This window comes from Haliotis rubra, unplaced genomic scaffold (genome assembly GCF_003918875.1).
Source record: "Haliotis rubra isolate DU_JTF1 unplaced genomic scaffold, ASM391887v1 Scf57, whole genome shotgun sequence".
In the NCBI taxonomy this organism is placed as follows: Eukaryota; Metazoa; Mollusca; class Gastropoda; order Lepetellida; family Haliotidae; genus Haliotis; species Haliotis rubra.
In genome coordinates, this window is record NW_025767268.1 from 1,016,974 (window position 1) to 1,248,616 (window position 231,643).

At 39.5% G+C, this 231,643-nt stretch overlaps 8 protein-coding genes and 1 pseudogene across 11 annotated transcripts; 1 reads left to right on the forward strand and 8 right to left on the reverse strand.

Annotated features, from left to right (window-relative positions):
- Positions 1–11,159: 11,159 nt before the first annotated feature.
- LOC124254278 (glutathione synthetase-like) lies at positions 11,160–18,853 on the reverse strand. Its single transcript, XM_046688192.1, has 10 exons — positions 18,544–18,853; positions 18,263–18,434; positions 17,775–17,778; positions 16,335–16,377; positions 15,960–16,033; positions 15,613–15,796; positions 13,607–13,798; positions 12,483–12,564; positions 11,865–12,054; positions 11,160–11,322 (listed from the first exon to the last, which is right to left on the reverse strand). Exons 1-10 carry the CDS (start codon positions 18,763–18,765, stop codon positions 11,160–11,162), a joined length of 1,326 nt encoding a protein of 441 aa, XP_046544148.1. The 5' UTR covers positions 18,766–18,853.
- Positions 18,854–31,497: 12,644 nt separating this feature from the next.
- Positions 31,498–58,742, reverse strand: LOC124254279 (glutathione synthetase-like). Its single transcript, XM_046688193.1, is given in 16 exon segments — positions 31,498–31,687; positions 32,262–32,451; positions 33,794–33,875; positions 34,206–34,298; positions 34,300–34,398; positions 35,113–35,182; positions 37,879–38,043; positions 38,792–38,865; positions 39,472–39,514; positions 40,866–41,005; positions 41,106–41,181; positions 41,615–41,754; positions 41,855–41,930; positions 42,739–42,928; positions 55,700–55,820; positions 58,645–58,742. Coding segments are annotated over 15 exon segments (1,665 nt in total). The 5' UTR covers positions 55,791–55,820; positions 58,645–58,742; the 3' UTR covers positions 31,498–31,551.
- A 3,125-nt stretch (positions 58,743–61,867) lies between these two features.
- Positions 61,868–62,413, reverse strand: LOC124254280. Its single transcript, XM_046688194.1, has one exon. It carries the CDS (start codon positions 62,411–62,413, stop codon positions 61,868–61,870), a length of 546 nt encoding a protein of 181 aa, XP_046544150.1.
- Positions 62,414–66,291: 3,878 nt separating this feature from the next.
- LOC124254281 (glutathione synthetase-like) lies at positions 66,292–75,959 on the reverse strand. The gene is made up of 11 exons (XM_046688195.1): positions 75,763–75,959; positions 75,343–75,418; positions 75,109–75,248; positions 74,039–74,081; positions 72,360–72,433; positions 72,008–72,121; positions 71,509–71,578; positions 70,324–70,515; positions 69,669–69,750; positions 69,031–69,220; positions 66,292–66,427 (listed from the first exon to the last, which is right to left on the reverse strand). The coding sequence occupies exons 1-11, from the start codon at positions 75,957–75,959 to the stop codon at positions 66,292–66,294; spliced, it is 1,314 nt and encodes a 437-aa protein (XP_046544151.1).
- Positions 75,960–86,385: 10,426 nt separating this feature from the next.
- LOC124254242 (glutathione synthetase-like) lies at positions 86,386–123,837 on the reverse strand. Of its 3 annotated transcripts, none has more exons than XM_046688148.1 (13): positions 123,757–123,837; positions 101,103–101,209; positions 97,977–98,163; positions 95,604–95,679; positions 94,183–94,322; positions 93,594–93,636; positions 92,551–92,624; positions 92,006–92,170; positions 91,446–91,515; positions 90,841–91,032; positions 89,261–89,342; positions 87,561–87,750; positions 86,386–86,846 (listed from the first exon to the last, which is right to left on the reverse strand). In XM_046688148.1, the coding sequence occupies exons 2-13, from the start codon at positions 101,191–101,193 to the stop codon at positions 86,681–86,683; spliced, it is 1,476 nt and encodes a 491-aa protein (XP_046544104.1). In that variant the 5' UTR covers positions 101,194–101,209; positions 123,757–123,837; the 3' UTR covers positions 86,386–86,680. The 3 variants fall into 3 exon arrangements, with proteins under 3 accessions (XP_046544104.1, XP_046544105.1, XP_046544103.1); XM_046688149.1 differs by having other exon boundaries at positions 123,745–123,834; XM_046688147.1 differs by lacking the exon at positions 123,757–123,837 and adding an exon at positions 103,035–103,255.
- On the reverse strand, positions 111,598–121,754 carry LOC124254237 (NEDD8-activating enzyme E1 regulatory subunit-like). Of its 2 annotated transcripts, none has more exons than XM_046688128.1 (2): positions 121,730–121,754; positions 111,598–113,574 (listed from the first exon to the last, which is right to left on the reverse strand). In XM_046688128.1, the coding sequence occupies exons 1-2, from the start codon at positions 121,737–121,739 to the stop codon at positions 111,932–111,934; spliced, it is 1,653 nt and encodes a 550-aa protein (XP_046544084.1). In that variant the 5' UTR covers positions 121,740–121,754; the 3' UTR covers positions 111,598–111,931. The 2 variants fall into 2 exon arrangements, with proteins under 2 accessions (XP_046544084.1, XP_046544085.1); XM_046688129.1 differs by lacking the exon at positions 121,730–121,754 and adding an exon at positions 120,363–120,445.
- Positions 123,838–134,071: 10,234 nt separating the features above from the next.
- On the reverse strand, positions 134,072–179,809 carry LOC124254250 (calcium-transporting ATPase type 2C member 1-like). The gene is made up of 24 exons (XM_046688165.1): positions 179,659–179,809; positions 150,687–150,884; positions 149,903–149,992; positions 149,724–149,759; positions 149,206–149,267; positions 148,227–148,335; positions 147,425–147,580; positions 147,248–147,316; positions 146,733–146,875; positions 146,281–146,405; positions 145,470–145,572; positions 144,887–144,977; positions 144,435–144,524; positions 143,665–143,769; positions 142,268–142,424; positions 140,387–140,557; positions 139,588–139,736; positions 138,807–138,973; positions 138,403–138,471; positions 137,758–137,874; positions 136,832–136,979; positions 136,269–136,364; positions 135,910–136,051; positions 134,072–134,891 (listed from the first exon to the last, which is right to left on the reverse strand). The coding sequence occupies exons 1-24, from the start codon at positions 179,737–179,739 to the stop codon at positions 134,758–134,760; spliced, it is 2,808 nt and encodes a 935-aa protein (XP_046544121.1). The 5' UTR covers positions 179,740–179,809; the 3' UTR covers positions 134,072–134,757.
- Positions 179,810–196,775: 16,966 nt separating this feature from the next.
- On the forward strand, positions 196,776–231,386 carry LOC124254244 (aquaporin-5-like). The gene is made up of 3 exons (XM_046688151.1): positions 196,776–197,476; positions 229,197–229,277; positions 229,653–231,386. Exons 1-3 carry the CDS (start codon positions 196,904–196,906, stop codon positions 229,914–229,916), a joined length of 918 nt encoding a protein of 305 aa, XP_046544107.1. The 5' UTR covers positions 196,776–196,903; the 3' UTR covers positions 229,917–231,386.
- On the reverse strand, positions 197,726–197,834 carry LOC124254325 (annotated as a pseudogene).
- Positions 231,387–231,643: the final 257 nt, after the last annotated feature.

Sequence of the window (231,643 nt, forward strand, 5' to 3'; positions counted from 1 at the left end):
CGTGACGAGAACATACTTGACATTGAAATGGAATATATGGATATTATAAAAACCTGTCGACAAAGAACAGTAAAACAACTAGAATATCACAATTACAACTAAAACTAGTGTAGAGGGTTAAAACTGATAGCACTATTTGGATAATACAATATATAAACATGCTATAGATCGCCAACAACTGAATGTAGATCACCATACTAGGGATTTATGTTGTTATGCCCAGGGCATGTAATTAGATAATGTTCAATATTTTCAGGCGTCTCCAAATTGCAATGGCCACATTTAGAAGAGACCGTCCTATCTATAATACTCCAGTAAGCATTTAGCCCACAGTGTCCAAGTCTGAGACGTGTCAGAATGGCTTCATCACGCCTTTTACGACGACGAATTTTATGACCAGATTTTAAATGTGGTGTAAGTTTGTACATATGTCGGCCGCTAGTTTTTCTGTACCCTACAACTGTTGCCAACTCCTTGTAACAGATTTCGATAAAACATTTTCAAAATCTTCAGGGTTTGGTTGAAATTTAAACCACCAGAATCAAACAGGTATAGAGTTATCGTTCTTGTTTGAAGTAGTTCTGATGTTCATGCGCCAATATGAAATCCTTCCAGAGGGACACGAGTCGCTGTTCGGCTTGTCCCGGAATAACACGAGTTGGTCACGAATAAGCGTGAGTGAGTGAGTTAAAGTTTATAGTCACAGCTGCAGTATTTCAGCCATATCGTGACTAAACATAGTTATAAATTCATTATAAATACATAAATTTAAAAACCCGTCGACGAAGGACGTAAAACCAACTATATAGAACATCACATCACCAAAAATTATAAATTTGATAGATCACCAACAACTGAAGGTTGGGACTAAGGGACAAATGAAGGGTGTGGCTCATGGGCCAATATGGTTAATCCTTTGGTTCAACTGGAGTATTACATTCCTGTATCCCATTGGTTTCAGTTTGATGGAATACCACTTACATATAACATCGCCCTTGTTGACGCTCCGTGACGGGCAGGGAGTAGGGGTGCTGAACCACAACATATATACCTCAAACTAAATTTTTAAAAAACCAAACGGCAATTGTCAGAATCAGATTCGGAACTTGATTATTTTGAGAGGGATACTTGGGCTCTTTTTCTTGTCATTGAATCAAAGGGTGGACATATGCTTGCTTCATATTCGCCATTTCTTTTGGAAAAAGGGGTAAAAGGTAAAGCCGGTGGTTTTTCAAGATGTGATATAGGTGCGTTCAAAAGGACTGTTTGGTTTAATGTACCAGGAAATTTCAAGCAATTAATCCAATTGTATCAACAAAACTGGTTGATATTCCAACTACCTGCTCTGGTCACAAGACCCTCTATTTCTCAAAGGTCTAATACGAGATAGAGACCAAAGTTTTGCTGACGAATCATTGAAGATATTGTGTCTGAACTGAAGCAAGACGTTTTTCTTTTCAAAACCTATGACTATGTGTTCCCATCGAACACATATCTATTTGACTCCCCGTACTACCTAGTTTTATCAAAGTTGGATGTTTTGCGATGCGTGTGAACCTTGTCATCACAAAACCAACACGTTGTTTTAATTGTCAGACAATTGGCCATGGGTCAAATTCTTGGAGGACTAAGTTCACTTGCTACAGATGTGGGGAATATGATCATGATGATGAGGATTATCACTCCTTTTCTGCTCGAGGAGATAAAGAATCTGGAGATGCTCCTACTTTGATATGGCAGGGCATCATACATATCCCTCTCGCCCTTAATACCAATCATCAAACCGGAGATGTTCGTCTGACCCTGCACATTGCGTTGACACTGTGCAGCTTGTATATCCCTCCTTCGTCTGATATTAGGATCTTGAAAAACTGTGTGGTCAGCCTCCGAAGCCATATCTAATCATTGATGATCTGAACGGACACAACCTGCTTGGGAAAGTGCCATACAAGGATCCTATACAATCATTTTCGGATATACTGAATGACATCGCTGACAGAACAATTCCACAGTCCTCTGCACATATTCGGAAATAGAAGCGACAAAACCCTTTCCACATTCATAAGAAATCTCTGCTAAAAGCAGACTCGATTGTACAATAATTGTGACTATATCAAGAGCATATTCATTATCAAAACATGGTTTAATCGTGACTGTAAACAGGCCAGAAAGAGTTGGAAGAAAGCTAAAAAATATTTTCGCAGACATCCTAAGTGCATGATTTAGATAAAGTTAAATTTTCTAATGAAAAAAGCTCGACGCGCATTTAGACAGAATATGCGTCCGTCTTTGAAGAACTATGTTTCAAAACAATTCCCATACACCGATTCCAAAGGTGTAGAACATGATAAAAAGGATAAAAGGCAAAGGTTCAAAATGTACTGACATTGCAAATAAACTTGGCGAAACTCTTGCCAAACATTCTTCATCATCAAATTTATGTCCCTGGGTTTCAGAAATATCAGAAGCAACAGAAGAAGAAAAGAATTAATTTTAATTCAGTTAATCTTGAAGACAATAAATTATTTGAGCATCGTTCTGCCCTTGATTAAGCTTATGATACACCGATAAAAGTACACTATCAACTCTTGAAGCATTTGCCTGATTCATGTCTGGAAACAGTTCTAGATATATTTGATAAAATATGGACATCAGGAAATTTCGTGGCTTAATGTCATTGTTGTTTGATTGGCATTCTAGAAGTTGGTGACTCAAAAATGAAACATACAACTTTATGGATGACAACTTCTTATTTATTGCACAGAGCGACGTTTCGATGTAGATCCTTACATAGTTATCAAGCTAAAAGTCTACATCGAAACGTCGCTCTATGCAATAAATAAGAAGTTGTCATCCATAAAGTTGTATGTTTCATTAATGCCATTGTAGTCCCTATACCAAATCCTGGACGGTGATCATACAGATCCTTCTAATTACAGATCAATATCTTTAATGAGTTTAATTTAGACCTACAACATTATTTAGTCGTATAATATGTGTTATTCTAATCTATGGCTAGATTTGTCTCCTTTCGCTAACATCTGAAGGGATGGCGTAAATCCAACTAGGGTAATATTGTAAGGTCCCATGGTCCCTAGTATGGCCCCTATCATCAGTTGCTGTCGGTCTAAAGCCAATTGTGGCAATGTGCTGTTTATTAATTCATTCTTTTAAAATAGGTTTAATGTATACCTGTGAAAATCTAGTAATTCAACTGTCCATCGAAGACATATTTCTTATTCATAGTATATTTTAGTATTAATATTCAAATTCTCGTCACGATATGGCAGAAATATTGTCGGTGTGACGTTAAATGTTAACTAACTCACTCACTGGTGATTGGGGTTGCTGATTTTTTTCACCGATCAAACTAAACCAGTTTGTTATTTCCAAAGCTGTATCTGGGATTTGTGGTGAGGTCAACAACGTCACCCACTATCCGTAGTGGAGACAACAATCTCTAAATTTGCTTTCAATCAAAACATTTGCAAATATTGAGGTTGCTGTGTCTGTGCACAAAACACTAAACTCTTGTGTAGGCATTATTTGTGACAGGGCTCATTGTCTGTCCGACATGTCTGAGGAATCAATCGTTACAGAGTTGAAGGAACAGGTGGTAACTGCAGTCAAACGTTTTACCATAAAGACATATGGTGTCATCGTAAATGCAAACACGTATCTAATTACATTTGCCCGTTCATCCCTTCCGGCATTAACCAAGGCAGTCTATTTCAATATCGGAGTTGAGGTGTATGTCCCCATTCCACACCGATGTTACAAATGTCAACAGTTTGGCCATGGCTCGAACCCGTGTCGTACCTCTGCGGTCAGCCATCGCTGTGGTAACAAACACGAGGTCAGTGAGTGTAAGAAAGATAGCGCAACGGTCATGGCACACATGTTACATTACCAAAGAAATTTAAGTGTCAAAATAACATATCATACCTGAAGGCAAAGGAATTATTCAACACCTCCGTCGACTATGGCCTACTCAGCTGCATCTCTCGATCCGTGGCAACATCCTCAGTATCGTGTCAGATTGACATGAGCCAAGTCAAAACACCTGTTGCTTCAGCCACAATCGATCAGTTAACTAATTCCACAGCGACTCGGGCTATGTTGGCATCGAACAGAGAATCAGCCTACGACAAAATCACAGACGTCTGGGAAACAACAAGACAGGAAGAATGGGAAATATTTAAATAGAACAGAAACACCTATCGTCCCTTCACCATCAGAACCCATTCAGACCTCTAGTTATGGACGTTACGCTGTCCTCGTTGGACAGGAGGGGGAAGAATAGTTCTTCCTCCCATTCACGAGAGACATCTCCCAGACACCATGACTCAGCTGTCCACTATAATGCAAATGGAATTTCAAAGGGCTGAAAAGTAACTTGAGTGAGCTAGAATGATTGATTCGGGATTTCTTAACCGTTAGCAGCATGTCTCCAAGAGATATATCTCAAAGATACAGATTACCACATCTAAGAAGTACAGTGAACAGCCTTCCCTTTCTCCTCCAGGAGACAAAGCAAGAAGAACTGCATCCATGTTGGTACGACCGGGTATCATACATAGCCTTCATTCGTGAAAGGTCTTGTTAAAGGTGGATCATCACCAGGGTTGATAGGTTTGAGAATAATGGGGAAGGGATCACTCCGCCATAGGTCATCATGGACCGACCATTCATCATTCAAAGTCATCATGTAAGGTTAAATTGGTGAGTACCAGAGTTGGTGTATATAGGTGTAAATATGAATGAGTAAATTAATCACCGTTAAATATACATACGTTATTATCTGAAATGAATTCCTCGAGGATTTACCTTTAGTGTTTGTATGGCACTTTCCCAAGCGGGTTGTGTCCGTTCAGATCACCAATGATGAGGCATGGCTTTGGAAGCTGATCACACAGTTTTTTAAAATCCGAATATCAGACGAAGGAGGGATGTACTAGCTGTGCTCACGATGCACGGTGAGACGAAAACCTACAGTTTGATGATTGGTATTAAGGGAGACAGGGATATGTATGATGCCCTGCCATATCAAAATAGAAGCATCTCCAGATTCTTTATCTCCTCAAGCAGAAAAGGAGTGATAATCCTCATCATCATGATCATATTCCCCACATCTGTAGCAAGTGAGCTTATTCCTCCAAGAATTTGACCCATGGCCAATTGTCTGACAATTAAAACAACGTGTTGGTTTTGTGATGACAAGGTTCACACGCATCGCAAAACATCCAACCTTGATGAAACTAGGTAGTACCGGGGAGTCAAAAAGATATGTGTTCGATGGGAACACACACATTCGTGATCAACACGTGTTATTCCGGGACAAGTCGAATACCGACTCATGTTCCTCCGGAAGGATTTCATATTGTTGCATGAACATCAGAACTACTTCAAACAAGAACCACAACTCTATTTGTTTAATTCCAATGACATTAAACTTAACAGAAACACTGCTGCTTTTAAGAGGTTTTAATCTGGTTTAAACAATAATAAAGATGATGATTTGTTGAAAATCCAGCATAGGCAATTAGTATAACATTTATTTCAACTTTTATAAGTCCTTAAATAGATACACAAAATTTGCTTTAAAATGTACCACAAACGGCAGACCAAAATATCCCCAGTGAAGTGAAATGTGAGTGTTCAAGTTCAAAGTTGACTTGAAACTGGCAGTTATTCATAAATAGAGTACCTAAAAATGTCGGGAACCGCACGTAAAATCTCCAAAGCGAGCCCCGCAAGATCGTCACAAAACACTCTATTGGACTGTTCATGGTATTATAGCTATTGAAAACTTCAACTCAGACAACACAATTTTGTTAGCCAAGTTCTTTGTAATATCAAAATGACTATATCTATTTTTTATGAATTTTGTAACAATCACAAAATGCCATAACCGAAAGTACTGGGAAATACTTTTATGAAAGTACCTATACAATAATATGAAAATAAAGGAAGTATTTCAAATCTTAAAAAGAAAAAAACTAATATCTATTGTTTAGAAGATTTACACTTTACAGCTGAAGATATTCAACATATACAACAGCAATTGGGTTACAATGAATGTTACATTAGTTCCTGCTCAGGTAATTCCAGAGGAACATCAATAATGTTCAATAATAATTTTGAATTTAAGGTTCTAAATACTGTTACTGATGACAATGAAAATTTTGTTTCTTTTTCTGTTAACATTGATGAATTTAAGTATACTACTATTAGTATATCACTCATTCTCGATTAAATGGGACCATTGGGGTCTACAACTGTGAAAAAATAAAGTCAATGAAATCCGCTACTTAGTACAATATCTGAACTAATTTTCTGCAAAATATTCACACTCAGGCACTATCAGATTTCTCACTGTGTGTCCACAAATATATGACCACCAATTCCGTCTTGTATTTTACGTTACAGTTTCCATATATGCTTACTATCTTTTTATTCCAATTGCTCAGGAGTTCGTAGATCAAAATTGTATATATATCCATCGAACTATGGAAGAGAATTAATTTGCTTCAAATCTAATATATAAATAAATAGAGTAATTAACATTGTGAACTGCTTATTTAGCTGTTAAATGATATCAGTAAAATATTTAACCAACAACACTAATCAAAAATGGAAATATGAGTTGATAGTTTTCTGCCCGAGTGCGAAAATGCAAAGCTTGTTGATTACAAACACTCGACAATGGTACAAATATTTCTGTTGGTTGTTCAGGAAAATGATATTATTCGTCTGTAACGTAAATTACTACTGTTAATATATTTCAATGATGATATCCACTTATGATAACAATTAAACTTTATTTCAGCAAGAAAACCTATAATCAGTCTGCAAGAATTTGCTTTTAATGAAAACGACACAAATATATCTCCATTTTAAGATACAAATGTATGCTACTCCCATTTTTGCTTTTTTCTCTCTTTACAATCATGTTACTTTTGAGAGCAGTTTTAGCCATTGTATCTGAAATGAAATCCACTTGGCATTGTTACCTACGTTTCATCAATGATATGACAACGTTTTTACCATATTAATTCAACCATTCTGGAAACGCCTGGATATCTCGGGGGTAATGAAGTAATTTACGTTACGATAATGATGTGCTTACCAACACTCGTGAATGCACACAATTGAATTAATTAATAATTTCAGTGGATTATTTCAGCCACAACCCCCTTCACACAGGAATTTCAAATAAAACTCAAACATATTGATACTATCTGAAACTGCTTCATTCTTTGGTTAATTTACATCTCATCAATTAGAAGTTTGTTTCAACATTCAATAATATAACCCTATCACAATCCATTCAACAAATGGAATATTGAGATGCCTAATTACATTTCCTAACACTAAAAGAATTGAAAATATCATGCATAGAAAACTAACATCGTTAAGCATTCATCGACGTAATTTACTTTACCGCAATGTAATGTACGTTACTTATACATAAAGGGCGATAACTACCTAAACCTACATTCACTTGTCAAAGTTTGATTCACATTGTTGATATTTCGGCAATACCAGGCAACAAAACACAATAGTTTCACGAGACTTTCCAAATTTCCAAAAATGGCGGTAGCGTACATTACAGTAAGGTAAGTTAGTTCTGGTAATGAATAATGTTATGGCAAGATGAATAAATACAGAATGCTTGGTTTGGGCACATGTATAACACGAGACCGCCGGGCCCCAAATGTACAGTGAAGAAGACTATTACTGGGATGCTAGATTTTGAGTTATAACGGTAACGTATGATTACTTGTTTAAAAAATTAAACTATTGTCGAGCATATTTTTCCATATTGTAAGAAAGATCAATGTTAACGAACCTATATGTTTTTACATATCGAGAATATAACAGGCCAATCAAGAAAGGTTATCGTGTAGGTCTGTGCGATGATTTACCACAAGAAAAGATGTAAACAAACACAAAGTAACGTAAATTACTCTGACTCTACCGACATAATATAAACGTGAGTTTTGTGTTTTGCTTGGTGAACCATCGACATGCTAACATGGGCAAATTAACCCATATGTATTTTGGTTCTTTCATGACACTAAATATAACAAAACTTCAGTTTGATAAAAGTTTGCAGCAAGCTAAAATGCAAAGAATACGCACTACCAACATAGCAAAAATGCCGTCATGGAACCAACTGTTTGCTTCTGACGCTGCAATATGAGTTAGTGCAATCTTTTGGAAGGTTGATACTGATTGTAAACAGTGTTTTTTAGAATATCTGCACAGATTCACCTAGATTTAATATCAAAGTTGAAATCACCTACAGCCAAAAGTCGGCGACTGCAATGGTCCCAGTTAACTGAGAACGAGTGATATATGGAGCTTATCATGATTATGCAGACTTTTTCCCAAAATATATACATAGATTCTGTTGAAAAGTTTGAAAATGAAAAAAATAATAGTATGTGGAGATTGGCATCTAGAACAAGATCAATCAACAGACACATACAACTACAAACACATTAACAGTCCCAAGGCTAGACAAAAGGTATTAGACCTAATGCAAGATCTGGATCTTAAAGACCCTTGGTGTGAACACAAGTTTAGTGAAAGGAGCTATACATGGCGACAGCCAAGGCCTTAATACGATTGCTGCAGCAGCCATTGCCAACAGAATTAAGCCTATTGTTAAATACATGTCATCTCTGCACGGGAGAGGGATGAATAATTGTGTCTATTTTTATCCCCCACACAAACCAACACACATACACACCACCATACATACATACATACATACATACATACATACATACAAACATACATACATACATACATACATACATACATACATACATACATACATACATACATACATACATACATACATACATACATACATACATACATACATACATACATACATACATTTCCAATCTTCATTAGAAGCACATGACCCTTCTCTTACCCAGCGCCGCATTAAAGTCTCTTTGCAGACACAAATATAATCTAATGAGTCCAACCCTGCATATAACTGTCTTTTAATCCTATTTCTGAGTGTCTGTATAATAAAAAATCTTATCTAATCTGCGACACCACCTCTCATCCATTACTCTGATTTTAAAGCTGTGTTTAGATCACATCTGTGATCTAATGCAGAAGAAGTGGGGCACCCAAGTAGGTATGAATAAATTACAAGCAATAAACCAACTATCGGTTATACATACTTGGGTTGTCAGTCCAGAGTTGAAGAGGTCATTACGCGACGATGTCGCATTGGCCATACAAGATATATAGTCATGAATATATATTAATAGGTGATCATGAAGACTCCTTGTATCCCTTTTTATGACAGAATCACGCTCAAGCATGTTCTGGCTGACTGCGTTGATTTTCCATCACAACGGATAAATATTTCAGTCTAAAACATTTAACTATATTTTATTATTATATTTTTTTATTTTGTTTTTTTATTTTGTTTTTGTTAATTATCATAAATTATTGATTTTTGTCAAAATAAATAGAACTGACTGAAACATTGTGATTGATATCTTTTGTAGATAGATGTATTTTTTATAACTGGTAGTTTAAATTAGCAACTGAAATTGTTAGTGGCTGTACATCAAAGGGGGTTAAAGTATTGTAAAATTATTGTCCTTCTGGGAGGGTACATAAGTCCAAAAATATTCAAATTTGAATTAAGATCTACCGCTATCTTTGATAGTAGTATATATGTTATTTTAATTTATGTTTACAATTGCTAACATCTGAAGGCCGGGGTCTATACTGGTAGGAAATGTACTGTAAGTCCCCATAGTGCCTATCATTGTGATCTGCATAGCCTGTTTTATATAGTATTGTCTTCACTCACATCGGCAGCTACCTGTACGGTAAATGTTGTACTTGCATATAACATAAACAGCACGGTATAATCAACGATTGACAATATAACTACCAGCAAATCACTATTTGTATAATTATGTGATGTAAGGAGAATATGAGCAATATTCTTTTATGACTAATATTTGGGGCGGTGGGGTAGCCTAGTAGTTCCAGCGTTCGCTCGTCACGCCAAAGACTCGGGTTCGATTCCCCGCATGGGTATAATGTGTTTAGCCCATTTTCCGGTGTCCCCGACGTGATATTGCTGGAATATTGCTAAAAGTGGCGTAAAACCAAACTCACTCACTAACTATGACTAATATTTGACAATACAAGATAACCACAGGCACTGATCCCAAGCAACCAAAGGCAGATCACCACAGTTACTTACCACAGGGAGCATGGTGACCAGCAATATTCCTGCTGTATGCTGCTTGTCACCCAAGCAGGATTTATATTTTTAATGGCATTGGACTTACGATACCTTCTCTAGTGGACAGTAAGTTTATACTACCTCAACCCCCGTCGAGGACACAGAGACACCCTCAGTCTTAAATTATATGCTACCAATAAAAACATGACTGACAGTATTTCTTTCATCAAAGGGAATACAGATCGATAGATACTCATTTTTCAATAGCCAATAAAATATCGTTGTTTAATAACCTCTTTCAATCTGGACTGACAACCCACTTAGGTGTAACCGACGATTGGTTCTAATGTCTCGAATCTATTCATACTTTCCACTTATAACATCTCATCACAGGAAAATAAATGTGCTGCAAAACTCTAAGCAATTTAATTCCAACAAAAGCAATATGTGCCGAACTATTTTTGTGCAGGACTTGGTTTGAGCAGCTGGAACCGATTTTATCGAAACATCCGTCTGGATGATGTTGGAATCGAAGAGATGAGTTGGAGCAACGAAAAATCTATTACTGTTCATCAACAACCCCGGGGCACAACTCACAGCAAACACCTTGCCTGATTTACACTCTTCTCACCACAAATAATTGTATACTGGGGACACGTTTTACCCTAGGTGTTCCTAACAATTTCTGTTTTCTTTTATTTTGATATTCATTACTTAATCTATACTTTATATCTGTCACTTCTCTTCGGTGGGTAAAACGTGGATCCACGCCACACACCATTTGTTACCTTTCAACATGTCTTTTGGGTTACAAACAGACAATTTCGATAGAAATATATGTTTGGTGTTTTTTGGTTAAACACAGTCAGATAAAAGCAAGTATTGTCATGTAAAGTTAAGTAAGTTTATATATTCATACAAGTCACTGCAAAGGTATTACAGAATAGACAGGCACTTCGTCGTTCACCATGAAAGGTGTGTCAAGACACGCATGCTCAGTACAGAGACCACCTTCGTCTGTCCCAAGCAGCTTCGTCCTTAGCATGTGGCCACACTGCATGTTGATCTTCTCTTCAGTGGCGGATCTGACAAAACAGAAACCATCAGATACTTCAGATTAAACATGAACTTCATCACACCAAAACACACGTGCATCATCAGATTCTCACTTAAGTCATTAAGACACATCATAACCATTACCACTCAACAAAATCTGGCCAACAACCTCATCGCAAAACAAAACTCAAACAAAATATCAAGCTACCCGATCTAAAAATTCATTTTCTCGTGTATCATCAAAGCAAGGAGTCCTGGACATACCTCATTAATATAATATATATATATATAATATGAGCGACGTTTCGGTGTAGCTTCTAACACCGTTATCAAGCAAATGATCATCATTCAGTTTTCAGAATTACACACTCTTAGTAAACTGTAAATAATAGCCGGTTATTTTTTTTTTTGGGGGGGGTTGTTTTGGTGTTTTGTAAAATGGGTGTGAATACCCGAAACAACTAAACCTCCCGAAATCATAGAATTTCTACTTTACAAAGAATGTGAAATCTAAAGTGCAAACTACATCCACTGGTGAAAAGGTATCAATGATTCGAACAACTATACCAACCCAATGTACACTCCAAATATCCCTAGTTCATTAGTTACTTCAGACAGGAGCAAAGGTCTCCCAGGTGTGACGAGATAGTTCTTATGTGCCTTTGGGAATATCCTCTCCATCAGGATGTAGGCATTCCTCTCCGTAGAATTCTGGTGTGTCTCCAGGAATTTTCTGATGTCGTTTCCATACAGGTTGTGTCCTGGCAGGAGAAAAAAGACATATCACACACAGAACGTTAGGCATCATGATGAGTTATCAATGCAATAGTATTTCTCTCCTTATTCTTTAGTACAACCTTTAAATTCCGGTGGGTGGTATGAGGTATAGGAGTAAAGGTCGGTCTCTTTGCACACAACACATCTTTTATGTTTGTTTTAAGGAGTCATAAATACATATTTGATGAAACGACAGACGCCTCTGAATAGAAGCGACAAAACCATTTTCACTTCTATAACAAATCTTCCCTAAAAGCTTAGTCGATTCAGACTATATCATGAGTATGTATTTGTTTCAACAGTATTACAGCTGTACGGTGTTGGTCGAGTCGGGACCAGACAATCCATTTATTGTCACCATGCAATAGTACGTCAAGTAGGTACTATCTAATATATGAGGTAGAAGACTCACCTCCCCCTTCCCTCTGTGGCTTCAGCACGTACATGTCTGTGTCAGTCTTCCCCAACTCCACGCCTTTATCCCCTTCTACACCCTAGACACCATAGAGAATGACATATTCTTGATACAGACAGACAACATAGATCGAAATCTTTGTTATATACTACAAAGCAAATTATGGGAACACCCTAAAGTTCATATCGGTCATCTGCCCTTGATGTTTTTCTGGGTCTTCCAGAGTGGGGTTTGTGCTGTTTGTGCCAGTGGCCTTTAACCTGTCCCTCAGTCTGTGAAGGACAGAGGGAGACACCTGAAGACAGCGAGCAACACGTTTTATGTATTCACCATCCTGCAACGATGCAATAGCCCTGCTTCTGTCGTGGCCGCTTAACGATCTGCGTTGTGGCATGGTGAAAAAGTTGTGATGCTTCAATACTATCTGTAGCTTCTATTATAGGAAACGTTGCCACAAGCTGCATGGGAAGTCTGTCTTCCACATGCACTAGGCTGTTGTGTTCGGGCGTTTGAATCAACCATAATGCTGGTGTTTTTCAGCACCCCTGTTTTTCGCTGTTTTTGACAATGTTTCATTTCACTCAAACTCAACGAATATTAAGTCAGTTGCTTCACTGCATGTTCCAACATGTTGTTTAAAGTGCCCATTAAGCACACAAAAAGTTGCATTTATCTTAGAGAATAAATGACTTCACCACGTTTAAGTTTATATACGACTATCAAATTGTATGGTGTTCCCATACTTTTTGGTTGTAGTATACTAGTATATACATCATACTAGATATCACCTACTGATATACTTGCTACACATACATGACATACCTCAATCTCATACAACTAATGAGGCATCGAGAAAAGAGTGATATACATGATACAACTGGACTTCATATAAAGTCTGTATAGCCCAAAGAGTGATATCGTCGTGATGTATCAATGGCTTGCCTAAACAGATGAGAGAGTGAAACATTAACAGGTGCATGGTTCTTGGAAAGCTGTTTCTTAGACAACTTTTGGTCAATTTAGGCTACTTGTGCGACAATCGGTTTTCAGGAAAAGTTGAATGTGTGGTATTCTTCTGTAGATTTGGTTGTATCGTCATCAAAATCACGTAAAGTACTCACCAAGTCTAAACTAAACTGCTTCACAAATGTAGCTCGGATTCTCTTCACTGCAGCTGGGTCTTTGATGAATTGTTCCACTGCTCCATTTAGGGTTAACTCTTGTTGGATTTTCTTTGTCCCAGACAGATGATATTGAATGGAGGGACATTTGATTGCCATTGAACGTTCAAGTTTTAGCCTTGCATCCCATTCCTAAAACAGTAGCTAGTATGGTAATCACTCATTATATACACGTTACCATGTTGTATTCCTTCTTGATGAAGGAAATGATAAAAATCAGCAGCATCCTTTACTTATTATTAAACCTTGGCGAAGTGAAAATGAAACAACTATAGAAATACTACTTCTGAACTATCTGAGACATACATAATGAGTTGAGAGGATGATTGTTCAATGTATAATGTTTAACCAGAGTTTCAACATACACAAATACGTAAGCGTGTGCATACCTTATGTGTAGGAAAATCATCTGGTGCCACTTCATCTCCGTCACTAGAGAAAGAAATACATGCTTTTGCAAATGCCTCAATCAATAGTAGTTTATAGGTAGGATCTACAGTATACTGGGTATAGGAATATGTATTATTATGTTTTACAGATGAAAATGAAAATGCAGCAGAGAGGGTTTGGGTGATCCTGGCACAGTCCATTCTCTTCCCACAGAGGTTACTTGTCATATTTTCCTACGTAACCTCTGTTCTAATACGGCCATATTTCCCGGTTCTCGTAAAATACCCTAGCGGCAAAAGATCGCAACACGAATTATCTCCCTTCTTTCTATCCAATCAGAACACGTGTTATATCGACTTAGATTCAACTTGACTAACACAAGCAAATGTGAGGCCACAAATATCCCCCCATCTACCGGGGACGTGTGTTGATGTTACACACAAGACGTTTAATGGCTAGCTTGTTCGTTTTCAACGAGGGCGATGGAGACACCACTGATCCACCATAACATGACTGAGTTCTGTCTAGAAGAAACGTTTGCGCATCGCGCAGGGGAAGACGTTTAGTTTTCTCGAAGTATACGGAAATTACCGAGGCCTTGCGAATGATCACTTTTGAAACAACGTCGCTGATTGCACAACTAAATCTGATTACCTCCAATCACGAGTCTTGAACGCTCACACCATGAAAGGGCCGTATTAGAAGTTACGTAGGAAGATTGACCTCTGTGGGAAGAGAATGGGCACAGTCAGGTTGTAAGGCTCAGCTCAGGTACACCTGCCCCATCTACATGCAGCCCAGACAGCGAGTGGGACTTCTCCTTGAAAGCCCCCACCAAGTCGAACCCACCAAGAATTTTCCAGAGAATATGTAGACTCCCCAACACTGCAGCCTTCTGCATTAACCAGAGTGTCTGAAAGGCTGTGCTCCCAGTGGAGAACCCGGGCACTCTCCTGATCTGCGCCAAGAGATCAGTAGGTATAAAAAATGGCACCAAGAACAATAGGGAGCCTGACGACAGTGTACTTTGGATGCAAGCGAGACATTTCAAAGGCGAGGTCCGCATATTTAGTATGTTTTTCCCAAAAGTTGACAATTACGTGAGAGAAAATGACAGAAAATTCAATGATATAAATATATTCATTGGCGTAATCAAAAAGGACAAGATCGTGTTTGTTGGCTGGAATTCTTCTGAGGCTGTATATGGCTGTATATGGGCCTATTCCAAAGAAAGCATAATTTTCCATGTTCGTGTTAACACCATGCATGGACCCCAGAATCAATATCATTATTATCATAGGCATCGCTAGGGTATTGTTTAATGAATAGGTCTTAGTTTTCGGATCCGAAGCCTGGAATATTGACAAGCATTTATTCAAGTTTCAAGTTTTAGGAATGCCTTATAATCCCTCAAACATAGATTCTTGTTATGTCAACCTGCTGTGACCTTCAACAAATATCACTAAGGCATTTTGCTGATATGAAGGTGTGCTTCAATAATTGTGTGGCGGGTTCTGTAAGTTGATGAATAAAAGCATGATGTCTGCTGGAGATACTATGTCTGTGATCACGTACACCACCAGTCTCCTATCTTCTGTCAAGAAGGCGCCGTTGTTGATATCCAGGTAAGTACGACGTAGAACCCGAACCGCGGGGTTGAGAGAGAAGACTTTGAACTCCAGGTGCCTTTGATCAAATATCTTTGGTTCTGTCTCACGCACAACAAAGAGTATGGCAGCCCTGGGGAAAGTAACACAGAAGAGACTAAAAGGACTGTTTCCATACAATAAAGGAACCCCTAAAAGTAAGTGTGTTAAATCTCATCATTTAAACTATTGTTATTCATGCCAGACTTTCACAAAGGTATATGATGTCACCAGTACACGACATTTAGAGTACTTACTGTTTCCGTCCATACAACTCCCACGCCTTCAGTAAACCCAAAGCTGCTCCCAGAGAAGCGTCGTTATCCTGAACCTGGAGGAGATACTTTCATAACTTCATACACCTGCACTTCTACGTCACTGTCGACTACTTTTATTAACATTACCTCCTAAAAAATCAGTCATTTTCAATCTAATATGATTTGATATAATCTCTATTAGTATTCATAATATGTATATTAATTGCACAAATGGAGGAAATATAGATCATTCATTCACATGCACACACATGAGAGACACATCAGTCGTCTCCACCTGGTTTAGCGCTGGGATATCTGAGTAATAGTCATGGGGTATATCATACCAGTCTTGTCTAATCTTTTTGTAATACTCACCTCCCATTTATCGTAATGCTTCCCAACCATATCAAGGGTAAACCTACAACACAAATGTCATGCAAACAGCGATGTCAGACGTTTAGGATGAAGCTTTAGAAAAGCACGCTCGGAAAATGTGATTTAGACAAAGGTATAAATACTAATCAGCATTGTCCCTTTCAGGTTAATGAGTGAATGAGTAGAGTATTAAACTGATACCATTTTGGACCTACAGCGGAAACACAAATTAATCTTTGACGCTTGATAGATGAACGATTTGTGCAGACAAAATTAATTGAGATCAAAATATCCAGTACAACCAGAAATTATTGAGAATTCAAAGATTGTATTTTTTTATTTTTTTTCACTCATTACTTATGTATTAAATGTGAATATTAACAGAACATAACTCCAGATTCAAAGACAGGTGAACAGTTAGTATTTTGTCAAGTCACCATGGGCAGCTATGCAGGGTTCAATGCGGTGGGGAATACTACTGATCAAAGAAGTTAGAAAGTCGTGGTCCATGCTGTCCCAATATCGGACCACCAGATTTGTCAGATCAAACATTTTCTATTGGATTTAGGTCAGGGCTATAGCTTGGACAATCTCATAATGTCATATTTTGGGTCCGAAACCAGGCCTGTGAATGCTTTGAACGATGTTTTGGGTCGTTGTCCTGCTCGAAATCCAAAAATTTCCATAGAACACATGAGCAGATGGAAGTAAATGTCCCTCGAGAATATCTGTGTACCGCTCACTGTTTATATTCCCTTCAAATGCCCCTAACACAGATATGCCACCCCACACGTTAAATTTCGGACTGTACTTTGGGCGCTGATGCAAAGGTTTTTCAGTTTGTTTGGTCCAGAATTTCAGTGTATTAGGAAACGCACAGAACTTTCATCTGAGAAAATCACATTGTCCCAGTTAAAATTTCTATGCTGTAAGCACCAGTTCAACCTTCGCTCCTTTTGTTCAGCTTTCATGATCGCTGATGGAATTCCTCGACTTTGCATGCAGCTCAGTTATAATTGTCTCCTTACAGACAGCCACAGTTCCTCTATCAATCATATCCAGCCTTCAGTTTTCTAAACTCCTTCGTTTGTTTTTAGAAACAAGAATACCAAGCCGCCTCCTGTCACCGACAGTCATTTTTCTGGGCTTACCTGCGCCTCCCTGGTGCTCAATGCCATATCCATTTGCAATATTTTTCAAAACACGATAAACAGTGGGCAAAGGGATGCCTGTTCTACTTGAAATCACTTTAGCTGATACTGAGGATCACTGAAAATGTCGTCTGCTAGCAAGTAAACAAAGGGGGATAACTATTCACAAACCAATGAAAAAGGATTAACAGAGTTGTCTCTCTTGAATGAAACCAAATCCAATTAAACATACTCGTAAAATTCTCAATAATTTCTGGTTATACTATACGCTTGAACACAATAGACATACCGAGCTGTAAATGCATTGATACATTAATGAAATGTTTCAAACTTGTCAAATTATGCCTTTTTTAAATGTTGACAACTTAGCACTTTCAGAAACACTATTATTACCTTACCAAGACCAACGATATAGAGTGACAGAAAAAGTGCTTGTATATCTTAGAAAGGGTATAGAAACATAGAAATAATTACTACAGCACCTTTAACACTTTTAAGAAACACTGAAAGTGTCAGAAACCTAACCCTCAGAGTGTAATTGACGGACGGATAACCACATGACAGGAGTGCCGATATACAAAGCGCTCCCAGCGTTGAGTTCGTTGTGGTCGTAACTCCTATACCTTTACACAGACGTACGACAGTCGCAACACTAAGGTTGTTTTGTACAACGGGACCCTGGTTTATGTTCACCAACTATAGGTGAACAATGTACCATATGGTCACATCAAAACTGATATAAACTAACAAAAAGAAATATTTTTTCTTTTCTCTCACATCCAACTATGACATCAACATGCAATACTTTCCTGTGCAGGTGAACTAACAATGATCCAAGACTGCCTGCACCTGCTGCTATTGTGTTGATCTCAACCTGCTTAATCTGGACATGGTCAGGGTCCTGTACATCGATCATGAAGTCGTTTCTGAACAATCCCAATGACAGGGGCTGAAAATAGGAAACACTGTAAGACACTTTTCGTTTCCGATTCCTCAAAGGTTGATGAAAGTGTTTAAAAGACGTTTTATTGCTGACATTTACTTAAGAGCATATATACCTGAGTGTATCCCTCCTCCCTCACTTGAGTGTAGATCTTCCACAACCCTTGTGTAAACTCATCAACCTCCAAAACACTGAAATGAGGGATCGAGACACAAGATCCAGAGGTGACATGGATGAGATGATTTATATCATTTCCAACGGGGTTTTTCTCTCTACGAATACACCAATTGCTAGTGATAACTATTACAAGAGCATAATACACCAATGTGAGCAACATATACTCTATTTCCTCATTATAAATTGCATTTTCTGCTGAAGACGGAAGACATGGGTCAAGGATAATTTCCAATTCATCGGCATATGGTGTGTTACTTTGTTTACTTTATACAGATATTATTTAGATGTGAAATTATATCTGTTATCGATTTGATACAACCATGTATGATGCGGTGCATAGAGATGAACAAGATAAATTACATATTCACCAAATCAATGTTTGTCTTTACCTGTAATAATAAAATAGTATCTACCTGCGCTTTCTTTTTTATCATTTTTTATCATCAGAACGTATCTATAAAATGATGAAGGGTTTCTTTAAACGTCAGTTTGTGGCTACATTAACACATTTCCATGTGCACAGGTGGTTCAAGTCACTGGTTTTGAAAATCCTTAATTGCCGCAAAATAACCATTTTTTAAAGAAAGACATTTCATAATGTGTCAGCTTGATCCTGCAATGACGTTGTTCTTATAAGTAATTATGATTACTACACCAGGCCTACAGGCATTGAATAATGACAGCTGATTCTTACTTCATAAGGGCCTTTTTCAGGAAGTTGTGATCGTGTGCTACTTTATGGATGAGTGTGTTGAAATCCAGCATGCAGTCCACGGCCTCCTGGAAGCATGTCCGGGGCACCACGCTGGGGAACAGGGTAAAGGGGAAATGCTGAGCCAGCAATGTTCCATCTTGTCCTCGCTGTTCAGACTGCATACAGATTCCTGTCAGTTTGAGAAAAAGTCATATGGCAGTCGTATGAGACGTATTCGAAACAAGTGTAAACATATGAACAAGATCCTTAAAATAATAAAATAGCCTAATGTTTTAACAAATTGTTATCTCAATGATTATCTCTGTGCAAGATAGCATATGCTCAGCTGAGAAGAAAGTACTATGACAGTAACTTCTTTGAGTGACGTTTAGAAGTTGGTGTAATGAACAACGAGGAGAGTTCTATGCATATACAACTTCTTTAATTAATATTTATATGAGCGACGTTTCGCTGTAGTTATCAAGCAAGTAATATACAAAAATGCAGGCAATACAGCCTAGTGAAGAGTGTTTTGTTACCTCTTAACCTTTATACGTATATCTAGATATGAGACAGTTGAGGCGATCTCATTTGTTTCCTTAATGTCAAGTTCAGGTAGGTAAATCAGTGGAAGGCAATTGGCTATCAAAAGGAGATAATTACATTCTACCACATAAACAAAAGAATACCAAGGAGAACGAAGGAACTCCAAAGAAGAACAAGAGGATTAGCTGCATTCCTTCAAGTACGCTCCTCAAAGCAAGACTGGTATGACGCCGTTCTTTGAAATTTTGCTGAAAGGAGCGTGCTCGATTGGGAACGTTGGGAAATGTAAATACCAAAGGCTGGAGCTGTTGGAATATTGACAGTTGGGAAGTTAAAATCATTCTTTTGTCACACAGCCTGGTGGAGAGTGTTTGTTTTATGCCTAGATCTAGACATGAAACAGTTGAGGCGGTCAGATGGGTAAATCAGTGGAAGGTAAATATGCTATTAGTGGGAGATAATTTAATTATACCAAACAAAAGAATACCAAGGATTCTTCAGAAGAACAAAAGAGTTCCAAAGAAGAACAAAAGGGTTCTTTGCTTTCCTGCAAGAGCACTTCTCTTACCCTCCTTGCCCGCCTGAAACCTACCCCTCTCCACTGTCTTATAGAGAACAAGGTCCTTCCAGAGTCCGTGAGTCATCCTACTGGACAGCTTTTCTTAATGAACAATAATAACAACAATGAACAATAGTATTTCAGAGTACATTCCAACCCTCACAATCCAGTCACCTACTGAGCTGAGATGAGCGTCATTCTTAGGATGGTGATGACATTCTGACAGATGAATCGTGTCCATACCAGGTTTTGACAAATGGATGTGCAGTGAATGATCAGGTCGTTTTACGCAAAATCATCACCATTTAGTGATATAACTTGATATGTGTTTTAAATTGGGCTGTACAGTATTACATGTGCATGAAGGCTATCACGTTCGGTGACATTGAAATCACACAGACAATTGTACACTCAGTCAGTTTCACCTGTTGAGCAGAAGAGGTTGGCAAAATGTGTCAAAAACCTGAACTAACAAAGGTTGAACACTGTCGGTTACTCCATTGTGACAAAGGCGACTTTAGCTAAGATTACTCAGTCTACCTTTCTTATATTCACAACCATAGCACGTATTTGTGTATCAGTTTGCACTTCAGTTGTCTTGTGAAAGTATCCAGGAAAATTCAACTAAATAAAAAGTGCATGTGTTTGGTGGCGTTCCCTACTTAGTAAGGAAATGGGCTGTAGATACTCAAAACATAATCAATTCACTGAATTTCGTCAATGAAAGCTGACGGATAGTAAGACTGTTTTGCTTTAGATATGACATGGTTTGAAACTTTTGAAAAACTCGGCGATGCAAGGTGCGAACACCAGAAGTGGTCACCAACCTTTTCATACCTACAGATGGTGGGTTTGTTAATAAAATAGATGTTTTGTTGCTTGCAAGTTCCATTACGTCCAAGTGTCTTTGCGATTTGACACCATTTTTAGAAAATATTACGATGATGAACACACAAAATCACAGTCGTTCAGCTGATATCCTTGGACATGCTGATATACTCACAGAAAGCATCGTCCCTCAACGGGTCAAGAAAAGAGGAAAACGTACAAAACCATTCAACTCCAAATCAAACAAAAAGTTGCATGGAAAGATGAACCTTAATAACCCCAATCTGGCCATCATGGAATATCCACATCATGTCCGAAGTTTGGGAAGACCTTTACTATGGAAGATAACATAAAGAGACAAATGCATGTTCAGTGTTCACAGTCTATCCATTCTGTTCCGCCTCCTCGGGACGTCACTCCTGGCAAAAACAAAACGGCTCTCATTGGTCAAATTAGACATAGACGGGAAAACAAAATTTTCATATTTCCCGCAATAATCGCACACGTGGAAATTGACCAATGACAGCCGTTTTCTGTTTCCGAGTCATTCAGAGATTTACTGAAACTATTGATGTTTACAGAAGAGAGGCCAGACTTTTGTTCAAAGCGGAGGGTATTCATTCTTTCATTCTTCTTTTATTTCGGTTTGTAGGCCATCGGCCCATGTACAATACGTGCAAAAAGAATACATTTTCGTAGGGTAGGAGTAACGGTACAATGTTATTCAATTAAATGGCTAATGTTGTAACATTTTTCTATGAGCAAGAGCTTCTTTGATGTAATTAGAACAATTTACAAAGGTATATCTACAACTACTAGTTAATATATTATGATAATTAGCGACTACATTTAACTGGCTATTTACAGGAACATATCTATCTATAATTACATTGTAAGCATTACATACAAACAAAAAATTATAACATTTTCATTCACCCCTCTTCACACATTCTGCAATACGTATCTACATTCACACCTTTTATATTACACTGTAAAGGGAGGGAGTTTAATCTAAGAAAGCAAATATTTCTTCTAACAGTGAAAGTGGTTGATGAAATTTACATACTATTCAACAAGCGGGGGTAGTGCTAAAACGAGGGTCAGTGGTCAAATATGAAATGCAGTTCGACAAATTGAATAATATGAGCAGGCAGGTAAAAGAATGACCTTTAAGTTCAACACAAGTTTTTGTGGAAAACGTATGGTTTGATTAAAATAGTCAAGCTGTTCGCATTTCGAGTTCATATGTGTAAATGTTTTAATCTCACCGATCACCAGCAAAAGGATGTAGTATTACATTCTAATAGAAAGTCATTACTGTATATTCTGTTTCCAGTTTAAGTATTAATCGTGTCATGAATTATGTGGTTCCAGTTTTACTTAAATATCATCATGCATGCAGGCCTTTAGCAAGAAATGCCTTGGTATTTGAAAGTAATACTTATTATTAATTATTACTAATAAGTAATCATAATTCATAATAGGGAGTGTTGCAGGTGCATTGGTCATTGTAATCTGTAAGACAGTGGAGAGGGGTGGTTTTGACGTGGGCGAGGAGGGTGAGAGGAAGGTACTTTTTGATAATAATACAAGGAATCCTTCTGATTCCCTTTTTAGAATTCTATTATTCTTCTAAAGAATCTTTGGTATTTTGTTTGTGTGGTAGAATTCATTTATATCATACTGCTTTTTGGTGGTAACTGAACGATATCAAATCATCGATACACCTGAAGCTTAAAGTAAACTCCTTGTTTTGATTTTGCCAACGGAAGCAGAAATTCTGATTCATATTAATAAAAAACAGATCCGGGAGCACAATTGGTGCCCATGGGTATGCCTACTTCTTGTCAAAATGTTTTACCCCAAAATCGTACAAAGATGTTATCAATAAAGAAGTCCAGCATTTCACATATGATTTTCTCGGTAAACTTCTAATGCCATTTCCATTTTTGACAAATTGTGCTGAACCTGAAGATATGTAGGCATATCTGTGTTCACTACGTTTGTTTGCAAATACCTCATGGATCAAGAAATGAAGTTTTAACTCGAGTTTGTCATATGGGATTGTGGCATACAACGTTGAAAAATCAAATGTTTTCAAACATATTCAGATTCTGATATTTCAAGAAAGTAAGGAAATAATATCCTTGTCTATAAACCAGTTTTCGGGACATCTATGTAGTTTTCCAGTATCATGAATCATAAATGTACCTTTTGTTAGAGCAAAGGCCCTTGCTTTGTCCAACACTTCATTAAGTCTTTTCTCGTCCACACGAAACTCGCTCCCCAAACAATCGGCCATTGCTGTCTTGCTGGGCTGGTTATCGTGACAAGGGGAAAAGCTGGAACTGTGGTTTGCTGAAATGTTTCTTCGTAATTATGACATGTTACATCCAAACTGAAAATGGGTATCATAACACTGATGATTTTCAATGAGATTACTTCATGTTTAATGAACAACCAATAAACTAGATAGATAATTATTTCTTTACACAGTACCTACCTTATCATTGTTTTGAATAACCAGAATCTGAAACAGGTAGAATTTGTAACTGACCGAGACCGAAAGTCAAAGTCTCTTCTTCCCTCCAAGAAACCCGCTCACCAAGCAATCGGTCATTCTGTCTTGTTCTGTGGTTATTAGTTTAATTGTGGTATGCTGAAATGTTTATCTTGGTTGCGATATCCTAAATAACTTAAACAATGAAAATGTCTTGTTCACACACTGTTTGATTGTAACTAAACATTTCTAAACTGGACACTAGTGTTCTTATTACAGAATACGAGGACATTCTCAGATTTCACGCATCTGATACCCAAATAATGTCCAATGCAATTCCATATTATTTTCTTGTACTGTGTGTCGTTTTCAAGTGAACCGTTGATTTCCCGTTTGCATGTGTTTGTTTCGGGTGCCATGGTTGGGAAAGAAACGCTCATCTTTTTGCAAACACCTGGTGTAATCACAGTTTGATTGTGATTCATAAACACATACACCTGATGGAATCGCACAATTGATTCTGCTTTTAGCAGCTAGATTGTTTCGTAATATAATGATATCAGTATGCACGAGAAACAGTGCATTTACATGTATTTAGGAATGATACATGCAGTGTAATCGAGAAGATTCAATTTATCTGCATGTGTACAAAACGTTCTGTTATGCATATTTTCATGCATACCATCATAACAGGATACCTCAAAGAAGACATCCTTGCAGTAGGCTGTTTTATTTTTATGTGCACAAGGGTAGATGTTGACTTACATGCAGCGTTTAGTAGAGACAGGTATCACTGAGAATGAAACCGAAAGGCCGTGACATACATACATGCACACACATACATGCACAGTGAGTGGATAGATCATTCGACAGTTAATCCCAGTGACTGATTATAAATTCTTCAAAGTGTGCCGCACGCGATCGAAATTAGTCCTGAGCACAGTCCGACCTCTGTACCTGTACCAGTATCTTAGACTGGATTTCTTGTTTTTAGGGAGTGAAGTCACATCGGTAGCGGGCATATGTGAAGAGTAACTTCCTCGTGGTGAGAGCTGGGTAACGCTCTAAGCACTTTTGCCCAGTGAGGTCTCGTTCAGAATAGATCACCCCATAGCTGCTCAATGAGTCGACCTAACTGTTCAACCTCTTTGCAATGGGTTTCGTCCCTGTCTCGGTGGAGAAAGGGATTCTGCTGGTTGAGGGCAATGGAGCCAGGAACCGTGTTCTTTTCGAGCAACACACCAGCTCGACCCTGACTTCGATAAAATAATGTGTACTTCTATAGTGCTAAATTCCATACACCAAGTGCATGCTCGAAGCACATACAAACAGACAGTTCATTATTACCTCAGATAACCCAAGCTGCCTGTGAGGCGCTGAAAAGGTTATAGACACATGACTTATCCCACTGGGTACCCATTTTCTGCTGAGTGAACAGAGGCATGTTTGAACAAACACACTGCTCCCCTGTAACCCTGGTGTTAGCATCTTAGAAATCCGATGCAATATCACACTAACCGTTTTGGCACTCCTTGGTGGGTAGGGAGCTGGAGTGCTGAATCATTTCCTTTCATGCTAGTTCATCTCAGTGAAAAGAAAAGGCGTTTGTAAACTGGACATATTTCTTCAAACAGTGATTCGATTTCTGGTGATTGAGGCTGCTGATGTTTACCTAGCAAACTAAACCATGTTCCTATTTCAAAGGGATTTGTGGTGAGGTCAACAATGCCAACCGTCTAGTGGTTCACTTCTTGTGGAGTGCACTCAGAGACAGCAATCTCTAAATTTGCTTTCAATCAAAACATTTGCAAATATTGAGGTTGCTGTGTCTCTGCACAGGACACTAAACTCCTGTGTAGGCATTATTTGTGACAGGGCTCATTGCCTGTACGACACGTCTGAGGATTGATTCTGCATTACCAAAGTCGTGCCCCGTGTGGCAAATGGAATCCAAAATACTGAAACGTCAGGGTCAAAATAACATATCATACCTGAAGAAAAAGGAATCATTCAACACTCAGACAACACCTCCGTGGAATATGACCTACCCAGCTGCATCTCTCGATCTGTGGCAAAATCCTCAGTATCGTGTCAGATTGACTTGGCAGGGGCCAAATCAGAAAACACCTGTTGCTTCATACACAATCAATCAGTTCACTATTTCCACAGCTGCTCAGGCTATGTCTGCATCGCACACAGAGAATCAGCCTACGACAAACGTCTATGAAACAACAAGACAAGAATAATTGAATACAACAAAAAACATCTATCGTCCCCTTCACCATCAGAACGTTACACTGTCCTCGCTGGACAGAAGGAGGATTAGTTCCTCCGCATATTCACGGGAGAGATCTCCAATTGAGCCACCTCAGGACTTAGTCCACTACAATGCAATGTAATCGCAGAGGACTGAAAAATAACTTCAGTGAGACACAATTATCGATTCAGGATTTGTAACCGTCGGCAATATGTCTCAAAGTACACTGAATATTATTCCGTTTCTCTTCCAGGAGATAATGCAACGGGAGAGGTTTCCATTTTGGTTCGACAGGATATCATACATGGCCCTGTCCCGCTCAATACTATCAGTAAATTATAACACGGACAATGGTGAAGACCAGAATGAATTCTTTTTATTACATTATATCCACGTTGCCCTTGAACAAGCTCATGATAGGGTAACGGGGGTTGATAACGGGGACTTCTAGATGTATTTGATAAAATATGAACATCAGGGAATTTCCCATCTTGGTGGCATATTGTAGTTGTAGTCGCTATTCCGGTATCATACTCATCCTTCTACTCACAGGCCAAAATTTTTAACGAGCTATCGGTAAAACCAAGGAGCGAAAGGATAGATTAATTTTGGTATCTGGAAACCATAAACATAAATACAAATATACAATGTGGTTTCCGGATACCATCGGATACAATCGGAGAACATTTAGTCAGATTGGAATCCACTGTTAAAAATGCCAAAGTATCTAAGCAACACGTAGTTTCAATTTTCTTTGATCTTGAGAATTACTTGGAAGCACGGAATTCTTAAGGATTTACAAGATTTTGGTTTGAGAGTTCGTTTACCTCATTTTATGTCACAGGTTTTAACACACGCAATTTCAAGTCAGAGTGGGTTCAACCCTGTCTGATCATAACAACCAGGATCAGGGTGCACTACAAGGCAGTACTTTGTCACTATATTTAGTATTCAAATTAGTAGTCTTTCAAAGGTTTTAACTGATCCAATTTAGTGAATAATTTTAATGTTTCTTGTCGTGGTAAAATATGCATATAATAGAGGCAGCTACAAACAAACAAACTTCACAAATGGTCACTTGAAAATGGATTTAAACTTTCTAAATTAAAAACAACATTTATCTTACCTTCATGTTAAATACTTTAGTTTCATTGGTCAATGACGCTTTAACACGTTTCCTTATCTTACCTTCATGTAAAATACTTTAATTTCATTGGTCAATGACGCTTAACAAATTTCCGTGTCACCCCCTCCCAGGAGGGTGACAACTGGAAAAAATATTACCAGCTGCCACGGTAACCGCCAAACTCTCCGCCGAGAAGCTGTCTCGCTAACAACCATATGACGTCATAATACGACGCATGCAGTGTCCGGAGTTCGAAAACCGTTCGATTAGCTGTTTTTGAGAGTCCCTTATGTACACATTTATTATACCGACATTCGCTGCTTTATTTAAACTATTTTATACATTGAATCGTTTGCACACTCAGCGTAAACATAATTAACCATTTTCATATCAGTTTCTAGCTTGTCAGAATATGTTTCACTGATTTTAAAAATCCAGTCGAGAGGCAGACGCCATTTTGTTTACATGTCATATAGTCGGTAGCCAGCTTATCGATTTCCAAAAAAAAGATAAAATGACATTTCTTACATTTAACATGGCGGTAAGATAAATACGTTGCATGCTTCTCCCTCGGGTAATACGGTCTGATGTACGCCTTTTTGTAGCAGTGTCATCCCTCGCCTACCGGCTCGGCTGACACTGCTACAAAGAGACGTACATCAGACCGTATTACCCTCGAAAAAGAGAGGCATACAATTTATAGTGTACATTTCTGTAGAAAATATAAATAAATACCCTGAACTATTTTCAAATGACACACCTATCAAGGTTCTCGGAGCGGTCTTCTACATCGCCTGTTTTTACATATCAAATTACTCAACCATTGACAATATATGCAGTCTGTAAACAATGATACAGACGTGAACAGGGAAAAGGAGAGGGAGATTTACAACCTCTTTGTGTACCTTTCAAATGTATTTGACACTATAAGACATGATATTCTATTACAAAGCTTGAAGGATGTTGCAATTTAGGGAAATCTTTCATCTATGTATTCACGCCCATATGCCTGGGTGCCTGTGAGTCTGCGTGTAATATTGGCACCCTCCGGGGATGAGCCCTCAGCTATCTATCATGTTCATCAATAAGATCTTAAAACACACCTGGAAGATGTTGGAGGAAAAAATGTTTTTATCTTACAAGATTTTAAAATGTTTTTGCCATAATGTTTGCAGATGATGTGTCATCTGTAGCTTATTCAGCTATTCAACTCCCAAAACAATAGATGCTCTGAAATTATTTTGCTTAGAAATTCGAATGAAAGTGAACTTTGAAGAAAACAAATGTGATGGTCTTTAGAAATGGTGAACACCTCAGAAGGTACGAAACGTGGACCTATAATGGTGAAAACATTGAAGTTGTACCCTCCTACAGATATTTAGGCATTATGTTTACACCCAAACTGATATAAACAGAGGCTCAAATTTGTTATCTTCCCAGAGTTCTAAAGCTGTGGTGGCTAAAAAAATATATATCGGAGGGCACTTTGTGATATTCCATGTAAAGATTTATTCAGAATATTTCACAGTATTGTTACTCCTATCCTGTGAAATCTTTGGAATTAATTACAGTAAAATAATTGAAGATGTTCGTGTGAAAACGTTTGCTTAAAGTGTTAAAAAAATACAAGTAACGTAATGGTGCTAGGTGAATGTAGTAGAGCTCCAATGCAGCTTCCATATATGACAAGAGCTGTCAAGTACTGGGGGAAGGTAATAACAAATGGGGGCTCTGACACTCTGAGAGACTGTCTGTCTGTGTTATTTAGCATGGTCTTTTACAGTTAAAGGTTTCACATTTTCAAACCAGTTATACATCTAAACAAGTGCTCAAAAGAAACTATGCGCCGCAAAATATTACATACAAATTCACACACAAAAATGAAGTGATGAAACCATACTCAGTACTGACCCATGTCACACATGTACAGGCCCATCTTTTCCGGGAATAAACGGCGAAACAAGTTGAAGAATCTCCTAAATATCAAAAACCACATTTTCTGATGTATCGTGCATACGGACGGTATAAAACAACCTACGCAACACGGTTGTAAAACAGCACAAACGATATGCCACGTTTGAGGCAAATAGAAACTGAGAGAGTTGTTGGAATGGCCCAACAAAAGCAAACCGCACCGGCATTACCAATGCCTTCGGCGTCACCGAGCAACTGCCATCAGACTGATGCAAAGACTAGGACAAGGAGTGGTCGACCACATGTGACAATGCCCGGTGATGATCGCCACATCCGGACGATTCATCTGAAATACCGTTTTGTAACGGCGACGTCAGCGGCATCGACGGTACTAGGACACCGTATCAGTCGACATACAATGTACCGGCGACTGACAAACGACTTTCTGCACAACGCTAACATCGTTGTTTTGCTGTGGCTAGCATGCTCTCCCAACATGAATCAGACAGAACACCAGGTAGAACACTACCTGGATCGACAAATCAGAAGACTACCAGCGCCACCTGTCATCGCTTAACAACTGGATCAATATCTCCTACAGGAATGGCACCTGGATCACGCCTAACGTCATTCGTCGTCTTACGTCATCAATACATCGACGTGTTTTGGCGTGTATTGAAGCCAATGGTGGTCACAATCACTATTGAATCGACATTAGATGACATTTTGCAGAAAATACTGCCTTGATGAATTGCGTGAAAGTTCAGACTATGATACCACGTGTCTTTCGGTGTCGGTCAAAACGGTAGTTTCGACTCTGAATGACATGACATTATATACGTTTTCCGTAGAATTGAATACTCTATTAAAATGAGACAAATATTCATTCATATATGCTTTTCTTTTCTTTTCAAGTTTGGTGTAACACTCTGTATACTTTCTTTTGAGCATTAGTTTATATGTGAGATATCCTAGTTTACTGTACTTCGTTGACAAGTTTTCATAATCTTTCTTTATGAATTATGAATCTGTAACTTATTTCAGTCAAGATATATCGGCAGCTACATTGTGATTTGCAAACTTGAATATACCATAAACAGCACAGTACAATAAACGATTGGCAGTATAACTACCAGCAAATCACTGTACATATAAGTAGCATCTGAGCAATATAAATTCATGAGTACTATTTGAGCGGTGGGTTAACCTAGTGGTTAAAGCGTTCGCTCGTCACGCCAGAGGCCCAGGTTCGTTTCCCCGCATGGGTATAATGCATGCAGTCCATTTTCCGATGTTCCCCGACGTGATATTGCTGGAATATTGCTAAAAGTGGCGTAAAACCAAACTCACTCACTAAGTATGACTAATATTTGACAATACAAGATAACCACAGGCACTGATCCCAAGCAACCAAAGGCAGATCACCACAGTGACTTACTGCAGGGAACATGGTGACCAACAGTATTCCTGCTATCTGCTGCTTGTCACCCAAACAGGATTTACATGTATATAAGTTGCTGCAGATAGCAATAGGTAACATATGGCAAGTAAAGCACGTTTAATACAATGTCAGATACAGATATGCTTTGAATGGCATTGGACTAACGATAGCTTTTCTGGACAATATTTTTACACTTCAACCCCGCCGGGAGCAAAGATACAATCTCAGTAAGAAAGTTTATGCTTCTAAGCTATAAATCTTTATTAATCTATTACTATTTAAATCAAAACAATGATGAAATGAGAAGGTATATTGAAGGTCCCATTATGGATGAGACTTTGGAATACTGACAGCTTTTACTGGAATTTAAACAGCGCAGTGATGCTTGACTGTATTTCTATCATCAAAGGAGGATGGGTATCCTCACTTTGTCAATAGTCTATAATATTTAATTATATACTGCATAAAGTTAAACAATGAATGACAGTACAGATTTCTAATGCAATACGATTGAGTCACAAATCTAAAATATTAACTAAACGTCTATAGTCACCCAAGACTTGATCCTAGTAGATATACTGATTGATTTGTTGAACTGTTGAAAGTTCAATGTAGACGAGGCCTCTTGAGCGGTCGGTCTTGAAACGTCAATGCTGGTAGACAGTTGAGCGTAAATCCAAAGGCGTTCTGGTTAGAACTGATCTTCAGTAACCCATGCTTGTCGTAAGAGGCGACCAACGGGATCTGGTTGTCAGCCTCGCTGACTTGGTTGACAAAAGTCATCGTGTAACAATTGCGTAGATCAATGTTCATGCTGTTGATCACTGATTTGTGTGGTCCAGAATCGATTATTTACAGACCGCCGCCATATACATGTAGCTGGAAATCTAAGTGCACTCGTAAATCTAAACTCACTCACTCACTCAAATTTAAATGAAAGCTGTAGTTCACCGAAAAGAACTTGATGTGAAAACAACAAACAAAACACGCAACGTGATAAACTTGACAATAGTATTGAAAAGATAACTAAGTTTATAAATTTATTCAAGTCACTACACAGGTATTAGACCGGCACTTTCTTTTACAGTTCTTCGTTCACGAGGAACGGTGTGTCAAGACACGCATGCCCAGTACGGAGTCCACTATCGTCTGTTCCAAGAAGCTTCGTCCTTAACATGTGGCCACACTGCATGTTGATCTTCTCTTCAGTGGCGGATCTGTCAAAAGTGAAACCATCAGATACCTCAGAATACACGTGCATCATCAGCCCCCTACTGAAGTCATTCAGGCATCACCATTCAGGCATCACCATCGGTATACCATCAGTATACCATCAGTATACCATCAATATACCATCAATCCCACAACGCAAGCTCATTATCAAGTACTCATATACAAATTCATTTCTTCGTGTATCATAAGATCAATGAAAAACATTTCTGACACAACACAAAACTACCATGATGACATAAAAAAGTCCATCAGATCCACAATACAATTTCATCAAAATTAGGCTTGTTCTGCTCTGTTAGTAGCAACAGAAGTACCCGAAGAGACACACACAACCAATTTTGACTTGGCAGAGGATTACATAGACTATATCTTGACTGCAAGTCAGCTGAGTGATTATGTGCCTCACTCCGAGAGTGTGGGTTCGAATACCCCAAGCAACTAAACATACTAAACGTAATAGAAGTTGTACTACTAAAATGTGAAATTGAAAGTGTAACACATACATCCTTTGGTTAATTCAGCAGAAAAGGCATCCTTGACTTGAAGGACTATACCCACCCGAGGAACACTCCAAATATCCCCAGTTCACTGGTCACATCAGACAAGACAAAAGGTCTCCCAGGTGTGACGAGATAGTTCTTTTGTGTTTTGGGGAATATCCTCTCCATCAGGATGTAAGCATTCCTCTCTGTGGAATTCTGGTGTGTCTCCAGGAATTCTCTGATGTCGTCTCCGTACAGGTTGTTTCCTGACAGGAGGAAGAAGATATATCAGAGGCAGTGACTTCAGGCATCATGATGGGCTGTTATTCGTCTCAGTTATCAATACAATGGCATTACTCGCCTGATTTCTGAATACAACCTGATACCGGTGGGTGGTATGACGGGGTGGGGTCGGTATCTTGGCACACAACACATCTAATCTGTTTGTACATATTTTACATTTAACGATATATTTTACTGTAGTACGACTATAAGCGACAAAACCCTTTCAAACAATGGTGTCGTCAATGTAATGACATTACTCGCCTGATTCCTGAGTAAAACCTGCATTATGAATATTAGCGACAAAACCCTTTCAAACAATGGATCAGACAATCCAGTGATTGTGACCATGCAACAGATCGGCATGTGTGCAGTATCTATTATATACAATTCAAAAAAGAAACATGACATGCTATTTTGGAGTTTACTTACTGAGTGCCTATAACTGATTCAAACATGACATCATTGCTCAGTTACAGCAAAATCATCACTTTACAAATTTCCAAAACATCCAGAAAGTGTTTGGTAAAACCACATAGGGCTATAAAAGCCACTTGGTCAGAGTAAAATGTCAGTATCTGGTGTGACCACCATGAGCATCGATAGCAGCTTGGCAGCGGTGACCAATAGAAGAAAGGAGATGCCGAATGCTGTCTTGAGGAATGTTTTGATACACTTGCTGAAGTGCTGTGGTAGTGTCTGAGTTGGCGTATTACGCTGGCGCAAGCCTCGATCAAGTTTATCCCATTTATGTCCAATGGTGTCAAATCCGGTGATCGTGCAACGTGAGGTCGAGCTCCATGCTCCAAAGATCACGTTGATGTAGGGAACAACGTGACGTTGAACTGGTCTTCTGGCAAAAAGTCTGGCTTTCTATAGCCAATTGCGCACTGTCTGGTCGGAGATTCCGAGCAGTCCAGGGATTTGGACTGTCGTGGATGATGCGGCCGTGGTGTTTGAACGAAAATGTCTCAACCGGATGTAGCCCTTGGCGTTGTGTCGTTGAGTTTCTGTCAGTCCATAGTAGCTTAAAGCAATGCATGTGGAGTACCATTGATGTGGCTTTTTAACAGTCATAGGCTTCAGCTCAGGGTGATACACAATTTCATGATGCTAGTGCATTTCATGTAGGGTGCGTTTTAGACATGAGTGTAACGTTACGCTTTTGTTAAACTTTCTATTTTCAAACGTTTTGTCGTCGGCAACCATTCCCCCACATACTGGGATTCAGCATGGATTGGTTTGTGTCAACTATTTTCCTAAAATTCAAATTTATCCTATGTCAAGTTTCTTTTTTTTGAAGAGTATATAAGGCAGAAGACTTACCTCCCCCTTCTCTCTGTGGCTTGAGGACGTACATGTCTGGATCAGTCTTCCCCAACTCCACGCCCTTGTCACCTTCTGGACCCTAGACACCATAGAGATTCACACATGCTTGATACGAAGAGACACAATAGATCGAATCATACCATGTAGATATCACCTACTGATATGCTTGTTACACATACATGACACGCCTCAGTTCCGTACAGTGACTGAGCCATCATGAAAAGAGTAATATACTTCTTCAAAGCACAAAGAGTGATACCATTTTTAAGTATCTATGGCTCGCCTTATAGACGCTAATATGTGCACGATCTATGTAAAGCTTTTTGTCACTTTAGGCTTCTTGTGTGGCAATCGGTTTTCAGGAAAAGTTGAATGCGTGGCGTTGTCATCTTTCAAGTAAAATACTAACCACATCTAAACTATACTGCTTCACAAATGTAGCTCGGATTCTCTTCACTGCAGCTGGGTCTTTCATGAATTGTTCCACTGATCCAGGTAAGGATCAACTCTTGTTGGATTTTCTTTAACCCAGCTAGATGGTATTGGATGGAGGGGCATTTGATAGCTAATGAACGTTCAAGTTTTAGCCTTGCATCCCATTCCTAAAACAGTGATCAAAATGTAATCAGAGATTTACGAGCCATTCAGTAAAACCAGTCTCAGTCAGAAGGTATACACTGTATCATGTTTTATTCCTTCTTGCTAAAAGAAATGCTAAAACTCAGTATCCTCCTTTACATTCTTATTAAACATCGGCGGAGTGAAAATAAAGAAACACAATAGGAATATCATGTTTTAATCCTTCTTGCTAAAAGAAATGTTAAAATCAGCATTATATAGTTTCTCTAATTCCGGTGGTCTGTATATAATAGTCTGGACCAGACAATGTTAAAATCAGCTTTCCCTTATTCCTGATGCCAAAGGTAAAACCTGGGCATAGTGAAAATAGAACAACTAAAGAAACTCTCCTTGGATACGAACTATCTGAGACATATAAAATAAGTTGTAAGGATGTTTGGTTCGTGTATAATGTGTGAGCATTTACAACACTTAACAACAATACACAATGCTTACATGTGTTCACAAAGCTCTCGTAAGCCTAAGATCTCGTAACTTTTCTCGTAGCAGTCGTACCTCCTATGCTTTAACATAGACTTACGGCAGTCGAGGAGCTACGATAGCTTTGTGAAACGGGGCCCTGGTCTCTACCCACTACTCAAATACACACTCACAAATACATAATATGAAGGTAGATACAGGTGTATTTCCATTTTGAACTACGACTTCCATCCGCACATACGTACGCGTATACATACCTTATGTGTAGGAACATCATCTGGTGCGTAGCCAGCACGCAGATACACAACGGCCACTTCATCTCCGTCACTAGAGAAAGAAATACATGCTTTTGCAATGGCCTCAATCAACAGTAATTCACAGGTAGGATGTACAGTACACATGGTATATAAATATGTATTATTATGTTTTACAGATGAAGATGAAGACGAAAATGCAGCAGAGAGGGTTTGGGTGATCCTTACACAGTTAGGCTGGTAAGACTCAGCTCAGGGCCCTTGCCCCCTCTTCACGCAGCCCAGACAGCGAAAGGGACTAAAGCGCTGCCTAGTCGAACCCACCAAGAACTTTCCGGAGAATATGGCGGCTTCCAAACACTGCAGCCTTCTGCATTACCCAGAGTGTCAGAAGAGCTGTGCTTCCGGTGGAGAACCCGGGCACTCTCCTGATATGCGCCAAGAGGTCAGTAGATATCAAAATGGCACCGAGAACAATAGGGAGCCTGATGACAGTGTACTTGGGATGCAAGCGGGACATTTCAAAGCCGACGTCCGCATATTTAGCATTCTTTCCCTGAATCTTGCCAATCACATTGGTGTCATAAGGGACAGAAAATTCAATGATATCAATAAATTCATTGGCTTTATCAAAATGGACAAGAGCGGGTTTGTTGGCTGGAAGTCTTTTATATGGACCTATTCCAAACAAGTTTCAAAGTATGATTTTTCCCATGACACCCTGGACATGTTCAGGGTCGTATCATGGATCTCACAGCAGCGTTGCAAACTCTGTTTTGCGACCGGACGGTCAGTTTTAAAAAGTTGCACGCCCGATGGTCTGGCTGTTGAATCAGCGTAATTTTGTAATGTATATAATGACTAAAACATTTAAAAAACGTGTTATTGTGCCGATCGATAATTTCGATGTTATTTTCACATATTGGACCTAATAAATTACGAACATTATCATTTACGAATTCATCAACAACTAACCACGAAATCTTGATCATGTTTCCGCGGCGTGTATGTATTTATGTATCCATTTTTATCACACTAAGCTACCAAATGTACATGTAATGGATTGCGCGATTGGCTGCTATTTTAAGCATTGGACAATCAGATACGGGCTTTCCCGACCCCACCCACATGTAACAATGTTTCAAGGAAATCATTAAATAAATTGAATAAACTAATGAATAAAATCAACAATAGCATTCATAAAAGTTGTCAAACGTACATATAAAACTACTATTTCCATCTTTTTGTGCGATCATGCAATACGATTCAAGTCACTGACAAGTGACATCTCGGCTTTCGCCGCCTCAGTCTTCACGCTTGGACACGATGTTTAATGCGAAAATATATGCATGAAGCATTTTTGTCACAGGTCATAACCTAGCACGATACGTCCAATAAGTTCCATAATTTACGTATACATGGCGATTTCGTGCTTAATATGTTCCGAATAGCATTATTTTACCCAAAACTTTTGTCTAAATATAAAAGTTTTCGTTTACGAGGGCAGTATCCATTGCCGTAATATGAGTGGCTGCCTCATGTCACATGTCTGATCTTGACCAATCACGACTCTTATAGCAGACTGTGGCGAAAAAGCGTCATTAGAAACCAATCTTTATCCAATAAAATCGATTCTTACAACTGTGAAAATACTCTCAGCAAGGGTATAGAGATATTGTTGATGTTCAGAGCTTTCGAACGATACCCGCCATCAAACGATTCGCCTCGCATGTTATTCATACGAAGCTTCGAAAACGGAGGTATTTTCCGTTGTTGTGTCATGTTACCGAGCGGAAAGCCACTAATATCGGGAAATAGGCGAAAGATTATGTATGGTGGCCTATAAAGATTTCTTAAATAATATGTATGGTCGCCTATTTCTCGATATCAGTGGCTTTTAATAATTTTCTGATTACGTAAAAATGAAAATATAAAAGAAAAAGGCACGGGGGTGTTATGACATGTCACAAATGGAAAAAAATCGCCGTAGTTTTTGCTTCTTTTGTGATATTTCTGGACATTATAAATGCTTGCATTTTCATTAAAAACTCAATTTATTTAAGTTGTAGTTGTATTATTTGAAAAATGTTAGAAAAATAAATTTCATATTTATCAACAGTGGGATTACATCTTTTAATTTTGCTGTATATCTAGAATCCAATTTGCAACATTAAATGTCATTAACAATTTAGTTATATGATGGCTCTGGGATTTAAAAAATGTCAAAAAGAGCTTTAGGTCAATGGCCTATCGCCAGACACCCACTCAGGACATTTGTCCTACTGATTTTTATAGGCTTCAAAATCACTGTTAATCCTGAAAATTCTGGACTGGTAAGTTTCCAGCTGGTCTGGTAACTTTTGAGAGTTACCAGACCAGTTGTCTGGCCGAAATTTTGGGGAGTTTACAACACTGCTCACAGTCAATATTATCATTATAGGTATTACTGGGGCTTTGCTTCAGAATTCAGGAATTTTGACATTTATCCAAGTTTAAAGTTTTAGGAATGTCCTATAATCCCAGAAACATATATTTTAATGTCAACCTGCTGTGAACACTTTATACAAATATCACTGAAGCATTTTGCTAATATGAAGGTGAGCTACAATATTTGTGTGGCGAATTCTGTAAGTTGGTGGTCGACGCATCTTTATAATCCGACTATGATCGAAAATAACGATCTTTCATATGCTTAAACGTTATCTCTGATAACGGGAAGGTGAGCTACTGAAACTATGGGTTTGATGGAAACACTTGATGATAACGTACACCAACAGTCTCTTATCTTCTGTCAAGGAGGCGCCGTTGTAGATGTCCATGTAAGTACCACGTATAACCCGAACCCTAGAGTTGATAGAGAGGACCTTGAACTCCAGGAGTCGTTGATCAAATATGTTTGACTCTGTCTCACGCACAACAAAGAGGATGGCAGCTCTGAGAAATTAACAAAGAAGAGAATAAAGGCTCCAGTATTATTTTAGAAAGGTTTCAGTGGATATGAAATCTCTCCTTTTTCTAGAAGCAATTCATTCATTCATTCATTCCAAACTGACATAGAGTCAGTATAGACTATAGGGATGGTGTGAATCTTCCTATGGTATCCCTGTGGTAGTTACAGTCTCAGTGGCCCCTCGTGTGGTAGCTGGTGATCTATAGCTCGTATCTATTGTTTACTGTTTATCATATTTCTAATGTTTTAATAGAATCTGATTACCTAGTTATGGTACTCCAACGACAACAAGGTTTTAAGTATTTTTGTTATGAACTTCTCGAACATAGAGAATTTTCTGGGTTTCTTCTTCTTTGTATTCTTTGATACAGCGTTTCAGGGCTTGTTCTGGTCCATCATCCATTAAAACTAAAGGTACTTCTCGTACTATTATTATCTTATCGTAACGATTTGAGTGAAATATTTCTGATGTGATGAAAACTGTAGACATTTGTTGCTGAGGTGTTACACGATGAGGCCATTCACGCACAACAAAGATGAATGGCACTAGACTTAAGCCACTAGAAGCATTTCATTCAATGCAGTTCAATGTTGTGGATATTTTTTCGATACAATAAAGCACCCCTAAAAGTGAGTAAGTGAGTTAGTTATCATCATTCAAAGTATTGTGATGCATGCCAGACGTTCAAAAGGTATATGATGTCACCAGTATACGACATTTAGAGCACTTACTGTTTCCGTCCATACAACTCCCACGCCTTCAGTAGACCCAAAGCTGCTCCCAGAGAAGAGTTGTTATCCTGGACCTAGTAGAGACACTTTCAGTACTTCATACATGTACACTTCCACGTGACTATACCCGTGAAGGTCCGGGTTAGAATGAGCCTTCAGTAACCCATGCTTGTCGTAAGAGGCGACTAACGGGATCTGGTGGTCAGGCTCGCTGGCTTGGTTGACACATGTCATCGGTTCCCAATTGCGCAGATCGATGCTCATGTTGTTGATCACTGGATTGTCTGGTCCAGACTCGATTATTTACAGACCGCCACCATATAGCTGGAATATGGCTGAGTGCGGCGTAAAACTTAACTCACTCACTCACTCCACGTGACTATGGACTACTTTTATCAACATTGTCAACATGGCTCCTCCTCCATCAGTCATTTTCAATCTAATATGATTTGATATCGTGTCTGTTAGTATTCATAATATGTGTAATAATTGCACAAATGAAGGAAATAAAGATCATTCATTCACACACGCACACACGCACACACAGACAGATAGACAGACAGAATCGTCTCCGCCTGGCTCACCTATGGGATACCTGAGTAATACCTGAGTAATAATGGGATACGTCATGCAAGTCTTGTCTGGTTTCTCCAAATCACCAGATGTGTGTGTCTACTCACCTCCCTGTTATCATAATGCTTCCCTATCAGGTCAAGGGTAAACCTGCAACACAAAAGTCATGTAAACAGCGATGTCAGACGTTTAGGATGAAGCTCTGGATCAGCACACCTGGACAAAATTATTTAGAAAAAGGTATAGAACTAATCAGTATTGCCCCTATCAGGTGTGAGCAGAGTATTAAATTTTAATTTGATAATATTTTGGATCTTCGGGTATCACAGCGGAAACACAAAATAATGCTTGAAATCCTTCCTGTGAAAGTGCAGAATCGAACCAAGAGCTAGGCGAACCAATGTTTAAAATTTCATTCACCTCTTGCGCCTCTTGATAGATGAATCATTTGTGCAGACAAAATGTAGTGAGATCAAAATATACGTGTGAACACAATGGATATACTATGTCTGTAAATGCACTGATACATTAATGAAATGTTTCAAACTCGTCAAATTATGCCTTTTTCATATGTTCGCAACTTGGCACTTCCTGAAACACTATTACTAGGATCATCGACATAGAGCGACAGACAATGTGCTAATAAATATTTGAAAAGGGTATAGATACAGAGAACTACGGAAGCGTCCTAGTGCCACAGTCTGAATTTTTTTATCTCCTAATTAGGACTTACTATCTCCTAATTAGGAGATACTATCTGCTAATTAGGAGATAGCTAAGTCCTAATTAGGAGATAGTAACTCCTAATTAGGAGATAGTATCTCCTAGTTAGGAGATAGATAAGTCCTAATTAGGAGAAAGCTAAGTCCTAATTAGGAGATAGTAACTCCTAATTAGGAGATAGCATCACCTAATTAGGAGATAGTAACTCCTAATTAGGAGATAGTATCACCTAATGAGGAGATAGTAACTCCTAATTAGGAGATAGTATCTCCTGATTAGGAGATAGATAAGTCCTAATTAGGAGATAGCTAAGTCCTAATTAGGAGATAGTAAGTCCTAATTAGGAGATACTAAGTCCTAATTAGGTGATAAAAAAATTCAGACTGTGGCACTAGGACGCTTCCGTAGAGAACTAATTAGTAGAGCACCTTTGAGGCAACAATTCTAAGAAACACTTAAAGTGGCAGAAACCTAATCCTCAGAGTGTAATTGCCGGAAGGTAACCACATAACAGGGGTGCCCATGCACAAAGCGCTCTTAGCGTTTAGGTGGTCGTGACTCCCATATCTTTACACAGACGTACGACAGTCGTAACACTAAGGCTTCCTTGTATTGCGACACCCTGGTTTATATTCACCAACTATAGGCAAGCGATGTACCATATGGTCACAACAAAATTGATATAAGCTAACAAAAAGAAATATTTTTCTTTTCTCTGACAGCCCCTATGACATCTACAGAGGTAGCCTCAGACGGCGTACGTCAGACAAAGACCTACCTGTGCAGGTAAACTAACAATGATCCAAGGCTGCCTGCACCTGCTGCTATTGTGTTGATCTCAACCTGCTTAATCTGGACATGGTCAGGGTCCTGTACATCGATCATGAAGTCGTTTCTGAACAATCCCAATGACAGGGGCTGAAAATAAGAAACACTTTCTTCTATTGGTTTTCTCAAAGATTGATAAAGGAAGGTAGAAGACGTTTTATATCTGAAATCTAATCAAGAGCATACCTACCTGAGTGTATCCCTCCTCCCTCACTTGAGTGTAGATCTTCCACAACCCTTGTGTAAACTCATCAACCTCCAAAACACTGAAATGAGGGATCGAGACGCAAGATACCAGGGACGACATAGATGAGATCATTTATATCAGAGAACTAATTAGTAGAGCACCTTTGAGGCAACAATTCTAAAGAAACACTTAAAAGTGGCAGAAACCCGTCCTCAGAGAATAATTGCCGGAAGGTAACCACATAACAGGGGTGCCCATGCACAAAGCGCTCTTAGCGTTTAGGTGGTCGTGACTCCCATATCTTTACACAGACGTACGACAGTCGTAACACTAAGGCTTCCTTGTATTGCGACACCCTGGTTTATATTCACCAACTATAGGCAAGCGATGTACCATATGGTCACAACAAAATTGATATAAGCTAACAAAAAGAAATATTTTTCTTTTCTCTGACAGCCCCTATGACATCAACAGAGGTAGCCTCAGACGGCGTACGTCAGACAAGGACCTACCTGTGCAGGTGAACTAGCAATGATCCAAGGCTGCCTGCACCTGCTGCTATTGTGTTGATCTCAACCTGCTTAATCTGGACATGGTCAGGGTCCTGTACATCGATCATGAAGTCGTTTCTGAACAATCCCAATGACAGGGGCTGAAAATAAGAAACACTTTCTTCTATTGGTTTTCTCAAAGATTGATAAAGGGAGGTAAAAGACGTTTTATATCTGAAATCTAATCAAGAGCATACCTACCTGAGTGTATCCCTCCTCCCTCACTTGAGTGTAGATCTGCCACAACCCTTTTGTAAACTCATCAACCTTCAAAACACTGAAATGAGGGATCGAGACGCAAGATACCAGAGACGACATAGATGAGATCATTTATATCATTTCCAATGTTTTATTTCTTTACGAATACACCCAGTGATTATGAGAACTATTGCAAGAGCATACATATACTCTATTTCCTTATTGCAAAGTGTATTTTCGGCTGAAGACGGAAGACATGGGTTAAGGATAATTTCCAATTCGTCGGCATATAATGTGTTACTTTGTTTGCTCTATACAGAAATTATTTAGATGTGAAATTGTATCTGGACAAATTGTTATATATTTGATCGAGCCACGTAGGATGCTGTGCACAGAGGTCAACAAGATGTTCACAATACATCAAGGTACATGTTCACAAAATCAATGTTTGTCTTTACCTGTAATAATAAAATTGTATCTACCTGCGCTTTCTTTTTTAATCATCAGAACATATTTACAAAATGATGAAGGGTTTCTTTAGGCGTGAGTTTGTGGCTACATTAACACATTTCACTGTGCACAGGTGGTTCATGACACTAGGTTTGAACATCCTTAATTGCCGCAAAATAACGATTTTTTTATAAAATGTCAACTTAATCCTGCAATGACGTTGTTCTTATATGTAATTCTGATTACTAATTGGATTGTTAAACAGAAAATGGAAAGCAGCTGAGTACAAATTACTTTGGGGCTTGGGGAGATGGGTTCGAAATCTCATATTATGATCGACTAGAAAATTTAAAGTTTCTCGCGGCTAGTACAGTTTCTGATGTGATGAAATATAATAATCCCTAACCAAATATTGAATAATGATTGTGTGTGCGTACTTCTTAAGGGCCTTTTCCAGGAAGTTGTGGTCATGGGCTACTTTATGGATGAGTGTGTTGAAATCCAGCATGCAGTCCACGGCCTCCTGGAAGCATGTCCGGGGCACCACGCTGGGAAACAGGGTAAAGGGGAAATGCTGAGCCAGCATTGTTCCATCTTGTCCTCGCTGTTCAGACTGCATACAGATTCCTGTCATATGGCAGTCGTATGAGACTAAAAGATTCAAAGCATACGAGCTGGGTCCTTAAAATAAAAAAATAGACTAATGTTTTAAGAAATTGTTATCTCAATGAACAGCTGTGTGCAAGATGGCATATGATCAGCTGAGAAAAACGTACTATGACAGTTTTTTTAACTAACTTGGACACGTGGCCAGAGGCCAGTGTTTGCTTAGTTTAGTTTTACGCCGCACTCAGCAATATTTCAGCTATATGGCGGCGGTCTGAAAATACTCGAGTCTGGACCAGACAATCCAGTGATCAACAGGTAAACCGATGACATGTGTCAACCAAGACAGCGAGTCTGACCACCCGATCCCGTTAGTCGCCTTTGACGACAAGCATGGGTTACTGAAGATCAAATCTAACGGGCGACTCATGAAGAACCCTCTGGAGAATTCTGCTTTTTCACAGAGACGGACATTTCATTTAAAATGACAAACCATTTGTTATCAAACCAGTTGGTATCCTCACTTGAATAAACCCCAACTGGACAAAATATTTTCACCAGCCGTACAGAGCCTACCAAATTTCTTGATTTCAATATATTCATTTAACTGCACCTTTTGCACGACAATTTGGGCAATGTGTATATGACTACTTCTCGGCAAATCGAACTGTAGTTTTCCACCTTTCCCTTCCTGTATACGTAAAGTGTATGTAAACTATTTACCCATTACCATAAGGCTATGAATGTACCACTACCTAACGGGCGAAACTGTCATTGCGCGAATGTATCAAAATAGAAGCGAAAAAACACTGTTCACATCCATACGAAATCTCTTCTAAAAGCACAGTCAATTGTATAATTGTGACTATATCGTGAGTATATATTTGTTTCAGCAGTATAACAGTTGTACGATGTTGCACGATGGCAATCGCTATCCAGTGATTGTCACCATGCGATTCGATGACAGAGCATATGTGTATGAATCACCATACAATAGTTATGATACCAGGTGTTCGCGAAGAGATGAGCGTATCCTGCACTGTTTAGACAATTGTTCACCTGAAATAGTTCGGGAACGTATGGTACAAGTCAAAATAGGTAATTTGATTGGACATCATTTTTGACACTGATGCATCGAATTTTGAAATGCCCTCCACATGTCAACCATAAAACGTTTTGAAAGTTTTACTGATTCCTTGAATGTTGTAACCTGGGTCGAACAACTTCTGATCAAGACTGATATGACGCTCTTTGAAATCTTGGTGAAAGGAGCGTGCTCGATTGCACCCCAAAAAGGGAAATGTAAACACCAAAGCCTGGACCTGTTGGAATATTGCTCGACATGAAAGGAAAGTTGACTATTGGGAAGTTAAAATCTTTCCTTTTTTCATACAGCCATGTGGAGAGGTTTTTGTTACTCTGAATCTTTATGCATAGATCTAGATAGGAGACAATTGAGGCGCTCTCACTTGTGTCCTTAATTTCAAGTTCAGGTAGGTAAATCAGTGGAAGGCAATTGCCTATCAGAAGGAGATAATTACATTCTACCACACAAACAAATGAATACCAAGGATTCATCAGAAGAACGAAGGAACTCCAAAGAAGACCTTCTTCTAGTCCTGGAAGCAAGTGATGCGGACATCCCACACTCTCAATAAACCTGCCATCATGGAATCTAACGAATGGTTTCAAGATCGTGGTGAATGTGTGAAACCTGCCAAGAGACATCTTCAGGATAGATATAAAACTGCCAAACGATTGATCATCAAAAAAGCCCAGGACAGTGTATGTGTGCGCAGACGATGCATATAGGGCCAATGCAGTGAAACGATATAAGCATCTATACCGAAACGTCGCAATAGTACAATAAAGATCATCATGCATAAATATTTGTCATTCCTACTTTTAGAGCATATTACGACGATGAATCACATTCGTTCAGCAGATATCTTTTCAAATGCTGACATATTCACAGAAATATCGCCCATCGACTGGTCAAGAAAAGAGTAAAACGTACTAATCCATTCAACAAACAAATGAATGGAAAGGTGAACCTTACAAGAAACATTAAACCCAAATCGAACAAAAAGATGAATGGAAAGACGGAACGTACAAGAAACATGTTTGAGTGGCATTTTAGAAGTTGAGACGTACAATATATAACAAGTTTTATGGATAACAACTTCTTTATTTTGGAGTGCGACGTTTCGATACAGATTCTTGTACCGTTGTCAAGCAAGAGTGATACATGAAGTGTAGGAGCTGCATATATATACTGTATATAACAATGAAACAACATAATAGACAAAGGAAACAACATAATTGCCATGATTGGCTAAGCAGTAAGCTGATGAAGCCAGTAAGTACATAAAGGATAGTGAATGGAAGCCAGAGATGTAGTTACAATGAGATGTTTATACAATGGATGCGATGTTTATACAATAGACTGGGCTTGGTGGAGGAGTGGATCATAAGCAGATGGAATGAAGTATCCTTGGTCACGGTTGATGGTAGGCTTGTGGCGTTTGATGTGAATGGCTTCTGTGAGCTTGCGTTTAGTGAACACCCATCAACACCCGAGTCAAAGAACATCGCACCTCTGTTGCTAATTCCGACACCAAATCAGCTATCTCTGACCACATCAAAGCCAACCCCAATCATCAAATAGAGTGGTCCGACATCACCATTCTCGCCAACAACCAAACGGACTTCACTAAACGCAAGCTCACAGAAGCCATTCATCAAACGCCACAAGCCTACCATCAACCGTGACCAAGGATACTTCATTCCATCTGCTTATGATCCACTCCTCCACCAAGCCCAGTCTATTGTATAAACATCGCATCCATTGTATAAACATCTCATTGTAACTACATCTCTGGCTTCCATTCACTATCCTTTATGTACTTACTGGCTTCATCAGCTTACTGCTTAGCCAATCATGGCAATTATGTTGTTTCCTTTGTCTATTATGTTGTTTCATTGTTATATACAGTATATATATGCAGCTCCTACACTTCATGTATCACTCTTGCTTGACAACGGTACAAGAATCTGTATCGAAACGTCGCACTCACCAAAATAAAGAAGTTGTTATCCATAAAACTTGTTATATATTGTAAACCTCCAAGAAGACTCGTCCCCTCTCGATGCTTGTTATGTGAAGATAAAATACGACAAACCAATCAGAACGCGCGTAATGATTGCGGTGCTTTGATAAAAATAATCCTTTAGTACTTAAATCGTTTATGGCATTATGTGCATTGTTTAAAAAAATCATGAAAAATATATATCGTCATATTGAAAGTACAAAGAACGTAGCTAACAGAATTGTGTTGCCTCGTGTGAAGTTTTAATAAGGATAATGCGATTGACGGTGAGAGATTCAAATACACGCACGTGCGTTTGTTGACATAACGGCTCTCATGGGTCCAAGTGTATTTCTGACGATCTTGCGGGCTTGTTTGGAGATTGTACGTGCGCTTTCCACCACATTTTTAGGAAATATAATTATAAATCGCTACGAGTTTCAAAACAATAATATTATATCTGTATGTAACTAATCAACTTTAATCTTTAACATTGGGCTTATATTTCATATCTCTGGGGATATTTTAGTCTGACTTTTTTTTGGTCATTCATATTTTTTTCAGCGAATTCATTTAAAATTCCACCAGGGGTGTGACAGCAAGGTTACACGAATGTTCAGTTTGAGAAATATTTTAAAGTCATTTTTGAGTATCTGCTTTGGGATTTAATGTAGCTGAAAACAAGATTTGTTTTATTTGCATATTCAATAAAACAATTCCCATTTGTGATTCTTAAACCCTATTTAGAAATATACATTTGGATATGGTAATATTACAGCTGCTATGTAATTTAACAAATAATAGTTTTTCTCCTTCTTTTAGTTGTATCAAAGAGGTTTAATTCTTTAAAATAAATAAATAAAACAAAACAAAAACCCAGCAATACGATGTACAAAGTGCTTCGGTGATATTAAGTACCATTGGAATCAAACAGGGATAGAGTTATCGTTCTTGTTTAAAGTAGTTCTGATGTTCATACGCCAATATGAAATCCTTCCAGAGGGGCACGAGTCGCTATTCGGCTTGTCCCGGAATAACACGAGTTGGTCACGAATGATCTTCTTGGAGGTTACCAAAGGGGCGAGTGGTGACGAATGGATGCTTGTTATGTTCGAAAATTCGACAAACCAATCAGAACGCGCGTAATGATTGCGGTGCTTTGATAAAATAATAATCCAGTACTTAAATCGTGTATGGCATTATGTCATTGTTTAAAAAAATCATGAAAAATATATCTCGTCATATTGAAAGTACAAAGAACGTAGCTAACAGAGTTTTGCTGCCTATTATGAAGTTTTAATAAGAATCATGCGATGTACCATCCCGATGCTTGTTATGTTCGAAAATACGACAAACCAATCAGAACGCGCGTAATGATTGCGTTGCTTTGATAAAAATAATAACCAGTACTTAAATCGGTTATGGCATTATGTGTGTGTTTAAAAAAAATCATGAAAATATGTATCGTCATATTGAAAGTACAAAGAACGTGTAGCCAACAGAACTGTCTTGTCTCGTGTAGATTTTAGTATGGATAATGCCATGAATGGTGCGAGATTCAAATACACGCACGTGCGTTTGTTGACATAACGGCTCTCGTGGGTGTATTTCTGACGATCTTGCGGGCTTGTTTTGGAGATTGTACGTGCGCTTTCAACATTGTTAGGAAATGCAATTATAAATCGCTTCGAGTTTCAAAACAATGCTATTATATACGCATGTTACTAATCAACTTTAATGTTTAGCAATGGACTTACGATTCACATCACTGGGCATATTTTAGTCTGACTTTATTTTGGTCATTCATATTTTTTTTCAGCGAATTCATTTAAAATTCCACCAGGAGTATGACAGCAAGGTTACACGAATGTTCAGTTTGTGAACAAATTTAAAGTCATTTTCAAGTATCTGCTTTGGGATTTAATGTAGCTGAAAACAAGATTATTTTATTTGCATATTCAATAAAACAATTCCCATTTGTGATTATATAATTGGAAATGTGAGGTGAACAGCTGGTGATAATTACGTTAGAATATGTCTTTAACAAATGTCTTTTTTCTCCTTCATTTAGTTGTATCAAGATTTAATTCTTTAAAATAAATAAGTAAAAACAAAAAAACAGCATTACGAGTGCTTCGGTGATATTGAGAAACATTGGAATCAAACAGGGATTGAATTATCGTTCTTGTTTAAAGTAGTTCTGATGTTCAAACGCCAATATGAAATCCTTCCAGAGGGTCACGAGACGCTATTCGGCTTGTCCCGGAATAACACGAGTTGGTCACGATTGTCTTCACAGTACAATAAATCATGATTTTTCGAGTAGGGGGTCATTTCAAAAAAAATTCAATCTTTAATCCTCGCAAAAACACAAGGGCCTGTGATTGCAATGTTATTGGAGGCGTTCATCCATGAAACCTTGAGACCAGTAAGTGGGTATAGTCCGTATCTGAATTGATAGTTACATTTAAATATTTTTTAGAAATATGCGTTTTTGATTCTCATAGGAGTAGTTCTTCCACCGGTCAGTTGGTTTCATGTTCCTCTTTGACTTTGTGTCAAGATTTGTAGTTCATCAAGTCTGTGTCCATATTGCTATGAATACCTTTTCCATTCAGGAGTCTGTATGAGCAAGTTGTCCCACGAGTCATGACTGGCAACAACGGAAAGTTGGTCCAGAGCCGGGACTGGTTGTTGCTTTTGTTATTGTTTTCCCCCGCGACCTTTTACTCATTAATATTTCGATTTTCATTATTATGAAAAGAAGTGAACACAATTTGAATTTTGACTTCATTTGCCATTGATACAAAATGTTAGGACTGAGGAAAAACGAAGTCAATGTACGTATTTATATTTTTGTCTTATGATGCTAGTGAATGTATTATCATTTTTTATGCATTTTGGAACTTCATAAAAAGTACTGTTTTTAGTGAATTTATAACATGACTATAATAGACATTTTATAGACTGCAAACGTGAATGATTTTTCACACACGCCTTAAGTGCGACCTAGAGTATGTTGTTTGTTTCGTCGAACTTCACGTCTAAAAAATGAAATGATTCTGCTGAATGCTACAACAAATGAATAAGAACAAAATACAAATATTGAAATTAATACGGAATAAAGTTATAAACATATTATCAGGCTGTTACCTTGTTCGAGGAATGTATCCATCAATATCCACATAAAGGAACGCTATGCCATTCATCTGCAGCTGACAAGGAAACCTGTTCCGTATCATGTTCATTTAACAGTCGATGAAAAAAAATGTATATAACGTTATAAGTTGATAGCAGTTTCTCAACTGGTCACGTGGCTGTTTCAGGTTTTTCACATTGGTGTATAGCTTCATTGGTCAATGAATGTCCTCCATTCTTTGAAAAAGTAATTTAGTTAGGCAACAATGAACAATCAATCCGCGTATTGGCGTTTTATCCTTTGAAGGAAGAACGTTGTTTTTACACGGGCACTTTACGAATGTGGTGTATTCAGTGTTCGTACATAAACATTATATGACACTACCTTTTGACAAATCCGCGCAAACCCGTGAAGATCAGGGTTAGAAGTGATCTTCAGTAACCCATGCTTGTCGTAAGAGGCGACTAACGGGATCGGGTGGTCAGGCTCGCTGGCTCGGTTGACACTTGACATCGTATCCCATTTGCGCAGATCGATGCTCATAACGTTTATCACTGGATTGTCTGGTCCAGACTAGATTGTTTACAGACCGCCACCCTATAACTGGAATATCGCTGAATGCGGCGTAAAACTAAACTCACTCACTCACGACAAATCCGCTGTGTAAAATAAAATTAATCAATCAGCGTGTTATCGGTTAATTGATGTTTTTGGGGTTCTTTTTAACTCAGCTGATAATTCCTCTTGTTGCACTTCCATGCGCAGAATTACATAACGTGTAGTACATTTGCCACGCCAGAAATTATTTTATAATGTTGAGTAAAGGGCATGTAAGTCTCGCGAGGCGCTACTTCCGGTTCTATGCTGGTTCCCGGCTCCCTTTGCGCGCGCCAACTTGCGATATGCGAGACGGCACCAAGCTTAATTCCGGTACCAGATTTCCGACAACAAGCGTATATTCAAGAACCAGTTCTGGTTCCAAATTGCGCGACCGCCATATATGACTTTACTGGACTGAACTAAGTGTACGTTGTTTGTCACCGGTCTCGCGAAGTGCCGTGACCTACATACGGGACCTATTTACTCCAGACATGAGAAATGCTAAATAATCAGATAAGAGCTACCGGTAGACAGCTGCCCAGTCCCCGTGTCCTTCACGGTCGAGGGACCCCATGGCAGCTCGACGTCGTGATTAGATTGCTGGAGCAACACATTAATCGCTTTGGATCAGTGTCCATATAATAGACTCTATTATATGGTCTCTGCTTTAAGTGTGAGGTGTTAGACTAGGAAAGAATGCTCTAGGTCCCAATTATATTGCGTTTCAGAAGTTTTTCTCAATGTTGTGAACGACTTAAAGATCACATGCAACGCAAAACAGAACTTTGCAGATTCTGATACCTTTCGGTATTGACTTACAGTAACAAGTTATCAAAAATATAATTCAACTTATAAAGTTGAAAAATAACGCGATGAAAAAAAGCCGCGAAATCGGAGTTCAAACGATTCACTAAATACACCCCAGCTGGGGTGAAAAGTGGTTTCAACAGCTGTGCTGAATAGGTTCGTGCAGCTTAAAGCGGGATGCCCGAAATATAAGGTCGTGAGCAGGCGTAGTCTAATGTTGGTTGTGTACACAAACAACAAATACAAATGTAGTAAATAATCTACTCGTGACATAAAAGAACCTTGTTAAGGATCTAGATCTACTCATCTATGTGTCAACGAGTGAGGCGTTCGACATTTCAAGACGGAAAACCTTCGCTGGCGGTGAGTACCCGGAGTAGGCTTTGATGTGAGCTATTTTTCTAATGTTTTGTTGATATTTCCAGTAGCGAGCTTTTTATATGTTATGACAGTAGATGTAACCGATTTAACTGTTTATATAATTTCATTTGACTATTTCACCACACGTTCTTCTTACCGTGTCGCTTTGTCAGTTTGATACTTTATCAGCCACGTCATTATTTAGCATTGTCAGAATTTCTAACTGAAATATAGATATGCCTCTGTCACAGACAAAACTCAATGTCACCTTTGTGGCTGCCTTGAAATTAATACGGAATAAAGTTATAAACATATTATCAGGCTGTTACCTTGTTCGAGGAATGTATCCATCAATATCCACATAAAGGAACGCTATGCCATTCATCTGCAGCTGACAAGGAAACCTGTTCCGTATCATGTTCATTTAACAGTCGATGAAAAAAAATGTATATAACGTTATACGTTGATAGCAGTTTCTCAACTGGTCACGTGGCTGTTTCAGGTTTTTCACATTGGTGTATAGCTTCATTGGTCAATGAATGTCCTCCATTCTTTGAAAAAGTAATTTAGTTAGGCAACAATGAACAATCAATCCGCGTATTGGCGTTTTATCCTTTGAAGGAAGAACGTTGTTTTTACACGGGCACTTTACGAATGTGGTGTATTCAGTGTTCGTACATAAACATTATATGACACTACCTTTTGACAAATCCGCGCAAACCCGTGAAGATCAGGGTTAGAAGTGATCTTCAGTAACCCATGCTTGTCGTAAGAGGCGACTAACGGGATCGGGTGGTCAGGCTCGCTGGCTCGGTTGACACTTGACATCGTATCCCATTTGCGCAGATCGATGCTCATAACGTTTATCACTGGATTGTCTGGTCCAGACTAGATTGTTTACAGACCGCCACCCTATAACTGGAATATCGCTGAATGCGGCGTAAAACTAAACTCACTCACTCACGACAAATCCGCTGTGTAAAATAAAATTAATCAATCAGCGTGTTATCGGTTAATTGATGTTTTTTGGGTTCTTTTTATCTCAGCTGATAATTCCTCTTGTTGCACTTCCATGCGCAGAATTACATAACGTGTAGTACATTTGCCACGCCAGAAATTATTTTATAATGTTGAGTAAAGGGCATGTAAGTCTCGCGAGGCGCTACTTCGGTTCTATGCTGGTTCCCGGCTCCCTTTGCGCGCGCCAACTTGCGATATGCGAGACGGCACCAGCTTAATTCCGGTACCAGCTTTCCGACAACAAGCGTATATTCAAGAACCAGTTCTGGTTCCAAATTGCGCGACCGCCACATATGACTTTACTGGACTGAACTAAGTGTACGTTGTTTGTCACCGGTCTCGCGAAGTGCCGTGACCTACATACGGACCTATTTACTCCAGACATGAAAATGCTAAATAATCAGATAAGAGCTACCGGTAGACAGCTGCCCAGTCCCGTGTCCTTCACGGTCGAGGGACCCATGGCAGCTCGACGTCACATGCAACGCAAAACAGAACTTTGCAGATTCTGATACCTTTCGGTATTGACTTACAGTAACAAGTTATCAAAATATAATTCAACTTATAAAGTTGAAAAATAACGCGATGAAAAAAGCCGCGAAATCGGATGTTCAAACGATTCACTAAATTCACCCCACCTGGGGTGAAAAGTGGTTTCAACGGCTGTTCTGCGCTGCGCTTATAGTGCATGCGCAGTGAATAGGTTCGCGCAGCTTAAAGCGGGATGCCCGAATTATAAAGTCGTGAGCAGCAGTAGTCTAATCTTAGTTGTGTACACAAACAACAAATAGTAAACAATCTACTTGTTACATAAAAGAACCTTGTTAAGGATCTAGATCTACTCAGTTATGTGTCAACCAGTGAGTTGTTCGACATTTCAAGACGGAAAACCTTCACTGTCGGTGAGTACTCAGAGAAGGCTTTGATGTGAGCTATTTTTCGAATGTATTGTTATTTCACAGGCGCGAGCTTTTTATATGTTATGACAATAGATTACCGATTTAACTGTGTATATAATTTCATTTGACTATTTCACCACACGTTCTTCTTACCGAGTCACTTTCGATACTTAAAAGCACGTCATTATTTAGCATTGTCAGAATTTCTAACTGTGATATAGATATGCCTCTGTCACAGACAAAACTCAATGTCTGTTTTATTGACACCTGTGTGTCTGCCTGCCTGTCTGCTAATGATAATATACAATACACAACTTCCATCACTAACCACAGGCAATTTGAACTTAACACCTATCAGGCTTTTCACCATAAACAAAACGCATTGATTTATGGCTCGTGCACCCGAGTTCTGTCTCTGTCGCATTATGTAATTACACAGACAGGCAAGTGTGATAATTGTACACATGACATCTTATGATGTTTGTTGATTGCAAAATGTTATACACAAAAATAAGCATGTATTTACAAAACCCAACATTTTTATACACACACAAAGAGCCCTGAGTGTATCGGCAAAGGAACCAGCCAATGAAAGACTTCATTACACTTAAGTGCACGCCCACCCGCTCTGACTGGATTCGGTATCCTGGGTGCTTCGTTTCGAGGAAGTAAACCCTAGTACCAAATATTGCACTTTTGATTTGCGATTGTACGCTTATAATTTTGTTTATTTGTTTTTTTCATAATCAGCAATGTATTTTATATGTCATGAATAAATGATAATTGTGTTTTAACTATGTTTATAATTTTGGACGCCCGAATTAAAAGTTCTTTAACTAACGATCATTATTTTGTTGTCACTTTTCGCTATTTCTTACGAGGACCATATAATAGATCTATTATATGGTCTCTGTTCTTACGAGGGAGGGCCACTTGCTGGTAGAACAGCCAGGTGTGCGAGTTGTTCGTGTGAAATTGAAATCTCGCTGCAAACTCTTGTTGATTACCTGGCTGTTCTTCCAGCAAGTGGTGCTCCCTCGTAAGAAATAGCGAACAGTTACAACAGAATAATGATCGTTAGTTAAAGAACTTTTTTTTTCGGGTGTCCAAAATTATGAGACAAATCATCAGAGATGGTCTGTCAATCTCATGTGACTGTGCAATATTTGATTTTGTTGCATTTATTAGATTTTGTGTTAGTGAGCAATTCATTGGTCTCAAATGAAGTGAAACGGACTATAAGTGCACGCCCACCCGCTCTGACTGGGTTCGGTATCCTGGGAGCCTTGTTTCGAGGGAAGTAAACCCAAGTACAAAATATGGCACTTTTGATGTGCGATTGTACGCTTATAATTTTGTTTATTTGTTTTTTCATAATCATGTATATTATATGTCATGAATAAATGATAATTGTGTTTTAATTATATTTATTTTTTTGGGTTGCATCTAAGCCTTAAATTCCCAGGGTGCCGTTCCACTAACCGATCTTATCTAAGATCAATCTTAGCAAGTTACGCTAATTTTACAATCGTCTTAGCTAAAAGTTACACCCGTTCCACTAACCGATCTTAGGCCGATCGTAGCCGGTCCCGATCTTAGATCCAAGCTTAGATCGAGACTCTTTCGTGCGAGAGATAGAGGAATGCGAGGCACGAGTTATCTCCCTTTGCATAGTTTAGCAAATGATAGAAAGTAGTTTACGAACCAACTGAGTGAGTGAGTGAGTTTAGATTTACGCCGCACTCAGCAATAGTCCAGCTATATGGCGGCGGTCTGTAAATAATCTAGCTAAGATGCATAGCGTTCACTAACATGAGCGTTCATGTTAGTGAACGCTATGTATCTTAGCTATAAATAATCGAGTCTGGACCAGACAATCCAGTGATCAACAGCATGCGCATCGATCTGCGCAGTTGGGAACCGATGACATGTGTCAACCAAGTCAGCGAGCCTGACCACCCGATCCCGTTAGTGGCCTCTTACGGCAGGCATGGGTTATTGAAGTTCAATATTCTAACCCGGGCCTTCATGGGTATTTTTCCAACCAAGTGACCTTGGTTTCAGGTGCAAGTGAGAACGCTGGGTATCAAGCATAATATAATAATAATATATGCATATTTATAGTGCGCCTATTCCACATCCTTGGGCATGCTCAAAGCGCTGTGTACAGATAATTTACACGAGAGTATTTACAGCCGAGATTATAAGTAATATACTGAGAACAGGTTTTAAGTCTGGACTTAAAAAATGTCAATTGTGTCAGAGCTTTTATTATGTGCCTGAACCTTGTATAACAGAATAAACAAGGCGTGACGAGGCATCCTCTATAACGTATCTAGAATCTGTCAGTGGTCTTAAATAACACGCGGCCTGCCTTTACAATCCCCCACCAAATAAGCGCACGTGAAATCAAACATATTTGTATCTTTTTGTTTCAGAACATTGTTCACTTCACGGCTGTCCCTATTCTTAACCATGACGTTGCAATATTGTTGTACAAATGTGTTACACCGACTCGCTCGGTTGTGTTCCCATGACGACAGTGGTCAGACTGGTCTGACATTTGTAAGGCTTCACTGCACTGTCATGGGGGATTTTAGGGGACGTTCACGGTGAAGTGCTCGCTCTTATTTTTCACATAGAATAGGAAAGCCACCATTTTGGTTTCTCTACGATTGATTTTAGCTATCCTAAGTTGGTCATGAGCAACGTAGACTTTGAATCTTAACTTTACGATTGACTTAGGTAAGATTGGTTAGTGGAACGGTATGCCGATCGTAACGTCACGCTAAGATTGGGATTTTAGGGGTTTACGACTGGCATAGGGCTAAGATCGGTTAGTGGAACGGCACCCAGTACCTTTGAATTATATATGTACCTTTTGTTAGAGCAAAAGCTCTTGCTTTTTCCAACACTTCATTAAGTCTTTTCTCGTCCACAAAAAGCTCGCTCTCCAAACAATCGGCCATTGCTGTCTTGTTCCACTGGTTATCTTGATACTGGGGAAAAAATGGAACTATAGTGTGCTGAAATATTTCTTCGTAATTACGACATGTTACATCAAACTGAAAATGGATTTGATAACATCGATGTCTTTCAATGAACCACTTTTTACATTATCATGTACAACCAATAAACTAGACAGATAACTATTTCCTTACACAGCACCTACCTAATGATAGTTTTAAATTACCAGAATTTGATACATGTAGAATTTGTAACTGACCGAGACCGAAAGTCCAAATCTTTCCCTTTGCTCCCCAAGCAATCCGCCATTCTGCCTTGTTCTGTTGTTGTTGTTATTGTGGTATTGTGAAATGTTTTATATTGGTTGCCTTAGATGAATAACTTACACAATGTTTGATTGTAACTAAACAACTCTAAGCTGGACACCAGTATTCCTAATAAAGAATATGAGGGCATTCTCCGATTTTACGCTTCTGTTACACGAATTATGCCAGATGCAATTCCATATTATTTAGTAAATACAGTTCACTCTACCACCATGTATAGTGTAATAAAGGACACTTTCGCCCTGAACTATTATAGTTAAAGCACGAGGGCGCTTCTGTCCTAATATTAGACCTCGACAGTTGGAATCCACCAACGACTTATCTTTTTCAAATGTGTTAAACTCCTTCTACTCCCTATTTGATACTGGAATTTTTTCAGATGAAAGGAAACTTATAATTGGAATCGCTTCCATCTTGTGAAATGTTAAATATATCGACAGATGATGTGATTAATTCACTTGCTAAGATAAATCCACATAAATGTTGTGGGCCTGATAACTTGTTTGGGATTGTTCTTAAGGAATGTAGAGTGCAACTGGCTGTTATTTTTCAAAAGCTATTTCAGATATCAATTAATTCTCATAATGTTCCCATTCTTTGGAAAAGCTCTAAAATTGTTCCATTGCCAAAAAAGAAAAATCCCTCTGTTAATAATGACTTCAGACCAGTGGCCCTAACCTCTATTGCCATGAAATGTTTAGAACGCATTTTCAAGACCATATTGTTGAATGAAGTCAGCCATGTTCTTGGCCCATTACAATTTGCATACAGAGCAAGGTGTGGGGTAGAAGATGCAACAATCACTCCGTTAAACGATATATATAACCATTTAGAAAACTATGGTACTTATGTAAGAATAATGTTTGTTGATTTTTTCATATGCCTTTAATACTATTCAACCTCATTTGTTAATTCATAAACTTTTCTGAATGAATGTTAATTCTAACATCATCAAATGGATTAATTCATTTCTAGTTAACAGACAACAATTTGTATAGGTTAATAATGTGAAATCATCAATTGTAAACACATCAACTGGCGCTCCGCAAGGTTGCGTTATTTCACCAATTCTGTTTATATTGTACACCAATGACTGTGTAGCCAACGCAGAAACATGTTTTACAGTTACATTCGCTGATAATGATGCATGGGTAGGTCTTGTTAGGGAATCAGAACTTAGTTACAGAGCTGAAATTTAAAAATTTGTAGAATGGTGTAAGTCAAACTTTTTATTTTTGAATGTGCAAACAACCAAAGAAATTATCATAGATTTTAGAAAAGCTAAGTCAACAATAAATGCTGCAAGTATTAAAGTTAATGAAATAGAAAGAGTAACTGAATACAACTATTTGGGTACTGTCTTAGATTCAAAACTCTCCTGGAACGAAAACACTGAGAAACTATTTAAGAAAGGACAACAACGCTTGCATTTTTTGTGGAAGTTGAAACATTTTAAAATCGACCAAACTATCATGATATTATTTTACAAAACCTTTATTCAAAGTGTCGTAACCTTTAAATTCTTGAGTTGGTTCGGAAACCTGTCTGTCCAGAATAAAAGCAAACTCTAAAAAATCGTCTAAAATTATTGGGCTAAGAGCAGCAAATTTCAAAACCGGCAAACAAAATTTTAAGTGATCCTACTCACATACTTGGTTCGGAATATTCATCATTACCTTCTGGGCGCAGGCTGCGTATGCCGACTTTTAGAACAAACAGGGTTCGCCACTCATTTGTTCCAGCTAGTATTAGATGTATTTACAACAAACTCAATGAATGACTTGTCCTCCAACTGTCCAAATCAGTCAATATCAATGTTTGTGTACTAAACTGATGTATTTATATCCTGATTAGTTTAAACAATAGTTTTATGATTATCACTTGCAATGTTAATATGGCTGCCTTATGAAAGAAAAACTGGAGAACTGCATATGATGCAAAACAAATTTCCCTTTATTGCGATAACAAAGAATTATCTTATCTCATCTCCTCATCTCATCTCATGTCATCTCATCTCATCTCATCTCATCTCATCTCATCTCATCTCAACTGACATGCATCGTGACGTTGGTTACCAAGGGTACGTTTGATTACGAGGGGGCAGACTAGAATGGCGCAGTGACGTTAGTACATTGTCATGCAAAGAGTGTACATTATCATCTGATTAAGTATTATCTATGAAGTTTAAGGCGAGAAAGCGATGGCCCTAATCAGCCACCATAATTATCAGCGCATTTGATCTTTCACCAAAGCACCTTAGAATTTCTTGCACCATGTGTCTTTTTCAAGTAAAGAGTTGATTTCCTGTTTGAATGTGTTTGTTACGGGTGCCATGGTTGGGAAAGCAAACACCCGAGGAAATAACACTTTGATAGTGATTCATAAACACATGAACCTGATACAGTTGGAATCGTTCAACTGATTCTGCTTTCAGCAGTCTTTCCGACAATTAAACTTATTTGACTATATCCTCTTCCTAAATTTCTATTTTGATAATAATATCGGTATACAAGAAAAACAGTGTACTTACCTGTATTTGCGGGCCGTATTGCCATCAGCTTTCACTGAGCATTCATAACCCATGAACTGTGACCCCGAAGTGAGCGTTAACATAGCTATCCCTGTTGATCTGCGAAAACATATATGCATGAATAAGTTTTTATATAGGTTACCGTGAAAGGGTATCACAGATACTCCACATACTTATACACTGCATGTATAATCACAAAAATATCATTAGAAAAATAGCAAGATATAGTTGCACTAGGCTGTTTACAAGGTTATTCATATGTGTTACAAGGTGGTTGTTGACTTATCTGCAGCGTTAAGTAGAGACAGATATGACTGAGAGTCAAACTGAAAGGCCGTGACGCGCACGCACGCACGCACGCACGCACGCACGCACGCACGCACGCACACACACATGCACAGTGAGTGGATAGATCATTCGACAGTCACAGTGGTTCATTATAGGATGTTTCAATGTGCCCCGAACGCGATCAATTGTAGTCCCCAATCTCACTAATGGTTATGCTGTTTGCTGGTGGTTATGCTGTTTGGTAGTAGTTATGCTGTTTGATAGTGGTTATGATGTTTGCTACTAAAGTACTGTCGAAATGCTAGAAAAACGCTTTTTTACTTTATTCAAAATTAAGAGATATGAGAGTTACTGAAATAACAACATCACTGTAAGCAACATCTACCTAATGTAGACCGAGATAATAAATTTTGAGACATGTCCTAAAATGTGTTTTTACAGATGAAAACATCAAAAACCTAGACAAAATAAGGGGTATTGGAACGTTATTTGAAACAAACATTAACTGCCTGCGTTATGTCATCAGCATGCACGGTATCGACAGGTGAAATTGATACCTGAGCACACGCTCGGGTGAGGGTCATCTGAGTAGACTTTTGTCTTCATAATGTTGAATATGTGTACGTATAGTGTACGTATTGGTTGAGTAAAGGATGTGTGTGTGTGTGTGTGTGTGTGTGTGTGTGTGTGTGTGTGTGTGTGTGTGTGTGTGTGTGTGTGTGTGTGTGTGTGTGTTTTGAAAGAAACACACGGATTACTGTGCATTAGAAAGAATCCCATCGTTGTGTTATTTTATCTTTTGATTGTAGCAACGTGCAGCGTTTTAATAAATGTTTTGTATGTCTACAGTATATCATTGCAAATATGGATATATCATATGCAATTTTGTCAATTTAATCCAGCTGTGAACATTGGCCAAAGACTAAACTAAGTCACTGGTATAACTTCTTTAAAACAGATATATTGTCAGCGAGTAGATCTGGCCCCGATTTCTCGAAACAAACTTAAGTCTGAGTTTTGACTTAAGTTCAAATTTTTGCTCAAATTTGAGAAAATGCATTTCCGCGAATGAACTGAAATCGATATTAAGCTCAAACATAGTAGACAACTTGAGCTTGGTGAATAGAATACTTAAGTATTTTGGGCTTTTTTATTAAAAAAATGCAGCTGAGTTAAAAATTCAGCTGTTTCAAATTGTCAAACTCAGTTTGAAATTTGAGTTAGAACTTAAGTTTGTTTCGAGAAATCGGGGCCTGGCTATGTCGAAATAGAATCGGTTGAGCAATGATAACGTTTTGTTTTGTTGTCTGTTTGCTCAGGAATCACTGTATGAAAATAATCAATTAATCAAAGTAAATTTATGATGGTCAGATGTGTATAAAACCAACTGCTTGAACGACACATAAACTTAATGAAAGTACACATTTTATTCAAATATAACAGACTGAAGACCATTAGAACACTTTTAAAATCCGAATCTGTGTCTGAATCCGTGTCCTTATGCACTGGGATCGCAACAGGTGTTACAACACTGATGTCCACTCCGTCACGTTGACAGTATTGGCGTTAAATGTCAAGGACGTGGTCCTCTGCGGGCTGCCACACTTATCCTGCCAAACGATGCATGGATCAACACCTTCACTTGCGAGAGCTTGAAGGTAGTGTTGTTCCTCGCAACGAACCCTTTACAGTTTGCCCAGATAAATTCGATTGGGTTCAGTTCACAATGTCTCACGGATGACCGTAACACAACGTGACCGTGATGAGCAGCCAGCCTGTCGGCCTGTACTGAATAGGATTCTTGTTCATGCAGATCTTCTCCATCAGCTATTTAAGAATTGAATGTCACTTTGCGTGTTTGTACTGAAAAATGAACGATGTCAAAGCGTTGTTCAAACTCGTGTTTACATACGTTTTTAACCCACTTCTACATGATCGTTGTTTACAGTGATGTGTTTTAATACCTGTTAAATGTTGTAATGTCATTCTGTTCAAGACCGTATTGTAGCGATGTTTGTATACTTGGCGATTTTTGTACGCATGTATCCCAACCCTTGAAGAAATAGATCTCTAGGTATTCCTTAAAATATTACAACAAATTCGTCAATAGTTTTGAAACTGCTTTAATAAGCATAACATGAATAAAATTATCAAACAGAAACAAATATCAATAACAATATCATTTTAACAAACTGTCATTGTACCTATAAAACTATGACGGATTCGTTTGACCGCGTAATAATACACTGACCGACTTCGAAGTTGTGCAGCGTGGCGAATAGGAAGCAGATCTCGTTGGTGTATTCTATTTATTTGTGATTGTTTATTGTGAAATTTAATTAGCAGTTTTTAAACAGATCACGGGGCAGAACCCGCAAACCGCGAGAGATTAAACTCTTGTGATAACGAACAATGCTCGGGAATTGGAAATCCGTCTGGTCGTGAAGAAGTGACATTGCCCTTTGGGGTGACTTGAAACAGGATCGCTCGCTAAATTAGCATCACTAAATGCATCAAGATCATTGGGGTTCCTTGAAACCGTAGCGGAAATTTGAAAATTAGGTCGCACTGGCTGGGACTTGTTGTCGGACGCGTTGTCGGTCAGATTTTTGCAAAACTGTGCTCAGTTGGTGCTTTTTGTTACATGCAAAAACAAGTAAGTGATATGTATAAATTAAAAGAAGCGTGAATGCAAATGATTCATTTTGTTTACGTCAAGCTGGACAGCGAGTATCCTGGGGAAAACCCGGAAAGTAGTTCCGGCAAAAGTTCACATGACCCAGATCGGCTCGAAAACGTTCACATATGAACGATGTTTACACACGTATGAACGATTTGAAGGGTTCAAGGGAAATGAACCTTGAAATTTAGATCACATGACCGCTCTCTCAACCAACCAACGTTCGGGAATCTGTGTAAACTTCAAAGTACGAAATTATATTTTTGGGTCTGTCGGTCTGTAGTGAACACCACACGATGTGAGGAAATCTTGTATCGTCTGCTTCAGGCTTCTCATTGTGGGTGTGATGCTACATGGTATCCGCACATTATGGTACCTGGCATTGTCCATCACTATGACAGTGGGCAGAAGTTGATGTTCCATCCAATCCATGAAGACTTCTCCGTTCATCTCCTGATGGTAATCTCCACTTGATTTCTTTGCCTCAAAGACCAACTCGCAACCGTCGATCAATCCTTTGTCCCGGCTTCCTGCATGAAGTACAATCATTCGGTTGCCCTTCCAGGATGGTACCATGGGGGCCCTCTGTCGGTCTGTAGGTAACCACATATAGTGTAGAATGGTTCTTGTTGATGCAAGTTTCATCCAGGTAACCCAAGTTTCATCCAGGTAAACTATCTGGAAGCCAAGGGCACGGTATTCTGCCACAGTTCTCAAGTAAGAGGATCTTATCGACACAATAGAGTGCTTCTCCCTGAAGACAGCTATGCCATCACCACGGGCTTTGTACTTGAACCCCATCTCATGGAGGGCAACGATGAGAGGGTTCTGGAGACGTTGATACTGTCTTTAATTTCCTCTCTGATATTCCTACATGTAGATGGAATTTTCCTCTCGTAAAGTTTGAAGACTTCCCGTCTGATCACTCCCTTGTCAAAGTTGTCAAGGATGCTTCTACGTCCCGCTTTTGCTTTGGAGACGGCCCCTGTCTTGTTTGATTTGTTTACAATATTGTAAACTTTGTTGGTAAGACATACCAGCTGCTGTACAAGTTCTGTGATAACCCCTTCCAAAGCAATGAAAGGTTTACCTGTCTTTTTCAAGCACAAAAATATTATAAACATTTGCAACAATCGACAGCATATAACTGGCCATAATGAACGCTGTAAGACATGTGCATGGATGACGGGACATAGTTATTAAAACTAACATTTATATTAATATCTGTTCAATAAAAAACGATAATTAAGTAAAGCAACATACACACATTCAACATTATGTGTTTATTATAAACGTTAATTCATACGTTTACACCAACTGTATTGAATGCTTAAATGTAAAGCCTATTTCAGATTTCTGTTGTTAAACTGAGTGGTATAACCACTAGAAAACAGCATAAGTAGTAGCAAACAGCATAACCACTAGCAAACAGCATAACTAGAAGCAAACAGCGTAACCACTAGGAAACAGCACAACCACTAGCAAACAGAATAACCACTAGCAAACAGCATAACCACTAGCAAACAGCATAACTAGTAGCAAACAGCATAACTAGTAGCAAACAGCATAACCACTAGCAAACAGCATAACCACTAGCAAACAGCATAACTAGTAGCAAACAGCATAACTAGTAGCAAACAGCATAACCACTAGCAAACAGGTTAACCACTAGCTAACAGGTTAACCACTAGCAAACAGCACAACCACTAGCAAACAGAATAACCACTAGCAAACAGCATAACCACTAGCAAACAGCATAACTAGTAACAAACAGCATAACCACTAGCAAACAGGTTAACCACTAGCCAACAGGTTAACCACTAGCAAACAGCATAACTACTAGCAAACATCATAACCACTCGCAAACAGCATAACTAGTAGCAAACAGCATAACCACGAGCAAACAGCATAACTTCTAGCAAACAGCATAACTTCTAGCAAACAACATAACCGCTGGCAAACAGCATAACCACGAGCAAACAGCATAACTACTAGCAAACAGCATAACTACTAGCAAACAGCATAACCACTAGCAAACAGCATAACTTCTAGCGAACAGCATAACTACTAGTAAACAGCATAACTACTAGCAAACAGCATAACCACGAGCAAATCACAGTTTTGTATAATTATGTGATAAAGGTAATATTAAGCATCGGAATATTATGACAAATATTTGATGATATAACCAACACAGGTCAGTGGAGACTCATTTTTCAGTGGCTCCTGTGATATCATTGCTTTATAACCTCTTGAAATCTGGACTGACAACTCAGATATAACAGACGGTTGGTTATATCTAATCTATTTATACCTACTTGAATGTCTCACTTATAACATCTAATCACAGGCATATAATCGTTGTGACACAGATTTGCTGCGTTGTGTATCTTCAGCCTATAAAAGCAGTTTTCTTAGTCTTAGTCCAGAAAAACTGTTCGTGTAAAGTCAAATATGTGTGAAAAGCCTGAAAATATGTGTGTGAGCCTGAACCGATTTTATCCGACAATCAGTCTGGGTGAAGTTGGGATTGACGTGGTGCTTTAGACAAGATAGACATCTGTTATGGTTCATCGCCAACACAAACAACTTGCCTAATTCACCCTTATCTCACGACAAGTAATTGGATGCTGGGAACACGTTCTACCCAGGGTGTTTCTAACAATATCTGTTTTCTTTTATTTGGATATTCATTGCCTATTTCAAACCTGTCACATTTAGTGCTTAACAATCAATGCGTTTATTTAAACCATTTGCACTTAATTTCATTTCGACCGCCGCCATATAGCTGGAATATTGCTGAGTGAAACTCAGCGTAAAACTCAACTCGTAAAACGCGGCGTAAAACTCAACTCACTCACTTACTCTTTTCAGTTCGTTCTTCCCGGCTCTTTTATCTTTGCTTATGTCACTTCCGGTTATCTTATTTAATGATGCCATGTGTCTACTTCGTGTTACGTCATCATTTGTTCATCCATTGACTTTTAGATTCATACAGTGAGTCTATCATCTGTGTCTCCTGCAAAAAGTATCAATTTCAGGCAGTCAGAAATAAGTCTTTAGCCTTCAGTGGCCTACCAAACAATAATTATACATCTCACTGTTTCAGAATAGATGCCGCCACTACGAACTGATTGAGTCAGCAAGTTATTAAAACATTTGGTAGATAGGGATCAGATTTATTTAGGTCATATATACGGTTGCCGCAAATGTCAATTTGACTTCAATCGAAACTTTTCTGCGTTGTGCAATTATGTTTCAGTCTGGCTTGTGGGATCAAGCTACTTGGCGAGTTTGTTTCAAGGGAGGGGTGGACATCCTGTCTGTGGCTGGCCAGGGGAGGGATGAAGCGGGGGGATCTCCTTCTCAACGTGGAAAATCACATTAAGTCCAGGGTCATCTTATTTCACCTAGGTTCAAACAACCTGGATCAGTCATGTCCAGTCAACTCGACCTGGACCTAATCATTGATTCCTTCGAACACTAACATCTGGTCCAACATGCACTTGCAAGGGGCACGCTAATTTGACGTAACGGATACATCAAGAAAGAAGCTGATCGGAAGGATTTCCAACAGACTGTTTGAGATAGAAGTGTGTGTGTGTGTGTGTGTGTGTATGTGGGTCTGTGTTATCCGTGAGTCACCCGGACATTGCAGCTGGTAACCCTGACATGTTTTGTTGGGATGGTGCATTTTGGCCTGGATGTTGTGGTCTGCAATCATTAATACTTCGGCAATATTCAAAATTATTCCAGGACGGCTCTTCAACCGGAATCTGTTTTATCCTTCTGATTTTCGGTGGACAGGAATATTTGCACTTTGCCTTATTATTGTCTCCTTCAGCAGAAACCCGTGAAGGTCCGGGTTAGAATATTGGCCTTCGGTAACCCATGCTTGTCGTGAGAGGCGACTAACGGGATCGGGTGGTCAGGCTCACTGACTTGGTTGACACATGTCATCGGTTCCCAATTGCGTAAATCTATGCAAATGCTGTTGATCACTGGATTGTCTGGTCCAGACTCGATTATTTACAGACCGTCGCCATATACCTGGAATATTGCTGAGTGCGGCGTAAAACCAAACGCACTCACTCACTCACTCCTTCAGCAGAAATGAGATTGCTCTATTATCATTGGCTGGCAACATCGTTGCCCATTATTTATTAGGGCATTATTTATTATTTATTAGGGCATCCCGCAGATCAGCCTCACCTCTGACCTTGAATCCAATATTCTTTTGTCCTTATGTTTATGCCTTTCTTCTCAGGGCATGTGTCTTCTTTCCAAAGGATGTGTTTCATTATTCTATTACATTAATGCTTGACACTGAGTAAGTCGCCTCTCTTCGGTGGGTAAAACGCGGATACTCGGCAAAAACCAGTTACCACCTTTCAACATGTGTTTTGAGTATAAAAGAAGCAACTTCGTGCCCAAACAACCAATTTCGATAGAAATATATCTTTGGAGTTTTTCGTTAAGCATAGTAAGATAAATGCAAGCATGCCTTCAGAATATTTGGTCAACTTTGTTCATTCCCAAATTTGAACTGAAGCAGTAGTTGATCGTAAAAGAACTTGACGTGAAAACGACAAACGCATTGTGATAAAATTAACAATGTATTCCAAAAGCAAATATTTATTCACATATTTACAAAGGCATTACAGGATAGATTGGCACTTTCACAGTTCGTCGTTCACGAGGAATGGTGAGTCAAGACACGCATGCCCAGTACAGAGTCCACCTTCGTCTGTTTCAAGAAGCTTCGTCCTTAGCATGTGGCCACACTGCATGTTGATCTTCTCTTCAGTGGCGGATCTGTCAAAACAGAAACCATCAGATACTTCAGATTAAACATGAACTTCATCACACAAAAACACACGTGCATCATCACTCATACTGAAGTCATTCAGGCACAACATAACCACCACCATTCAACAACCATGTGCGAGCCAACATCAGTATACCATCATTCACACAACTCCAGCTCATTATCAAACATATTGCTGACACAAAACAAAACCATAAAACATAAACAAAATTCCCCATCTGGTATGAGACGTAGACTTTCAGTCTTACAAACCAAGAACACCAGAACTATCAATCCCGTGCCGCCAGAGACCCTATAAGGTGATGAACGCAAAATAATGACAAAAATTGTATGAATGGATCACTGAAAAACCAATAATAACCCTTAACGCTAGGCTTTCACGAAAAAGGGCGGTGGGGTAGCCAACCTACCCATTTACACTATTGCGTTGTCGCATGATTTATGTGCAAAAATATTGCACTGCTTCACAAAAGTTAGTTTGGAGATAAAGATTCTTTGTTAATTTACCATTACCACTTCCATAATACATAAAGAATATATTCCTACGATATGAAAAAAATCACATTTTGGTTAAAAGTCGCATGTTGCCAGCAACGGTGTATATATTTGTTGCATCAAAATTAACACTATTGATAATGCATCTTATCTTTTCATGCATTGTATGGAAGATATCATGCTGAATTTAACTGTGGGGTAGTCATTTAACCTTATATTTGGGGGTATCAGTCAAGTTGTAATGAAATTCCATTGTCGCCAACTCTTTGGTATTTTACGTTATGGTCCAAAGGAAAGAAAACAACATGAAAAGAGAAAAAAATACATACAGTAACATTAAGAAAGTAATCGCTCATGCTTTATTGAAGGCATTGAACATCAAATCCATTTGTTGTAATAATTTGTTAAACAATAAACATGTCTGGAAGATACAATCATATACAGTATAGTTAAGGGTGTATTTTACGTTACGACGTTTTAAGACCTTATACATAGCCTGAGCACATCTATGTTATCATCTGGTAAGGAGCATGCAACCTAGTTCCTTTTCCCGTCTCCTATATTCGCACTGTGTCATTTGTTTAACATGCGTGGCTCATAACAATGACTGACGTATTTAACGTTACGTATTCTACGTGACGGTATTTACGTTACAGTTCCATATATGGCTACATTGTATGTACGTCGCTAACAAATTTGATGACTCATGAAAACATGTTGCGTCATTCATGCTGATTTCAATGTGCGGGGTGCTCATGATCTGAAGCTATGACGGGTAAAATCATCGGTACGTAAGTACTGAAATTTCAACATTATGATTCTTGTATGTGTGTACAAGTCAAACTGTTAAACGTCTGTCAATGTGTGTAATGTGATATTCTAATGAAATGCATCATGAATAATCATGCTCGGTAATGAAAAACATACTGAGATTATCTTAACATACGATTGCTGTAACGTAGAATACAATTTAGATTGTACTAGCTTAAATGATCATAAATGCCTATATAATCCGATGTCTGTTACTAAGCGTTTGTCAAAGATGATTAACAAATGTATTTGTATTTGCAGTGCTCTTAAAATGGCAAAGACTGCAGCCGTTATGTTTGACAGTATTTCACGTTGTTGTATTACATATCCATTACCTTACAATGGTACATTTGATATCTAATATGGAACAAATCAGTATGTTTCTAGGTCGCATAACTCCTTGACGTCTTTAAATGTGGAAATGCCAGTGTGAGGCGTTCATTGTTACTTTAGATGAACAAGAAATTCTATTTGGAAATTCTTGTTTGAAGTTTCATCAGTTGTCATTATAACGGTTAAAGGATTTTAGCAAACAATGAAAACAAGTAGTTTTACATTCATCTAACCTTAAATTATTTTGTGTAATATAAAATACACTAGAAAACGTACACGTACATTAACTAGTAACTGCCGTGTATTAACAAACCATTAGACATTGTATACTGTCATTGCGTACACAGGTCAAGTAACTAATACTTGTTTTTGTCATATCGAAGAAATTGTGTTCAGATACATTTTTTTCTTCCGATTTCCATGATCTCAAAAATGTACGCTGAAAGAAAATGAGTGTAAAGCGTTCTTTTTTCTCCCAAATGGAAGACACGATATATTTGACCACATTCTACTGTATAGGACAGGGAAAGGTAATCGTGAAACCCAACAGAAAAGGTGTCCCTGACAAAAAGGATTCAGAAAAACCGAGTATGACAATTCTGTCAGTGATCAGAAGTAACATTTGTTACATTCAGGACTATACTTTCTTCATGTTCAAATTCTAGTCGTTTTCTGTACTCCCAAATATAGCATATGATACAATTGACTACATTCTAAAAGGAATCGGACTTCTACCTTTTGAGGAAGCCTTGGGGGCTGAAACGGTTAGGTTGCTGACTTTGTGCCTCACTCCGATAGTGTGGGTTCGAATCCCAAGAGGACGTAACCCCAAAAGTAATCCAATTTATACTTTACTAAGATTGTGTTGTCCAAAGTCTAACATGTGTTGCAATATACGCCCATTGGTTAATTCAGCAGAAAAGGTATCAATGATTCGAAGCACTATACCCACCCAATGTACACTCCAAATATCCCCAGTTCACTGGTCACATCAGACAGGGCAGAAGGTCTCCCAGGTGTGACGAGATAGTTCTTGTGTGCCTTTGGGAATATCCTCTCCATCAGGATGTAGGCATTCCTCTCTGTGGAATTCTGGTGTGTCTCCAGGAATTCTCTGATGTCGTTTCCATACAGGTTGTGTCCTGACAGGAGAAAGAAGACACAGACACATGATGGACTGTTATTAATCTAATTAATCAATGTAATAGCTTTCTCGCCTGATTTCTGAGTACAACCTGACAAAGTGGGGTCTCTTTGCACACAGCACATCTATTCGGTTTCTTTTCAGCCATCAGAGATGTACGTGTACATTCAATCAGCCATCAGAGATGTACGTGTACATTCAATCAGCCATCAGAGTTGTACGTGTACATTCAATCAGCCATCAGAGATGTACGTGTACATTCAATCAGCCATCAGAGATGTACGTGTACATTCAATCAGCCATCAGAAATGTACGTGTACATTCAATCAGCCATCAGAGATGTACGTGTACATTCAGTGAAAGAGTTGTTTTGGTGAAACGACTCCTCCGCAATATGAATAAAACAGCATTAAGGCACAATCTAATATATGAGGCAGAAGACTTACCTCCCCCTTCTCTCTGAGGCTTGAGGACGTACATGCCTGGGTGAGTCTTCCCCAACTCCGCGCCCTTATCCCCCTCTGGACCCTGGGCACCAAACATAATGATTTATGTTTGCAGTGTGCGAAATAGTTTCCAAATTTTCCTAGTCAGTCGGGCTCGCATTACCTGAAAGGTACTTGCCCACAAAATAATTCACTAGCCCGAAATTTGAATGTAGAAATAAGCAAAAGATTAGAAAAAGGTAAACTACCATCAAAACAAATGACTCCATGAAAATTCACTAGCCAGTCGAGCAAGTGACTGTGGAGATTTACTTGACCGACTGGATTTTTACCAGCCGCGGGATAGCGGGCCAGTGGCTATTTCGCACACTGTATGTTTGATACCAAGAGACACCATAGACATTACACAACTGGACTTCATAGCGTCTTACTATCAACAGATGATAAAAATGTGATGTATGGTGACTTCCCTGAGCAGAGGCGAGTGGTGAAATATCAATGTGTGCGCGATCCATGTTTCTTAGCAACATGTTCTTGTGTGACGGTTTTCAGATGAAGTTGCTTGTGTGACACTGATTTCAAGTGAAGCTGGTTGTATCTCTTGGCTTCTCAGAGTATCACGATTTGCCCTCGTTTATCACGTAAAAGTACTCACCAGATCTAAACTATACTGCTTCACAAATGTAGCTCGGATTCTCTTCACTGCAGCTGGGTCTTTAATGAACTTTTCCACTGACCCAGGTTGGGATATTACTTGTTGGATTTTCTTTAACCCAGCCAGATGATATTGGATGGAGGGACATTTGATAGCCATTGAACGTTCAAGTTTTAGTCTTGCATCCCATTCCTAAAACAGTAGCCAGTATGGTAATCACTGATTTACGAGTCATTCAGTAAAACCTGTCTCAATCAAGAAGGTATGGACTTTATCATGTTTTATTCCTTTTGCTAAAAGAAATGCTAAAATCAGCATCATCCTTTACCTTATTATTAAACCTGGGTGTAGTGAAAATGAAACAACTATAGAAACACTACTTCTGAACTATACTACTCACACTTTGATAAGGATCACAACAATTCACAACTTTACTTAAACGTAGATTTATAAAATGCAATTGTATCCATTTAAAACTGGATAAATAATAATATGTTAACCCCTCTTTAGGCAGACAGCCACTTTATTCTAACATTTTCCACTTCATACATGAGTAACTTTAAGAATGGTTTTCATGGCACCAATCAATCATTTTGCAAATCATGGAACGAGTCACTGACAAGTACACAACACCTGTCAACAGCAGGTATGGGATCCACAAGAAGCAATGACATACTGAAACCTAGGAACCATGTTTACAATAAGCTTAGATATTTAACCCAAATTTGTCCCCACATCATAGTTTTCTATTGAATCCATGATTTGATCCTTAGCAAAGTGTGAATAGTATATCTGAGACATACACAATGAGTTGAGAGGAGGATTGTTCAGCATAGGTACCACGTGACTCAATCAGGGAAGGAGACATTTTTTTGTTATGTTTCATATTAATGAACAACGTTTTTCCTAATTCCTGATTCCGATGGTCAAAATAAAATAGCAATAGAAACACTACTTAGATCCAAACTATCTGAGACATACAACATGATGTTTGGTCCGAAACCACAACTTGCATACACACCATCTGAAACATGTATGTGTTCTCTCCCATTTGGTCCCTGTATAATATATACGCAGATATTTAAATATTTACACAATGCCTGGCATGTATATATGATGGCTGGGGATATCTGGCCCGTATCCACTACTTAAATATACATAGTGTGAAGGTACGCGTATACTTACCTTGTGTGTAGGAAAATCATTTGGTGCATAACCAGCACGCAGATACACAACTGCCACTTCATCTCCGTCACTAGAGAAAGAAATACATGCTTTTGCAATTGCCTCTATCAATACTATATTACAGGTAGAGAGTACACACAGCAGAGTATAGTAACATATGTAGGCATTTTCGGGTATTATTATATCATCTTTAAGACATTTTCGTTTACGGATTCGTAGCCTGGAATATTGACAAAAATCAATTTAAGTTTCATTTTTCATCTCAACTTGCTGTGAATATCTCACACAAATGTCAATGAGGCATTTTGATTAAATGAAGGCGAGCTACAGTAACGGTGTGTCCGATGCCTTACGTTGGGCAAGTTGCTGCACAAAATCATATTGATAATGCGACGATGAGTGAAAATAACACTCTTTCACATGCTTAAACTTTGTCTATGATAATGATAAGGTGAGCTACTGAGACTGTATCTGATGGAGGCACTTTATGATCACGTACACCACCAGTCTCCTATCTTCTGTCAAGGAGGCGCCGTTGTAGATGTCCAGGTAAGTACGACGTAGAACCCGAACCCCAGGGTTGAGAGAGAGACTTTGAACTCCAGGATCCGTTGATCAAATATGTTTGGTTCTGAGTCACGCACAACAAAGAGTATGGCAGCCCTGGGAAAATTAACATAGAAGACACTAAAGCGCTAGAAGCATTTTCGAAAGCTATGCCTACTTTTTCGAGACAATAAAGTACCTCAAAAGAGAGTATGTTAGCTCTCATCATTCATGGTATTGTGATTCATGCCAGACTTTCACAAAGGTGTATGATGTCACCAGTATACGACATTTAGAGCACTTACTGTTTCCGTCCATACAACTCCCACGCCTTCAGTAAACCCCAAGCTGCTCCCAGAGAAGCGTCGTTATCCTGAACCTGGAGGAGATACTTTCATTACTTCATACATCTGAAAGTTATAACGGTGTAAGTATCTTCACCAAAACGTCGCTCTGTGCAACGAACAAGTTGTTATCCATGAAGTTGTATTTTTTGGAATGCGGATCAAACAATTCAAATATATTCTTATTATTCTGATTATTTGGAAATGAAATTCAGTGTGAAATGTTGTCAATATTTACTTCTGGAAATTGGGTGGAAGTTGAAATAGAGATTTTGACACTACTTCTTGGTATTACACATTGTAGAATGCATGGACTTTATATTATTTACTCCAGAGAAATCAGTTCATGCATGTTGGGTGGCTGTATCACAACAAACATATTGACGTTTCGTGTCTCTTTTACTTTCTTTAATATGATATGGTTTGATATCACGTCTGTTAACATTCGTAATGTTTATATTACTTGTACTCTCCGTAACAAATGGAGTAAATAAGATCATTCATTCATGCACACACACGGATAGCCGGAGAGCGGAAGGTCGCGGGTTCGATCCCCGATCGCGTCATACCAAAAGACGTTAAAATATGGTACTTGTTGGTCCCTGTCTGGCGCTCGGCATTAATGGGTACAACAAGAACTGGTCGGCTCGGAGTCAGTATAATGTGTCTGAGTGGGGTATTTCTGCTTCACTGCGGCATGGTATCTCAGTGGGCTAGCACTAGAAAACCAGCTTCAGTCTGGGCTAGTACAAGCAGCCGCACATACACACGCATGCACGTCGTCATATGAGAGAAAATTCTCCAGCACGACGTTAAACCCAATTTCACCTCACCTCACCTCACCTCACACACGGATAGAGCGAGAGAGAGACACACAGAGAAACACACAGAGAGAGAGACTGACAGACTTGCTATGCAGCAATGATATTCATTGCATACCAACGTTCCAAGTGGAATACCCTGTCTTAATTAGAGTGTGTACAACAGAGTATTACAACCCTAATGGCCGTTTCACTATAGTCTGATCCTGGAAGTTGGAAATCTTTTTCTTAGATATTTTTCTCTTAGATATACCAGGGCAGCTAACACTTACCTCTCATCTCACACTCCATATTAAGTGAGATGAAAACAGCAATTGGGTGGAGATCATTTTACCTTGGATACTCAGCCTTGACCATTTTGCAGTGAGGTGAGTATTACCATCTGTCTTTATTGCCATACTAACTGCTTTTATATCATATTACCTTGGAATTTGTACTTTCACTGAAATACATCAGTAGTAAAGTATACCAATTTGTATAGTTACCTTTCTTTAGAATACAATTGTTAATTGAAGCACACTAATTGGTTTCTTCCAAAGTTTGCTCATAAACTAATTAAACTACAGAGTTAGTACCACCTGGAAGTGAACGCTTATACTCTGAGGAATTACATATATATGGTAAATATTAGGGTGATTTGAATAGAACATTGCTCATACACGTTCCATAAGCAATGTGCTTATTCAGATATGATGATGAAGACGGGTCACAAACACATGCAAAGGCAAGTCAATTTATTTTAAGCAATGATCTGCATCCTCTGGCCAGGTAAACGTATTAGAGTCGTTTTCGACGGGCTTGTCTGTGCATCCCACTCACCTCCTCTTTGTCGTAATGCTTCCCTATCATATCAAGGGTCAATCTGCAACACAAAAGTCATGTAAACACCAATGTGAGACGTTTAGGATGAATAGCACACTTGGAAAATATGCTTATAATATTTGTCCATTTGAAAAGGTATAGATACACAGAACTGATCAGTAATGCCCCTTTCGGATACATGAGGGAGTGATTTGGGTATTACACTGCTTCAATAACATAGTGGATCCACGGGTATCACAGCGGCAACACAAAGATAACTTGACACGTTGTTCGAAAGTGTGTACTCTATTGTCCTACAATCTCTTGGCTTCATCCTTACAATGTTATCTTTGTACATTAATCCTATCTAATTGGCTTCCTATCATGTTGTTATCGTTGGTTTCTTATTAAGTTGTTATCTTTGTACATCAACACACCCCACTCCCATTCATGACTTTGTCATTAGAATACATTGTTATCTTTGTGCATTAATCCAATCTAATTGACTTCGTAATTACATTGTTATCTTTGTACATTATCCCTCCTTGTATTGTGTAACATGTTTCAATCTATATAGATTTACTCTTTGTACTGACTCAGTATTCACCTGCTGAAGAAGCAAGAATTAGCTCAGAAACGTCGTGTAAAGAAGTTGTTATCCATAAAACGTGTCATGTATTCAGAAAATGTGCTTTTAAGAATTCGAGTAGGGTATAGATACATAGACAATATAAGTATTAAACTTGCTTGAAGATGAATAACCGATGCGGATCCCAATGTATTCCAGGCTATTTCTACAGTCCACCTTCAATTGTCAAATTTCGAGCCCTTATGAAGATACAAAATATCAATGTTCTCAAAGGGATATGTATATTCCTGAAGCAAAACCTACGTTAACATAATTGTATCATCGATGTTCATGCTGTTGATCACTGGATTGTCTAGTCCGGACTCGAATATTTACAGACCGCCACCATATAGCTGGAATATTGCTGAGTGCGGTGTAAAACTAAACTCACACAGTCTCACATATCCCTGATGCATCTACAGAGGTAGCCTCAGACGGTGTACGTCAGACAAGGACCTACCTGTGCAGGTAAACTAACAATGATCCAAGGCTGCCTGCACCTGCTGCTATTGTGTTGATCTCAACCTGCTTAATCTGGACATGGTCAGGGTCCTGTACATCGATCATGAAGTCGTTTCTGAACAATCCCAATGACAGGGGCTGAAAATAGGAAATAGTGGTTTTCGATTTCTTCAAAGGTTGAAGGAAGGTAGAAGACGTTTTATATCTGAAATCTACTCAAGAGCATACCAACCTGAGTGTACCCTTCCTCCCTGACTTGTGTGTAGATCTTCCATAACCCCTGTGTAAACTCATCAACCTCCAAAACACTGAAATGAGGGATCGAGACACAAGATACGACATGGAAACGACAAGCCGGCGATGTGCTGAATGAAACACTAACCAGAACGGATATTACAAATGTTTACCAAGCTAACATATAGTGCTCAGTGTCCAATTGTTTAAGTTAAGCCTTTGTGGTTTTTTGACAGGTATATTTAAGAATCAGCGGTCAGACTGGACATGCAGCTGGATACAAATTAGTTTAAGGTTTTGTGGAGATATGCCTGACATCTCGCATTAGGATAGACTAGTTGAGTTTCTGTCGTTTAGTACAATTTATGGTGTGACGAAAGATAATAAACTGTAACCAATAATGATAGTTTGTTCTTACTTCTTAAGGGCATTTTCCAGGAAGTTGTGATCATGGGCTACTTTATGGATGAGTGTGTTGAAATCCAGCATGCAGTCCACGGCCTCCTGGAAGCAAGTCCGGGGCACCACGCTGGGGAACAGGGTAAAGGGGAAATGCTGAGCCAGCATTGTTCCATCTTGTCCTCGCTGTTCAGACTGCATACAGATTCCTGTCATATTGCCATATTCATAAAGTAGTCGTTTTAGACTTGAATGTTGAAATCAATGGAAACATATAAGCTAGATCTACAAGATAACTACAACACAGAATGTCTTGAAAGAAATTATGTTAATGATCAGTTGTGTGCAAGATGCCATATGATCAGCTGGAAATAAAGACACGTGACCAGAGACCAGTGTTTGACGGACTCATGAAGAACTTTTTGGAGAATGGTTTAAACATATTTTATTCTATTCAGGAAAAAAGAAAAGGATTGGCAAACAAGCCTAAATGGCTTATATTAATGCCGCTCCATAATACATGTGAAGGTTCTGGAGAATTATGGGGTTTCCGCAGAAACTTGGTCTCCAAGAGAAGGACATTTCATTTAACTGGCCAACTCCGTTGTCCGTATTCTCACTTGGATAAAGCCCTACTTGACAACACATTTCACAGGCTGTGAGAGCCAAGCAGCTTTCTTCAGCCTTACACGGGTACCATTTCAGACACCGTTGCCCTCATTAAAGTAGGAGATGAAGCTTCCTGTACTCTTCATATGTATTCTATATCAGCTGGACCTGAGGCTGTAGTCGGAATACAGTCTCTTGTATGCTAGGTTTTACCGGTCAAGCTGATGGGACTGGATGACCATACTCCCCGACATTGTACCCAGATTGATTTCAGTCTTGTGATTTTAGTCATGGTTCACTTAGGGTTCATCTTCCCATAACCTTAAGAGTACCTATGTATCGTCCTGTACCTACCCGCTGAGGCTCCCATAGCGCATATGTTTACACATTGCTGGACCGATTTGCACAGGGATAAACACAACTTGCACAGTCAATCAACCATGGCTGTTCATCTTCTCAGGCTACCGAGATGGCAGGACTAACCCATACTATATATGTATGTCTATACGTTTATTGGGAAATCCTCCCTGTTTTATAGTACCTCAGAATCATAAATGTACCTTTTGCGAGAGCAAAACTCCTTGCTTGGTCCAACACTTCATTTAGTCTTTTCTTGTCTGCAAGGAACCCGCTCCCCAAGCAATCGGCCATTGCTGTTTTGTTCCGCTGGTAAATCTTGTGACGGGGCGAAAACTAGGTAGAAAACAAACATAGGTAGAACTTGTAACTCACGGGGATCAGAAGTCCAAGCCATTCCTTGTCTACAAAAAAACGCTCTCCAAGCAATCCGCCATTCTGTGAACACCAGGTGTGATCTCAAGGTGATAGTGATCATAACGACATGCACATGATACAGTTGGAATCGTACAATCGACTCTGCGTTTAGCATTTTTTTCGACTATTATACTTTCTATTTCTACTTTTTGAATCGATTTTAAAATTATTTATTTATGGTATATCGATGCGGCTAATAAAATTAGGTATATCGATGCGGCTAATAAATTGAACGATGTGAACATAACACATGAGAGGTGTAGCTGGACATGAAACAGGTGGCACCTAACAGTAACTTCTGAAGAAATGGAATTGTTCAGACGACTCCATAGTGATATATTCTTACAACCAAGGTATTTGATAGATGAGGTCCATGTAAAATTAGAGCTTGTGAGGAGTTCGAGTGCGTTTTGGTTGATTTATATTTTAGACAAGTTGAAATATAACCAGAAAGTCGCGAATTACATGTATAGACTCCTTAAGGAACATCGTCAAATATCCAATAAGCCGTGTTATATAAGACTACAGCACATGGCATTTCAGTTGGTATTCGAGATTATTACAGCGATCTTTCAGTAGCTGGCGTTTTGCCAGAGCAAATGGTGATTGGTCTTGTAGAAACCAGCGTTTTTGCCGATACAGCTAACAAAAGAAGTTTTAATTTTGACAATTTCAATCTGACAACACTGAAAGTGAAACTAAACGGCCAGCATGTTTTGTGGGTTTGAATGGTTTCAACTGGACGAATTAAGTGGCCTCAAATGGACCAATTTTTATTTGGATTTTTTAGTAGAGCCTCTGGCTCTGAGTGACCATTTCACAGTTCACAGTATTTTGGTATTTTGCTTGTTTCATAATGGGGCATATGATATCAACTTATCATAAAGGCCCGAGTCTTAAAATAATTGTAGGACTGCATAATGACATTCCAGTCAAGGATCTTAGTTATTGGAAGTCACATGAGACTGTAATCTCAAGTAGTGTCAACAAAAGCGTGTTTGTATTATATTTTGCAATAGTCCATGTTAACACATGTTTATATTGGGATTGACACACAGTAACAATATTTTCATAAAGCATTGAAGTGCATTTTGTTTAAGCAAACAACACTCACTATGAAAATCATGTTATACTATTACCTTTATCATTATGCTCGCACAATCTTGTTGCAATACTTCAATTAAACATTCCACATGAAGGCTCTATATCATTTTATTTATCTGTAAACCACTGGCATACAGCTATACACATTGGGGACGGGGAGCCTGATAGTATGGTGTAACAGCAACTGAGAAGATGATGTCGCACAGAGAGCTATTATGAATTTATGTTATACGCACTTGGGCAGAAATCGTCCAGTCAATATATATGTATTACAATATCTCTTAAATTATTGCAGTATATTGCAATATGAAAATCAGGGCAATATCCAGCCCTAGAGCCTGATGACAGTGTACTTGGGATTGAAGCGAGATATTTCAAAGGCGAGGTCCACATATTGAGCATGCTTTTCCTGAATCTGTTATTCTTTTCGAAACCCTTAACACACACACGGCGACTCCAGTATAGTTTGAAGAATGCGATAATGTCACTGAAATTCTTTCAGGAACGTTATATTAACATAGCCATGTTATACACATCTGATGGCTTGCCTACTATATACCAAGAACTGGTGTCGTCGAATGTTTCCTTAGATAATGCTAACATTTACGAAGATTTGAAGATTTCAACTACTTTTATGCATATCAAATGTATAGACATTCACACAAACGATCACAATGTTACACAAGCATTGCGTGTGGGTTCTATTGTCTGTGCTGTTTGTATCCTAAATGGAGACGTACTAGCATGACGATTGTATAATGAATGGTGCTATTGAAATTCTTGAAATTGGAATAACATGTGTTGAACATATCTGGTTCTTGGTTGTTTGGTTAATACGAACACATACCCATCGAGACAATCGTAGAACACAATTACCTTGGGATGAAGTCCGAACAGATAGCTGCTTTTCCAAACGGGCGCTTTTTTGCGAACTGTCCGAGTAAATGCAAAGTTCGTCCAAATGTATAATGTCCAGAGAACTGGGTTGAAACTATTTATACATTAACATTCTTCATTGAACTACGTCACTGATATATACTGGCGTCTTCAAGGGCCTTGTAATGTGTTGCTAACGCATTGTGGTTGATCATTAGCAAAACACTTTGCGAATTAATTTGTGTGTACGTTGATATGGATGACTTCTATGGTCAACATATTGTGAGTATTAATGAGCTTAAAATTAAGTGGCTTTTGTTTAAAGATATGCGGGTATCTTAATCCGCTGAGATTACTCGAGTCAAAACATTGATTACACATGAGTCTCGTTTCCTGTTGACTGGGTTCCCTCCTATTGCGCAACTTAGTACAATAACCAGTCCAGAATTTTTAGACCAATTTATTTAACTGGATACATAAATATTTATCAGTATTATTTGATACATCTAAGCACATGTTTATCGCTCCTTATAATCCATGCAAACGTGTCGTGCAGCATGCTCTGTCGTACAGTGGGCACTGACAAACGGAAACCTGGAAATCGTGGAAATCTCAAAACGAGGCTCTGCCGCTAGAAAAGTTTGGCGGTCTGGTACGGACTTGATATTATATCAATCACATTGTGCGTTACAGAACTACTTGAATAAGCGCACATAAGAACACATAACAGGTGTAACCAGTGAGCCAGATGAATTGTGAGTCATTTTACGACCTCATCAAACCGGGGCAGTCTGAGACGTCTTAGTTAAGGTCATGCTGCCTACACCTCGCCATAAAATATAGAAATACGATGTTATTAAAGTTCAAAATTAAAATTCAGTTGTAAATACCATTTTCTTATGAAACAAGGAATTGGAATTCAATGTAACCATAGTTGTTTGTGATGTCTATTTTCACTTTCACGCGAGAAAATTCGGATCGGCTGAAAAGTAGGTCATTGTCTGAATAGGTTAATGAGACTCATGTTTCGGTTTTTGGATGGACTCTGATGTGGGATTATAACCCCAGTAGTACACCTGATGAAGGAGCGAGCATACACTCCGAAACGTCGTGTTATTCACAATAAAGAAGTTGACATCCATAAATCTTGCTTTTCTTCTGAGTAGTACTCGGTTTAAAGTTTAGAAAGCGTACTGCAGTTTTCTTAATCTTCCGGCGATAGGATACTGTGGGTGGACCCCTATGTGGGATTATTATCTACTTAGTACTCGGTTTAAGATTTAGAAAGCGTGCTACAGTTATCTTAATCTTCCGGCGATAAGATACTGGGACAAACCCTTATGTGCGGGTATTTATTTTTGGGGGGCACTCGGATGAGAGGATCGTTTGAGAGTATTTCACATTTGTTTTTAAGGACAGCTAAGATAACTTGTCCGAGTTATTCACCGTAGATGGCTACACTCGTTCGATGCTAATCCATGAGTATAATTAAGGATTAGATGTCTCAACGGTACGCCTACATTGACCCGTCAGCAGGTCAGCTGCTCGCTGATTGGTTCAAGACGTCGTTGGCATGTTTTATTGACATTTTTTGGCTAAAACCTTCATTCTTAGTGTGACTGCAACGCTGAAAGGATGTCAAGTACGGATACCAACTTCGACTCGGGCATTGATGCCTGTAATTGCAATGTATATTTCGAGGCTGACTCGTTTGATGTACCAGCCCCGTCACATAACATAGAATAAATTCCCCTAACTGCTCCTATATGCAGATGATACTTAGATGTGTATAACTCCAGTATATGTTTCAATTCCAAAGTCCTTGACGTGAGGGGCGACTAACGGGATTGGTCGGTCAGGATCGCAACCAACAACAACCAACCAACTTCAAGCTACTTGACTGAACCTACGTATCAAGCATCGCGGTCCAGCGTCAATGCCAGCTGATCGATCGTCCGAACAAAAGTCACAGAATCAGCGCCAAATCGTAATGTTTAGTTTGTTGTTGTCGCAGCCAGCGCCACTCCAGCTAAGCGAGTGATCAGTATTATGACCACGCCTTTGGAGATGTATGATCAACAGATCCATTTGGTTGTGCTTTCCGACCAGGGCCCCGTTTCACAAGGGTATCGTAGCGCTACGACTGTCGTAGGTCTATGTTACAGAGGACCCTTTCCAACCCGCTATCCCTACATGGTTTGTAATATGTACATTTAACAACATAACAGATTTGGTGTTTCTAAATAGTTTACTTGCAGAATATCAATTAATTTTTGGATCGCAGACAAATTGTGACGGAGGTGGACTTGTACCCAACTTTGGATGACTCGTACCCGATTTTGGATGACTTGTAGCAAACTTTGGTTGAAACTTTGGATGATTTTACACAACTTTGGTGACTCGTCCCCAACTTTGGATGTCTTTTACACAACTTTAGGTGACTCGTCCCCAACTTTGGTGATCGTCCCCGACTTTTAGGTGACTCGTCCCCAACTTTGGATGTCTTTTACAAAACTTTGGATGACTCGTACCCAACTTTGGATGACTTTGTTGACTCGTCCCCAACTTTGGATGTCTTTTACACAACTTTAGGTGACTCGTCCCCAACTTTGGATGTCTTTTACACAACTTTAGGTGACTCGTCCCCAACTTTGGATGACTTTTACCGAACTTTTGTTGACTCGTCCCCAACTTTGGATGTCTTTTACACAACTTTGGGTGACTCCCTAACTTTGGATGTCTTTTACACAACTTTGGTGACTCATCTTTTGACACAACTTTAGGTGACTCGTCCCCAACTTTGACTGTCCCCAACTTTGGATGTCTTTACAACTTTAAGTGACTCGTCCCCAACTCTGGATGACTTTAACCGAACTTTTGTTGACTCGTTCCCAACTTTTGGATGTCTTTTACACAACTTTAGGTGACTCGTCCCCAACTTTGAATGATTTTTACCAAACCTTTGTTGACTCGTCCCCAACTGGATGTCTTTTACACAACTTTGGATGATTTGTACCACACTTTGGATGTCTTTTACACAACTTTAGGTGACTCGTCCCCAACTTTGGTGACTCGTCTTTTGACTCGTCCCCAACTTTGGATGTCTTTTACACAACTTTAGGTGACTCGTCCCCTTTGGAACTTTGAACTTTTGTTGACTCGTTCCCAACTTTGGATGTCTTTTACACAACTTTAGGTGACTCGTTTGGATGATTTTTACCAAACCTTTGTTGACTCGTCCCCAACTTTGGATGACTTTTACCGAACTTTTTGTTGACTCGTCCCCAACTCTGGATGTCTTTTACACAACTTTAGGTGACTTTTTGGATGACTCGTACACAACTTTGGTGATGGTCTTTGGATGTCTTTTACACAACTTTAGGTGACTCGTCCCCAACTTTGGATGACTTTTACCGAACTTTTGTTGACTCGTCCCCAACTTTGGATGTCTTTTACACAACTTTAGGTGACTCGTCCCCAACTTTGGATGATTTTTACCGAACTTTTGTTGACTCGTCCCCAACTTTGGATGACTTTTACCGAACTTTTGTTGACTCGTCCCCAACTTTGGATGTCTTTTACACAACTTTTGATGATTTGTACCAAACTTTGGATGACTTGTACCCAGCTTTTGATTACTTGTACCTCTTTACTTCATGGCCAGTATAGATCGTATTAAGACACACGCTGAAGACCCGGGTTCGATTCCCCACACGGGTACAATGTGTGAAGCCCATTTCTGGTGTCCCCCGCCGTGATATTTCTTGAATATTGCTTAAAGCGCGTAAAACTAAACTCACTTATTCACTTATGTGGTGACGTCTGTTTGTGTTAGTGTGCATGTATGGTCAGAGTATATACGAGTGAGTGAGTTGTACAACGCATCTGTATTATTTCATCCATACAACAACCAACATATCTGTACTCCTATAGGGTACAGATACCCATCTGACTAGTCAACCCTGGCCATTTATCTGGCTGCTGACCGCCTCCGTGGTGTAGTGGTTAGAGCGTCCGCCCGGAGAGTGGAAGGTCGCGGGTTCGATCCCCAACCACGTCATACCAAAAGACGTTAAAATATGGTACTTATTGGTCCCTGCCTGACGCTCGGCATTAATGGGTACAACAAGGACTGGTCGGCTCGGAGTTAGTATAATGTGTCTGAGTGGGGTATTCATGCTTCACTGCGGCATGGTATCTCAGTGGGCTAGCACTATAAAACCAGCTTAAGTCTGGGCTAGTACAAGCAGGCGCACATACACATACACACGCATGCACGTCGTCATATGAGCGATATATTCTCAAGCATGACGTTAAACCCAATTTCACCTCACCTCACCTTTATCTGGCTCCGAAATAATAAAACTGTGTAACATTTCTGCATTTATCGTAAATAAACAAACAATACAAATATATATGTCACTGACAAAAAATACTCTTTATAAGATTTTTCATTATACACAATACACTGACAAGTACCTGGTATATTGTGAAACATGCAAAATGTTTTATAAATGTATTTATAACATCCATCATAACATACCAGTAGTTGACTACTAGAACTTCCATACAATCCATTACATAATCTGCATACATTGCCATGGAAAGCTGTTTATAACCTGGATATAGATTAATTAAACAACTACAGTGTACACATTTGACTGAATTAATGTAAAGCAGATCACCAGTATATAGAGTAAAGGTAATAAGGCCATATATCTATCACTTGCCTATTACTTGGGCAAAACAAACAATGCATTCTTCGTGTTTCTGTGGAACAAACAAATCATTCACAAAGTCTGAGAGTGTACTGCATTCTTTAAAAAACAAGACAACCACACCTCCATGTGTCTGTGTGTGTGCATGCATGCATGAGTGTCTGTGTCTGTGCCACCATATGTGATTGCTTGTACAAGTCTGGACTAATGACACTTTCTTTGTGCTAGCACACTGAGATATCATGAAGCACTTCTACATTGTTACTCTAAACACTACAATAAGCAAACCAGTCTTAGTTCCATCCCCTTACTGCCCAGTGCCAGGCAGGGAAACATCAAGTATCATCTATGGCTCAGCAAGGGATCAAACCACTAACCTGCTCTCTTTGACCGGCATTCTAGAAGTTGAGGAGATAAAGAATGAGGACAAATTTTATGGATATACAACTTCTTTATTCTGTATAGGCAACGTTTCGACATAGATTCTAATGTCGTTGTCAAGCAAGTGTACAGAATAAAGAAGTTGACTATATTCATAGCAATATTCCAGCAACATCCTCATTCTTCATTTGTCCTCTATCCACTACACTTCACAAAATGACTAGCATGATTGAGACTGTCTGAAACACTGCACTAGAAAATATCGTAAATATTGTTTTGATTGCTGATGTCTGGATGTTGCGATAAGCAATAACTTGTAAGTGTATTCACAAAAGTCTTACAAAGCCTAAGCGCTAACAAAACAAATAGAGCTAAGCAATATATGAAGGATAATGAATTGAATAACAATAAACAAGTTTTGCTGAATGAGAACCAAATATAAACCTGTATGTAGGCAAATAAGAAAACATGCAAACAATTATAAAAGTAAAAGATAAACAGTAGTGGACCATATATCAAGGTAAACAACTTGCAAAAAAACCTTAGAAACGTCTTTGGCATATATGAAAAAAGGTATATCACATTACAATATGGATAAATATATCCTTGAATGAATTATTGCTGACTCTGCTATTAATCCAGCTATCTATTTTGTAAGGAAGATCAATGGGAGGAAAAAATGTGGTTATTTAAATGCATAAAGATAACAAAGCCACTAGGATGCTATTTCTAAATGCTCTGTTAAAGAAGCTGCTTGTATTTGTCTTCCCCCTCACTCCTCTTATCTGGAATACTACAGAAAAGTCATTGTAAAAGAAGAACTTTGCATGGCTTTTGTAGCAACACAAAAGGTATCGTTACAATCAACTGAAAGGGACAAATAACTTTACTCGTTACGTTCAAAGTTCACTAAATGATTTCAAATAAATTTTTCAAAAGTATCCAGGAGAGATAAAGAACAGATTCTTAAAAGCTTATTTCTTATAAATATAGTTTACAATATTACAACACATTTTGATTCAATAAATCACACTAACAATGGCTACATTTTCTGTCTTATGAAATATTACTGACTATTGCATTTAACAGCAAACAGAAATAACACTGAGAGACACATTTCCAAAATCCTAAAAGGAATGGAGAGAGATGGATAAACATCGATGTCATTGTCAGTTTATCCAATCCTTTTTTTTTTTCAAATTTCTGTATTCAATAATGCATGCATATTCATCAGCCAAGTCATTTGAGAACAGACAATCTGTGCAATCATCTGATACACAGGTATGAACTTGTATGTACCAAAGTGCGTATATATAGCAATGCATATGTATTGTATGTGGCTTGTAGCTCACATATATATTAAATACACATACTGTTTAGAAATAGTACTGACTGATTTTGTGGTTTTGGACATCATACATTTCGTTTATTGTGATTACTTGTGCCATAACAAAAAGGGTGTGGCACCCCACACCTTGTATTTACTCAGATGATGGCTTGTTATTTGAAAAAATGTTTTTTTTAAAACAGTGAAACAGTTGTCCATGTCATTGGCAAGAGACAAACAAATGCATTGGGACAAGCACGTCCCGAATCCCATAACACAAGGATACATGTATTATCATCGGATGTCAGACACTGCCGAAGAGTGTGTTGTGCCGCAGGAACAGTTAAAGCCTATGTAGCATCATCCAGTAAGCATGTGACGAAGGTATATCACACCATGTTCCCCTGAGGGACTAGCTGACATTGAAGTTATCATACCAGTGACATTTTTGCCTGTCTATCTGTAATGTCTTCATCAGCATGGTTGGCAAACAGTGTCAAGGAAATCTTGAAAGCTCGCAGATGAAGAAAACACATCAAGAGTTACTGCCCTTGTTTCACAAACTGGACATGCTTATTTAAGTGCATTTGATAGGTGTTCAGCACAGAGAACGTGAGTGAGCTTTTAGTTTTACGCCGCTTTTAGCAATATTATAGCAATATCACGGCAGGGGACACCAGAAATGGGCTTTACACATTGTACCCAGGTGGGGAATCGAACCCGGGTCTGTGGCGTGACAAGCGAACGCTTTAACCACTAGACTACCCAACCGCCTCTTCAGCACAGAGATGATGTAATGACATTTGTGTACTCACATGGTAAGAAATTCAGCATGTTAACATATGCACACACAGTCACCAAGCAGACAAGAGTATCATAATTTTCCACAATATGTGATCATTATCCCATAACATTCATCTGGCTACCTGTTATCACTAGACGTATATAAAATCCACAAATGGATAACAAAACAAAACATACATAAACATCGGTTTAAGATGGGACTGTACAAAATGACCATCATATGCTGCAAAACAGATGAACCTAAAAATCATTTCACTGATTTCACCTTCCATACAAACATGGCCTTAACCTCTATGAGTCAGAACTTTAATTGTCAAAAATTGATAGATGAGATCAGAGATTTATCATTTCTTTCTGTACTTGGCAGGTGATGCTCCGTGATCTGTGTTGACGAGGAACGGTGTATCAAGGCCAGCAAATCCAGCACATATTCCACCTTCGTCTGTTCCCAGAACTTTGGTCCTTAGCATGTGGCCACACTGTGTGTTCATCTTCTCCTCTGTGGCCGACCTGGAAATACCAGTACACCATCAGTGCCAGACACAAGGACACCATCAGAGACAAAAACATTTTCCACCAGACACACACAAAATATTTACCATGAGACACACGAAAAATATTTAGCAACAGACACACTAAAAAAATATTTACCATCAGACACACTAAAAAATCAGAGACAAAAACATATTTTACCATCAGACACAACTGACAGAAAAAACAAAATAACGCCATCAGACAAGTACACAATCAGACACCAAAATATTTACTATTAGACACAACTGACAGAAAAAACAAAATAACGCCATCAGACAAGTACACAATCAGACACCAAAATATTTACTATTAGACACAAGTACAAAATACATAATATTTACCATCAGACACAACTGACATGACAGAAAACAAAATAACGTCATCAGACAAGTACACAATCAGACACCAAAATATTTACTATTAGACACAAGTACACAATCAGAGACAAAAACATAATATTTACCATCAGACACAACTACATCTATATCATCAGACAACTACAAGACAGGTACCAATGGCCAGTGGGAAGATACACATATACTACAGAACCCAGCTGATGTCAGTGTACCCTGAATTCACATGTGCAGGAAAGGCACTTACTCTTCTGAAAAATGAGTCCATGATATCCCCAGTCCTAAAATTACATCAGGCAACACGAACTGTGTTCCTAGGTTCAGGGGATATACCTACCCAATATACACTCCATATATCCCGAGTTCACTGATGACATCAGACAGGACGAAAGGTATCCCTGGCTTCAGAAGATAGTTTTTTTGTGCTTTTGGGAATATCCTCTCCATCAGGATGTACGCATTCCTCTCTTTGGACTTCTGGTGAGCCTCCAGGAATTCTCTGATGTCATCTCCATACAGGTTGTTTCCTGGCAACAGAGGACATATCACATACAGATTACCTACCACTAGGGGTGAAACAGTACACTTGAAGTTCGGTTCGGTGTGTATTGTGGCGCAGGACCCTCGGTTCGGTGTGTATTGTGGCGCAGGACCCTCGGTTCGGTGTGTATTGTGGCGCAGGACCCTCGGTTCGGTGTGTATTGTGGCGCAGGACCCTCGGTTCAGTGTGTATTGTGGCGCAGGACCCTCGGTTCAGTACAGAACCAAGAATGCAACAGAACTAAAATCACGACAAGCCCTTTTTTTCTTAAAAATAAAGTTACAACAAGAAGACAAAGTCATCAATATCCCCCGCAATGGCAAAATACTCTTCATGATTATGTCTACGAGTTATGATTATGTCAAATATTTAGGTGTGTATATAGAAAAGTGGAAGGAGAGTATTGAAAGGTTTTTAAAGTTCTGCTCCAGAAAGCAGCACTATCACCAATTTCAGGCTAAGTCAAACTTGTTGCCATGGAAATGCCAAAAATATTTTATTCAGAATTTCAAAACTACCAAAAGGCACAAGTACACCACCAGACCAATCTATGTGCCAAGTTTGGTGAAGAAATATTGAACGGTTTTAGAGTTCTGCTCTGGAAAAGAGCACTACCACTAATTTCAGTCAAAGTCGAACTTGTTGCCATGGAAACGCCAAAAATATTTAATTCAGAATTCCAAAACTACCAAAAGGCACCAGTACACCACCAGATCCATGTATGTGCCAAGTTTGGTGAAGAAATGTTGAACGGTTTTAGAGTTCTGCTCCGGAAAAGACAAATGTGCACGGACGGACGCACGCACGCACGGACGGAGTCCATTTTAATACCCCCCGCAAAACGCGTTGCGGGGGATAAAAAATTAGGTATGCGGTATATACAGAAAATATACTTTGATACTGAATCGAAAGCAAAATACTGCAGTTCAGCTAAAACAGTTGTGAACCGTTTCACACCTACAGACCAGAGACACAGTAAATATCACAGACACATCGCACATACAGAGGCAGAGATGCAAACCCTGAATCTAATGAAAGCAGAGTCATGCCTGGCTGGAAGTAAGACCTGAGCACCAAAGGTGCAAGTTGGGGGTGAGCTTGTGGTCAGCTCTGCCATTTTGTTTCACTTACATACAGGCTATGACATGCATTCTGAAAAACTTTGTGAAACTTCATCATCAATAACACCCAATATACACAATCGACACACAAAGATCACACATAAGCTTCTGAATGCTTTTACCAGTGTCCACTCAAATAAATCACCGGTGACTTACGAAATTGTATACCGTAAAAATAAATTCAGAATTTTTTCTCCAAAACCAGAGTTTCTTAAAGAGAAATCGGAGAGTGGATTTTGTATTTGAAAATCAGAGTAACTCCGTCAAACTCGGAGTTGTTGGCATCTCTGCAGAAGACACTTCAGACAGATATCACCAGGGCCAACCAATTTTAGGGTTTTTGTCTGACTTTCTGAAGCCATTTTAAAGACTTACCTCCCCCTTCTCTCTGTGGCTTGAGGACGTACATGTCTGGGTCAGTCTTCCCCAACTCCACGCCCTTGTCACCTTCTGGACCCTGGACATCATAGAAGTGATGCACTTGTGACACATGCATAAGATACTGAGATATCACATAGCATGTGTTATGTGGATGTGTTTTTGTTGATTATGTCACATTAAGTAACTTTTAGTTATTATGGGTCACAAAAGTATAAAGAGCTGAGTTTGGAGTTGAACTCACATCTTGTACTCAGGCTGTGTATTTTCACCTGTTAAGAGTGGGCTCGGGAGTTACCTCCCCTTTGTTTTACTTCCAGTTGTTGTAAGCTGAGAGTATTTTCTAGATGGTCCTCGTGTAGGGCTCTGAAGGGTACTCGAGTACCCGGCAACAGGTCTGGTATGGCAGGACTCGAGCCCAAATTCCAGGACACAACTACCCGACAAAGGGAAATAACTCTAAACTAAACGTGACCACGTGTGCAGTCATGGGTGAGAAAAGGTCGAACGCATGGGCCTATTTTGATCTTGACACTTCGAAACACAAAACCAAGGGTCGCCTTTGATCCATTATGCTGAGTTATGCAGGGAGCTCAACAAGCTCAATGAGCAAACATCTTAACATGAAATACAAGTCCGTCAGTGTGGACGATTCTTCCCAAAATCCAGTCAAAAAGCAAGACACGCTGACGCTGGGATATTTTGGGGGTTAGAACAGACAAAAAGCTTGACTCAAAAACATACGAGACACTCACATGCAAGGCCATGATGATGTGCGTTAGAGACCTCACACCTTTGAACCTTGTTAAAGGTAATGGTTTTCGTGATTTTTGTCACTCACTGAATCCCAGTTATATCGTACCATGTCCAAAGACACGCACAAAGTTCTCACTAAAATTTATACTATAATTTGCGGGTACTTGAGTCCGGGTGGGGTTTTATCCCCCTCGTACTCGAGTCCGATATTTGCTACCCGTCAGAGCCCTATCCTCATGTGGCATGTTTTTTGTTAGAATTCACTAGAACTGTTTATAAGGGTATTTAAGGTATGGTTGTTGAGATGTATGGAGGAACTACTTTCGATTTACACTCCTCTGTCTGCTAACATCGACATTTCAAGAGGCCTCGTCTACATTGAACTTTCAACAGCTGTCAACAATCTTCAATCAGTACATCTGATCTGTTTTATACTGTGAATATCAATACTTTGGTGAGTTAATATTTTAGATTTGTGACCCAATATTCTAGATTTGTGATCCAATAGTATTGTATTAGAAATCTGTACTGTCATTCTTTGTAACCTTGTTTATTCAATAAACAATTGAATATTATTGACTCATCTGTGTTATATTTTGCTGGTTTAAAGGGGACTCACAAGCATTTTATCTCAGTAATTTCTAAACCGTAACACATGTAATATAAGCATGTCATACCTGGACATCATATAGCTATATATCTGTGATATCCTATAATAAACGATTGATTTATGCAAGAAAAGTGTACACACCACTGACACTGACAGACTTAAAAAATCTCTTTAGTAAATCTCACTGTACGTCTCATGTAAAATTTCTCACCAAGTCTAAACTATGCTGCTTCACAAATGTAGCTCGGATTCTCTTCACTGCAGCTGGGTCTTTGATGAACTGTTCCACTGATCCAGGTAGGGCCAACTCTTGTTGAATTTTCTTTGTGCCAGCCAGTTGGTATTGGATGGAGGGACACTTGATAGCTAATGAATGTTCCAGCATCAGTCTAGCATCCCATTCCTAAAACAATGATCAGGTACTTACTGGGAGTTTGTCTGAATGGACTTATAATTTGCACACATTGTTTCAGGTCCCAAAGCATGCCCTCAAACAGTTGTCAGTTTTGTAAATCCTTTCACACGCCTCTCTGTATGTTTGTTTACTAATATTGATAAGTGTATTAAGTCAAATTCCAGCTATATCTGGAGTCTGGACCAGACAATCCAGTGATATATATCATGCTTCAAGCTGTCCCAGTATGATAAAACACAATCATCAAGTCTGACAACCTAATCCATTTAGTTACCTTACAACCAGCAGTTTGCTGACAAACTATTATTACCCAGAATCCACAAGGGTGTACTCCTGCCCTACACAAACACCAAACATCTGCTGTGTGAGGCCTTTAGCCCAGTATTAGAGACATGGCATACCTTATGTGTTGGGAAGGCATCCGGTTCATAGCCAGTCCGCAGATACACCACAGCCACTTCCTCTCCGTCACTATACATAATGAATAACACCTTACAGAACAGTAGAAACCTAACATATTGGATCATATTTAAATTTTACAAGACTATGACAAAACTTTGTTGAGGGACAATCTTTGTTTTAATACTTCTCTTACCTCCTTGAAACATCACAGAATGTTTTGCTGTGATATAACAAAAGATAGAATATTCTCCTGCATCATCTATTAGAGGCTATGGAAGAATAAGCTATGATACTCTTTCGCAAATTGGAATAACACATAAAAGATTTTTCCGCAATACATGCAGGAACACAGAAGTTCATGTAAACATAATTGTAGTTACAAAGAGGACTGAGCTGGCAAATCCATTCATGACATATATTTTCATTAATAAAATATGTTTAAATCAAACAAGACTGAACTCCGGCAGTGTGTTGAGAAAATCATCCTTATTATGTAAAGGTGAGCTACTATCCCAGAGTTCCAGATGCTTGATATTTGGCCCTGGAAGTTATCACTCACATTATCATTCGCTTGTCTTCTGTCAGAGAGGCATTGTTGTAGATGTCCAGGTACGTGCGACGTAGCACCCGGACCCCACGGTTTATTGAGTACGCCTTGAACTCCAGGGCACGTTGGTCAAAGATATTTCTCTCTGCTGCACTCACAACGAACAGCAGGACTGCCCTGGAAAATACAGCAGAACATGAACAGGCTAGAGGAAAGGTTGAGTTGGTAAAAGGTTGCTTTGAACATAATTTCTGTCAAATCACAGTGAACAGGAGGAAGGTTTGAAGTGATGTAGGCATCATATGTTTAACAGCTCGGTGAAACCAAAGACAGCTTTTGTTTATTACATTCGTTGTCATAAATGTCCATCCGCCTCACACCCCAGTGGCTTTGTGGTTCTTGTTAGAACAATCACTACATCCTGACACTACTACATATAAACATGAAACTAATCACAATCCTAAGATTGTGAAGGTGACTTACACTATCAAGTAGTCAAACAAGATATATGTTTTTATTATGACTTTGACCTATAACAACAATGTGACCAGACTTACTGTTTCCGGCCATACAGCTCCCAGGCCTTGACCATGCCATGAGCGAGTCCTAAAGCAGGATCGTTGTCTGGCACCTGGTACACAAAACATCACGCTGTTGACATGTCGTCTGTTGTCTATGTCATACGCAACTATTTTTTTTACATGGAATTTCTATCATACCAGTAATCTTTTTTCAGAAATAACAATATTATTTTGTGAAAAAGAAGTGCTACAGCACTGGAACTCTCAAGGATAAGGAGTCAACAGGTTGAAAAGGAACATTGAGCCAAAGTTACTGTCAGCATTAATGTTAAGATATATTCTGCATAAATAGTATAAACTAAGTTTACGGTGGCAGTTAAAGTGAGTGAGTGAGTTTAGTTTTACTCTGCTCTTAGCAATATTCCAGCTTTATCATGGCGGGGGACACCAGAAATGGGCTTCACATATTGTACCAATGTGGGGAATCGAACCCGGGTCTTCGGCGTGACGAACAAACACTTTAACCACTACGCTAAACCACCACCCCCACTGCAGATTGACTTGGACTAATCACAAATCATAATGTCCGCATATACATACCTCTCTCTCCAAGTCGTTGTCGTGAGAAGTTTTATTGACAATGGAAATCAGGAAGTAAAGTTATATAAAAAGCAAACAAACATCAATAGTATTTACCCGAGATAGTTAATACCACTTACGATGCAAAATCAGTTAGATCAGTCATCTGCTGGTGACAGGCAATATATAAATAGGAAGACACGTGATCACAACACTCCCTCGCAGTGCGGAGCAAATAGTATGGTTCTTCGTCGAAAACCCATACAAAATACCCGGATGTTACGAGCGGCGGATATGTGAGTTTATGTAATTCTGTTTTGCGCTATTCAAGCAACATCATGCCAGTCCATAAAATAGCTGTATCAGCAGTCTGACCATTTCATCCCTTGAGTGTACAAGTGTAAGTTGCTGGGCGCCTATTGTTATCATCCTACTAGAAGTATGGGTTACTATCCACCTCAATCGCCCCAAGAGGTTAAACACAAGTGTGTCCTACTTACCTCCTCTGCACTGTAATGCTTGCCTATCATATCCAGTGTAAACCTACAAAACAAAACTTAAGTAAATCACGAATGTAATATCAGTTTAAACCGATGAGGTTGCCATCCCTGCCTGAGATTAAATACCATGTCATTTTACAAGGTGAGTCTCACTTTGTCAATCCTTTATCAAAACAACCTCAGTGTTGTCCAAGATATTTTTATGGATTAAACTTCTTTATAATATCCCTCACGACGTTTCGAGACCATTCCAGGTCCCTTCATCAGGTGAACTGACAGTTGGGACTATGACTTAGAAAAAAAACACATTGTTCATTTCTGCACTAATCTCTCCTCAGTAAAATCCGTTTTTACCTTTTTTCCTTTATCCACTGAGACTGTAGTTTAACTTGGTTTAACAGATATTTCACACTTTCACATATTACCTACATATATTGTGGCTATAAATGTTTTTTTTCTATTTCCAACAGTACTTTAGGTTGAATTCAGTTGCATGAAATATTTGGAAGTATTTTTACCGATTTTGAGCGATATATATTTGGACCAATCATTCAGATGGTGTATATTCGTGTTTCAAAAAGACACTCACCTATGCATTAGAACAGTGGATGTGGTAAGACCGGCAAAACTCGCTGATATTGTGTTGAACTCAACCTGTTTGGGCTGAACATTGTCCAGATCCTTCACATCCAACATGAAGTCGTTCCTGAACAATCCTAAAGACAGGGGCTGGAAGCCACAAAAAATATATTTGCTTAATGGAAGCCATCAAAAGAAAAGTTCAACAAAAGACACTGGAATATATAGATGAAAGCATCAAATATGTCTACCAGTCAATCAAAGAGACTACTAGCCTGAAGACTAGATAACATCATCATTATCATGAACACTTCCTCTGACTCGTGCTAGACAAGGCAAGTCAGCTGAGAAAACAACTGAAAATAGAGCCTCTCTGTAACTCACCTGAATAATGAAAAAGATAGGGTACTAATAGGTGAGGTGAGGTGAAATTGGGTTTAACGTCGTGCTTGAGAATATTTCGCTCATATGACGGTGTGTATGTGTATGTGCGGGTGCTTGTACTAGCCCAGACTTAAGCTGGTTTTATAGTGCTAGCCCACTGAGATACCATGCTGCAGTGAAGCATGAATACCCCACTCAGACACATTATACTGACTCCGAGCCGACCAGTCCTTGTTGTACCCATTAATGCCGAGCGCCAGGCAGGGACCAACAAGTACCATATTTTAACGTCTTTTGGTATGACGCGGTCGGGGATCGAACCTGCGACCTTCCGCTCTCCGGGCGGACGCTCTAACCACTCCACCACGGAGGCGGCCAGGGTACTAATTGCTACATTACTGCAACAAGCATCTTGAGAGACAAGACAAAGCTGATACAGTAGATTGAAACAACATGAAAACAAACTATTTTTTTCAATATTGTCCACAATGCCATAGTGGACTGCTAAACATGATGTCTTGAACAACCTCGACATGTCTTCTAGCAACTGGAATGGACTGAAACTTTTGACCTTTTTACATTTTGTGTTCATATTGTTGGGAGTTGCAGGTTCCTTTTACTTTCACATTCGACTGCATTAACCTTGTGAATCTGATAGTGTTGCTACTGCATCACGATGTGCTACATTCTGTTTAACCTAGTTTTACCTTGTATTAATCAGTATTTGTACTTAAATATGTAAATATGTAGCTTAAACTAGTGTCACCTGGCATCATCAGCTGACACGATATCATATTGTGTAGTTCATATAGTCAAAATTGTCCTCTAAAACAATAACTAACATATGTTACCTTAATGATGAACTGTAAATTGAACAAACATAAAAACACAATTAACTTGTGCTTGGGATTAGTAATAAATATTCTTATATACATTCACAGTGAGGTTGGAACAGACATTTACATCAGCAGTGTGGGCACTTATTTACTGCACAGCTGGGACATACATGTACACATACATTAACAGAATATACAGAACACTCCATACCTGGGTGTAGCCTTCCTCCCTCACTTGTGTGTAAATCTTCCACAGGCCTTGTGTAAAGTCATCCACCTGTAAAACACTGAAATTAAAGGAAACAGATGACATGAGTGAATTTCATAGCAGCAACATTCCAGCTGAGTTGAGTGAGTGAGTGAAGGAGTGAGTGAGTGAGTGAAGGAGTGAGTGAGTGAGTGAAGGAGTGAGTGAAGGAGTAAGAGAGTGAGTACATAATTAAAACAAGTGTAGAAGTGAGCACAGCTCACATAACCCCGCTTCCCACTTTGGGACATGGAAATGACTGATATTGATATATATAATGTGACAAGGATCAGCAGCTCACAAGACTTTCTCTTTGACTCTACTAAACTTTATATACATGTTAGATAATAGTTTTGGCATGTACTGATTACCATCAAAATAGTCTAGCCAATCACAAAAGCTGTTATAATTTATGGAAACTAGATTTTTTTGTGTTTTCTATCAAGACTTTGACGGAGATGGATAAACCTGACATACAATTGAACTTGACTGTCTCATGTTGCACACAATGAAGTGGATGTAGATGAAGATTGCTATTTTTTAGCACATGGCATATCTGTGGGTCATGATTAACTTGTGTATTAAGTTTGGTTAACCAAGCATGTATAGTTTTATGATGATATGCCGTGGTCAGGTAACCATCAAACACATTTTGCATGTACCTAGCATGAACCTAGCATGTAAACTTTAAGAGATATGCTCCAGGCAAAACCATCAAACACATTTGGCACTAAGTTATGTTTCAATGGAAACAGCAAAAAATAAAATTCATATCTGGATCTAAACCCCGAAAGGCACATCTAGGGATCATGCTTGATATGTGTAACAAGTTTGATGAAGCTAGCATGTATAGTTTGGAAGATCTGCTCCGGACAAGATGACATCCTCATAGTCACAGCCTAAGTTGTGTTTCCATGGAAACAGAAAAAAACAAAATTCTGAAAAAACTTTGAAATAGCAAAAGGCACATCAATGGGTAATGATTAACATGTGTGTGAAGTTTGGTGAACCTAGCATGTAAACTTTAAGAGATATGCTCCGGACAAGGTTTTGGGACGGACGGAAGGACGGACAGAATGAACACTATATACCCCCGTTACTTCGTGAGCGGGGGTATAATAAAAGCAAAACCCACACTCCTAACCCGAACGCGGTATTATGGTTTATTAGCCACGTGGTCAACGTATGGGTAGTTGCATACTAATCTCGTACGTCACACGAGTGTCGTATCGCGTTGACCTGTGTCGTAACGACTTGACCTGAGATTATAATGATTTGATTGGATAACCGATGACCTCTCAGTTAGGTCACGTTCTGACTTAACTATTTTTTCATTCTTAACAAACACGTGAATTCATTCATTCTACAACTTAAATGCATTGTGGGAATGTAAACATTGCGAACGTCGCCGTGTCGCTGTTTAATTGTGAGTCGAACTGAGACATTATATCCGTCGAAAAACATAAACGCAATGTTTCCACCAGTGATGTTAGCCGAGTGAAGCAGTTGCAAACCAAGAAACGGGGTGCTACGGAGTAGTTTACTGTAGGAGGCTGTACGAGGCGATGACAACTGACATGCATCATGACGTCGGTTACCAAGGCAGTGACGTCATTACAGTGTGACGTCATGCAAATCTTGTACTACAGTACAAAACTCTTCTGCAACCTTTTTATGAAACCGGTTTCGGTTTGAAACAAAACAATAACAAAAATACGCTATTTTGTCAATTTAATGCATGTAAGAAGTGGGTAATAAATAAAATACCACACTCAGTCTCATTACATACGAATTATACGAAACTCGTGACCTTCCTATGTTATCTGACCTCGCTTTCGCTCGGTCAGGTACCATAGGAAGGACACTCATTTCATATAATTCGTATGTAATGAGACCGAGTGTAGTATTCTCTATATATCAAGTGATGCTACAAGTACAACATCCTTATGTTGTCATTCCCACTTTCAGGCTTAGACCCCCAAATCTCTTCCTGAGATTCCCTGGGATCGAGACACAAAATACGACATGGAAACGACAGGCCAGCGATGTGCTTAATGAAACGCTAACCAGAATGGATATTACAAATGTTTACCGAGCTAACATATAGTGCTCAATGGTCAATTGTTTAAGTTAAGCCTTTGTGGTTTTTTGACAGGTATATTTAAGAATCAGCGGTCAGACTGGACATACAGCTGGATACAAATTATTTTAAGGTTTTGTGGAGATAGGCCTGACATCTCGCATTAGGATAGACTAGTTGAGTTTCTGTCGTTTAGTACAGTTTATGGTGTGACGAAAGATAATAAACTCTAACCAATAATGATAGTTTGTTCTTACTTCTTCAGGGCCTTTTCCAGGAAGTTGTGATCATGGGCTACTTTATGGATGAGTGTGTTGAAATCCAGCATGCAGTCCACGGCCTCCTGGAAGCAAGTCCGGGGCACCACGCTGGGAAACAGGGTAAAGGGGGCACACTCAGCCAGCACAGATCCCTCTTCTCCCTGAACGGACTTCAAGCTGATACCTAGGGATGGAGTGAATGAGTGAGTGAGGGTTTGTGAAGTAGTCGCAATGTGAAAACAACATCATAGCAGCCTGAAAACTGAAACTGACCTGTACAAGTCAAGTCAGTATGACTTTAAGCAATATTCCAGCAATATTACTGCCGAGGATTTATGTTCCAAACAATTACAACAAGCATTGTCACTAAGGTGACATAATCCCCCCCGCAGCAAATTATCAAATCAAACTTATAAAGTAATGAAAGTTTATGATGAAGTTAAATGTCAACAAAAACATTATCTTGCTCATTAGTTGTTCAAACACACACATATTTTCAAGACTGACTTTGACCTTGACATGAATGTCATAGTGTATGAAATATGCAAAACTAGTACTAAAGAAATTTCTTATTGAAAAACATTCAAGGGAGGTCTTGAAAGTCTATGAAGAGAATCCAGTGAACCGTTCTTAAAATATCTTGCTGACAATTCAGGTTTACATTCTAAAATCTTCATAGTGTCGTCGTGACCCTACAAATTATGTGAAGGTCACCAAAATTGACTGGGCCCTGGGCCTTCCCTAGATGAAGATTGGTGTCAAATATGAAGAAAATCCACTGAATATTGTTTGAGATATCTTGCCGACAAGCATAACATGTAGCTTAACATGCTGAAATCTTCAAAGTGTCTCTGTGACCTTGAAAATTAAGTGAAGGTCACCAAAATCGACTGGGCCCTGCGCCTTCCCTTGATGAAGCTTGGTGTCAAATGTGAAGAAACTCCAGTGAATGGTTCTTGAGGTATCTTGCTGACAAGCATAACATGTAGTTTAATATGGTGAAATCTTCAAAGTGTCTCTGTGACCTTGAAAATTAAGTGAAGGTCACCAAAAGTGACTGGGCCCTGCGCCTTCCCTGGATAAAGCTTGGGGTTGAATATGAAGAAAATCCAGGAAATGGTTCTTGAGATAGCTTTACATGCAGGTTTACATGCTGAAATCTTCAAAGTGTCGCCATGACCTTGATAATTATGAGAAGGTCACCAAAATCGACTGGGCCCTGGGCCTTCCCGAGATAAAGCTTGGTATTGAATATGAAGAAAATGCAGTGAACGGTTCTTGAGATAGCTTAACATGCAGGCAAAACGTGAAAGTCCCCTTGTGACCTTGAAATGAAGGTCAAGGTCACCAAACCTGACTTGGGCCTTTCTTATAGTGTGATGAACCTAGGTACCAAATATGAAAAGAATCTAGTGAACGGTTCTTAAGATATTCCAATTAGTACGTACGTACGTNACGGAGCCTAATACTATATCCCCCGCTTAGCGTATATCGACTTATCCGACATCGGCCTAACTGGGCCTTCAGTGGGATGCGTAATAGGATATCCAGAAAAGCATGTTTACTAGTAAAATCGGACAAAGCTTAGAAAAAATATGAATAGCTGCTGAAAAGAATAGATCAGACTATAAATTGCAATTAGGTCGCTGAGCCAGGTATGACAACGGACCCTCGATTCATTTGGCATGATATGCACGTGCTGCCCACAGGCACAAGGGATCATCTCAAACATATTTTATGCTTTTCATGTGTATCGAATATGTCTCTATTGATTATCTTATCTTATAGTTTTCATAGCTGATATCTCTATCCCCCATCCCGAACCCAACCACCTGCAACACCAGTCCTGGGTTTGCTTTTGAGACGACCCCTCCTACCTGTTTCTTTTTATAGTGATAGTGAGACTCCATGGTAGCTAACTTCCTTAATAGTTTCAGTATTAAAGTTATCATTTTTTACATCTGCTATCGTCTATAATGAAGCTAAGTCTAATTTCAAAATGATCATTTAAAAAGTGTCATTTGTAATACAATATCATCCCACACTAATTTGCATAAAGCCATGGTCTGCTCTAAATAAGTCGCATTGGACTTCTGAAAAAAAACGCATTTCTCATTTCTGCACTAATCTCCCCTCAGTAAAGTCCTTTTTCTACATTTCCTATCTCCCTCCCACTGATACTGTAGTTAAACAGAACTTAGTTTTACAGATATTTCACACTTTCACATATCAACTACATAAATTGTAGATATAAATGTGAAAAAACAGTTTTTTCTATTTCCGACAGTACTTTAGGCTACTCCACCACATGTCAAACCAGTGGTTGATAGCATCAGCACCTCTTCATCATCTAACAGTGTAATGACACCTGGGAACTGATGAGACTGGAGTATGGAGAGGGATCTACATTGGAAGTTTAACTAATTACCTGTTGCTAACCTATTCATGAGGACCTCCCTTTTCATAGGGTTTTTTTCAATCAGGTGTTCTGACTGTTTTAAAATGTCACATCTTCAAAAGCATTACATTGTGTTTTATAACAAAAACATTTTGTAATATTTTCTTCACAATGTGTGAGGATAATTTAACAAAGTCTTGTAGTAGACTAATGTACAAAGAAGCATGAGATATATTTTCCAAATTTGCAATGTATTCCTTTCATATTGTACATGACAATATTTATCAGTACATTTAGTTGTACAACTTTAAATCTGCAAAGGTGTAAAGAGTCAAATTACAGTCAAATTTTACAACACTGCAATGAGTGAAGTCCTACTTCAAAGCAAATATATCCCAAATTTCAATACATTTCAAAACACAGGTGTCTATGTCATGGTTATTAATGGATCTTTAAATATGTCTGTAAGAAAAAATGGGGTATGTGAGGGTTGTTGGTCATAGCTTGATGTAAATTCCAAGAATGCTGTAACAGCCTGTATGATATGTTTCACTGCCTACATACTTCTGGCACATCAAATTTCATCATGCAGAATATTGGCAGAGTAATGAGTAAATATGACATTTTTTATGAAGTCACCAAGGCTTTACTTAGCTGTAGTTTTCATACCTTTTGTGATTAGTTAAACATATTTACACAATGAATACAAAGATGCGAGTATATACCTGTTGAGAGAGCAAAGTCTCTTGCTTTGTCCAACACTTCATGAAGCCTGTTTTTATCAACCGCGAACTTGCTCCCTAAACAGTCCACCATAGTTGCACTTCTTTATCTGAAGTGAAGAAACAAACATCATGATACTCAGGTGTTCAAAGATTTGGGGGTATTATTAGCGGAAGTGTATGCTCTCAAAAATCATGTTTTTGCTTAATGAAACAAACATAATTTTACAATGAGTTATACACACATTTTTTTCACATTGAAAAGCTCAAAACAAGCATTCACATTGCTCAGAGTGAAACAGGCTAGAGCTAAGCTCTTTGGGTTTAATGTAATTGATGCCAATATAAACTTGTCTCCTATCACGTCCCAGCACAAAGGGTATCCATAGTGAAATTAATACCCCAAACCTGCATTATAATGGAAACTGTAAGCAGCAGTATAGATGGAATGTGCATCCTTTAATTCATAAACCTTCACCTCAAGGAAATACCAGATGTACAACAATGTCGACATATGACATCACTATCAGCAGGGTATGAAACTCCCAAAATTTTCAGCCAGACCACAGGGCTGGTTAAATGTAAAACTTGCCAGCCCTGACCAAAACTTACCTGCCCACAAAAATACTAATTTACTGAGTATAATTAAATTAAAACTGATGAATAACTTCATATACATGTCTAAATTTTAACCCGACCGGGCAGGGGAATTGGAGAATCTGGCAGTCCGTGTTGAATATAACCTGTCAGGCATATTTGAACGCTGCTATCTGTTCAGCTGACATGAGAATAAGGGATTTTATTAAGGAACTTTTGCTGTTTGATGGTTTGTATTACTCATAATGTGACATATAAGTAATCATAAACACTCTGACAATCTGCGTTATTTGGTTCTATGGTTTTCACTGTAACCCTGGGAAATGCTGACAATTAAGTACCAGCACATGTGTTCGCATCATCCATGCATTATACTGGATGGAAACTATAAATAGTTCAAATAAATGGTAAATAAGCTCAGCGCAGTCGACCTTGCCCTTGGCAATAAGCTCGGTGCAGCCAAGCTTGCCCTTGGCAATAAGCTCAGTGCAGTCACTTGTGTTTTGTAGATATCAGTGCACTCTACTCTTACTCTCGTACAAAGGCACATTGTAGTCTCCCTTTCTTATGTGACTAGGCTCTTTGTAGCCGCCCCTTCTTTGTGAATAGGATCAGTGCACTTACGATATTTGTTTTGTCTATGGAACTACAAGGTAAATACACTCCATGAAGATCCGGTTTAGAATTGGTCTTCAGCAACCCATGCTTGTCATAAAAACTAATAATGGGATCGGATGGTCAGGCTTGCTGACTTTGTTGACACATGTCATCGCATCCCAATTGCATAGATCGATGTTCATGCTGTTGATCACTGGATTGTCTGTTTAAGACTCGTTGATATAATCCCTCACAAACTCCCTAATTGGAACCTAATTTTTTATGTGTGCCAAGAACTTGCAAAAGATTGTTCTCATTTCCAACTCTAAAGATGGCGAAATGTTATGCTATTGGTAAGTTCAAATATTCTACATTGCCTAAATCAGAGACCATATAATAGATCTATTTTATGGTCTCTGCCTAAATGCGCCTGATCGGAACAGAAATCAAAGATCTAAAAACAGAACTGGGGGAAAACCTAGACTAACCTGAAGATCGGAAAGGCACGTAAGATCAGTGAAACAGAGCCACAGCCTCCAGTCAGACTCTGAGCCTAAAGTGCACGCTGGATTAAAACTACAATTTTACCGAACGCACCTTCTAGATGTACCGTACAATCGTCAGCCTCTCCTAAAACCATAAACAATGACACAGCAAGAAATGAAGAATATACCCTGCCACGCCGGCACGTAGGACATTGTTGATAAATCGTAATATCGTAATAGAAAATGAATGCCATACCTCAACAGTCAGGTTCAGTGGTGTGGCTATCTGTCTGGAGTCAAAATTGAACGTGTAAAGTAATGGCGTAGTTGTTTCTATTCACAAGCAGGCAGAAAGCAAGTCATGTCCACTGGCATCTGTCTCAACTCGGCTCGCCGATATTGGGTTCACGCACATGTTTAGAGTTACCTCCCTTCTGTAAATGCTCTTTTACTACCGCTTTGTCCAATATGATATCCGCGCGATAGTTTCCTGGATCATCGGTGCAAATTTAGTCTGTCTCACAGTCCCCGAACCACATTGTTTTCCCTAGCCCTCACTGCAATGCTAAAGCCCAAAATGAAGCAAGTCTAGATTTCCTCAGGTTTAGGATCTCCCTGGGGCTCCTTTCAATTTAAATGGGTTCGGTTTGTTTGTTACAAAATATATCTAAAATTATGTTATAAAATTATATATACTCTCCCAAAAAAGAAACGCATCATGAAAATAGAAATTTCATGTAGCAATTAATTAAAACGTGATTCATTTTACAAAAGGTTTTGCTCTGTTTATGAGTCCTATGGTGTTTATGTTTTGAAACATCACAACAAAACGCACCATCCGTAAAATACCCGTATTTAACAGCATGATCTTCAATTTCGGCGTGTAGTGTCACAGAATACACAATTCACATGCAATGCACGTGAAAGTTGGGGATCAGATAGTCTCAATGATGGGTATAAAAGGTTGATCGCTGTCTGTCGATTATTCACTGTATTGGAATATTGCAAAATGCCACGTCTAAGTGAAGCCAACCGTCATATCGCCATTGGTTTGCTTGAAGCTTGCCAGTCTCAACGTGCAGTTGCCCGACGCATGAATGTTCACCAAAGCACCATTTCACGGCTCTGGGAGAGATATCGCCGGCAGAATGCGGTAGCAGATGCCCCTCGTAGTGGGCGACCTCGAGCGACCACTGCGGCGCAGGATCGCTACATCCGGGTACATCACCTGCGTCATCGAACAGCTACGGCGACCAGTACCGCTCGACAAATACCCGGATTGGGGAGGCTTTCTGCACAGACCGTCAGGAACAGGTTGAGAGGCTGGTTTACGTGCCAGAAGACCTTATTCTGGCCCTGTGCTGCGACAACAACATTGTCGACATCGAGTTCAATAGTTCAACAACGTTCAGGCCTGGAACCTACCGAATTGGCGTAGAATCTGGTTCAGTGATGAATCACAATTTCTATTGGAACGACGCGGTGGAAGAATGCGGGTGTACAGACGTCGACGTGAACGTTTCGCCGACGCTTGCGTTGCCCAGGGTGACAGATTCGGCCGGGGCTGTGTTATGATGTGGGGAGCGATCACCTGCCGTAGGAGAAGTGATTTGGTGATGATCCAGGGCAACCTGACAGCTCAACGGTACTGTGACGAAATCCTACGCCCACACCTCCCTCCAATCATTGATCGCCAGAGGGAGTTGTTTCAACAGGACAATGCCAGGCCCCACACAGCACGTCACACTAGAGACTTCCTCCAGAACCACAACATCAATGTGCTCCCCTGGCCCTCAAGATCACCGGACTTAAACCCGATCGAACATCTGTGGGATGCCCTGGACAGACGGGTGCGACGCCGTAACCCTCAGCCCCAGACACTTCAGCAACTCGCACAGGCACTACAGGCAGAGTGGGCTGCGATTGGGCAACACGAGATTCTGAGACTTATTCGTTCGATGCCGAGGCGATGCCGTGCAGTTCTGGATGCCCATGGTGGTCACACGAGGATTTGACTTCAGCGCCACCACACGTCTCCATGTGACTCTCGAACTGACTTTCCTCGAGTTGGTGCCAAAGACGGATAAGTCTGCATTCCCAGTGTGCAATTTCGCTATATTTCATTAACTCATAAAGCCTACAAGATGTTTCAATATAAACATAAAAATACAGTTGAAATTCCTATATGCGTTTCTTTTTTGGGAGAGTATATATTCAGAGACTTAGCGTTAGTCTAGTGCAAAGTTTGTGCCTGGTTTTGAGTAGTAACTGCAGAATTATTTTTATCAGCGAAAAGCTTCACTAACAATATACTGAATTAGCATTTACACGTTAACTCAGCTTGAAAGAAAATCGATTATGTGTGTGTATACATATATCTTGATATTGGACGTATGCATGGATGCGTTCAAAGCAGTGTGCGAAATAGTTTCAAAATTGTGCTAGCCAGTCGGGCTAGCTATGCCTGAGAGTAACTAGCGTCACTAGCCCGAAATTTGAATGTAGACACCGGTTTCATTAATAAGCTGCTAATATGATGAACAATTTTATAAGGCCATAATCTTACATGATTTAAAAGCGTATTATAACTTAACAAGTCGGAGTGGTATATTCACAAAATGACCTCAGTAAAATTCACTAGCCAGTTGGGTCAGTGACTGCGGAGATTTACTGGCCCGACTGGATTTTTACTAGCCACGGGCTTGCGGGCCAGTGGCTATTTCGCACACTGGTTCAAAGTACGATTCAGCTCACCTAAAAGTGTCCATCAATGTAAGCAACACCACAAGGACGGATGTCCAGCAACCCAGTTCAAACTGGGAGCATATATCTATCACTGATCGGATGTTAGGAGTTTGCATGGCATTTTCACACCACTGTCATAACATTTCCAAGAGATAATCTCGTCCGAAGCGGGGAGCAGACGACATCCGTAATGACAGAGTTTGTCAACACACAGTAGACAGATTTGTCCAACAGACACCAAGGCTGAGCGGATATTTACCTCAAGTATCCCAGTGTCACACCACCAGTTTACTCCTTTCGAGGCCATCTTACCTGCTTCAAAATTCAATAACGTTATATAATGCAAATCGTATGGTCAAACTTTGAACAACAAGTAGACTGACTAGTGTACAGTTTAGCCAATTAAGAGTTCCTTTGAGTTTGTACCTTCATGGACTGAGGGCCTTACTGGGGAAGTGTAGGAACATTGGATCTTGTCATTGTCAGACTATAGACTTAAGTTTGAAAGTGACGTTTATTTCTTTCTTCCTTTTTTTTGTTCACTACAAGTAGTCGTAGTGAGAATATTCCTGAATGGGAATGGAGGCAAAAACTAAAACGCCGATTCCAAGATTGACAGAAATTAAATTAAAATTATCAAAAACGACGGTGGTGCATTAATTCGGCTTTTCCCAAGGAAAGAGGACATAGTCCATCAGTCTTGACATTTCGATGATACAACCTCGTGAAAAACGTTTGAACATCAAAAAGAGACCTTCGTATGCTGGTTTACGTCAGATTGGGGTTTATGCAACCGACTTCTTCCAACATAAAGCCTATGCTATGTACCCTTCACAATGACAATATACTATTCTAATGAATTCAAACAAATTGACTGCCAATTTCGATTACGTTTAATATATACTCATGCCAATAATGGTTGTCACCCCCTTCACTTTTTTTTATTGGAGAGGGGTTGGGGCGTCGAGGGGGGTGACAACCATTATTGGCATGAGTATACTTAAATCTTACACTGGAAGGAGTAGAAACACCTGTAATCTGTACACGCTGAGTTACCCTGATACCAACTCAGTAAGACTGCACGGTATTATACGGCTATAGTTACCTTTTCAAATGATACCTATTGAGATATTTTTTCTGAGAACCGATTAGATACTGTCTAAAAATATGTTAAATTTTTTGTAATTATCTCTATGGTTTAAATTCAAATCTACACAGGTTTTCATTCAAACCTAATGTTTCGTTTCGTAATTAATTGACAAAACAGGACACTTTACATACTACTATTTGCCTAAAAATAAAAAAAAAGAATCTCTTAAATCCAGTCTTATTTATAGATTGCTTTCATCAGAACCATAATATAGTTTACAGACGTAGGAAATAGGGTGTGGTTGTACCGTCAGTATCACTCACTGTCAAACGTTGAAGCTCTCAGTATATCGCAAACACGGGTACCTGAAAACAATATACAGTTTATGCACGCAGCCCAACCTTTCAGTGTATGAGCCGACCATCATTGTTTTCAACCCATGTTTGTTGTTATAAAGAGCAACTTACGTTATCAGGAGGTCAGGCTCGCTGACTTGGTTGACACATGTCATCGTATCGTATCCTTGATCATGATGTGGTGTCAGTTGTGAGACTCCCAGTTATGAGACAGTTGAGTAGGTAATTAACAACGAAAACACACCATACTCGCCTGTCTGATAGAATGGATTCACCCTAGCTAATTACTGATTTGCTATGTAACTGAATCTTGTGGAGGTTACTTAATGAAACTTTATAAGATAAATTGATTAACATACTCATGTAAATGTCTTTAATAATTAAACACTTTGTGTAGGTAACTTCGTGATCAAAGAGAAATTAATTTACCTACTCAGATTTACTCCGTCTCCGAAACTACAAGCTATAGTTTAAGAACTAAGAAATAACTCTGAAATACAAGAAATTTCCAGTCGAACTGCCTCTCATGCCAAACCCTTTCTACCCGACACAATAAATTTATAGAATGCCCTGCCAAATTCCAAAGAGTCATGCAGTCTCAAAGGATTTTAAAACCTAATTACAAAACCGAAAAAAGATTTATATTGATCTTAATTATGGTTCTTGTTTTTGTCAAATCGTTCACTGCCGCCTCAGGCTCGGATCTAGCGACCCAATCGCCGATAAGTATAACAGACATTTAATAGACAGTGCACGTTGCTCTTGTGGATATCAACTACCCGTTATAACCTGGATAATATTTTGAACGGAAACAAAGAATTTACTCCTTGTGTAAACCAGAATATATTTGAATCCGTCCACGATTATATCATCAAGACACAGCGCTTCAAATTTCTCTCAGGGAAATGCTTAAATTAACTCAACAACTTTCTCGTGATTGATTTATATTCCTACAATAACTTGTTAGACACACACAACTGCAAGTCTCTAATTATGACTACTTAGAGAATAGTTGCATTTGATGTAATCTGTATATATTTATATGTATTTAAAAATACATTTATGCAATAGTCAATATCGATGACGTCACATCCTCCATTTCGTTTTAAATTTTATGTTGCATAGCGGTGTTAACATGAGCAGTAATACTTCACCAATTCCAATTCATTTTCATAAATAATAATAAAATATGTTCAAACTAAAATTACTTTCAAACTTCATAATAGCCAATAAATATGTGTTATTCTTCTGAATCAATAAAATATTTATTGAACTATTTCTTCTGTGTAAATATAATCTTTGAAAATCTATGTCATTAGTCAACTCATCAATGGACTATGCCTCCTGTGGGTACTGGGCTGGGCTGATCCCACTTTCATTGTAGGGATGTGGAAACACCATCTATGTGCACTGAACCATTAATTAATGTGTCTCACAACTGGGAGTTCTCACAAATGGGAGGACACAGACTTCGTTGTTGCGGGGGATATAGAAACGAGTTCCGTCCGTCCGTGCGTCCGTCCGTCACACTTTGTCCGAAGCATATCTCCTAAACTATTCGTGATAGCTTAACCAAATTTGGTACACATGTCAACCACGATCCCTAGATGTGCCTTTTGGGGTTAGACCTAGATGCGAATTTTATTTTTGTGCGGTTTCCATGGAAACATGACTTAGGCGGTGACTATGAGGAGGTCATCTTGTCCGGAGCAGATCTCCCAAACTATAAATGCTAGCTTCATCAAACTTGGTACATATGTCAAGCATGATCCCTAGATGTGCCTTTTGGGGGTTAGACCCAGATATGAATTTGATTTTTGCGGTTTCCATGGAAACATGACTTATGCTGTGACTATGAGGATGTCATCTTGTTGCATTTCCATGGCAACAAGTTAGGCTTCAACTGAATTTGGTGGTAAAGTACTGTCGGAAATAGAAAAAAAACTGTTTTAAAGCTTTTATTCTGTATCCTTAAAATTTGCTGGAGATGAGGTGCGACGGTGTGAGTTCGAATCCCGGATGGGGCTCAACTCAAAAAGTACTAGAATTTGTATTTTACTAAGAAAGTGTAATCCCAAATACAACACGTTACGTTTGTCTTCTTGTTTACAGAAAAACTGAAATACTGCTTGGTGCTGCGTCAAACAACAAACAAATGTTCCATGTTACTAACATCCACTGACGGGCTGGGCACATGTCGACTCATTATCTTGCTGGTCTATTTCATCATTTTGTTCACAAGATGGTCCCCAAATATATGTAAAAACACAGCAAAGTACGCTTCTATATTTATCCGTGCTACGGGGAATTCTCAGGGATTTCTCCCGGAACATAGACGTGATCCCTTAAAGATCACATATACTCTAGGGGGGTACAAATACATAAATCACTAATTGGCGTCTACGTCACTCCAACAAACACTTAAACACATAAAAATTTGTCATTCCTTGAGTGAGACTTTAATAATGACCAGATCGTAGATGCTGCAAAATGGCAATAGCAAAATTTGTAATAAGATTTAGCCCATGTATTCTGGCCTAGTTTTCTTCATGATGTTTTAGTTATGTAAGACCTGACATGAATGTCATATGGAAGAAAAACTTGATCAGACAAATCCCCAGACCCTTGAAGCCGATACTTCCATTTGAAGTGGAATCAGTCAGGTCAATATCGTCTGTGTTGGTCCCTTGCCCAAAGCAAAGGCTGGTTAGTAGTATTTGTTTCAGAATTACAAGCACATCAACCAGATACAGTTTAAGTTTCTCATTGTGGTTTATGTTATCAAGGGCTGAGGACTGTTTCATAATGTTGGAGTTGGGTCTTGACAAGTCAAATCTTGTGCTGGTCATCCTCAGTCACATGGGGCATTGGAGAGATTTCATGTGACTCTTAAACATATTATCAGCTTTTGAAACTGAAAAGAATTGGGATGAAGGAATACTGTTATTGTTTGCAGTTAGGTTGTTGTTGGTGGCTTGTTGTCTTATGCCACAGTCAGCTATACTCCAGCTATACGGCAACAGTCTGTAAATAATCGGACAAGACAATCCAGTGATCAACATCATAGAGTCAGGTCAGAAGAGTTAGGGCTCATTCACTTTGAGTTAGTCTTGGGTGGAGCAGTACCAGTCACAAAGAACCAATACAGAATTGTGACTTATTGACCAATCACACTTGAATTTACGCAACCATTTGTTAAACATCACATACACACACTTAAGTTGGAGCATTTTAACTTCAAATCTGTGGTGGAGAATGACATCACGGAATCAATAGACAGTGAGTGGAGTTCACCTGCATCCTCTAACCCATGCCTGACATCACCTGTTAATGTTGTACAGACATGAAATAAGTAAACTTGTCATCCAATAAATAAAAGTGGCACAAGCCTTTTCACTGCTTAAGAAATCTCTGCCAAAAGCAAAACCATTTTATGATTCAGACTGTATTGCGAGCATATCAAATAGTGACTGACTGAGTTTGGTTTTACGCTGCTTTTAGCAATATTCCAGCAATATCAAGGCTGGGACACCAGAAATGGGCTTCACACATTGTACCCATGTGGGGATTCGAACCCGGCTCTTCAGCGTGATGAGCCAACACTTTAACCACTAGGCTACCCCACCGCCCCTATCAAATAGTTAACAAACCATGAGTTGTGAATAGGTGGAAGCACTGTTCCCCATATGCTAGAAGCAAAGGCAGATCCATTGTTAACTATTTTGAGTGGCATGTAGAATTTGGTGTGATGAACAACAGGGAAAGTTTCATGGATATACATGTATAACTCCAATTGTTCACTCCCAAACACAACAAAGTATGACTCAGACCACAAACTATGAACTGATGGCTGTATTGACAGAACTGGTCAAGCAGTTTGTCAGTAAGTATGTTGAGTGAGTGAGCGAGTTTAGTTTTACGCAGCACTGAGCAATATTCCAGCTATATGGCGGCAGTCTGTAAATAATCGAGTCTGGACCAGACAATCTAGTGATCAACAGCATGATCATCGACCTGCACAATTGGGAACCAATGACATGTGTCAAACAAGCCAGCGAGCCCAACCACCAAATACCGTTAGTCGCCTCTTACGACAAGCATGGGTTACTGAAGGTTCATTCTAACCCGGACCTTCACGGGTCCAGTAAGTATGTTAAGTTTGACCTCATTAAGAAGCATTTTTAGATTACACTTACTGAATGAAACATTCCAGCAATATCACGGCAGGGGACACCAGAAATGGGCTTCACACATTGTACCCATGTGGGGAATCGAAGCCGGGGGGGTCTTCAGCGAGACGAGCGACCGCTTTAACCATTAGGCTACCCCACGGCCCCTACTGAATGAGGCGAGATGTCTGCTTTTGCTACACCAGATAGACTATATCATCCCAAAGTTGTGACATCACATCTTAGCCAACAAAGTACCTAACCTTACATCCACAACAATATCCGCCATTCAGTGGTTTGGAATGATCATTAAAGGATCTGTGCCTTCCTTGAGGAACTATCCCATTCAAACTTGTAAATTTGGCCAAGTGTAAATTTTTTAAGGCCCATTTGAGTTCTTAGGCAAACGAGTCTTAGGTCAAGGTCAGGGACACAATTTTAATACAAAAGTAAAGACTATTGCAAATTTGTAAGATTTATTGTATCAGGGCACGTTCCAGTTTTGCTAATTAGGCAAGTGTAAAAGAAATGTATACTGTTCATGTAACATGATAAATAGAATATTTGTAAGGTACAACATTATTTCCTTCAAACAGTATTTTAACGAAAATTTTCAATATAAGATGTAGATTGTTCATTGATCTTTCGAGCTTAACTACTGATTTAGTTCAGCATCCACCAATTTCTTGGTTAACCTGTGTGTTCCAATTTTGGAATCAACACGTAAAAAAGTAAATGTTGTCGTAGCTGTAGCAAATTGTACAAGGTTTTGCTGGTCCATCTACCTCAACACTTATAACTGCACAGTCTTGGACGTTTGCTTCATCGCGTTATAGATGAAAGAGTTGTTGATAGGGACAAACTGACCAGTGATGATCTTTATGACCTCTTGGGCTGCGACACCACCCATCATGGCTGCCACTGAGTGAAGCTCTGCTGCCCCATAGCGGCAAATTTCATGGACAAAATCATCCTTGACAGTTGGCGGCAGTCCCCAGTCGTGAAGTAACTTGACTATGAAGGCCTTCAGTTTAATTATGTCAGATTCAACTTGATCATTGTACCAGCCAGGGTAACGGTTGAATTCCTCATAAAACTTGTCTACACCTCGCAAGAGGATGTAGAAGATCAAATCATCTCCCTCTTCATCTTCCAAACACATTCCTAATTCTGCGATGTTTGCTTTGGAGGAGTTATACTCTTCTGCTAAACTGCGACATCGGACAACCCGCATAAAAGATGCATTTTTACAAAATAACCTGACATCCTTCTCTGTGATGGTATTTGGTCCCTTCCCGATCTCTTGCAGCAATCTCTGGACATGTTGCATCACTTCCTCCATGTCACGTTCTGCGTGTTCACGGTACACGTTCTGCAGCTGGATGTAGCGCTTGGAATCAGCTGTCATGTCAGGAATGGTTCCTCTCAGAGGAAGAGAACCTTTCATTTGTACAAAGTCTTTCACAGCCTTGGCGAGGATCCAAAATGATTTACTCTCACTATTCAGATGACAGCAAGCTGGATCTTCAAATATTTTTTTGACTTCTGATGGGATTGAAGTTGGAACAAGTGCAGAGTTGAGATGTTGTACAGCTTCCTCAAAGTTCTCCTCCTCTTCAGGGATATCATCTTCTTTCTTCATGGTTCCTTGTCTTATCATGGCTTTCAACTGGGTTTTCTCCTTGTAGTTTTTTGGTGCTTGTCCATTGTGCTCTTCTTTCCATTGTTGCAGGAACTTGTACAGGACTACCAACCAGGGTGTATGTGAATGTTCCTTTTTCGTCATATTTGCAAGATCAAGACTATCACAGTATTGGACCAGTCCAGAGAAAGGGTTGTCCAGTCGGAGGTCATCATGAGCACTGTCTGGATGTGATTCTATCACTGTGTGCTCTTTGACCACCAGTCTCATTTCACCAATGAATCCATAACAGCGACACACAAGCAGTGGCACACCTTTCTCCCACAGTAACTCATCCAGCTGAAGCAGAGTCCGCTCAGACAGGTTGGTAGCAATAACTATGCTGAAGGTGGTGAAGAAATCAGGGTTGCTCTGTAGCAGATTTTCAGCACTCTCCTCAACAAAGTCACCAGTGACATCATCATTCAACTCAGCCAGGAATTCTGTGGCTACTTGAGCGAGACTCCTCCCCAGGCTATCTTTGGATAAGAAGAAGTTATTTCCAACATCTTCACCACTAACTTTATTGCCATCCACAATGGTGTAGGAGCCCACACCTGGGAGGATGAGGTTCTTCAGTATCTCTGTCCCCGTTGCCGTTACATTGATGAGACAAACTCGAGCTGACTCCAGAGCAGTCTGACCATGGTCACCCCACAATCTGAGCTGCCTGTCATATTTATTATTCTTGTCAAGTCCACTTTTGCTGGGAGCTGCCATGCTGCTACGTTTAATAACACAATATGCATCTGAATCTGAAATAGAAGGAATATGATAATAGTATATCATCATAGTCAGATTACATATTTTCATGGCATTGAACTAACCAAAATATAGCTTTATTTTTGTATTAAATGAACCGTTAAGAATCTACACTTCTGAAAAAACAATGTTTTGAGCTCCAACACACTGGAACGATGTACCGGTATATAGCTATACAGGTTCAGATATACTGTATTAAGCTGATGTAATCAACATAAAGATTTTACGCCAGACACATTTCTTTTAAAATGTTAAACTTAAAATTATAAAGTTTTCAGAATGAAGCATTTAAGAACAAGCAACAGTGTATTATTATTTTTTTTTTCCTTAGACTGTTTTGTCAATGCATTATTTCAATAAATATATATTCGATTGACAATAAAAGCTTTAACCATTACGCCACCACACTGCCCTATATTCCATTACAGATCACATCAGACGATTCACAGCGACCTTCCACAATCTTTGACTAACAAATGAAGTGACTAACCATGCGAAGAAGAAGTCATCCTAAGCCAATAAGAAGCAGCTTTCTCTAGTTTTAAGGCACCAGCATCATCAGAATGATGCATTGTCAGGGAGTGGTGTTATTTAACAGTCAAACACACATTGCCAATTTGAAGCTAGGTAGGCTAATGACAGACTGACTGACTGAGTTTGGTTTTACACTGCTTTTAGCAATATTCCAGCAACATCAATGCGCGGGGCACCAGAAATGGGCTTCACACATTGTACCCATGTGGGGATTCAAACCGGTTCTTCGGTGCCCAACGCTTTAACCACTAGGCTACCCCAGCCCTAGGTAGGCTAATGAATCAGGGCACTATTAGGGCTGGCTATGGATAGAGTTAATAGAAACTGATGATCGTTAACTAAATTGATTGACTCAGTCAATAAATTTATGAAAAGTAAATTTGACAAAAAAATCCAAAAGAAATCTAATATTTCACATCACTGGTGAGCAGTGATACATTTATTCATGGCTGAACAACAAAAACAGCCTATTGACCATCGTTTACAAACAACCTTTAACTAATAACATAACTTTGTGTGTTATGTGTAGTAATTAAGACTACTTTTCATCTCAATAGTTCAAGTATGATATTATCGAGAGTAGAATTTTCATATTGATAATCATTGATAATTTTTCCCATCGACAACATTTCCAATTATCAATCTTTTTAGTCAGCCCAAGGCAAATAATTTTGTGCTTATTTACACCATGAAATTTGTCTGCAGCATATTCAACCCTTTTCATTCATTTCTGTAACTCCTGAGGCAGGACCTGATAACTCTGCTCAAAAAGTAATAGTGTCAATGTAGCTCAGTTGGTTAGCTGTCAGACTGACAATCCAAAAGTTGGGAGTTTGCATCCAACAGATTCTCACAAAACTGATTGCTTGTCAAAGTAACGTGACCTACGGCCAAGATCATCATCACAAAATGCCATTTCTGGTGTCCTCGCCATCCCTGATAGTTAATAAATTCGTTGGGCCAACATTGGCCAACGTAGGCCCAATGATGGCCAATGTTGGTCCAACATTGGCCCAACGTTGCTATCTGGGATGATGTTGCTGGAATATTGCTAAAAGCCGGGTAAAAACCAAACTCAGTCAGTCAGTCATCACAAAATGATGTGGCGACTTATTCTAAGGAGGCTCCACCCAGTTATTTACCTTTCTGCACATGCACAGAAACCATTTTCTCTGTGATCTTGAAACATACAAAATTTACTCGAATAGTGTTGGACATATTCTTTGAAAGTATTAAGACTCATATCACTGCTCATTACTAACCCTAAGGGTGCCTAATCCAAAGGAGGGTAATGGGGTGACTGATCGGCAAGTGGTGCCAAACCCTAAGAAGATGCATGAAGATGAGATTGATTAGAAAGGGTTATCTAACCCTACTAGTCGTATGGGGGTGTTGATTGGAAAGGCCATGTTAACGCTATGGATCGATGAATAACCAGTAAAGCGATGCCTGGAAAGTGTCGGCAGTAAACAGCATATAGCGATATACAACATACAAGCGATAAGGAAAGAGTTGTTTACAACCTACACCAACGCTAACAGTGTTGGTGTAGGTTTAGCCGAGACCGCGATGCGGTCCTATACAGTCAAGACATGACCCTGCATCACGGCCGAGAACACCACCTTCATAAATCCTATTCAGATTCTAGCGGCCGATTACCCCTCGTATTTTCTTGCGATTTTTAAATATATTTCCTGTGGGTTTTGACTGAAAAGTCGATACCGATGTAAACCCAGATAAATTCCTATACATACACGTAACTGTCATATTTTTGTGATCATACATTTAGATATTAATGGGCCTGAAACCCGTTGAGGTCTTGTTTTAACGATAGCGAGCTGACATGTTGACATGTTGTGCGCATGCGCCAAATTTCTATAGTCCGTATCGGAGGACGTTCTTCATTAGCGGTACGCAATGCTCACTCTCGCCTCCCGTTTCGCTCGCTCGTACTTTGGGTGAATCACACTTAATGTATGTTACATTTCTCTGCTTTTATGTCATAATTTACAGATTTTCCTTGCAGAGAGGATTCCATTCATATCTCTACGAAAAGATGTGTCCATGGGATCTAGCAGATGTATTAATATACAACGCAGTGCACAGAAGACTTAACCCCATGGATGCCGAGGTTTATTTTCTCTGAAGTTCTGAAAAATGAACGTTGAGCGAGAATTGCGTTAGTGAGGCACTGCTTCTAGCTACGGCTATAACACAGATATGTAGAGTATTTAATTTCCTATCCGGTGATGTAAATTTGAAGCACAAATACACAGGCGGTTTGGAAAGTAGAATTTGTTAAGGTTGTCTGAAAAGCAGTAAATGTCTCCGTTTACAGCACGACGATTTCTTTATCTGGCATCTTTAATGAAACTTTGTGCGAATAAAATACTGCTTGATATCTGAACGACAGAACAACATATGAAATGGATTTGTATGCTTATGTATAACTTTCTACGTTCAATATGAAAAATGGCTTGACGAAAGTTGATTTTCCTCTGACGTCAAGCAACGACAGAGAGGACACACACATATATATATACCCGTTGATCCAATCTTTTTCAATACAAAAATCCACATTGTAACCGGATACGTTTTGTTATTATCACAAATTATAAAGAATTAGGAAATCGCACACGAGAAAGGAGGTAATAGCTAAATGGATGGTCCTATCTACCTAGAAATTAGTTGTTAGATTCCCAAACTCTTTTGATTATGTAGATGTATTTTGACTAACGTTGCATCCTTATTAACAGAGATCGAGCCTCAAATATAATGAAATTTCTGAAAATACGACACCACATTAGTTGCATGTTGTAAATATTTGGCAATGCCGGAGAAAGATGACATCTGTATGTTGTTTAGTATATATCTGACCTAATTTCCATTCAAGGTATAAAATCTCGGTTTATCATAGTATCAAATGTTTTTTAGCTTCCATTAGATGTTATATTCGTAATCTGATGGAGAAGAAGTGAATGAGTATTGTTTTACACTACTATTAGCAATATTCCAGCAATATCACGGCGGGGGGACACCAGAAATGGGTTTCCCACATTGTGGCAGAATAAGTTGGACATGTGCACTGAAGTAGGTATCAATAAATTACATTCAATAAAACTAACTATCGGTTGACGAGGTTATTATGCGAAGATGTCGTATTGGCCACACAAGATATACGCATTAATAGTTACTAATAGGTGAGGATCCTCAGCTTAGTGTCCCACGTGATGAAAGAATCGCAGCCAAACATGACCTGCTTGACTGTTTATTTTTCTATCACAAAGGATAAATATTTCAGTGCCAAAACGGTTAAAGATCTCTTTAATAATGTTAACTGTCATTTCTTTATTGATGTTATAAAAGAAATTGACCTGATCGATAAAATTTGATTGATCTATTTTGTAGATACGCATTTTTTATATAGTCTACGTCTCGTCCGTCCGTCCGAAATCATTTTGTTTCCGGAGCAAACTCAAAAACTGTTCAATATTTGTCAACCCAAATTGGTAGGTATATTAAACAGAACCTAAAGTGGTGCCTTTTGATACTTACAATTTTTTGTCATTTTTATTTTTCGCGGTTTCCATGGACACGATTCAAACTTTGTCTCAAAAGGAGGGGTGTGCTTCGTTTCCGGAACACAACTCGAAAACCGTTCAATATCTTTCAACAGAACTTATTAGATATATGAGACATACCCGAAAGTGGTTCCTTTTTCTATTTGCGGATTTTGGACATTCATATTTTTCCCGATTTCCATGTAAACGATTCTGACTTAGTCTAAAAGAAAATCAAGTTGGACTTTAAGTAGCTGTCAAATGATCTTCTTCTTGTTGAAAAATATTGAACGGTTTTTTAATTAAGACTCTGGAAACAAAATTACATGCCTCGGGTTGGGTTGGAGGGAGTGATAAATGAATTGTTATAGTCACGATATATCTAAAATATTGCCGGTGTGACTATAATCTTTACTCACTCACTCACCATTTGAATAATTTCCTTGATAGATAAACGATTGGATAGTTTACCATGTATCTTACTGTATACAACGCGCGCACTTGTTTTGCTTCGTTTTCGCGAATATCAAAGAAAATATTTCAAAATATAATATTTATGTTCCAATATTATGACCGGGTCAGGTCTCGGATTGTTCATTATCATGTGGCTACTCTCTTCATTATCATGTGGCTACTCTCTACTTATCTGTGGCTACTCTCTTCATTATCATGTGGCTACTCTCTTCACTATCATGTGGCTACTCTTTATACGATACGAAGAAAGGTGAACTCATAAATACCCCTTTGGTACGGAACTATCAGAGGGGTGCTTGCGATTGGGCAAAAGGAGGACATGTAATGTTTTTTTAATTTTTTTGGTACAGTTCTTGCAGAAATAAAGTGAACAGTTTAATATCATGTCATGGGATTATTGGCACTATTTAGTGATTACACCGTGTATATTATAAAAAAACAAAACGAGTATATCGTTCAACGTTTGTGACAAGCGCGCACCTAGTGAATCATTCAACACCATTGTCAATAAAAAGATATAATACAAATTTCATAACCATGATAATTCCTTATAGATATGTGTGTATATACATTTAAACATATATTAATAACTTTCCTAAAGTAAAAGATCTTGTTGTACTAATATATCCTTTAAAGTATTTTTCTTTGAGAACATACAGATCTTATCAAATCTATAAAACAATATATGGAAAGAATCTGTACCATTTGATAGCATATTGGAAGAACCATTCGATCCATGTAACCTCAGAACTTTATACATGGAGGGAAAAGCATGCAGATAATCTATGCTGTTGTGTAATGGATATTGCCTTGAAGGGGGAAAAAATAGTCAATAACAATGGCAAACTGATATTTATACAGAAATATCGAAATATAATTGGATGGAAAACTATTTACCGTCAAGAACAACGAATAAGACAAAGTTCAGATAATTAATTCCAACACTATATTATTCATAGAATGCTGACAACAGATAAAAACACGTTCAAATATAAAATTGTAGCATATTCTCTATATTCTTTGTGCAGTGCTGAAACTGAAAATATCATTCGTTTGTTATTTTAATGTACACAGGTAAAACTATTGAGCAATAACCTTATAAAATAGACAGAAAATAAATCCGGTACTAAACTAAAAGTAGAATAGAATCACATCATTTTTTGGCTGTGTGAATTTATTATACCTTGCAACAAAAATTATCTCCATAATACTACCGAACTAAAACATACCTCCTGAAATCTACATCATTTAGAAAAATATATCTCATACACAGTCTGTGAATACGACAAATTTGTGACCTCGTTTTTCATTTTGCACTACGTTGTATATTAATAAATCTGCTTGATTCCATGGACACATCTTTTGGTAGAGATATGAATGGAATCCTCTCTGCAAGGAAAATCTGTAAATTATGACATAAAAGCAGAGAAATGTAAATACATTAAGTGTGATTCACCCAAAGTACGAGCGCGCGAAATGGGAGGCGAGAGTGAGCATTGCGTACCGCTAATGAAGAACGTCCTCCGATACGGACTATAGAAATTTGGCGCATGCGCACAACATGTCAAACATGTCAGCTCGCTATCGTTAAAACAAGACCTCAACGGGTTTCAGGCCCATTAATATCTAAATGTATGATCACAAAAATATGACAGTTACGTGTATGTATAGGGAATTTATCTGGGAGTACATCGGTATCGACTTTTCAGTCAAAAACCCACAGGAAATATATTTAAAAAATCTCAAGAAAATACGAGGGGTAATCGGCCACTAGAATCTGAATAGGATTTATGAAGGTGGTGTTCTCGGCCGTGATGCAGGGTCATGTCTTGACTGTATAGGACCGCATCGCGGCTCTCGGCTAGTGTAGGTTGTGAACAACCCAGTAACACAACTAAACATAACGATAAAAGACGCGCACGAAGTCTGTGAAGTGATAGTCAGAGTCGGCAGCCAGAGCTAGGCAGCGCTATATAAGCATCTAGAACCGGTAAACTGCATTGTTGCCTCCATATTAAAAGTATCACATCGTCTCCACCAATATTAGAACGGAATAGTAGTGTCTACTAGTGACACACCGCAACGCTGAGCCAGGGTCGTTTATTCAGTTACATTCAACTACAAGTTTGTATCTGCGACCACAGTTGCACACTGAACCAGATTAATGTCTAACGACCCATTTCACAGTAATCTAACTGACCTACATCACATACCAATAACAAATCACCCTGACGAAAATGATCATTCGCTGGGCGCCGCCATCTTGAATATGGTCTCGTTCACGCGAGATCTTGTCACGCATCGCAAAACTAACTCTAAGGACCGTTCATAATATTTGTGATGAGGATTTTTTTTTCCGTTTTTTTTAATTTGATTTATTTGTTTGTTGTTGTGTTTTGGTTTTTTCTTGTTTTTTTTTGTTTGATTTGTTTTTTTGGGTCACCCATTTTGTTCTGGGGAGGGGGGCTATCAATTTTGTGCACATGATTTTGACATGACATGCAGGGGGACACTTACATTGTACATATATTTTTTGTTGTTTAATTATATTGTGTGTGTGTTTGTGTGTTGTGTTTGTTTTTGGTTTTTTGGAGGGGTTGTCATTCACATTGTACATGCTTCTCCATAAAACCACTATTATATGGTCTCTGATAAAACTCATCATCAAACTTTAGATCGGAACACAAATTAAAAGTGTACTTGAGACACACCTTTGTCTAATGCCAGCATTGCAAGAATGTGCACAAGAGAAAGTTCAAGTATCTCTCATGAATTTACATTTGGATGAATACATACTATCCGTACTGAAGGTCGGGTGGATTATTATTGGTGGATGGCCAGTATACCCGGGCGCACGCACGCACGCACGCACACACACGCACGCACGCACACAACATTTTATTCAGCAATCCAAAACTACCAAAAGGCGCCAGTTCACCACTAGACCTACCTATATAATTATGTCAAATGTTTTGATGTGCAAAATTGTTGCAATCGAAACACACACAAAAAATATTTTATTCAGAAATCCAAAACTACCAAAAGGCACCAGTTCACTACTAGACCTACCTATGTATGAAGTTTGGTGATGAAACAGTGAACAGTTTTTACCTTCTGCTCCGGAAAAGAGCACTACCACCAATGTTTTCAGTCAAAGTGAAACTTATTGCCATGGAAACGCCCAAAATATTTTATTCAGAAATCCAAAACTACCAAAAGGCACCGGTAGACCACCAGATCTATCCATGTGCCAAGTTTGGTGAAGAAACATTGCATGGTTTTAAAGTTCTGCTCCGGAATAGAGCACTACCACTAATTTCAGTCTAGGTCAAACCTGTTGCCATGGAAACGCCAAAAGTAATTTATTCAGAAATCCAAAAGTACCAATAGGCACCAGTTCATCACCAGATCTATCTGTGTGCCATGTTTGGTGAAGAAACATTGAACGGTTTCAAAATTTTGCTCCGGAAAAGACAAATGTGCACAGACGCACGCACGGACGGACGGAATCCATTTTAATAACCCCACCCCCTACCCCGCAAAACGCGTTGCGGGGGATAAAAAAAGAAAGGTCACTTACATTGAACCATATGTCCAGATCACTCTTGATGCGACTATAGAGGCCGATATCCTTGACTACAGAATACGTGCCCACCTGCACAGTCAGACTGTCCATAATGAACCACCCAATACGCAGTGATGGGATGTTGAACAAGTTGATCTTCAAATAGAGCGTGTTCTCATTGTGACTGGGTCTCCGATTTTGCCCAGCACTTCTCGTCTTCCAGAAACCAGTGAACGATTATCACAGCGCTGTTTCACATTCAGTTGCTCTGTGTTATGAAAATTTTAGATATGAATGAAAAAAAAGTTTCGTTTATTTTGAGGTTGTAAATCGATATCCATGGAAATTCTACAGATTTACAGATGATCCACAGCATTACTCCTGGGTGAACTGCTGGACAAGTAGCACATAAATTATGAAGTCCAAAGGTCAGGGGGAAATTCTTCTCTGGGAAATTCTTTTCGGGTGAGGAGTGGAGTCATACCGCGGTCTGTTGGCATACGTTCGTTGTTGTTTGATATCAATCTGTAAATTGGCATCGCCAAGTCTGTGGCTGGTTGGTTGTTGTTTAACGCCGCACTCAGCAATATTCAAGCTATATAGTACGACAGTCTGTAAATAATCGAGTCAGACAATCCAGTGTTCAACATCATTGCAACTGGGATACGATGATATGTGTCAACCAAGTCAGCGAGCCTGACCACCCGATCCCGTTAGTCGCCTCTTACGGCAAGCATAGGTTACTGAGGATCAATTCTAACCCAGACATTCACGGGTGCACAAAGTCTGTGAACTCTTTTACACAGCGTCAAATGAGGAGATATGATTGAAGGCGCAACGATCCGGATGGCTTTACGTGGGTCGATCAAAAAGTACGTAGACTTACTGTATTCTCGATGTCCAATGTTAGAAAAGCTTCCATTTTGTTTTGAACAAATCTTTAGCAAAGTCATATCCAAAATTTCACATATGTGGGTAATGTGGTTAACGAGATATTAGTCATTGGGGTATTGCTAACAAAACTGCAGAAAATGAAAACGATCTGTCATTTGGTACCTCTTGGATAATGGTATGCCCGCAGAGTATATCATATAAAATATGTTCAGTATAGTATTGGATGAGTTCCCGTCATAATCAACAGTAAAAGATTTGGATTGCTTAATTTATATTTAGTCGAGGGCTGTTTGTTAAGGACACCCCCATTTTAATCTTCCTAAAACATTGTGCCCAGATATTCAAGCTGTTTACCATATATTGTGAGCTGACACTTGTGTAACCATTCAGTGTTTAGTTTGAACCCTTGGCATCATGTATGAATAAGTGAAAACATTAGAATAAGTTATGTCCTTATGATTACGTCATCTGAAAGGGGATGGGTAGTGTCTCCAAAACAAGCTCTTTCAGTCAACATGAAGGGGAGGAGTCACTTTGACAAGCGATTGTAATTTCAGATGCTTTTTTATGAACTTTGATATCTAAGTGTGATTCTAGGGGACTCTATGAATCTCAAACACACAAAATATTTCTTGCATATTTTGTTTCCTGAAGTTTTTGATGCATTTATTGTAGATTTTGCGTTTCAAAAGGTCAAACAAAATGGGGATCGTGAGACTGGAACATAGCAAAACCAAATTGCTTGAGCTTGACAGATTATGTGTAAAAAAAACATAAAAATACCTGCATTTGTATCGTTTTCTTGGTGACTCTACATACTTTTTGATCGCCCCTCGTATGTTACACCTACATTTCTAAACGAGTGAAATATTGATTGTATATTTTCGGATAAATAGTCACAAGTACGTATACAGTCAGATAACTGTTTTACATGGAATAGTTATGATCTAAGGTCCATTTCCGGGCCAAGATTTCAATACGATGATTTGACTCGTAGTAGAACAGCAAAATAAACAAATATGTGTCGCCAGAAAGCTGAAACAGCGTATAGAAGAATAAAAGAGATGCCACGACGTGGGAAGACGTGATAAAAGATGCTTAATAATGTTCCATGCATACTATTAGCAATAATTCACTAGCTACTGTACCTCTTCGGATTCGTCTTCAAAGCAGGTAGAAGCAGCTCCGCTATTTTTGTTAAATCCAAGACTTGCCACTTGTCTCTGTGAAAATTCACAACAATATACAAAATCATTATTAAAAATATTGTGCAGGTTTGATCAAGATTTTGATTGAAATAGATTTGTGAACTCTCGCGATGACAGATTTACGCTCTATACTTATGTTAATGTTGTATGACTATATTATTATTTTTATGTAAGTTACAGGTATTTGTTCATTAAGCCGAAACGTAAGGCAACAACGGATGTCAGGACAGGCTATTTGAATACATACTGTCATAAACTACGTCGTGCTTCATCATCCAGTTTATAAGGATTATCATCATCATATGCATGTACAAACCTGATATCTCAGTACCGTCAAGTTATATTATTTAACTATATTGGCCACTAACATCATTTACATAAATACACACCTGCCTCATTGAATATTCATTGAATATATTGAATACAAAGGAAAGTGTGATGCAGGCGATTAATACGCCGACAAACACAACCGTTTTCAAATCGAGAACAAGAACATTATTTTAATGTCTCTTGAGTCAAGAGTTTTGAAAGTTGAGTTTATGTCAATTGGTGGCAACGAGTAAGCCTTGTGGTGAAATCACTTGGAGAAGGCTGGGAACCTATCATTCTATTTCTCCCACAGTATAATGTGTTAACCCCATTTCTGCTGACAACAGCTGGTATAGCCTGAGTATTGCCAAGTGCCGCGTACAGCCTCACTCCCTCACACTATTCCCGGTTGTAAAATCCCACAAATCGTAAGCCCCAAAAAATAATTTAAAAAGGAATAATTAAAATAACCCAAACAATAGTCTTTTTCTTTAAAGCTCCAATTCGCTCGTGCAAGTTCCTCAGGTCATAGTGTAACAAACGGACAAACTGCCCCGTAAGCTATAAAAAACAACTGCAATTGTACCACAAGCCATGTATGTATTTTGTTTTTGTTTGTTTGTTGTTTAACGCCGCACTCAGCAATATTCCAGCTATATGATTAGCTGTCACTAATCGAGTCTGGACCAGACAATCCAGTGATCAACAGCATGAACATCAATATACGCAATATGTACTGGGCCCGCAGCTTGTCGTAAGAGGCAACTGGGTATTGGATGGTCAGGCTCGGTGACTTAGATTATGTTTATGATTTCACTCACTGATCTGTCCAATCCATACATAATCAGTGCGCATTTATTCACATTTTTAAAGAACGCTTGCTCAACATGTTTGACCAAACTTGGACATGTCCTCTTGAAAAGAGTCCACGATATAAGTTATATACAGAATAGAAGAGTCTTCTTGATCCAGAGGGGTATCTATCTTCCCATTTGGAATATTAATTGATCAAAAAGTAAACTATTGATCAAATTCTGAGCTGGTGTCTTGCGTTTAAGGAATAAAGAAGGTGGCATTATATTGACCTGTCTCTAAGAAATTGTCCTGTATGTAAATTAGAAACTTAGAAGATGAATATAACGGGTTTTTTAAAATGTCCGGATTATAAAGATTTTTGCCTTACAATTTGCAAGTTAACATGATATCTTTTAGCAATATCCCAAAAGAAAACTGAAGACATTGCCATTCTAGCTCGTTTCATCTATAATGCATACGAAATGGTAGTAAAGTTAGAAAAATAGTAAATAGGTATTAAAATTTCAGTCCAGCTTTAGATGTATATGCCACTAATATATTTTACTGGGAGTGCAAGATAATCTATGCAGGTAGACAGATATATGCTATGCATTTTGAGAAACTGTTTCCTATATTTTCGTTCATACCTGTTTGGAACATATGTATATGGGCCTGTGGCCTTCATACGTAATAACCCGAGAAGACCCGGGTTAGAATTGGTCTTCAGTAACCCATGCTTGTCGTAAGCGGCGACTGACTAGATCGGGCGGTCAGGCTCGCTGACTTGGTTGACGCATGGCACTGTATCCCAATTGCGTAGATCGATGCTGTCGATCACTGGATTGTCTTGTCCACAGACTCGATTATTTACAGACTGTTGTCATATAGCTGGAATACTGCTGAGTGCGGAGTTAAACAGCAATCAAAGAAACATCCATTCGTAACAGAGATTTGAAGAAGATTCATAGAGAAACATACATACTTTGTCTCGACTAAGCAGAACGTCACTATCACGACCGGTGTCAAGAAGAAAGGGACAAAACAAATATACCAGCAGATGGCGCTTTTCTCCAAACGTCGAGCTGGTGCGTGGTTACATGATAGGAATAACGCATGAATAATATAGTCAATATGAGATGTGACAGTCAGAAACATTTCCATTTCATATACAGTAATCGAGGACCATTCATTTCGAGGATAATGTAGGCACTACGTGATACTTATGGATGCAAATACTGAGGGCAATATTTCAGCTACTTTATGCCTTCGTATCGCCTTCCTGTTCGATAAACAACCATTGATATGAGTATGATTAATTGTTTAGTCATCAGACTGTCATGTTGTCGCATGTTTCACCAGCCTCATCGAAACATTCACAGGAGTTACGTTTCCATTACCTGACGACCCGTGAAGATCCGGGATAGAATAGGTCTTCAGCAACCCATTCTTGCCACAAAAGGCGACTATGCTTGTTGTAAGAGGCGACTAACGGGATCGGGTGGTCAGGCTCGCTGACTTGGTTGACACATGTCATCGGTTCCCAATTGCGCAGATCGATGCTCATGCTGTTGATCACTGGATTTTCTGTCCAGACTCGTTATTTACAGACCGCCGCCATATAGCTGGAATATTGCTGAGTGCGGCGTAAAACTCAACTCACTCCATTACCTGACTGACCTTAATTTAAGGTGCAAAAGTAACCTTTTCATTCGTAGTCACTCTTCATGATAAAAACAAACGCACACCTTATAGAACCAAATAATTGTAGTACTAGCCACATAAAGAAACTGTGCGCACAGCATATTCCTTCAGAATTGGAATACAACACAGAAATGACGACATGATGTAGACACTTTATAAGCTGAAGTATCGGGCCATAAGAACATGTCAAAAGAACATGAACAATATCCGTAACGATGACGTCAGAAGTTCAAAATTGAGTAGGGGGTCATACGTCGAAGTCACAAAGTCAATCACGGGTTTGACCATCATGCGCGTGAAGAATAGCAGCGCATCGACGACGCATAGAGGCTACCAAGTGAGCATTGAAGGCCTGGGGAATGGTTTGGGACGTGGTCACTGCCGTCTGGAACCTGTGTCTGAGATGAGACACCCGAATCCATCTGTCCTGTCTTGGCGTCGTTACTCGGGGACACCCAGAACGTGGGTGGTCGGCGACGTCATTACTGTTTTGATAATGCCTGACCAATGCAGATATCGTGTTACGATGGCATTGGAAATGTGCTGTCACCTGTTGTTGGCTCATGCCTGCTCGAACCATTCCAATGGCTTCATGACGTTGAGCAGATGTTAGTCTTGGCATGATGTGCATGTGACTTCTCATGTGAATTTGTGAACGTTTGAATGACCAAGCTTTCGACAGTGACATGTTGTGTGCAGCTGCACAGGCTGCACGTGCAGTAACACATTGCAAGTCCACAGGCACCATCAATGACGTCACGTCGCCTGGCACCTGCATGAGCGTTTGATTGTCTCCAATACTTGCTTTGTTCACACCTTTATTTATGTATAAAGACGCTGTCTGCCTATCTTTATATTTTCTGTGTGCACAGTTTCTTCATGTGGCCAGTATATATATGTTCTCCTACATATGTATGTAGATAGTGGATTGGTGGGTTTGGTTGGGTTTTTTTTGTTGTTGTTTGTTTGTTTTGATTTGGGTTTTTGGTTTGTTTGTTTTGTTTTGTTAGGTTTTTATGGGGTTTTTTTTGTTTTATTGGGTTGTTTTTTTTGTTTTTTTGTGTGTGTTTTTTGTGGGGGGAGGTGTGTGGGTTTGTTTTTTTTTGTTTTTTTTTTGTTTTTTTAACTTTCTTGGGGTGTGGGGATGGACAGTTAACAAATAACGTAAAACCAGAATCTCCCCACATATTATGCTCTTTTCAAATTATAAAGTGTAATCCAAGGGATTTGCAGCTCAAATCTGCCTCTGCCTCTGACCTGTATTCAATCACTGATCTGTGGTCACATTGAACCAGCGAATTTGGTTCAATGAGGATATGAACAGTATGTGTGTTATATCAAGGTATGTCAGTTGGTGACCTGTCAGTTGATATGTGATGAAAGCTAGTGGTGATCCGGGACTTCAAGTTCAAGGTTCATCACATTGTAAAACCCACCAGCACAAGTATGTTGCTGGATCTGGGATTCGAACCCATGATCTCAGATTTTTGGTACACCCCGGAGGAATGCATTCGGCACAGCATAAGCCAGTTAGATGAACACAAGGGCCACCCAGGTTCCATTCCATAAAGGGATTCAGGATGGTAATAGTCCTAAGATCACTTTGTGGGACATGGCTCTGGTCGTATCGTTCTGAGCAGCAGGACCTGCAGTCATCAATGTCACTGCATCATAAAATGATTTCAAGGGTGGTCGGATAGCCTAGGGTGTTAACGCCTTCATGGGTTCAACATGGGTGTAGTGTGTGAAGCCCATTTCTAGTGTCATTACCGTAATATTGCTAAAAGTTGCTTTAAACAAAGCACACTCACTCCATGCATCAGTCATGATCATATGTTCATCTGTTATTCCTTCCATTACATATATTCACCCAAGGAACTCCAGCTACAAAATTTCCGCAGCAAATCATGCTTGGGGTTCTTGCTTGATGACTGGCGGGGATCCAAGGGCAGATAATCCAGTGATCAACAGCATGCACATCGAGCTAGGTAATTGAGATATGATCACCAACCAAGTTAGCAGTCCTGGCCACCCGTTAGTCACATAACTACCATTAGAAGCACTCACAGGTGCTACTGACCAATCTTATCACATATACAAAAATAACTCACTGAATACAATAAAGGCCATTATACCTGCCCCAAAATATCCATCCGAAGCCCCCTAAACCCAATCCAAGATATACGCAACATATTACAACAAGCAAGTACTTGAATTTGCTATTTTATTTTGTCACATGTATATACAATAATTCAACATGAAATTCTTCAGTTTCTATTGACATTAGAGGAAACATATAAATATATATATGTATGTATAAATTAATATCTTAAAAACTGATATACACACAACAGAGACATAGATAAAACTGTGTGACATTACATCGGTTCTACGTGCTAACTGGAAAAATAGTTCTTTCATAATGCAACTGCTGCACAATTTCATATATGCCTTCCCATTTAAACACTCACCAGCACAGCCACCCACACTTCCTACGTAAACTGTTATAATTTCTCACACAGACAATGTGTCACTAGCCATACTGTCTCAGACAAGTGCTCAAAGTGCCCCATTCAAACTGTATTATATAGGCAAGGTGTCCCCATACAGATCTAGACTAGACCTCCCCACCTCTCATCCCTAACCTCAGTGCTTGTTCACCCATACACACTGTCCAGCAAAGGCAAGGTGCCACATTTATACCAACAGAGGCAAGGTGCCCCATTTACACTGGCAAATACAGGCTAAATACTCTGTTATACACTGCCAAACACAGGCAAGGTGCCACATTTACACTAACAGAAGGAAGGTGGCACATTTACACTGCCAAACACAGGCAATGTGCCACATTTACACTGCCAACACAGGCAATGTGCCACATTTACACTGCCAACACAGGCAATGTGCCACATTTACACTGCCAACACAGGCAATGTGCCACATTTACACTGCCAACACAGGCAATGTGCCACATTTACACTGCCAGCACAGGCAATGTGCCACATTTACACTGCCAGCACAGGCAATGTGCCACATTTACACTGCCAACACAGGCAATGTGCCACATTTACACTGCCAGCACAGGCAATGTGCCACATTTACACTGCCAGCACAGGCAATGTGCCACATTTACACTGCCAACACAGGCAATGTGCCACATTTACACTGCCAAACACAGGCAAGGTGCCAATTTTCACACAGCTACACACAGGCAATGTGCCCCTTTTCTCACTGCTACACACAGGCCGGTGCCCCATTTACACTGCTTCTCACAAACAAAGTGCTCCATTTACACTGCCTCACACAGGCTAGACACTCTGTTTTACACTGCTATTTGCAGTAAAGGAGCCACATTTACTCAAACACTCAGGGTGCTCTTTTCACACAGTTACTTGCAGGCAAAATGCCCATTTACACCGCTTGACAAGAACAAATCTTTCACACTGCCAGGTTTATACATGAAGGTGCCCAAATCACACTGCTACACAAAGGAAAGATGCCTCGTGTGCCCTGCCTCAAACAGCCAAGGTGCCCCATACACACTGTGACGTTTACACATGAATGTGCCCAAATCACACTGCCTCACATATGTCAAGGTGACAAGGACAGAGAAAACATGAACAGGAATATGAGGAAACCAGGTTCCGGTCAAATGATTAGTTCACACATTACTTAATGCATAAAGAAACTGTTTTCCAAGAACAAGAGAAAAGTAAAGACTAAACACTGCTACACCACCTACAAACAGGTAAAGAGTATTCAACAAAGGTTCCACTGAGCAGGCATCAAGTGGCAGTCAATGTACACTACCATACCAAATACTAGTACAATGACAGTGTGAAATAAAATGATTATAAAGATATTGTAGAGGGTACTACATAACCATTAGAGTATAAAACTTGCCCACAGAGTTACCTCCCTTCATCTGTCAGTGGAGAGTAACATCAACTATACAACACAAGGCTGCATCCCCATACAGGCAGACCCCATGGTCACAACCTCCAACATTCACAAAGTTGTCATTCAAAATGTTTAACTTCCAGGATAATGTTTTCTTTGTGATCTTTCTTTGAGCATTTCTTGAGTTTATTCATAACTATTGAGCAGAATTTAAATGAACAAAATTGTAATGATATCAGACAATCACCATTAAAATCTGGTTAATACGTGTCTGTGTAGTTTAGCATGATACATTTAGTTCACAGTGTACATAAGAATTCCAATAGAAAAGTTTGCTTGATGCTTTGGCATGATTGAGGAATGATGGGTTTCAAGTCTTAACATCAGACGACAGTATTTGAAAAACGCTTGCAAACTGTTGTCATCAACTGAAAACCTTTGAGTGAGGAAGAATATGAATAATAGCAAGTAATCTTTATGTTTCTTAGTTTTGGACTGGGAAGTATAGTAACACACATAACATTGTTATAGCAACAAACTCCTGTTCGATGCACTGCAAAACTTTGAAATAATGCAACTCACAGAAAGATAACATTCACTGCTGTAGTATCTGTGAATCATGACAATTAGTGCCATGATATATATGTATCGCACCATAAGGTCATGTGACAAAATCTTAAATGCATAAATAATCTTGACATAATGTATGAAAATAAATTGAAAATAGTATATTCTCACAGTATATACAAGAGGTAACAAGCCACATACGTTTTGATAGGGACCTGACCCATGGTTTTGATGATGGCATGCAGCCCCTTCTTGAGACGAGGGACACAGTTTTATGTCGAGTCTTCTGATGTTACTCTTCAGATATGAATGGTATCACAACATAGTTAACCCTTACAGGACCAACAAACAACTTCAGTCTCACGGCCACCCTACCCTTGTCCCATGTATTTACAAAAGTTATCAAAAACAAAGGACATTCCTGCTGATCTGCCCTTTGTGTGACAATTTAAGGAGTTTGTATCTTAGCACAGAGAAAGGATGTATTATCCATTAATCATAACATCAATAACTTGAAAAGTTCTAACACAAACAATGCATGGAAACTAAGTGTATTTTATGGTATCAATGGATTGAAAACATTATGACATTACTTGCATTTTGTGATAAACTTATATATATTTTTATGCAATGAGTGGACAAAGGCAGACCTTTCTTTAATATTGTGTTTGTGATTGATGAGCCGGATGGCTAACTTCAAAAATAGAAACATATCACATTCATCCCCATCGGCAATACTTCCCATGCTGCTTTCTTCATCACCTAAGGATGCTTTGCTGTGGAGTCACTATCAAGCCATGGCCTGGTTTAACCAGGAGGGAAACAAATGAATGTCCATCCATACCAAAGACTTCTCAGATTAATATGTCACCAATATTTCTCAACATATACCCCTTTCTTGCGTAAATCTACAGATACATTGCTTCAATATATGTCAACAGTAGGTCTCACACAAAGTTGAATGGCTCATTAATTTCTTTGACAAGAAAACATCTTAATTCCATTGGCTCATCAAAAACACACCTACTACCCAGCATTGCAGTCACATGTTCCCAGGAGATAAAGGAACATAGAGCATACAAACCCATGATGTACTGACTAAAATTGACCAATAGACAATGAGTATTTCCAGATGCTTCCCATGTTATCTCAGTGCAGCTAAAATTATTGTTAAAGTCTACAATTCTGGACATACAGATCATGTACGACAATCAGACTTTTCACGTTGTTGCTTAATCTGATAACGATAGCAACTTGATTAGTTGGCTGATATCAGTGCTTTCCACCATTTGATGACTGAAAAAGAGTGAGTGAGTTTGGTTTTACACCACTTTCAGCAATATCACTGCAGGGGACACCATAAATGGGCTTCACACATTGTACCCATGTGGGGAATTGAACCCAGGTTTTTGGTGTGACAAGCGAACGCTTTAACCACTAGGCTTCCCCAAAGCCTCGATTGAAAAAGAAATGGCCTGTGTCGTAGCACTGAATTTTTCGTACTTGGTCTGTTAAATTCAGATTTATTTAAATTTTAGTACTTTACTTGTGTAAGTTCAATTCAGAAGAAAATCATGAAACTCACATTGCTCTATTGATTTAAAACAGAAATCTTAGTCACTACACTTCATAGAGATACTTACAGTATTCATCTGTACATGTAATAAATAGTTTATTCCCACCAATACATGGAACATATTTCCTGGTTAATTTGATTAGAGACATTGTGACACTTAGTGTTGCTGGACACCACACAAAAACCATTCAGGAATGTCTTGGACACTTCATTCAGACTGTTAATACAGAGTTATCATTATCCCAGTTCTTCTGTACAACATAAACCATAAACACTACCTATAATGCCATACCACGATTAAAATGCAAACTTCCAGAAAAGAACTAAAGTTAAACTCTACTCGTAACTAATAAGTGATATCAGCTCGGTAAAACAATACACATTGATGGGACACTTGTATGAAGTGTTTCCATGGCATAATAACAATCGCTAAAACTTTCCTACTAAACTAAATGGAAGAAATCTAGTGACTGCTCTAAAGTCTTAAGCATTGACAGCATAGGAAGGAGACATGAACAACGTTGGCACTTTTCAGATTTCTTGGTTTACAGCTTTCACTATCTTCACAAACGATTACAAAACATAAAATGATTAAACAAAAAATAAAATGATTAAACAAAATTAAATTTCTGACTGATTAGAAACAAAAACATCTTAATAAATGTGTTTTTATTACAAACATTATAACTGCTACAGCATTATTTCTGAGCACTCAAAAGTAAATATATACATTTGTTTCTGCATATAAATAAAACACCCATGTTCATAACAGATATATCTTCAATTTTTGTGACACATTAACAGCATCTTGGCAAATAAATTTATAACATTTTAAATAGATTTCAGTCAATATTGCCTAACCAAAATTACTTGTATGTAGTATGTAGCCATAAAATACACATGCTGACTAGCCCTGTCACAGCCAACAATCATCTGCCGCCTACAACGAGGTCGCAAGTACAATCATATCTGACGTACAATCTGCATTAGCAAAGAAGAAAGTGAAAAGTATTTCAGATATATCATGACTTGACCCACCCTCGATAATCTCCAGGGTATACGTTACGATCACTCTCCACTATACCCTGGATGCATCCACGGCTTGGCCCGATGATTTTATTACCTCCCTTTGCTGGCTTTTTATCCAATCAGGTGTCTACTCTGGGAAGTTGAGTGAACCAATCACAACTCACTTTCGCTTCTTAACTGTTTAAACTTGGCAACACAACTGACAGAGGTACTCTGAAAGAGGTAGAAGCAGTTCTTTCATATATATATTTTAAAGTTTCAGATCTGTCAATTTGTCTGTATGATTTCCCCAAACATCTGAGTGGCACTGCGAACAAATCTTCGCGACTGCGACTGCTATCTTTGTTGACACTGGCAAGCTCGGATGTAACGGCGGCTTAGCTTATTGGCTACTGTGAAAATGCGGAGCCAGCAAAGGGAGGTAATATAATTATCGGGCCAAGCTTCGGATGCATTTAGGGTATAGGGGAGAGTGATCGTAATGTATACCCTGGAGATTAGCGAGGATGGATTTGACCAGAATTAAAGCCCTAATTGAAGCCAACAGGTTAATCACTATCAGTGACTGTAAGATTAGACCCAAGGGCCACAACTCTGCATAACCCAGCAGCACCTTATGTCCACGTCTCCTCTGATCCATAAACGAAGTTCCCAAACATATCCACTTCAACCAACATGTTTGGGCAATAGATTCACAAGACTAACATTAAAACCAACACAAGTGGATTTGAATTTGCTCAGATCCTTTGTTCCAGTGCTGTTCCAACAACTTGTCCATAGTGGTTTCTTTCCTTGATTTGTCAACATGCTGACAATATACTCATGTTGACAATATCTTTGTTTCGCTGACAATATCCTTTGTACATTGACAATGTCTTCTCGTGTTGAGAAAGTCACAAAACTCTTGTGTACAGGTGAGGTAAGATGAGAAATATGTTCATAAATGTGTCATATCGACTACTTCCATCCCTGTGAAGCTCCCATGTGTGGAGAAGTGTGTGCCACAAACACTGCAGCAGTGTGTGCTCTTCATGAATAAATACAACAAACACATCTTTGGTCTACTATACAAAACTGTCCATATAATAGCTTTTCTCTTGTTTTAACCGCTGTTTTTTCAGCTGGGCGCGTTGAACAAATTTTCTTATCTCAGACACAACGAACACACTTGATGTGAGTGCTATCAAGAAGAGGAAATCTGAAACATGAATAAACAAATAATTAAATAAAGAAACCCCAGCAGTAGATTGATAACTCTCAATAGGGAAAAATGTAATTTACTACAAATAACAGCAAGTTAGTGGGGGCATACATATACTTCCCATTAACAGTTTAGACTCACTAGTGTAAATATAGCCACTTACTTCAGGCAACTTTTCTAAACTAAATTTAGCAAAATATTCCAAACTGTTTAAAGGTACTGTTTATACATGAACTGATGTATTGTAAAACAAATTCGGACAGTTGAAAAGAATATTGTCATGAGTTCAAGAAATGATAAAACTCAGTGAAAATTGGCGAATTCTTAAAACTTTACACCAAAACGCAGCTGTGTAATGCATGATATTTGAACATGCTTTTCAGCAATTTGATGCAGGATCCTCATGTAATTCATCTGCATAAGGTTTGCAGTTGGTTCCCCCAAGTTAGTGGACAAATCAATCTTCGATGTAACCACATGTATCTACATAACATATAGTGAGTGTTTTCAGTAAGTAACTTTTGATGGGAAGTATATTTTCCAGTGGACGGGAACATTAAGGAAACAAGCAACTGCTTCAAGACCGAAGTCAATATCAACTATGTAATGGCGGCTTGTAAATAATTGAGCCAGGACCTATTAAAATTGTGATGATAACACAAAGAATGGTCCATGGAGTTGAGATGTAATGATACATATCAACCAGGTCCGACATTGTACCCAACTGATCAACATTTTAGATGCTTCTGTCAACAAGCATGGAGTACTAGGGACCTTTTCTTATCCTGAATCCTCACAGGGTGTTTAGTGCTGTCAATACTAAGGCAATCAGTGATTGATATAATGAGCAACAACTCACACAGGAAGGTTGTGAAGTCATCAAGCCTGGCCACATGATCCACTTAGTCGCCTCTTACAAGAGGCATGGATTGCTGGGAGACATTCCTACCTTGGCTCCTCAATGAGGCATTGTGACCTAAGACTTGTGTTATCTTAAGTTCAAAATTTCTCTCACCTGTCGCATGCAGAGCCTCAGTTTGAAACACAGCCTGTAGAGGCGGGAAATAGATAACCAACAGCTGACCAATAATAGAACCTCCCACAGCGACCAGAAAAACTTTGTTGGTTAAAAATCCAACTTGAAATATAGACTTTGTCTGAAACAAATGTAAAGAAAGGCATTCATTTTTCTACCAAAGCAACATTGGTGCAATGTCATAAGGATAATATATGAAAACAAATTTCTTAATAATTGTTTCAGGTTACCATGTTGCAATCAGTGATGATGATGATGATGATGATGATGATGATGATGATGATGATGATGATTTACTCAAAATACATAAAAATATTGAACCTTTGGTTACAACATACCTGTGATCTACAGCTGAGTGCGTTGAACATATCAAAGAATACAAAACATGTGAAGGTCATGGTTGTATCTCTCGGTGTGATCTTGTTATCACTCATCTGAAACAGTCATCAATGTCCGTTAAGGTGTGTCACAATGTGTCAGCCTGACGTGCCCTAAGTGATGGAGGTCTGGACATTCACCTCATGGGCGTAATCAGCTGATAGTTCCTTCGTTATTTGTTATTTGTCCATTCTTCCATGTTATCCAAGGGAATCAGTTGTTTTCTGCGTACCTGTCTTATAAATCATTTATATAACAAGAATTTAGTAGCCAGTGATGATACTGAATCCCCTTCACTGCAGAGTGAGTGAGTGAGTTTAGTTTTACGCTGCTTTTAACAATATTCCAGCAATATCACAGCGGGGGACACCAGAAATGGGCTTCACACATTGTACCCATGTGGGGAATCGAACCCGGGTCTTCGGCGTTACGAGTCAACGCTTTTAACTACTAGGCTACCCCACCGCCCCCACTGCAGATTGACTAGGACTAATCACGAATCATAATGTCAGCATATACATACCTCTCTCCAAAATACCCATAATGTTCCGCTGACAATGATAAATGCAGACACGAGGATCTGAGCTATGAGTCCTCGTGTTATGATGGGGTCCTGCACGCGGCGCGGGGGTTTTCGTATCACATCATGATCAACAGGCTCCACACCCAAACTGAAAAACAATGCTGGTTCATTATTTGAGTGAGTAAGTGAGTTTAGTTTTACGCCGCACTCAGCAATATTCCAGCTATATTGCGGTGGTCTGTAAACGATCTACGCAATTGGGAACTGATGACATGTGTCAACCAAGTCAGCGAGCCTGACCACCTGATCCCGTTAGTCGCCTCTTACAACAAGCATAGTCGCCTTTTGTGGCAAGCATGGGTTGCTGAAGACCTATTCTACCCGGATCTTCGTTTCATTATTTGAAGAATACTAATGAAGAAATGGTTTTAGTACTCTGTCTGGTTTTCACTGCCACTCTGCATTATTACAGCTTCATGACAGTGAAAATTTGATAAATTGAAGAGCTCTTAAAGAGTTTTCTTACGTTTTTAGAGTCACTGTCCGTTTAACACTGAACTAAGCATAATATCAGCTGTTTCATAAATACATGACACATTTCATGGATATCAACTTCTTAACATTTTTCACACGATGTTTCAGAGCTAATTCCTGCTCCTTCATCAGGGGAATGTCTAGTCAGTCCACAGAGTAAATATACATAGACAGAACATGTTTACACAAGAATGTACAAAATGTACAAGGATAACAATACAATGACAAGGCTTATTTGATAGGATTAATGTACAAAGATAACAATGAGATTAACAGTATAAGAGTGTAAGACGAAGCCAATGGTTATAGCACAATGGAGTACATACTAGGAAGGTACATGCCTTGGTTCACATCATACACACATCACATCTACACACATCACATCTACTGACCTCTGTGCTGGGGGCCCATCCATGATAATATTGATCCACAATATCTGCATGGCATTGAGTGGATTGGGGAGTCGCATCACCGTCGACAGTGTGATCAAGGATAAGGCGGCTATACTCCTGTAAAATAGCACATACAATACTTTTGAAACAGTCAGCAACAGTACAGAGAGCTGCAGTTCAAACTAGGAAACAAGAATCGTCATGTCCATGTTATCATGTCCACACAGACAATAAAACCCTCTGATGTAGCCATACACTGATGCTTCTTTTTTTACTGAACTGGATTTAATAATTTTTTCAGATAAACCAAAGTCTCAGTGAGCAAAATAGAAACAAAAGCAACAAAAGTGTAAACTGTTATCCCTTAAAAGATTATATTTTAATGATGTTAAAATTATAGATGACATCAAATGGAATTAATAAAGAATGGAATGTGAAAATGGGGAATTCTTTTTGAAATACCAAAGGGTTAAGCTAACTTTAATTGCTTCTTTACCATTCTTCTTTTCTACTGAAATTAATGATTAACAGACTTGTAACGAAAAAGTGTTTAATAATGGTTCCATAAACCATTAAAATTGTCATATAACACAAGAATAAGACACACTCAAATGATTTATCAACATGAAAAATATCAAGACTTACGTGCTAAGCTGAAACCGGACAAAGTTTTTTATGTTATAAAAGATTCCCTTTCCTTCTTCAATAGCAGATCTGAAACAAAACAATTGTGTTAGTTTAATGTCATTTTCAAAACTAAAAGCAAAATGTCTATATTATCAGTCGGAGCATGCTTGAGTTGTGCGAAACTAACAACTAGTGTTGTGGAAAGCATGATCATCAACCTTAACCATAGGTTACCTCCCCTGACACATGTTACATGTTTTGGACTTGGACTTGGAGACAGGTTCATTGCAAACAGATACATCAAAACTAAGATATAAACAACCTATATTCATAAGAGTAATATAATCATATACAATGACATTTCTCATCCACTGAAACATTAGCATAATTATAGCTGAAGAATGTGAGAGTCTAAGACTTACAATATGGTGGAGAAGTCATCGTCTACAAGAATCATGTCAGCTGCTTCCTTGGATACATCGGTTCCAGACTTCCCCATGGAAATTCCGATCTCAGCACTTTTCAGAGCAACAGCATCGTTGACACCATCACCCGTCATTCCAACAACCAAACCATTGTCTTGTAAAGCCTGTGGAGAGAGACAGTTCTCAGTCACAGTATGTCCAGGTGGTGAACCCCTAAACTGGCTCTACTGGTATATTTTATTTGTATATGTTAGAACAGTACTACCTCCGGGAATACACAACAGTAACTTTGAGAATTGTCAAAATATATATTTACAATTTACCCACATAGCAGCAGAACATCTAGCCTGTGGATGTTTACATATCAAGAACATGATTATATACCCCAAACATGGTTACAAATCATAAACTCATACTGGGTAACTAAAATCAAGTATCAACAAAAGACATCAAGTGCCAATCAAAATTTTGATAGGACCATCAAAAGATATTGTGTAAACATAATAAAGTCAACTATCATGTTTACAGTCAGGCAATTGAGTCAGAGTAAGTTGGTTAACCGCTGTTTCAAACAGCGACACAACTGTACATCGAATTGCAGTGACTTACATATCGAGGCCACCTGTGTCCTAATTAATATTAGTATGACCTCAACAAACTAAAGATCATAAAATGACAAATCTGGGAATAGATCCTTGCAGTCCCAAGGGATGCAACTCTGCACAGCGCAGTTAATCTTATGCCTCTCTTCAAACACGTTTGTATGTGTGGTGCTTACCCTGACAATCTTCAGTTTATGCCTGGGAGTGACTCTGTAGAAGACACAGACCTCAGGGATCACCCTCTTCAGTTGCCCAGGGTCCATCTGATCAATCTCATTCCCAGACAGCGAGGACGCCCCCGCAGCGTACAACCCAAGTCTGGCACCTGCACATCATACACAGTAGTTTAGGGGGGTATACTGAGTACTGAGTTTAGTTTAACGTCGCTTTCAGCAATATTCCAGCAATATCACGGCGGGGGACACCAGAAATGGGCTTAACACATTGTGCCCATGTGGGGAATCGAACCCCGGGTCTTTGGAGTGACGAGCCAACGCTTTAACCACTAGGCTACCCCACCGCCCCAAGGGGATATACAGCAAGAATCGCACCTAGCATCATTTGTAATATAGTGCACATCAAACTCAGATAATTATCTGATGGTTGGTACCAAAATCCAAGATAAAGACATATACCTCGGTAATGGCAGTACACTGATTTCGAACCCTGAATGCATGACTTTGTAAGAAAAGACAGTCATGAAGATGTGTGAGAGTTTAATTTTATGCTGACGTCAGCATTATTTCATCTGTATGATGATGGCTTACAAATCATCAAATCTTGGGCAGGAAAACCAATGGTTGATAGCATGAGCACACATCGTTAATTGAAGTAGAACGTGTGCATGGAAGAGCATACTTAGGAATTGGCTTGTATGTCATTTTACACTATACCTTCATAAATGCAAAAACATATTTAAGTCAAAGGTTATAAATGATTAAGTCAAATATAGCAGACAAGGAATAAAGAACTTACCGACAGCTTTGGCAGTTTCTTCTGAGTCGCCAGTTAGCATCTTGATCGATACTCCTCCTCCTGTGAGAGTCCATATGGCTTCCCGGACTCCTTCCCGAGGTGGGTCAATCATCCCTACCATGCCCACAAACACCAGCTTGTTCATGTCTGTGCCATACGCCATTGCTAACACTGTAGAAAGAGTGAGGAGTGAGTGAGTGAAACGCCTATTACAGCAGTCAACAAATCATCAGCCTCAGTTTACAGACCACTGTGATGCACCTGTAGTGTACCACTAAATCTTTGCTAAGGAACAAAACAGAAATCTTTAGACAAAGATGTCATTCTTAGCATATGAGTAGAATATCACATACATGACACACAGGTCTGAAAACTGATGTTGAGGATCGGGTTTGGGCGAGGACTCAAGGTCACAATCAGTCATGTAACACAGCCTGACAAAGGTATCCACATTTTTGTCTGCTACTTGGACAAGCAAGACGTACTGACACTGTACTGACTGTTTCTAACTCAGGTTAGATTTAGGTCTTTTCTGCATTGTTCTGACAATCACACTCAGAAGTCATCATTTCTTGAGAGAAGCATAGGATTAGCACAGTTACAGCCTCCCTATCCTGAGTAGGCACTAACCCCACTTTGACCACTGCATTATGTTAGAGGAAAGCTCAAAATGAAAGCTACAAGGGCTAAAGTTGTGGTGAAATAACAAAGACAATATCATTCACTGAGTGGATCCTGGAACTGTAAAGTGAATCAAATGGGCCAAACTACTGTGTATTACTTTAAAGTGAGATATATGTATTACCACTGAATGGGGTATACATACTACTTCTGAGTGCGCATACATATTACCTCTGTGTGTGGTATACATATTACCTCTGAGTGCGATATACATATTACCTCTGAGTGTGATATACATATTACCTCCGAGTGCGATATACATATTACCTCTCAGTGCGATATACACATTACCCTCTGAATGGGATATACATATTACCTCTCAGTGCGATATACATATTACCCTCTGAATGGGATATACATATTACCTCTCAGTGTGATATACATACTACCTCTCAGTGCGATATACATATTATCCTCTGAATGGGATATACATATTACCTCTCAGTGTGATATACATATTACCTCTGAGTGTGATATACATATTACCTCCGAGTGCGATATACATATTACCTCTCAGTGCGATATACACATTTCCCTCTGAATGGGATATACATATTACCTCTCAGTGCGATATACATATTACCCTCTGAATGGGATATACATATTACCTCTCAGTGTGATATACATATTATATTACCCTCTGAATGGGATATACATATTACCTCTGTGATATACAGTGCGATATACATATTACCCTCTGAATGGGATATACATATTACCTCTCAGTGTGATATACATATACCTCTCAGTCGATACCCCTCTGAATGGGATATACATATTACCTCTCAGTGTGATATACATATTACCTCTGAGTGTGATATACATATTACCTCCGAGTGCGATATACATATTACCTCTCAGTGCGATATACACATTACCCTCTGAATGGGATATACATATTACCTCTCAGTGCGATATACATATTACCCTCTGAATGGGATATACATATTACCTCTCAGTGTGATATACATATTACCTCTCAGTGCGATATACATATTACCCTCTGAATGGGATATACATATTACCTCTCAGTGTGATATACATACTACCTCTCAGTGCGATATACATATTACCCTCTGAATGGGATATACATATTACCTCTCAGTGCGATATACATATTACCCTCTTAATGGGGCCTCTCATACATACTACCTCTCATTATATATACATATTACCCTCTGAATGGGATATACGTATTACCTCTGAGTCCTGCACTACCAAGTCCAGCTGCCTGGTTGAAGTAGCTGTCCCTGTGTTTTTCTGCGATAGGCAGAGTGGCTCCATTGTAGTAGTAGAGTGTTGACTGTCGCAGAACATGCTCTAAAGCACCCTTCACGAAGAACACGGCCTCTGTGTTCTGAAGGAGGTAAGCAGTTGATAAAACATACAGTCTTAAACTTCTGGCTAGTCAAGTAAACCAAGAGGAGAGACAAAAAACATAAAACAAGTGTTTGCCACTGATATGGCAATGTCCCCCGACGCTAAAGAATGGAATATCTATATTTACTACTTTTTTTTGGTGGTCACATACAAGATGCCTGAAATGACTGGTGTCTGCATAATCACCCAATGTAGGCTGTCAACATACTTGAAAACATTGGGTGCAATGTTTTATGAGATATTGCCTTTAAAAAGCGGTCAAAGTATTGTGGCGACCTTGAAGATAAGGTCAAGGTCACCCAAATAAACTGGTGTCTGTGTAATACCCCAATGTAAACTGTCACCAAATTTGAAGACATTGGGTACAACAGTCCATGAGATGCCGTGTTAAGAAGAGTTTGAAAAGGGTTCAAAGTGTCGTGGTGACCTTGAAAATAAGGTCATGGTCACCTAAATAAACTGGTGTTTGTGAAATCCCCCAATGTAGGCTGTCACCAAATTTGAAGACATTGGGTACAACAGTCCATGAAATATCGTGTTAACAAGAGTTAAAAGCTTGCAAGTGTCATGGTGACCTTGAAGATATGGTCAAGGTCACCAAAATAAACTGGTGTCTGCGTAATCCCCCAGTGTAGGCTGTCACCAAATTTGAAGACACTGGGTACAACAGTTCATGAGATATCGCGTTAACAAGAGTTTGAAAAGTGGTCAAAGTGTCATGGTGACCTTGAAAATAAGGTCAAGGTCACCCAAATCGACTGGTGTCTGCGTAATCCTCCAATGTAGGCTGTCACCAAATTTGAAGACATTGGGTACAACAGTTCATCAGATATCGTGTTAACAAGAATCGGGACGACGTTACGTACGCGTGTAATGCGTACGCAGATACGCCGCTGAATACATAGTCCCGAGTTCCGCGTTGCGGCGGGGGACAAAAAGAATCAAGACAAACATTTCACCTCTGTGAAGCGTTGTATACTATGGATGCCATCTTCAGTTCATGCTGAATATTAACTAATCTTAGACACTCTATTTGTAAGTGAAGTTTGTCTTATGTTACAGCATTAACTTGTTGTGGTAAATACCATTTATTGCAAATATAAGGTGAGTTTTTCGTACTCCAGCTCAATCACATTCGGTGAAATTCCACTGTTGCACTGTTTGATAATTTTGAATAAGTTGGACACTATCTCTAGATAGATGGAACTGTGAGTTACCTGTCCATATCTGGGACGACACTTGACCGCCATGTACTTGGTCTCAGAGTTGAACGGCCACTCCTGCACACGATGGAAGTTGTCCCTCACGCTGTGCATGTGCATCTGTAAAGTGAGTGAAGGAGTGAGACAAGAGCACAAATCAAGACATTTAACTGTATATACATCAACCAGAAGAATATTTTATGGTCTGAATTGAACCACTATTGAACCTTAGATTTAAATATTCAGAGGTTACTGGACACCAATTCTATGATGTAACAGAATCCATAATGCAGCATTCGAAATAATCGCCGTCCCAGAGGCCCAGCGCCGGTTGTTATTGTATCGGGCCGGCAGTTTCAGATATTTGCAGGCCCTTGTGGCCTTCAGTAAATTATCTGTCAATTTCTTTTTCAACTGGAATCTTTCCCATAATTTGTTTTCTTTATTAACGTTCGGGAATCATCCATGATCCATCATGTTACGATAACTTACAGTTTCACTTCCTGGTATTTCAGCGCTTTGCGCATAGGAATGTCAACACCAGTCTTTAACAAGTAAATTAAAAACTTCTCTCTCCGCCATAGGCTTCGCTAATTGATTTTGTAGAAACCGTGTGAAACTGTGTACAGTGTAGTCTATTTTGTTTTTATTGGTTTGATTTTAACAAAAGGGCCTGCAGATTTCATTCAGGGCCTACAGATTTTAAAGCCTGCAGGTGGCAGCAGGCCCTGATGGCCTACTGGCATATTAAAGTATTGCAAACACTGCCATAATGTGCTACTTACTTTGAGAGAAACAGCTATAAGAGCACCCTCAGTTGGCTGGCCTCTCAATCCTGCCATTGACAACTCTGCATTGTTACAAACACAGCCCACCTGGAACGAGATCACAACATTACTTGTACCACAACTAAAGTACATTTGTATTTACATGTAAGTCACTAGCAGCGAGAATTCATGAAAGATTATACCAAAAAGGTAAGCACATAAACACACTATTACAGTGTCATGTCAATATTCTTTAGAGTCTTGAACTTCATTCTGATTAAGTTTCACAACCTAGATGCATTCCTAACTTTCCTTAATGTGCCAGTCTATTTTAAAACATTTTAGATTAGACATAACAACAATTAAAAATGTGTTGGAAACTTGATGAAACAGAAACCCTTTCCAAAAATATTGTCAATCGGAAAAACAGAGGTAGGATAAAATAAACAATGAATACAGTTGAGCCATACCTCGACAACCTTGGAAATTGAGGGATGAGACTCGGGCTTCACCTCCTCATTGTCGCACAGAACCACACCATCTGCGTTGTACCCAACACCGCTAACCTGAAACACCAGTTATCTCCCTTTGTAATCACTTCTTTAACCACATCAAACAATTGCACACAAATAGTTATATCGGTATGTTTGCTAAATTTGTGAACAAACATAAAATTAGCAGAATCTGTGAAAGTGTAGAAAGGTGGTTGTTCCTTGGATTGTTTTGTTGGTTTATTGTTTAACGTCACACTCAGAAATATTCCAGCTGTATGTCAGCGGTCTGCAAATAATCAAGTCTGGTCCAGACAATTCAGTGATCAACAGCATGAGCATCAATCTACACAACTGGGAAACAATGACATGTGTCAACCCAGTCAGCAAGTCTGATCACGAAATCTCGTTAGTCGCCTCTTATGACAAGCATGGGTTACTGAAGACCAATTCTAACCTGTATCTTCACGGGTTGTTCTCTTGGAAGCTCTGTTTGTGTTATCTTGTGTTTCACATCAAGTTATTGGTTACTGCCCACAAACTGGTAATAAGACCCTGTGACTCACCTCTGCCTGCTTCCCCGTCGGCTGAACATATATGGGTGACAGTCATCTCATTCTTTGTCAGTGTACCAGTCTTGTCTGAACACACCACATTCACACAACCTGGAGACAAACATCACACCAGTGAGACATGGCTAATTAATGTCTACAACCCAGACTCTTCAACTTAGTGTCTCAAGTCAGGATCCTCAATATAACTGCAGCTTTTAAAAATCTGAAGATTCATATACTCCAGCAACACACTTTCCCTGAACACTCAACAGATTTAAAATTCTATCTGCTATTATCAGACTCGAGCATTGTACTACATTTATGCCTGACCAAGGAGGAAGTGGGTCTATATGCTAATAACTGCCCGGATTCTGCATATGTAAGCAGTGACAGGAGACTGAGACAATGTACACAGAAACACCCATCGGAGCATGAGAATGAACCTGTTAGCATAGTAATACTATCATGCCTGTGGGTGCCAGGTGTGTTGTATCTTGTACATGTGTACAACATGCAGAGGCAAACAACCTTTGGGAACGTCCCTTAAATGTGGGACACCACTATTTCCTTTTGTCTCCCGTGATGGAAATTAAAGCTGCTATCATACTGTTTATTGCCACTGCAGTGGACAATTCAGTATATCCTTTTGAGTCTTCCTTGTTATGTATCCAATTTGATTTTGACTGAATCTTAAACTTTGAATCATCTGATGCCACATTAAATATTTTCTCTACAAATCTTAAACAGGTAGTTAGCAACAGGTGAGACTCAGCTCCATCAATGCCATGATACGCGGCCCATCTAATCTTTTCTACTCACCTAGAGTCTCTACAACAGGTAGCTTCTTAACAATTGCCTTCTGTTTAGCCATACGGATGACTCCAATGGCCAGCGTGACAGTGACCACGATGGGGAGGCCTTCAGGGATAGCTGCCACTGCGAGGCTGAAAGAATGACATCGGTGTCATTGATCACGTCTTCTCACAAACATTTGTGACAGAAAATGACAGTCTCGACTAATTCAACACATATTGTGAACATATCGGATAATGCTATCAACATACTACTTTCCTAACACCTATTGTGAACATATCATGCACTGGCATCAATATACTATGAGAATAACACCTATTGTGAACATTTCTGGTGCTGTTATCGAAATACTACTTACCTAACACCTATTGTGAACATATCTGGTGCTGTTATCGAAATACTACTTACCTAACACCTATTGTGAACATATCTGGTGCAGTTATCGAAATACTACTTACCTAACACCTATTGTGAACATATCTAGTATTCCACGCCCCTGAATCCAGCCTAGCAGCATGATGATCCCGATTATAAGGAAGGAGTAAAAGGACAGCTGTTTGCCCAGTAGGTCCATGCTGATCTGGAGCGGAGTCTTGGGTGACTGGAAGTAAATAACACACACATCACACACAGTACCGAACATTAATTGAATAGCACAAAAAGCTGTAAACATATACAAACTCAGGACAAAATTAAAATACCAAAATAGGTAATATTTTTTTCAGACGGTAACATTGCAATTCTTCTTTTAAGATGTTGTTATGGATGCCATAACAATGTGCATGCTCTGAAGCCTTACCCTCATCAGATACGGTGATGTCCTTTTAGGTAATATAAGAGTAGTTTTAATGATTCAAGTCAGCATAGTTTTTGGTATGGAACACTTAGTCATGGGTACATACTATTTGAGACCATCCTCAATTTTTACAAAACTTTATACAGCAATACTTTTTGTCTAGTAAATCCTATTTACCTCTTCGCCTTGCATCATTTTAAAAATTTCCCCAAATTCAGAGTTGAGTCCTGTTCCGGTGACAATTCCCTGAAACACATTAACAATCAATAAACAACAACATACTACAAAGTATCTTAATGATAATGTTTAGAACCAGATCATGCTACACACACTACTGCAGACATCGAGACCTACCTTTCCTCGGCCTGTCTGGACCAGTGTCCCCATGAACGCGATATTCTTCTTATCTGATATGCCATTAGTGGTCTTCTTGTTCTGTGTTGCTATGGTTTTGTTCAGTGGGCATGGTTCACCCGTGAAGCTGGATTCATCTATGGACATGTCAACCGCCTGGAAAAGAAGACACATTTATTTATTTGGTATATGATTAAATTATGCCTGAAAATAGCTGCCTTCGGTGAAGTCTCTCCGTAGGGTTGATATTTCATACGTGTTTTCTACATTGTCTCTCTCAAAATGACAATGAGTAATATTTAAAATAACCTACTGTTAAAAAAGAATGAAGCATTATCTGTCTTATACCCTTATATATATGGAAGACTTATACCCTTCATTAACTGGGGACAGATACTCCTTATACCTTTCAACTTAAATGGTAGTTTGTAACAAAACCTTCTCAAAACTTAATTAAGGATTATTTGTCCCTTGTGCAGTAATTCCCTCGCCATAACTCAGGACTTACATCCTTCACTGAGTCAAAGCACTGTGACCTCATATGGCTTCAATCAACCAATCAACATTCAGAATTGTTGAAACCCATATGTGCAAACATCTGAAAGTTTGAACACACTGATTATTCTAACTTTACAGATTATGTTCTCATCTTCATTGGTGAAGAACGTTATTTCTCGATATTCTATCCACATCTGAATCATTCTTTTAGGTTTACAAGAACTTCTTCATAAGTATCAGAGCAACTGGATTATAGATCTGTGAAAGTACTACATTCCTTCAACTTCTTGTACTGACTACCCACCTCAAACAGTCGTATATCAGCAGGCACTCTATCTCCAATACTGAGATCAACGATGTCACCCGGAACCAGCTCACGGGCTAAAAATGTTTCTGTTTTGCCATTCCTCACACTTTGAAAGAAAAACACATAGTTATTCAGTTTTAACACAAAATACACTTCAAAATATATTGTGAACCATTGTGAAATGAGAACACAAACCCAAAAATACATACCAACCAAAGAAACTAGTTTCTGATTTCAACAGTATATAAACAAATAAATCACTTAATCATGAGTGAGTGAATGAGTGAGTATGGTTTTACACCGCTTTTAGCAATATTCCAGCAATATCACTGCGGGGGACACCGGAAATGGGCTTCACACATTGTACCCATGTGGGGAATCGAACCCGGGTCATCGGCATGACGAGTGAACGCTTTAACCACTAGGCTACCCCACCAAATCATGAATCAGAATGTGTGTTTGAGTATGGTTTTATGCCAGCTTTTAGCAATATCACGAGGGGGGACACCAGAAATGGGCTTCACACACAGTACCCATGTGGAGAATCCAATCGGGTCTTCCACAGAGTATATTTTCACTCCTTCATCAGGTGAATGAATGAGATCACTGTTGTATCACATGTACTTATATAGCTATCTGTTTCCTAGTTTTTTTATTCACCTGTTGAAAGAGTAAGAAAATACTCTGAAATGTTATGTTCCTCAAAATAAAGAAGTTGACATCCACAAAATCTTGTCCTTAGAGCATACAAATATATTGTGGAACAGATCACAATAGATGAATTGATAATCTAAAAAACTGCAACATGAACATCAGGGTGCTGTTGTTCGAAACAACCTTTGCGCTAAGACTACCTTAAGTCTATGTTTAGGTATGGGAGTTATGGTCACCATAGCGCTAAGATCGCTTTGTACAGCGGCACCCAGGCCAACCACTGTCCTCACTACACACGCAGCCCACACCATCAAGTACTCACCAGTGGCACTGAGGAGGGACCAGCTTAGTGAGGGCCTCCAGAGACTTCTCAGACCGATATTCCTGGAAAAGATTCATGTACGATATACATTCCATCATAGTCATACAAGATTTACAAAAACACTGCAAAGGTATCACATTGGCGCGCACTTTGAAACTCACAACATTTAATTCTACTTTTTGGTTTTTGTGCTGTTTAAAGAGCATTGTCTTGGCAATATTTCAACTGTATGAAGGCACTCTGGAAATAAACAATTGGGACAGATAATCCTGTGATTGACATCATGAGCATGAGGTACTGCTATGGTAACCAAGGCAGTGAACCTGACGACAAGATCCAGTTGGACACCTCACACATGGGTTACACAAGATCAATTCTAACCCAGATCTTCATGGGAAGTTAATATACTTATGCAAATACATGTTTGACTAAAATACTATTTCCCAAAATACATATAGACTAAATATCTTAACTTTCCCTCACTGTCAAATCCCCCTTACAAAGATGGCTTCACATACCTGAATGAAGGCGACTGTGGAGACAATAAGGATTGCCTGAAAACAAAAAATATTGATCTTGTTACAGTCTGAATGTTTTTTGTTGTGTGACAAAATGGAAAACATGCTATAAGATATTTCTGATCATTTAAAGTATAACCAACAGAAGTTGTTTGACATCATCAAGGGGGACAACTTACCACGGTGATACTGACTGCATCGTCAAACTGCCGCATGAAGACGCTGACCACTGCCGAGGCCAGGAGCAGCAGTATTAGTGGATTGTTAAACTGCAAGCAAGCAAACAGGAAATTGATTCTCACCCACTATAGATACAGTGCTTAATAACACAAAAATATTTCCTTTATTTTGTGTCACCATGGTAACTGCTACAATTTGTAATTGATTTGTGGCTACATCTGAGTAACACAACCAAAGCTTCTTAACAGCTGTCAGCTATTAAAATCTTTGTGTAAGAATATGGAGAAAGCTGTTTAATGCCACAGTTAGCAATAATTCAGCAACATCAATATACAATCCAGACCAGGGAGTCAAGTGGTTGATGGCAACGATACTGATCCTAGTCTCAATGCAGGCTAACACTGTCAGCTGACACACTGAAAACATTGATTATTGTACATAAACCCTAGTAGGTGGGTGAGTGGGTGGGTGGCTCGAGTGAGTTTTTTGCCACTTTTCACAATATTCTCGCAATGTCACAGGGGGGGGGGTGGGTGAAAACACCAGAAATGGGCTTCACACATTGTACCCATGTGGGGAATTGAACCCAGGTCTTCAGTGTGACACGTAAATGCATTAACCACACGGCTACCCCACCACCCCTACATAACCCTTACAGGCATGGGCTTGATCCTCCCCAAAACAACCACAGGGTTTTCAGAACACAGAAACATCAATCTTGGTAACAACATGCACTGCAACAACATCCAACATGGCGATACACAGACAAACACGCTCACTCACCTGTCCGAGGAACTTCCTCCAAAGGGGTTCTTCTTTGGCGATTTCAAAGTCATTGGGACCATACATGGTCTGTCTTCGTTTGGCCTCCTCGTCGGAGAGCCCGGCCTGGAGGTGGGTGCGGCATGCTTCCTGGACCTCCTCCACCGACATGCACGACACGTCCGTCGACCTCAGCAAAGTCATCATCTCCTCAGATTGCTGGAAAAGTAATGTCAGTAAATCAGTCAGTGATTGGGAGTAGTTGCATGGACAGCAGTAATGACTAATATGGAACTAAGCTCAAGTCCATTTGTCTTGGAGCAGTAAAATACGGGAAGGACAAATGCCATTTCCTTCTGCATCATCCTATTTTCTTTTCTGTAGCATGCACCCAGCCCTAGAGAACACTTTAAACAAACTGCCAGATACCTGAGCACATGAGAACCTGTCAGATACCAGACTGTCAGTACATACCTCCTCATGAAGTGGTTGTGTATTGGTCACATGGGTAACTTTTACCATCAAAAAGGGTTTTGTTGGTTTATCACATATGTTACCCTTTACTGTTAGTCTCAGTTAGTCTCATTGAAAATGATTTATGCCAATAAAACTAACTTGACATCAGAAAGGAAGTTGTCATCATCAGTTGGGTGAGTGAGTGAGTTTAGTTTTACACCGCGCTTGGCAATATTAAAACTATATGGTGGTGGTCTGTAAATAATCGAGTCTGGACCAGACAATCCAGTGATCAACAGCATGAGCATCGATCTACGCAATTAGGATACGATGACATGTGTCAACCAAGTCAGCAAGCCTGACCACCCGATCCTGTTAGTCGCCTCTTACGACAAGCATGGGTTACTGAGTGAAGATCAATTATAACCAATTGATAGTAACAAATAATCCCATTTAAATTGTAAAGGAGCCCCAGAGAGATGGGAAATTCTGAGGAAATCTAGACTTGCTTCATTTAAGGCTTTAGCATTGCAGTGAGGGCCAGGCAGTAGGGAAAATAATGTGGTTTAGGGACTGTGAGTGAGTGAGTGAGTGAATATGGCTACGCCGCTTTTAGCAATATCGCGGCAATATCATGTCGGGGAACACCAGAAATGAGCTTGTACCATGTGGGGAATCAAACCCGGGCCTTCGGCGTGAGAGAGAACACTCTAACCACTAGGCTACCCCACCTTCCCCAGGGACTGTGAGACAGACATATCAAGATGCCTTCAAAATGAACTGTTCATCTACACCGCAAGCTGCATTCTCTAAACCATATACACAGCTGTTCTGTCTTTAATATGGAACAGTGGGTTCTCAGGGATGGATTCAGTAGGTGACTCACTCATTATACTCAAAACACCAGGTACACCATGACATACAGACTAATCATGGAATAATTAAATATATCTCCAACCTGGCCACCAGGAATGTGACAACCATTTACAATTATATTTACATTTACAATTATATGTAAGTATTTGGTATCAGAACATGATTTATTAATTCATAAAAAAAATATAGAAAGCTGTTACTGAGTAGCATGTCCAGATGGCTATTCAGATTTAATATATTAGCATTACACAGTGATTTACCTTGAGGGTCCCTGGGACTCGTGCTTATAATTTTCAGGGGTCCTGGACAACAAAATGGGGGTCCCATACACTTTATTATTATTCCTAATACTGTTAATGTATTGTGTCATGATCATAACAATAATTGTTACAGTAATGAAATTGCAAATGATACCATAACTCAGCTAGTAGCAAATTCAGTGATAACTTATCGTTACTTGATTAGGAATTTTTACAAGAGTATTTGGACTTTTTCTGCATCCCTGTGGATGCTCTAATACATTTTGTTGTGTCCATTGTCACTTTTTATGCGTATAGGACGCAGGAATTCGCGTCCTGTAAATCCCTGATTACAGTTAAAAAAATAATAATGTATTTTAGCATTTACAATTTGATTATATTGTTAAATGCTAAGATTATGATTCAGAATCTGAAAATACTACTGAAAGACAGTGTGCAAGGGGTTCAAGCACTCATTAAGGGCAACAGGAACAACTCTGTACGAAAAGATTTATGCTTGTATCCAACTGAAGTGAATTTTTTTTAAGTATATATAAAAAACAAAACAACTCTGTACGAAATATCCAATTACAATTTGAATTTTTATTTGATTATCTCCCTTTTTTTGCTGCTTGTAAAATAATGATATGATTATGATTAAATAGTAAAAAACTACTGAGAGATGGGAAGAGAGGATTCCAGCACGATATCATTAAGGACAATTGAAACAACGCTGTATAACATATCCATAATGTACACTGGCTGATTATGTATGCATTAACGACGCAAATAACAGTGACCGCACACAGGCCTAGTTACATCCACAGATGTTGCTTACCTCCATTGTCCTAGTATAAAGTGTATGATCCCAATCGAGAATTAGCTGGAGACAATATCAGTATAACACATCTCATGTCCTCAGTGCTGCCGTACACAGTGTGTGTTGTACTAGACAGGTGTGCCTGGTCACTGAACACGGGAGTGACAGCTCTCTCACGACTCTGACAGACGATGTGACGTGTATCAATACCGAGCCACAGGCTACACACAGTTTTACAACCACCTTTTGATTCATGTCCTGGTCTATCCAGCTAAAAACATAGACATCTTTGTCAAGAATCCTGGCATATCTGCCAAACAGCTGACATTTTATCTGATATAAACCAGTTGCTACAGAAATTACTCCCTCAATGTTCTATACTTATGTGATGTATCAGAGTCTTATTTCGTATGCTGAAGTGAAACACATGCAAAATATTTTACTTGAATGTAAGTAACAATGACTAAGGTAGGATGTTATTCCACTGAAAACAATATTATATACATAACATACTTGGCATTCTGGGCATATGTCTTTAAACAACTGCAATAACAATGACCAACCCAATATGTAAAGTAGTTGTTCAATGTCATACTCAGCAAAATTTCAACTATATGTCTGTCAAATATTGAGTCTAGATCAGACAATCCAGTGATTGATATCATGAGCACCAATCTTCCCAACTGAGATACGAGGACATGCAACGACCAATGAGCCTTACAACCCATTCCATTAGGTGCCTATTATGACAAGTATGGATTACTGAAGACCAGTTTCAGTTTCCGTTATCAATAAAGGGAAGATAGGAAAACACTTGACTGACTATCATATATTTTGTAAATAATAATACTGATCCACTTTTAATTGAGGGGTAAATTGCCAGAGGCAGAGATTGTAACAGATATAATATTTGTATCCTGTATGGCATATGAATGTCACAGTCACTCCTGATACGTAATATACATGTCCTGATGAACTCTGATCATGATTACATGCCTGACATTTCTCTAAAACAGAATACACAAGGATAGAAACAGTGGGTGATGCATCACCTCGTCATTACTTATGCAGTGGAGTTAGTGAATGGTTTTAGGTCAGATGTGACATCACGCCAGAAGCTTGTGTCACCATGCTTTGTTTAAACGTCCTTTATTTAAATTCATTAAAAGCTATTTATTCAGTGTATTGCCACTTTTAACAACATTCCAGCAATATCATGGCAGGCAGTGTTCACGAATGGTGGTTCAAAGTAACAGGACAGTGGGTCCTGTAAGTTTCAGGTGTCTGTCTGACCCATTGAAAATTCACAGGACCCAAAGAATAAAATTAAACACACATTTCAGGTTTAACATTTGTTATAATTGGCATTAAATTATTAACAAGTATAAGATCTACAAACAACAAACAAGTGTCACATGTCACATATAACAACTTCGGTCAAAGTCATGGGGAAACATATAGCCAGACACTGGGACTGGCGGGTTGTAGACTTCTATCAGACCTTTTTCGAATCTGCCAGATTTGTCAGAGGGTCAGACGCTATTCGTGAACACTGGGCAGGGGACACCAGAAATGGGTATCACACACTGTAGCCATTTGGGGAATCGGGCTCAATTCTTTATATCATGACGAGCCAATGTTTTTACGACTAGGTTATCCCACCACCTGACAGATGTGTCAAAAATAGCATTATGTGCCAGGTCAGCACGAAGTAGGTTGGTGCCCTGGAGCACCTTACCTAACCAAGCTATCCTAAGGCTAACCTTTCTTTTGTGCCTTGACCAAGGCTAATAAAGCCGACAATTAGGTCATAAATATGAACAATGGTATCACTCAGAGTGGCTGACAGTAAACTACAAGACAACAGGGATTAAGTATAGAGATTGGCATCGTCAAGTTAAAGGCAGCTGAGTGATTCTAGTCATAACGCATCACAGCGACATGGGAATTACCTTCTGGTATTTAATGTCATTAGTTGGTTGCTATGACAACTTATACACATGTACAGCACTTAAAAAATGTGGCAACATATTGCATGTAACAGCAGTAGAATGAGTAAAGCCAGCATAAGAAGTAAATAATGAAAATATCTACGGTAGAGTTCACATTCATACCTCTTGGCAAAATATACTCTGTATGTATGTGACACTGTCACATGCGTCATGGTGTCCTCTTTTGTGTTTAGTCACATTACTATTGACCAGAATTATCAAGATTATAACTAAACATGTTACCACAGACATAGTCTTCCCAGTAGACTAACCACTAGTCTCTGAAATGAACATATTTTACAGAAAAAAGGCTCATAGTGAAAAAAACACAAAATATAATAAAAAGGAGCCCTGTGACTTTCTTCATTTTCAAGCTGTGGAAATCTAGATTTGCCCTCCAGACTTGCGTGGGATTTCTTGGATATATGTGCTTCTTCCCAGCATCCCCAGCAAAGTTTGACCCCAAACTAGGACGGTGTTTGGGACTCAAGTATTCAAAGCAGCTATCACAGTAATCATCCGCACATGTGATCATAATATCATCGAGTGGCATTTAGTAATGAATCACAACTAGTTCCGATGGATGAGCTTCTTTAAATAATTAGGGTAAAGTTTCATAAGAACTTACTCCGAAATATCTCTTAAATTGTTTTAAATAGGTTTTTTTACCCAAAAGAACATGTCATGTTCACATGATCCTACGTCAAAGATAGGCAGAGGCTGGGAAGCTACACATATTATAACATATGGGTACATGTGAATGAAACTATGCCCATGGCATGAACATCATTAATGGATGCTTGCAGCGATCGTGGAAATAATGAAGTGATTACTTTCCGATTATAGCAGCCAGAAGCTAAATGCCTCTATGAAATGTCATCCCATGATATATCAAAATGAAAACAATGTGTCAATAACAAGATGATCAATCAACAACAGACAGTACGTAGTAAGACGACAGTTTCATTATCTTCTTCACCAGCTCTTGCTAAACAATATCAGACAAATTTTCAAAGCGACCCAAGAGATTTCCCAAACAGCCTAGATGGGACAGATTTTCAACACATTTGAAAGAAACCCAAATGGGACAGGTTCTCTACTTATTTGACTGGTTTGTTGGTTTACTGTTCAACACCGCACTCAACAGTATTCCAGTTACATGGCCATTGTCTGTCAGTAATCGAGTCTGGACAATTCAGTGATCAACAGCATGAACATCAATCTACACAATTGGGATACACTGCTTTAAACATGTTAAATGTTCATTCACTCACTTGATTGAGTGTAATTATCAGGAAAACTAAGAGCTACCCATACACTTATCTCATACTCTACATGCAATGTTCCTTGTTACACTCCATCCAACAATAACTTATTCTCCAGTGGTCACAAGTTTGTTAGTCCGAGAATAATTGAAACTAATGAAAATTTAGAGGGATGAATTGTTTTTTCTCCTAAATAAAGTAATAATACTAATATTATATAATGGACCAGTAAGATATGCCTAATGGCGTCTACTTGTGGTTCACCAATGACAGCAGATCACACATACCTCATGAAAACTCCACATGATATATTCCCAGTAACTTTCCATTCAATGACCTCAGTCTGTCCAACAAAAGCAGACCCCACAAACTGACAACATAATTAGATTATTTCCATAAGCTATTCACATTAATTAAACAGATGCAGAACTAATAGATCAAAACAGAACTTATTCTGTATAACGCAATCTATCATGAGAGTTATTATGATTCATTGATTATATGTCAAATAACAGAGCATCAAACATGATGAAAACTAAATTACTTCTACCTACTGACAGTTAAAAATACTGATGGAAGATTTCACAGCTTGTGCCCAAATTAACAAGTGATTGAGTGAGCGTAAAGCCGCCTTCAACATTATTCAAGCTAAATCACAGCGTTTCACCTTGCTGTGGGAAGAGAGCTATAAGTGATGTCTACGACATTTACCAATTTGGTGAAAGTTCTGAAACCCATAAACAGGGCCATGCCTAGTGTTAGGAATCGGAAACCAAATCCTCTATCGATTATCGGTGGAAATGTGGCAAACGATTATCGATTATTTAATCGAAATACATACATTTTTAATGTAATCACCATTTTAAGGGGTTTGTCCCAGATTTTTTCTAATTAATGTTTCTTATAACTAATACTGTCCTGCAATGAAATGCATGCATGCAAGAAACACACTGGAATTGTAATTAAACAATAAGCTCAAACAATGAGTGCATGTTTGTTCGTGAATATTCGTCAAATTTAAAGGTTAGTTTACTTCATTCAAGTGTGTTATACTAAAACAACAAAATTCTGATTAATCGAAAATATGTTTTTTACAACTGATAATTATTTTTAATCCTTTTTTCTATTGATTTTCATTTATTTTTGGTCATCAGAACGCCACTATACCCTCGACAAACCTAGAAACTAGGGGTAAATTGGTATACAGTGGTATTAGTAGAACCTCGGTACTTTGCCTTCAGTTCGGTATACCAGAATACAATCCAAACATTTGGTATTTTCGGTTTTCATACCATCATCTCTAACTAATCATGAAATGATAATTTTGTTCATTCAAAATAACAAAGACTACGGTTATTTCTTTTCCATGTTATTAAACAATGCAAGGTTTGACTCTTGTCAATTTTCTGCATTAAGATCATGTCTCATATATAACTGAAACGGATCGAACCGAAGGCCTTGTACCACAATATGTACCGTACCATGGTAAGAGCGTACCGTTTTACCCCTACTGGAAACATAACCAGGATAATTGGGATTCAAACAATGGTTTCATTCATGCCCAAGGGACGCAACTCTGCACTGCATGTTGCAACACCTCAGACAACTGAGCCATCCACGCCCCCCAAATCAACAAGTAATAGTGTTTGAAATTATGGTTTAAGTCAAGGGGGCCTTGGCCTCGTTTCACAAAGCAATTCGAACACTACTACTGTCGTAACTCCTATAGTTTAACATTGACTTACGACGGTTGTAGGACTATGATCGCTTTGGGAAACTGGGGCCCGTTTCACAAAGCCCTCTTACCAGTACGACCTCGTAAAGCAGGCCGTAGACCACCTCTTACTTTTTTACCCTGTTTCACAAAGACCTCGTATATTAACACTGTGCTGTAAACAGCCCAAAATTTAGGACCCCGATTGACCTGTCGTAAATGCTTTAGGACTGACTGACTGACTGACTGACTGACTGACTGAGTTTGGTTTTACGCTGCTTTTAGCAATATTCCAGCAACATCACGGCGGGGGACACCAGAAATGGGCTTCACACATTGCACCCATGTGAGGATTCAAACCGGGTCTTCGGCGTGACGAGCCAACGCCTGAACCACTAGGCTACCCCACCGCCCCAAATGCTTTAGGAGGTCGTAAACACTACAAAGATGGCGTCAACGATTATGGCACTGCAAGTGATTAAAACGCGTTAACAAAGAAGACCTGAGAAATTTTGAGACAGGTCGAACGTGCTCGACACTCATGTTGTTTTCTAACTGTGCAGAAAGTTAGAGCCCCAACTGAACAAACCAACAAGGCGTTCACATGCTATTCCGACCTCCCTGCAAATTTTGTGTACACAGAGGTATTTGGCAAAAGGGGTTTTCCTCAGTGAAATCGGGGATCTCCATGGAATATCCCGAGCTAGTGTGTCAAGAATACTCCGCGACACCGCTAGTGCTCTGGCCGTGTATCTGGACTTGATTAAAAACCCCTGGGTGCCACAGGGACATATGTCCTTCCTCTTCAACCCTCACTTTGAAGTCTAATAAAATTCTAAATATGTCACGCACACAAATATACTTCACAGTTTTGTATTCTGCGGGAAATTCCCTGTTTCTTGATACCATCCACTCAGACAAAGCTAAAGTGCTTAAATAACCTTTCAAAATAGGCTTCATCGTAAATGTCGCCATTTTATACACAATACGAAATCACAGCATTATTTGCTGTACAGTGTAGACAGTATGTTTTCAAATGTGAAAATCGGATAATTACTGGGAGTACTGAATTTCAAAAAATAACATATTAATGATAACTGAAATCAGTTTTTCATGATATCACTAATGATAATCTGAAACGCTGCCGATGAACCTAGAATCGGTTTGGATGTTTTCGAAAATATACTTACACGAACGCCGAAGTGCGCTTTCCGCCATATTGGATAGTGTTTACAAAATCACGTCTCGCAAAGGCCGGTATAAAGACGCCTATTACATCATTACTGTAGTTTCAAATGTAAACAAAGAAAAATTCCGATTTATACTGCGTAGCAGCCGGCTATTCATTGCTTGCAATGGCTCAATACATTTAGAATATGTATGGAAAGAGTATCATAGCAAGAAAGAGGAAATCAAAAATAGATACAATGCAATGATTTGATACTTCATAAGAAATTGCCAAAGTTTCGTGCAGCGTGACGCCATAACAGACGCAAAATCACGCAGAACGACAGCGGTAATTATCAGCATTTCTGGCTTCTTCTCTTACTTACAAAGAAAACATACAACAATACACAGATAGTCAGAGTCACTCTGATTACTTACACTTCATATTTATGTACAAACGATCCCTGAATCAAGGGAAGAGTCCTCGCAAAATCCTGTGTACCCTTGTCAGCGAAGCCGCCATTTTGTAAGAAATCGGTCATCGGTTGTGATGTCACATTGTTGTAGTACTACATATTAGGCAATATCTTTGAGGTGAAGGTCGGACGAAAAAAAGTAAACACAATCGTCCTATCCTTCTGATTACACTTTCAGTACTAAGATGTATATTTTGCGTATCATTCAGATATTTTCTTTCATGAAACCAATTTCAGTACCTACATTTAGCCTTGTTCAATATCATATCATACGTGGATATAGGGTATACGTTTTTATTCTTTGAAAGTTTTTGATTGTTTGAATAAAAGTTACCAAAAAATTGACACATTTAGAGTATCACACCATATTTTAAACCTTTACACAAGTGTTAGTAGATCAAGCGTAGCCAAAACTGCAACATTGACTTTAGGTCCTATAGTGTGCAATATTCAATACATTGGGACTAATATTGCAGTTTCATATGAACAAGTTAATGGACAGCGATTTATTTCAAACCTTATAAGTAAAACTGATAATATTAATGGAAATGATTTATACATTTTATCTTGTAATTTTCAATGGAATTTAGTGAGAGAATCCAAAATAATTCATTTATTGATATTTTTTTACGATAAGATAACCTGTACATTGAATTAAAAACATAACATTTGCATTGTTATTCAAACTGTATTTCTATTTTGAAATACTTTGGGAATAACAAGATAAGCAGGTGCCCGTTCGGTCTCGCTTTATGCGTTGCTATGCAACAAAGTACCTCTTATACAATGTACGACATGGATTTAGGACCGCGTCTTACGACATGGATATGACATCTTTGTGAAACGGTCGTAAAGGAGGTCGGAAGAGGGTTGTAAACAAGGTCGTATGGGCTACTACCTCCTAAATTTAGGAGGCTTTTGTGAAACGCGGGCCTGGACCCTTGTCAGCATCATTAAATGTTTGAGATATAACTTACAAACGCAACTACTAAAGAATAAACTTCATGAACCAAGAATCTACTAGAAATTGAATACAGCGTGATGATAGATGAGCGTTTTGACCAAACTGTATCAGGACTATATGCAAGGCTATTTAACACATAACATCACCCAAATCCCAGCTTCTAAAACTGTGTTTGTCAATGTGGTTTTATGCTCACTCAGCAATGTCATGAATATTCCAGCTTCACCACCTGTGAATTATTGGTTCTGAGGCAGGTAGTTTATGTTCAGGAGATGTGTACTGACAGAATGCACTAGCTGGTAGGTCAGAATACTTGTTGAGGTTACTAGCTCCTTAAAACATTGATTAGCCTTGGGCAATCAGCTTGATCAGGCTGTGCCTTGTGTTAATTTCAGTACTGTAATACAGGTCAAACTTAATGGTCGTTGACTGCACAGTTGATGGTTATCTGCAGTAAAAGCATGAACAGTAGGTGTGCATACATTACAAAAGTTGAGTTCTTAGAAGGGCATTTAGAAGTGATAAACATGAGTCCAAGATTTCGGTTGATATAAAAAAAAATCTTTAACTCGGTACAAAAGATGGCAATTAAAACATTTAAAGACAAAAAAATTCAGGAATTGATTTTAACATAAGTGAGTTTGTGGGTTTAGTTTTTCGCCGCTTCTAGCAATATTCCAGCAATATCACTGAGGGAGAGATTAGAAATAGGCTTCACACATTGTACCCATGTGGAAATCCAACCCGGGTCTGCAACGGGATGAGCAAACACTTTAACCTCTTGGCTAACCCAATGCCCCTGATAATAACATGAGACTGATTGTCCACAACTAAAAAATAAAATTCAAGGACTTGCTTCTGTACTACCACTTTGGAAAACTGAAACACATTGCTAAATTTATTAAAAGTCTAACCAAAGACAAATGTTGTTTGATCAATCACGCACCTAGTACTCAACATGCTTACAGTAGCAAAAGAACAAGCTCCACACAGTCACACCTGTTAAAATCAATACGTCCTACAGATTTAAAATAACATTTTTCATGTGATGACAGCTTCAACAGGTGGAACTGATGTGAAATCTGAAACCCTACATCACTAAATATGTAGATGAGTTTTGGGAATCCACCTACAAATCTGTTATTAATAACTGACTTCATCAGTCAATCGCTGACAAACTTTATCGACAGCAAATGTTGACCACATCATAGAGGTTTGTTACCATGTGTACAGGTGGGTGTCCATGCTGGCTGAGTTACCTATCACCCTGCATTAACCTTTTCATAACCATACAAAACATTTAGCCTTATCATAATTGCCGATATGCTTGGCTTGTACTGAGGGAGCAAACATTTTTCTAAAAATATAATCAAGCCTTTGTTCTTCTGCCAAAATTTGCATATGACTTAAACAAAAAATAAATCTTCTTGTATCCAAAGAAAAACACCTCCAGTACTATTTATTTAAAACCTAACAAACACCCAGTTATGATTGAACAAATAACATAACAATAACATAAAACAATCCCTACTAATCTAAAACCAGAATCATGAATGAAACAGTTTGTGAATTTGGTATTCAACTAGCATAGGACCCCAATCTGTTATTTATTATTTTTTATAAATTATCATTTAAACTATTCATTTTTACCTTAGAGACTTGTGACATAGCTACCTGCCCACCAGCCACTGGTAAGCAAATGTTTGTCAAGTTAAAGATTCTGAAATGCCCTTTGTGACAGGCTACTGAAAATTTAACGGTGACTTAATTTTTTATGCACAACTCTTAGTACTTTAAAATATAAACATTTCTATAGCGATATGACCATCAAAATAAAGTAAATTAATATCCTGAGCAAATCAAGGTAGTGAGATTCGAGGATAATATTTGTTGACTTTATTGATATCTTTGTCATTTCACATATCTTGGAAAACAAATCCTCCCACACCTAAGTTAGTTAAATTTCAAACTGGCTAGTAAGATTTAAGACTGACTAACCTTCCTAACCAACAATATTCTCACCACTTCACATAATGGCAGTGCCTTTAAACTTAAAAAAGAGTAAGCAAATACTAACACCGTACTTTAGACATAAACTCCAATGGTAGCAAGTGGTGAGAAGAGTTGATCAAATAACTCTGTATGCTTTCTTTACAAACTTAACTTCTACTCAACATGAAACCTAACTTCCAAGAAATCATAAGTACGAATATCAAAATAGGGCATGTTCAAAGGATATAGTTCAGTCTACAGACAAAAGACTGGACATGCTGGTGCTAGTATTGTTACACAAAACCATACAATCCTTTCAACATATATGAGTAGTTTTATGTATTCACCATGACGACGGGTACTGTACTGGACATTTTTTCCTCTGTTGCAGAGAAGTGATTAGCTTGATATTATAACATTATTTTACAAGCTTACCTGGAACAAACATGACATCATGCACGGTAGCAACTAAAAACTGTTTCATAAGTTTGCATTAACAAACTGACGATACTTGAGGCACTTGAGCATTGCAAGTACATGTAGTTTAATAAACATGAGTTTGGTCAAGTGTGTGCGACCATCAAAGGGATGTAACTCTTAGATGCACCACTGCGCTAGAGAAATTTTGCTTTTCGATGGAGAATAATTAACACACTTTGTCATTGCAAGGAATTTCTTACATATCAGTTTCCTATAAAATCATAACTATACAAGTTCTGCTTAATTCAGCGCCTGTTCAGTGCAAATTACTGGCAATTATGGCCTTTGAAGGCTTCAACCCTGCGAAAGGAATATAACTGAAGATGTTACTTACATAACATTGTTGTTCAATACTCAAGCCAGTTTAAATATCAGATCCCATGTACAAAAATCCCATACATCCACTTAAACATTAAGACAAAACTGTTACTATAGAAATGTACCTGAACTTAAAGACATTAAATAATAATGGTGTAACACATTTAGTGTGATGAGAACTGTCAACCTAAAGATTCTTCTCCACTCCACAACCATTTCACAAGCATGTCACCTGTCAATAGTAGGACAGTACTTGCAAGTTGTATCTCTCATATTTTGTAAACATAACCGTAAGCATGGTAAGTAATTTACCACTTCCACCAAACTTCTCTCAAATATTGACTTACTTTACAATCAGTTGTTTGACTCACAGTACATTCCTCCATCACACAATCATCCCTTGTTACAAGTACAGTGTTGTATGTCCACTGGTAAAGTACCTCCACACAATATGTTTATGCTTTACTGTCACCACCAACAATGATGCCTCCCTTATACTACTCCCTTACTACTAGTCTCATTGCATAACACATTCAGTCAAGCATTGTATGGGGTCAAGACTCATCATAAACTTGCCACCATGCAGATATATTAATCCTGACTGGAGCAACCTCACTTCCTCATTCTACAGCCTCGAGCAATTCTTAGTGTCAGCAAACACATTAGAATTTAATGGGTTAATTTCAACAATGTCAATGAGTAATGCTTTTTATGTCTGGTCGTAGCATCAATAGAATGTCAACTATCTCCTTAATACTGTCAACTTGGATTAAACCATTTCAGAGGTGTTGTAATTTTCTCCAGGTTGTCTGAATCAGTATTCACTATTATTGTGTGATGGTGTGATCTGTCTTCTCTATACCTGTAAATATTGGTTCTTTCACTCAACGGTACCAATCACAACTTTTTTGTCTAAGTGTTGATATTTCTGAAAAGTACTTATATTTACTTTGATAAGATTAAGGATAACAGAAAATAGAATGGTCATGAAACTTGTAAAAGAAAACTTTTCCAATTCTGGTAGCTAAAACATTAAGGGTTTTTTCATTTGTTCAGGGAGGTTCCTGCTGAACAGTAGCCTGTCTCACCACATTATCTTCCATTCTGCCAATCCCTTTCACTTTCAGAGTGCTTAAGCCCTAAATGAAGCAAGTCTCAGGTATCCTCAGGATCTGAATCTCTCATTCTCATAGAGGCTCCTTTTCAACTTTCATAAATGGAATTGTTCGTTTCTATAAAACTTATATATTTTGAGACACCAAGCATTTATGTCTAACTGAACAGTAGCATATGAGAACCATGACAACTGATCTTAAGACTTAGGCTGTTACGATTTACTTATATGTTTGGTGAATTTCCTTCATGACGTCAAATCCTTATTCATGATCACCAAAATTCGTGAGTGAGTTTAGTTTTACGCCACTTTTAGCAATATTGCGGCAGAGGACAGAAATGATCTTCACACACTGTACCCGGCCTACCTTTAGATTACAGCACCACAAAGTTTAAAAATACGTCATAATACCCTTTTACCTAATGTAATGTGATTTTGTTCGAAAGCACGTTCTCGAAACGATGCCCTATGACGCCTGCATGGCAACAGGGTTGTCTAGCTCAGCGAGTGCGTATAAGCTCCGCTCACTGATGTTTCATCTCCACAAGCTATGTAATTGCATAAGCCCAACGATGTTGAGAGTTTTCAATTTTTTGCAAGCACCAGTTTGAAATATTTTTCTTTTATCACTAATACGCTCATATTTATTTGTATTACGAGGTGCTGAGGTGTTATGTTTTGTGTATGATTGTATTTTGTATTTTTTAGATTTAGTGAGAATGCGTTACACCGGTCTATATTATATATATTCGATTATTCGCAATTTTGGTCAATGTAATTATTTAAATTATGTAAATATATTTTATATTTCGGTTTCTAAGTAACTATTAAGTTTAAATGATTTACCAATGTTAACTGACATACATATATATTTTTTTCATTCAGTAATTTGCACCATTACATAGAAAAGTTTTTTATTAGTATTATATTTTTCGAAGTGGTAATAATGCATTACACTGGACACATCAGTCATGTTTGTGCCAGTCAGTCCATGCATTCTATTTATTAGGATTATTTCAAGGGGTTAGGTACGTTAGGGTTAGGTTTTAGGGTTTAGGGTGTAGGGTGTAGGGTGTAGGGTGTAGGGTGTAGGGTTAGGGTTAGGGTTAGGGATAGGGACATAATTTAATATAGTAGGTACATGTCCAGTGTAGTACGTGAGTACCATTTGTTGTTTTTCCTTTTGCATTTTAATACTGCCGGTTCGGTCAATGCATTCTATTTATTAGGATTATTTCAAGGGGTTAGGGTTAGGGTTAGGGTTAGGGTTAGGGTTAGGGTTAGGGTTAGGGTTTAGGGTTAGGGACCTAATCCAATATAGTTGGTCGGTGTAATACATGAGTACCATTTGTTGTTTTTACTTTTTTTCACACAAAAACGGGAAACCAAAAACGTCGAAAGTACACTATGAAATGGTTTAATGTAGAAATTTTGGGCTAATGGAAATTGGCCTGGAATTTGCACTCAAGCCTCTTTCACACGCAACATAAATTTTGTTTAGTAATGATTCGAAGGCTAACTCACCCTCGTGCTGTCACTACACATGCTCATGTCTCCCCCATTCCTTAGTGCGATCCACATTATCCTTACAGTGTTCCCTACATCACTTTTCTGTCACAAAATCACCGATTTATATAAAAGCGCGTCATTCATGCATGCACCGTGAAATCTACGTCTGACGCCTGAATTCAACAACCCTTTTCAGTTTGAGGAATATCAGCTCATTCCACCCCACGCAGTATTTTGTAGATTACGGAATGGGACGAGTGTGCCAAATGGCATCGGATCCCTTCGGCAATTGTCCGTAGATTAAAATCACGAGACACCAAGTCTGCCCGTAACCTTCGTAATTGTCCGTGACCTATTAGATTCTTTCCATTCATTTCCGTGACGTCACAGGAATGACTCGATAAATTTGCACATTGTGCAACAGTGTGGACGTAGCTCAGTCGGTTAGCTGTCGAGCTAACAATCCAAGGTCGCCTGTTCGCGTCCAAAGGGTTCTCACAAACTGGTTGCTTGTCTTAATGACACATGACCTTCGGCAGAGATCATCCTCACGAGAAGTTGTGGTGCTGTATTCTAAAGGTGCTCCCTGTACCCTTGTGGGGTACTGAATCCGGGTCTTCGGCGTGACAAGCGAACACTTTAACCAGTAGGCTACCCCACCACCCCATTATCAAAATCAAGCATTCATTATTTTTTTTAAATGGAGTGTTTTTATTGAACTTGGGTATTTCTTATCAAAGCGAGAGAAGCCAGGCAGGATAAAAGTACACACCCTTATATATTTAATTTGACAGTAATGTGGGCACTGGCCATTTTCATTATTAATTAACTCTGTTAGCAAGGTCAAGACAAAGTATATAGTTTGTTTTTGTTTCTATGATGATAATGAATAATATATCAACTGCATACTGTATTCATAACCCAATATTCGTATTCATTACTCGATATTCATGACATGTATCATATTTATTGTAAATCCATTGCTGCACTAGTCAGCACACAGACCCATCAATACCAACCATTTCCATCAAACACTGTCAGCTGGCAGCTGAAGGACACATCTATTGGCAGTCAGTGAGAGACAATGCAATCAACAGACTGTAGAGGCCTGTGTCCCACATATATTGTATGGTATTACACATCTGGGTATCTAATGTGCTAATCATGCTAAATGCAACATGGTAATGACAATCTAAACATCTCTATTGACAACTCTGTTGATTACTTGTACTGATAATTCAGGTGACATCTTTCCCTGACACAACTTCTTGACACAATGGCAATGTCAGACTATGCTGCAGTTATCCTGAATGAGACCGTGAAGTCACAAGTCTCTAAATCAGTTCTATTTTCCACACATGTAATATATTATCATGTACTTTAAAAAAATAACAATAAGCACAACCATGATGATCAATTGTCACAAAAATGAGGTGTATACCGATATACTGATAATTCTGGTGACATCTTTCCTTGACACGACTTCAACACACAATGGCAATGTCAGACTATGCTGCAGTTATCCTCAATGAGACCACAAAATCGGTTCTATTTAGTCAATGTTGTAGGCTGATCAAAATAAATTGAAGGTTTTCACACACATATAACCTGTCATCATAACCTTTCAAAGAACATTTTATAAACTTGGAAATAGCAAAGTTCTGGCTCAGTGTTTCTTGTTTTTTAAGACATGTCAAAATATTATTTCAAGGTCACATGCATCGCAAAACACAACTTTGCAGATTCTGATACTTTTCGGTATGGACTTACAGAAACAAATCATCAAAAATGCAAATTCAACTTAAAAATTTGAAAAATAACGCGATGAAAAAACCCTTAAAATCGAAGTTCAAACGATTCACTAATTTTCCCCAAGCGCTTGGGGGAAAAGTGGTTTCAACAGCTGGGCTGCGCTCATAGCACATGTGCAGTTAAAAAATAGGTTCGCGCAGTTTGGAAGCGGGTTGTCCGGTGAATACTCGGTGAAGGCTTTGGTGTGAGCTATTTTTCTAATGTTCTGTTGATATTTCACAGGCACAAGCTTTTTATATGTTATGACAGTAGATTAACGATTTAACTGTTTATATAATTTCATTTGTCTATTTCACCACACGTTCTTCTTACCGAGTCACTTTCTCAGTTCGATACTTAAAAGCAATGTCATTATTTAGCGTTGACAGAATTTCTAACTGTGATATAGATATGTCGTTGTCACAGACAAAACTCAATGTCTGTTTTATTGACACCTATGTGAAGTATGTGTCTGCCTGCCTGTCTGCTAATGACAATATTCAATACACAACTTCGATCACTGACCACATGCAATTTGAACTTAACACCTATCAGGCTATACACCATAAACAAAACGCATTGATTTATGGCCCGAGTTCGGTCTCTGTCACATTATGTAATTACACAGACAGGCAGGTGTGATACATACTTGTACACATGACATGTTATGATGTATGTTGATTGCAAAATGTTATACACAAAAAATGAGCATGTTTTTACAAAATCCAACATCTCTATTTATACACACAATGAGCCGTGAGGGCATCTGCAAATGAACCAGCCGTTACACTTGAGTGCACACCCACCTGCTCTGACTGGGTTCGGTATCCCGGCTGCTTCGTTTCTTGAGAAGTAAACCCAAGTACAAAATATTGCACTTTTGATTTGCGATTGTACGCTTATAATTTTGTTTATATGTTTCATAATCAGCAATGTATATTATATGTCATGAATAAGTGATAATTGTGTTTTAATTATGTTTGATTTTTTGGTTGCATGTGACCTTTAACTTAGAAGTTTAATGAACCCCAAATACATTTTCATCCCATACGTTCACAGACTGTAATACTGTAAATCTCTTCACCATGTTTATCTTCAATAACATGATTGATGCATGTCATCTTATTATAACTGCATACATCCATGTTTATGAGTGAGCGAGTTTAGTTTTACGCCGCTTTTAGCAATATTCCAGCAATATCATGGCAGGGGACACCAGAAATGGGCTTCACACATTGTACCCATTCGAACACAGGTCTTCGGTGTGACGAGCAAATGCTTTAACCACTCCCTTTCCCCATCCACATTTATGTCAACCACTGAACTGCCTGGTCCAGACTCAATTATTTACAGATCATCGTCATATAGTTGGAATATTGCTGAGTGTAGCATTAAACAACAAACAAACAATGAGCATGACCATGATGATCAGTTGCCACAAATATTGGTGTTAAAATCGTACTTGTCTAGGGTCTATCATGTCTAAACATACTGCACAAGTATTAAAATCATTTAATTTTTAAAACTGTTTCAGACCTTGAATACCATTATCAGGGGGCCTCTATTATCGCGGTAATTGATGTTGTCGCCATCAGGACTATGAACACCTACTGACATTTGGCATTTTATATATATTATCAGTTGACTGATGTTTAATCTTCATTTCCGTCACAAATAATGTGGCACAGTCACAACTCATTTGATATGATCGTGGCAATCCCATTTGACCCGGAAATTGAAGCAACTCTCTTTTACTGCGGTATTGCTATTTTCTTACTATGGCACATGGTACAAGCAAACGACACTGCCAAACGTTTACTAAGACACCTAACAAGCCTAGATAGTTTTGATATTAAAATTATTTAGGAATTTCATTCAGATTAGTAATATCATTTTTAACCAAAATATCTGAAACTTCTATTCATTTTGATTCAAGGTAACAATGACGTAACAAAATATTTTTGCCGCCTTAAAACGCATACCATACAATTTGCCGCCATGTGCAGGGTGAAGTTGCATAATACGTCACATCCTGTTATAGTTTTAGGGCAGACAATATGCAAATGATCTTATAGTTGTCGCAGGATTATTCTTGACAAAGTAAGTTTTGATTTGTGCAAGATGCAATGGCAGCAGGGGTCATATGTGTTTCAAAACGTCCCAGAACTTACTGAAAAAATTAATACTGTAATATTTCTACGATTAGACATGACATTCCAATGAAATAAATCACTTTTTCAAGTGCAATGAATGTTTTTTACGTAATTTGCATATGTAAACAGCTGATGCGGGACGTGGTGTTTCTGTTTTCCCGATGTTTTCACATGCCGCGATCATAGAGAGTCCCAGTATAATAAAACCTGACACTCCTTTCAATAGTACGATGCACAAGATTATAAACCTCTTGATCATGTTGATACAGTTCCTGATAGGACTACTCATATAATAAACCAGAAATAATTCAATTTTGAAATTAAATTTTCAAAAAGAAATATTTAAAAAGTTTACTAGCCTGACCTGGGAACTGCTGCTGCTGCATGTACCAGAACCTTACTAACTCTCATGGACAATGATGGAACTAAACTCTAACAGTCTGCGACTTCAGCCACCAGTCTGGAACCCAAGTGTGGTAAAATTATGTTCAGTCCAATAAGCTGTATTAACCCTACTGAAAGTGATGCTGAGAGCCATGTGATGTCAAGTCGACACAAAACATTTCTGGCATCTACATGACAAGAAGAGCCTAACTTAAAGCAGAGTGTGATTTAAACATTAGCTCTTTGAGAGCTACAGCCACTTGTCAGCCGGGCCACATGGAATGTGGAGAATTTCCTCTAAAAGTAAAAACCATCATAAACTATCTATCCCAATATATACAGCATCAGGACCTGAGTTTCATGATATTACACAAGGTATGTGTGTCATGACACCTCAACCTTTCCATAGCAGCATCCTGCCTATGCTTCATCAACCACTCTGTGGATGACCGCGCTACATAGCCCGAACCAGCAGCAGGGCAACCTAGCCTTGTTACAAGGCTCCACTGAAGGATAAGTCCATAAACATATAGTCATCTAGACTAGCCTCTAAGATTAGAATTAATAGTTAAATGAAAATTTCAGAAAAATATAAAATAACAGACTGGTGACCATGTTGACAGCTTATCTAGACTTGCCTCTTTAAAGAATAGAATTACTATACATTGTGCATCCATGGGCTTAGCATTCAGTAGAGCCTTGGAGCATGGTTAATAGTGATCTTATCCTCCTGAATAGGCAAGTCTAGATTAGTGGACAGGACAAGGACACAGGTCTTTCATAACATGTATAAAGATAACCATCCTCGATAATTGAGTTGTCACTCTCCGCTATACCCTGGATGCATCCACGGCTTGGCCCGATAATTATATTACATCCCTTTGCTGGCTTTTTATCCAATCAGGTGTCTGCGGAGGGAAGTTGAGCTTAACCAATCACAACTCACTTTCGCTTCTTAAATTATCTAACTGTTTAAACTTGACAACACAATTGATGCAGAGGTACTCTGAAAGAGGTAGAAGGAGTTCTTTCATATAAATATTTTAAAGTTTTAGATCTGTCAATTTTTCTGTATGATTTCCCCAAAAATATGAGTGGCACTGCGAACAAACCTTCGCGACTCAAGACTGCTATCTTTGTTGACACTAGCAAGCTCGGATGTAACGGCGGCTTAGCTGATTGGCTACTGTGAGAATGTGGAGCCAGCAAAGGGAGGTAATATAATTATCGGGCCAAGCCGTGGATGCATCCACCAGAAATGGACTTCACACATTGTACCCATTGAACACAGGTCTTGATTGTGACGAGCAAATGCTTTAACCACTCCCTTTCCCCATCCACATTTATGATGTCAACCACTGAACTGCCTGGTCCAGACTCAATTATTTACAGATCATCGTCATATAGTTGGAATATTGCTGAGTGTAGCATTAAACAACAAACAAACAATGAGCATGACCATGATGATCAGTTGCCACAAATATTGGTGTTAAAATCGTACTTGTCTAGGGTCTATCATGTCTAAACATACTGCACAAGTATTAAAATCATTTAATTTTTAAAACTGTTTCAGACCTTGAATACCATTATCAGGGGCCTCTATTATCGCGGTAATTGATGTTGTCGCCATCAGGACTATGAACACCTACTGACATTTGGCATTTTATATATATTATCAGTTGACTGATGTTTAATCTTCATTTCCGTCACAAATAATGTGGCACAGTCACAACTCATTTGATATGATCGTGGCAATCCCATTTGACCCGGAAATTGAAGCAACTCTCTTTTACTGCGGTATTGCTATTTTCTTACTATGGCACATGGTACAAGCAAACGACACTGCCAAACGTTTACTAAGACACCTAACAAGCCTAGATAGTTTTGATATTAAAAATTATTTAGGAATTTCATTCAGATTAGTAATATCATTTTTTAACCAAAAATATCTGAAACTTCTATTCATTTTGATTCAAGGTAACAATGACGTAACAAAATATTTTTTGCCGTCTTAAAACGTACCATACAATTTGCCGCCATGTGCAGGGTGAAGTTGCATAATACGTCACATCCTGTTATAGTTTTAGGGCAGACAATATGCAAATGATCTTATAGTTGTCGCAGGATTATTCTTGACAAAGTAAGTTTTGATTTGTGCAAGATGCAATGGCAGCAGGGGTCATATGTGTTTCAAAACGTCCCGGAACTTACTGAAAAAATTAATACTGTAATATTTCTACGATTAGACATGACATTCCAATGAAATAAATCACTTTTTCAAGTGCAATGAATGTTTTTTACGTAATTTGCATATGTAAACAGCTGATGCGGGACGTGGTGTTTCTGTTTTCCCGATGTTTTCACATGCCGCGATCATAGAGAGTCCCAGTATAATAAAACCTGACACTCCTTTCAATAGTACGATGCACAAGATTATAAACCTCTTGATCATGTTGATACAGTTCCTGATAGGACTACTCATATAATAAACCAGAAATAATTCAATTTTGAAATTAAATTTTCAAAAAGAAATATTTAAAAAGTTTACTAGCCTGACCTGGGAACTGCTGCTGCTGCATGTACCAGAACCTTACTAACTCTCATGGACAATGATGGAACTAAACTCTAACAGTCTGCGACTTCAGCCACCAGTCTGGAACCCAAGTGTGGTAAAATTATGTTCAAGTCCAATAAGCTGTATTAACCCTACTGAAAATGATGCTAAGAGCCATGTGATGTCAAGTCGACACAAAACATTTCTGGCATCTACATGACAAGAAGAGCCTAACTTAAAGCAGAGTGTGATTTAAACATTAGCTCTTTGAGAGCTACAGCCACTTGTCAGCCGGGCCACATGGAATGTGGAGAATTTCCTCTAAAGTAAAACCATCATAAACTATCTATCCCAATATATACAGCATCAGGACCTGAGTTTCATGATATTACACAAGGTATGTGTGTCATGACACCTCAACCTTTCCATAGCAGCATCCTGCCTATGCTTCATCAACCACTCTGTGGATGACCGCGCTACATAGCCCGAACCAGCAGCAGGGCAACCTAGCCTTGTTACAAGGCTCCACTGAAGGATAAGTCCATAAACATATAGTCATCTAGACTAGCCTCTAAGATTAGAATTAATAGTTAAATGAAAATTTCAGAAAAAATATAAATAACAGACTGGTGACCATGTTGACAGCTTATCTAGACTTGCCTCTTTAAAGAATAGAATTACTATACATTGTGCATCCATGGGCTTAGCATTCAGTAGAGCCTTGGAGCATGGTTAATAGTGATCTTATCCTCCTGAATAGGCAAGTCTAGATTAGTGGACAGGACAAGGACACAGGTCTTTCATAACATGTATAAAGATAACCATCCTCGATAATTGAGTTGTCACTCTCCGCTATACCCTGGATGCATCCACGGCTTGGCCCCGATAATTACATTACATCCCTTTGCTGGCTTTTTATCCAATCAGGTGTCTACGGAGGGAAGTTGAGCGAACCAATCACAACTCACTTTCGCTTCTTAAATTATCTAACTGTTTAAACTTGACAACACAATTGATGCAGAGGTACTCTGAAAGAGGTAGAAGGAGTTCTTTCATATAAATATTTTAAAGTTTTAGATCTGTCAATTTTTCTGTATGATTTCCCCAAAAATATGAGTGGCACTGCGAACAAACCTTCGCGACTGTGACTGCTATCTTTGTTGACACTAGCAAGCTCGGATGTAACGGCGGCTTAGCTGATTGGCTACTGTGAGAATGTGGAGCCAGCAAAGGGAGCTAATATAATTATCGGGCCAAGCCGTGGATGCATCCAGGGTAATAGTGGAGGGTGATCGTAACGTATACCCAGGAGATTATCGAGGATGAAAGACAACTTATTTTCATAATTTACAAATTGAAGGAATCAATTTTTTAAATTAATCATTTCCACAGAAATCTGTGCAAGTCTTACAGTGAACATGCAGGGCAACTACTGAAAAACTATTCCAATTTTTGGAATCTAATCCTATTGTGTTATGTCTTCCATGTCTAACAGTGAACATGCAGGGCAACTACTGAAACACTATTCCAATTTTTGGAATCTAATCCTATTCTGTTATCTTCCATGTCTAACAGTGAACATGCAGGGCAACTACTGAAACAATATTCCAATTTTTGGAATCTAATCCTATTCTGTTATCTTCCATGTCTAACAGTGAACATGCAAGGCAACTACTGAAAAACTATTCCAATTTTTGGAATCTAATCCTATTGTGTTGTCTTCCATGTGTATGCTTGCCCTAATCTTCACTGAATTTTGACTTAGCAGCAACAACGTCGACAGGATTACTCACGTTATTACATGATAGTAACAGCAAATGTATATTTCACATATGATATATGTTACCATGAACAGCTGATGACCACTTTTCACAGCTGATGAATCATACCAACATGGCACATAGTAGTGTCAGATGATACTATAGCCTTACATTGCATCAGTAACATGCATGCCCCCCGAGGCTATGTGAAGTGTGAAGGTGCCCAAGGGTGAAGAAAGTATAAGGTAAAATTAAACTGGAATTTGAAAAAGACTTAGATCAAAGGGAACATCAGCACAAGAACAAATGGACCCTTACATGCTTACATGCAGTCAATCCCCCAAATTCTGAACATGGTTAAAGATCAACTGTGGTTATTTCAGCAAGGATGGAAGGACAGTCATTAGGCTTATGCAACAGGGATTTACAGGGGATTCTAAATTCAGAAGCCTTGTCAAACAAATTGGTAATGTTTTTGGTTCAAAACTGAGAGCTTTTTGTATTTCCTTTTTTTAAGTTATTAATTCCATTTGAGGTCCTAAAAATTACATATTATAATTAGGACAGGCTAAAAGAATTGATCATAGGAAATATCATTCATTGGAAGAATTATAAAGATTATTGATATGAAAAATGTGCTATTGATAGAATCTCACATCAAGCACTGTGATGAAATAAAGTTTCGATTTAAACACACAATATCAAAAACTTAGTTAGTCATGGACCACTTCTAAATTGTACTAAGAAGAAGATGTTTTGGTTAGTAATCCACCCATTAAAATGGCACCACTCACAAGTAAAGTGAAAAAAGTTAATTTCTTTAGGATATTACTCTAATCTTTCCTCAAACACACTTCTCCGATATTTACTGAAAATCAATATACATTTAGTAATGATGATCACTCTCTATGATCTACATAAATAGCCAGCAGTAATAATACATTCAATAATGTATAACTTAGCATCAAATCTTTTCCTTTGCTGATATAAGTGAAATACAATAAAACCATCACATAACATACATCGACATGAATTGGAAACATCTTAATTCTAATTTAGACATTTTTGCTGATATTTACTATTGACTCTTGGACAAGTATTTCTCTGATATAAATCACTGTTTAACTAATTCTTCTGTACATGTAACATTAGATCAGCACTTGTCAGCTGACAAGCTGAGTTTGAAGAGAAATATCAACAGCTGATATTTGGGTTACGTAAACATATAGATCATTTGTTTATCGAGACACAAGAAACAGAATGTATTATCATGATGATAGGTGTGAAATAACTGGATTTCCAGCTTGTATATGCCATGCATACCGACAGCTGTATATGAAACTCAGCCAGATATGGTGTAGTGGTTTACAGTCTCTTACTGGCAATTTGTATACTAAATCACAGAAATAGCTAATGGATTCTGTTAATGCAAAACTCCCCACCCCAACCCCAAAACGAAAATATATTTATATAAAATAAATTTAAAGCAAGTTCTGTTTCATTTAAAGGGAGTTTCACCACAAAAAATGTGCATGCAATATGTTACAATCAGTTGCATTTTATTCCTGCCTACTGACATGTTTTTCCACAGAATTATTTGTGACACATATAAAGACTGTCCTTCATAGGAGATGATTTTTTACATGTGCTGTTTCAGATTCCGAATTAGTGCAAAACGTTCCCCTGTGACATCAGCCTAGCAACAAGGTTGCTGGGGTCATCATATTGACATAAGTGTGCATTAGCTCCTCTCAGTGGTCTATCACCTCTTAGGCTTTCACTGAGTACTGACCAAGCCCAGTGTTGTTGAGCTTTTTCAATATTTGCTTAAAGGTCACATGCAACCAAAAAATCAAACATAATTAAAACACAATTATCACTTATTCATGACATATAATATACATTGCTGGTTATGAAAAAACATATAAACAAAATTATAAGCGTACAATCGCAAATCAAAAGTGCAATATTGTGTACTTGGGTTTACTTCCCAAGAAACGAAGCAGCCGGGATACCGAACCCAGTCAGAAGCGGGTGTGTGTGTGCCTCTCAAGTATAACGGCTGGTTCATTTGCAGAAGCCCTCACGGGTCATTGTGTGTGTATATATAGAGATGTTGGGTTTGTAAATACATGCTCATTTTTTGTGTATAACATTTTGCAATCAACAGACATCATAACATGTCATGTACAAGTATCACACCTGCTTGTCTGTGTAATTACATAATGTGACAGAGACCGAACTCGGGCCATAAATCAATGCATTTTGTTTATGGTGTATAGCCTGATTGGTGTTACGTTCAAATTGCATGTGGTCAGTGATCGCAGTTGTGTATTGAATATGGTCATTAGCAAACAGGCAGGCAGACACATAGGTGTCAATAAAACAGACATTGAGTTTTGTCTGTGACGACATATCTATATCACAGTTTGAAATTCTGTCAACGCTAAAATAGTGACATTGCTTTTAAAGGTCACATGCAACCAAAAAATCAAACATAATTCAAAAACACTATTATCACTTCTTCATGACATATAATATGCATTGCTGATTATGAAAAAACAAATAAACAAAATTATAAGCGTATAATCGCAAATCAAAAGTGCAATATTTTGTACTTGGGTTTACCTCCCTCGAAACGAAGCAGCCGGGATACGAACCCAGTCAGAAGCGGGTGGGTGTGCACTCAAGTGTAACAGTTGGTTCATTAGCAGATGCCGCCTTCACGGGTCATTGTGTGTGTATATATAGAAAGTTGGGTTTTGTAAATACATGCTCATTTTTTGTGTATAACATTTTGCAATCAACAGACATCATAACATGTCATGTGTTCAAGTATCACACCTGCCTGTCTGTGTAATTACATAATGTGACAGAGACGAACTCGGGCCATAAATCAATGCGTTTTGTTTATGGTGTATAGCCTGATTGGTGTTAAGTTCAAATTGCATGTGGTCAGTGATCGCAGTTGTGTATTGAATATTGTCATTAGCAGACAGGCAGGCAGACACATACTTCACATAGGTGTCAATAAAACAGACATTGAGTTTTGTCTGTGACAACGACATATCTATATCACAGTTAGAAATTCTGTCAACGCTAAATAATGACATTGCTTTTAAGTATCGAACTGAGAAAGTGACTTCGGTAAGAAGAGCGTGTGGTGAAATAGACAAATGAAATTATATAAACAGTTTATTTACTGTCATAACATACAAAAAGCTCGCGCCTGTGAGATATCATCAAAACATTAGGAAAATAGCTCACACCAAAGCCTTCACAGAGTATTCACCAGACAGCCCGCTTCCAAGTTGTTGCGAACCTATTTCACTGCGCGCACGTGCTATGGCGCAGCCCAGCTGTTGAAACCAGTATTCCCCAGAAAAGTCTGGGGAAAATTAGTGAAACGTTTGAACTCCGATTTCGCGGTTTTTTTTCATCACGTTATTTTTCAACTTTATAAGTTGAATTTGCATTTTGGCGCTTTGTTTCGGTAAGTCCATACCGAGAAGGTATCAGAATCTGCAAAGTTGTGTTTCACGTTGCATGTGACCTTAAAAGTATCGAACTGAGAAAGTGACTCGGTAAGAAGAACGTGTGGTGAAATAGACAAGCTAACAAATACTATCTGTGGCAGAGCCTTGTACAGACGGCACTAGTTTATGGAAGCACATATATTTTCATTACATTTTTTTTATTTCTCTTACAATTAAATTTATGGAGCTGCATGGATTACAACTTATGAATATGTTAATTTTTTATTTTATTTAATAATTAGGCAAGGAAAGCAGTTTTTTAAATATATAAATACGGATGCTGCAAACATTCAAACATGGACAGTCCAAACAATATCTACCATGGAGCATCTTTAGCAATCATGCACATTTATGCGTAATTGTGAATTCAACATTTGACACTGGGAGCCATTTTAAGATCATGCCATATCATCTCATTCATCAACACTCTGATTCTTGTTGAGTATGAATGGGAAAAGCGTGCAAGATGGCATCAAGATCATTCATTAGTGTCAAAAGCTGAACGTCTGGAGACATTACGAATACCCGTAATCTTTGTGAGTGCCCATCACTTATGTCCAACTTTTCAATCGTTACTATTCATATCATGTACACACATATTTTAAACAGCATCGGTTTGTTGGAACACTAACAATCTGCAGGTCATAAATTTAACTGACAGATTATCTGCAAATACAAATGGCTGCTTCACTTTATGATGGTTCATCATTCATAGTTCATTTTGCAATCTGCTGGTCTATTGCCACCACAATTCAGGAAGGAAAAGAGAATGTTCTTTGTGGACTACCACATTTACCATTATCCTCAATCCTCCATATATATTAAAGTTTTGCCTTTAAAAAGTCATCATCTGAGTATTTAAAATGTCTGTGTTATCGACACAACCTAATTAAAGTTGGGGAACATGGTTGACCAAAAACACAAAAACTAATGACAGTGAGCATGGTGAGCAGCCCAGGAGCAGATAATCTTTGAGGACTAGTGAAAAAAATCTAACCACTTTGCTCCCAACAACTGGACATGTAAATTTATGGACACAATTGATATGTTTGTGTCTGGATATTGTATTGGTATGTAGTTATCATGTTATAGTGTATGGTTATATCAATAGTATTATGAGAATATGGGCCTGAAACAACTGACCAAAGAAAAGTGTACTGAACGAAAACTGAACAATCTGTTGGCTTTACCACCGGGTGACCGACTAAATGGGTTTGATGTAATACAGGATGGTCTTTAAAATACTATTTGATAATTAATACATATATCACGTGAATGTAGATAAATGGAACTAAAACACACGATCAATTTCAAGTCTGGAGCCAACATATTTTGAACTAATCCTAGAATGACTCGTGGCTAGAATCCTGAAAAGACGAGATTGCCAGCTGGGTAATGATGAGCAGAAGAGAACAACATCATAATGTGACTTACTGTCAGTGACTTTGATATCCCATTTTTACTGTTATTGTCAATATTTGTATCTTCATTCACTGTTGCATTATTAACAGGCATGTCTATCGCTTTTAAACATCATCTTGGCTACTGTCACAAATGTTGTTTTCGTGTGGCAGCCATTACGACAGTGCTGCCCTCTATTTACCATACAACTAATTTTAGCTTACGAAACTATATCGTGACGTCTGGCGATTTGAAGCGACGTGTACATGATTTCGACTTGCTGGGTTCTGGGCTCCGCTCTTTTCATTTTATTTCATTATGTTATTTGATATTTATACTTTTTAAGTCTGAAAGGTCGATTCGTACAACCACTGGCAAGAGGCTGTATGCCCCACAGCTTCATAAATGACGCATGGAAACTGTGATGACGCCTGGTTTCTGTTTCGATGGATGTTTCATTAATGTGTTGTGACACTATAGTGCTGTCTCTAGTTTAAATTATCAACAGTAGTAGTGTTTATAGTATAGTTGTAGTCGTATTGTTTCTTTTCACACTCGTTCACATCATCCACATCATCATCATCATCATCATCATCATCATCGCTAGTATACCCGTGAAGATCCGGGTTAGAATTGATCTTCAGTAACCCATGCTTGTCATAAGTGGCGATATTATCTGAAATATTGCTGAGTGCGGCGTAAAACTAAATTCACTCACTCAGTAGAAGTAATGTTATTATTTCTGTGATCATATTGATTCTGTTCACCCTTGTCATCACCATCATCATCATCGTCGTCGTCGTTGTAATTTCTTTTGTTACCATCTTCATCGTTATTATTGCTATTTTGTTACTGTTTTTATATATATATTTTTTTATTATGATGATGATACAAAGCACCAGTCATATTTCAATCGGCCCCAGAACGGGTCCAGATGATTCTGATCAGCTCGTGTTAATATTATACTCCGGTCATTAATCCGTTTCTGTTTAATCGTAGGTGTAGTGGGCAATTCACCTGTCCATACAAGCATATAAAGTACTTTCACGTTTCTCAAAATTACACATGGGGAAGTCCAATGGTTGAAGCGTTCACATGTCGTGTGTATAAAATGTGTGAAGTCAATTTCTGTTGCCCCACCCTAATGATCCTGGGACATTACTGACGCTTTTAAAGGCAGAGTAAAACCAGGCCAACTATCTCGGTCAAGATTTTGATGTATGAATGACGTTGTGAATTAACATCAAAGTAATGACAATATGCGAAGTTATTCCTGCGTGAAATACAAATTCTGATTTTGACAATTTGACAACGCTGACATCAGGGATGAACGGAAGAATCTGAAAACTATTGACGTTTAAATTAAAATGATGTATGTGAGTATTTTATGGCCGCTTCAGTTACCTTCGTCGACCGAGCCATTCAAAATACATGGAAGAAAAAAATATATTAGGCTTAAACTCATCCAGCATTTGGCACAAATTAGTTATACCCACCCGCACCCACACCAACACCCACACCCACACCAACACCCACACCCGCACCCACACCCACACCCGCACCTGAAACCCTACACAAACATATGGACCCCAACCCCACCATCACAACATAACCACCCACACGTGCACCCACACCCACACGTGCGCCCGCACGCATGCACGCTCACACCGCCCCACAAGTAAAAGTACTAATGTCCCCAATACGCCGTATACGCGTAAACATAGTAGACTAAAATAAAGATGTAATTATAGAGGGCCCATTCAAAAGATGCGTTGTCTTCGTTTCAGCAAAAATAACTCGTATACTAAAACAGTTGTTTGCAAGTAACACGTCTTGCGTTTGCATGTTAGGCAACCCACACCCACACCGCCATCCGCAATTCATCTGCTTTAACAAAAGTATGAACAATTAAAGAAACAGCGCGCAATCAGAATATAGTAACCGGAAGAGGGTCAATAAATATAATTAAACTTAATTTACACTTCATAATAAGGGATGATTGAATTCAGTCGGTTCTAATACCTGTATACAACAAGCACAGCACCTTCCTCAGTCTGTACTGTATGTACTGTATGTACTGGACCTACACTGGTAATTTCCCTGTCTTCAAGTAGACAGTTTCAAGTCGGGGCGTTAGTCAGAGTTACTTGGCCTGTTTTCGAATGGCCTATTGCATTCTTCGCGCCATAGCCTGGAGACAAGGCTGATGACGTTCGCTTGACAGGTGTCCTTGACAAATAGGTTTAACTTCGACAAAAATGACATATAGACGGCGTCCTGTTCGGAGTGTGTAATATATCAGGAATTTTAGTGCTGGTTCGTCTATGTTCATCTCTCATTGAAGTTGACATTTCACTAACATGTCACGACAACTCATTCTAGACATATCACTATACCCATGCTTTACTCTAGTGCTATAAACAGTAATAATGCTTTACTCCAGTCCCACCACAGTAATAATGTCTTACTCCAGTTGTACCACAGTATTAATGTCTTACTCCAGTCCTACCACAGTAATAATGCCTTACTCCAGTTGCACCACAGTAATAATGCCTTACTCCAGTCCTACCACAGTAATAATGCCTTACTCCAGTCCTACCACAGTAATAATGTCTTACTCCAGTCCCACCACAGTAATAACGCCTTACTCCAGTCCTACAACAGTAATAATGCCTTACTCCAGTTGTACCACAGTAATATTGCTTACTCCAGTCCTACCACAGTAATAATGTCTTACTCCAGTCCCACCACAGTAATATTGCCTTACTCCAGTCCTACCACAGTAATAATGCCTTACTCCAGTCCCACCACAGTAATATTGCCTTACTCCAGTCCCACCACAGTAATATTGCCTTTCTCCAGTCCTACCACAGTAATATTGCCTTACTCCAGTCCCACCACAGTAATATTGCCTTACTCCAGTCCTACCACAGTAATAATGCCTTACTCCAGTCCCACCACAGTAATAATGTCTTACTCCAGTCCCACCACAGTAATAATGCCTTACTCCAGTCCCACCACAGTAATAATGCCTTACTCCAGTCCCACCACAGTAATCATGCCTTACTCCAGTCCTACCACAGTAATATTGCCTTACACCAGTTGTGCCAATGTAATAATGCCTTACTCCAGTCCTACCACAGTAATAATGCCTTACTCCAGTCCCACAACAGTAATAATGCCTCACTCCAGTCCTACCACAGTAATAATGCCTTACTCCAGTCCCACCACAGTAATAATGCCTTACTCCAGTCCCACCACAGTAATCATGCCTTACTCCAGTCCTACCACAGTAATATTGCCTTACACCAGTTGTGCCAATGTAATAATGCCTCACTCCAGTCCTACCACAGTAATAATGCCTTACTCCAGTCCCACCACAGTAATCATGCCTTACACCAGCCCTACAACAGTAATAATGCCTTACTCCAGTCCAACAACAGTAATAATGCCTTACTCCAGTTGTGCCAATGTAATAATGCCTTACTCCAGTCCCACCACAGTAATAATGCCTTAATCCAGTTGTACCACAGTAATAATGCCTTACTCCAGTTGCACCACAGTAATATTGCCTTACTCCAGTCCTACCACAATAATAATGCCTTACTCCAGTCCTACCACAGTAATAATGCCTTTCTCCAGTCCTACCACAGTAATAATGCCTTACTCCAGTCCCACCACAGTAATAATGCCTTACTCCAGTCCTACCACAGTAATATTGCCTTGCTACTTATATATTGTCTCTGACGGGGTCTAACGCTACCTCTTATACAGTTTAAAAACCCCGTCAGTGACAGTATATACCTTGACGACATTGTTTGCGTTCCAAACCCCTTGGAGTCCTGCAATAATTGCATACTATAGCCCTGCCGTACTCTATTCACATGGCAGTAATCACGCACCGCTCTTGTCACATCATGCTTTTGCCACGTATCGCAGCGATTGTGTTTGTGGCACAAGTATTATCTTGTTGTTTGTCAAAGATTTTAGTTATGGCAGATACTGGTTACATGGTACCGTGCCCATAACAATGATTGAACCGTTTTCCTTGTAGTTTAGGACATGTATAGAATGAACATCAGTTGTCTACAACCAATCGGATAGTGAACAGTATGCGGATGCGTCACTGACAATGAAAAATGAAAGAAGCGCCATAAAATCTGCTGATAGCCAATGTCTCTGTGACTGATCCCTGGGGCATTTGTCTCTGTTAACTCTCCATAAACTGTTATTCCGACTCGACTTATACAATGCAGTACAAATCCCGTGCAAAGATTCGAAACATGGACCAGCTGACCCGGGGTCGGACACTTTGCCCACATGACCAGAGGTAACCCCCGGCATCAAGCTAGATTATTCATATCATACGCTACTCAAAAAATTAGGTCAGTTTCTACAAGTTAGATTTCTTCAATTGCAAGCATTCCTGAAATACACAATGTGTAAATACATGTAAATACATATATAAAATGTTATGTGCGTGTGATGTACAAAAATAACGCATCTGTTTTTAGCATACATGTATATGACATATTTCCATAGATACACGCTGCACCCTAAACTCCAAAACTACACATGAATTGCAATGGACGTTTTCAAAGACATGAACTGAAACGAAAACGAAATTTGATTCCATCTCGAGGCACTCTTAACTCATTGTGCGACGGATGTGTTACTCTTGTGTCTTGTGTCTTCTACAAGCGGCAAGTGTGATAACAGAAATAATCTACGCCGTTACTGTTATGTTTTTAGCAAATGTTTTTGTAAACCGCTTACGATGCACGTATAGTATACTGTAACGTTGAAATGCGTCTTTATATTGTAATCCTGTTTGTCAGACACAGATCCACCCATGTCCGGCTGATACAACAATGGCGATTCCAAGAAAGATAAAGTCATAAATGGCCGGTACCACAAACAGCAGACATGATCCGGAACAGACATACGGATGCAAAAGCAACGCTTAGTAACACGTGCGGCCATGAAATATAAGGAACTTGTTTTTCTGGCACCAGGAACTTCGGGACCGTCACAATGAAGCATTTGTTTGTTTGTTGTTTTACGCCGCACTCAGCAATAATCAAGCTATTTGATGGCGGTCTGGACCAGACAATCCAGTGATTGATATCATGAGCACACCGAAGGAGGGTTCAATGCAGCTATATAAATAAGGATGTTCCCATAATGTAGGTTACAATATCCTCGATTACCCGAATCTTTATGATAAATACCCTGGACTTGTTTTATACGACCCACAAATGTACAGGAAAAATTTTTATCTTGTTCCCCGAGGGACAGGCAATGACATTTACTGTGCCTATTTCGTAGTACAGGTGATATACTTGAAGTAGCTATCAAATATTGTACTTAACTACACTACACCATTTCACACTATTACAGGACACCCGTATTTGCCGTAAGGACACTTGAAATTAATTATTGGATACTCTCTGTCCTCCAGCCGCCTCCGTGGTGTAGTGGTTAGAGCGTCCGCCCGGAGTGGTTAGAGAGCGGAAGGTCGCGGGTTCGATCCCCGACCGCGTCATACCAAAAGACGTTAAAATATGGTACTTGTTGGTCCCTGCCTGGCGCTCGGCATTAATGGGTAAAACGAGGACTGGTCGGCTCGGAGTCAGTATAATGTGTCTGAGTGGGGTATCCATGCTTCACTGCGGCATGGTATCTCAGTGGGCTAGCACTATAAAACCAGCTTCAGTCTGGGCTAGTACAAGCAGCCGCACGCACATACACATACACATACACACGCATGCACGTCGTCATATGAGCGAAATATTCTCAAGCACGACGTTAAACCCAATTTCACCTCACCTCACCTCACCTCACCTCACCTCTGCCGTCCAGTGATGTAGTCAATGAGTCTGTTTTGCAAAGCGAACGTAAGATGATTTAAGTCCCTTGATATAACATTGGCTCTACTTTAACTTGACAGTTGTAATGCTAAGATCATGATCTTTGTGAAACTGGTTGTTTGGTTGGTTGGTTGGTTAGTTGTTTAGCGCCGCAGTCAGCATTCCCCCAGCTATATGGCAGCGGTCTGTAAACAATCGAGTCTGGACCCGACCATGACTTCCGGTCTTCGGAGTGACAAGCGAACGCTTTAACCACCAGGCTACCCCACCGCCCCTGTACTGAACAGTACCCAGGCTAGTCTGTCTCACAGTCCCTGAACCATATATATTCCCAACAGCTAGCCTAGCCCTCCCTGTAATGCTAAAGTCCTAAATGAAGCAAGTCTAGATTCCCCCAGGTTCAGGTTTGAATCTCTGGTCTCCCTGGGGCTCAATTTGAAAGGGTTTGTTTGTTACAATCAAAATTATATACATTCAGAGACTAAGCGTCAGGAGTCCACATGTCGGAACCGGAAGTGATGTGTCATACAAAGTTTGAAAGGAAGCGATGGACATTTTATAGGTAGGTAGGCAGCTGGGTACATGTGTACAGACACAGAGGATCCGGTAGTCCCACCACCCTGCTTGTTTGCTGATGAAAAGAAACATTACGAAGGCCTCCTCACCGACTTTGAGAACATCGGCGACCGTGACAACCTGGACAAAATGTTGCCAATTGTCACCAGGTGTAAGCAGTCCTCAATGGAAGACTTCTTCAAGACAGAATAATTGTAAAGGTATCACTATGCTTGTTATGTTGTGATGCTGGCTTTCAACGTCTATACAATAAAGGTTTGGTGATCATGAACATATTGGATTTTCCTTGAGGTGTACGAAAACTCCAGACATCCGGATATTCAGTTATCCGGACGATTTACGCAGAAACGAATGTGTCTGGATATCCGGGGTCCCATTGTCTATACACAGACAAACATCATTGTGTCGAACGATCATATCTCGACCTAACTGTTGTCTCGAAGTGAAAGATTGGTACCTGCGTATTCTTTATTTAGTCATTTTGTGGTTATGTCGAATTTCGGATAACACGAAGTGTTCGTGTAGGTCCCTTCAACTTGGACACAGTTATATTTGACTGTACATATCGAAATGTTTCTGGGGAGAAAACGGAGACACTGAGGTCGAGGAGGTCGCCATTTTTAAAATCACTTTTTGCATAGTGCAAATATCTTGTTGCATTTCGTTGGCTCAAATGCCCTCTGTCGACCTGAAAAACAGACCTCCCGGATAATATGGCTTCTTTTTCAACGTTCCAAGAAACCAAGAAAAACACAAACGCGATGAAGCCGTGAAGATCCGGGTTAGAATTGGTTTCCAGCAACCCCATTCGTAACTACTCGCCTCCTTCCGTTGCCGGAATGACACGAATGCATCAACCCATGCTTGTAAGAGGCGACTATAACGGTATCGGGTGGTCAGACTCGCTGACTTGGTTGACACATGTCATCGCATCCCAATTGCGTAGATCGAATATTGGAACAAACTAACCTAATGAACACTGATACATTCTACGTTTTACCTCAACCCAGCTAGGAACAAACTGCACAGGGAATTAGGCTCCATATTCGACTACATATTTCATCTTAAGTAACCTATCCTTATCTTCTATTCATATTTGACTCCCAAGATGCGGTGTTTCATTTGTTTACGATGAGTGGTACTCCACAGTAGCAGTCGCAAACATAGTCGACAGTGTTTCGTTTCGTTTTCGCAACTTCCGTTAATTGGATCTACGGAACCGTGACTAACTCGTGGAGGTTACGGAAAGTGGCGAGTGGTGACGAATGACGGAACCATACCTGCCAACTCATTCGTGACCAACTCGTGTATTCCGGACAAGCCGAATAGCGAGTTTACGGAAAGGGGCGAGTGGTGACGAATGCTGCCAACTCTCACGCCTTCGGCTCGAGACTCACGCTTCTATTACTCATGTCACGCTCTCGCGACAAAACTGATAAAATATGAAAATGAAAATAAAGAGCTTAAAATCACACAAATACCCCGGAAAGAGTTACCGTGCCTGGGGATTCTTATCATATGTAGCGTGGTTCGACCCTATATATTGTAACGGATTGTTGGGCTCTTAGTTTTTGGTGAGTTCTCCAGTAATTGTTGTGTTAGGTTTTGTTGATAATGTTAGTACATTATATTATTTGGGATGAGGGAACGGGATGAGGGAACGGGAGGAACTCTTACCAATACCCCCCCTGAACCCCTCATCAAGTTTCCCCCTGGACCCGGCCGGGTCCTGCGGTCCTTGGATCCCGGCATCTCAAGCTTTTTTTTCTCTCCCTCTCTCTGTGCAGATTCCATTCACAACTCGAGGTCGACGTGTGAAAATGGTTGGGTGACAACTGCTGTTATTAATCATACTGGTGCATGCAGCCTTTCAATCGTTTCCATTCCCGGCCTCACACGGATGTCGCCTGAATCAGAAGCGGACATTGATGTCCCTCTGTTATCCGGGACTGTATGTCCGCATTACGAGCTCCCAGCATCACCAGCATCCCGGATTAACTTGTACAACAAACCACAAGTTTCCAAACTCCTCACACACAAACCTACTACTGTCCTCTGGCGTGCTGTGTGACGAGAGGGCGCACTTCGGTTGAAAATCACGACGTGCCTTGAACTCGCCAACCCGCTGAAAATGAACATTATACACCGCCCAAAGTTTGATAAAAAGCACCACTTTAAAGGAAAATACATGTACTTCACATTGATACAGATAAAGACAATATTGCACAGAGGCAACTTTAATACCTTTAATAAATAAAGGTCTATTGTCACAAAATGCAAACAAGCGACATTTAACCACAATTTAGTCTCATTATTCGTCAAAATGAGAATATCTAACCTAACCTCAAACCTCAAACCAAATTTGTCCACACAAAGAGTAACTTTCAGTGGCGCGTATATGATCCACGCGATACGATCACAGTCTTGTACTGCCATCTCATACTCCAAATCAGTGTTCGGGTGGATGCCAATGGGGCCAGTTTCACTCGTCAGGAAGGGCATTGCCGAGTTCCCATAGAATTATCGGAGGATATGGCGTCGTAAGAGGACGATTTGCAGATTCCTCCACGTGTTCCATAAGGTTGATGTGTAATGTCCGGGCTGGACATTCCATGGGGACAATGGTCCCCTTTGCTTAGCAGGCATCAACGGCACTAGGAGGTCGTGAGTTATTGTCCATGAGCATGAAGTCCGATCCGATATTCACTTGGAAATGTTGCTGGGCAACAATTTTATCACGACACGTCAAAATACAGGTTTTCAAGCACCTCGTGCCCATCGCGCCCAAAACTGCACGTCTCTGTAGGGATTACCCGACCGTTGCGTACCGGGATATTTGAGCCATTATTTGCTGGATGATTTTTCTTAACATCATCAAAAACCTTATCCTTAGCAAATTTTGAGCAGTATATATACAGTAGTGACTATCATGTTTCCAGAAATGTGTCAAGTATTTGTTTTGAAAACATGAATTACGTCACTTTCTTCACTGTCATTTCTATCTGCGACAAACTTCTGGTATGTCACTCCTGGAGTTTTTGGTACTTTCTGACTCAAAAACATTCACCAAAGACGGTTTAATTTAACATTTATGATTTATGTGCCTTAAGGACATTTTTTACATTTCAAAATGAATCCAGCACTCGTAGATTCCACATATTTCAATGTATGTGCTGACTCCGTCAGCTTGCCAAATGTACAGGGCATTCTTCCGCTCTTTTGATGTAATTATCACACATCTTGAGATGGATCTAGCACTGGGACCCAAGCTATGTCACCGTCGTCGTTTCTAGATATAGATACTCTTAGATTTAGATAGTAGGGTTATGGCAGTCGTTAGGTGTCTTTGAGGGTATCCGAGATGTCTCCATTTTGACAACTAAATATTTCCATTATTGTTGCCGTGAATAAATAAACAGCTTCCTGTGTGCACAGCGACTGCTTATTGCGTCTGGTGGAATTTGATCGCCGCCGGCGCGTTCCGTTTTCTCCTCTGCAAGTTTATACCAGATACATCTATCTCGACGTCATGAAATACAACTGAGACTACTCGAGTCTCACGTTTGTTTGTTTGTTTGTTTGCAATCGGCAGTATGTCAGCTATGACGGCTGTGGGTGGTCCTGTTCGCTGATTTAGTTGACACTTGTCATCATATCCACGTTACATAGATCTATGTTCATGTCCTCAATCACTGGATTGTCTAGTCTAGGCATCATTATTTACAGACAACCGTCATTGTCATACAGCTGGAGTATTACAGCGAAAAAAGCTGTCTTCATACTTGCAGAGAATGCCTCATTAACTCCTCATCAGTTAGACAAGTTTTAGCGTTTGTTATGGTAAGACGTCAAGGTAACTCCTCATCAGTTAGACAAGTTTTAGCGTTTGTTATGGTAAGACGTCAAGGTAACTCCTCATCAGTTAGACAAGTTTTAGCGTTTGACAAGTTTTAGCGTTTGTTATGGTAAGAGGTCAAGGTAACTCCTCATCAGTTAGACAAGTTTTAGCGTTTGTTATGGTAAGACGTCAAGGTAACTCCTCATCAGTTAGACAAGTTTTAGCGTTTGTTATGGTAAGAGGTCAAGGTAACTCCTCATCAGTTAGACAAGTTTTAGCGTTTGTTATGGTAAGAGGTCAAGGTAACTCCTCATCAGTTAGACAAGTTTAGCGTTTGTTGTTATGGTAAGACAAGTCAAGGTAACTCTCTCATCAGTTAGACAAGTTTTAGCGTTTGTTATGGTAAGAGGTCAAGGTAACTCCTCATCAGTTAGACAAGTTTTAGCGTTTGTTGTGGTAAGACGTCAAGGTAACTCCTCATCAGTTAGACAAGTTTTAGCGTTTGTTGTGGTAAGACGTCAAGGTAACTCCTCATCAGTTAGACAAGTTTTAGCGTTTGTTGTGGTAAGACGTCAAGGTAACTCCTCATCAGTTAGACAAGTTTTAGCGTTTGTTGTGGTAAGAGGTCAAGGTAACTCCTCATCAGTTAGACAAGTTTTAGCGTTTGTTATGGTAAGACGTCAAGGTAACTCCTCATCAGTTAGACAAGTTTTAGCGTTTGTTATGGTAAGACGTCAAGGTAACTCCTCATCAGTTAGACAAGTTTTAGCGTTTGTTATGGTAAGACGTCAAGGTAACTCCTCATCAGTTAGACAAGTTTTAGCGTTTGACAAGTTTTAGCGTTTGTTATGGTAAGACGTCAAGGTAACTCCTCATCAGTTAGACAAGTTTTAGCGTTTGTTATGGTAAGACGTCAAGGTAACTCCTCATCAGTTAGACAAGTTTTAGCGTTTGTTATGGTAAGAGGTCAAGGTAACTCCTCATCAGTTAGACAAGTTTTAGCGTTTGTTATGGTAAGAGGTCAAGGTAACTCCTCATCAGTTAGACAAGTTTTAGCGTTTGTTATGGTAAGACGTCAAGGTAACTCCTCATCAAATGAAGATCATTCACACATGTTATGGGTGGCGATAATACCGGTTAACCGGTATATTGCAATTCGAACTACACAATACGATATGTTGCGGAACACTTTTCGCGAACCGGTTCACCGGATACGATCGGTAATTTTCGTGATGTAGTCAAAATTACTAATAACATTTTTATTTCCTTTATATTATTGTACATTAATAGTTTTGAGAATGTTTACTGATGTTAAAATTGCATTTGCGTGACTTTTAAACCATATAAATAAAAAATAGATTAGTACCGACACTCGTTGTAAGGATACACAAACCAAAATGGCGGACGCCGCTGCAGACGCTTTTTCTCGAGTTCCAAACTTTACAGCGAAGTCTTCAATTTGGAAACATTCTCTTGTACCATTACATCTGAGTCCTGACAGTGGCCAGTGGCATTGTTTCAAAAGAAAGGAAACAATAATTTCATTACCTTAACCCATGTGTTACACTTTCACAATATGTTGCAATACATATTGCAATACGCCAAACCATATCACAATATATCGCAGTCCGAAACGTTGTTACCCAACCCGAACACTCATGAGTGCATGCTAGAACTCTGTCACATCTGCTTACCAAGATAACACCTTACCCGCCTTTACAAAGTGAAAATAAGAAAAGGAAAATTTGCACTAGTTTCTTGATCGGTAAAACTGAAGCAACAAGAAATCCTGACTTGACAGTGATGTAGTTGGTGCGGGTATGACTTATTTTGGACCTTCAGTGTGCAATGATTCCGCGACAGAGTTTAGCCTAGTAAAGTTCTATGACGTTTATTATGTTGTTTTCAAATCAAATGTTCAAGTTTAAACTATTACGTCATTCCTCCGGTCCATGTAATGGGTATATGACAAATAACATTTACTGAACAACTGATATCAGGCAAATCATCTATTACACGATATTCCATGATATATACTCATGCCAATAATGGTTGTCACCCCCTTTTTTTAATTGGAGAGGGGGTGTTGGGTGTGGGTGTGAGGTATGTGTGGGGTTGGGTTGGGGAGGGGGGTGACAACCATTATTGGCATGAGTATATGTACAAGGAACAACCAGGCAGTGTTTGAAAATATCAAGTAGGTCACAAAAACACTTTCTGTTCACATTGAAACTGCAAAGTGTTGAGGTATACAACAACGCCATTGTCAACAATTTGACTAAATGGGCAGGTTCATTAACAAACTGACGACATTTATGTCTAGACTTGAGCAAAAAAGATGAAATTTTGTCAAAGCTTTGTGTAGAATCCCTTCAGTTATACATACTAAATATTTTCGGGTCAAAGTGGAGATTTAAAGAAGCTATAGGTATTATATCTTATATTATTGTCACTGCCATCCACATAAATACCCCTTTCTTAACCATATATTTTTCTAGATTCGTTCATACAAAGAACTTTATTGCCAACAGCATCAAACTTTAATAATAACATGGGATGTATTTACAACCATTACCTTAAACCTCTTTAAAAGTCAAATATAACGAAACTCTTCCACACTCCTGCTTGAACATAAACATTAAGAAACTATGCCAATAGGGGGACTTTATTTTTATGATGGAATGAAACCCATACTTCGGACCCGTAGACATGGTACGCATTTAGGAATCCCTTATTTAGACAATACGGAAAGTACATTAACGACAGCTGTCTTTGCCCAACTGTTCCGCCAAAGGCCTTGTTACGTACACTGAGTGTATGATTAAATAACACACTCACATGTTTATAGTCATATCTCAACCTATCTACTTTTACAACACCGCTGCTCTCGTGGCTCTATCGGGGCACTTCATTAGATATATTATACGGTTTTATTTACAGTTTGGTTATCGGTATATATATCTGACGTAATCAGTTAATGTTCAAACTTGAATAATATCAGAGAATAAAGATTACAACATCGGAAAAGATTATAGTCAGGATTTTAAATAAATTGGGATAAAGCTGTATAACATATCTGCCGTGTCTAATAATTGTTTTATCAAAATTGAATGAAAACGAAAAACAAGGTTGGACTTAATATACACCCTTGCGTTACACCAATAAGACAATCAAAATAATCACTTGACGAAAATTGTCAATATTATTCTTTATACTATCTCCACTGCAACACACGCACGCACGCACGCACACACACACACACACACACACACACAAGCACAAGCGCTGCTGTTAATATAATTAAAGTCTAGAAAGTCTACAAACATTTTTGTTTTTAAAAGAATTATAAAACACAACACGAATAATAAAATATCCATCTCAGAATCCTGCTTAACACTATTGTATCCTATAGGTATGACTTAGTCGCCAATATTTGGTTGGATATCAATGTTAACAACTTCCCTAAGCTATTGTTTAATGAGGTGCCAGTGAAACTAATAAGGTTTATATTATGCACCGTCTAATCAAATGATAATGACCAAAAAGAAGTTTCTCTTTGTATATTGTTACCGGGCTTTGCGTTTTGTGCGATGTACAAGTTTCCATGTCTCGCCGGAAGAGCTCACTTTGTAGGGTTTCCACATTTGAAAACCTCCACAGGTGGATTTCTAGGGGCATGTAATTTACTAGCTTCCTTCCCAAACTGGCATGATAATTGTCAGTAATGATTTACGTTCTGGCACGTCACTTAACTTTGTTTATACCTGAGGACAATAAGTTCTGTTTATCTGTTCCTTCCTTTCTGTCTTAGTTTCTTCGGTGGGCAAAATCTCTACTTATTTATATGTATGTGAAGTTCTACGCAAAGTTATATAGTTACAATCAGGCAACTCAGGAAAATTCTGGATATCGTACGCTGTCTGATAAAATTATGTCCTCTGAACACACTCTGTGCACTATCTTTTATCTCTCTTTCACACGTGTCTATTATAAACAGGTGCCGATACATTTTCGCGATAAATGGGAATTTGCATTAACTAATTAACACATATAACATAAACTACACTTTTCCACAAGAAAAAAGAAACGCATAAGCCATTTTAGAAGAATTTATTAGGTTAATGAAAAAGCAATTATTTCATGTAATTTCAATGGTAAAAAGGTGAAAGTACACATGTCTATAGACAAAGAGTTCTCCAAACTTTATTGTTGTGTTTCTGTTTACCTGAGTCAACATGATGGCGTCAAAGTCAGTCTTGGTCGAATCCCAATTCTTCTCAAACCAGGAATGCGTTGTGCAGTCTCCACGGCTGTGGCAAGACGTAAGTGAGCAAACTGGATGTAGCGGTCCTGGGCTTGGGTGGTAACTCTTGGACGGTCGCTTCTCGGGCGATCTTCGGCGGAGATGGTCAGCAGGAAACAATCCCTAAGGGGAGATATGGTGCTCTTACGAACGTTGAAATGTCGGGCAACTGCAGACTGCGACTCCCCAGCTTCAAGGCGGCCCATGGGGATGTTTCGATTGGCGGCACTCAGTCGTGGCATGATGATTTCCTCTTATCCAGGCAAAAACGAATGACAAAATTCAACACGTTTGCCTTTTTATAGTGATCGATACCGCATGCTTTTCCGCTTACTTGCACGTGCTTTGCTTTGCATGTTTTCTTGGTAACGTTTTGGAGAATATTTTTTCAAAGGCTTCTGCAACAAGGGAAAAAGTTAAAATTGCTGCGTTTTGTCACTGAATCCGTTTACAATCACACAATGATGACTTTTTGAATAGAAATAGTATATTTTCATTGTTTTTGCTGTCCAATATGTTGAGTCCAATGGTCTCAAAATGACATATGCGTTTCTTTTTCTTCAGGTAGTAGGTAAATACATACTCAATTAGTATATACTTGTCCTAATACACCATATCTACTCAAATAGTATATTCTTGTCCTAATATATCATACTTACTCTAATAGTATACACTTGTCCAAATGCATTATACATAGTTAAATAGTATATATTTGACATAATACATTATACTTATTCAAATAGTGTATATTTCTCCTAGCACATCATACTTACTCAAATAGTACATACCTGTCCCAGTACATAATACTTACTTAAATAGTATATACCTGTCCTAGTACATCGTACCTATTCAAATAGTACATACTTGTTCTAGTACATCATACTTACTGAAATAGTATATACTTGATCCAGTACATCATACTTACTCAAATAGTATATACCTGTCCTAATACGCCATACTTACTGAAATAGTATATACTTGACCTCATACATCATACATATTCAAATAGTATATACTTGTTTGACCTAAAATGTATATATACTTACATCAAATACTAAATATACTTGTCCTAATTACATCATACTTACTCAAATAGTATATACTTGTCCCAGTAGATCATACTTACTCAAATAGTATATACCTGTCCTTTTTCAAATAGTATCATACTTACTCAAATAGTACATACTTGTCACACATCATACATCAGTATTTATTCAAATAGTATATACTTGACCTAATACATCATACTTACTCAAATAGTACATACTTGTCCTGGTACATCATACTTATTCAAATAGTACATACTTGTCCTATTACATCATACTTACTCAAATAGTATATACATGTCCTAATACATCATACTTACTCTAATAGTATATACTTGTCCTAGTACATCATACTTACTCAAATAGTATCTACTTGTCATAATACATCACACTTACTCAAATAGTATATACTTGATCTCGTACATCATACTTAATCAAATAGTATATACTTGTCCTAGTACATCATACTTACTCAAATAGTATATACTTGTCATAATACATCACACTTACTCAAATAGTATATACTTGTCCTCGTACATCATACTTATAATAAATAGTATCTTACTGTCCTAATACTTACTCAAATATATCTCTACTGTCCTAATACATCATGCTTACTCAAATAGTATATCTATGTCCTGGTACATCATACTTACTTAATTAGTATATACTGTCCTAATACATCATATACTTATACCCACATAGTATCTACATGTCCTGGTATACCATACTTATACATGTCCTATATCTCTATGTCCTGGTATACCATACTTGTCCTATTATATATATATGTCCTGGTATACCATATGCTTATATATACTATATACTATACTTATGTCATAATAAACCATTCTTATACACATAGTATCTCTATGTCCTGGTATACCATACTTATACACATAGTATCTCTATGTCCTGGTATACCATACTTATACACATAGTATCTCTATGTCCTGGTATACCATACTTATACACATAGTATCTCTATGTCCTGGTATACCATACTTATACACATAGCATCTCTATGTCCTGGTATACCATACTTATACACATAGCATCTCTATGTCCTGGTATACCATACTTATACACATGGTATCTCTATGTCCTGGTATACCATACTTATACACATAGCATCTCTATGTCCTGGTATACCATACTTACATGTTTTGTAATTGCATGGTTTCATATATTATAACCATGTGTATAACATGCACCGAGGCCATATATGTTGCTAACACGCCCAATGTCTCTCATATATGTTGCTAACACGCCCAATGTCTCTTGGCCACACTCAGTGAAACCAATCTCTTTTCGCGGCAATGAGTCGACAAATTTCTCACAACTAAGTCGTAAATGGAAACGGAATTCAATTCGAACCGGAACGCAAACATCGTGGAAATATTTTGAACAACGCGTCGTGTCGTATTTGATGACTTTGAGAAACGCCGACGCTGAACCAATGCAAACGCCCAATGTTTTCTTAACTTTTAACAAAACTTCGCCCGAGCCATAGCCTTCGTCAAACAAGCGCGCAGCAGCAGGGGCTCAGCACTCAATCAGATCAGCAGCAACTCGTAACAGTGTTGTCCTGACTGTAGGGATCCCCGTACTGATAAGAGATAGTACCTTGGACTGCGACCTATAGATGTCAAGCGGCTTGCGCACTAACGACACCTGCCTGTCCACTTCAAGAATGGTGACCAGTCTGGACGACATCCAGTCGCTGCGCTTCTGGAAAGCCATAGCAGCAGAGTTCCTGGGAACGTTGCTTCTCGTCTTCGTCGGATGCGGATCCTGCGTCTCCGAGGAAGCAAGTGTTATAAGCATAGCGCTATGTTTCGGTCTGAGTGTTGCGACCATCGTGTGGATGATTTGTCATGTCAGTGGAGGACACATCAACCCAGCAGTGACGGCAGCGATGTTGGCGACGAGGAAGATCAGTCTCGCGAGGGCCGTCTTCTACGTCTTCTTCCAACTTCTCGGCTCCATCGTAGGAGCAGGGTTGTTGTACGGACTGAAAGTTCAAGAGAAAGGAGGTCTTGGACTAACCTTAGTTAGCAAGGAGATCGACGCTGGACGCGCGGTCGGGATAGAGTTGTTCATTACCTTGGTTCTGGTCTTCACAGTGTTCGCTTCCGTCGACTCCAAGAGGAAGGACCTCAATGGCTCCACGCCCCTCACCATTGGACTGTCCGTCACTATGTGCCACCTGTTTGCGGTAAGTCGTACATTTAATACAGCTCTTAAACTCACTTCCAAGGGAATCCGGAAATGGTTTTCTATACACTGTTGGTCGTAAGTTCCTATTGATGTGGAGTTTACCAGGTGTGACCTTGATCGAGGTCATTGTAACCCGGCAGCGTGGAACATGCTGTCAACCACTGGTTTTTCTTGATTAAGATTCACGTACTACAGCTGACCATGAAATTATGCTTACTGCACTTAAAACAACATTGATGGCATTCTTGCCACAGTTGTACATTAAGTGACGGCTTCTCGTGGTTTGGTAGACTGTCAGTTTTACCTGCAGTCATGGCGATGCATACTATAGAAATGATCCCTAAAAGTATGATCTTCGTTTCCATGAAGTAGAACCTGTCTGCAACATCGCCTGTGCGACATATACGTATACAAGCCATTAACAGCATTCCTTCTACTATTCTGAATGTGAATATGTTCCGGGCGGTGGGGTAGCCTAATGGTTAAAGCGTTGCCTCGTCACGCAGAAGACCCGGGTTCGAATCCCCACATGGGCACAATGTGTGAAGCCCATTTCTGGTGTCCCCGCCGTGATGTTGCTGGAATATTGCTAAAAGCGGCGTAAAACCAAACTCAGTCAGTCAGTCAGTGAATATGTTCCCCTTGTGGTTAAATGCTTTATCTGTACACATGGTAGAAGGTGCTAGGAGAGTCATCATTGTGCCCATTGTTTATAATAGAATATTGCGTAAAACCTAACCGCAAATCAGCTCATTCAATGCATGGGCACGTGGATTCAATGGGTAATGGTAGTTCAAAAACAACTGCACACAGTGCTAATTGAGACTGTCACGTCATGATTCACATACACCAGCAGACATACAGATTGGGATCACATCGTAATAGGCCGAGATTGCTGATAAACAAATTGACATGTCATTGTGGTCATGCATACACATATGGATTCACACGCTGGGCTGGCGTCTATAGTGTGTGTGTGTGCATGATGCATGGTGCATGACAAAGTCTAAGGCAGAAAACAATGTCAACGCCCAATTCCACATCAATGATTCTGCGTTTATCACATTATTTATATGCTCATGAAGCCACATGTATGTGGCATGTTCTATGTAGAGGGTATCTGAAATTGTATGTTGTGAATTACAGACTTTTATTACCACTGCATGGTGCATAAGACATGCAAAACCGCATGTTACTTGATTATAGTATACACTACACTACATTTTAATAACAAACACATTACCACTCGACAGTGTATACAACAGTGAGTGAGTGCGTGACTTTAGTTTTACGCCGCACACCAATATTCCAGCTATATGACGGCGGTCTGTAAATAATTCAGTCTGGACCAGACAATCCACTGATCAATATCATGAGCATCGATCTGCGCAATTGGGAACCGATGACATGTGTCAACCAAGTCAGCGAGCCTGACCACCCGATCCCGTTAGTCGCCTCTTACGACAAGCATGGGTAGGCCTAATGAACATGAATATTCTAACCCAGACCTTCACGGGTATGTATACGGGTATGTGTACGGGTATGTATGCAAGGCGTTGTATATAGTACTCATATAATACACGTACGTTATAAATAGCTCACGTATTACCACTGTATGTTGTTTATTTCACACATATTTATTGTGTTGTGTAGATATATATAAACGTCTCTTATTGTGGAGACACCCGACTGCATAATAAATAATAAAAGATTATATCTTCCCATTATTCGTATGTAGCGGAGAGCACAACATTTAAGATAATTGATAGCCGAGTGTTTGAATGTTTGTGTGGTGCGGTAGGCGATTCTCCACGCCAGATTCCCCCTGTACGTTGCAGTCGTGACGTCCCTGTGGTAAAGTAGTTTCACGACAGGACAACCGGGTCCTTTCTCCGGTATCTCTGTTTATCAGGTCAAGGAAACTGGGTAGAGTTGTAATGACAGCTGACGTAATTCAAGGTGACAGAAAACTGTTCAGATTTCGTGGTGCTCAACGTTTACGAATATATTTCATATCAATGTTTTTGCGTTCTGTCAGTGTTAACGTGTATTGGTCCTCACTCACTTCAGGGGGCGGTGGGGTAGCCTAGTGGTTAAGCGTTCGCTCGTCACGACGAAGACCCGGTTTGATTCCCTACATGGGTACAATGTGTGAAGCCCATTTCTGGTGTCTCCTGCCCTGATATTACTGGAATATTACTGAAAGCGGCGTAAAAGTAAACTCACTCACTCACTCACTAACTTCAGATATTCAGTTTCTGGAACATGTCAGAGCTAGATGATAGCTACCGTGAAGCATCCAGTGGTTGAGCCACCACGATCCCGCCATGAACGTCATATATGTCATGTACGTCGTGTACGTCATGTATGCGTCAAGTTTGTGTCAAGAAGGGATACTGCATGCCTTTCAAAGAGACAACGACGAGCAACAACCCAGCACAGCTTCATTCAAAAGGCCGCCATATAGCTGGAATATTGCTGAGTGCGGCGTAAAACTAAAACTGATTCAAAATGACTATAGGATATATGTCTACTGCACCATGTCAGTTTCTGACGTTTATCCTCACTCATGTAGCGTTGCACATGCTCTTCTTCAAATCTGAAGGAGGGAAGCCAATAGCTGAACAACTGGGTATGCGTTTTCGGGTGCTGTCTTAAGTGTAACAGGACGTCCCGTGTAATCATAACTAAGTGTAGTTGTTATATTAGGTTTGGTTTTGTTTGTTTCTGGGTTAACACCACATTCAGCAATGGTCCAGCTATATAACAGCGGTCTGTAGATAATCGAGTCTGGACCAGATGATCCAGTGATCAATAGTAAGAGAATCGATCTACGCAGTTGGGATACGATGACATGCGTCAACCAAGTCACCGAGAACCAGGCTAGCTATTTTCGAAACCTTCGTAGCCCTACGAACTACTTAAGCCCATTCTTAACACATTGGCTACGATCAAAGTTAAGAATTCTTAGGGCTACGAACGTTTCGAGAATAAGGGCCCTGGGCCTAGATTTTCGAAGCTCTCTTAGCGCTTAGATAGTGCCATACAATAACATTAACTTACGACTATCTTAGCACTAAGAGAGCTTCGAAAATCTAGGCCCTGACCATTATTTAAGGTGTAGTGTAGTGTCTTACGTTTAGCCTACGTTTAAGTATACCAGGGCGATTGGGTATCTAAGTGGTTCAAACGTTCGCCCGTCAACCCGGAGGCCCGGGTTCGATTCCCTACATGAACACATTGTGAAATGCCTATCTTGTAGTAATCCTGGAGTGTTGCTGAAATGGCGTAAACCGTTGTTACTCTCTCACTCTAAGTATACAATTATCTAAGTGTTCCAGGGTACGATTGATGAGAATACCCCTTTCTCTGCCGACTACAACCACGATGGTGCCTGCCCTTATTGCTGCTACAGTGACAGCGTTGTTCGCCATTGTAAATAGTTTCAAGGACACAGTGATATTTATCCCATAATTACGGGAAGCACTGATGCGGGAGTCGCCACAACCTGCTGTTACTGCTGATGTGCCTAGGACTGTCTGACCTGTCAGCGTCCCTACACCAGATGATAGCGGCTGATAAATGTAATACAAGACTAATGCTCCTTGTTACATGGCTTGAACTTTTCTTTCTTCTATTTTCTCAACACAGAAAGGGTGTTCATTTAGCTGTGAACGTGTAAGGACTTTATCAGGTGATAGACAAGGACAGGTAATTATACCGGCTAATACACGCCGATCTTGAACCGTATCATTAATTTGCGGTGGAAGGGGTGGGCAAGCGGTCTAGCAAGCACCGGGTGATGAGATCGTATCCCACTAGTGGCAAGAATGAAGAGGAATAATGTTTATGGATAGACAACGTCTTCATTGCAATATATACTATGCGATGCCTCTACACGTTCTAAATGCCACTTACCTGTGAAGATCCGGGTTAGAATTGGTCTTCAGTAAACCATGCCTGTCAAAGAGGCGAGTAATGGTCAGTCTCTTGCTGACTTGGTTGACACATGTCATCGTATACAAATTGCGTAGATCGTTGGTCATGCTGTTGATCACTGGATTGCCTGGTCCAGACCCGATTATAAAGAGACAACCAACCAACAATCAACCAACCAACCAACCAATCTAAATTACCTCTTAAAGAAGTGACGATAATCTTATTCAGCCCTTGGACAACAAGGTAGGGTCTTCACAATGTTGTCACAACCCTTCGTGTACAGGGTGCACATTTGCCTGTACAATCAGAACTCTCATCCGATGATGGTAGATGTGATGGTTTTAACTCGAAGACGTTCATTCACCGGAAGTGGCGCAACCTGTGATGTCATCCTGAGCAAGGGCCTTAGCTCCTAGGTCAAATGTGTCCCTGTCCACCAAGCAGCGAATGGGTACCCGGTATTTGACGTGTGTGTAAAAACCACGAGCGTCCTTATTAGGCGTATTCTCTCCAGGGAGTTGTGAATGACAGCTGGCGTACATACGGATCCTCTGATCCGGGAACACATTTACCCTATTTGACCCGGACCAAGTATCTTGACAAGTGCGTTGTATACATGCACTATGAAATAATAATGTTTTGTGCTCAACCAGCTGATGAAAACAGTAAATACAGACAGATAGACGTTGATTTGTTTAGCAACGTACAGCTAATTATCTAATAATATTTTTTTTTTTCTAGAACATGTGTTCACGGTGTTTCTGCACCAGTTACGGCATGTCAAGGTTAAAATTACACAGGTCTCCTTTTAAGTTACAATGTAATGTTGATTTGTGGGAGTCTGTTTACGATAGAATAACGTTTTGGGCTGGTATTTTATAGGGTATTTTATGTTTGAATACAGAGGACTAAAGGGTACATATCAAAAAGTTGCTTTGAAACATAAATGCTTAGTAGACTAATTTTTACAAGAAGGTTGTTGCTTGTGCTGTAAAATATGAAGGGCGTCGATGTACGTTTGTCACATAGAAAATCTGGCTTTCTAATCTCTCAAGCAATTTTTTATGCGAGGTTCCTTAAAACGGAGTTGCACTCAACCACCGCTCTGTAAAACAACCTGTATTGTAATAAATCAACAGTCAAGTAAGCGATAGAGCAATTTTTCATGCTATTTTGAACAGTATTTAAGTCTTATCAAGGCCCGTGAGTGTATGTTTACGCTCGTCTTAACCGATGTCACCTAAGGTTTGAGTGTTTAGCAAACCAAATAGCTTATGGTGCGTTAAGCCTGGGATTCAAACCCAGGACCGACAGATCGTCGTCAAGAAGTAGACCCGTCAATGGCTGTACGTATTTTATTCCGTGTGAAGAACTTCTTCTATTTTTGTGTAATACTAAAACGTGTTATCGAAGCGTCGCTATGGAAACTTATGCCCAGGTGTTGTAAACAACTTTTACCCTTTCAGATCATAAAAAACACACCACCTGCTCTTTTTTCATCTCTATTTTGAAATGTTTCCAAAGCAAAGCGACCCGATCTGCGTCAGAAATTATTATGAAACCTATTACAAAATGCTCTGAATTTAAAATCATACATTTAGTTTTTTGTTTGTTTTTCTGTACTTTTGTCGCCTATCCGGTCTGTTGGAGATGAAAAACAGGTAGAACATGTACAGATAGCCTAAGGCACACCTGATGGTTACGTCGATAATACAGGCCGTGTTCTCCTCGTCATCCTTTCTTCTCCGTCGCACAGTGCATATATTATATCACCGTCACAGAAAACAGAATATATCAGATGGTGGTATGTCAGAAAAGGTGTGTGTGTGAATGCGGTGACTGAAACTATTAATATGTTCACGACACAGCCTCTGGATCCCTGAAAATATCCACTCTGCGAGTTAATCTTGTTTGTTAAGAATCCAGCTGTTACCTGATAAACCGGGTTGACAGAGCACTTGAGGGCAGACAGATGAGGATACTGGAACCTTGTAGAAAGTGTTCCTCACTGTAATGAGATGAACTGTTGCCATATGCCATGGTCTGTCGATGAAATTGAAGCACAAAACTTGATCCATCGTGCTTCACTAATCCGCTCATTGTGATTTTTTCTTAAACGAAGTGCATTATAGGATTCGACTATATCATAAGCATATGTTTCAGAAACACTATAAAACACAAACGATACCATGTGTTGGCGAAAAGATCAGCGTTTCCTAACACGTTCAAGATGTCTTCCTACGCACATACTGACAAAGTTCTAGTTTTCTTTTGACATTAAGACATTATTACCAGTTTGCTAATATGCGACGACAATGGGCGACAACAGAGACATGGAGGCGACTGCATGGTCTTTAGGCAGCTCCTACTGAGGCACTGGACCCGTGAAGATCCGGGTCAGTTTTGGTCTTCAGCAACCTGAGCTTGTCGTAAGAGGCGACGGGGTGGTCAGGCTTGCTTTCTTGTGGATGGATGTCAAAGCATCCCAATTGCGTAGATCGATGCTCATGATGGCAACCCCTGGATTGTCTGGTCCTGACTCCATAAAGTACAGACCGCCCTTATATAGCTGGATTAATGAGCTTTAAACAACAAACAAAACAAACACGAAACTGGGCACTGCTTGTACTACTACAATCCCCGTACTCCTATATATGTAGATCTGGTTGTCACGAAAACTATTAATCATTGCAGAAAACTACTTTGTTCAAAATGTCATGCGATTTACCACCATGGCAGTTACTGAATGTTTCTGTGTGGAAATGACTTCTGTGTTTGATTTTGCTCTATATTTTCAACAGCTTGAGTGATTTGAGGTTAATTGCGGTCAACCACAGAGAAAATCTATTTGTAATTTGTTAATTAGATAGGTCGGAAATTCGCGACCGGAAGTTATGACACTTGACCTTAAGGGAGGTATCATTTGCGGAAACTAATGACGTTAACAACTCGCTCTTCCTGTATGTATATAAAAGAGCATGCATTGACGCCCAATGACCGACCCCGGAGACCACTAGTACTCGTTGTCTAAAAATGTCAGATTTACGCAAGATATATTTACAATCCTAATTGGGCAATCTCCAGTGATTATATCTCGTTACCTTACACTTGGCTCTAGCACGTGCACACGTTGTCATGGTTTCTGTTGATCGCTCGTGCCGTGTTTTGCTGTTTGTCTTTCCGCGACTGTGATGTCCAGCAATTTACTATTTTTGTCTCTCCGCTGAGCAAATGATGCATATTTGCGCCATATTACAGCCTTTATCTTTTCATTCATGTGCATATGTCCGCTAGTTATCTCATTTTGCCTTTCTACTGATATGCACATTTCAAACAATAATAGCATCTATCTTTCCAGTGATGTGCTCCTTTCCATCAATGAACGGTATGGATGTTTAACCCACCTACGACCCTTTCTCTTTTAAAAAATATACGTACTTCCGTTAATTACGTGTATCGGTATATGCGCTGACTAAAATGGTTTCTTTTCGTGAGTATAGTCGCTGTTTGTTAACAGCATACTCAACATCTTCCCATCACTATAACGGAGATATGACTAGTATCGTCAGGAACACACAAACCGGTGATGGATGTCAGGATATTACCAATCAATCTGTAAACCCGATACATTTTACATTTTTTTGTAGTCGTGGGTATCGCTGTAGCGATGTAGCGGTCGCTGTTGCAGAATATATTTCTTGTGTTTCTACTCTTCTAACTTTAATGCCCCCAAAAAAAACCAAAACAAACAACAACATATATTTAAAAAAATAAAAAAATAAAATGAAAGAATTAATAAATAGATATAATTTTTTTTTTTTTTAAAACCCAAACTTTTCTCTGTTCACTCCAACACCGCCGACACGAACCTAAAACTTACCGCCTCGTCATTTAAAATGTTTATCTGATAAACAGTCGCAAGTGTAAAGAACGCGAGAAATTGTAATAAGAATTATAATAAGTGAGAATCAAGAACATTATTCAGATAATTTTGTCTTTATTAAGTACTTTTTTTTTCTTTTTTCCCCCCGACCAACCGACCGACCTATGTTCAGAATTTAGTGGCTACGTGAAACACATAAAAAATGATGCCCTAACGAGGCGAAAAGGATCTAAAACCCGTACATTCAGGCTGAGGAGGGAACGTTTTGACTACTATAGGCTACCCCTGATGCCTCAGTGGGAATAAGTATGGAACAGCGTCAACAACAGGGACAGAAATAGTTGCTGTAGTGGTCGTAACAGTTCAAACAGCAGGGACAGTAGAAGTAGTGGTCGTAGTAGTTGCAACACCAGGGACAGTAGAGGTAGTGGTCGTAGCAGTGGCAACAGTAGGGACAGCAGAAGTAGTGGTCGTAGCAGTGGCAACAGCAGGCCAGAAGTAGTTGTCGCAGCTGCAACAGCAGGGACAGTAGTTGTGGTCGTAACACTTGCAACATCAGTGGAAATAGAAGCAGTTGAAACCATATCGAGTGCCCCTACAATCAGGTCTGATCCGCCATGTTTATCACCATGTCATATCTGACTTTATGTCGACCCAAGAGGATATAATATCAGTACATAAAACTAGAACCCCTCAGAAAACAGTTAAAGGTGGCAAGGGTCAGACTGTCAACGATCCTGCCAATCACACTAAGATAGTATGGAGAACATTCTGACAGGCAACTAGTTTTTCAGTTCCCTTGCTATAATTAGTTTCTATTAGTCAGAAGTAGGCCAGGTGCAGGACCCACACAGAGAACAACCTCGGTGAAGTGGTTTTTATGCTGTCATGTTAAGTCATCACGTATTAATTCCATCACTATTTCCCATCGCCAATTAGTAAAGACTATAAAAATGGTTGCCCTCATCTCCATGTTGATTGTTGTGCTTTGTGATAGATAACAGAATGGTTAAATGTAGATTTTATGGATGTTTTAAGAAAATTCCATCACTATTTCCCATCGCCACAAAAGACAACGTTTGATTCTTGTGCAATAATAACAGTGTTGTCCTAAATGTAACAAATTGCACCGGGTTCTAGTAATGTCTGCTTTGCTCAAATAAGACTCAAGTTGTTTATTTGTTTGATTTTACAATTTTGTTCGCTCATGTTGCTAAATTTCACCACGATGTTAACACAACAGGGATGATGCGAAACGCCGAAATGAAAATTAACACACTCTCCACGTTCACACTGTATATGTACTCGAACACCCTCGTCCCCGCGCCCAACTGTTGAAACGGGAAAGTTTATGGCAACGTTTAAACCTGTTTAAAGATCTCTCTTTGCTGACAAGTGTGTTACTTCCCAGCGCTGAGCTCCTCCAGTCAAACAAGGCGTATCAACTCATCTCAGCTCAAACGCCCTGCATATGCTTACACCATTAACGTTTTTACTGCCAAATCTATGTGGAACGGAAGAAGAGGGGCTTTTTGTTTTCGCATTCTGTGTTCCTGACCTATTTCTGTGTTTGCTGTTGTGGTACCGGTTGTGCTTGGTGATATATATGTAACACGTTGTCTATATAGGTAGCACTGGGTCATATCTTTGGTTAACTACAAGTGTGCTTGGTGATGTAACACGTTGTCTATATAGGTAACACTGGGTTAACTACAAGTGTGCTTGGTGATATCCTTGGTTAACTACAAGTGTGCTTGGTGATATAACACGTTGTCTATATAGGTAACACTGGGCCATATCCTTGGTTAACTACAAGTGTGCTTGGTGATGTAACACGTTGTCTATATAGGTAACACTGGGTCATATCCTTGGTTAACTACAAGTGTGCTTGGTGATGTAACACGTTGTCTATATAGGTAACACTGGGTCATATCCTTGGTTAACTACAAGTGTGCTTAGTGATGTAACACGTTGTCTGTATAGGTAACACTGAGTCATATCCTTGGTTAACTACAAGTGTGCTTGGTGATATAACACGTTGTCTATATAGGTAACACTGGGTCATATCCTTGGTTAACTACAAGTGTGCTTGGTGATATAACACGTTGTCTATATAGGTAACACTGGGTCATATCCTTGGTTAACTACAAGTGTGCTTGGTGATGTAACACGTTGTCTATATAGGTAACACTGGGTCATATCCTTGGTTAACTACAAGTGTGCTTGGTGATATAACACGTTGTCTATATAGGTAACACTGGGTCATATCCTTGGTTAACTACAAGTGTGCTTGGTGATATAACACGTTGTCTATATAGGTAACACTGGGTCATATCCTTGGTTAACTACAAGTGTGCTTGGTGATGTAACACGTTGTCTGTATAGGTAACACTGGGTCATATCCTTGGTTAACTACAAGTGTGCTTGGTGATATAACACGTTGTCTATATAGGTAACACTGGGTCATATCTTTGGTTAACTACAAGTGTGCTTGGTGATATAACACGTTGTCTGTATAGGTAACACTGGGTCATATTCTTCACTTCATATCGACAACTGCCTTCATGTTTCAGTTCAATATCGACAGCTGCCTGCATGTGTAAGTTCAATGGCGACCACATGTTTCAGTTTCATATCGACAACCGCCAAGATGTTTCAGTTCTATATGAAGCGGAGGCCATTGCCTGCTGTTTGTTTGACCCAAACTCTGTTATATACACGACGTCGTGATATTCGTGAGTGAGTGAGTTTAGTTTTACGCCACTTTTAGCAATATTCCAGCAATATCACGGCGGGGGACACCAGAAATGGGCTTCCCATGTGGGGAATTGAACCACGGGTCTGCTGTTTGTTTGACCCAAACTCTGTTATATACACGACGTCGTGATATTCGTAAGTGAGTGAGTTTAGTTTTACGCCACTTTTAGCAATATTCCAGCAATATCACGGCGGGGGACACCAGAAATGGGCTTCCCATGTGGGGAATTGAACCACGGGTCTTCGACGTGACGAGCGAACGCTTTAACCACTAGGCTACCCCACCGCCTTATATATTACAGGAATATGAATATGATCACAACAATCCCTCACTAACTCCCCAGACAATGAAAGCAGCATTTGATAAAGCACCACCTCGAGTGGCGATATGTTCACACGGTTCCCTGGAGGTCCACACGAAACAGCATCAATTATACCGAAAATGTCAACCATGGACGTAATGACGAAGTGACGTTTTCGCTGTTCTCCACCACTTAGACCATGATTAAAACTCATTGACATCTGTATCAGAGTCGTCTCTGGGTGAACTTATTTTTGATCTGAGGTTTTTTGCATTTATGTTTCGTTGCATTTAGTAAGAAAATGGCTAAAAGATATTACTACAAGAAGGTGTCTACATGTACAAGGAAACAGAATATTGACATCGAATTTAGCATGACATTGACCTTTGTTGCACGGTGACCCGTTTAACCCTCAGAACTGATAGTATGCTTCTCTGTGAGACCCGGGACATTCCGCGCGGCAGGCGGTGTATCTCGCCCACTAAAACATCGGCACACAATCTCAGCTATCGTGAGATGATGACACAAACGTAGGTCCGCGGTGATAACCTTGTATATTACCCGACAAAGATAACAAGGCTTGTCATTCACAAATTGTTCTGAACAAATACTTCACAAAGGTATATATATTGACTGGTGCTTATATTTCCTATGCATTCACAATAAGCATCGTGACAATATCAAATGACAGTGAAATTACACCCAGTATACCTAGTCAGGAGTGTGTGTGTGTGTGCGTGCGTGCGTGTGTGCGTGTGCATGCATGTATGTTAGTCTGTCTCACAGTCCTTGAATCACACCATTTTCCCTTGTGTTTAGCCCTACCTGCAATGCTAAAGCCTTAAATGATATCCTCAGGTTCCGAATCTCCATTTCAGTTTCAATTAGATTAATTGTTACCATCAAAATCATACATATTCAGAGACTAAGCGTTAGTCATTCATTCAAACACGAAAACACAATTGCCATTGCTACACAAATGACGGTCCTGACCATTAGGGCACCATACCCTGCTGGGCAAGGCGTCGGTTCAACTGACGCGGACCCAAGTGGACGGTAACCATCCGACAGGTGCCTGGTCCTAGCAGGGGTCAGCTGACGAGGTGGTGTCCAGTCTGGTAGGGGCATTAATAGAGACACCTACGGGGATGCTACCAGTACATGCGTGGTCCAGTCTGGGCTAGTACAAGCAGCTGCACCTACACATACACACGCATGTACGTCGTCATATGAGCGAAATATTCTCCAGCGCGACGTTAAACCCAATTTCACCTCACCTCACCTCACATGCGTGGTTACTAAGAGGTCACCTGAAAGCTCTAACAGATGACAGATATAATGAAACAATGGATGAAATAAACGTTGCAATGACTACAAAACAGCCAGAACACTCTGGAATGCAGAAAATACCTAAAACTATTTCGCACTGATAAAAAGTCACAAGATTACGAGTTTCTCAGAATTACGACTACCTGTCACTAGAGAATTCGCACTGATCACTGTATTATGACCACGATGTTTATGCCAGTATGTTGATTGCAAAGGTTTTTATGTAACAGAGAACTCTCCGTGAGATCTACAGACCACCTTATTCTATTTATCAGGAATATTTGTAAATATACGCAAGGAAAATATGTGTTGGATTATTTTAGGTTTAATGTTTTATGAATAATAATTAGAGAACGACAGAACAGGTTCATTGATGTAGAATATGTGTACGGAATACTGATGATGTATACATTCCACTATACTGTCTCTGAAGTGCTTCTATTATTGCCCAAAACATTTAACTGTACACGGATGTGTACATTATATTTATTTTTCCAAACTATTCATATTGCATCACATACTTTCTTTTGTTTGTCAACGATGCATAACATTGAGTTGAACAGATGTCCTTTACTGATGCATTTTGATGGCGATGAAAGAATTTTTTCACTGTATTGCGACACAATTTGTTTTGCGGAATGTGTGAGAAAGTAACTGTGTCACTGTAACATATTCACAGCTGTCTGGAAAGTATGTTTGTTGTTTTACTGTTATGTCAGCAAGATCCCAGCTATATTACTGGGGAGTGAATAGTTCAGTCTCATTCACACGAACCAGCGGTGGTTGAGTAACTCCCCACGGATGGCGTGACACACAATCAATCACGTCACAGAACCTGGGACAAGCAATCATGTGCTGAGGACCTATTCTGACCCTGGTTTCAACCTGGGACAAGCAATAATGTGTCGATGACCTATTCTGACCTGGGTTCCAACCTGGGACAAGCAATAATGTGTCGATGACCTATTTTAACCTGGGTTCCAACCTGGGACAAGCAATAATGTGTCGATGACCTATTCTGACCTGGGTTCCAACCTGGGACAAGCAATAATGTGTCGATGACCTATTCTGACCTGGGTTCCAACCTGGGACAAGTAACAATGTGTCGATGACCTATTCTGACCTGGGTTCCAACCTGGGACAAGCAATAATGTGTCGATGACCTATTCTGACCTGGGTTCCAACCTGGGACAAGCAATAATGTGTCGATGACCTATTCTGACCCTGGTTTCAACCTGGGACAAGTAACAATGTTTCGATGACCTATTCTGACCTGGGTTCCAACCTGGGACAAGCAATAATGTGTCGATGACCTATTCTGACCCTGGTTTCAACCTGGGACAAGCAATAATGTGTCGATTGCCTATTCTGACCTGGGTTCCAACCTGGGACAAGCAATAATGTGTCGATGACCTATTCTGTCCTGGATTCCAACCTGGGACAAGTAACAATGTGTTGATGACCTATTCTGACCCTGGTTTCAACCTGGGACAAGTAACAATGTGTCGATGACCTATTCTGACCTGGGTTCCAACCTGGGACAAGCAATAATGTGTCGATGACCTATTCTGACCCTGGTTTCAACCTGGGACAAGTAACAATGTGTCGATGACCTATTCTGACCTGGGTTCCAACCTGGGACAAGCAATAATGTGTCGATGACCTATTCTGACCTGGGTTCCAACCTGGGACAAGCAATAATGTGTCGATGACCTATTCTGACCTGGGTTCCAACCTGGGACAAGCAATAATGTGTCGATGACCTATTCTGACCCTGGTTTCCTGACCTGGGACAAGCAATAATGTGTCGATGACCTATTCTATTCTGACCTGGGTTCCAACCTTGGACAAGCAATAATGTGTCGATGACCTATTCTGACCTGGGTTCCAACCTGGGACAAGCAACAATGTGTCGATGACCTATTCTGACCCTGGTTTCAACCTGGGACAAGTAATAATGTGTCGATGACCTATTCTGACCTGGGTTCCAACCTGGGACAAGCAATAATGTGTCGATGACCTATTCTGATATAGAACAAGTTTTATGGATAACAACTTCTTTATTTCGTGAGTGCGACGTTTCGATACAGATTCTTGTACCGTTGTCAAGCAGGAGTGATACATGAAGTGTAGGAGCTGCATATATATACTGTATATAACAATGAAACAACATAATAGACAAAGGAAACAACATAATTGCCATGATTGGCTAAGCAGTAAGCTGAAGAAGCCAGTGAGTACACAAAGGATAGTGAATGGAAGCCAGAGATGTAGTTACAATGAGATGTTAGAACAATAGATGCGATGTTTATACAATAGATTGGGCTTGGTGGAGGAGTGGATCATAAGCTGATGGAATGAAGTATCCTTGGTCGCGGTTGATGGTGGGCTTGTGGCGTTTGATGTGAATGGCTTCTGTGAGCTTGCGTTTAGTGAAGTCCGTTTGGTTGTTGGCGAGAATGGTGATGTCGGACCACTCTATTTGACATTGGGGTTAGCTTTCGATGCTTTAGCTGACTTGGGTGTCGGAATTAGCAAACAGAGGTGCGATGTTCTTTGACTCGGGTGTTGACCCACCGTCAACAACAACAACCCGAAATGTGTTATTTACAAAATAAACTGTGATTGTGGACAATGCAACATAGGTGAAACATCCCGACCCATCAACACCCGAGTCAAAAGAACATCGCACCTCTGTTGCTAATTCCGACACCAAGTCAGCTATCTCTGACCACATCAAAGCTAACCCCAATCATCAAATAGAGTGGTCCGACATCACCATTCTCGCCAACAACCAAACGGACTTCCCCACTAAACGCAAGCTCACAGAAGCCATTCACATCAAACGCCACAAGCCCCATCAACCGCGACCAAGGATACTTCATTCCATCAGCTTATGATCCACTCCTCCACCAAGCCCAATCTATTGTATAAACATCGCATCTATTGTTCTAACATCTCATTGTAACTACATCTCTAATCTGATTCACTATCACTTTGTGTACTCACTGGCTTCTTCCAGCTTACTGCTTAGCCAATCATGGCAATTATGTTGTTTCCTTTGTCTATTATATTGTTTCCATTGTTATATACAGTATATATATGACCTGGTATTCCTGCTTGACAACTGGGAAGAATCTGTATCGAAACGTCAATAATGTTGTTCCATGACTCAACTTCTAAAATGCCACTCTTGACCTATTCTGACCTGGGTTCCAACCTGGGACAAGCAATAATGTGTCGATGACCTATTCTGACCTGGGTTCCAACCTGGGACAAGCAATAATGTGTCGATGACCTATTCTGACCTGGGTTCCAACCTGGGACAAGCAATAATGTGTCGATGACCTATTCTGACAAAGGTTCCAACCTGGGACAAGTAACAATGTGTCGATGACCTATTCTGACAAAGGTTTCAACCTGGGACAAGTAACAATGTGTCGATGACCTATTCTGACCTGGGTTCCAACCTGGGACAAGCAATTATGTGTCGATGACCTATTCTGACCTGGGTTTCAATGTGCGATAAGCAATAATGTGCTGGGGACTCTTTTTTCTTTTCTGAAGTGGCGTTCCAATAGGAGACAAGTATTAATGCGCACAGCATCTATTCAAATCCGGGTTCTTACGAGATCAATGTGAGCTGAAAAACCAACACACAAAACAGATAAGAAATAACACAGGCGTCATTGATTAAACATTTATTTTGATTATACTTGATGGAAGTAACTCAGACCTTGACGTGGTGTAAGGGCAAAACATATAATGCGAGTAATTATATTTATATTTATCTTGTTGTGATTATCAACAGCTTCTGTGCATGTGTATCGAAAGTAACATAGCAACACCCAAACTGCACCCCATAACACACTTCACTGTAACACCACCTGCTTCAAGGTGGTCAGGGGTCGGTCAAATCGACAAGTTTGATTCCAGTCGTTCTAACAACACTTTCTTGTCTCACATTGTAAGACGTGTGTCCATTATACTGTGAGGAGTATCATCATTACACAGAGACATGTCTCGGGTTCATAGAAGTACTGATTACAAATGAAAGCCTGGGCTTAGTCAGCTGGCAAAAAATACGGCTTTTGACGATTGTTGATAGTTTTTCCATTCATGAGGTAAAGACAATGTAAACGAGATAATTCATTGGCGTTTTATATAAACCAGATGGTAGTACACTTTCATTCGCATCTTTGTACGACCACGTAGTACAACAATTCGTGGTGAGTTCTAAACCTATACCACGCGGCGTCGAGATCTATTTGTGGAATGTTATAGACCACGTATCTAGTTAATACATGAAATGTTCCTCACTTACTTCGAGGTTATGCTCGAAATTTTCCTTACTAAACGTCGAGTTAATACTTGAAATGTTCTTCACTATACCTCGAGTTTATACTTGAAATGTTCCTCACTTTACATCGAGGTTATACTTTAAATGTTCCTCACTGTACGTCGAGTTTAGTTCAAAACATATTCCTTGCTACACGTCGAGTTTAAAAATGAAATGTTCTTCACAGTACGTCGAGTTTATGCATAACATGGTCCTTGAGTCATACACGTGCGATAGCCATATCAGTAAACACAAAACCAACCCAACACAGCCAGGAACACCTATTCACCAAAGAAGTGCTTCTTTCAGAAATATACAACATACAAAACCGAAAAGTACATTTGGAAATTGAATACAATCAAACATTTACAAACATTAACAAAACGTCGCCAGACTGAAATCAGTCTCCGAAACACAGCAGCCTTTAGGTCCAAAACACAACTGTAATAACGGTATCAAATACCTCAACATGGAATAACCATTCTTGTTACTTACGTCACCATCAAACATAGGAGTACACTTTCTTTTGCCTGGCAGGTTGTAATATACTCTCCCAAAAATGAAACTCATATAGGAATTTCAACTGTATTTTTATGTTTATTTTGAAACATCTTGTAGGCGTTATGAGTCAATGAAATATAGCGAAAATTGCACACTGGGAATGCAGATTTATCCGTCTTTGGCACCAACTCAAGGAAAGTCAGTTTGAGTGTCACATGGAGACGTGTGATGGCGCTGAAGTCAATACCTCGTGTGACCACCGTGGGCATCCAGAACTGCACGGCATCGCCTCGGCATCGAACGAATAAGTCTCAGAATCTCGTGTTGCCCAATCGCAGCCCACTCTGCCTGTAGTGCCTGTGCGAGTTGCTGAAGTGTCTGGGGCTGAGGGTCACGGCATCGCACCCGTCTGTCCAGGGCATCCCACAGCTGATCGATCGGGTTTAAGTCCGGTGATCTTGAGAGCCAGGGGAGCACATTGATGTTGTGGTTCTGGAGGAAGTCTCTAGTGTGACGTGCTGTGTGGGGCCTGGCATTGTCCTGTTGAAACAACTCCGTCTGGCGATCAATGATTGGAAGGAGGTGTGGGCGTAGGATTTCGCCACAGTACCGTTGAGCTGTCAGGTTGCCCTGGATCATCACCAAATCACTTCTCCTACGGCAGGTGATCACCCCCCATATCATTAAACTGCCCCGGCCGAATCTGTCCACCTGGGGAACGCAAGCGTCGGCGAAACGTTCACGTCGACGTCTGTACACCTGCATTCTTCCATCGCGTCGTTCCAGTAGAAATCGTGATTCACCACTGAAGCAGATTCTACGCCAATTCGGTAGGTTCCTGGCCTGGACGTTGGTGCATCATTGAACTCGATGTCGACGTTGTTGTTGTCGAAGCACAGGGCCAAAATAAGGTCTTCTGGCACGTAAACCAGCCTCTCTCAACCTGTTCCTGACGGTCTGTGCAGAAAGCCTCCTCAATCCGAGTATTTGTCGAGCGGTACTGGTCGCCGTAGCTGTTCGATGACGCAGGTGATGTACCCGGATGTAGCGCTCCTGCGCCGCAGTGGTCGCTCGAGGTCGCCCACTACGAGGGGCATCTGCTATCGCATTCTGCCGGCGATATCTCTCCCAGAGCCGTGAAATGGTGCTTTGGTGAACATTCATGCGTCGGGCAACTGCACGTTGAGACTGGCCAGCTTCAAGCAAACCAATGGCGATATGACGGTTGACCATAGGACTCATAAACAGAGCAAAACCTTTTGTAAAATGAATCACGTTTTAATTCATTGCTACATGAAATTGCTATTTTCATGATGCGTTTCTTTTTTGGGAGAGTATATAATCATTTTGACTTTCACTCAGTGGCAAGTACGGTTTATTGAAAAAAGAGTGTTTTCTGGGCGACTCATAATGATCACGGAATAGTATTCTTTGCATACACGTTGCTGAATACAGTATTAGGCGTGTACAAATCAGTATTACGATCCATGTAAACAAGACCCATCCCATCCACACCATCCAGCCACCCATGCCGGGGCGGTGGGGTAGCCTAGTGGTTAAAGCGTTCGCCCGTCACGCCGAAGGCCCGGGTTCGATTCCCCACATGGGTACAATTTGTGAAGCCCATTTCTGGTGTCCCCCGCCGTGATATTGCTGGAATATTGCTAAAAACGGCGTAAAAACCATACTCACTCAGTCAGCCATGCCACCCTGGACGATATATACTCCGCATCACCTCACCGGGTCCTATTACCAGTAACGACAGTCCTCGGCCTGCTGAATGTAATCGGGAGTGATGGGTCTGTCATTACAGGATATGTGGAAATACCAGGAGAGGTCGAGGCTGCTGACAATGAGGCTGCTGAATCCTATCTATCTACTTCTGTCAGGAGAGACCTTCACTCGCGTATATGTTGACCTGTTCTTTTGAGAGACGGCGTTACGTTTCCTCGTGACAATAGATGTCATTGTGTAGACAGCGGGGAATCTGGACATTAAACTGTCAGATTGTTGTTGTTTTTATTCGTTATACTTTCACCATCCTGGTCAGGTGCCTTGTTCATTCTCAGCAACAATGAGTAAGTTTAGTTTAGTTTTAAGCCGGTTTTAGCAATATTCCAGCAATATCAAGGCTGGGGACACCAAAAATGGGCTTCACACATTGTACTAATGTAGGGAATCGAACCCGGGCCTTCGGCTGTGACGAGCGAACGCTTTAATCACTAGGCTACCGAACCAACCCATTGGCAACAGAGCTCCAATACTGATTGGGCCATCTTCATACACAGTCCTCGTGGACTCTTCAAATAAATAAATAAATGAGACAGAAACTTGACCGTAATCATCAGAAATCTCTGATAAGGGGTAATTCCATCACACCGTTCTGATTCAACTGCTTGGCAAATGAAAATATGCACCCGTGCTTGGTGGTAGCTAACAAGTTGTAGCAAACAAGCAAAGAAGAAATTGTTATTCAATGGTGATGCATTCGATATGGAATCATAGCTATGTTTGGGTCTCTGAGGTTGCAGTGTTTCAGCGACAGTTTTGATACCGTTTTTCTCCTGTCAGATCTAGTTTTCACTTCTATCGTATCATTTGTCAGGCAGTTAAGGTCAAACGCATGTGTAGCTCACTGACGACAGATAACCGAGACTGGTCAAATGATATCGGGTGATCCTAAGAATGTGAGCTTTTCCAGCCCCACCAACCACCAACCCCCCACGACAAACACACGCAATGGCAAGGCAATTGTTCATACATAGGGTACAAGTCAAAACAGGAAATGGCATCAGACAGTGTTCCTTGTCGATTATGTCTTTTAGTTACTTCCAGTCTGTCCATATCTCACCCAACATGTTGGACTATTGCCGAGTGCAACCAACCAACCAACCCTATACTGAAAATTGAATGTTTTACGAGCTGAGCTGCAGTACCTATTACCCGCCATCAGTATGTAAGGCGGTATTTAGTGGCATTAATGAAACTATTGAGCTGGAAGGATATAATGGAATATTAACAACATAATTGTGTATCTGGCATCGAGGGAAATATGTTACAGTGACTTCCTAATTATTTCACTGATCTGAAATACACAGTAGTGAGTGATTAGCACATTATAGAAAGGTTATATTTGTACCCAGGCATGGCAATTTTTGCATGACATCGATAATATCATCTTTAATGGCACTGTTTGCAGCTGACACTTCCATTACAATTTCTTATAGCTTATCTTAATATTTTACAATGTCGTGTTATTAGTAATATATTTTATACAGGTAAAGTTGAAGTTGTACATCTTCATAAGTTGATAGTCACTGAAGAACAATGTCTTGTGATAAAGTCTTTGAATCTAGGATTGGCACGTCCAACTTGGAACTCATGGGGACTGCTTGTTTTTGTACATAGACGAGGTCTGAGTTGATAGTGTAGTTATTTCATTTAGGCCCACAAGACCACACAGACGGTTTCTGTAGTAGCCACAAGACAAGATATTCAACTTCAAGGACTCACTAGATGGACAAGAACGTATTTCAAGTTTTGGACTGTTCTTTTTGAAGATGGACGAGGTCTGAGATGACCTGATGTGATGTCATGGTTACTCGTTAGATTTTCATATTTCTCTCTTCTGTCTTCCTGATCTGTAATTCACACACAGAGAGGAGATGACTATCATAAACTGACCTGTTGAAGTTAAAAATATTTCTACCCACGAAGGAATAATTCTTTCCATTTCTAACGGTACAATACAAACACCCAATGATGTACGCCCAGCCTTGGCAATACACTTTCAGTGGTTTTAATTCATTAAGAGGGCCCACAAGGGACCAGTTCCAAAATTCTGTACAGAAAATTTGTCCGTCCAGTCGCGTAGGCGTTGTCCGTGATGTGGGAATAAACAATCTCCTCCCGTTGTCAGACAAGGCCTAAAAGGAAAAGCATGAACCTCATAATAGCACCATCATATGTGCTATGTGGTGTAGGTGATGTTGACACAGATGTCGGCGTTGGGATTTATTCATGAAGCAGTTATGTCACGCGATACTATAATGGACTCTAATTCTTCTATAATAAGTTTGTAACTCGAAGAATGTATCACAGTTACAAGATCCGCTACAGCTCATTGGATAATAACCTGTTATCACATGATATCAAGTGTGTGTGAAGGTTTCCGATAGGCCTAGACGGGGAGGAACCAACATGGAATACTCCTGGGTATGTTAACACCCCACTCTAATCACTGTAGCAACCATGCAATACGTGCATTTATATATTTACAGGGCGAGTAGGGGTGAAAACTACCGTCGCAGTTGTTTCGCAAATTCTCTGGTCCCAACCCCTTCTTTATATTAGAGTAATATACGAATATATATCCCAAATTGGAGATAAATTATACGCTCTTTTGAACTACGTACAACTTGCTCTTCTACATTTAACTCCAAGTAGGCATTCGATACATTAACTGTTATGAGAATCGAAATAAACATTTCACATAGGCGAGAACGGATCCTCGATACATGTATTTTCTTTCCTCACACAATCACCTGCCACATCTGTGCAAGTGTAGAGCAATGCACACCGATTGTCCAACCAATGTATATCCAGATAATGTGGACTGCAAACTTCACACCATTATTCGATCAAATAATCAAACAGTGGATGTCTGGAATACCCATTTTGTCCTTAAATAGTGTAAATACATTTCCTTTTTACCTGACTCGGCGATGGTTGATGTATAGTTGAGTGTTTACATTGCTTAGCGTCCATATTGTCTTGTCCATCCTATATGTTATACGTGTACTCTATGGTTCTCGCTTGCTACTGATAAAAATACGTTTCAATTTCAGTTTGTCATCGCTTACATGTGTTGTGTTCTTAACTTCTCGTGTTTGCGATTTTGCTGTGGATCTATATTACAGTAACTCGATCTGTCAATCTTGTCTATTCCTCGCCATCTCGATTGTTCGAATATTATGAAGTTACAATACGGCCCCGCTCATACAATGTACCAACTACGGTAATACAGTTCTGATAATGGATATACGCTTACTAAATATGTTTCTTCATGTTATCACATTATGTTTACAGAGTGACATTAATTATAAGCATAAGGTTATATAAGATTTCAAAACCTGATGTTCTGACACATTAAGAGCGGTTCGCTTCCCATTCGCCGCGAGTCGTGATTTCAGTAACTGCGTTGTTCATTAGGACCTTGTTTAGTTAACATTGGTCATCGTGTGATTCATTCCAACAGACTCAAATTTTCTATGCGTATTTTACCCGGATACACTCAAAATGTAGCGGTACACATCTCGGCCCATATTCTGTAGACAGTGGGTGGGAGAGTTGGTTTTTACGGCACTTTAGCACTATTTCAACACTATTGCAGAAACGGGTTTGGGGCTTGAGAAAATCGAACCCGGCCTTCAAGCTTGACCAGCAAACGCGTTAACCACTAGTCTACCCAACAGTGAAAATATGATTTGCATTGTTGACAATATTTCCCATTTTTTCCACTATTGATTTCATGGGACATTCAGCCAACCCTCGTTGAGTCGAAAGCATCGAACGTATGCTTACTTACGCGTTGTTCGAGAAAAACGGAGTGAGGTGTCCGCCCTTCAGCATTCTTTGGCCCTGGAGGTTAGTTAACGACATGTGTAATGGAGTTCGAGTTAAGGAACGTTATATATAAATCAGGTAATTGTTAATTAACTCCTCACTAAAACAATTACCATGCAATCTGGGAGAGTGCCATAAGTTTGGGATCAGTACACAGTGTTATAGTGTTACCTACTCCCACAGTGTTCCCTGTCAGAGGACCGTGCCTGAGACACAGCTGGGCTGTGGCAATGACACACAAGGAATGTATGAATATGCAGAGTATTATGCGAGCATCTGACAGTTTGACTGAATTCTGTCAGATAAGCCATCTCCACCCCTCCACGTCACAGACGCTGTGAGCTGTATGCGTTATCAGGCATGACAAGCCCGTTATATGTGTGTTGTGTACAACAATGGGTTGTTGTCTTGGCTTCAAGTGCTTCCCGGTACACTGTACACCCGTCCCCCTGTAGAACGCTGAGTGGGTCGGATCAATCGCCTTCTCTCCACCAGAACATTGAGTGTGACCACCTCAAGGGGCGGTGGGGTAGCCCAGTGGTTAAAGTGTTCGCTCGTCACGCCAAAGACCCGGGTTCGATTTCCCACATGGGTACAGTATGTGAAGCCCATTTATACTGTCCCCCGCCGTGTTATTGGTGGAATATTGCTAAAAGCGGCGTAAAACTAAACTCACTTAATCATTCACTGACTCACTCACTCACCAACCCCAACACTACCTCTAAAACGTCTGATGTTTCTGACCACCCTCCCCTCTCCCCATGAACGTCTTGTATGTCAGACCCTCCTCCAAAATCCATCTCCTCCCCCTAACTAATCTCCCTGACCAAAGAATCCTGAAGGTCGGATATCTCAGTCCGCATTTCTCGAACAACGCACCCGTGAAGGTTCGGGTTAGAATTGATCTACAGTAACCCATGCTTGTCGTAAGAGGCGACTAACGGGATCGGGTGGTCAGGCTCGCTGACTTGGTTGACACATGTCATCGGTTCCCAAATGCGCAGATCGATGCTCATGCTGTTGATCACTGGATTGTCTGGTCCAGGCTCGATTATTTACAGACCGCCGTCATATAGCTAGAAATATGGCTGAGTGCGGCGTAAAACTTAACTCACTCACTCGAACAACGCATTCGATACATTCGACTCAACGAGGGTTCGCTGAATGTCTTGTATTACTGACCACCCGCCACGCCAAAGACTGTGGTTCTAACCCATGTGACATATATGAAGCCCTCAACCTCAGTCACTAATGTGATGTACTTCCAAGACGAGGTAGGTTCCCGGCCATGTCGGTATGCCGCCCACGTGTCTGTGTGTGCATGACACAGGCGAACAGACACCTGGTATATCCCCTGCCACGGAATGAATGCCCTGTGTCAACACCGTCAGGACCTATCCCCACAGTCAGCTGGTGGAGGGTTGTTGTATACGGAGCAGTCGGCAATAGACTTGCATGTCACAAATTGTGTCACAGGACACATGTAACAAGTTATCTCGACATTAAATGGCTGCAGAAGAGATTCACACGGTAAAGATTTCAACACATATCCGGGGTTATGGTTAGCCTTCTAAGGGACCGTTCATAATTTATGGCTAGGGGGGTGATGATGCTTTTTATGGAGAAGCATGTACAATGTGAGTGACACCCCCCCCCTAAAATGTATGTACAAAGTAAGTGACACCCCCCTGCTTGTCATGTACAAAATCAACACACACACACACGCACGCGCGCGCACACACACTAATACACACACCTTGCCATAAATTATGAAGGGTCCCTAAGGAAGGGTTTAGTGATACTTTGGAGTGCAAATTATATACCAGTGGTAATGCTTTCAAACAATACACTGTCACAAGCCGCTGTGCCTGAGTCAGTATTAAGGACTTTCTGTGACAGATTTTCGCCCACAAGAACTGTTAAATTTAAAAAATTTAAATATTAAATTGTGAATAATGTGATCTGAAGTGTCCATATATCAGCAACTAAGTGTATTTTGGACAATTGTGTATTTGTATTTGTAACAATCCAAAACAGGAAACTGAGGCTGAAATATGTTAAAAGTCCGTATTTGGCCTGTTGAGGAAATGATTTATTACAAGTGTAAGTCTTTAACATAAAATGAACTTTTCAAGAAAAAAATGGTGACCGACTTGCTCAGCGGCTGAATATGGTGAGAGTCTCCAGACGGTCATAACGTGCAAGCTGTTGTTTGAAATCTTTTCTGTACTTTTAAGACTTTTTATTCTCAAGTGACCATTATCAACACATTTCCGCTTTACTTAATATTAGAGTGAGTGGGTGAAAGAGTTTAGTTTTACGCCGCACTCAGCAATATTCCAGCGGTCAGTAAACAATCGAGTCTGGACCAGACAATCCAATGATCAACAGCATGAACATCGATCTACGCAATTGGGAACCGATAACATGTGTCAACCAAGTCAGCGAGCCTGACCATCCGATCCCGTTAGTCGCCTGTTACGACAAGCATGTGTTACTGAAGATCAATATTCTAACCCGGACCTTCACGGGTCACTTAAAATTAGACAAAATAGCAGTCTAAGAATAAAATCAAACTCTCACGTCACCAGAACGTATTAGTGTGAACGTGAGTAAGTGAATATTGCTTAACGCTGTATCAGTACGTTTGCAGCTATTCGCTACGAGTTGTGCATGTGAAGTGCTTGATCAGAATTGATCCGACGTAATAGTAAGATTGCTCATCCAACAGCATTAGGTGGGACAGCTTTGTGGTTCAGGCGTTCTCTCGACCCGGATTTGATTTCCCACATGGGTACAGTATATAAAGCCCATCCCTGGGTGTCCCGACGTGACATTAATGGAATATTGCTAAAAGCGGCGCAAAACACCACTCACTCACCCACAACAGTATTATGTAAATACTGTGCTTAATACTGTATATAAACCATTTCGAGTTCAAGTACAAAGTCAAAAACAATAGTCAGCTAAGCAATATTGTGCTGACAAATTTAGGAATAACAACTTCTTATATTTTTACAGAAGAAGAAGAAATATAGTTTATTAGAGTCACATGCTGCAATTAATTAAAAAAAGTCGTTACATTATTACAGGGATTTAAATTCAGCATCCGGCCAAATGGCCTATGAGACACATGTAGAATCACAGTTGCATAAAAACACTGGTAATAAAATCACACCCACACATAAACACACGCAAGCCCAAACATATACAGACACACACACGCACACACGCACACACACTAAGTTGAGTTTTGCGCCGCTTTTAGCAATATTCCAGCAATATCACGGCGGGGGACACCAGAAATGGGCTTAACACATTGTGCCCATGTGGGGAATCGAACCCGGGTCCTCGGCGTGACGAGCCAACGCTTTAACCACTAGGCTACCCCACCGCCCCACACACATTACATAAATTATCAGTATTTAACACACGTGTCACGTGTGGTCTCACCCTAGGCGTGTCAGTCTGTTAAAATTGCATCTGTTCATCTAAAGTGAACGGGTACCCGGGGGCAGCTTGGGTTATCCGGGTAATAATGTGTTTGCGCCTTGAGTATGCACAAGAGCCCGGATACAGACATTTTATGAATAGCCACTATTATTATTTACTTCCAAACTTCTAAAATGCCACTCAAAGAATAAACCAATATCATTAAACGGAAATGTTGCCTCTAATAGATCTTAAAAATGTCGCCCCATCCCCATACCTCTCCTGGCTCCGCTCTCTCCTGACACTCCTGTCGTGTAAACAACCACCATGGGAGTTTCAACGGGGTTCACAGAAACAGTTGTAAGTTGATCAAGTAAATCAGCTGACTACGTGATGTTAGTGTGTTTCCCTCGACCTCCCCTGACCAAGTGTTGATACATGGTGCATTGTTCTGGGTGTGATGAAATATTACATGTCCCTGTCGACAGCTTCACATTCTCACTCTCCCCCAGATAACAAGGACACTGTGGGTGGTGCTGGGGTGTCAACTATCTCTGTATCTGAATATCGACAATGTTGCAGTCATTGCAACAGAGGACAGAGGGGGTCTGTACGTGGGGACAGCCTGGTCAATTAGCTGCAACACGTCCTGACAAGCTAGCACATGCACATGCACACACACATAGATGTAGCCCTATCTGCAGTGGATCGGGGAATATCATGAGTACAAGTATTTGATAAACTGCGAGTGGCGTGCACGTCACATGTTAAGAATACCGTAAATCTTTGAATAAACGCCGAATATTTTCTTGTTTAATCGCACTCTGCAAAACTGCAGGTCTGTGAAGGCGTGTTGTAAATAATTGAGTTGGCCAGACAAAGCAGTGACTGATATCGTGAACAAAAGAAATATACAACACAACGGGATTAGCCTTCCTTGGTCCTATTCACCAACCTAGACCATCGCACTGTAACACTCATACCTGACCGCCGTGATATTGCTGTACTATTGCTAAAAGCGGTGTAAAACTAAACTCACTCACTGATACCTGACCTCTGTTAGTCTAGGGTGGTGGATAGGACCGAGGAAGGTTGAGACATTGAGAACAAGTCAACACTTAACCCCAGATCAGATACGAGCACAGGAAATAGCGTCACGAACAAACACCTTAACCACAGGGCTAATCCCGCTGTAGTCGAATAGCAGATACAGCTGAAAATACGTCATTATTTGATTTACTGAAAGAGTTCTTTAATTTAAAAGATAGGATAATAAATTTTGAAAATGCACTAATAATAGACTTTAATGTACTGTATTCATGCACTTTTTCAGGCTCATGGCTGTAAAATATATTTAACGAAAGAATTCCTTAAACGATTACCCCTCTATTCGACTCTACAGCAGCACGTGTCACATTCATCATAGGCTTCTCTGTACAACGAACGGGATGTCGCTGTACTGAGATTAATGAAACCATATACTCTCCCAAAAAAGAAACGCATCATGAAATAGCAATTTCATGTAGCAATGAATTAAAACGTGATTCATTTTACAAAAGGTTTTGCTCTGTTTATATGTCCTATGGAGTTTTGAAACATCACAACAAAATCAGATAGTCTCAATGATGGGTATAAAAAGGTTGATCGCTGTCTGTCGATTATTCACTGTATTTGGAATATTGTTGACGAACGCAAAATGCCACGTCAAAGTGAAGTCAACCGTCATATCGCTATTGGTTTGCTTGAAGCTGGCCAGTCTCAACGTGCAGTTGCCCGACGCATGAATGTTCACCAAAGCACAATTTCACGGCTCTGGGAGAGATATCGCCGGCAGAATGCGGTAGCAGATTCCCCTCGTAGTGGGCGACATCGAACGACCACTGCGGCGCAGGATCGCTACATCCGGGTACATCACCTGCGTCATCGAACAGCTACGGCGACCAGTACCGCTCGACAAATACCCGGATTGAGGAGGCTTTCTGCAAAGACCGTCAGGTACAGGTTGAGAGAGGCTGGTTTACGTGCCAGAAGACCTTATTTTGGCTCTGTGCTTCGACAACAACATCGTCGACATCGAGTTCAATGGTGCACCAACGTTCAGGCCTGGAACCAACCGAATTGGCGTAGAATCTGGTTCAGTGATGAATCACGATTTCTATTGGAACGACGCGATGGAGGAATGCGGGTGTGCAGACGTCGATGTGAACGTTTCGCCGACGCTTGCGTTCCCCAGGTGGACAGATTCGGCCGGGGTAGTGTTATGATGTGGGGAGCGATCACCTGCCGTAGGAGAAGTGATTTGGTGATGATCCAGGGCAACCTGACAGCTCAACGGTACTGTGACGAAATCCTACGCCCACACCTCCTTCCAATCATTGATCGCCAGAGGGAATTGTTTCAACAGGACAATGCCAGGCCCCACACAGCACGTCACACTAGAGACTTCCTCCAGAACCACAACATCAATGTGCTCCCCTGGCCCTCAAGATCACCGGACTTAAACCCGATCGAACATCTGTGGGATGCCCTGGACAGAAGGGTGCGACGCCGTAACCCTCAGCCCCAGACACTTCAGCAACTTGCACAGACACTACAGGCAGAGTGGGCTGCGATTGGGCAACACAAGATTCTGAGACTTATTCGTTCGATGCCGAGGCGATGCCGTGCAGTTCTGGATGCCCACGGTGGTCACACGAGGTATTGACTTCAAACTTACTTTCCTCGAGTTGGTGCCAAAGACGGATAAGTCTGCATTCCCAGTGTGCAATTTCGCTATATTTCATTAACTCATAAAGCCTACAACATGTTTCAAAATAAACATAAAAATACAGTTGAAATTCTTATATGCGTTTCTTTTGGGAGAGTATACATGCAGATAACATCGGCATTTTGACCGATGAGCGAGGCACTGAATCAATACAGCTATGTGTTTATCATTATGTTTGACATATATTTCGGTTTTGTTTATCAAAGTACGGAACGGAGAAAAGATATAAATAGATACATATCCCTCCCTAGTTATGTAACAAAAGTGGATGTCTGTTACAACCTCGACCTTAGTTTGAGACCCTCCGGCAGCGAGATAACCCGACAACCGTGTGTCTATACATCTGATATCAAACATCAGCTTCTTATAAATAATTAAACTAATTTAAAATCTATTTTTCCTAAATTGCCTCCCTCAGAAGAAAAGAGTCTTTCATAGCACTTAAGGTTTTTTCTGACTTTTAAAACTTTGGACTCATTTCTGAGACCTTCACTCGTATCTCGGTAGGACTGGATTGTTTTTTCTGCTGACTTCAGCAAATCCCGAGGCCTTATCTCAAAGGGAAGCTTGAAGCTAAGTGACATTTGTATCAAGTTGTAGTCTGGGTGTCCAACAGGGATACAGAAAAAACTTGTCTAAACGACGAGGAATTAGCGCCAGCGTTAGCACTGCCACTAAGTCAGATCACTGATATAGCCAGCATTGCACATGGTCGAAGGATGTTTTTACGATTATCTATAGGCCTAAAATAGAACGAATATGAATAAGTATTTTGTGGCTCATTGTGAACTAACTCCGCTCTGGGCATTATTTCATTTCTGGACCGTCTACGACTTGCGATCTGTTGGCTCTCCTTCCACTGTAAACCCCAGGAATACCCAGTTCCAGGCTACCCACAACAAGATATGTCTTGACCCATATATCCAACGAAGCCGAAAATAATGAATAAATAGAGCCCACTGTACCTTGGGTGTCGTAAGAAATGTAGGTTAATGTTTATATAAACTGACGCAGAAAAGAAAGTGGACGTCAGGTGTTTGGGTATTATATTTAAACGTCTTTTCATTGTAACTTACAAGTAACGTCTGCTGAAAAGAGTTTCGGTGGCAATGAAATGCGCGGTCACCTGACGTTGAAACGTCGTGACGTTGAAGGAGTCGAGGCAAGAATGTGGCCCACCAGCCTTTCACGTTTTTGAACGATCAAGCGGCGAACAATTTACCACGACAGCAGTTTTTGACATCCATGTGCATGCACATGCACATGTTGCAAGTGCTCATTCCGAAAGCGCTGACGTAGCAAAACGTAGTATGAGTGAGTGAGTTAAAATTTAACTTCACCTCGGCAAAAACGTAGTGTGAAAAGAATGTAATTAAGTGTTGCCACAATAATGAATGACAGCTATTTCATCATGAATGAATCTGTTGGTAGTCATAACGCCTCGTACCCTGTGTGCATGAAGAGACAACACTGTCTACCTTCCCACAGTGACCGCCTCCGTGGTGTAGTGGTTAGAGCGTCCGCCCAGAGAGCGGAAGGTCGCGGGTTCGATCCCCGATCGCGTCATACCAAAAGACGTTAAAATATGGTACTTGTTGGTCCCTGCCTGGCGCTCAGCATTAATGGGTACAACAAGGACTGGTCGGATCGGAGTCAGTATAATGTGTCTGAGTGGGATAGTCATGCTTCACTGCGGCATAGTATCTCAGTGGGCTAGCACTATAAAACCAGCTTCAGTCTGGGCTAGTACAAGCAGCCGCACATACACATACACACGCATGCACGTCGTCATATGAGCGAAACATTCTCAAGCACGACGTTAAACCCAATTTCACCTCACCTCACCTACTTTCCCACATTGTTTGAGAAGAACATAGATGACAACGTCTTGTCCATGCATATAGAGCGACGTTTTGGCGTAGATGGTTACGCCGTTATCAAGCTTGAAGTGTCTTTTACGGGGCGGTGTGCTAGCCTGGTGGTTTAAGCGTCCCACCGACACAAAAAAAGTCCCGGGTTCGATTACAGTGTAAGAATGTACACCGAAACGTCACTCTATGCAATAAACAAGTTTCTTTGAGAGGCATTTTAGAAGTTGTGTAGGTGAAGGAAAACCAAGTTCTAGGGATAGTCAACTTCTTTATTACAATGGGCGCGACGTTTCGGTGTAAGTCACTTGCTTGATAACGGTGATAGTACCTACACTGAAACGTCGCACTCATTGCAATAAAGAAGTTGACTATCCATAGAACTTGGTTTTCCTTCAACAAACAAGTTGTTTCCATCAAGTCGTATCCTGTGTTACTTTCCCACACTGTTATATATATATATATCATCTGGATTGTAGATGTGTACTTATCAACTTATACTGTTATATCTGCATCTCCTCACGCGATGTTTGCAATTTCTGTATGTTTTAATATATTGAAATATACTCATGCCAATATCGGTTGTCACCCCTTCAATTTTTAATTGGAGAGGGGTGTGGGATGGGGTGTGAGGTTGGGGTGGGGAGGGGGTGACAACCATTATTGGCATGAGTATATATTACATCTGGCGCTTTCAAGAAGATATCACTTAAAATTATTTTGCTGTTCATCACTGGATTGTCTGGACCAGACTCGATTATTAACAGACCGCCACCATATATCTGGAGTATTGCTGAGTGCCTCGTAAAACAACAAAGAAAACCAAACCATACTTTTTTTGGAATAGACGCTTCATTGTGATCGCCAAACCACGCATCTCATAAAATATATTACGGGCGCTTTAAAAGTAAAGCCCGTTTCCTGTGATAATGGTTGATTTGCTTGCGAGTGATGTATGATAATGTATGTCTTGCAGATTCCCTTCACCGGCTCCAGCATGAACACTGCACGGAGCTTTGGCCCGGCTGTTGTGATGTGGAACTGGACACACCACTGGGTAGGTACATCAGTGAGTGAGTGAGTGAGTCGGGCGAGAGGTAAATGGAGTTGCTTTGATCAGTATTTCAGTATTTCACCATGTGCAAAAACGCATTATGTCGGAAGGATCGTTCTTGGTCAGATGCACTGGGCGAATCACTCATACGAGGATATTTCTATATATCATCAACTTTATGATGTAGCATAGTGGATAAAGCGTTCCCTCGTCACGCTGTTCAAAGCGGGTTCCATTCCCCACTTTGGTATGTAATGTGTGAAGCCCATTTCGGGCGCTCTCATCGTTGATATTCCTGGAATATTGCTAAGAGCGCAAAACGTTAGTCAGTAATAACACACACGCTGCTTATAATATTTACATTTGTTTCTCCCACAGGTGTACTGGGTGGGGCCGATCATAGGGGGTGTGGCAGCCGGCCTCCTCTACGAGCACGTGTTCGCCGTCAACGCGTCCATGTCTAAGGCAAAGGCGTGCATGTTGTCTAGCGCCTACGACGACGAGAAGTACGAGGCCCAGAAGCTGAAGATCCGCATCTTGGAGGAAGATGATGACGTAGAGACGATCAACCTGAAGGAAGCGGAGGCTGGGGAGGGGAAGGGGGCTAAGTCGAACCATGACGACCCCCAGGTCGAGGTGTAGAACAGACTGTACGCTGTGCCGCTAAGTCTCGGCGTTCTCTCGCGTCTTACCAAACTGCTACTACGGTCGTAGCTACGTACTGCTCCGTTTTGAAATTCAGGTTTGAGTTCAGTTTCGTACTGGATCGCGAGTTCAGGTTTTACATTGCTTGGCAAAATTGGAATTCTAATTTGAAGGTGTATCTATATACACGCTGATTTGATGTAAAAATGTAACTCACCCTTCAGTTTCATTTCTGATACGGATACGGATTTCATTAACATCAGCTTCCCAGTTCCTAAAACTTTTCCCTTGATGTATACCCAAGTTTGTTTGAAATGTGTTGGCTAGAAATACGAACGCGCTAAGATTCATACGCTTTTACTATATTTAAAAACAACTGCAATGGAAAACCTCGACGTTTTCTGGTTCATAACTTTGCAATATCCGAAGTAATCGGTTCAGATATCTAAGTACGTGAGTGTAAGGTTTGCCAGCTATGAACAAATTTCATAATTTCTTCAGTGTTCACTTAAATGGCCCCTGTGGAGGCCAGGGGAACTTGTGTTTGCCTCCATGCGCATGTTTCAAAGTCAGGGATTTGTAACTATACTTGATCTACAAGCTAATGTCAGATGGTAAGATGGGACGATATGAAGCTACGATTGTAGAGTTGGCTAATAGATAGTGCGAGCATGACGCGACCGGTCTTAGTAAGAACAAAATTCTCTGAAATTGGGGAACGTTTCACAGAAACTGTGTCAGTGTGTTATTTTCTGAACCGGCGCTTGAATTATGTTTTCACAAAAGAGTGTATTGGATAAAACGGAGAAGCATACGTTTTCGCGGAGTATGGACAAAGGGAGACTACTCGGACGGTCTTTTTGTTTGGTTGGTTCACGACTTGTTTGTGACAAAACGAAATCAGTATGAAAAATGGAAGTATTAACAATGGCGCATTTACGTCATCCGACAATAATGGTGTCTACATAATATGTCATTATTCACAATATATCCCATTTTGTCCTTAGTGTTTAAAGGACACATTTATTTTAATGTACACATTAGCCTAGTAACTCGACAGTTAACGAGTTGATGTATATTTTTCAGTTTTCCATCAAATAGATATTTTAGTGTTTTTTGATACATGTACTTTAATTTTGCATGGTAAATTTTCAGCCATTAGGTAACTGTGAAACTGTGCTAGACATTATGTCTTCTGAATGACAAACAAACGGAATTTTAAGTAATGTCGGAATGCATTCAAGCCAGCTTGCCGACTGTCTGTATATTTAGGTTCAGGAGAAAGGGGATGGCCCGGTTCCTCAAAGCGATCTTAGCGTTAACCTTGTCACAAGTCAGTGTTAAGGTATGAGACTTGTGATTTTCTAATACCTGCTTTACATGCACACATTTACACACAGGAGTATATTTGCTTATGTAAGTAAATTTATTTATAGTAAGTAAATTGACAACGTAAACGTCACAAAACGAATTCACTTACATAAGTATTTATACCCCTGGACCTGGATTTTCGAAGCTCTCCTAGTGTTAAGATGATCGCAAATGCCATACTTATTAGCTCTAAGAGAACTTGGAAAATTTAGGCCCTGGAGTAAAATTACACCTGCTCCAGAGGTGAGTGAGTGAGTTTAGTCTTATGCTGCACTCAGCAATATTCCAGTTATATGGCGGCGGTCTGTAACACTCGAGTCTGGACCAGACAATCCAGGGACCAACAGCATGAA

What these genes read in the sequence shown, in the direction of transcription:
- LOC124254250 (XM_046688165.1), bottom strand. Translation starts at nt 179,739, where the DNA reads ATGCCTGTTAATAATGCAACAGTGAATGAAGATACAAATATTGACAAT. An exon ending in GTCCCTCCTCAGTGCCACTG is followed by an intron (nt 148,336 to 149,205) that starts GTGAGTACTTGA and finishes TTTCTTTCAAAG; the next exon opens with TGTGAGGAATGGCAAAACAG. An exon ending in GATGACTTCTCCACCATATT is followed by an intron (nt 138,472 to 138,806) that starts GTAAGTCTTAGA and finishes GTTTTGTTTCAG; the next exon opens with ATCTGCTATTGAAGAAGGAA.
- LOC124254281 (XM_046688195.1), bottom strand. Translation starts at nt 75,959, where the DNA reads ATGACAGGAATCTGTATGCAGTCTGAACAGCGAGGACAAGATGGAACA. An exon ending in CTGGAAAATGCCCTTAAGAA is followed by an intron (nt 75,419 to 75,762) that starts GTAAGAACAAAC and finishes CCCTCATTTCAG; the next exon opens with TGTTTTGGAGGTTGATGAGT. An exon ending in AGCAGTATAGTTTAGATCTG is followed by an intron (nt 69,751 to 70,323) that starts GTGAGTACTTTT and finishes TTTGGTGCCCAG; the next exon opens with GGTCCAGAGGGGGATAAGGG.
- LOC124254278 (XM_046688192.1), bottom strand. Translation starts at nt 18,765, where the DNA reads ATGTTGCTCACATTGGTGTATTATGCTCTTGTAATAGTTATCACTAGC. An exon ending in GAGTTGTATGGACGGAAACA is followed by an intron (nt 15,797 to 15,959) that starts GTAAGTACTCTA and finishes TACTTTCCCCAG; the next exon opens with GGCTGCCATACTCTTTGTTG. An exon ending in TGTACGTGATCACAGACATA is followed by an intron (nt 13,799 to 15,612) that starts GTATCTCCAGCA and finishes CTACTGTTTTAG; the next exon opens with GAATGGGATGCAAGGCTAAA.
- LOC124254280 (XM_046688194.1), bottom strand. Translation starts at nt 62,413, where the DNA reads ATGGGGTTCAAGTACAAAGCCCGTGGTGATGGCATAGCTGTCTTCAGG.
- LOC124254244 (XM_046688151.1), top strand. Translation starts at nt 196,904, where the DNA reads ATGTCAAGCGGCTTGCGCACTAACGACACCTGCCTGTCCACTTCAAGA. An exon ending in CTATGTGCCACCTGTTTGCG is followed by an intron (nt 197,477 to 229,196) that starts GTAAGTCGTACA and finishes TATGTCTTGCAG; the next exon opens with ATTCCCTTCACCGGCTCCAG. An exon ending in GGAACTGGACACACCACTGG is followed by an intron (nt 229,278 to 229,652) that starts GTAGGTACATCA and finishes TTTCTCCCACAG; the next exon opens with GTGTACTGGGTGGGGCCGAT.
- LOC124254242 (XM_046688148.1), bottom strand. Translation starts at nt 101,193, where the DNA reads ATGGTGGACTGTTTAGGGAGCAAGTTCGCGGTTGATAAAAACAGGCTT. An exon ending in ATGCCTTCCCAACACATAAG is followed by an intron (nt 91,033 to 91,445) that starts GTATGCCATGTC and finishes TCATTGTTTTAG; the next exon opens with GAATGGGATGCTAGACTGAT. An exon ending in AGCAGCATAGTTTAGACTTG is followed by an intron (nt 89,343 to 90,840) that starts GTGAGAAATTTT and finishes TATGATGTCCAG; the next exon opens with GGTCCAGAAGGTGACAAGGG.